General features: G+C 30.6%; 7 protein-coding genes and 3 long non-coding RNA genes across 12 annotated transcripts; 5 read left to right on the forward strand and 5 right to left on the reverse strand.

Moving 5' to 3' along the window:
- Positions 1 to 28,317: 28,317 nt before the first annotated feature.
- Positions 28,318 to 62,277, reverse strand: LOC136979092 (ankyrin repeat domain-containing protein 16-like). Of its 2 annotated transcripts, none has more exons than XM_067275003.1 (9): positions 62,253 to 62,277; positions 51,023 to 51,272; positions 46,140 to 46,286; positions 44,808 to 44,930; positions 44,284 to 44,381; positions 39,068 to 39,216; positions 36,320 to 36,478; positions 31,128 to 31,206; positions 28,318 to 28,399 (listed from the first exon to the last, which is right to left on the reverse strand). In XM_067275003.1, the coding sequence occupies exons 2-9, from the start codon at positions 51,211 to 51,213 to the stop codon at positions 28,335 to 28,337; spliced, it is 1,011 nt and encodes a 336-aa protein (XP_067131104.1). In that variant the 5' UTR covers positions 51,214 to 51,272; positions 62,253 to 62,277; the 3' UTR covers positions 28,318 to 28,334. The 2 variants fall into 2 exon arrangements, with proteins under 2 accessions (XP_067131104.1, XP_067131106.1); XM_067275005.1 differs by lacking the exon at positions 62,253 to 62,277 and adding an exon at positions 62,227 to 62,241.
- IntS4 (integrator complex subunit 4) lies at positions 58,987 to 62,262 on the reverse strand. The gene has a single exon (XM_067274988.1). The coding sequence runs from the start codon at positions 62,160 to 62,162 to the stop codon at positions 59,289 to 59,291; it is 2,874 nt and encodes a 957-aa protein (XP_067131089.1). The 5' UTR covers positions 62,163 to 62,262; the 3' UTR covers positions 58,987 to 59,288.
- A 310-nt stretch (positions 62,278 to 62,587) lies between the features above and the next one.
- On the forward strand, positions 62,588 to 133,349 carry LOC136979084 (complex I assembly factor ACAD9, mitochondrial-like). Its single transcript, XM_067274994.1, has 18 exons — positions 62,588 to 62,865; positions 65,831 to 65,924; positions 68,146 to 68,247; positions 73,408 to 73,514; positions 75,705 to 75,805; positions 79,465 to 79,615; positions 85,986 to 86,079; positions 91,020 to 91,093; positions 97,159 to 97,234; positions 98,415 to 98,485; positions 107,837 to 107,956; positions 110,908 to 111,036; positions 114,741 to 114,820; positions 120,508 to 120,634; positions 123,423 to 123,500; positions 126,241 to 126,369; positions 126,455 to 126,527; positions 133,126 to 133,349. The coding sequence occupies exons 1-18, from the start codon at positions 62,674 to 62,676 to the stop codon at positions 133,221 to 133,223; spliced, it is 1,896 nt and encodes a 631-aa protein (XP_067131095.1). The 5' UTR covers positions 62,588 to 62,673; the 3' UTR covers positions 133,224 to 133,349.
- On the forward strand, positions 70,162 to 70,461 carry LOC136979064 (uncharacterized). Its single transcript, XR_010881334.1, has 2 exons — positions 70,162 to 70,264; positions 70,297 to 70,461. It is a non-coding gene; the product is annotated as an uncharacterized lncRNA (long non-coding RNA).
- A 4,655-nt stretch (positions 133,350 to 138,004) lies between the features above and the next one.
- Positions 138,005 to 151,581, reverse strand: RpL18A (ribosomal protein L18A). Its single transcript, XM_067275007.1, has 5 exons — positions 151,483 to 151,581; positions 142,450 to 142,629; positions 140,926 to 141,055; positions 140,088 to 140,197; positions 138,005 to 138,151 (listed from the first exon to the last, which is right to left on the reverse strand). Exons 1-5 carry the CDS (start codon positions 151,498 to 151,500, stop codon positions 138,059 to 138,061), a joined length of 531 nt encoding a protein of 176 aa, XP_067131108.1. The 5' UTR covers positions 151,501 to 151,581; the 3' UTR covers positions 138,005 to 138,058.
- Positions 151,582 to 162,952: 11,371 nt separating this feature from the next.
- On the forward strand, positions 162,953 to 197,840 carry LOC136979088 (zinc finger protein 277). Its single transcript, XM_067275000.1, has 13 exons — positions 162,953 to 163,098; positions 169,170 to 169,374; positions 172,395 to 172,486; positions 174,677 to 174,759; positions 177,131 to 177,222; positions 178,990 to 179,054; positions 182,244 to 182,289; positions 184,936 to 185,068; positions 185,147 to 185,223; positions 188,429 to 188,525; positions 190,712 to 190,804; positions 195,082 to 195,206; positions 197,530 to 197,840. The coding sequence occupies exons 1-13, from the start codon at positions 163,065 to 163,067 to the stop codon at positions 197,693 to 197,695; spliced, it is 1,308 nt and encodes a 435-aa protein (XP_067131101.1). The 5' UTR covers positions 162,953 to 163,064; the 3' UTR covers positions 197,696 to 197,840.
- Positions 197,841 to 206,619: 8,779 nt separating this feature from the next.
- Positions 206,620 to 230,028, reverse strand: LOC136979093 (B-cell receptor-associated protein 31-like). The gene is made up of 8 exons (XM_067275006.1): positions 229,893 to 230,028; positions 220,013 to 220,135; positions 218,225 to 218,325; positions 217,992 to 218,145; positions 216,007 to 216,133; positions 214,457 to 214,574; positions 209,700 to 209,800; positions 206,620 to 207,716 (listed from the first exon to the last, which is right to left on the reverse strand). The coding sequence occupies exons 2-8, from the start codon at positions 220,108 to 220,110 to the stop codon at positions 207,666 to 207,668; spliced, it is 750 nt and encodes a 249-aa protein (XP_067131107.1). The 5' UTR covers positions 220,111 to 220,135; positions 229,893 to 230,028; the 3' UTR covers positions 206,620 to 207,665.
- A 24,202-nt stretch (positions 230,029 to 254,230) lies between these two features.
- LOC136979085 (uncharacterized) lies at positions 254,231 to 256,824 on the forward strand. Of its 2 annotated transcripts, none has more exons than XM_067274995.1 (2): positions 254,231 to 254,641; positions 254,680 to 256,824. In XM_067274995.1, the coding sequence occupies exon 2, from the start codon at positions 254,725 to 254,727 to the stop codon at positions 256,612 to 256,614; it is 1,890 nt and encodes a 629-aa protein (XP_067131096.1). In that variant the 5' UTR covers positions 254,231 to 254,641; positions 254,680 to 254,724; the 3' UTR covers positions 256,615 to 256,824. The 2 variants fall into 2 exon arrangements, with proteins under 2 accessions (XP_067131096.1, XP_067131097.1); XM_067274996.1 differs by having other exon boundaries at positions 254,231 to 254,435; positions 254,725 to 256,824.
- A 4,447-nt stretch (positions 256,825 to 261,271) lies between these two features.
- On the forward strand, positions 261,272 to 261,653 carry LOC136979065 (uncharacterized). Its single transcript, XR_010881335.1, has 2 exons — positions 261,272 to 261,407; positions 261,479 to 261,653. It is a non-coding gene; the product is annotated as an uncharacterized lncRNA (long non-coding RNA).
- Positions 261,654 to 279,266: 17,613 nt separating this feature from the next.
- Positions 279,267 to 282,962, reverse strand: LOC136979066 (uncharacterized). The gene is made up of 2 exons (XR_010881336.1): positions 282,892 to 282,962; positions 279,267 to 279,770 (listed from the first exon to the last, which is right to left on the reverse strand). It is a non-coding gene; the product is annotated as an uncharacterized lncRNA (long non-coding RNA).
- Between the last annotated feature and the right edge of the window lie 5,396 nt (positions 282,963 to 288,358).

Consider the following 288,358-nt stretch of genomic DNA (forward strand, 5'->3'; position numbering starts at 1 on the left):
GGAATTTTTTATAACCATAGCATCGTGTTGTCTTTTTTATTGAATAAATTAAATAGGTCTAAACTCAATTTTTAAATTTTTATGAAATTTTTATAATTTGTAAAAGTTATTTCGTCTTTCATAATAAATTTAATAAATGATAATTATCACTTTTTAACAATAAATATGGGTTGTTTCATGTTGTAAGGACGAATTCGAAGAAAATTAATTTGGTTAAATCTATTCTAATTCTAAATATAGCCTACTGTAAATGCATTTTAACAAAATTAAAACAACTTGATTAGAAAATAAAAGCTGCATTACCAATGAATAATAAACACATTTCCTCAGCAAAAGAAGTGAATGAATATACATATGCACTTACAGTGTATTTCATGAAATCCACACAGTGCCTTTTTGCCTTGAGGGAAAAAGGCAATTGTCATCAGCGCTCAGCAAAAAGGGACCAGATTTTCATACGGGTTTTTGTTTGTTTTTTGAAAATCAATGTAAATCTTGTCAGCACACAGGAAAGTACTGTCAGATTTGGCATGTTACACATATCATATCAACATTTCTGATTTAAGAATCCGGCCCCTTTTGTCGATGCCGATGCTTTTCTGTAAAATTTTTATGCATCGTGAGACAGCATGGAAACTGCAAATTTCTTGATACACACTTCACATATGATGTCGCAGAACATTTAATATCAGATATTTTTTAGGTAATTTCTGAGAACATTACTAATTCATTTGAATGCTATTCTATTTTATTTCAATTCAAATCGCTTTAGAAACTTATCTCACAGGCAATATACAAGGTAAGTACTTTCATTTTGCCGATAGCTGTTTTCGCTGTTTTCGTTCGCACGAATAATTAAGACACAATATGTTTGTATTACTAAAAACGTTGTTTATAATGAATACAACAGGTTTCTCAATGAAATACAAAGCAAAAGTGCATATTTATGTGTGAAGCAAATTTCAAGAACACGCTGCAGTATGTCTAGTAAACATCAATGTGGAGTGATGCGTTACGTTCTTGGGTCTATAATCCAGTTACAATGCGATTTTTTGAATTAAATAGATAACGTCGAATAACTTTTTAATTGGAAAAACAGTTTAACTAAGAAAATTTTAACTATTTACATTTAGTTTATTCATCATTATCATAACAAAGGTTTTTGTCCGGTTAAAATACTCAAAGATGAAGCAACTGAATACTATTGAAATGAACTCACTCAGCAATATGTAAATCAGAAAAAACCAAACACCTTATGTTGCTGAGAAAAAAATTAATAAATAACGTAGCAAACGTTTTCAGCCAATTCTGTTGGCCATCATCAGGCTTAACATATCCGAATGCAAACAAAATGGAACAAAAATTTAAATACAAATAAAATAACGGATGAAATATACATATAATAAAAAATAATAATAAATAACAAAGAAATATAAAAAAATACGTATAGGCTAAATAAATAAATACTAAGCCATTACATAATAATAAATTACATGAAATTCTAATAAACGCAAGATATGCAATTATAACAAAATCAAGGCATTAAATTAAGAGCTCTCAAATCTTTTAATTAAATACTTCCAGGCTGAAGGCAACCCTTCAGCATCCCTGGCATTAATGCAAGTATTATGCAATCTGCTCTTAAATATTTCAATTTTCTCGGCGCTAAATGCTAAAGTCGGTGAATGTACAGGTTTAATAATGAATACTGTCAAAAAAGGGATGATGAAACAGTATGAGCCTGTCACTCAAGGCCATGTAGAGAATCCTCACACGGTTTCATCATCACCTTTTTAACAGTGTTTAGCTGCTTCCTCTTTGAGCTTTTTAACTGGACAAAAACCCATTGTTCTGATCTTGAGACGCCCTAAGACTTTGTAATTTAAACTATGACTTTATCTTTCATAGTATCCAAGATAGGATTTACTTCCATGCAAAGGGGAAGTTGAGGTGGCATATTAACCAACGAATAGACTCCTACTATTTATCTATATTAAAGTGCAATTGATTTAATTATTATGCAGCAAAAGCAAAATATAGGTAAAGATGGATATGAAGAGTATGAATTTAATATATGAATAAAATTAATTACCGTATATTTCCGCAGATAAGACGACCTTCAGATAAGACGAGGTATAAATTTTCGTCAAAGTTTTATAACTGCCTTGCTGTTGTTGCAAACATTTGTCCTGATTCAGGCATTTGGGTAATGACCTTGACTATTCACAAAAACGTCGTATGGGTTATTCTATTTTGTGGACATGCCCTACTCTCTACTAGTAAATAATTACGGTTTGTCCGTTTTTTTAATAATGGTTTTAATTTATAAAAATTTCAATCTAATTTTTTTGTATCTGTCCTATTACCCAGGATTTTTGGGCCTTTTTTTATGATTCAACTATCGACTTATCTGCGGAAATTTGTTATTTAAAATTTGTCGCAGTGATTTATGATTTTAAAATCACCATTACACTATTAGAAATAACGTGAAAAAATCGTCGAATGTCAGTAAATTTTCATGGTAGGAGACCGTCATTTAAAATTACAATCAAGCCGCCGTAAAATGTATTTATACCAGAACTCAGCAGGTGGTACTGCAGTCATAAACGTAATTTTTGTACAGGAAACATTTTAGAATTTCATACAATTGTCAAATTAATAACTATTTCCTTTATTATTTATTTTATTTGACAAATAATCAATGATATATGCTTATATATTAATTTTATTTACAATTAATTTTTTAAACGGACATAACTTATTTTTTCTAATCGTTAGATGGCGTATATGTTTTTGATGAGGTGCCTATATTTTTAGTCATGACATTAATTATCACCGAGGTTATTTCATTTCTCTGGTTTTGTGCACGACCCTATTCTTCCCATGTTAAAGATATGACTTAGTGCTGCAGATGGCACTGTCTTTGCGTCTTCAGCAAAAAGCTACCATGCCGACGTGTTTCGTATCTGGATGTAAAAGCGGTTATGTTTGTTGAATTACGGCAACACAACACTTGGGCGATCCGCCTAGGTGGATGCCTTCCGAGAGGTCTTTTTAAGAGTAACTGATCCCTATTCAGGTGGAGAAAACCCGGAAAACTCCACGTGGTCAGCCCGTCCTGGCCCACGACCGAACTCCGTGTTCAGGGAACGGAACCACTTGGCCACTGGTGGGCCAAAAGCGGTTATGGAAAGAAAACAATTATGAAGTTTTAACGTATAATGACCAAACAAGACATTTATTTAAAGTTAGTGATGCGTTTGTGAAGTAGATTTTAATCCAAGATTTATTTTAAAAACTTATAAACCTAATATAAATGGCCAGAATGTTGAAATTGAATGAGGAAAATGAAATTTAACCCCCGACGTAGTTCTCATATTATTTCAAAATTTGCCTAAAACCCTGTGCCAACAAGAAAATCGCCTTTTAAGAGAAGAGATAGCATTTCAAACATAACCCCAAGTCCAGAAGCCCCAGCAAATAATAATGGTGGTAAGTTAAAAGCATTTTATTTGATCATTTCTAGGGTTAATTAAATAAAACCAATTGTTATAATAAATTTATTGTATTTTAAAGTCACATGGCTATGAAAAGGAGTTGAACAATAAAAAAAGATAGGATGGTTTAGTTTCACTGACTTAAATGGGTTAGCCTACATTTTCCTGAAAATTTTATGAAAATTACAGAAAGTATGGAGATCTGACAAAAAATTATCCCAAAATTTTTACATTTTTGGAACTTAGGACACCTTGCAACGTCAAGAAATGCAAAAAAATTTCTGGGGTAATTTCTGTATGTATGGATGTTAGCGTGGCACGATTTTGTTTACCTTCTTTGAAGCTTAATAACACCCGTGTGTTTTGTCGAAAATTTCTGAAATTTTTCAGGGAGGTTTGTGTATTAGGGGAATTGATGCTATTAAATTTTGGTGATAAAAGGTCAAGGGGTGGGTAGATAAAGAGGGTCATGTGTATCTCAAGTAGAATCAGACTTAATGACGATTTTACTCGTTATTAAAATTTACAATTTTTTACAAAACCCATCTCTACTTCAAAATTAAGCTTTTTGCCATTTTATAATAATTAAAAATATAAAAAGATTTTAATAACAAATTATCATAACAGATGGTGCCACACCCGCAATTTTAAATGTTGCTGGGAAAGTCGAGTAACTCGTATGCTGAAAGAAAAACAAAATTCGTAGTGTATAAATGCGAGTTCTGCCCACATTTTGGCGAATGAGCAAAAATCGAAAAATCGCAGAAAATCAAATAAAATTAGCGTGTTCTTAAAAGAAAATCCAGCAACGAGTTACTCTTTCTTTCTTTCTTTTTTCTTGTTAATATGGAGACTCTAGCCTCCATATTAACAAGAAAAAAGAAAGAAAAGAAAAATAATTATATCATTCGATTTCAAGATTTGTTTTATATCTTAAAAATAATTAGTTATATCCTGGGAAACAGGTCACTTTTTTTTCGGAGTCCCGGAACAAGCAAAGAACCGGGAAATGAGAAACCTTAATTATGATTGTGGTAAGTTAGCTGCTCGATCGATTCCATCAGTAGCCTAAGTGTATAAAACCACTGAATACTGGTTGTGGGTTCACGCCCCGCACAATGGGCTGGCGAATTGAAGTTTTCCGAGTTTCTTTCACGTTAGTAACACATGAATAGTTGTCAGTTTCCCATAAAAGACCTCCTCCCGGATAGCATTCCCCCATGGCAGATCGCCCATGTGTCGTGTTGCCATATATAAATAAATCCATAAACTGTGCTGCACAACGACTTTTTGTCATTTTTTAAGAAAATGTGCTTGCCGCTAGTATACTTCTATACTCGAGTTAGCTTTTTTCTCATCCTTACATCCGGATAACTTAAGTCTCTTGATGTCATCGTTAAATCTATCCATAGGACTGAAACCTGCCTAAAAGCAATGGATTACGTGACCCGTCGCTCTTCGGTATTGATATTATTTTTAGGGAGGAGGAAGGCGAGAAATAATATGGCACGCTGTCATGCAATACTATACACAAAAATGAAACACGAATAACAGGAAAACAGAATGTTTGGCATGACTAACATGTCCGGATGGCTGAGTGGTCAAGGTGGCAGCCTGCCGCTCTGGGGGACCCGGACGGGTCGAAAAATCCGCAGGAATTTTTCGAGGAGTGGTCCGTCCGGATATCCCTTATTACCCGGCCATCTCATTGTGGACCTGGCCGATCCCATAATGGACTTGCTTAAAAAGGCCCTCTTAGTGCCCACAGTGCGGAAAGAGTTTAAAAAAACATGTTTATGGAAACAGAAGCGCATAGGCGATCACACTGGAGAGTATGCCGGATAATTGAGATGACGGATTAGCAAGTGTGTACCGTAATAATGATTAATTAATTATTTAGAAATTTCATCGTAAAATCATAAACATTACACGAAAAAATTATACAATTGTTAAAGATGATTTATTTAATAAATTAATAAACATATACATTAATAAACATATACATTAACAAATTCAAACATCAAATCTTATGCATTTCTCAGCATGTATTATTCATTTGTAAAAGGACGAGAAATTGAGTAATCATAGTTCCAAATATCTAAAATAAAAAAAAAATTATGATGTTATAAATAATAAAAGAAATAAAATTTTGTAATAATATGTATCTGTTAGGCTCAAAGAACGAAAACGCTCATTGAGCGAAAAAAGTCCACAACGCGATAATCGTGTTGTGGCACTTGTAAAAACAGCCACAACGCGTTGCGGTGATTAAGAAAAGCCATAACGCGTTCTGAACGTTAGATGATGCAACCATTCAATGAATCTGTGTGTATTAAAATAAGAGAGAAATTTTTATTGTAGACTTTATCTTGAGATGAATAAGATGACAAATTACATACTTCTGACTATGTAGTGCCATCTTTTCTTTTAAATTGAAAAAACTGTTCGGTAAATTGTCAGTATTTTTTTCCATTTTACATTACATTTTATATTAACTTTTCTTCAATTGCTATTTCTACATCATGATCAGACTTCGTTTTTTCCTGCAGCAGCGAATAAAGTGACTACGAGATAACTAAATATTGAACATTAAATGAGAAATCTTTTAAAGAGAAATATCGATGACCGGATGGCCGAAGTGATTAAAGCGTGATTCAATTGCTCTGGAGGACCCGGATCGAAACTGGGCGAGCAATTCACTAGGGATTTTGTGGGCGATCTGTCCCGTATACTAGCCTACTAGTGAATGAATGGTTTAAACCATTGAACATTGATAAGTGGTCAGTGATTCGCGCCTGACAAACAGGCAGAGTTGGAACATAAAATGCAACTCGAAAAGTCAGGTAATAGTTTTTGTAAAAATAAATAACTCTGCAACATTCTTGATTCTCATAAAAAAGACAGATTTATTAATAAAAGTTCCTGACAAAGTAATTATTTTTAGTAAATTAGTTGTTAAAATGTTGACATCTCGAGCAAAGCGACAGATTTTCATGGATGATTAAATGTTGAAAAGTAACCAAGTTACATTTCTGTATGTGGTGAATAATTTTGTTACCTACTTATATAAGATGATTGAAAATAAATAAATCATAATGAAAAAGAAATTCTTTTTTCTTATCATCGCCTCGTTATTAGTTAACATCCAGAACTTGTGGTGGCTTTTAACCATAATAAATCCGTCGCACAGTGGTTTTTAACTTTAGCAGCTGATTTTTATGTCATCGTGTAGAGTACATCGAGCAACTACTAGTACATGTAGTTTGACCTTTAGCACTTTTAAGCGAAACCAAAACAACCAAACATGTATTTTTCTCCATACATTTTATTTCTTTGAAATTTTTTTAAAGTATAAAACTTAAATTTCTAGGAAAACTTGTAGAAGTAATGTTGTTCAACATTAAAAATTGTAAATAAAAATATTTCGAGGCTAGAACCAATATTTTAACGTTACAAACCACTGTGCGTCGTATCACCTTCTATCGTGGTTGCTAAAGTTCAGAACGCGTTATTGGCTTTTCTTAATAACCACAACGCGTCGTGGTCAAATATCATGAAAGCCATGACGCGAATTTCACTTTGTTGTCTTTTTGAATTAGTCACAGCGCGCTGTGGTGTTTTTACAAGTGCCACAACACGAATATCGTGTTGTGGATGATTTAAAGAGACCACAACGCGTTGTGGACGTTTTTTCGTTCAATGAACATTTTCGTTCTTTGAACCTAACACATCCATAAGTATTAACAAACTTATGTATACTTATAAAATGTTAAATTATTTATTACATTCTGCTCATTTCAATTTTATGAGTATTTAACTTATTTTAATATAGGGCAAGTTCGTCCAGTATCGGTCGCCTAGCTTTTTTCGAAGTCAGTAGAAAAGTGGGAAGTGAATCATAAAAGTAATACAGTCAGGTTATAGTTAGACATGTATTTCAATAGTAGACTGGAAAAACAAAATATCAAAATTTAAGAGTGTATTTTTAAAATTTAAAATAGAAATAAGCTACCATGAAATTCAGACAGCATAAAAACGTTTCCCAATACAGAACACATTAGAAGTCATTTGCGTGCTAAACATTCGAATGAATACCCTAGCAAGAAATTTAAACAAAAATTATTCTTAAAACTGCACTGAATATTCTTAAGTCAATAAGAATTTTTTTTATTTCTAAGAAATAAAAAGAAAACATAAGTTAACAAGTTCCAAGTTTGTAAGATGCTAAAACCTACATACACAGATCGTATATGTAAAATTTTATATTCTCTTGACCTGAATATTCAATACGAGCCACCTTTGCATAAAATATATTAAACCCAATCCCTCATCTATTGTTTCTGATCAAATTATGCATTGAATGATGACACTTCTCTCATCATTAAGTTCCTTGTTGTCATCCTTCTATTTTTCAGAGTCAAAATTCAGTATTTTCCTAATTGTCTTTCGCTTTTTCTTCGCAGTCTTCTGATACTCCGCTTTTTCTTGTGTTTTGATTTTATGAACTTTCTTTTCTAACCTTTTCTTATATGGTTAGAAATTTAGAAGATTAGAAGGTTAGTAGTTTGCTCTTTTCACCTTTTCTCATCACTGACATTTTGCTTGTTTCATCTGAGATTGAGGAAATCTGTTCAACTATTTTCTGGAAATCACTTGAAGTTGACATCAAAGACCTAGAAAGGAAAATTAAAAGCCAATAACGTAGACTATTTTTTAATAAAATGTATTTTGTCCTCGTCTGGTACTTGGTGAATTAATACTGTCTGGTGTTGCGAAACTAACATCTTTATGATATATATTCTCGTCCCTTAGTAACACTTTCTTTAATTCCTTATTTCTTATCATACTTGTGCACATAATAAGAGATATAGTAGATGTAATAAAATGCTAATTTACTCATCCGAAAAACTGGCACAAAAAGCTAAACTTTAAACACTGCACGAATACAACATAAGATGCACTTATGCTGTATCATCTTCCAGATTTTGCTGACGACAAGTCAGAACTTGTTGATTACAGGTACGGTTTTAGAAATAACCGGCGATAGCCAGTACATATCTGCCATCAACTAACTGATAGAATTAACTTTGTCCTGTACTGGGCGAACTTCTCCTAATATAAATATTTATCGATAAACCAGTGACCGCTCTTGAACTTAAAAATATGAATTAATGACATTTTCTCACTAATGTAAAGACTTTAATACTAAATTTATAACAATTAAAGTACAAATATTTAACTTATCTAAGTACTTCGTATACTTTTAAATACTATATTTACATTGTCAAGTATAATGTACTGTACATTGGCGTCTATATTTACAATATCGTAACAAAGATACTTGCCTTTTATTAAATAAGCGATAGTAGATATATACGACAAATAATATATAGACCTGATTAGATCATTTAAATGTACTATAATAGATGTAGAAGATAAATCGTTATCAAATAGAACACGAAGAAAATTATTTTTACATTTACAGTTCTCTTTGGTGAATATTTGGGACTAAATTTATGATTATATTGTTTTTCTCTGATGTTTAAATTTCAATATCCATTTCTCTAGATCTGTATTAATTGTTCGAAAATTAAATTAAACTTCTAGGATTTTTGAAGTATAATCTCAATTAAGTTGTTAGATTCATTATACGCTATAAATAGGAACGTAATGAAAGCTAAATGAAAACAATAATAAGTCGAAAAATAGCCAAAAATCTCTGTGAAGTCATTCGCATATAATGATTGTAACAGTGATATTAGGAACATACTAGTTGTGCATTCTTAATATCACTGTGAATATCCATCAAAATATTTGCTGTAAAAAATTGTTGTTAGGTTACAAATAAATAACTGTTGAGTAACAGCAGGGATGTTTATTTAAGCCCACATTACACACACACACACACACACACACACACAATACACCAGCACAAAATAAAATTAAAAAAAAGCTTAAAATCTATTTATATGTAATTAAATGCTTTAAAATTTGATTTTTGATAGGCTATATGAATCTATTGTAAAATCATTGGATGTTTACAACTTTCTCTTATTAAAACGATATAAAATATCCTTTAATGCATTATGTATGTACAGTACACTATGTTGGATAACTTGAACTCAATTAGAACCGGTATTGGACCATAATATACATATATTCCTAATAACGATGCATTACAATCATTATTTGCAAATGATTTCACAGATTTTCAGCCATTTTTTAACGTTTTGGCTGATAAAAAGGTTTTCTTTAGTGTCCCCAAGGCGAAAAGAGTTTTAAAAAATTCATGTGTATGAATAAATATTTTATTATTTAAATAATTCATATTAAAAATATCGTATAACTAAAACTTTGATTTTATAATTATTATTTGGTTTTATATTAATTATGCACTCAGAACCAAGCGAAGTTAGATTGTCTAGGTCGAATCAATTTATATAGACCAGGAATGGCGAATTTTTTTGAGCCCGCGTGCTACATATTAAGTATACGAATATGCTTTAATTAGAATAAATGTAGAAAAGCTGAGTAAAAAAGGATAATCGTTTGATAAACCTTTAGGACGATTGAAAAAGACAGGTGATAAATCGAAATCGTATGATATTTACGTGCCAGATGATTTCTCCTTACATGCCACTTTGGGCACGTGTGCAATAAGTTTGCCACCCCCTGATATAGGCTAAGCAAAACCGAGTAGGTTAGTGTATATCATCATCGTGACATTTCAGTGCGTAATATTTACTTATTTAAAAAAATATTACTCTCTCATATTTAAAAATTTTAAAGGTCTTTTCTTCCCCTAGCTCTTGTCTTTTCCTTCCTCTCAATTTAACTAATACAAGTAAAATTTTAATTTTTTCCTTTTCATTTACAGTTATGATGTTTTAGAATTGAATCCAATCTGCATGTTGCAATTTTTCATGATAGTTTGAGAATCGCTATTTTATTTCCAAATTTTTGCTCAAATCGTAAGATTACATTTCGCGAAAGGCCCATTGTAAAAAGATAAAATTAAGACCATTTGTGTAACTCATTACAGAAAATCCTCGTTAGTTCGAAATTCATGGGGCGAAATATTCGCGACTTCGAGTATCAAATTTCGAATTATCCGAGATTTACACATTTCTGTATAATATGCCAAATGCCATGCAATTGATATAGTTTATTAATCAAACGGAGCACAGCTATACAGAACGCTATTTTCGTTAATAAATAATTGATAATAATAATAATATAAATAAACTGCAAGTAAACAGCACATGTCCGGTGAGAACCTCATAGGTCGTTAGATAGGTTTTATAAAAAGTAAAGCAGAATTCCTCGAAATATAGTACAAATTATTTTTAAAGTGACCCAAAAAGTCGTAAGTCTTCCAAAAGTAGTAGCCTAGAGCCCTACAGATATCTCAATCTGCTACTTGTAGCCCAATTTTGCAATCCCGAAACCCAGCCACATTTTATGAAATAAGAGAAAAAAAAGGCAGTCCACATGTAAGGCAGTCCACACCCGAAGAAAAAAAAGGCAGTCCACACCCGAAAATGTTTTACCGTAAAAACAAAATCATACTGACTAGATTAGAGTTGTTCTTGGTCTACAGCATGAGAGCATTTCGATCTAAACCAGTGATTCCAAAACTTTTTCGATCCACTGCCCCCTTTGTTCTATAAATTATACCCAACGCTCCCTAACCCATTTTCTCTTGTGTGAGAAAGGATTGGAAATATTCTTAGGAAAACTTTTCTATGAATCTCACACTTTGTGCCCTTACCGTACATTGTTCTCAACATCTGGAAACCATTAAACGGAATGTTTCCTCTTATCCGTTTAACAGAGGAAAGGGAACGGCTGTCAGTGATCCCAATTTTTGCCTTTGGTCACCGTTCAGTACCCTGCCTCCAGTGCCCCCCTAAATTTACTCACCGCCCACTTTGAGAACCACTGATCTAAACGAACGAGTTAACGTACGCATATCACAGTTCGAATAGGATTTTCACTTCGAATTACGAAGTAGTCGTATTTCGAACTAACCGAATTCCTTAACATGTAAATCCCTATATCCCCGGCCGAGACAAAAGTACGGTTACGAACTAACGGGATTTCGAACTATCCGAGTTCGAATTAACGAAGATTTCCTGTATCCATTTCCTGTATCCTGAAGCCATCCATTTAACAGATCGACTTCACAACAAAAACTCTTTCAATTTACAATACAGTAAAAACTATACACGGTAACTAACTTTTTTTTTTGTTTTCTGTTTTGACACGTTTTCGTTTTACTCAGTTTTACTGTATTATAAAAATGATTATCATTTTAATTAGACCTACTTTAAATAATTTGTTCTTTGTGATTTTGAAAAATTCTCCACAAGAAAATCCGATGAAGCCTTGTGACATCCTTAAAACGTTTAGAATCTGTAATACAAATATTCAGAAGCAGAAATTATATTTTAAAAAATTGTTATGAACATTGCAACATGTTATAATGTAAAATAATGTAAAGAAATAACAATATTTCGCAATTCGGTTCTTTATTTAGGAAAAATTTGATATTTTATTTCCCATGACAAAATTGATATAAAAAAGTTCAGGAACGCGTTTCGTTTCTGGAAAAGTTCTGGAATGTCGTTCTGGTCCCAACACACCCCTGTTAATGACCCTTATTAACGTAGAATAAACATTTGCTAACAAATCACGAGTTAAAAAACAAAGATTGTACTGTACCACTCATACACATGGTCAGCCTATATAGGCCTACTTGTATTTGTTTATTTTTTATTTTTATGTATAATAGATTCTTAAAATGTATACAAAAATGTTTATATACATTAATTTTAATTTTAAAAAAATATAATTTTTAATACTGCTAATAATATAATGATTTAAAAAATAAATACCTTTCTGTTGTCAGCATCTGTAGCACTTAAAATATACAAATCCAATATTAAACTAGTCATCTTCTGGGACTGAAATTAAAATTAATTTCAATATTAAAATGGCAATAAAACTTTAAACTTTACATTTATAATTAAAAAGTTTCCATAATTTTGCTAGTAAATAAAATGTATCTTTATTTTTCTATTCATTTTTTTTATATGTTCGACTTGTAATTGTGATGATCAGTTTAATTGTATTAATTACAGTTAATTTACAACTAAACTGATAGAGGATTAACTGAAACAAATTATTTATTGGGTTGCAATTTGAAAAAAGTTGTAGACCTATGAAACAAAAATTTAAGGAGAATGTTTATACAAATAATGATCAATAGGAACGAACTTAAAAATAGATCACGGAAATCTTTAAAAAATTTTCAATGAATACATTTGCAGATCTTCAATTGTTATACAGTAATTTGAGGTGAACACATAAAACTTCAAGAAAATTCTGTACCCGCCTGACAAAGAAACTAACAAACAAATAGGTAAATTTTCAATTTCATCTGTTTGGGCAATATATTTCAACGTACGGATATCACGTTTTTGTCAGACTGGCAACACTATTCTAGATGCCATAATCTTTTGCTTGTTATGGTGGTTGGATATTTGGCAAACTTTATTGGAAAGTGTCATATAATAAGATTCATTTTATTAAAAAGTTGTATTAGAGTATTGCGCTAGTACTGTATCATTTCATTAAATTTTCGTTAAAATTTCTTATTTTAAATGTATTTTTCTTTTTATAATTATTGAACTCTTTTTGGTGTGTAATAATTTTGAATTTCTGGGGCGAATAGAAACATAATTAAACTTGGTTGTTTCTACTCATTCCGTGCGACTTTTTCCAATACCAGTGGCTTAAAAATTGAAAAGGCTAAGATCAAGCTCTGAAATATTTAAATAGATCTATTTGTGTGGTTCCATATTTGTCTTGATTTATTTCAGTGAAGACATTTCCAGAACTTGGTGACTTTGTTGTAGAGAAGGTGTATGGGAAGAAAAAGGGTTCCAGGAAAGATATGTTGTCAAAGTCTCAAATTGAAATTTGTGAATGTTTAGGGCTCTTTTACAACAGAACATCTCAGACGATGAGATTTTTTGGAGCTCTGTGAGAAATCTTACGTCAGAGAACGTTGCTAGGAAACTCTTTGCTCTCATTACCAACTTTTCAGTCACAGATTAAATAGACCAGATGGAACATTTCTATCTTTATAATCCGCGTGTTCCGATGCACCATCGTAGCCTGCTGAGGTGGTTAGCAAACTTCGGAACGCGTGACGTCATATTCCTCTCGAACCTGGAACATAGGTGTTGTTGATAACGTCGCCACGTAGTCACAGCCGACAGGTGAAATATGGCTGTATCAGGAGACAACGATGAGGATATCGTGCATCATCTTTCTACTTTACTACATTTATGTTGTTTTTATAATTAAAATGATTGAAAATAAGATAATTACCGTTTTCTAATTGAAATGCCGTGCTTTCGTCAACTTTAAACTAAAGAATGTTGTCTTCAGCCTCGATGTCTACTTTGACATACATCGATTATGGGCGTCGCCATTTTGTTTAACTAGAGTGGTAATGAGCCTACATGTGATACTTCGCCAACATTAGCGCCATGTTTGCAAACTGTCTCGTCAACGAAACCAAAAAAAAACAAAACAAAAAAACAAAACACAAGTATAGTTGCTGCAACGTTAGTGCACTGGAACAAGTAAACTATTTAAATTGATATAATGACATAAATAATCAATCGTATTATTTTACACACAACTTAAAACCATAAACAGGATGTTTTGTCACTAAAAGAAAGTTTTTCACTGCTGATAATTTTGTTCAAGTAATTTTGTCCGTGTAAGCTGTCTTCAGTACTCTTTAAAACCATAAGTATTCCTGACGCTTTCAGTGACTTGAAGACTTTTTAAAATCCCTTTCATTTTATGTAATCAGTTTTCTACATTACACGAGTGACTTGAGCTGTTTTTTTGTAAACACTGTTTTCTTTCTGTACAAGTTTTGTAATGAGCATAATATAAGACCTCAGTACTTAGTAAACATTTTTTGCAAAGAAAAAGAGTTTATCCTTTTATCCCTTTAGTTGTAAAATAGAAATTAACGTGACTTTTAAGTTATTGTTTCTTTTCACTCCTATCCATGGGATAAAAAAGAAGCATCAAATAGAAAGAAGAAGAATAACGAAGAATTTGATTATTTCGTATATCCCCTTTATCCAGTGGCGTATCTACGGAAAGTAGCACCTACATCAAGCACTGAAATTGCGTGAAAATTATTAGGAAAACGCATATTTAGATTTTAAAAATAATTATTGTTGTTTAATCCATCATTTGACCGTTATTATCCGTGATAAATTATGAGAATTCGGATCAGAGTCAAACCCATCCCTGTAGCAGATAGACTTATTAGCAACAGCTTATTTCAAACACACTTAACCTAAATTTGCAAATTCTTAAATTTACACAAAATATATATACCCGAAAATATTCCCAAAAATAAATATTTCTAAATAATTATTTTTAAAGCAATGCAGATATTTAATTTAGTATAGTTTATAAAATTTTGAATGGAAGTTTACAGATAATAATGCTATTCTATAGGTTTGACTTTTATCATTGGAAAGTGATAATATTGTAAATATTATATTTGCTTTTTGTATTATTTGTATTTTAATTTTTATGCTGTTGTAATTTATGTAATTTTATATATCCATGTTTTCTTATACAATATATCCCTATTTTTATACTATTGCCTGATTGTTATTTAGGGATGTAGTCATGGCATATCTTTTTAAATATTACTAATTTTTTTTTATAAAATAAATAAATAATTCTAATACTACAAAATACAGACAGAATTGCATGCAAAGATTATAATGAATATCTTTATTTGTAGGTATTAATCGAAATTTTGGTAGTAAAATTAAATAACTATGTTTACTTGTGTTAAGCATGGGAAAAGGGAAAAGCGATTTTGTTTAGCGTTAAGTAATTTAATTCATTTTTTAAAATATTCACCAATATTAAAAAAAAATTTAATTTTACTCATTGTAAAATAATAACAGGTAAATTGCCTATCATCTAGTTACCTCTACAGATATAAAGAAGTTTATAAAATTTTGATTTTTTGGTAATTAGTATAGAATTAAAATCAATTAAATTCATAAAACAAATAAATAAACTATCATAAACTTTGAGTTTTTTTCTTCTCATACTCTTTCCGCCCTTGGACACTAACAAGTGAGAGGGCCTTTTTATCAAACCTATGGTGGGTTCGACCAGGCAAACATGGAGAGGTCGGGTGATGAGCGATGAGACATTTTCTTATCATTTATAGCATATTTTTAAATTTGATTTTTAAAAGTATGATATAAATGATAAGAAAGTGCAAGAAGAAAAAAAAAATTAAAAGATTTAAACTAAAAAACATCAGATTAATCATATTATAGGATTTTTTAAACTTATATAGTAATTTGTTAACTCCATAACATGGATTACCGTTAGCTACATTTAACATAAATTTATTTTAAAATTGATAAGAAAATTAATACTTACCCAGTTAGGTACACTTGTTAAATAAAAAGAATAAACAATCATAGCCATCATTTCTGCCACACTTACAAACTTAACAAATACTTGCAGATACATATCCACACTCTTGAATAAAATTATATAAATGCATAAAAATAGAGTAGGAACCAATATCAGAAGCATAGACAAAAATACATTATTAATCCAAGCGTTCGTAGTCGATATCAAATAACTTGTTATAGAGAAATCACAAAAGACTGCAGTTATACTAAGAGCTGTTTTGTTTTTGATGCCATTTTTTATATTTTTCACGTAATATTTCATTGCAGTGACACAAAGGAAAATAGCAGTAAGAATAAACGCTCCACCAAAAGCTATTAGACTAGCGATGAAGCACATCAAGAAAGTGAAACTTAGAGTACAAAATAAATCACTTGGCAAAAATAAAAATTTGTCATTAAATCTGAGATAAATGTATAAAGCTGGAAAAATACCTGCAATATAAAATGAGAGTGAAACATAAATAATAAAAGATATTTTTTCTATACTATGAATCTTTTGGATAAGAAGCTTTTTCCAAGAGCAAGGTTTTACAGACAATAATTTATATATTTTTAGCGAATGTAATATGTGTCTCTTTGTTGTTGGGTGCTGAATAAGACAATAGTTTGCCCCAAAGAGTAAAATTACAAATTTCGTAATCAATTTAAATACATACACACTCTTATGATTCCGAATATCACACATCGTAGTCTTAATATGGTTAGGAATCGATTCTGGTAAAGAAAATATTATCAACCAATATAGCATCATTCCAGTCGCACAAATAAAATAAAGCCCACTTAATTTTCGATAAGTCTGATTATCATCGAAAATAAATATTCCTGTTATTTTCAAACCACTTAATAAAGGAAAAATTATATCATCTAGTGATTCCATACTGCACGATATTATTGATCATTAGCTACAATATGAAAAATCGATTCACTTCATTATTAAATGATAACTTTACATGGAATGTCACTATAATAAAAGCTTTACAAGGTTGATCTTAATTTGCAGGCTTCTCCTCTTCAAATAATATGTATCGGTACAATATATTATATTATGTTGCATATATACGATAATATACGCTATATAGGCCTAACGTAAGCTAGTAACGAGCAATCTTCTCTGGATCCGGCTGCAAGTGAATTTCGTAGGCTTCCGACGAGTCGCATAGTTTTTCATACGGAATTTCAGGCCTTTGTGCCTGCTGAGTACCACGTGCTCTATAATTATTACCAGTACACTAGATATTAAAATATGCTATTAACACGCAAACGCAAGGAATATATAATTTACTCTCATATTTTTACTAATCAAATTTAGTTTGGATATTCTTCGACACGTACGCTTACTAGTTAATATTAGCTTACATAATACCACGAGGCAAAAAACGGGAAAATAAAATTGTTTCCAATGCCCTAGGGGACGTTTATTAGGACCACAATGGCTACGGGTTGCTCTTGACTCATGTAAACAATTTTAAATGCGTAAATTTGCATTTTTCACGGGAACAATCAAACTCTTATCATTTTTAGATTTTTATCTTAAGCTTAGGCTGTTAATAATTATAATCATCTTAATTGTATATTTGAATATTTATGTACAGTTTAATAATAATTTTAGCATAAAAATAGTGTAACATCACTAAATTTTATGATGGTTTTGACATTTTTATGAACTTAAACAATTTTCTAAATGCTAGATTACAATTATTATTTCTAAAAATTAATTAATAGAATATAAAAGTATCATCGTACTTAAATAAATAGTATATTATATAAATTATTATAATCTGATGTCAATAATAGAAGTAATATCTACGCTATATTTATATATAAGCCTACTTATTTTGTGGGTCGTAATGAACCATTACTCATTTTGGGTGATGATTTGCATGAAAAAAATCAAGTTCTCAACGATAATAATCAAGTCGTTCTTGACAAATTTATTCCATGTTCTTTCATCGTATCTATCAATTGTCCCTGTACGCATCTAGCGAATATTTTTCTGTAACTCCAAGTCTGGATGTGCTGCATTCTTTCTTACGTAATTGAACAGCAATTTCCCAACTAGCCCGGTGCTAAAAATAGGTCATTCATGGCGTCGAGTCTATTAAATCAACGTATTACATCAAGTGTATAATTGTATATTTTATCATATAATAATGGCTAAGTTCCGGATTTTTTGATTGAAAAATTGATTAATTTGGTGGGTGGAATGGTGGTCACTTTCCCTTAAAATGGTTAAAATTGGCCCTGACTTTAAAAACTGTTTTTGCACATATTTATGATTTACTAGTTTTGTGAAATAAATAAATGGAATTTCACCAGTAACATAACTTTTCCAAGAAATGACATTTTATTTTCTGAGTTAGCAAACGTGAGAACGCAAAATTTGACATGTTTACAACCCGAGAAACTTTAGCCTAATTCTTGTAGTAATGAAACAAAAAGATGTTATACCATCAGCATTTCTATGCTATAGGGTTTCTCAAACGGAATCCCGGTTGTTTTTTTAACCCGGGAAATATCCCAGGAAATTCTCATCCCGGGAAATCCCTCAAATTTCTTAAAAGTTCAATTTTTTCTTATTTTGTGTTAAAGTTGAGGAAATTTTGCAAATAGAAAGTATAATTAACTCATAAACTGTCAGAATACATTTGTATTAATTAATTCTAAACCTACTTATTAGGTTTTTTTAAAAAAAATGTTTCCTCGTTATGGCATGTCACAGATTGTCAATAATCAATATGTAGTCTATTTGTAACAGGACTGTGGAAATTCTTTACTTGTCATAACCTGTAATATATTGAATAATTGTGCTTATGCTGTTTTAATTTTTAACCATGCCCAGTAGCTTCGATAACTGCGTAACGCCAGGTTGTGCAAATTGGGCAAGGATACAAACGAGTACGAAGTCTGCAAGTATGAAGTTTTTCTACATAAACCTGATTATTAAAGCCAAACGAACTGCCGAATTATCAGGATATAAGCTCGATGCCGCTATTAAAACAACCGCAGCCGAGGAGGACAAATCAAGAATACTAGAGAACAAAAGAAGTACTACAATCTCGAAAACGAACTAGAAATCTTCGAGGCTACAGGTGAAAAAACACGTAATATCTGTCTTCTCTTAAATGCATTAAACACGACTCTACTCACATCAATTGAATCGGAAAGGGTATTCTCGGTAGCAGGACTTTTCACTACTAAAATAAGGATCAGATTGAGTGATCGGAGTATTGACCATCTTTGCTTTTTAAAATCTTATAAAATAATATTGTAAATTTTTATATTATATTTTATTTAAAAAAACAAAAATTATTTTTTTAAGTTAGAAGTTTGATCCGAGTTTATTTTCTTTTTTAAATTTTCAATTCAAAGCATTTTTGTTGTTGTTGTTGTTTGAAGTTTCCAACAAACTTTAATAAATTTGTTCTATTTGTGAAAATTTCTACGTAATTCAAAGGTAATTTTTAATATATATCTTACACAGCATTATTAATATTATTTTGGAAGTTACAGAACGTATTAAATTACTTTAAAAAATGAAAAATAATTATATCATTTGATTTCAAGATATTTTGTACATCTTAAAAATAATTAATTATATCCCGGGAAACAGTTCACTTTTATCCCGGAATCCCGGGACGAGTAAAGACCGGGAGATGAGAAACCCTACTATGCTATCAAAAGCGAAGCTTTGCTGGTCTGGTGAAAACAAATTTTTATAAATCCAGAAAGATCTCTCAACATCTATAGACACTAAAGGAGCGTACTTAATTTTTACAGTTTAGTTTAAGGCCAACGTATTTGTTGCTAGTATCTGTTGCTTTGTATCTTTTTGCGATATCTCTAATTTTACTGATACTTAATTTTGGTATTTTGTTTCCTTTTATTGTTACTTATTTAATCTCCAAGAATTTAAAATAAACGAAAAGCTGACATGCGCGAGAGTAAAACGTGGTATGGACCCAATCATATCGTGAAGAGGGAAATGCATTACAGTATTTCTTGTTGCAGCTATGGGCATTTGTCTATTCCTGCTTCAAGAATGTCGCCACCTCAGCTGTAGATTTCGGACGTGGTTCCCTGGTCCGTAAGTGTCGCTCTAACTCGTCTTATAAATGTTCTATTGGATTTAGGTCAGGACTCTGAGCAGGCCAGGGAAGACGGTTGACATCAGTATCTTGATACCACTGCTTGACAGAGACTGCAACATGACATGGAGCATTGTCATCCTGGAAGTAACATTGGTCCATTCCATAAAATTGCCAGAGCGTAGAAAAAACCTGATTGTCCAAAATGTTCATGTAATCGTAGGCGTTCAATTTACCAGGAACAACATGCAAAGGTCCCAGGCCATACCACGAAAAACACCCCGAAACAAGAACACCACCACCGCTGGTGTCCTGTCCATTATTGTAGGGTAGTGTATATAGGGAATGGTGAAATATATAATATATACATAGCCTATATATATAGCTCAAAGTAACTTATTCTATGAATACTCACAGTTTATTTTGTTTCCCGGCTACGGACGTGTTGGTGGAACAACAACTCTCTGGGGCTTAATTAACATGCCTAAATTAAGCCGTTCTTTTAATTTAAAAAAATGTTTACGTTAATTTATCGGTTTAATGTTGCGCGGAAAATAATACCATAGGCCTATTTTAATTATCTGTATGATTTAATTAGAATGTTTCAAACTAAGTAGTAATAATTATTAACTGGTTCATAAATTGTTTTATTATTTTGTGTGCAATAATTTTCGGGGAAATTTTCGGTTCTGAAAATATTCTGCATCCCTGCTTTGTTGTAATTTTATAAATACAATAAATTCTCGATTTATTGAAAAAAAACATTTGCCCTAAAAAAATTTACAACCTTTATTCCTGGATAGAACACCCAAGAAGATGGACTAATGAGTCAATGAGTATAAATTAGGCCTACCTAATACACTGGTACTGGTACATTATAATAATATTTTACTCGTACTTATTAACATTTAAATGTATCTTGCACGTTAAAAGTTTGCTATTAATATATATTTTTACATATTTTTATATATTTAAAACACATGAGATTTAATGGACTTTTGATAATAGTGCACATCCCTTCTCCTCAATTAGTCCGTTAAATCAGCGGCCTACTGTATTACTTTCGATTTCCAATAAAAATTAATTTAATTACAAACAGAAATCAAAATTTTTGTATTTCGGACGTAAAAATGAAACAAAACGAGCAAATATTTATTGTGACAACGTCACAATGCTGGACTGCAATTTTTAATCATATTTTTAATTTATTTAATTTAAAACATATGCTCTCCACCTCAAATTAGTACTGTCTTGCCCCTGTACATCATACTTTTCCTGTTGGCAATACAGTCATGCCGGTCATCTATCTAACTTCTCTCAGGGGAAAATTTTTGAATTGAAATAACATGACTTCCGGTTTACATCGGAAGTTCGTATATAGTTAATCGGGGCCTCCCACCCCTTAGATTTCTATATTTGGTCTTGACTTTCATCTATATAACTCCGTTCTCGAGATTAAGGAAAGACAGACAACGGACGACAGTGGAAATTTATAGATCTACAATTTTTTCACATTGCTGTCCAATAAACTTCTTTAAAGTCCACCAGCGGCCAAGCGGTTCCGTTCCCTGAACACTAGGAGTTCGGTCGTGGGTTCGCGCCTCGCCAGGGCGAGCTGGCTATGTGGAGTTTTCTGGTTTTTCTTCAAGTCAGTAATGCCTGTTAACCTTAAAAAGACCTCTGGGAAGGCATCCACCTAGGTCAGGGATGGCGAACCTATGACACACGTGCCCAAAGTGGCACGTAATATATCACATGATTTCTGTCTTTTTCAATCATCCTTTCTGTTTATCACCTGATCATCTTTTTTTCAATCCGGTTTTTTACATTTATTCGAATTAAAGCGTATTCGTTTCAGTGGCGTGCCGTGACATTTGATGATAGGGAAGCTGGTTTCTGTAAGAAGCCGACTTCCAGGGGCAGTCAGTTAATTGCGCGACAGTGATGGCCTAGGGTCCATTCGTACGTGCGTGGTGGCGGAAGAGACGTATCTGACAAAAACCGACAAAAAAAAAAAACATAAAATAAACATATACTATGTACAAAATAGTTTTCTTTAGGACAATCAGCCGTTCGGACATCCTGGGCGTCGATGTGGTTCTTTGAGGATCGATTGAAGGTGGCCCCGGGACAGTGGCGTTGACAAGTCTGTAGGGTACGGGGAGACTTCCTCTGTTGGCGTCGGGGACACGGTCTAAGTCCGAAGTGGCACGGGTTACAGGTTGGCACAATAGACGAGAAATTGTATTTTTCTTTTTTGCGCGTTGACACACGGCGTTTTGGTTATTCGGAACGTTAACCGAGTGCGAGGTGTCCTCGATTGTCGGGGATTATATCAATCTTCGTTCTTTCTTTCGTCCATTTGATTGATCATTCTCCCTCAATCACGCTTCCCGAGTGGTTGGTCCCTGGTTACTAAACGTAACGAGACTCTTACCTGGATCGGGAGAAAAGACAAAATCGAAGACGAATTCGATCTTTCACCGATCGTAGAACGACTTCCTTCCGCGATTTATGGTTTCTGCCTGGCAGTTTGATATAAACAATGGGTGTCCGACTACAAACGAATTTTTCCTATGTTTTTTTAAACTAATAAATTTTTCATATAAATAAATAACGACTAATCCGTCACAAAGCTATACATCCACAAGAGCCGAATTATCAGGCTAGAGTTGGCTATAATAAATAAATAATTAATAAGACAATTTGGCACTAGAGCTTGGCGTTAGGCGCCATCTCTTACTAAACTTAATAATTATAATTAAATTAAATAAATAATTTTAATAATTTGGAACTGGAGGAAAAGAAATCGGCCCGAAGCGGGACTCGAAACCGCAACTTCTGCTATCCGTGCAGACACGTTACCAGTTACGCTACCCGGACCTTCGGTAACGTGTCTGCACGGATAGCAGAAGTTGCGGGTTCGAGTACCGCTTCGGGCCGATTTCTTTTCCTCCAGTTCCAAATTATTAAAATTATTTATTTAATTTAATTATAATTATTAAGTTTAGTAAGAGATGGCGCCTAACGCCAAGCTCTAGTGCCAAATTGTCTTATTAATTATTTATTTATTATAGCCAACTCTAGCCCGATAATTCGGCTCTTGTGGATGTATAATAAATTTTTTTCTAAATTAACGGTTTTTTCGCGTCTTTCGTGACGGGTCAAACCTGCCCAGTATATGACATTTCCATAAAAGTTTTAAACAAATGCTGGAAATGACAAAAATAAAATACAAATAATACATACATAATACAAATTGATATGATACAAACAATGATAGAAAAACTTGTTTTTTTAATTTTTTTTAATATAACTGTATTCGGCGATTTTTTCCGCAAAGTCGTTAATTACTTTATCATAAAAGTCGCTGGTCGTCGACTCCATCAACGTATTTAAAAGCTCTTTTTCTATCGAAAGCAACGCTAGCAACGACAATCTTTCTCCCACCGAGTGTTCCTGGCCAATGTATGAATTTGCTTCGTGGTCGAAAAACTGCGCTAAGCAGACCCACCGGTAGATGGTACCGTAAATATTTATGATGTTAAATCATATAATTATTTTAGTACGTCTTTGTTCGGATCGACATTAATTATAATATGTTTTATGTCTAAGAGATACTTGTCGATATAGTCCGGACACGAATATAAATATTGCGATTCGCTACGTAATTTAGATAAATCAAAAACTTTCCCGTAAAATTTACTTAATTTATAGAATTAAAACACGCTTGGAATTGTTTTTCGTAATATTAAAATTATTAACATCTAAAAGTGATAAAAATTCTAAAGATTTTATGCCTGAAAATCTGTCAATATAATTACAGTATATATAATTAAAAGAAAATTATAAACAAATATAACTTTCCGAAAAAAGTACATAAAAAATAACATTGAATAATCTTTACTTTTTAAATCTTAAACAATTCACTTAGTCAGATAGCTCCCTACCCAGTGGCTAAGGGATAGAATCGTTGGAAGCGTTACACGTGTGTAGCTTCCACCAGCTAAACCGGCTGAGGTTGGTGCTCTGTAAAGCGCACGCGCAAATGCCTTCTGGCTGCTTTACACCATTCAGTTATTCTCGCGGTGGAAGCTGTCTCGTAAGCGCTTCCATTCTGCCACTGATATTCGAATATACAATAGCAATCTTATCGTTTTTTTCACATGTAGTATAGAAATTTGTAATAAGATACATAATGCAGTTATAATAAAATATTAATTTTAATTAATTCAAAGTACGTTAAAATATGAAAATTTATATTTTAGAAACTACAAGGGAAGGTCATTGGAAAATGGAAGCGGCGCTTCCACCGCTTCCAATGACGGCACGCCACTGATTCGTTTATTTTCTTTAAATATCATTATTCGAAGTCTAAGACAGTGTTTCTCAAACTTTTTTCGTCCGCGACCCCCTTTTGCACTTAAAAATTTCAAAGGACCCCGAAGAATGAGTATGTGTAGAAAAACATCCCGGAGGGAGGGGGTTAATTTAAATTCAGGACGAGTTAATTTCTTTTGTTTAATTAATCTATTCCATGTTGAAATTTCTCTCCGTTGCGTGTCGCTTTGCGTTAAATTTTTGTCAATGTTAAGACTAACGAAATTTTTTAAAAAATTATTTGTTTATTTTTCACAAACAAAATAAATGTATTGAAAAATATAAAAACAAAAAAAAAAATTATATTTCGGAAGTTTATCTAGTCTCAAAATGTTCCGATACAGCACAACACAGTCCTCAGAAAAACAAGCATAACTTACCATTCACGATGGGAAAAAGTCTCGTTCAAATACTGGCGCGTTCTTAAATACCCTCTCATGGTCGCGCCAGGCTGCCAGCTAAAAACGCATATCAACTAAAATAACATCGGAGTATCCCAAGACATAGCCAAATATTGCAGCACCACAGCACTAGCGGAAATTCAAATTTGCCGACTGAAACGCTTTCGGTTGATCGGTTTTCGGATAATCGACGCTCTACCTAAGTCGACTTGCCTACAGACGCAAACGCTGCTAGCGAACACCGTTCCAAATGACAACGCTGTTCTATCGTTGTTTAGGAAGAGAGTGGAACTCGGGGAATTCCCCAATAGCGCACAAATTTATGAATATTATATTTAGGCTCGTATTTAAATATTTATATTGTTTTTATTATTTATATGTGCAATTTATTTAAGTAAAAATTATTTTATATATTTTTTATTTCTACTATTTCTAAACATGAATCTATAGTAAATTTATAAAATATTTGAAAAAAAATTGATTTGGCATCAATTTTTCAGCGACCCCCCAAATATTTTTTACGACCCCCTTAGGGGTCGTGACCTCCACTTTGAGAATCACTGGTCTAAGACATTGGCGCGCATTAACATCTTTAAAGCTAAGTATGCTTACATGGCACGCGGACTCGAAAAGGTTCGCCATCCCTGACCTAGGTAGATCACCAAAGTGTTGCTTTTCCATGACTTAACAAATGAACTTATTTAAACTATATTTTACACTTTAGACATTTTTAATAAAAATAAAATTTGTATTTTGTTTTTAATCCTGTTTTGCAAAATCCGTCATTTTGTAATCACGTATACTGGAATATCATAAATAAAATATTTTTTTTATTGCATTGTTTTAAATAGTATACCAAATATAAAATAAAGATATATTCAAATATAAAAAATAAAAAAATACTATTTTGAAGTTTTTTCTTCTCTTTGATGCTTGGTATACTATTTGATTAATGCTGTTAATTAATCTCTCGATGCTACCGCGTATATCAAAAAGGCCTACAGTGATACCTCGGTACTATACGACCACGACCTGCTAGAACAAATTTTCGGTTAATAATAAATATTTTTATTTTTGTCATCAGTAAAAAGTTTCCTGTGATAAAAATGAATAACTAATCTACATCTATAAATGATGTTTGTTCGCTGTACACTCCTAGGTCATTCGACCAATTGCTACGAAACTCGGCAGTTCCGTTAAAATACTACTAACTTAGATAACGTGTTACATACCATCCTAAAATATTGATTGGATTTCTATATATTAATTAATTTTTGTCTACATCGAATTTGCTTGGTTTACATGTAGCGCCATTCATTGGCAAAATTTTTTAAAATATTAAACTAAATATAATTTATACAAAAAAGGACATAATTAAAAAAAACAAATATTTTATTCACTTAATTACCGCGACAATGATATAGCGCGAAGTAGTCTCCAGTGGCGTAGCGTGGGTGTCAGCCGCCCGGGGCGGAGGAAAATTTTGCCGCCCCCTTATTTAGGTATTATTATTATTTATTGTGAAATTTTGCCGCCCCCTTAAAGTGCCGCCCGGGGCGGGCCGCCCCTGCCGCTCCTGCCGCCCCCACCATGCTATGCCACTGAGAGTCCCTATATTATTACTTTGACGAGTAGCACTAGCACTAGTCTACACTGGTCGTGGGTACGTGCATCGCCAACGGGTGTCCACATGGAGTTTTCCGGGTTTTCTTCAGGTTAGTAAATAGGGGCCAGTTTTCCATAGAACTCGTTCCGGGAGGCATTCCCTGGGCAGATCGCGTAGCCATTATACCAAATCAACCAAACAAATTCTAATAATTTTTCTTTAAACTCGCTATTTACGAGAAAAACTTCCCATGTAGCTATAGGCATTCTGATAATGTTCTTATAATTGGTTTTTATTACATATATTTTTGAAATTTACGATTAATAACTCCGGATGTAATAATTACTGCGCGGGGTACTTTATAAAGTGCACCAATGTATGGGCGCCCGATAGGAAATTACGAAAATTTCAATAAACTTATTTCAAACAAGCAGCGACAAACTTCACACTTATTTGTTATAATTAAACAAGGAATTTCATATTAATAAAGTAAAATGGAACTTTTGTGATCATTATTCTATAGATGTTTTTTTTTTTTTTTAAACTCTTTCCGCCCTGTGGGCACTAAGAGGGCCTCTTTTAGTAGGCCCATTATGGGTTTGGCCAGGCCCACAATGGGGCGACTGGGTGGTGAGGGACGGGGCCCGACATATCCGAACGGACCACCCCCGAAAAATTCCTGGGGATTTTTCGACCCACTCGGATTCGATCCCGGGTTCCCCAGAGCGGTAGGCTGCCACCTTTACTGCTCGGCCATCCGGCCCCCTTTTTCTATAGATGTTTGTATCGTTTAAAAAAAATTCATGAGTAGTCTGCTGGATTCAAAATTGTGAGTTTGAGATCAGAAAGGTTGGCGACCACTGGTCTAATCCAACTGTTCCAACCGAATCTAGCTCAAGGGTCGCCAAACTTTTTTGACTGTCGACCCCCTACAAGTTTTCGAAACCTCACATCGACCCCCCCACCAAAAAGTTTGTGTTACAAGTAAAACAAAACACTTACTATTTTGATACATATCTTTTAATTTTGCATTTTTTTATTTATCGTATATTTGTTAATAATTTTTGTAACTGACAATCAGTGACACGGATAAGCTTGATCCTTAACTCCCCCTTATCTTTAGAGCTTGATAATCGACCCCCCAAATAACGTTACATAGACCCCTGGGGGTCGCTATCGACCACTTTGACGACCCCTGGTCTAGCTTAAATAATAGTTCCACACTTGAATCAGTTCCAACAGTCCCAGTTCCAGAAGCGAAATTGGATCGCCCACCTCTAGTATCTATATCAAGTTTGGTTAAGATTAGCCCAATAGTTCGTTCTACAAAATGCTCTGAACACGTATTCTTTAATTGTGATTACTGTTCGAAAAAAGGTTAATCCAAGTACTTTTCCAGGAGTAGAATAGATGATTGAAGCATTCCATTTATTTAAAAAATATGAGTTCTAGTTAGACCTGAAGCAGACTAGTGAACGTAGTTGAAAACGTTAGTAAATCATATATTTCACGGCTGGGAAAGTACTTAGGTTGACTTTTTTGAACATAGGTATAAGTTCCAGCTTTTGGAAATTGCAAATTATGATCCACTGTGTAATTAAAATTAATGTTTTATGTAAATTATAGTAAAAGATATAACAATGTTTCTACATTAAATAAAGTTTATTTTTTTCTTTTTTAAAAACAGTTTTTAATTCATTTTAATATGATTTTTATTTAATTTATTTTTACAATAAAGAAACATTGAAAAAGGAAAATAGAAATTTTTAAATTATAATCTATTGTGTTCTATCATTAAAATTTAATATTGATGTTAGTTAGTTATTTTCCTTCAATAGTTCATAACATTTCTTATGGCCAACACTTTCAGCAATATGATAAGCTATTAGAAGAGAAAAAAGTGCTATGATTAATACTACAATATAGTATATTATCAATATAATACAACTTATTAATATGACATTCAAATATTAGAAAAGCATTTAGGAAGATAGGGTAAAAGAAAACTTGATGATTGTTCATGTGTAAAAAGAGAAGATAGACTTAATACTTTCATAAGTTTGCTGAGCTAATTTTAAGCACATTCAAATATGTTCATAAAACTGTTTCAAATATTCAGATTTTACAAGGGCATATCCAGGAGGATGCTTATGGTGCTGCAGCACCCTTTTGATATCAAAGCAATTGGGTTTGTTACTTTAAAAGAAAAATAAATATAACAACACATATCACATGACATCAATTAGGTAAATAAAATAATTCAAAAGTATTAAATTGAACAACATTCTCAAAAAAAAAAAAAAAAAAAAAAAAAAAAAAAAAAAAAAAAAAAAAAAAAAAAACAGGAAGCACGTGTCTTGATCCTCTAAATCTCCTTGAGCATTACCCATATTCTCAAAACTTGAATATGTCATGAGATTTTATGTTAAAAAAACTGAAAAGATTTATTATTGTTTTTTATTTTATCATCAAAATTGGTGATATTGATGTTTCCCTATGCCAAATTTATAATACAAAATCTGTCATATCTAGTTTATTTCCCCATTGTATAAGTTTAGATCAATAATGCACATGATCACAATCTTATATAATTTAGGGAAAAAAGGGGTCAACAAGGTGCTTACAATTGCTTAAATGAGGAAGTAGAGAGGTTAAAATGTATTTTATAATAGAATGTGGTACTTGAATGTCTCTTCATAATTAAACATTGTAGAAAAAATATCTTTTCAACTAGATTTTTAAAAAATCATCCAAAAATAAAGGTATTAAATACTTTATCTTCTCAATTACTTGTACTAGATAAGTTTTATTAAAATTACATAATATATACTATATCAATTATTAAATAATTACTATACTCAGGGCCGCAATGGGGAAGACCATAGCGACTCTGCAAACTTTTTGAAGAGTTCACCTTTTACCTGCTACAGATCCACAAGCAAATCTGAATATTGATATTAATATTCAGATTTTCTGTTCGATCTTAAGAATCTGAGAATGGCCTTTAAACAAGGTTGAAAATGTTAGTTCAGCTGATAAATTGTTTTTGTAACTGAATTTGGGTGTCTTTGGAGTTGATTATATTACTATTCAGTTTTGCTGATGGATAAATAGTGTTTCTTCAGAAACAATACAAACTGAAAGTGATGACAAAATGTAACTGAATAACCAGCATTCTTACATTCCAGCAATATTCTTTACAAAAGTTTGTGTTAAATTTCATATGCTTTCCTACCAACTTAAAAACTTTTTTAGTTTGGGATCCCAAATATTGCTAGGTCCCTCTTTGTTGAGAAGTCTGTGGGGACAATTGTAATGGACCTGATTATTCTTCACCACAAATTCTCATATCAGTTATTTAATGTCATTGATTCTTTGTAATAGCAAAATGATGTAAGAATTGCAATATCATTCTTAAAACATTTATTTTATTTTAAATAAATCAAAAATTTATCAAGAATAATGTATTTAAAACTCTCCTTGCTCCTTGTTATTTTTTATGGAAAATGTATTTCAGCTTGATATTTTGAAAGATTCAAATCAAATCAGAGATATTATTGGTTTTTTTTTTGGTAGGGTACAGTTCTGTGGGGCCCATAGACCTCTTTCCACTCTGAGAGCACTAAGAGATATTTTTTTTTTTATATTATTACTTAAAATTAGGCAGTATGGTCCCAGACCTCAGGTTCTCCACTACAAGATATTTTCATAGTAAATTATGAAAGTACTAGGACTGTCTGGGACTGTTTCACATTGGCTATACCAGTACCTGCTGCTCAATATCTCTGCAACTTCCATTCAAATCTTTCAAATTACATTATTAAGTGATCAATCCAAAGTCTATATTCCTATATTCTTTCATAATTTTCTATTTTAATTCTATAACACCCAGATAAATTTAATAAAAGGATTAGAATTATATGACTAAAAAGTTCTTGATAAGAAAAAAACAGTCAGTTTGATGTTCATAAATTAACTGTTAATATTTAAAGTTTAAAATAATATTTAACAGCAAATTTTTTCTTAATTCAAAGTCAGATAATTAGAATTTTTGGTAATCTGAATTTAGTAAATTGTAATGTCATTCTCCATAAATATTTACATTCAAATTTATTTGAAATTTTGACCTGCTTTCAGATAACTTGAACAAAAATAAATTACAGTTTATATTAGAAGTGATGTTTATTACATAAATATGAGTCAATTGATCTTGCTAGACACATCTAATTATCTATCTCTCCTTTTTTAATCTGAAATGAGAAATTTTCCTACAATATTAATTAATCATCATTGTTCCAGAAACTCTCATAATTTTATGATACTTTCTCTCTGTTTTACTAAACTTGGTGATACAGACTTAATTTGAAATTTTATGAAATTTTTATTGTAATTTTTCTGACTAAATAAATGTTTTTTTATTGTTACTTGTAAAAAATTATATTCTTCCTAATTTTTTTTACTTCATTAGACATTTCTGACAAATTTAAGTCATCAAGAATTCATTTTATTGTTATTTTAAACCATAAATATTTAGAAACTTAACTTAAAAATATATTAAAAATAAATTATAAAATTTGTATAAAGTTTTTGTAATTTAAATATTTTTTTACCAGTTCTTCCTTTATAGTCTATAACACTACAATCTGTTCCAAGTTGGAGAAGTAAACTAATAGCATCTTCTTGACCTTCCTAACAAAATATTACATTTTGTTAATAAGTTTATTTCTTAAATACAAAATAAATTTTATCAGTTTAATAATAAATTTATTTATAGAAATATACACATTATCAATTTGAATAAAGTCCTTCACAATTAACAAGTTTTAAATATTTAATATATAAATCAAATTGTTTTTCCTGTTTCAAACTTGACAAAATAATAAAAGGTGTAATAATTAATTAAATATTTTTGAGTACAAGTTAACTTAGTAGCTGTTACATGTATGATTATTATTAATTATAACAAGTTTAAATATACATTGTATAAGTATGAAAAACCATATTAATTTATTGATTTTTAATTATGAACATGAAATATAACAATATACAGTATATTGTATGACAGGATATATATTTACAAATTGCTTAATTAAGAAAAGTTTTATAAAATTATTAGTATTCATATAATACAAAAAATTGCTGCTTATCTGGTACAACTGGCAACATCAAAATAAATTTTTATGTTTCTTAAATAAATATGTGTTTGTAATACTATTATATTTTGTAATTATTATAAAAGATATTTTCTTCATATTACTACAAGAAATGAAGTTGTATGGTCAAATATAAACAGAATGATAATCACCGCTTTGATTTTTAATCTGAAATTTAATTTTTCTCAAATAGAATATCACTATTCACTTAAAAACATGATTTATGCATAAATAAATTTTACTAAAATTTGTGAAAGATTTAATCCTTAATTTTAAAATAAGATGATATTTAACACTTAGGATATGTTTCTTAGGACATTAAATGGAAGAAACAAGGTCATTTTAACATTATGCAAACAGAAATGGATTAAAATACAAACATAATTAGAACAATATTGAACTTTTAATTGACATTATTTTTAGATATATATATATATATATACAGCGTGTTTCACATAAGGTGTTACAAGTGAATAACTCAGAAAAAATGCTTTTAAATAAACAAAATTGATAAGAATATACATTTAATATTTTTAAAGGGCCTTTTTAATGCCATAAAAATAAACCCTCACTCATTCCCATTCTGGGAGGAGGCAATTCTTAGTATGATTCAAAAGCAGTACTCATTTCTGACTTAATTTTGAAAATAAATCTAAATGACATGTTTAGAGAACAATGGAACAGTCGTGGAGGACAAATTTCATAGCTATTTAGAGGCTATACGTTTTAATGCTGGTGGAGTATATACATTTTAATGTTGCTGATCGACATAATGTCCAGGTGAATGGCTTCAAAAATAATTATTATTTTATTGTTGGTACAGTTTTGTCTGGGTGAACAGTTTTGTAAGAGTGGCAACACTGACTGAGACACATCTGTTGATTTACTTGAAATGCAATATATATGAGGAACCAGAAACATCCCAAAATGCTTATGGGCATTTGAGGAATTTGAGTCATCAGAAAAAATTTATTCATTATGAAACATGTGCACAAACCAGTACCAAGAATAGTTATATAATCATTGATATGTGGTCTCTGGGACTGTGCCTATCATACAGGAAAAACTAATCTCTTCTGAAACACCTGATTTTACAGAATGACATAGACATGGACATGACTAGAAGTTACTGAAGTGTTGGGCCTTATCTGCATGCCAAGAAAGAGAAAATAGGATTTTAAAAATTGATGTAGTCCCAGAGACTGCACATCAGTACTTAAGGGTTAAGAGCAGCAAAAAATTTTAATAACTAATGTTTTCAGTCATATTTAATGACCATTTTCAGATTTACAAACTTTCAATTGAACAATTTAGAATGCAAGAATTGGACCCTATTTTTGTTTCAATTAAAAATTGAAACAAATATAGCAAAATAAAAATAACAGAAATAAATATTATAAATACAAATAATAGAAACATAAAATAATTAGATAAATAATAAAAATACAACAACAAAAATAAATGCTACCCTCAAGGGTAGGAAAAACAAATGACAAAAAATTAAATACATAATAAAGTAAAATATGTACAAAAATAGATAATTGTAAAGTTGGGGTGATATGTAATAAAAACGTTCCTTATATTAAAAACGTTATAAAACTTTTTTGCATGGATAAAAACTTATGAAAAAATTTGAGCTCATAGAAAAACATTTTCTAGAAAAAATCAGTCCTTAAGGACTGATTTTTTTCTAATGCTATGTGTTCCTGACAAGTTAACTCATCATTGGACATTAACAGGGTAGCTACTAGTTATTGGGTATCAATCTCAAAGTTATATATGGTAGAGTTTCTATAGTCTGTTGCTCGCCAGCCTGACGTCCTGTAATTTGACACTGCAGGATGGTGCGATAGAGAGACTGATGTACTATATGTGTATACTGTCAGTCACTAGTTGTTTGTTGCATGTGTGGTTGGCAAAACAGTCACAACTGTGATTAATATGACAAACTAACCTGTAAACCAAATGCATTTTTCTTTAATGTACAGTACGTACATACATACAAAATCCAGTAATCTGACAACCTGCTGTAATCTTACATCTGCTAGTCTGATATATGTTGGATTACAGAGACACTACTGTATTTATTTTTTATCCTTTGTTTTTTTTCTATCCTTGAGGATAACATTTATTTACAAATAACAACATCTCAATGCCCAATGAGTATATAATAGAACACCAAATGATTTATTATAGCCCGATATTTATGCAATCGTTTGGTGTTCTATAACATTTATTTTTATGTTATTGTATTTTTATTAATTAATTTAGTTATTTTATGTTTCAATTTAAAATTTGTTTGATGTTCTCAAAAATTTGTTTCTTTTTTGCATTAAATTGTTCAATTAAAAATTTGTGAACCTGTGGAAAGCCATTAAATATGAATGAAAACATTAGTTATTAAAAGATTTACTGCTCTTAACGACTGTAAAAAAATTCCATTATACTTTATTTCTAGTTAAAACTGGATCTTTACAAAGAGTTAAATAGATTGACACAGAGTAAGATAGTCTTCAAAAGGAATCTGATTTTATTTATTCAACTAAGAAATAATAAGGTTTGAAACATGTAAAACATACTTGATATATTAGAAACATGTAAAACATACTTGATATATTAGAAACATGCTTAATACTTATTACATGTGAAAGGAATGAAGAAATGTTATATATGTAGGTGTTGTGTATCATCATTAGAAATCATAAGAACTTCTATAGAAAAAAAAAAAATCAAAAATAAATTGAAAAGAAACTCAAATATTGAAGAAGCTAAATGAGAGCAAGAACATTGAATGTGCTGATAAATTTTGGATGTACAAGATTTGTCTAGTGAATATAAGAGCAAATTTAAATAGAAATTTTACACTTCTCTGAAAACTGCACTTGTAATAAACCACAGTACTACATACTACTTAGACCTTTAACATAGAGTACAACTTTAATTCTTGAAAATGTCTGAAAATTAAAATAGTACTGCATGTTACATGTGTGAATAGTGGTACTGCATTTAATAGAAATTTTGAAGTAAATCAGATGGATTTAAAAACAATTATATTTTATACATTTATAATTTAGTATTTAGGCTGCTAAGAGGTAACCTGATCTGCATAATTAAAGAAATTTGTTAAAGACATTGTTTTTCAATTTTAATCTTTTATTCTTTCAAACAAATCTATTCTGAAATTTAAATCCTTGTTTTAGGTTTCTCCAACTGGAGTTCTAAAACTTGTAAATGCAAGAATAAAAGAATAAAAGAATGAATATTGAAACTTTTAAAAGCAAAAAAGTTTATAGACATCCACAACCTGGCCATAAATAATCGGGCTATATTTTGGAAATAATAATTATAAATTACAAATGAATTTGGCACTAGAGGGAGGTGTTAGGTGCCATCTCATATTAAAATTAATAATTATAATATTTAATTAATTAATTTAGATTAAACTGGAAGAAAAGACAATAAATTCATTTGTAATTTATAATTATTTCCAAAATATAGTCCGATTATTTACGGCAGTTGTGGGTGTCTATTTGCTAAGCATCAGGTTTCGATTGGTGTTTATATTTGCAAAGAAGTTTTATTTCTATGTATAGTGTGTCCCAAAAGTAATACAAGATTTAAATTTTAAAAAGAACATATTATTTATTCATTAATGGGCAACGTTGTTACATCATTTTAAAGGGTAAACATTTAAATTAAATATGGAATAGCATATCTGACAAATGCCCCCATGACTCTTCTGACACATTCATATTCTTTTGACAAAATTTTCAATTACATTTTTGCACAATTGCAGCCCAATTTTATGGATAACTTTTCAAATTTCTGCTCTCAATTCACAAATTGTTCTTATTTCAGTGGCAATAACTTTCGAGTTTACAAATCCCAGAGAAAAAAGTTGCACAGTGTCAGATCACACAGTCTTGGTGGCCAATTCTGATAACTGCTGTGTGTGATGAATCATCCATGAAACTTCTGTTGCAACAACTTGGTTGATTTGTGTGCCATATGGCAAGTGGCACCATCTGCTGAAACCATATGTCACAGAAATCCATGCTGTCCAAATGAGGCCACAAAAACTCTGATATCATTTGGACAGCATGGATTTCAGTGACATTATTGCGAGATGATATCAGCTCGCAATAATGCACACTATTAACAGTAACTACATTTCCAGCCTCATTTTCAAAGAAATATGGTCCAATCACTCCACCAGTTCAAAATCCACACCAATCTGTGACTCATTAGGCATGCATTGGTTGTTCTTTGCACAGTTTTTGCACTCATTTCATTTGGCATGTTTCTCCAACCAAAAATACCACGTAATATGCACACAGTCATAGAAAAACTTTCCTTGTAGTTGTAATACATTTTGATAATCATTATGTGCTCCTCCATTGTGTATCACTTTATATTAACTAATTGCAATGTGTTTACTGAAGATGTCATTTCATATGGCACTGCCATCCCAATTGGAGAACAATGGCACAAAATTTAAGTCCCATATTAAATTTTGGGACACCTTTTATATTAGAGTGAACATACGAAATTTTATCAGTTTTTGTACAATGAAATAATCTTATTTTTGTGATAACTATTATAAATATTCATACAATATTAAATTTGATAAAATTTCTTATATTCCATACCTTGGCTGCAAAATGTAATGCTGTTTGATGATTTACAGAAAGGCTATTTGGATCTACTTTACAATTATTAACTAAATAATTTACAGCATCCAAACTTCCAGCTTGTGCAGCTAAATGAAGTGAATTTCTTCCTAAAATGTCTTTTTTATTGAAATCAGCCTAAAAAATAAAATATAGATTAATTAATAATTAAATACAATAGAATTTAAATATTACAGTAATAAAAATGTATATTATAAAATAGGATATTAATACAATATTTAACACGTCATAAGATGAACTTAAAGTATTATAATTTTGATTACTAATAATAATAATAATAATAAACAAATTTTTATATAGTATTACAAAACCCATAGAAAAAATAATCCAATACATTTGTTTAATCTAGAGATGGAAAAATTTTTAATTGGAAGGCCACATCCTATTTCAAAAGGAACTTATGAGGACACATGATATATTGCAGTTTGCATATGTTTATACATTTAGTATACATGCACCAATAATATGTTTAAATTATACTTAGATGTTTTTATTAGAAAAACAATTAGTACTGAATATAACTTCCTCCAAAAAACTGGAACAGTATATATAGATTTGAACATACACCTAAGCACTAATTTTCCAGCAAATAAACGTAAACAAACTTACACTTCGAACATTTTCGGCCACAAATTTATTGGCCTTCTTCAGGAAAACAACAGAAAAAAAGCGTTCTATAAATAGAACAACACCGTGTTGTAAATTTCAAAAGATTGTAAAAGGCTGTGACATATAGTGTGTGACGTATTTTATGAGTCTAGGTAGTGTTTCCAAGCTGTTGAAACAGGAATGACATCGATGCTGATGCAGGTTCCATTCCTGCTAACCTTGTAGATCTCCACCACTTCTAAAATTTTAAATGGCCAGTCAAAGACCTTGTGAATTAGCTTGGCCTGGTCCCAACAGGGGGAAATCCCCAGATCGCTGGCATAACGAGCTAAAGCAGTATTGGTGTTTCCTTTTAGCATGTCGTGTTTGTGATCTGTTAGTCTTGCCTGCAGTGATCTGTATGTGGATCCTATATACGACAGTATTCTGTCAAACCTCTCGTCATGTAGGGGGATGCGGTAAATCCCAGGAGCCATTGCGTCCTTAGCTCTGTCCTTCGCATTTGACAGAAGATGGAAAACGTTGGGTTTCCTTTTGTAGGTCAGGAGTACGTTTCTATTCTTTGCAATCCTTCTATAGATGCGAAGTAGCAATGGTTCATAGTTTAAGACCACCCGATTCGTTTCAGCTTTGTTGATGATGTTGGATGACTGGGCGAGATATTTTGATGCAAGTTTGTCAATAAAGCTGCGCTAATATCCATGGTTGGATGCTACCTGTTTGAGATGTTCAAGCTCCTTTTGCGTATCCGACGAGTATGTAGAATGCATATAGGGTCTGGCTACCAGTGCACGAAAGGCAGAAGTTTTATAAGACCATGGATCAGCTGAATTGGCTGGTATGAAATGGGGAGAGTATGTATCTTTGCGGTAAACAGCTGTGACGATTTTGTTGCCAGCCACTTGAATCCTGATGTCTTTTACGATCTTTTGAAATTTACAATGCGGCGTTCTTCTATTTATAGAATGCTTTTTTTTCCGTTGTTTTCCTGAAGAAGGCCAATAAATTGGTGGCTGAAAACTTTCGAAGTGTAAGTTTGTTTACGTTTATTTGCTGGAAAATTAGTGCTTAGGTGTATGTTCGAATCTAAAAACAATTAGAAAATATATTTTCATAACTTTTCACTAGTAGTATGTACAGTACTATTGAAACTTTTTATGCTATCTGCCAGTATGATGACTGGCACATTCCAACTGAAAAATAAACCTGGTTATACCCCCATTATTAATTTCTATTATTTAAAACTTGTCAAAGATGAAGACTAAAACAAACATTAAATCAAAAAGCCTAAAATAAAAACAGGAATAAAATCAAATCAATTGATATTTATTTTGTCTATATCATTGGTTCTCAAACTTTTTCGATCCACCGCCCCCTTTGTTCCATAAAGTTATACCCATCACCCCTAACCCATCAGATACCTGAACTTTTACCTTTGGTCACCGTTCAGTACCCTGCCTCCAGCACCCCCCTAGATTTACTCACCGCCCACAGGGGGGCGGTATCGCCCACTTTGAGAACCCCTGGTCTATATGATGATGGATATTAAGAAGTAATTTATTTAAAGAATATCAAAATTGATATTAAAAAGTTCATAAATCAAGTTCACAAGACATAATATATGTAGAAAAACTGATCTGTTAATATTTCACAAATTCCTGATTTATATTCTCTTTCTTGAACATTAAAAACAGAATGAATAGAGATATTAAAACATTACAATAAATTTATATTTATCTATATCTTGTACTGTACTTCTGTAAAATAGTTTGTGAATGTGTTAATTTTGTATTTAATGCAGATTATAGTGATGTTGTATAGTAAATTAGCTTAGAAATAAAATATTGACATTTCAAGATTTGTTCCATGCAATTCTGGCTTTCAGAGAATTTATTCTGATTATTATTTATTCTATACTGCTGAAGCTGAAAAAACAAGTATCTTAAAAACATTTCCTTTTAAAAATTAGCACTTTAAGAAATTAAATGAATTTAATTTTAAAAATGATAAATATAGTATTATTTGAAAATTTAGAAATATAAAACTTTAAACATTTAATACTAATTCTATTTTCTTGAAAATAATTATCTCAGTTACCTGATGTTTTATTAATAATTCCATAATTTCAGTGTGTCCAGATCTAGAAGCATCCATAAAAGGTGTACTTCCACAACTATCTTGTACATCTATGTTAAAAGATCCTTTGTCCAATAATAAATTAACCACATGAAATTTTCCATGAAGTGCTGAAATATTTAGAATGTCTTTTAGAAAAAATTTTAGATATTAATTTAGATAATATACAGTATATATAATGAATTATTTAAAGCAGTGCTATTCAAAATAATACATGGACCAGTAGAAGTTCACAAGCCATTGGCTGCCAATCCAGAACATTACAGGAAATTAAATACAGTAATGAATAATAGCATATTTTTCAGAATCAAACATCATAATATTGATAATTATGTTAATTGAAAAAGGAAAGAAAATTCAAACTGAAAAAATGTACAAATAATAATCACATAGATAACCTTTGCTTTATTCCAGTAGTACATTACAAATAACAAATGTTTTTGAACAGCTTGACTGTTCTGCTTCAGACAGTTATACATGTTTTTCATTTACAATGTTCATCTTATAGCTTTCTACATTTGAACTGAATTAATGTTTTTGTGCATTAAGAGATTTTTTATTGAGAGAGGTAGGATCCGATGCTTTGCATCATAAGATTTTAGAAATAGCACATATTTTAAGCTATACATCATTTTTAAATTCAACAATAGTATTTACATAAAACAGAAAGGTGTACCAATGGATAACCCCCTTTCTGGGACCTCTGCGAATTAGTTCTGGGTAAACTAGAAAGCAAAATAACGCCAGAATTTGCTCAAAACATCACATTATATAATAGATACATAAATGCTATCTTCATTATTTGGCAAAATAAACCAGATATAAACATTTTTTAAACAGAATTAAAACAAATCCATATGGTCTTACCCTGAAAGTGGAACAGCACAGCAACACAACAGTCCATTTTCTGGATATTAAATTTTTGGGTTAAAAAAACAACTGGGATCTCATTTGAGAAACCATATTTATTATAACAATCACAAAGTTATTCTTTCATTCAAATCATTAACTCATTCTAAAATGACTTTGAAATGTAAAATTATCATACGTCGGTATAACAGATTCCAAATATATTTTAACGAAAGATAATGGTCCATTTCGTTGATTACAATTAATAATTGCTTCATTAATTTTATCACAATCTGACGCAGCTTCTATTTAAATAATTGTACTGATTACTTCATCCTTTTCGACCAGTTCGTTTGCAACAATTATCGCAATCATAATTTTAACTTCATCCACCATTTTGCCCAGTTCTCTAACTAAGAATAGTTGTTCAACGATGCTCAGAACATTCTTAGCTCCACCCACTAAGCCACTCAGAATTCTAACTTGGATGTTCTGTGTTACTGAACATGGCCCAGGTGTTTTAATTAAGTAAAAAACTATTCATATTTTTTATGTCTGTTCTGACTAGGTTTGGTTTGGTTTGATGAGATATGACAATATGGCACTCTGTCAATGGGGATGCCTTCAGAGAGGCCTTTCTACGGGAAACTGGCTCCTATTTTGGTGTTACTAACATAAAGAAAACCCAGAAAAGTCTGATTGGGCAGCCTGTTGGTAGAGTGCAAACCCATGACCAACTGCCAGTGTTCAGTGGCTTTATTCACTGGATCACTGGTGGGAGTTCTGACTAGAAATGATTAATTTTAAATAAACACGTACTAGTTATTTTATCGCATATAATTTTTACAGCTTATTTTTTCTGATTACACTTATACAACAGTGCAAAATGATAAGTGTAACTCTGTTTGAAATGTATAAAGTTTTGTAAAAACAACATAGTATGGGCTCTGTTGCATAAAATGCTTTTAGTTGTTACATGCTTCACAAGTTACAAATTACAAGCAAAATATGCCAAATAAAAAATTTTATAACAAGTTACAAGCTACTAGTCATACACAAGTTTGATTGCACAAAGTTATTTATAATCAGTAACAAGCTACATTTTTAACTTTTACAATCCATGTTTAAGAAAAATTGTTGCATAAAATCTATCATAACAAATTCATGTAACACGTGTATACAAAATAATTTGTTGCATAACAAGCATTCCATTACCAAATACTGCTTACAAGAATTTGTTGTAAAAACAGTTTGTCAAGTTATAAGTGCTGCAAATGTAGTTTTCGTAAAAATTTCTACTAACTTTTTCTTGAATGGGTAAAATGATTACAAGTGTTATTCTTACTGAATTCTCATATTTAAATTTATTTGATTTGGTAGTACAATCATTGATTTTAGGGATGACACCGATGAAGATAAACACTTTGACAAACAATTTACTGACCCATCCCTAACCTCAAAATTAAACTTTTTGTCATTTTATAATAATTAAAAATATGAAAATTGTTTTTAATAAAATATCATAATAGATGGCACTACCAAATGTTGCCAGGAAAGTTATGCAACTCATTGCTGGATTTCTTTTACTAAATGTTCTAAAAGTTTTATTGAGTACCCATGTATTGTTGCTATTCTTTTTATGTGCTTAAAGCTCTATGATCTTATCCTCAATATTGGTGCAATGGGTAAACATCCTCCTAATTAGTGACGTCATTGTTTTTGTCTTGTCATATGATTTGCAAGATGACTGCTTGTGTTGGACTAAACATATTTTATTATTAGGGTTTCTCATTTCCCACTGTTTTGATTGTCTAGTAGAAATTAGCATAGATAAAAGAAGCTGACTGAACTAGCTAGAATTCTAGTGGTGGGAGGAGTCAAGCAGTAGTTAGGAACGAGTTCAACATTGCAGCATAACTAGACTTATCAAGAATTCTGCATTACTGAACATGGCTGAACAATGAGTTGTCTAACTTTCCTGGCAACATTAGGTGGCTCCATCTGTTATCATATTTTATTTTAAAAATTTTTATATTTTTAACTATTATAAATTGGCAAAAAGCTTAATTTTGAGAGTAGGGATGAGTTTTATAAAAAATTGTAAATGCTAATAACAAGTAAAATCATCATTAAGTCTGACCCTACTGGAGATACACACAAACACCATTATCTCCCCACCCCCACAACCTTTAAGCACCAAAATTTAATAGCATCAATCTCCATAATACACAAACCTCCCTGCAAAATTTCAGAAATTTTCAACAAAATGCACGGGAGTTATTAAGTTTCAAACAGAGTGAACAAAATTGTGCCCCCCCCCACAAACAGAAATTATCCCCTTATTTTTTTTGCATTCCTCGACTTTTCAAGGTGTCTTGAGTTCAAAAATGTAAAAATCTGGGGGGGGTAATGTTTTGCTGGATCACCATACTTTCCCTCTGTTATAACAGCCAGAAAAGTAAAAATACATGTATGACATTATACCATCACCACCACAGGCCAGAAAAGATACTCTAGCTGAGTCTAGAAACACAGTTGTGGAATATGACAAGACACTGGACCTATATACAGGTATACCTCGAGTTACGTCGTTCCCGATTATACGTTGTTTGTCAAAAAAGTATATGGAAAAATAAAAATCAAGTTTAAATCAGTTTATTCAACTTTAAATCCGTCCGCCACAAACATTGAAGTCGTAATATCACTAGGAAAGTGTTAAAAGCACATAAAATCATATTAAAATATGTATATTTACAGTAAATGTTAATATAATCATCATAAATCTTAGAGAACAAAACATGAAAACATCTGTGTTCCTGTGTTGTCGTCTTATTTAGCAGTCTTTAAGTGCTCATTATTGGCGTTTCCTCCATTATTGGCATTTAGTTACGACGTAAGTCGTAGTTTCGACTTACGTCGTAACTACACAAGTAAATTCGGCTTATGTCGTTTTTTGACTTGCGTCACCTCTCCCGGAACCAATTACCGACATGAAACAAGGTATACCTGTATAAAGAAATTACACAATTGGGAGGAAAAGATCCAGTATATGAAAGAGGCAGCACAGTATACCAAATGTTGCAAAATGATAAAGACACTATAGCTCAGAACAGGGCTTCAGGAATTTGTAGCATACCAATTAACAGATGACAGATTCGGAAAAGATTTAATATACATAGGAGCCACAAACAGATCTCTTAACAGCAGGATTAAAGAACACAGATATGCTATTGAGAAAGAAAAACAAACAACAATTCTTTCTATGCATGCATCAGAACCAGGAATTAAAGCTAAATTAAAGTAAACAGTATTGTTTAAGAAGTGTTCTAATAAAGAAGAAACTAAATTTTTTGGAGACATTACAAATATTTAAAACAGCCTTCAAAAAGGAGTGCATTAATATAAGGGATGAGATTCATTATCAAGCACTTAGAAAGTTTTTATGATAACTCAAAGAAAAAGTTTATTATAATAATTCAATTGAATGATGGGAATTAATATATTATAAAATTATGCAGAATATGCTAGTTGTAAAGTTTAATTTGATAAATTTTAAATTGCATAAATTTCAAAAATAGTTCAAATTTTGAATTGAATTTGAATGTAGAAAGCTATAAAATAAGCATTCTAAATGGAACACATGTATAACTGACCTGAAGCAGGGCAGTCAACCTGTTTGAAAGCATTTGTCATTTGTAATGTACTACTGGAATAAAGCAAAGATTATCTATGTGATTATTATTTGATAATTATGTCATACCACTGCAAAGTATACATACCAAAATATTATAAGGATGACATCCTGATAAGCAAATAGTAACCAAATTTGAGAGACCAGTGTTATATTTTTACCATACAGTAATATGATAAAAATATGGAATTGCTAGTCTACCACATAAAAAGCACTGGTTTAAAGTTTAAAACAAAATTATCATTGTTTTTCTTTCCCTTCCATAGCTTTATTAAATATTTTATATCAATAATACAGTAACTTTATAAACTTTTGAAAAATTAGCTTTCAGTCACACTAGAAACAATTTTTTTCTGCTCAAATATTTCTGTTTCTAACTTTTAATTTTTCTATGGTTCTTAATGTTTTTTTATTCTTCATTTCCTAATACTATAAATAAAGCATAAAATATGAGATTTTAATAATATAAACATACCTTTTATGTTTTCTCTATGTTCATTTACAAATTTTAAAAGTATCATTAAACTTTATTAAATTGATACATTGATTTTAATAATCTAATATTTAACAAAAACATTTAAAAAAACCACATGAATAAAATTTAACAATTTAATAAATAAAGTATTGTATTACAAACCAGCAGTATGTAAAGGTGTTCTTCCATTATTACTTATGTTGTTACAAAGTAATGGTTCTAACTTTAGCAGATAAGTAACGATATCCAAGTGTCCTTCTCTAAATTATTAAAAGAATTTCATCTCATTAACATTAATTAAATGAATTATCATTATTATTACAGTATTATAACTATTAATACTGGTATATTATTTCATTTTATATTTTGTTATTTATAAGTTTAAAAGTAATGAAATATCAAATACTGTTAAAAATGTTGTTAATTTAATTCATAGTTTAAATATTAAAATTATATAATATGTAAAGTTATTGAAACTGAATCATTGTGTAATGTCAATTATTAACAAAGAAAAAAAAAGCTGTATAAATAATATTGAGAAAAATATAGGACTGACAAAACAATCTGTAAAATCTCAATAAAATTTGAAACAAAAATTGAAGAGTTTTAATAATATAATTTGATTCAATTTATACACAAACTATAGTTTTCTGTAATAGTATATATAAAATGATTAAATATCTTACCTACAAGCAATATGAAAAGAATTCCATCCATCTTTATTTCGAAGTTTTGGATCAGCTCCAGCTTCAATAAGACATTGAATAATTTTTAAATTATCTTTAGTACAGGCTAACATTAGAGGTGTCCTAAAATTATATACAATAAAATTTGCTTTAATGTACTGCATAAATATTAGTAGATTAAATAAATAAACAATAAACAGTGTGTAAAAACAATAAACTTGTTCTATTCGATTTTGTGTTCAATTTCAGCAGAAACTTCAGGAAATATGTTTTCTGATTCTGTATGCATTTATGCCATATTTTGAATATTTGTGTTTCTAATGCAAGTTCTCTTTGGTTTTAAAACAGTGAGAAGATTGCTCTTCTTTCCTAATGCATTGACACATTAAAAAAATATATTTCAGAAAATGTTGAATAATTCACTGTTAATTAGGACTAAGATAAATGTAAAAAGAACTTCAGAGCAGAGTTTTAATTAGGTAGGTACAACAGATGCACAAACACAGGGCCTAGAACAAAGGAAGGCCCTAAAATGGAGTATCAAAAAGTTGTTATTATTATATTTATATTTTCAAATTTTAAATTTTGCCTCCATGGGGCCAATTCCATAATGTTATTTGTTAAAGTTAAAAATAACCAACCATTTCAGTTGTATTTGTTTTTTTTTTATTTTTTCTTCCAAAAAAGGAGAAACAATCTGCCAAAAATAAAATCTTGTACTCGGTTAATGGAAAACTAATTACACCACTGTTACAAAGTATCAAATTTGAGCAAGCACCTAAGGTGACATCTAAAAATCTTTATTTTTGGTAAGCACAAAAAGGTTTCACTTAGAAGAGTTTACTTTTTTCATTTGAATATATAATGTATAAATTAATGTTTTTGCATCATTTTTCTTTTATTTTGAAGTTATTTTAATGAATATAGCAAATACTATATCTAGACTAAAAATTGGTAAAAATGTACATTCACTTTTGAAACAATGAGCACTTTCTTGTTTCATCATGCCTGGAAAGTTTAACTAACTGGCTATAACTGGAAAGTTTATAGAGTTTTGTGGAATTCTGGCTTTCATGATTATACTGTATTTATTATTTCTAATTTGTATAATCTATGTTAAACTTTCTTTATGTTTAAATGTCATGTACTTAACATGATTTTTATTTGACTGACTACATTAATTTTTTTATATAATAAAGTTCCTTTAAATTTTATAACTTCATTATTAGAAAGAAAGTTAGAGAATTTTAATTAAACTACGTAAAAAGAAATAACAGATTACTGTTTAACTTTTATAGTAAAATTCCAAAATATTTAACAAAAATAACTTACCAATCTGCTCGTTTCAAACAATCTATTTTGACTCTAATTTCCAACAAAAACTGTAAACATTTTAACTGTCCATACTGAGCTGCTTCATGGATAGGACGCTTTCCATCAAAATTTGACTGTTCAAAATCTGCATCATCCTTAAGATATCTGAAATTAAAATATTTTGTGTTTATAAATGTACTACCTACAATATTAACTTTAATTTCAAATGTGAAATAAGATTTCTTTATTTCTTAGTCCTTTAAACTGTAGATTTTTTTTATTTCTTAAAACAAATAAATTCTTTCATTAGTTTAAAACTTTAAAACAAAATTTATAATTATAAAAATTTAAACTTAATTAATACAAACATTTTTTGAATATTTTTTAACTAACGCATTTCCAAAAGTAGAGATGGGCAGTAGTTAACTACTAATGTAATTATGCTACATAATTAACTACTAATTATAGTTATTGTCCCAATTTAGTAATTAAACTACAAGTTACCTACATGCTTAGTTTCAGCAACTGTAGTGTTTGAAATTTTCATATTGTCAGTTGATAAAAGTCAAATTCAAAAAAACACAACAATCACATTTCACTACACTGTCACACACATCTAAGAAAATATATGGCTTGTTATTTAAGTATATATTTTTTATTTTGTTTTTTACTTGCATTGAATTATTATTCTACTTCTAACATTAAAATAGTTAGCAGGAATTTCATGTAAAATTGGGAATTTAAAAAAAACAATGAGCAATTATTTATTGTGACATTGTCACTATGCCAGGCTGCCATTTTTGTCACAATGCTCTAAATTTTAGTAGTGTCTTGCTCCTGTATCTCATACTTTTCCTGTTAACAATAAAGCCACGCCTGTCATCTATCTAACTTCATTCAGGAAAAAGCTTTTGAATTGAAATAATGTGACTTCCAGTCCAAACCAGAAGTTCATAGGTATATAGTTAATTGGGCCTAAGTTTTCTATATCTAGTCTCGACTTTTATCCATCTAACTGTTCTTGAGATTAAGGAAGGACAAACAACAGACAGACACCAGTGGGAATTTATGTCTGCAAGTTTTGAAAATTTGAGTGTTATATAATGTTATAATAGTTGGAGTGTTATATAATTACCAGCATGTAAAGAGTTTTTAGAATACAGCTCTATCCTTGGCAGTAGTGCTGCAATGGAATGTCTGTTTTCCTCGTTCAAACAAATTTCAACACCAAGATAATGCAGAATGTCTGATGAAAAGTTTGAGACTGTATTCTTGATACATCATGTAAAAAAATATATAAGTGTTAAATAATAAAAATGAAATGAAAACAAAACTATTATTTTAATCCATTCTAATGTTTGTTTATCTAGTTTTAAGTAGTTTAAATATATAGTAAGTCAGTAGTTTCAACTAATTTATAAAAACAAACTAACTACATACTTAATGAGTATTTAAATTATATTGCTTTTTATACTATGTAGTTAGTGCCCATCATTATCCAAAAGTTATTTGCAAATAACATTTTATACAAAATTAAAGCACATTTAAAAAATTCTAATGCTACCTAGCATCAGTTTTAGACACATTTTGGAGAAGTAAATAATAATAATAATATTGAACACACATCACATTGTTAGGAAGTTTCTAGATGTTGACAAATATAGGGGAGACTGAGGCTAGTTGTCACAGTTTTTAGTCATTTCTAGTTTCAGGGTCTATAATATCAATTTATTTAGGTTTAAGTGAAAATGTATACACCTACATATCTTTTGACTTGGTTTATAATAAATATATGAACATTCAATAATTTTTTGTCATAATTATTAATTATTTTAGAAACTGTGTTACCCTGTCACAACATACCCCATCTATGGGTATGTTGTCACAGAGTAAGGGGTATATTGTCACAGGGTATATATAGTCTAAGTTCTCACATTTCATGAGTTTATTTCGCTTATATTAAATTATGCATAACATGATATTTACTTGTGCCAATTCTATAAAGAAAATAGATTACTAATTTACTATTATTTATTCTGCGAAAGACAAGTAACTCGAATCTTTACATATTGTCTTCAGAGTCACAGTTGTGACAAACATAATATGGATTTACATCTGTACTGTACATAACTTGTGAGATCAAACTCTCGCCACAAACCAAACAAAGTCTTTTCTTTCTCTTCTGATGAGTCAGTCTTAGTGACAATTTTCCCCAAATGAACTTCCGTAACAAATCGGTTCATAGATTCTAATTTCAAAATAGAAAATTCGATTGCTCATAATGTACATATACATTATGGACCCATCTAATAGGAAATACAGTTGTTACTCACCTTTTTCTAATTGCAAGTTTTCAAACAGCACAAGTCATGATGCATCAAAATTTACACAACTTGCTGTAAATCTTTTAAATGCTAATTTACAGAAAACAACGCAACGGATATTATTCGAATTTTGTAATGATGTAGGTGAGCGGTAAACGAACCTACTCCTAGATGATGTGACCATTTAGTTTTGATTATATAGGTGATATTGCACTGTGACAACATGCCCTTTGTGACAACTAGCCCTGGTATCCCCTACTGTGGGGATCGCAAAAACGCGTAAAAATGGTGAATAATTATAAAGTTCCGAAGTCGGGAAGTTTTGAGAGTCAAATCGTGTCAGGAACACATGTTGGTGATGTAAACCAGACACGAGAGAAACTCTCCCAAACTTATCCTAAAACAAACGCGACACGATAATGAACGACCGAGGGGATGTCAACCGAGAGAGAGGGAGCTTTGTCCAGGTGCTCGTGTACGAGTGTCGGAAACGGGAAACAGAGGGGGGTAAATGGCCACCGAAGCATCTGGCGGACCGCGTGAGGTCAAAAACGTCAAAGAGAGGGCCATAACGGCGGAATATACGAGCACGAACTTCAAAGGCTCCGTCAACACCTCTCGGAACTCTCCCGACCCAGATCGGTCTCCGGTCGCATAGAAACAAAAGAAATGACCAATCGGGGTAAGGGAGAGGAAGAATAGAACCAATCAAAAGGGTGAAATTCAGGGGGGAAACTCCTATAAAACTCCCGAGTCGCAAGGTCAAAGGTGGACCCTCCTTCCGTTGTTCTTGGAAGAAGTGCGGCAGTTCTCCTCTGTACCAGTGTTACCTCATTGACGCCAGAACCTACGTCCGCCAGCTGGTGACCCCCGTCCAGGCCACCCGTCCAGTGCAATAGACAGTTCGTCATCTCAGCCCCGGGCACGCGTCTTCGGAAGACGGACCGCATCCGACTACCGACAACCGGAGATCTCTATCACCACAAGAGTCGATCTAGATCGCAATTTGTACCAATAATATGTAAGTTAACTTAGTAGTTAGAATAAACGGTTTTGTGTAAGACACTTGTCATCTTTGTCTCCTATCGCCACCACCCACATACGTTTTCGACCCTAGGTTTTCCTGACGCGTGATTAACTGTTTTCCCCTGGAAGTCGGCGGCCTTACACTACCAACACAGAAGCTTAATGTAACACTTGTTTGGGTAGTTATGCCTTGACTTTAGTCTGGCATAGCACTTGAAACCTATATCAACTGAACGTGACAATTGCAAAAAAAATAATAATTATTCTAAGATTTAGTGTTCATCATTCAAAGCCTTTAGTAAAATTAAACTTTTGTTTGATTTAAACAATTTCAGAGGTTAGTTCTCTAAAATTAGATAAGACAACACAAGACAAAAATTCTGTTTTTACAGATAGGAATTTGCATCAATAACCTTTGGAAGTTTTGACAAAATGGCTAATCCTAATCAATCCTCAAATATACAATTATCAAAACATAAATAAACAAACCAGCAATTATGTATTGTGACATTGTCACAATACTAAGCTGAAAATTTAATCATATTTTTAATTTATTTAATTTAAAATATATGCTCTTCATCTCAAATTAGTAGTGGCTTGCCCCTGTTCATCATACTTTTTCTGTTAGCAATAGAGTCATGCTAGTCATCTATCTAACTCCTTTAAGGGGAAAATTTTTGAATTGAAATAACACGATTTCTGGTTTGCAGTGGAAGTTTGTATATAGTTAATTGGGGTGGAGCCTCATCTTTCATCTATCTAACTCTGTTCTTGAGATTAAAGAAAGATAGATGAGCAGACAAATGACCGTGGAAATTTATAAGTTTACAACTTTTTCAAATTGCAGCCCAATAAATATATAACATGAAACAGAATGCAAAGCTTTTCTTATTTGGGAAATTTGCTTTAAAGCAAATGCACACTAATAAAGCAGGCGAGAACAATACAATACAAACTGTTTAGCTATATCAGGACTCATTGTAATCATAATTGCAACAATTAAGCCAATGCCTTTGTGGATGCTGGAGCCCTGAAGTACTCATAAGATTGCCACAGATATAAAATAATATTACAGAATATGACTTTCTAATGTATTGTTTCTTTGTATATGTAGAAATTATGTCAGAGATAGTTTATCAATGTTTCTGGTTAAGCATTTCATAGTTATTTTTCAAAATGAACAATTTGAAAACAATCTAATCTAAAATTTACAAGTTGTAAATTATAATAAAGTGCAGAAAAAGATTTATGATAATTTTAATTACTTATTATTTTACTTACATTTGAACATTCTCAATTTTTGTTTTTAATTCTTGTTTATTGTATTTCTTATTTAATTCTTACTTTTAATTCATTATAATATGTTAATTGTAATCATGTTTTAATTTTTAAAATTTTTCAACAAAAAGAACTATCATTACACATTTTATTATTTAACTTGTACCTTTTCACATTAAATAAAAAAGTATTTTTTCAGATTTTTTAAACATTATGTTAATATAAAATTACAAAATAAAATATAGAATATTTATATGTATACATTAAATTTACCTCAAAATATCCAGAAAACCAGATCTACTTGCAATATGTAATATTGTATCACCAGACTTCTTATAATAAATATTCTTCCATGTAATAGAACAGTTTTTAGAATATTCATTTACCATCAGTTTAAATTTTGGAACATCATTTCTTTGAACAGCTTGTAATAATTGTAATTCATAGTTGCTAAATTCTGTCATAATCGTTTTTTTTCTTTTCACAATTTAATAATAAACTTTACAAGATTCATTTCATTAATCTGTTAAAAAAATATTGACTTTAATAATTTAAGTATTTTAAGTTAATAATTAATAAAAATCATACAAGATTTGGCAATTAAGTTCTACAACTATGTATTTAAAGAATATCATATGTTAGAATAAAGAGTTTTTAATATTTTATTAATGTTTATTAATTTCATATTAATGTTCTTAAGAAATATACTTTTGCACCCATTCAGAACTAGGGTCAACAAAAGGAGAAAGACAAAAGCTATATTCAGGCCTGTATAGGGGCCTGAATATAATTTGTATTACCTGTAAATTTTAATTATGAAGCTTAAAAAATCAATCTATGTAATTTCATGTGTATAGAGAGAAAAAAAACCATGCTAAATCAAAAGCTTCATGTCAGAAGAAGGTATAGTGGAATTCTTGAAGCCTCAACCCCTAGGGTCTATGGATTGCTCCCTATGGCCCTGGCTGACTGCTAATTCATACCTGTCTCACAATTAGATAATTATCTTTCTGGTGGTCTGCCTGCATCATCCAGAACATGGCCAGATGGTGGATACTTCAGCCAAATGACCATCCTGCTTCCCTCAACTCAACCTGCAGCCTTTCTCAAACTTCATCAGTATCTGACTGTGTGGTACAAGGTATAAGGATACTGAATACTTATAGGATCCTGCGTAGTAAGTTTAAGGCACTCTGGTGGCATTATCTGATGATGCAATCAAACCACAGCTATAATAATTTATTCTCTTCAAAAGTGAAATTGCAACACCATGAAGGAATACATGTAGCTACAGGACCAGTAGAGATGAGAGATGTGCAAGTGATTAAGTTTGAGTCATGTCAGGCTACAAAAATCAGCAGCCAGCTTAGGCTGTACATGCTATCAGTAATGGTTTGTGGCAGCCAAACTTTCAAAGAAGCACAGAAAATATCTTGCAGATGACAATGAGCTGAATACCACCAGTTAATAGCTGGGGAATGAGATCAGATCCTGGTGCTGCATGACCTCAGTTTGTTGATGCGTTCAATTGTCATGTGTGTTGGGCTCAACTTGAGTACCATCCAGTGATGTGTGACATGAATGCAGAAACATCTGTGAACATGCTGAAGAGGGAATGGATTGCAGTGGCACACAACAGAGTGCATAGACTGGCAGATTTGCTGAATGGTCTGTTGGGACATGTTTGCCGTGACATGACATCCAAAACTACCTGTCGCCATCAACAGGTGCATTTGTGTCCACCCAAACCATTCACAACAGGTTGCATGAAGTTGGGCTGCATGCATCATAGTCATCACAACTGGACCACTAAATGGCATTGGGTATTGTTTACAGATGAATCCTGCTTCTGCCTGTGGAGGAATGACAACTGTGGCAGTATCCCAGGAAACACTTACGTGCCAGCCCTTTTTACCAAGTACCACACTGTCCGTCATGGTTTGGGGAGGCATCATGTTCGATCAGTGGACATTTCTGGTGCTAGTACATCACATGAATTGTGGGACCTGTGGTTTGGCCACTGGTGCAGGCCACACCTGACAAGGTGTTCCAGCGAGACAATACCTGACTTCATGTCGTGAGGTGAACTCTCACCAGCCCAAATGGAATTCACATCCTTCCCTGGCTGGCAGTCTTGCCAGATTTCTCTCCCATCAAACACCTGTGGGACCTTGTCAGACATGAGGTACACTGGGGACCACTGCCACATACTGTAGATCAGCAGTAACCAACCAGTAGTCCATGGACCACTGATGGTCTGCAAGAACATTTTGGTGGTCCGTGGAGAAATTTGGACATTGACCAATTCAAGGTTATGCAAAGTATTACAAAATAAATGCAAAATGCTTGGTTGCTTTTTCTCACTTGTTGGGGGTTTTTTATTCAAATCTAAAACCAAACACTAAATGACTGTTATCAATAATGTACATTTGTTGTCGTTTGTGGAAAAGAGCCAAGAATCCGTAAGCTTATTTCAAACAAGCAGCAACAAACTTCACACTTATTTGTTATAATTAAACAAGTGAATTTCATATTAATAAAGTAAAATGGAACTTTTGTGATCATTAGTCTATAGATTCCAGTGGCGTGCCGTGACATTTGATGATAGGGAAGCTGTGTTTCTGTAAGAAGCCGACTTACAGGGGCAATCAATTAATTGCGCGTCAGGGCCCGTTCGTATTCGTTTGTTCGATAAGCCAGTAAAAACCGTATACTTCTTTAAATGTATTTTTAATAGATTATCTGACGTACTTAATAAATAAGAAAGTTCAATATAATTACCTCTGTTATTAGATTCAATAAATTCCCTACGCCCTCTAAATGCCAATTCTTACTTTGAGAAAAAACATATAACATCTATTAATTTAGATATATCTATTAATCGTAATTATCTTGTTATAATTTTCAATATTTATTTTATATTGTCTACCAATGTTAAATTCTATTCTATTTTGATTTCCAAATTGCTTCAATTTTATGAAAGAATCGTCATTCGTCATAAATTTTATTGTCAAAATGTCGAAATTTTTTTGTCGACGTATTTATATTTAATTTAGGCATTGGTCTTTCTCTTTTAATAATGTTTTCTTTTTCATTATACGGTCTTGAGCCAAAACTTTTTTTAAATAAATTTTTTAATCACTAGCCACGATATAAGGGCTAAAATTAAAATTATAAACAAAAACTTACTTAGTAAAACAAAATGTGTGATGAATATACATGCCTAGTACAAAAAATTCTTCAATTGTATGAATATACTTTTAAAGAAACTTATAATTAAATATAACTTTGTGAAGAAACGTACATAAAAATAACAAAATATTCTTTACTTTTTAAATCTTAAAACAATCCACTTACAAGTTAGTGAAATAGCTCCCTACGAGTGGCTAATGAATGGAATCAGAGACGGTCCAGGTAGGTGTGTGTGTGCCAAATCCTGAGGGTGCCGATACCGGTCAATGTCAAATGCCTCTTTTGTTGCATCACTAGTATATGTCAAAGGACGCGACAGGGTTGTTGTAGATTTATACGTTTCTCACCATAGCTGTAAAAATCTAAATATGTTAAACTGATTGTCAGTCATTCGTTTTCTAACTAATTCGTTTTAGGACCAAGTGGTCATGGAAATTTCCAAAATTTACAACTTTTCGGTCACTCTCATTGAACTGGAAAAATTTCTGTCTTTATTACATCTAATATTATGAAGAGATCAGTCCCCACTGTACTCGGCAAGAGATTGGTTCGGTTAAGCTTCTGTTTAAGTAAAATTTCGGCTCTTTCATCAGGGTTTTATATATGTTTCTAATCCCCTAATTGCTTAATTATTTAACTACTACTTAAGTAGAAATAAGTTGAAACCGGTTACTTTGGACTTGAATATCTGTAGTCTTGGGAAAGAAGTGGAAAGAAATTTTTACGACAACAATACATAAATCGTAAATTTAAAGAAAATAAATTCTAAAGCTTTTTTTGTACCATTGTACATCTCATTCATTAAATTTGGTTGTAAATGATGCTGCCAAAGTAACAGTTAATTTTTAACACTGTACTGGAATTGTACACGTTTTTTCTGCATCCCCTTACAGATGGGACATACTAAATTGCAATATCACCGGTTTAACATTGAAATCCGTAAGTAATATAAGATGAGAGAGCAGAATAAACGCAGAATAAATATATCAAATATTTTAATGGATTTTTTTAAAACTCCTGTCAACTATACAGAACTATCATAAAAACATACCAGTAAATTCCTATCGGTTGGGTTAAGTTATAAATCTAGTCTAGGGTGGGCAACTTTTTTTATAACATGGGCCATAATAAATTTTACGTTTTTTCCGCGGACCGTAGTAATTAATTGACGCCTTCTTGTGACTCGTAATTTTTTTAGTCTGCAAATATGAAATAAATAAGTTAATTACTACATTTATTTCTCTTATCGTTTTCGAAAATTACAAAGAATTGGAAAAATAACTATTAATTAGTTATCTTTCCAATTTAATAATCTATTAAAGATCTTGCGGGCCGGATAGAAACTTTTCGCGAGTTGTAGCTGGCCCGCGGGCTGGGAGTTGCCCGCCATTGATCTAGTCTACTTGTGATTCACATAATCGGGCGAGGGCGGCCGAATATCTAGCAGGCAGGTGGCTAACAGCCCACAACCGGTCTGGGATATAAAATTAGATGCTTTATGCGTGTGTTGCTTCTACCAGCTAAACCGGGTGAGGTTGGTGCTCTGTAAACCGCATGTGCCAATGCCTATATAATCTGGCTGATTGGAAACTGACCCGATTTCGACATTCCTTCCGCCACTGAATTATTCGAATATACAATAGCAATCTTATCGTTTTTTTCACATGTAGTATAGAAATTTGTAAAAGATACATAATGCGGTTATAATAAAATATTAATTTTAATTAATTTAAAGTACGTTAAAATATGAAAATTTATATTTTATAAAATACAAGGGAAGGTCATTGGAAGGTGGAATCGGCACTTCCATCGCTTCCAATTACGGCACGCCACTGATAGATTCATTATCATTTAAAAAAACTCATGATAGTGGTCTGTGGGATTCAAAATTGTGAGTTTCTCACCATGAGGTCAGAAAGGTTGGTGTCCCACTGCTGTAGATGACATACACACCACAGTGGACGCAGCTTGGCAAGGGATACCTCAGGCAACCATTAATCACCTCATTGATAGTATGCCTCAGTGTATGGTGGCCTGTATAGCCTGTGGGGGCCAATTAATTCAATGTCACAGTCATTAGATATTTGAATTACATTTGTATTGAATAAAATCTCTTAAACATTTTCTTAAATGCTATTCATCTGTTCTTTCTTAACTTTAGAAAATTCACTTGAGAAAGGAACAAAAATTTTTGAAATTATTTTCAAAATTTGAGAAATAAATTTATTTAAAATTCAGATTTTTCCTTTTAAATCAGTTTTTAATTTTTACATATTACTTTTTGAATATCTCACTGTATATAATACTCTTAATAGAATACTTATTTCCATCTTATTTTAGTGAATGTTCTAACTTTTAAAAGATTTCAATTTGGACAGAGCTATTTCACAAAGTGCATTGTCATGCCTGCACAATGACAGCCTGTTTGATCAATTCCTTTCTATTATATGACTCAAAAACATGTAAACATACAAGAAATTGATTAAAATATGCTTCATAACCGTATATTTGATTTATAAATTTGTTTTATTACTTCCACTTTTATTCAATTTACAACAAAATTTAATGGAACATTGTCACATTATCTTATGATGTCATAAGAACATTGACAGTACCAATGTTCCAAATTTGTATTCTATTTAAATGTTCAATTTCTGAATGATAAAACCTGAAGCAGGCCACAATGTAGCCAAAAATGTACATTTGGTTTTAAGTTTTATTAAACTGTTTTTGCTGAAAATAGCATGGAAGACGTGACTTCTTATAGCATGTTTGTAAAAAAAAAATTTGGTTATGAAAATTAATTGTCAAATGACACACTTTGCACTAAATTAACTTTCCAAACATAATACTGTGCTGTCACTAATACTATAGTCTGTTCATTGTAACTTTGTGTATGAAATGAAGAACAAAAGTGATCTCCTCATCACTGTATGCTACAAAATGTATTTCTATGCATTACTATGTATGCATTGTATGCAGAAGCAACAGCAATATCCTAATAAAAATATGAACATCTGTTAATTATTATAAATTTAGTCCCAGAGGCAATTGTTAAGAAAGAGTACTGTTGTTGCAAACTATTTCTTGTAGAAGCATACACAAAGTTATAGTGAACAGACTATAGAGATGACTTATATGAAATGGCTCTTCATACCAGCACACCACCAATGGGTGCAGTGTATGCCACTCAACTGTAAAAGCAGGATTAAATCATATTTTTTAACACCTATTTGCTATATTTACTTCTTATAAATTTATTAAAATAATTTTTTCGGTTTTATTAAAATATAAAATTTTTGATTCTGCAAGTATAAATCATATTGAAACTCTAATTCTGGTGAAGAAAAAAAATCAATGCATTTTAAAGCCAACATGCAATAGTAATCAAATTTTGCACAAAATAGCAAAAAAATAAAAAAATTCATTACAATATCACAACACAAGGATACATCATTGAAAAATAGTTTATCACAAATGTTGCACGTAAGTTGTGAAGATACATCCATTGGCCAGTTTGCATTAATGCCAGATTAGGTTTGCCAATTTCCAACATTTGTGAGGGAATTGTTCTTCAATGACATTGTACACATTTTTTTTATTTTTTCACTACCATTCTATATGCAGAATTTTGATTACTACTGCATATTGGCTTTAAGATGCACCAATATTTTTGCAAAAGTGTATTTATTTGTCATTTATAAATTCAAATAACTTTATTTGTCCAATATTTATTTGTCAAATAAATGACAAATAAATGTTGGATCTCCACTATTTGACATTCAATATTTAAATTTTAAAATTTTTTAGTTAATATTGCTTCAAACATATATAAAATGATTTATTCTATAAATGTCTACTAGGACATATTGTATTAGTAGGACTTATTGTACTGGTGTTCGGGTTCTGCGAATTGAGGAAACTTATTCAGAAAAAAATAATCTTTATTGTTCACCTGTTTTGTAAACTTTTGCTGATACAGGTAAGCATAATGTTGGTAATCTTATGGCTTCTATTTTGCATCTTAAATACCATATTTCTATTTTTAATTTTTCTATTTCTTCTGCTATTTTTCCAGCTGTAGACATTTATATAATAAATTGTATAATAAGAACACAAAGGAATATGAATTAATACCTAACAATTTAATAATCTGTAGTCGAAATTCTGGTGGACTAGAAGATGCAGAGAGCAGGAAAAATAGAAGAATTAGAAAAATTAAAAATAGAAATATGGTATTTAAGATGATGAAAAATAGAAGCGATAAGATTACCAACATTATGCTTACCTGTATCAGCAAAAGTTTACAAAACAGGTGAACAATAAAGATTATTTTTTCTGAATAAGTTTCCTCAATTTGCAGAACCCAAACACCAGTACAATAAGTCCTACTAATACAATATGTCCTAGTAGACATTTATATATAAAATGATTATCATATTTTTGCTATTATAAGAATCTTGTAATTTATAAAAATAGTTTTTATATAAACTATTTAAAAGCCAACCTAATTTAATGAAGATGATTTTAAACATTTGTTTAACGTTTAATATTCTAAAATGCTATTTTCATTAATATAGTTATAGAACAAAAACATTTATAAATTAGTCTTTGTCCTACAATTATAGCACTGTTTTGTCATCTTTTTCCTACAGTATATTATTGTAATATAGGTAGCATTTTAATTATCATTTAAAATTAATATTTTAACAACTAAAACATTTCTATTTTACTTCCATTATATAAATGTCTTAATATAGTGATGATATAACAAGTTATTATTGCACATATATTATTTCTATATCCAAATCTGGACAATTATATCATTTAACATTTAATTTAAAAAATTATCAAATACATAAAATAATTGTTTTAATACTCATAAAATTAAATAACCAAATAATCAAATGTCATATTAGACTAAAGTAACTATCAGAAAATATAAGAATTATAATTAGATGTATTGAGTTCATTCAACCAATAATTTAGAATACCTAAAAGTGTTGCCTGTTTCTGAACTTGAATCCACACTTTCTCACATCAAATAAGCACATTACTAGTTTTATTAATCTTAAATTATACTATCTCTTCTAAAGGCAAAAATTTAGAATCATACAGGATGCCAAATGATCAATAACTAACCACAGACTCTCTGAATTTGAATTGACTTCTATTTATACTAGATTGGTATTGATATATTGTCAGTTATTATAAATGTATAGAAATACATTAAACACAAACAAACATTTAATACTGGATGTTGAAAAAATTAATAGATAAACTATATTCACATATATTACAAATGTTTAAATGAAACTTATCAAAAGTAAAAAATTTTATTTCAACTTTATATTCCTTTTTTTGCTGGTTTTGGTGCTATATAGCCCAGAACAGGTTTACAAAGTGGAATAGTCTGATCTTCCATTTTGCTTCCAAACCATGGTTTACCACTGCTTTTCATACTGGCAATATTTTCAGTATCACTAAAATCTAAAACCAAACTTATCTCTACATGGCAAGCTTCTGACCAAACATTATGAGATAACAAAATAACAGTATAAAGTCTATAATTTTGATTGTCTTGAAGTTTAAATTCTGATAACTTTGGTAATATTAACTGAACTTGCTGATCAGGATACTTCACTTTAACACGAACATTTTTCACATCATTAACATTTTCAATCTGAGCATCTAATGTCAATCCAGCTACAAGCCCAGCAGTAAATTTTACTGGATTATCAGATTCTCCTGTAGGTTCGTGAATTACTGCTTTTGATTTTTTAATTCTTTCTAAGGAATTTCCACTTGTGTTAAGATGAAATGATGGACAAGGATAAGCCTGTAATAGTGGTTGAAGTAATCTAGCAACAGAACCTGGCTTAGGTTCTTCTAAAGTTTCTAATTCTCGAAACATTGCTAGAGTAAAGCTATCTGGATTGATATTGTGTTCTTGTAAATCAGACTGTAAAGCTTCAACCTGCTCAAGAAAACTTTCACATAGTGCCAAAGCAGAAACATTACTACCTCTAATAACAATAACTAATTGTAATGCAAGTGCTCTTACTCGCAACTGTCTGATATATGCAATTTCTTCAGGGTATAAACCTAAAAACTGATGACTCAAATAATAAGTTAATTGTAAAAGCTGCTCCAAACCAGATTTCAAAGCACTATTTTGCAAGGGTGACAGAACAGATGGATTCATCCAATTTTTATTGGAAAGAAGTTTTGCCAAAAGTAATTGACATTGAATATATAAACTAGCACAGCTAGCAGCAGCAGAAAGGCTTGGTTCAACTGTTGACAATTTTTCCAAGTCTCTTATTGCTATTTGCAATAAACCTTGTTTAGCAGAAGAACTCCTACATTCTGCATTATCAATCTGATCAAGAACTTGCTGTAAAAATCCTCGTGAATGCTGTGTAGATGAAGTAACTTGAGAAGGGGTACAAGATTGATTGGGCAAATTTAATTTTGACACAAATGCTGGAAATGTATCACATAAATATGAATAATGTCTTAAAGTATGTTCTTCAAATAAAGGAATCATAGTTGGGCAACTAGCAGCAGCATTAAAAACAAGAATAAGAATGCTTATATAGGCTGGATCATCTATGCAAGGTTCAGGACTATCAAAATATGGATGTATACCAAGTAATTCTGGAACAAGAGGTAGAGTCAGATATGGGTGATTAGCACCAACATGTTTTAAACATTTCCAAATTGACAATTTATCTTGGGGATATCTTTTCAAATTTTCTAAGAGATTATCAATACATAATTTTAAACCATATTTTGTGGACAGGGGACAACTGCCAAGCATGGTATGAAGAGCTTCTCTTATATCCATAGAAAAATCTTCCAAAACACCTAGTATTGTTTCTAGTTGATCTTCTCTAAGAACAATATGATGACTAATGCAACCAAGACATTTTATAGCTTTAAGTCTGACATCTTCAATTTCATCATTGAACATATCAACTAAAAAATCTAAGGATTGAGCAGCAAAACTTGGAAAACAGACAGCTAATTGACAAAGGGAATCAAGAGAAGCACTCCTTACTTCATAAAATTCATCTTCTAAACCATGAACAAATGCCCCACAAGCACCAGAACTCATTAAATTAACACTTTCTATATTTAATTCTTCCCTTGGTGCATCATCTGCCCATCTCTGTCCCGTTGACCATTCACCACTTTCGTAATTTTCTTTTTGACGTTCATGAGCGGAACGTTTTTTCCTCAAATTTGACATTAACTTCTTGTCAAGCGTTTGTTCCAAAAAATGAAGACTGACATGTTTCATCTCACCCAAAAGTGAAGCCGCTAATACACGGACATATTTTGACAGATCATTTATTGCTTCGCATATTTTTCCAAATATATCATCACATAATCTTATTTTCTCTGTTCCTCCATCTAGAGTGATCATATGATCGGCATAAGAAAAACTGAGGATTTTAACTAATTTTAAAGCTACCATTCTTACACCTTCATAATCATCATTCAAAGCTTTACACGCTTCATCATACAAGCTTAAATCTAATTTTAATCCTCTATTATGCAAATGAACTAGAGCTTGTAATGCCGACGTACGAATTCTAGGATCTTGATTATGACTATATTCTCCCAATATTTTTAAAGTTAAAGAATTAGTTTCTGAGTGTATATCGACCGGCGTAAAATCACTTATCACTTTAAGACAAGCAGAAACGACACTATGGGTTTTGTCAGTCAGATACTGCTTAGTTATATGTAATATTTTCTGCTGCATTCTTAATTCATTGTGTCCAACTTTCCCTAAAACGTGAAACGTCTCGATTAAGTGAGCTAATACTTTATGAGAAGTTTCACTTTTTATAATTGGGACAATATCATCTAAAAAGCAGTTTGATTCAATCAATTTTTTATCAACCAGTTGTCTCAAGATGGAAACTATTTTTACTCTAACTGCAGATTCTCTTTCTTTATGAAGATGTTCCATTAAAACTCTATAAACAGACATCACATCTTCCAATTCACTTGGCAAAGAATCTGATAATTCTATCAGTAACTGTAAAGATTCTGAGGAATTACACGTTTTTAATAATTCCAAATCGACAGTTCCCGGGTAAGATGGTTTCTTGCTTAAACACAGTTTTTTCAAAGGTTTGGGTTTCGGCAATTCTTCTATAACTTCGCTATATTCTGCAAGAGCACGTTTCTTCAACAATGCCGCCATTCTTACACAAAAATAATCTTTATATATCGATTTTACGTTAAAATTTATAGCAAAAACAACACACTAAACCTAAAAGCCAATAGTAATTACCTTTAACTTCGTTGACAACGGCTAGTCGCGTATCTACTTTAAAAAAATTTTAACATAATGTTTATTTTCATAATGTATTATTATTTTTATTAAATTAAAACGAATTTCGGATTAAATATTATTAATTTATAATTAAATTTTAAAACAATCTTAAAAATTATAATATTATAGTAAAAAGATTACTATTGTATGATTCACTATCAAGTCAAATAATTTTTATGTACATATTTTATAACATAACAATAAAAGTAGAGCAATAATTTTTTAAAACGAAAATATACTAATTCCATAGAAGATATTATGATTCAAAAATTTTGGTGGCGCCGTGGCCGCAATTCACAATGGACAATTACGCGGTTTAAAATCCCACGTGTTTTCGTTTTGTTTTGTGTTTTTGATGTTATGAGAAAATTATAACGAGATGTCAATATTAAGGAAAACAATTAGAAAAACTGTGAATTTAACACAGGAATTAAAAACATTTACCTTAAGTAATTATTGTTCGCAAGTTACCCATCCTAAATCGGAGCCACCAAAACAGATAAAACCGTATTTAAAGAAAATTAAACAACCTCCTTTTGTTAAAAATTTATTTTTAGGATCATTTAATACGGTAAAATATACTTTTTTAAAAAAAATAAAATTTGTAAAGTTATTTAAGATTCGCATTTAACGGTAAAATTGCAGTTGTGAATGAAAGGTTTGGATCCTCCAAATTTTAGACTCCCCATTACTCCTATGGGTATGGTCTACAGTTATGATAAGGTCCTAACCGTCTCAGTCTGAGCTGCATTTTTACCCATTTGGTATCCTTTAAAATTTATTAACTTTAATTATATTTTCATAATTATGAAGATAGAAGTATATTAAACTAGAAACTAGAACAAAATGGAGTTTTAATAGTTCAAGATATAATATTAGCCACTAAAGTACAGCATTTCAATAATTTTCAAATATCTTTACTTTGCTGTTAATACATTGATTCTATAATTTAAACAATTAAATGCTCAAATCTACACATTCTGAAAAATCTTCTGGTAAATAAACAATTTATGTTTTGAAATGTAATTATTAGTCAGTTTATCCATATTTATTTTAGCATGATATCTATTATAATAGATACTATAAATTGCCTGATGAATAGAGTGATTAGATATCTTTGATTTCAGAGGATTGCCCCCAGTTTTTCATGTTTTTAATATTTTTATGTAGAATCAATCTATAAATAGAGAAATTTTATTAACACATCAATATTTGCATTTTTCACTGGATGCTAGCCCTCTGATGTTTAAAAAACAAAACCATTTTATCTGGGTTGTTTGAATCTTCTGTATTAGCAGTAAAGATGAATAGCAATAGGAAAAACAAAGCTTGCTGTTGCGTTCCAACTTGCAATTCCAAAGCCATAAGGGAGTCCGATATAAGTTTTCATCTATTCCCATATGAAAAACAGATGATGATCCAGAAATCAGAATTAGGAGAAACTCATAAATGTAATCGACCAAAAGAGATGATTCAACTGTTAAGAATTGACAAAAAAAGTTTCCCGATTGTCTAGCTTTACATGAACAAGTTATGCTGTCAATTTTATAAGATTTTTCCTTAAAGTTTAAAATGCCAGTAATTTTTTGTGGGGGATACAGGGCCAGATTTAGGCATTTCAAAGCCCTAAGATGAACTCTTGTGAGGGTCCCTTACCAACCTTTTACAATTTTAGAAGTCAATCATAAAAAGAGAAGAATTAACATAAACATATTAATTAAATACTACACAAAATAAAAAGTAAAGTAAGTTATATTTTATTGGTTTGTAAAGAAAATTTTTTATTACAAAATTTGATTTCAATTTTCTTTCTTGTAGGAATTTTTGATGCCCTTGGAACCTGAAGCTTTAAGGTATAGCTTACATAGCTTGTAAATCCGGCCCTGGTGAGACAGATGTCAAAACTGATGTTTTTTAACACAGAGCACAAATATGCATAGAATAATCTTGCTCATTTGTTTTGATAATACCACATAAAATGACATGTTCTGCTAACAGTAATTGTTCTCCTTCTATAAAATTTTTTGATAAACAGCTACAAGCAGCACATATTATATTGGACAGTAATATATGATTAATATTACATTGACTAGTTACAAGCGACCGAGATAAAGTAGCCATTTTATGCCTCAATGCTTCAATATTAAAGTTTATTATAACAATTACAAGAATTTATGATATGTACTGTAAATACTAGGTATTTTTTAAGAAAATGAAACTCAGCTTTGCAGTGAAGATAACTAAAACTGTGTGAAAAAAGGATTTAAAACTGATCTAAATCTAAAATAAAAAATTATCATAGAGATAAATGTAATTGATTTACATTGAGATCAACATGATGAATTTTGATCCGTAGTTATCTTGATATGTTATATCCGTCTTATGTCTTGATATCCGTAGTTATCTTGATGATATCTTGGTCCGTAGTTCAAATTTCAAAATTGCTTTGTCACAACATTGGTCTTGCTGAGTTATACATATTTACAAAAAATCATGTTTAGTGGTTTTGCTGTTACATTAAACTTTGATCACAGACAAAATCCTTTTTGACTTATTCAGAGCTTCATTCAGTGATGTATGTAAATAAGTAATATATTTATATTTATATATGTTTGTGTAGGAAATAAATATATAAAAATACAGTGGGTGATCGGTTAATGAACAATTTGGACTGCAAACAAATCGGACAACAAACACTTTCGCGAAAGATTTTTATATTTGGATAATGAACATACAGAACTAACACAAGAAGAAGCAATGCTGCATTTAACATTTGTAAAACTATATTTTAATGGTATCTATGAATGGTTTATGGAATGAGACTTTCACTGTTGTATACATAACCTTTTTTGCACTAGTTAATTTCTGTTCTCTGAATTTTTGTAAGTGCTTTTCTGAACTTTTTATTTACGAAAACTGATAATATTATGGGGCCTAAAAAGAGTGGAGTGTCAAGAATTGTGTTTGCTATAGAAACTAATAGCCAAAGTAGAGAGTGGGAAGAGGTCTGATGTTGCCAGGCAGTATGGCTTCAACAGGTCTACAGTAAGCACAATCTTAGCTAAGAAAGATGTAATCAAAAAGACTCAAGCAGATAAAGCAGTAACGAAAATCACATCTAAGAAACAAAGATGTGCCATCCATGAAAAAATTGAGAGGTTGCTTTTAGTTTGTTATTACATGTAAATAAACATAGTAAGAAATATATAATTTTTTATTTATTTTTTGGGGTCTCCAGAACAAATTAATCAAATTACCATGAAAATCTATGGTAAATCAATAATTGGTTAAGAAACAATTCGGGTAGCAAATGTGGCCTTGGAACAGATTATGTTTGTTAACCGATCACCCACTGTAAATGTAATATTTTTGAGTAAATCGAATAAAAAGTTAAATATGTTATAAAATTCAACTGATTGCATAATTTTGAAAAATTTATTTTTGTTATGCATATATGTGAAATAATTTCAACATAAATAGTTGTTGCATACGTACATACATACTAAATATTTTAATTTAAAAATATTTTTATGTAGGATGTATTGATATATCCAGAAGTTCTTTCCAGAGAAGATCTCTCAGAATTAAATAAAATTAATGACAAATTAAAAACATTTTTTACAGAAAATGGTAAGATATACATAAGATTTTATTTAAAAAAAAATATATATATATATATATAGGATTGTAATGATTATTAGAAGTAAAATATTATAGATAGCAAAAGTTACTTGAAAAAAAATCTTTTCATCTAATTTAATTATGCATTTAAGTAATTCAGTTAGGTAAAAATATAGTATATAAGTTTCTAATTCTATGGTATTTCACATGTTTAAAACTTTCAATTTAAATTATACTTTCATAATAATTAATTTATATAATTAGTTAAATTTACTGACATTTACATCTTCTGTCTTAGATCTTAAAATTATTTATGAGTACCCCATAGAATTTGTTATGTTCAAGTTATAAAGTTAACTTTGAAATGAAATTCGTATATTAGCAAATGTGAACCTATTATTAATGTAAAAGAATTTTAAAATGTATATTGTTAAGCAATTTTATGTCATTGACAGAAAATAAATATAATCTCAAGAGAAAAACAAAAATGCTAAAATTATAAGAGTTACAGTTTTTATTGGTAAAACATTTGTTTGGACTTCTCTGTCACATCTTCAGACCATAAAAATATTTGAATCAAATGTTCAAATAAGAACTTCCATATGGTTTCATCAATCATTTTAGAATAAGCTTTCTTGATTAGTTTTTAAAAGATTTTAATAGAAAAATCTTTTAAAATTTAGGAGACTTATGTCTCCTAAATTTTAGAATTTTTATTTTTCCTCTGATCTTAAATGGAGTCATCATACTCAAAAACTAAATATAATTTGTTATATTTTAGAAAATTATAAGATTATGCTAAGTAAAAGACAGAAAATTATAATTAAATTCTTGAGTAGGAACCAAATAATGAGAAAAACAAAGCTATCAACAAAACATCTGGAAAATTGGAATGTTTCAAAAGTCATCATGATAGTTTACAATGATATATCTTTGAATACCTTGAAAATCTTTTAGCAGAAGGGGAAATATGTTTAATTAATGCAAACATTTTTGGTCATTTTAAAAGACCATCCTCAAGAAATTGAACAATTCAAATACAGTCGAATAGAACATATGACAAGGCATAGATCAAAATATGAATTTAAAAAGTCAAGCATACAAAATATAAAAAAAAACAAAACAAAATAAGTTAAAATATAATGACAACTTTAAAAAGATGGATACATCAGTATAATTAACTTAAATAACAGATCTTAAATATCTACATTTTAGAGTAATTATTATTGCCTGACTGTCCTTATTCAATTTATTATATATTTGTCAACATGGACATTAATCATTAACAGAACATGAAAACATTTCCTCATTCTTGTGTAAATGCTTAACACCAGTATAATTGTCCTGTTAATGATTAATGTCCATGTTGACAAATATATAATAAATCTACATTTTCAGGCATTGGAGATGGAATAAACATCCTTAGAGTTGATGAGGAACCCTTCAAGATGTGTTTCTAGATTTGTGCAGATTCTTATGATTTGATGAACATAGGGTAGATGAGGTGTCTTAAATGCTAGAAGATCTGAGTGTCATTTGCACCAGTGAATCTAGATAGAAAGGTACTGTACATAAATCTCCTCTTGTATGTTATATTTATATCTTTCTAACTTTTTCGGAGAGAACAGAAAATGCAGCCTAGAGAAGACAAATCTGTAGAGAATAGATTATTGTGGACCAGGGTCCTGTAAATTCCAGATCTAGAAGCTAGGTCCTAGTGAACTTAGCATTCTTTAGTAAATTATACATCATTGGGTTTCTCAGGTATACCATTTTTCACTTTATCAGGGCAAATTATAATCAGATCTTCTAGGATGAGTCCAAGTTTTTAAGGCACTTGACCAATCAGAAGAATCTGCACAAATCTGCAACCACATCTTGAAGGGCTCCTCATCAACTCTAAGGACGTTTATTCCATCTCCAATGCCTGAAAATGGATGCTAAACTCTAAAATATAGATATTTAAGATCTGTTATTTAAGTTAATTATATTGTATGTATCTATCTTCTTAAAGTTGTCAATGTATTTTAACTCATTATTATTATTATTATTTTTTTTTGAGTTTGGAAGATAAATGTAAATTGTTCAAAAACAGTATGATCAAAAGTTTTATATTTTTTTCTTACTTCTTTTGGAATTTGTATCATGTTATTTTGCAATAATATAAATATTAAATAATTCAGTATCTTCCACTTTTACGATGTGTATATTAATCAGAATATTTTTTCAGTTAATGCTCATCAAATTGATAATGATAATCAAATACCTAATGAAATTATGGATGAATTAAAGAAAATGGGTCTTTTTAGTATTATGGTTCCTTCTGAATATGGTATGTAATATAAAAATTTTCAATAATTTATTAAAGAATAAATTAGAAAATGATAGAAAAGAAAACATAAATAAATTTTTATAATGTTTAATTGAAAACCTAATTACCTGATTAGAAGACTATAATTGTGCTATTAATAGTACAGTTATAGCTGATAAAGAATCTAGTAATTAGGTCTTTGATTAATTCAATATTCTGCTATGGTTTATGACTGTGTGAGTTTTATCTAAAAATAAGTAGAGATATTCTTAATAAATGAAAAATTTATGTATTTATTTCATTTTTTTTAATAAAAATTTGTTACAATATTTCTATTTTTTTTTCCAATATAAATTTCAGTCTAATGTATTAGATCAGTGATTCCCAAACTTTTTTGATCCACCTCCCCCTTTGTTCCATAAAGTTATACCCGATGCTTCCTAACCCATTTTCTCTTGTGTGAGAAAGGATTGGAAATAGTCTTAGGAAAACTTTTCTATGAATCTCACACTTTGTGCCCTTACTGTACATTGTTCTCAACATCTGGAAACTATTAAACACATTGTTTCCTCTTATCAGTTTAACAGAGGAAAGGGAACAGCTATCAGTGATCCCAACTTTTGCCTTTGGTCACCGTTCAGTACCCTGCCTCCAGCGCCCCCTAGATTTACTCACCGCCCGCAAGGGGGCATTATCGCCCACTTTGAGAAACTCTGTATTAAATACATGTACAGTACCTAATACAGTGGTTTCCAAACTGTGTGCTGAGGCACCAGGGGCACTGTGGCCAGATTAGCCATTATTTTAATTATTAGTCATGTATCAACAACATTCATTCAAAGTATTTTTTTTGTATGCCTACTTAAATTGTATCTTGAGATATGTTTACTAGAACTTTTTAAATAAATACAAGCCTTTTTCTCTGTTTCTTTCTTTCAAAATAATTTTGTTAATCATTTTGTTTAGGATAAAAGAGAAAGAAAAAACAGAGAAACAGTTACAGACATTTTTACTTCTGTTTTGAGGTTAATCTAACAACTTAAAAACTGTAGTCAATGTATATTTAGCATATGAAAATAATTGTACTCTATACATTTTATAGTACAATTTATTCTTTTATAGTATTTATTCTTTGTATAAGGAGTGAAGATCCTTCTTACTCGTCTCGTGATCTTTACAAAGGTTCCGTCCCGAGTCGTTCTTTACGCCTCGAGGTTGTCCGTTTGATGGTCCGTTGAAAGTCACACCTCCACACTCGATAATTAGTTATATACAGTTTATTTACAAATATTTACAAAGATATACACTATGCAACAGCATTACGTACACTACAGTATCGAAGCTGTGAGGCAGCACGTCGACTTAGCTGGCCTGGGAACACGAGTCACTCTTCCGGAGATGGCTTAACCTCGTGGCCGTCCGTCTCTACAACAACCTTTCTCCAGAGGACTTTCCAAGAGGAGAACACTCTCTCTATCCGCCTCAAAGGTCTGCCTGTTGTTAGAGACCGCCACGTACCAGGTCCCTCGCCCTTTCTCCTCGCTTTTTTTGCCACCCTTCCAATTTAAGGGATTCTGGCACTGCCTCCTGCGACCAATCACTTCCTTCCCCTTCTTAGAGCCTTCCAAGACGTCCGCCCTATCTCCCGCCAACGTAGCTCACATTTGCGTCCGTGCTTTATTTATTTTTGTTTTCTCAAGCTGGCCGGCACGTGGCCAACACATTGACCCTTAAGTGGGGACGCTCCACCTTTGATCCTTCCGGCCGTTTATGACCCCGGCTCCAGGTGGGAGCAATTATCTCAGTCGGGCGATTTCTTTGACTCAGGCCGCCAAAGGCGACCTTTACATAAGGACTATTATTTCTTTTATTTATTTATATTATTTAATTATAATATAAACATATCAATTACTCTTAGAAAGAGTACTATCTAAACTGGCTGTAGAAGCTCTCTGTAGAAGAGAGTCGAGTTTGATAACTGCTGACACAATGCTGAAATTTGTCTTAGACAAACTAAAAAGCCAGGACTTAATCTTGAGTGCTGACCTTTCCGAGGCAAAGAATCAAAAGACTCCACAAAAGAATCAGAGAACGGCATCTTACCGAGGTCACAGGGATGCTGATTTACATACAGAACCCAAAAAAGTATGACCAAAAAGTTAGAAAGCCCGATTATTCTTTCACAATGCCGTAAAAAAATGTAATGCACCAGGAGATGAAAAATATGCTGAATCGTGTAAATACATATGTAGTGGAATCAGCAGCAATGGCAGAGGATATTACGGTGGTTGAAAATGATGATCCAGATAACCTGGATTCCCTGAATTTCACATTGGAACAAGAATTGGAGATCCAACTAAAGCACGAGAAAGAAACCTTCATGAACGGGAAAGAAACTAGTACTGAGAAGGATTATGATAAGTCATTAAACAAGGAAATGGCTGTTTATGAAAGTGAGGGAGTCAGAGGTGAAAACTTATCTTTGACTTATGATTATTTGATGACCCTGAAACCAACTAGCATAGAGGCAGAAAGGGCCTTCTCTGTAGTGGGATATATATACAGTTCATTAAGAAGTAGGTTAGGAGACAACACCATCAATATCATTTGTTTCTTGAGATCCTACTTCCAGAAAAGTCAAAAAAATAACATAAGTGATTGATTTAATTTTATTTAATCCTTTAAAATACTTTATTCAAGACAAGACTAATATTTTATAACTTCTACTCTAATTCTATTAAGTAAGAGTTTTTAACTTTTATTCTATAAGTGGTTAGTGGGCTAGGCTAGGCAATTTTATTGTGAAAATTAGTGAGAAACTGAGACTACCTAGTTAGTTAAATAGTTAATTAAATTAATGAGTATCAGTATCTTAGATATATGATGATATGAATGTGTGTGATTCATGATTGTGATAATAATAACTAACTACTAGACTACTACTAATTACTTACTCACTACTTTACTAACACAAATAATTAAATTAGTTATAAATAACTACAGACTGATATGTAGAGCCTATATATGAAAACTGGTAAGACTGATAGCCACTTAGCCACTGATTAACCATCCTTACATTATTATAATATAATGTTTTAATATAAATTAATTAATAGAATTAACTTTGCTATTATTTAACTTAAAGATTACATTATAATTATAATCTAACTAAACATTTAAAGTTAATTATCTCTAGCTCAAGTGTTAAACCGAACCAAAGTTAAGTTTACTACCTAAATGTGTAAGAAGTTTTACTGATTTATAGTGACCAGTCTAAATAATAAAAGTTTCTTAAGTATTTAAAAAAAAATGTTTTATTTCTTTAAAAAAACCATAAATTGCTGGATAGATAGATAGATAGATAGATAACACTTTATTGTATTAAAAATACATCTGTGCTGGATCCAGCTGGAATGATGTCGGTTCAGCAAAAATCCAGCTGGATTCAAAACACTGCTGGATTGCAATCCCTAGTTATGACACACTATATCATTACAGAAATGACCACAATTTTATAGAAGTGATTTTTCACTCTTAGTGTCACATTTCAATCATAATACATCACTGGCTTAGCTCCATTTCAACTAACCTGTACTATTCCACTTTTTCATCAGTTTTTCTATTTGTTTGGACTATTGATCTAATGTATTTAAATTTGTCATTTTGTGTTTTCTATGATTTTTCACTTTTGCCAAGATATTCTGTTTTCCTATTCTCATTAAAGTAATATTTCATATATTCTTTTTTCTCTCTGCTGATCTCCACTTCTCTTGAATCTCATGTCATGACATGTCATTCTCCATCTGTTAAGTTTTACTACTTCATGTTTTTTTGTTATGTCTATTAGTATAATGTCATCTGCATATAACAAGCACTATTAAATATCCTTTATACATCTTTCATTACTTCATCCAGCAACATGGCCTGTCCCTCTAGAGAGGAACATGCCATGTTGCTGGATGTTTGCAGTAGTGGAGGGACATGTCCTTCCACTATTGCAATCACCAAGTTACACATTGCATGGAAATCTGGTACAGTATTTCTATGCAATGTGTAACTCTTTTTCTCCATAAAGACCAGTAAATGTTCCCATGAAACACTATTATGTCTTATTCAGGTTCACATAGATCAAACAGAATCTTTTCCTTTTTCCTCTACTACTTTCTATAAACTATTGCAATATTAAGATAACTTCACTGTAAATCTTTCCTGCATGAAGCTAAAAAACCTTCCACTGATATTCACTTTGACCTAATGTAATATGGTGACTGTGCAAGAGAGAAGTATTAGACACAATAAGTCTTATCCATTCTCTTTGTATACTTTATTTTGTGAATAAGTTCTGAATATTTACTATTTTTTCATATATGTATTTTATGAATTGTGGGTGTTTGGATAGATATGGCTATGATTTTTGGGCTGCAATTTGAAAAAAACTGTAGACCTGTAAATTCCCACTGTTGTCTGCTGTCTGTCCTTTATCTTCTTTATCTGTCCTGTTCTTTGTCTGTCTGTTCCTTAATGAATGTTGATTCCTGCCCCTAAGCTTTCCATATATGGAAAGCTCAGGGGCAGGTGGCCCCAATTAAATATATATGAACTTCCAGTGCAAATCAGAAGTCACATTATTTCAATTCAAAATTTACCTCTTAAAGGAGTTAGATAGATGACTAGCATGACTCTATTGCTAACAGGAAAAGTATGATGTACAGGACTAAGCCACTACTAATTTGAGGTGGAGAGCATATATTTTAAATTAAATAAATTAAAAAATGGTTAAAAATTGCAGCCCAGCATTGTGATGATGTCACAATAAATAATTGCTTGTTTGTAATTTGTTCTAATGCAATTTTATAAATAAATTTAAATTTCTAACAATATGATTAAATTGTTTAGAAAACATTTTACAGATGACACAAGAAGATTGTTTTAGATTATTTTTTGTTTTCAATAGATTAAACTTATTGAGTTTGTCAGACTCAATAAGTTTAATGTATTCATTAAATTTATTGGTTTGATTTGTTTATTGAAGTTTTATGGCATAAGGGCCTTATGGGCCATGCTTTGCCAGCAGCAGGAACTCATGTTGTACAACTTACTTGTTACTGTGAATAATTATAGCTTTAAAAAAGATTTAATGATAATTGATCTTTTAATTGAATTTTTAAATATTTATTTCAGGAGGATTAGGATTTACTTTCACTGAATATGCTCGATTAGCAGAAACAGTTGGAAGAAATCCTTCAATATCTCGTATTCTTAGCATGCATGAATTAATGGGAATTCAGGTACTGTCATTACAGTAATAATTTTTGGCTGCTAAGTTTAACTTATATATTTCAATTTTAATAATGTTTTCATATTAACTATTAAATTAAAATTAGATATGATTTATATTGGACAACTGATTTTACATATATATATCTATCAATATACAATATAAATCACAGTACAGTATTAACTAGGAGAAAAACTTTAGGAGCATTTGATATTACAAATATGAAATTTAATAAAATAAATGCTTATCAAATGTTGATTAGTATTTAATTTATTAATGTTTTCTGATGTACCCTATTTACTTGCATATAAGATGAGGTTTTTATCCATTTTTCACTGCTTCAAAAACTTAGGTCTTCCTATACGTGTGAGCGAAGGATTCTATTCATTTTTGTATAATTATTGTAAACTGTGTATTTGCATTTTGTACCGGATTCTCTCCTTCTGGTGTTGAAAAACAAAAGTATTTTATCTGGGTCATTTGAATCGTTCTTGTTCATTCCCACATGAAAACAAATGATTATTTGGAAATCAGAATTCAAAGAAACTCACAAGTGTAATCGACGAAGAGTGAATTCAACTGTTAAGAATTGGCAAAAAAGTTCCCAATTGTCTGGCTTTACACGAACAAATTATGTTGTTGATTTTACAAGATTTTTCCTTGAAGTTTAAAATGCCAGTAATTTTTGCAGGACAATGTGTGCATTTATGTGCATTTGATATTTTATTTGTGATTAAACAAAATAAAATTATAATTGTATTAATAAATCTAATTTTTTTTATTTTGATCTTTAAAGTCACACCTTGTCCTATATGCGAGGTCATCTTATATTCAAGTAGATACAGTATTTAATTTACCATTATTTCATTTAAAATACTAGCAACATGAATTACTATGTTATCATATTCTGTTTATTTTAAAATACTTTACTGCAGTTTGCAAGTTAAACAGATACCAAGTGGAGCTGCAAATTAAAGTAATATGGTTTTCATAGTCAGGGTAATCTCGATTGACCAATCAGCAATTCCCGATGGTCGTAGCTTTATCGGAGGTCCGCTGGTGGTGTGACGGTCTGACGACCAATCAGCGGATACGCATTCAAACTCCAACGGTCGCTTCCTCAACCGTTTTTTTGTAACGGCGACTATTACCAGTTTAAAAAAAAAGGCGGGAATCATGTTCCTGCACGATTCTATCCCAACAAACACAAAATAAAATGTAGCTATGTGTCGATTCTGCGCGACACATCTGAACATGTAAGCTGAACAATAGTTTGGGGGGAGTGAGTTATCAAGAGTTGCATGGCGCTCAAACAAAAGATAAAAGAGAAACGTTTACTGGAATGTAAAACAAACGTACTACACCTTTAAAGTATCCAGTAGGAAGTTTTTATTAGCTTAAAAATTATCTACGCTTTGCATCAACCATCGGGATGTTGACGGCCTATCATCGGCCTGGAAGTCTCTTGTCGAATAACATTACATTTTGACACGGAAAACGGAGCTTAGACCCGTCAATGCGCAGACGCGGTTTTTTGTAAATTTCGAACGCCGTTTTTTGTAATTTCGAATTTCGTTCATTTTTGGTATTCGTTAAAAGATAAATCGATAAAATTTGAAAATTGCGTAACTCCTGGTTCGCGTAAGTTGAGGTATTACTGTATGTTATTAAATATTTTAATAATAAATAAAGAATAATCAAATGAGAATTGTTTTAATACTCTGTATGATGATTTTGATAATTCATTCTAATTTATTTTCCATTTTACATGTTATATTAAAAAGAATCATATGAAAAAAGAAATATTTTAATAAAAAATAACAATATTTTAATTTTTAATGTAATTTCCCATTTAATTTTCAAAAGTAAATAATATAATAATTATATAATTTTTACAACATTGATCAAAATTATTTTATTTCTATATTTAATGTATCATTAAGTTCTAAAAATACTTAAATAATTAATGACACCTATTTTTTATATATCTGTGAATAAGAATGAATTTTACAGAAATGTAAGAAAAAACAAATTATATGCTTACATTGCATTTCACAATTTTAATGATAAATATTATATAACTGATATAAATTATTTACTTTCAATTCTTAAGAAGTAATAAAATGGTTATTATACCAATAAGTTTTGTGTGTGTGAAACGTTATATATTTTATTAATTTCATTAAATTTATTTATATAGAGTATATTAATAGCTGGTACAAATGAACAAAAAGAAAAGTATATTTCGAAATTAGCTAGTGGAGAATATATTTCTGCATTTTGTTTGACAGAATTAGATTCGTAAGTTTTCAATTTATTTTTTATAGCTAAATTTAAGAAATAAAAATATTTATTTTTGTTAAGAATATAAACTATAAATTGACAGTAATATAACAGCATAAAAACAAGATAATATAAAAAGAAACAGATTTCTGAAGCTAATTTTGTTTTCCTACAATAAATTCTGTCCCAGATATTTTTGATTAGTTCTCATATACTGTGTGTGTATAAAACTGTGTGTGTATGTATGTATAAATATTATTTATATATATATACCTGTACAATACCTTACTCCAAAACACTGCACATAACTGAGTGATGTGGTCATAAAGTGAGATTTTACTGTATGTATGTATACAGTACATACATACAGTCTAAAACATCCAACTGTTACTGAATATACAGTAACAGTTGGATGTTTTAGGGTGGTGTCACAGTTGGTAAAATTCTTCTGACTCAGGTAACTCCAACCTTAAATTTTACTATTGGTAAAATGTGAAGTATGAAAAATACTTTTTAATTTAGTATGTAAAGAAATTTCTTAAAATGAACATTCTATAAATTTAGATATCAAAAAGACATTTTTTCCAAAAATTCATATTTTAAAATTTTATTGTATACTTAGTTTATTATTTTTAAACTTTCCACTCTGTGGACACTAAGATGGCCTCTTTTAGCAAGCCCATTATGGGCTTGCTAAAAGAGGCCATTGTGAGCCTCGTTATTCGGCCAGGCTCACAATGGGGCGGTCAGGTGATAGTGAGTGACAGGGCTCAACATATCTGGACAGACCACCCCCTGAAAAATTCCTGGGGATTTTTCGACCCGTCCAGACTCAATCCTGGGCTCCCCAGAGTGGTAGGCTGCCACCTTGACTGCTTGGCCGTTTGGCCGTCTGTATACATGAGTTTAGTCAACCATTGGTAGGAAATTAACTGTTTCCATAGTAGCTGGAGCAGGAGAAACTGTTTACAGGCCAATTTATCAAATAATTATTTTTTTGCATTTTATTGTATATAATTTTTTTCTTTAAAATAATTAAATTCAAATTAATTTTTGATAATTTACTAATAGTGGGAGTAGTCTTTTGGTTGCTTAAGCTGTAGTATGTTAGTTTATGTACTTGAAAGTTTTTCCAAGCTAAATTCATTATATCCATTTTTTGATTCTCATCATAAATTTTAGTACAACTTTTTATAGAGAAATTTTAGATAAAATATTCAGGTATCATGGTATCTTTCTTATAAAAGGAATCATAGTTATGACATTTTAAAAAAGGGAAAGGTTGGACTATTTGTTTACTGATGTTACCATGTCAGTTATATGGCCATCTCACTTTTGCCCTGAAATTCCTCTGTGGAACTGCAAATGTTTATGGAATTGAGCTTTGTTGCTAAAGTTTTGGAAGAGTTTGCTGAGATCCCTCTTACAGATGATGATGACAAAATAAATTTTTATTTATACTTAACAAATTAAATTTGAATCCAGAATTTAGTAAGAAGAAAGACAATTATATATTTGTTCAATAATTTTATACAAAATTTGATTATATTTTGTAAAAATACACTGTGTATAAATCAGTCATGATCAATCTACATCACTTACAACACTCAATGAAGAAAAATATCTATGTCCCTGATGTAAAATCTAGTTTAATTATTAATACTTTTTGATACTTGGGCACTTCTGCATATTTAGTGACTTTCATTTATTAAATCTGTTTTCTGAATTCTCCTGTTAAAATACTGTATTTAAATAAAACCTTTACTAGCATTTCATAAACATAATGATTCTGTTTATGGGTATTTCCATTTGTACTGAACTTTACAGTATTTGAATGAACCCTATTGCAAACAGCTTGCATTCACTGTATATGCAGTGTGTATTTTACTACTCTATTATTAAGTGTTAATACATTACACTGTATAAAAGTGTGAATACAGTCAAACCTGTTTTTATGCGCTCCTTTTATGTGCGATTTTTATTTGTGCGATTTTTTTAATGCGAATTTTTAATTTGTGCGGTATAGTTGGCGACTAGTCTCGTGCGATTCGTCATGTCTTACGTTGACTTATTATAGCTAAATAAACTTATTATAGCATAAATGCACTTATTATAGTAATATTATTGCACGAATATGCGAAAAATGAAATAATTTACTTTTTAAGTCAACAAAACACCACCTGGACAAAAATATGTAAAACAGACGATAGACCAGACGATGCAGTCAAGTGCTGACATCTGTTGTCAATAAATTCTATTTCGTACGGTTTTGAGTTATTTTCTATGTGAGACTTTTTTTATGCGGTCCCTGTTGACCGCATAAAAAAATTATTTTTTTAATTGTGTTGCGAAAACTATTATTTACAGCCATTCGTGAAGTTTCGTGAGATTTTTTTTAATGCGTTTTTTTTAATGCGGTCCCTATCCCCCGCATAAAAACAGGTTTGACTGTATATTTATATTGCATAGGAATATATTGTAAAGGATGCACAGTATTGTGTAAATTTATTATTATTATTTGTTTACTTTTATGTATATTAAACCTTTAGCACTATTTAGTACTGTACTCTTAATTACAATTCTGTGTCAATTTTGTCCTAACTCCCCACCTAAGTGACCACCTCACTTATGACCACTTACTCTGAAGGTGGCCACAAAAGTAAGGTTTTCTGTATATATACTGGGTTGCTATAAAATAAAGTATCTCTATTTGGAGATGTCAGTAGTTTGAAGGAATAACCCAAATGAAACTAAAATATGTACACTTACTATTTAAGAATAGAGGAGAAGAATGGAACAAGAAAAAAAAAGTCAAAAAATTGCTGCTAGAGGGCACTGTAAAGTTTGAAATGTAGTGTGTGCAAGAAGAAAGAATTAAGGCGCAAAAACTGATGACATTTATTGGAAAATGTCACAGTTAATGTTCTTACACTGTCGCATGGTGTTGACAATCCAGTTCAGGTTCTACAATACCGGTATGCCCATTGTGCTGAACTACAGTACATACTGGTATTCCAGGCGGTGCTCAACTGTGGAATGTAATGCATCAGGAGTGATGCTCTGCACTTGTTGTGATATGCCATCTTTTAAAGCACTTAGGCTTGAGACACCTCCATGGTACACTTTTGATTACAACAGCGATTGATATGATAGGCTCTGCAGCACCCTCTATCAACAATTTTCTTTCTTGTTCCATTCTTCTTTCCCCTTATTAAATAGTAAGTGTACCAATTTGTTGATTAAATCAAACTCTTGACCTTACAAATAAATTTGGGTCATTACAAATAATCCTTTTTTAATAATCCAACTAGAGACAGATGGTTAACAACCTAAAACTGACAATGGATTATTAAAAAAGGATTATTTGTAATGACCCAAATTTATTTGTATGGTCAAGAGTTTGATTTAATCAACAGATTTATAAATTTATTCTTGGAACTTCGCTACACACTCAATTCATTTGGTTTTTGGGTTATTTTGTTTTTTGGTTTCATTTGGGTTATTCCTTCAAGCTATTGACAGCTCCAAAGAGATATATATATTTTATAATATATATGTATATGTAGGTTTTGGACAAAACTATTGATATATATTTTAAAATTACATTATATTATTTATTTATTGTGAAGAATAGACAGAAATTTTATTATAATTTTACTGAATTTTTTTACAAATAGAGGCTATGATCCTTCTTTGATATCAATATCAGCAGAATTTTTTGAAGACAGAAAAAAGCTTGTTTTAAATGGAAAAAAAGTTTGGGTTACTAATGGAAATATTGCTGATATTTTCATTGTTGTTGCAAAAATTCCATCACCTGAAAAACATGTAAGATATTTTATTTTATATATTCAATTTTCAACATTAGATAAGAATTCATAAAATCAGAATTTTATTCTTATATTTCTATTCTATTATATTGTATAATAATAGCTAAAATTATTGTAACATTCCCAGTATTAAACTGGAGGTTAAATCAAATTGGAATTCATTTAAATGGGCAGAAGCTTTCAAAAATTATGTATTAAAACAACCACTTTGATTTTATACAATTAAAAAATAGAAAAAAAAAGAAAAAGATGAAGACAAAGAAACAAGAAGTGTGATACAAATATTAGATGTTATTGGTGATTATAATAATCTGATATACAGTATATTCATGAATCATATTTTCTTATGTCACAACCAAAATTATCTCAAATTTCTTGGACTACCAAAATAAAAAAAAAGTGGAATCTATTAATTATCATTGATATATTCAGTCCAGAAATATAAAATCATCAATAAGTCAATTTGTTTTTTAGTCAAAATCAAGAAAAAAATAAGATAGACAATATTTTCTGTATTACAAATGTAGGCAATTAATTTTTTTGCCTACAGATTATTGTATTACTAATTTTATGAAATCAGTCTTTGAACAAATTTGTTGAACTTAAAAAATTGAACCAGACATTTTTTAACATTCTGTTTAGTGTAGTTAGAAACTAAAAAATTAAATAGGTTCAAATTAATTAAATACTGATTTAAATATTTGGATTGTGAATTTGGTTGAATGTAGGATGGATTAATTTAAAGGCATGAGTTCACATTTCATACATCTATTTAATTCAATTTTTCCAAAATAAAAACAAAATCTTATTCCTTAATAAGTCAGAAAGGAACAAACTTCACTTTTGGAGTTGAAAAAATTTATTGTTGGCTGAAATGTTTTTCAGAAGTTGTAAAGTACTATTTTTTTAGTAGCTTAGGAAACCGACTATAATTACGGTCGGTAAAACTTCCGTTAACCTAACGGGTACTTTACGCGGATTCGAGATTAGTTTGCCAGGCCTGGGCTTTTAAGCGTGCACCGAAAAATTAATAATAATAACGACAAATATCAAGTCAGATCAAAAGTTCAAATATATTTAATTAGCAACTAGAACGTACTACGTACAAATATCAATAATTCCAAACAAAATTTATTAACGAAAATCAACAAGTCAACCCGACAATAAACTTAGCTACTTAGCTTAACTTAATAGTAATTCCCCTTTGAAATTCGACAAATCAAATACTTAGAAACTATGAACAATATCTCTTACTAATTAAACGTCTATCCGTCACCTCACTATACGAAGAAAACTATTTCCTCAATCCTTTCGATATCGTCAAATCGTCAATCGAACTCCTCTTTAACACCTTGGATCGTCCAATTATCAATCTGGACTTCTATCAGAAAATACTTCGCTTTCGAATTAACCTCGCTCTCACAGTCGCCTCGATTTGGAATTCACCTCGATTTGGAAATCGCCTCTCCTTCTTCGGTTAACGTACGTGTTTTATACTGTGAGGTGACGTCACACTTGAGCTGGGTTACTCCTCTTATTTACATACTTAGTTGCTAACATTAACTTTCTGTTCTGGCAGCTTTAAGTTTCCGACAAAGCTTATAAACCGTTTACAAAATATTTATCATAATTTTCTGGGATGTTTAAGACGGTTTATCAAGTATTTCTCTACTAGTGATTGTGGGGACTCCCCCCTCCATTTTTTTTCTGCGGACTGTTACTTCCGCCGGGCAGCGCAAGTGCGCAAGATGTTTCCTATGGCGCTTATTTCTCCGTGAGTTGTTTTATCTTCATTTTTCATTACTAACAAGAGAGTGGTGGGGAACCTTCGTCCTAAATAAACATAAACCCCAAACAAAAGATAATAAAACGGAAATAATAATAAAATAAAAATAACGTTCGGACTCAGTTCCTTACAAAGTTATTCTACCCTATCTGTGGACTGAATTACACAGTTTGAATGATTGTGAATTTCTATAGAGTATACAAATTTCTAAATTAATAACAAAGAACAAGATATGTGTTTGGAACAACTTTCAAAAACATATTAATTAAAATTTTTTAGAAATTTAAAATCATTCTAGTTGTGTAATTCAATCTGAAGATAGAGTAGAATAAAGTAATACTGGAATTAAGTAAATGTTACTGATATGATTAATATTTACATTATTCCAGTTTGAATATCTTTCTCTTTAATGAGTAGAATAACTTTAAAAAAAAAGAATTTTATTTGATGATAAATCTATTTGACTTCTAAAAATACAAGCAACTTTTATTATTTCCTAATTTATTTATAATGAAGTCAAAAATTTCTGAAGTATTAAATTTGAACAATCTCAATAAATCACTTTATTTTTACAAAAATTAAGTTAAAAAGACCAGGGCCATGGCTAGAGCATTTGTCACCAGGGACAAACTTAAATATGGCACTTTTGAATAAGCCTTTCGTTAGTCTGTTACAAATGTAAAAATCATAAAAAATACTTTTTATTAATATAATGCATATTACATTTCAATACAACAGAAAAAGTGGTAAAGTATTATTAAAACTCACTGCAGTATTTGATTAATTTCATTAAAAATATAAATGCCTTTAATAATTATAAATGAAAAAATACTAAACAACTACCAGATTACATTAGGCTACTTTTCTGTGATTATTTTAATTAATTTTTTAAATAATTTGTCACTAGGGAGAGCATTAGGCACTATCTTTTATTAAATTTAGTAATTATAATTTAATTAAATAATTTAGAATATTCTGGAATTAAATTAAATAATTTAGAATATATTAGGTTTCAAGATGTTTGTACAAAAAATACTATAAAAATAGTAGTACCTAGTAATGTTCAAAATAACACCAGTCGGTTTGACAAAACACAACGTTTATATTGACGAGACAAACATACAAAATAAATACAAAATAACATTTACAACTAAGTATCCACAATACACTAATCTAAGTTACAACCGACTATGTTCCGTACAAGTTCGTTGGAAGGACACCTTACGACTTTCATTAACAGACTTAGCACTCGCAACACCTCTGAGTCAGGAAAAGTTTGTGATAGTCCAACGGGAGTTCACTTACACCCGGTTTCCGCAAGTCCCAAAGAGAGAGATAGCGAGATCCCTAGATAGAACCGATCCAACCTTTTTTTGCCGAAAACTACTTATACAGCAGCCGACGTTCAAATTCTCCGCCAATCAACTTCGATGTTTTCGTAAAGTCCGGCCAACGGCCATTTTCCAACAGCCAATCGTCCGTTGATCATCGATTCAAACCACAACGGCTTTCCCAACGAATCTTTTCTAACGGTTCTTCCGAACGACTAAGATTTTGAATTACTAAAGTTCCCGTTAGGTTACAAACAGAGCGGGAATCGCTCGCCTGGACGATTCCATACACTAGATACCTTTTAGCAGCATCCCTCTCAATCAATAACAAACAGTCCAGTTAATCATTCTTTGTTTATAGAAGATTTGAGGTAATTTTTTTATTAACATTAATTTGTTAAAAGATACAAATGAGCAAGTTGCACATGATAATATAATTTTTCATAATTGTATATGATAGTTTAGTATGAATTTATTAGTTTGCCCATATAACAATTTTTGAATTTTGGTGCCCATCTTCTTAGTGTCCTGGGCATATGCCCTCTCTGTCTGTGTCTTTCCATGGCTGGCCCTGAAAAGACTATACTTTCATTCTATGTTAAAAGTATATGTAATTGGATAAATTCATCCACTGTTTTGTCTCTGGCCAAACTTAAACCAAAATTGCTGGATTATTTTTCAGGCCCTATTAAAGTTAAGTTTTAATTACTTAAATATCCAAATTTGGCCTAAAAATAGGTGGATAAGTCACATTCTTGAGTAAAGATTAATAATTTGAAATTAATTTTGAATTTAACTAATTTAGAAAACTCTGGAAGAAAAGATCAACTCAGAATGAGACTTGAACTTCACTCCAGAATTGATAATCTGGATAATACATTCCAAAAAAATAATCTGCAGTCCATGCTTAGGTTTGACAAACAATTTGAGTTTTGATAAGGCTGGATTTATTGGGCTAGAACTTGGTTAATTAATTACATAGTTAATATGTAATTTGGACTGAAGGTGAGTGTTGGTGCTTTGAGCACCAACACGGCTGCTGTATAAGTAGTTTTCGGCGGGAAAAGGTTGGATCGGTTCTAATACATATCAGTAATGGTCAAAAATTTCCTAGAATTTTCTAGACTAGAGTAGTTGCCCAGTTTTTTATTAATAATAATTGTAAAATGTTTTAACATGTTGCTGTTCACACGTTCTAAACACAGTACTCAAATTATTTATAACACAACAACAACACTTTGTAATTTATTTTCAACACTAGTGAGTAACACTCTGGCACTCCACAAGCGAGTAACACTCTAGCACTCCACAAGCGAGTAACACTCTAGCACTCCACAAGCGAGTAACACTCAGGCACCCGACAATTAATTAATAAAGGCACAACACTGGTTCTTTGCCAGCCACACAGCCACACACTCTGGTCAGCACAGCTACACACTCCGGTCAGCACTCCCTGGCCACACCAAAGGAAAAAGCACAACTTTTCCCTCCCTAGGCAGGAAGATCTCTCCCCACATTCTCAAGTCTATAGTTACACAACACACCTGATACGTGTGACAGAGCTGTGGACTGTACATCAACACTACGTAACATAAACACACGTGTTACAATTTTGTTTAATTGAATATCGAACTTAACAATAATCTATAGTGTGATTACAAACTAAATGAATTTAGTGTAAAGAGTACAATAGAAATGTTTATTTAAACAATAATATGAAAACTCATTACTTTAACTCTGTGACATGTGGCAGAATCATCTTGTAATTTAGCAATTTTTCATTGTCAAAGTGAACTTTAATTGTTCTTGTTAATAAACTACCAAGAATTTGTAAATAATCTTTGGCTTTAAATGTTTTATATGTAAAGTGTAATCAGCCAATATTATGAGATTCATTCCAATACTACTTATACTATATATCCAGCTGGTATATCACAATTTTTCACAAATAATCAAGATATTTTTCAAAATTACAATGTGAAACATAGTGAAATCCATATAAAATTATGCTAATTAAATCTTAATTTATCTGAAAACTTTTTGTTCATTAATTAACAATTCATGCTTAATGTATTTTTTGTCCAATTGAGATGAGATATTTTTATCTATTTACCACTAGCAGTTTCTTTGCAAAGTCAATATATAAACTCTCATTTGAATCAATTGACAGTAAGTAGTATGTTATTTTAAGTCTTATTATATTTTCTCATTGCAACTTGAGATCAGTGGAAATTTTACTTCTAATTTGAAAGAAAATGTTCTTCAAGAGTTTGTTCTATGCCAAAGAAACAGCTTTGTTTTGTTTCTGTCTTTCTTAATTGTAACAAGAGACTTAAAAAATTAATAGAACAAAATGTATGTTCACACATACATTTTGTTCTATTAATTTTTTAAGTTGTCTTGTTACAATTAAGAAATAAAGAAAAAAGAAAAGATATATTTATTTTATTAGTTCTTCAGTTTATCAAATATCAAATGTTTTTTATATTTAGTGATGAAGAAATTAAACTCTCTTGCTAGATGTCTAATTAAGGTTGACTCTAGCAACTATCTCATATTCTATTTGTGAGATAAATGTTAGAATTAACTTTCTATCTTCTATCAAATAGCAAGATAAATATTCTTCTTTTGCCATTACATTGTACAATGTTATGGAACCTTACAATATAAGAAATACATTCAAACTATTTTATGAACAGCTGACCTAATGCAAATGAAAATTACTATTTCCTGCCTATTATATACACTAAACAGTTGGTGCAGTAACTAAATTATATCATATAACACTTCTTTAAAGACAGCTGGATGGACAAATGGTTAAGGTGGACCCAGAAACAAATCTCTATGGGTCTAAAAACTCCAGGAATTTTATGCTGATGGTTTATTCCAGATATGTCAGGTTCTGTCCTTCATTACCTGTCTGCCTTGTTGTGTGCCTTGCCAAACTCATGATGATTTAAAAATTCATTTAGTGCTAACAGGGCAGAAAGAATTTAAAAAAAAACAAACAAAACTTGTTTATTCTAAAGCAGCAGTTCTTCAGATTCCCAAAAGTAACGCAATAATTTTGGCCACTACTGTAATAATAGTTTGTAAAAATTTTCTATTTTATTTTTTATTAAGAACCAATTATTTCTAAATTTATTTCAAAATTTTATAATTATATTAATTATACACATAACAATTAATATGTACTGTACATTATAGATAAAACTAAGCTATAAAATATTTTTAAATGTTATTTATAATAGTCTGAAAGCATTGGGTTAATTATTGTTGAAAAAAACTCAGAAGGTATTATTCTTGGAGCTCCTGAGAAAAGTCTTGGTCTTACTGGTTGCAACAGTAAGTTTTGACATTTTTTTTAAAACTATGTTGTTAATTATCATTAATAAAATTGTAATATATTTTAATATTTATTTAAGTAGCTTTTTCAATTTAAAAAAAAATTACTTATTATTCTTTACTCTTCTGGCATATTATAGCATATCAGAACATTCTGATTTTAATTCATATAAAATATTAATTATATAAGACTAAAGTATAGTAAATAAATAAATTTTACCATTATAGGAATATTCATAAAAAATAATCTAATATTTAGAGAACACTATGTTATAAGATACTGATTGGTTCTAAAATAGTAGCATAAACAATTTATATACAGTATCACCCAGATATTGAACAGTGACACTTTATTTGGACTACCCTGTATATGTAACTTTTAAATGATTATAGTTTGTAATCAGAATGCCAATTAAAATTATAAAGGTTAATCAAAAAGTAAGAAAACAAACACTAGGAGAATCATTATTTTTTGTATATGATTTCAATTTCATTTTGTGAAGACAGCTGTGATATTGTGTCAAAAAAGTGCTGTCATTACAGTTGTAGCACATCAAAACAGTCTTGTGTTCTGTGTCTTAAGAGTTTGATCTGTCAGTTTCATAACAGAACATAAAACTCTTGAATTTACATTTTATTTGGTGGAGTCATAGTTACTGTGTGTTGACTGGACATTATCATAGAGAAGGGTAACATTGGCTATCAATGAACTTGGGCATTATGATTTGATTGATCATCATAGATTTTTACGTTTCGATATCTTTGACATTGAATTAAATGTTAAAAAATACAAATTTTCTTTCCAGCTGTTCATCCAAAATAAAAGTATTTTAAAAAAATGTCATTAAAAATAAAATCAATCAAATAAAACTTGATTTACTTTTTCAAATGTCTTTATTGTGTAAATGCATTTCATTTTTAACAAGTACCAGAACATTAAATTCTAATTTAATTAAAATTTAATTTTGTTTTTTTAAAATACTTTTATCTCGGATGAACAGTCATAAAGAAAATTTGTATTTTTTAACAGTTAACTATCTTATTCAATATAACAATCGACTGTGGCCTTTTAAAAAGTTTTTAAGTTTACTTTATTATATTTTGTAGTATTTTAATAAATCTTTGACATTAACGATCATAACCTGTTCCAAGAAATTAATAAAGAAAAGGTTATAATAATCAAAGAAAGAAGTCTTGAGAACTTTCTCTGCACTGCTCTGAACTTTCTTGGTGGTGATGATCTTGTAGAAAGTAAGTAATGGTATGCAGTGAAGGCATACAAGACTTCCATTGCATACTGTGTTGCTTGCTATGTTTTGTCACTGATTACAATTATCAAATGTAAATGACATCTAAATCCATCAACATTCCATCTTCATTGGTTTTTTAGTCAACATGCCACATGGTTGACTAATACTTTTTGGTAAAATAAATATGCATATCTGCTTTCTCCACCATATGACCATATTGTTTTCTTTCGTGTGTGTGGGAGGAGGCAGTGTTTGACTCATTACTTTAGGATTGAGTCTTATACAAAAGAAATACTTCAAGCTTGAATGTTCTATCATAATAGTAATACTTTTATATCTAATTCTAGATTTTATTTATATTATAACAGAAAATTAGGATTTATCAGTTCATTTTAATTTTCATTAAAATTTCTGTTATATTTGATAATAAGATGGGATAGGATTCTGAAAATGTAATTATAACTATTTCAAAAATGAAGAAAACAAGTCTATTTCATTTGTATGAAATTTATATGTTATATAAATTAATTTTTTTGCTTTAGTTTAACATCATATTTAATTTAAATATCCTGAAATGCAGAATATAATTTATCTTTATTATATTAATATTATTTCAAACAATATGTTTTTAGCTTTTATTTATGCATTTTCTATTAAAATGCTTTGATTTCACAATTGTTAATAATGAATAAACACTTTCTTTTATCATTATTTTAATGACTGAGTGAAATGAAATAAATAATATGATATAAAATTATTTAATATGATTCTGTTTTACCTTTTATTTTAGATATCAATATTCTTAAAAACATTGCAAACTACCAGTCATTTTTGTTTCAAATATACATGTAGTTTAAAAATTTATGGATTTATTTATATAAAGGATTTGAACCTGATGCAGAACCCAGAAAGGGTTTGAAAACGTTTGTTTTTTCATTGTTTTGTTATCACACTGTGATTGGTTCTGTGTACATTATTATATAAAGGAATTAATAAACCATGAATTTTGTTTTTATGTGATTGTTTATGTATTGTGAATCTTATATACAAATTTATGAATCCATAATAAAATTTTTATCGAAAAATGACATGATTAATAAATTCTGATTTGTATTTCAATTTTGTTACTAAAATTTTCTGATAAAGAAGTTAACTGAAAGTATATTCAGTATATATGAATTATTCATTTTGAAACTTTTAAATAATCATTTAAATCCAGAAATCATGACTGTATTTTTAAATTAAAAACTAAAATAGATAAAACTAATAATTTACAATTTTTATCATTTATCAGAAACATTCTGCATGCTAAAATAAACAGTTTCCATATTGAATGAAGTAAACTTTAAAATGTTTTAAATGTATAATCCATTATTTAAATTTTAAAAATTTTACAAATTTTTTGACATATTAATAAATTGTAATAAATGATAGATTGATTTAACATATCATTAACTATTTATTAATTTAAGATGAACAATTAATTGCAACAAAAATCTTCAGATGACAAAAATGCTAAAATGTCTTGCAATTGAATACTTTACAGATCAGACATATTTGAAGATTTCTTTTATTTTTTCATATTTGGTTCATTATGTTTCTAAAGATTTTTGTTGCATTTATATTTATAACTTAAATATGTTTATACTTATTTAATTTTTATTAACTTTAAGTATAGGGTTGGCCAATAAGTTTTTGTGATTTTTGTTGATAGATGGCACTAGACATTACAAAAGGCAACAAATTTCAATTGAAAAGCATTTGAAATTGACATTTCAATGTTCATTTTTTAAAAAAGCATAAAGATTGATTGTTTTGTGTTTTGTGAAAAATAGATAAGCAAAAAGCAAAACATTTTCATTCTAATATGCTTTGTAAGTTTTATTTCTCTAAACTCGAAGTTGAGTTAACACAAATCCCTATACAAACGATAATCAGGGGCTATTCAAAAATATTTTTTGGATTAGTGGTTCTCAACCAGGGTCCATGTAACATTACTGGGGGTCCACAGAAAAAAATTACCAAATTGGGGGTTTACGATGAGATTTTAGTAGTCTATAGGGTAATTCTACTTCAGAACAATTGTTTTACTGAGAATTAAATTTCTATAGTATATATATTGTCAATTTTTTTATTACTCATTTCTTGCATAAGGGTTAAAATATAAATTATTTAAAATATTGAATACGTATACGACATATATATCTCATTGAAAAAGGTCAAAGAGAGATTATAAAGCCAGGGTTGGTTAGGAGAATCTTATACCATCAGCATCATGTCACTTGACAGTGACATTTCTGAATGTTTTCCTTTCTTCTTTTATTAGTGAAAAATATAAGGTTTTTTTTCTGTGCAATGTCTATAGGGGTCCACAAAAAAAATTAAGAGGAAAATGGGTCCATGGGTAAAAAAAAAGGTTGAGAACCACTGTTTTAGATTCTCATTATAAACCAGTTGATTTTTTTTCGTGACAATGACATATTAGTCTAATCTGCAAATTTTCTTACATGACAAGTAGATAGTCAAAAAAAGGGAGAGAGGAGATGCTATAACAGAAGTTCCTCAAACTTTCATGATGCATAATCACTGCCTTGTCCTGGTCACCTCAACAATTGGAGCAGAGTCCATTAATTTTCATAATTCTTCCTTTGCACAGTCCCATCATCATTGGTTGCCTTTGCATTCCTCCCAAAATGGCACCAAAAAGAAAAGCTCTCTCATCCATGAGTCAATATATACACTCTCCTGCTTCCTCACTGGGTTTATTGACACTACAGGCAATAATGGGCAATGGAACATTCTAGAAGCTTATAAACAAAGGCTTCATAATTGACAATTTAATTTTATATACAGAAATGATGAGTGCTTGTCGTATTTTTTCTTTTGAAAAAAGAAAAACATGGTTCAAACCTGTAAAAAGATAGATGTGGTGTTTGGTGAGGATGCCTTGAAAGAATATGTGTGTGTAAATGGTTTACAAGATTTCATTTTTCTGTCCAAGACTCACCATGCTTGGGCTGGCCATAAAAAATCAATATTGAAAACATGAAGGAGCTAATCAATACCGAAAAAGACGTTACGAAGGTGAGAACATTATCGTTCTATCAATATGGTTATGAACGCTCGAAGATTATTGTCATTTCTAGTTCTCTATTTCTATCGTAGTTCCTACATACATAAACAAATATCATGAAACCTGATAAGCCAAACAATCACCGGATTACATTGGGCTACTTTTCTGTGATATATTTAATTAATTACTAAATTTATTTACTTACTATTTAATTAATTACTAAATAATTTGTTACTAGAGGGAGGTATTAGGTACCATCTCTTATTAAATTTAATAATTATAATTAAATTAATATTTTAAAATAATTTAGAATATTCCGGAAGAAAAGAATCAGCCCAGAGTGGGACTTGAACCTGCATCTCTCGCTCCAGATGCTTCCCTCTGGTGACAAATTATTTAGTAATTAATTAAATATAATTGCAGAAAAGTAGCCTGATGTAATCTGGTGTTGTTTGGTTTTATAAATCAGTTTGCATTACTTATGAATCAACATCATGTAGATCCCTTAAAAAAACCTTTCAAATTCATTTACTGTTTTGTAGTATGTAGAGATATAAAACTTGCAAATTTTTATATTAAATTGAGGAACTGATGCCAATTTAATAATTTTTTTATAGTATGTTCAGTGGAATTCAAAGAAACTATAGTTCCTGCAGAAAATATAATTAAATCTGATGATGGATCAATTGAGGTATTTATTAATTAATACAGAAATTATATAATTATTATTTTAAGATAATTTAAAATTATTTATTATAATATCAGTTATTTCTATTATCATTATTAATGATTTTCATTAAAAGTATATTTTATCATAAAACTAATAAGGTCAGAGCATTCCACGTAATAGTTTAAAGATTCCTATTTAATGTAATATTTGGAATGTGAAGAATACAGTTCCAATTTACAATACACATGCACCTGTCATAAACTTTTCGAGAGAGGGAGAGAAGAGGACACCTGTCATTTAAAGAATGCTTTCTTCTAAGAGGTTCTTCTGAAAATCTGGAAACCATCTGGAATGTTTTTGTTAGTCATTGAGTATAACAATGAAACACAAAATGACTAGTGTTAGACCTATAGGATTTTACAGGCTATTGGATAAGGACTCATTCAGTTCTTTGATCTACAAGATCTGACTTCTGGAATAAGATCATTCACACACACACAATTCTTGCCAATATGTGATCAAATGCAGATGATTCTTACAGGTGTCTCAGACACAATGATTAATGTAATATTATACTAATCATTATGATCAAATTGTGCAATATTATAGTTTCAGCTCTGCAGTTTTCTGTAGTTAGGAGTTTACTTCATATCGTATTATAAAATATGATTTTCTATAGCATATTAATTTCATATGTGTATATTGCTTGTTGTGTCCTTTGTATATTTCGTGTAAATACATAAATAAAGTCAGTTAGTTCTAATTCATTAGCTATGTCTAATTCACCGCTCAAGTCAAATTTTTCTATGCTTTTTTTCTGTATCAAAGTGACACTGGTGAGAAAGAACTTAGCAAAATTTCATTTTTTTGGATGTTGTTTTACCATTATGTCTTGATTACAGAAAGAATAAATAACAGAATTAAAAGAGGCATAAATGGTTTTTCTTACATTATATTATTGAATAGCAAAAATGATATTTTTGTACAGAAATAATTTTTGATGCTTTATCTTAATTTTCTGAGTTTTGATCGTTGAAAATATTTAAATTTTTGAACAAAAGTTGTAAAAATTTAATAAATTAAGTGATGAAGTTTGTTTTAATTTTATGTAAATTAATAGAGGAATTCCATAGATATACATAGTAGAGTCAATGAACTTACTATACAACAAAAGTATTTAAGAAATAATAAGAAAAAGCTGTCTATTGGTATTACTTTGATTTTAATAGAAAAATTTGCTAGTACTATCAACACTGCATTAATGTCATCTTCAGGCTATGCAGTTCAAACATAGGGGACACACAGTTACAGAAACTCCTGTTCTAAAAACTTATTCCAGAATAGAATATAAAATTTAAAACAGCAGGCTTAATTAATATACGAAGAACTACAATGTTGATAGTACTAGTGAGTTTTCTGTTATTAAAGTACACTGACAGTTGTTTTTTCTTATTATTTCTTAAACTGAACTTTTGATGTTGCCTAGCAAGCGTTGTAATTGTAAGCATGCATGTGTTTGAACATCTTTTTAGCCTTATCAGTACTTGCTTAATATACAGTATATTAGATTAGAACACAAAATGTCAAAATATTGGAATATGTAGGTTGTGCTGCCAGAATTCTGAAAAGACACGTCACACATAGCAAATCAACGTTAAATTCTGTCAAACTTGGTAAAAGCTATATCAAAACATGATTAAATGTTTTAAGAAGCATATGGCAATGACCCCATGAACATAAGTGTATGAATGGCATAAATGTTTTAAAGAAATATGTGAATTCAGCAGACATCAATCCCCATCCAGGCAGCCCAAATTCAGCAAGAAATTAAGAAATGATTTCCTGAATTTATCAAGAGATCAAAAGAGACTGTAGACCAGAAGTCACAAACTGGTGGCTCTTGGGCTGGATACAGCCCATTAAGGCTTCCTATCTGGCCCATGGCCTTGATGAGTTCTTTTCTAAAAACCAATGTTTCTAACATCTTGCAGGGATTAAAACAGAAATTATTCAAGCTTCTAACTGTTTACATAAGTCATAAAGGTCTGGCAACAAAAGGGTCTTTATTAGAGTTTTTTTTTAGTTTACAGTATGTTTTGTTTACCAAATAATAATGATTATGGACTGCATCTGATATACATCTATTTGAATGACCCTTTGCAGTGTTTGAATTTGAAATCCCAGCTGTAGACAATCAATAGATGACCTGGTTGATGTTTTAGGAATGTCATGTACAGTTAACTCTGTGCAAGACATTTTTTGTGACAGCTTAAAAATGCATTATAGCTGTTCTGAAATTATTCTAAGGAAGTTAACAGATGAGCAAAGTGAACAAGAACTCATCAATAGAGAACATATTGATAATAGTAGATAAAAGACCCAAGTAACATAAACAAAGTGATCACTGGTGATGAAGTCTAATGTTTCTTGTGTTACCTGCCAAGCAAATGCACCTCATCAACATGGTAGTCAGCATTTTCTGCCTTGGTATCTTTACCAAGGCAGAAAAATTTCATCTTGAGAGATCAAGGAAAAGATAATGGTTGTAGCTTTTTTTAATATTAAAGGCCTGGTGTATTATAAGATTGTTCCCTACAGTAGACCTATTAACAAGGAGTTCTTGTTAATGTGTCTACTATAGGGAACCTATTAACATTGGCATCTAATTGCCTTTGTGGCACAGTAAGATAAAAACAGTTACAGTTCTGGTAGGCAAAAACCTAGGTTCTCCATCATAACAACTTCTTAGCATATTGTGTTCTCCTAGTTAGTGAACACCTGGCCAAACACCAGATATTTATATTTCCACAGTCCTTACTCACTGGACTTTACTCCTATAGACTTTCAAGTCTCTCAAATGAAAGCTCTACTCGAAGGTACATTAAAATCATCAGAAAAAATGAAAGTGCTCCAATGATTGTACTCAAGATGATAATACAGAATGGGCAGTAAAACTTTTAATAAGTAATATGAACATTGACAGGAGTGTATAGCTAGGAAAGGTGTTTCTTCTGAAGGTGATCTGCAAATACTTGTTTTATTAATGTAATAAAAGTTATATTAAAACTTAGTTTATTTTTTACTCTGTCACATATACATCACATAAATTATCTTATAAATTTTTGGAAATACAATAGAAATGTTCATTATCATTCTTATTACCATTTACTGACTTACTTGATTAACTAAAATTTTTACTCCATTAATCCTTGTGATAATAAGATCAATAGTACTGAGATGATGAATATATTAATACAGATGATAAATAAGATAAACTCCTACTAAAACACCAGATTGTAAATAAATCTTCAACCAAAAACCTAATAACCGGTGCCAGTCCACTTAAATTTTATGGCAAATGTTTTCGATTGTTCGAAAATCGTTTTAAGAAGACAAGAAGGCTTGAGGAAGGTCACAGGGAAGTGTCCGAAAACGTTTGCCATAAAATTTAAGTGGACTGGCACCGGTTATTAGGTTTTTGGTTGAAGATTTATGATAAATAAGATGATTTGCATAAAATTTAAAGTTGTTGAGGTAAAATTAATTTTTCATTTTTTGATCAATAGCTGTTGCAATTAATATAACAGCTCCAATGAAATAAAATTTAAAATTATAAATTTCATGAAATGAATTTACTGTTTCATGACTCATATATTAAAGATTTCATTTATTAAAAAAGTTTTTTAAATATGGGGAAATTAAAAAGCAAATGTACTGTAAAGTATTAGAGCTAAGTACTCTATTTTTTGAAAACATTTAATCATGTAATGAATGATAATGGATGTTTCATCATTAAAAAGAATATTATACAATGAATCAGTACTTTCTAACTGAAAATTTTTTGTAAAACTCCAGTTTAACAGATATTTTTCTTCTATAAGTAACAGATATGCAATATCAATGGTGCAGCTTCTTTATATTGTTTAAAAATCAATTTCTTTAAAGATCTTTCTTTTTTAAAAAATAATTGATGAAACTTCACAGTTAAGAACGATAAGTTCAACTGTTGTTATTTTATCTGGACTGCATTTCATCAGAGACAAAGACTACTGGGTTTTATCTTTGTTATTCTTTATTTTACTATGCATTTTGGGTGCAATCTTTTGGTCTAACTTGCACCCCTCATCAGGTGTTATATTTCTACAAGTGGTAGAAAACACATTTATTACATTAATTATTGTAGTGAATTTTTACAAGTTACATGAAGTTATTACAATTTTTTTACATGTTACAAGAAGTTATTACAAATTATATTAGTATTAACATTATAGTGAACTAACCTTTTTTTACATTTAGACATTCAGTTACGAGGTGTTGGATGTTTTGTCCCTAAGGCATTTCTAACAGCCTTTCTGTTGGTTTACTTGCTTTTTTTAGTCCCTTTTATTTTCTCTCATACTTCGAGAATCTCCATGCCATTGTTTAAGTTTATGGTGTTGTTTTTATTAACTATTGCGAAGTGTTCTTTGAATTTTCATAAATAACTGTCTTTCTCTTTGTGAATTATTTTTACACTTTTGATATCGATTGTACATCCAAAAGTGTAACAATCCGATATCAAAAGTGTAAAAATAATCCATAAAGAGAAAGACAGTTATTTATGAAAATTCAAAGAACACTTTGCAATAGTTAATAAAAACAACACCAACACCATGGCTCAGATTTAGTTTTTAAAGATGGCTAATCAGTAGGAACTAAGCTGGAACAGCTGAATAAATGGACCTGTTTTCAATCTGACCGCTTCCCAAAATACTATAGATCCAAATTTAGATATTTTTGTGTTTTATTGATACTGATATGAGTGATTGGCATAAAAATTCTAGGTGATAGGTAAATTCACAGGACAGATTGGACAGATCTCTTTCATTGACAGATATATTGTACAGTGATACCTCGGTTTTTGTTGATAATCCATCTGAAAACCAAGGCAATTATTTCCATATGAATCAATGTAAATCTAATTAATTCGTTCTAGACAGTCCAGAATAGATACCAAACACACATAATATAGTGTTAAATACAATAAGAAATTAATATAAAAGACTAATCTAAAGGAAAGCGATGGAATTGTTTAGCTAGACATGCGGGATAATGTCTTGTCTTGTAGAAGCTAGTTGGACACGAGCTTTTAGCCTATATCGCCCCATGGTAAAGTGTGATATAATTGTCATGTAATAGTAGTTGTATGCATTTATGATGGTCGTATCGTGGAGAATAATGCCTTCCTGGAGGTCTGTTTAAGGATAACTGGCCTCTATTAAGGCATTACAGATGTGGAGAAAACCTGGAAAACTCCACGCAACCAGCCCATCCTGGCGAAGTGCGAACCACAACCGAATTCATTGTGTTCAAGGAATGGAAACTTTGGCCAATGGTGGGCTGTTGTGGGGTAACGTTCACACAATGAGAAATAATGTCACACTGAGCTGGAAAATGCGTTGGTTGCCCTTTGTTTTTGCAAAATTAGCAGCAATATGACTTGGGCACGCTGATGAAATCCAAGGCAATCGATGAAAACCGAGACAGATTTTTCGTGAAAAAAATCGACGAAAACCAAAACTGACAATAACCAAAGTCAACAAAAACCAAGGTATTACTGTATTTTCTTTCTCTCTCTCTTCCTTACAAAAGCTTTTATTGCAGGTACACATACATTGTAAATTGGCATGTAGTTTCAATTTCCACATTCTCAAAATAAAATGTAAATATTTAATTAAAGTTAACAAGATTGCTAATGAAGAACAAATGCACAAAATTTAATTATAAATAAAAAATAATAATTTTCAGTATGTATTACATTAAATAACTTCACTGCAGCATTAGAGATCAATGATGCAATGCACACCTGCAGAAGGACAACTCTCCTGCAACTCATATCTACCAACCAGTCACCTCCATTATGGACCTGGTTGAATTCATGATGGGTGTAGTTAAAAGGCCTTAGTGCCAAAAGGTAGTCAAAAATGGGAAAATATATTCAAATTTCTTTTGTATTTAGACATATGTGATGTTTTACAAAACTTATTTTATAGTCTTTTCAGCTAATTAAAATAGTTACTTCCTAATTATTCTTAAAATACTTTTAGCATCTTTTAAAAATATTCAGTTATGGAATGTTTGGAATAGGAGCATCAACAACTGGATTCTTGAAGGAATTATTTGGTAAATATTAATTTTATCATTTTATATTTCATCATTATTTTAGTTTAACTTTTAATTAAATAATTATGATTAAGTTGGAACATTGATCAACAGCAGTATACTGGGTGAAAGTACTAAGATAAATACACAAATTACCAAAAACCAGCAATGAACAAGAAATGTAATGTTAAAACAAACATTTTCCACCATTTTGAATGATTATCTTCAGATTTCTAATATTGAACAGAATAAATAAATAAATAAACAGAACAGATAGGTTAAACTTTATGTTATCCACCAGTAAGTTTTTACTTGAGGAGGAGGATAGTAATAATTCTAAAGCTGTATGAAAGACTTCAAATACTTCAAGTCTTTCATAAAGCTTTAAGTTTTTCTCATTTTTTCTTTCTAGCCATCCATCTATGACAGTGTTTCTATCAACAGCTCTCACTGCTTGAAGATGATCAGAACTAAAGAATGCTATTTAGTTCTGATCTTTATCAAGTTTTCAGTCAAAGATGGCAAATTGTACAAATCACATAAATTTTTTAGTTGTCATTATAACAATTTTAGTGATAGAAATTTATAAATTATTTCTTTCAAAAAGATATATGACAAATATCTACAAAATCATTAATGAAGTGTTTGATATAACTGACTATCATAGTTTCTGAAATGATTAATATATGCTGTAATGATTCATTTCTAATAGCTTTTTTCTCAATGCCCAATAAGGAGCTGCAATGTATTCTGACAATGAGCTATCAAACAATTAACTTTTGCTATTCTATATAAAATAATTCTTAAGCTTTACTTTGTGTATTTGTTGAAATCAATTTAAAAATTCTTTCGTATCAGTGAATTGAGAAATAACAATCTCATTTTGAACCAATCATCTGTTGAATTATAATTGTGTTTATACTAAAGTTGATTTATATTTTCAAATATCAATCAAAATTCTAGGGATAAATAATAATATATGATGGTTTTATCAGCTTTATCAAAATACAAAGGGTTCTCTATTTCATCTAATTCACATTAAACTAAAAATCATTTTAATTTTCTGTTTCACTTGATGCTGTTATTGTAACTGTTTCATAATTTATTGAATAATAATTTATTTTATTAATTTTTTCATCTATTTTAGTTTATGAAAATACATTTATTACATTTACATGTACATTTAATGATTTTTCTTCAGATAAAACTGTCAACTATACTATTCATAAAGACATAGTTCATAAACCAATGATTGAAAATGAATTAATACAGGTAAAATAAATTTATGTATTTAAATAAATAAATAAATTTCATTAATTTGAACAATTAAACTAGGAATAATGATAAGATTATTCAAAATTACATACAGTATGTTAATACATTTTATTATTTTAAATAAAATTTATGAGGCAGGTTTAGGAAACTTTTTGTTTTATAATGTAGTATATTTACAAATCATAATATTGCAACATACACACACAAAAAAAAAATCTTTTTTATATCCCAGTACGAACAGATTTAGACAAAACAAACGTTTTCAACCATAAACTTGGTCTACATCAGGCTATTGACCAGTATAAATTCGAAATCGGAATTCAGTAGCCTGATGAAGACCAAGTTTATGGTCGAAAATGTTTGTTTTGTCTAAATCTGTTCGTACTGGGATACAAAAAAGGTTTTTTTTTTGTGTGTGTGTAGATTTATCCTTCTCAGGGATTGTGTGAGAAGTTGTTTCATAATATTGCTTTAATGTTTTAAAACAGTTTTAGTTATTTTGATATTCATATGTGGAATTTTAAAATATACTAGGGATTGCAATATTGGTATTACTGATGCCAATATTTCCTGTTTTCAGTCCAAATTTTCAAAAGTATTATCCAGTAATATACTGGTACTAATACTGGTTTTTTTTTTTTGGTATTTTGTTAATTTTGAAAAAAAGAAAATTGGGTAATACAGTAGAGAGTCATTTATCCGAATCAATTGGGGACTGGGGTTGTTCGGATAACTTATTTTTCGGATAACCGATTATGTACGAAAAAATATATTAACCTATCCATGTTGAAAATTTTCTCCGTTGCGTGTTGCTTCACGTTGAATTTTCGTCAATTTTAAGCCTAATGAAAATTTTTATAATAATAATAGTGGCTGTTGTATTGTTAAAAATTATTTCTTTATTTTGTATAAACAAAATAAATATATTGAAAAATATAAAAACAAAAAAAAATTATACTTTAGAAGTTAATTTAGTATCAAACATGTTCGATTCAGCATGATACAGTCCGACTGGAAAGCTTTCGGTTAACCAATGTTTTGGTTGATCAGCTTTCAGATAAACAACGCTCTACTGTATTTAAGTTTTAAAGGGTAAAAATGTTATACAGTTACATAAAATGGTACATTGTATTCAGTGTCAAAATATAATACATTTTTTTAAAAATTTCTAACGAGAAGTTTCCAAAGTGTACTTACCAAATTTGATGAAAATTTGGTGAGTACACTTTGTAATAAGTAATAACCAAAAGATTTTTTTAATGAAAAAATTAGCTGCTAATAAACACTCATCCACGGGTTACCTATGTGGCTGGCCATTGAAGCACTTCATTTCAGACAGCATTGCATATAGTCATTGTTTGTTGGTGAAGTCCATTGATACCATGTTGACTGTGTTTTGTCCACAAATATTGTTTTTAAATACCCAAAATTAATGGCTTTAATGTTGCAAGAATGATGTATGAATTTGATACACCAATAATAGCTTGAGAAATTGAATTAAAAAGTCAAATTTTTTTATAAGTAAAAATTGCACTGTTTCTTTTTGACAATGAGTTTTGCCTAATTTTTACTTTTAGATATAATATACACATGTATGGATAACAATTATTATGAAATAAAAATTGAATGGAGATTGGAATGCATGGTTTAAGGCATGTTATCTTTAAAGCATGTCATCTTATCACCAAACTCTTGTCAAATTCATATTTTCTTTGAAGAGCAAAGACTGTTTTGGAGACAATTTTCAATGTTTTGAAGGTGTGTTCATAATCTGTTTTTTGTGCAAACATTCTTTATGCTTTAGTCATTTTTATATTGAAAATTTCTATTGTACCAGCTTTGTTCAATAAAAAATAAACAAAGCATTATTAGCAGTAATTTTTTTTATGAAAAATCATCTTTTGGTTAGTACTTATTATAACTTAGTTTTCATCAAAATCAGTGGGTACACATTGGGTAACCTCCTTTGTAAGTCCTCTTTCACATTCTCAGATCTGCATTTCCTATCATAAATACCAGAACTTGCAAATTTTCCTATGCAGTTATTTGCCAGTCAGTGTTTTCTTTTTATTTATTATTATTATTATTTCTTGATGCCATGCTATCTGTGCCATTGCAATAATTAATGAATGATAAGAAATACAATCTACAAATGATACTGTGATATGTAAAGTTTAACTTTTATTGTTGAACTCACAAGATTTAGTCAGTAAAATATCAATGAAAGCTTAAATAATTAAAGAGTATGGTATAAGTATTAGGATGTCCCTTATTTTGACAAAATTTTTTTGTCAAAATATTTGGGTCCACCCTCTAAATTTTTTGCATTGATCAGAAATACTTAAATATGAAGTTTTATCTCAATAGGATGACATTAACCTGTGCTGACTTGAATGTGAAACTTGAATATGAGGAATGATTGACATGGGAAATATTAAGCAAGAGTAAAAAATCAATAACTAAGAAATATAATATTTTATTAAGTTGTTTATATAGTAGTTTCTATAATATTCAATTACAAGATTAGAAACTACTGTGCATACTTTCTCTTCAATATTTCTTTATTGCAATCTGGATATAGTCTTTGCCTTTAACGGTCTTGCACACAATGCAATGCAAACTCCTTTTGTTCTTTATCCACAGTCAATAATCCATGAAAGTCTTGCAATAATTTAACAGCTCTTTTATCAAAGTCATTTACAACTCTTAACATGTTAACTGTCCTTTGGGCTGCTAAATACGAAGTGTTGATTTTCCATGTTGAAGGACATTGCTGGAAAATACAAAGATACAAATGGATACAAGTTTTTCTATTCATTTGTAGCCGGGAAATGAGTTCTCTAATTTGAATTGAAACCAAGTCATCAATTGTTTTCTCTAAAATGAGAAAGAAATTAATAAGACAAGGTAAATAAAACCATGCTACTATAGTAAAAAGAAATTAAACTTACCAAATATTTTGCTATCTATTTCTTCACGCAGAGGAATAAATTTCCTCCACATACATCAATGTTCTCTGCTCAAATTGACCAACATTTTACTTTTGGTCTGAAGGTCTATATGATTATCACAGAGAGATGGAACTGCCTGTTCTTTGAATAAATACTACAAATGTTGGCTATGCTTCGTTAAAGCTGCTGTAGAAATGGTTGTATCTATCATTTCATATGATTTTAACAATTTCAAAAAGCAGAGATCTTGATTAGGTCATGGTTTAATGTAAACTGTTATAACAAACAGAGAAATATCACATAAAGCTTCCTTTTCTCTGATGAATAGTTTAAGTTCTGATCTTAGGAAAAACATTTTTAGGGAATAAATTGCTCTTGCCATCCACCAGCTAGATGCATAGTCCTAGGAGGATAGACTTTTAGTTTCTTCTCCATATCAGCTCCCAAAAATATTGCACATAGTTCTATAAGTTCATGGTAATCATTTCTTGGTAATTATTCATCTCTGTTCTTTCTGCAGTTCAGCTTTATAAAAGTTCAATAGTTCTTGAAGTTTTAATTCACTGAAAAACTCTTCTGTATAATCTTTACCACTTTGAAAATTACTAGTACAGGTAACTCCCGTACGTAACTCTGGAACGTAACTCCCATATAACACGGGAGTTACGTTCCAAAAAATTGCCATGTTATGCGAATCTGTGTTATACGAAACAAAGAACTAGTACGAAAAGGGGGATTAGGTTCCAAAAATTAAAAAACATGCTATTATATTTTCATAATTAAGATAAATATCTTTATTAAAATTTTCTTAAGTGATACATATTAACATAAATTAAACAATGTTTTCTTCGTCATCACTAAGCACTATTAACCAAGGGCATTTTCTTTTTGGCAAGTTATCCTTATCCTCTGAGCATTTTTCTGCATTATCTTCAGATCCATGCTTTACCTTTTGCAAAAAGTATGTGCTTTTAGTTAAAAGATCTTTATAAATTTCCTTATATGGTGCTAAGCACATATGAAGAATAAAGCAAGTATGGAATAAGGGAAAAACATCTGGCATCATCAAAAGCAGAAGCGTCGAGATCTGGCAACATTGAAACAAGTTTCGAGAAGGACCATGTTTATCGACAGAAGGCAGGAAAAGAAAATTTACATACTTAAGTACTAATAGTTCACGAAAATTATTATTTTCGTGAACCATTAGTACTTAAGTATGTAAAAATTTATTACATTTCATGTTGTACGAGGGTTTTACCCAATTCTCAAACTGTGTCAGAGTGAATCTGTGCTAAAAAAGTACCATGTTATACGAGGATGGTCCCAATTCTTGAACCATGTCAAAGTGAATCCATGCTATAGAAGTGCCGTGTTATACGGGGGTTACCTGTATTAACATTTCCCCAATATTTTCTTAATTGTTTGAAGAGAGGTTTATCAGGAATACTTGTTATCTCACATATTTTTCTTCCAAATACACTTCACAAGACTAGTTCATAGGTGTGATGATGACAGGGGAAAAACAATAACTCTCTATCCAATTTTTGTTCAATGAGGATGCATGCACAGTTGAAGTAGCCAGTGTTTGAGGCATTGTATCACTACAAAGAATTTTTACATTATTTTTCCAAACCCCAACCTGTTATTGCATTTCTGACAGCATATGCTTACTCTTTACCAGAAGCATTTTCTAATTTTGGAACACTTGTGAGCTGCTCTTTGTCTTCAAATGTCATGATGATCAGGAGTCTTTCTTCTTTTGGTTCCTTAACATTCAATGCAGGTAACAGCTTACCATCCCAGAGAACAGTCAGAATTGCAGGTATATCATTATTAAATGCAGCTTTTAATGGCTTCAGCTCGTTTTTTTTTTCCTTTTGCCTGATTTGATGAGTGGAAGATCTATTAATAGGAAGTTCATCAGTGTTGTGACCAGGTGCTTCTGCTGTTGCCTGAAAGATATAAACAGAGTCTCTTACACTCAATTCACATCTGTCTAAAGCAGCCACTAATTTGTCATTAATGAAATCTTTAATCTACTTCATCTTGCAGCATTCTGCCTTGGTTTATCATCCAGAAACTGCACAGAAGACTCATCATTGTTGCATTCATCCAAACTGGAAAATGTGCCTTCTTTATCTTCAGATGATGAAAGAGAAAGTGCAGCAGAAGAGTTGGATGCCATAAATTATTTACTTTGTCTTTTCTCCTCTTCAAGTTTCCTTTTGCTTGACCATTCTTTTTTGTGAGTTTTTAGTCCACAACTGCAAGACAGCCTTTTTGCTCTGGTTCTGTCGCAGTAAGAAGATTCTATCCTCATCTAATTTGATGGATTTTAGAGCATTTGCATGTGTGATGTCAAACAGGTTGTGCAGATTGTTTTGAAACTCCTCTTTATGGTACTTAAAAATCTAGTGATGCTTTCTTGCATTCTTTTATAATTTTCTCCATTTCAAATACAGTGGGTGATTGGTTAAAGAACATAATCTGTTCCAAGACTTTGTTTGCTATCTGAATTGTTCATTAACCAATTATCGATTTACCATAGGATTTTATGGGAATTTGATTAATTTGTTCTGGAGACTCCAAAACATAAAAAAATGCATACTTTCTTACTATGTTTATTTACATGTAATAGTAAAAATACATACATACACAGTCTTGCATTTTTATTAGTCATGTTTTTTCCATTTCTGGAGGTTAAAGAATCTGTTTAATGTCGATTGCTTTTCTCTTTTCTTCGGGATTTTTCGGAAGTAATTAATAACATTGTAATTATAGAGATTCCCAAGCCTATTAGCACCTTATTCTACTTTGGATGCCATTTGGATGACTGTTGTTCTGACATCCTCCCACTTCTTCAAAAGATCTTTAATAGCAGATGTTGGCATTGGTCCTCTTTCACCTTCCTCTTTTACAAAAAAAAAAAAAAAATAACACATTTTGCTGAGTTTCTTGGTGTTCTTCATTCAAGAGTTCTTGGAGTTCTGTCATCAGATCAGTTTCAGGTTCCATTATGAGCTCTTCAATGCTCTTTATTTCTCAGATGTGATTTTCATTACTCCTTTAGCTGCTTGAGACTTCTTAATATATCTTTCATAGCTAAGATTGTGTCTATTGTAGACCTGTTCAAGCAATACTGCTTAGCAACATCAGACATCATCTGCCCACTCTCTACTTTGGCTATTATCTCTTGCTTGGTTTCTACAGTGAGCACAGTTCTTGACACTCCACTCTTTTTAGATTCCATAATATTATCAGTTTCTTTTTTAAATAAAATGTTCAGAAAAGCACTTACAAAATTTCAGAGAATAGAAATTAACTAGTGCACAAAAAATTATTTAAATGCAAGGCCCGGATGAAATCTGAAATTTGGTATTAAAACATTAACGAATATCTGATGGGACAGTTAAACTCTTGCCTTTCATAAATATAAACTGACGCAAAACTTAACAACAGTCTTGTGAAGACTGTTTGTCAGAAAGGTAAACAAAAAGCTGGAATTTTAAGGGAGAGTTTCAAAATTTGAAGGAATACTATCTGATCAGTATTGGGTTGAGCATTGATATTGACGTCTTCAGAACTCCAAAAGGTTTTGAATTGTCACCTGGAGACAAGGGAAGACCAATCAGTATTCACTATTTTATGTTGCTTCTTTTTCTGTTTGTTCTGTGAAGTGTTTATTATCCGAACATAAAAATCTTTCGCAAAAGTGTTCATTATCTGATTTGTTCCTTGTCCGATCATCCACTGTACAAGTCTATGGGGGTTTTTAAATAATGCTGAGGGTATCTTGTTGGAATTCTTGCTTTTCCCAAAAGATCACACACTCACAAACTACAAGATTCACACTCTCACTTATAGTTAGCTTAATCTCTTGTATGTTGTAAAATAAAACAGCCAGCACTTGTCTATTTGACAACAGTTTGCCTCTAGTTAACACAACCAGCAACCAAACACAAACTGACAATGATTTATGTGTAATAACCAATCAAGGCCTGAGTGAAGCATGGCACATTCAGATGTGGCACATTGATACTCAAGTTAGCATGGGTTAATATTCATCAATTGCTAATAAATTAAATATGGATAAGTTTTTGAGTGAAAGGAAAAAAATGAGCAAGTGGGCGTTCAAAAATTTTGAAGTTGAAAAATAAGGGACACTCTAGAGTACGTGTGCAGGCCTCGGAGTCGCTCACTTTTCTCACTTGTACTCACTTTTCTGAAGTATCCTCACTTTTCTCACTTTTCAGGTCATTTTCTCACTTTTCTCACTTTTTTGGTCATTTTCACGTGCTTAATTAAGATGTGGGACAAACCAAAAATAATTTTAAAGCCAAACGAATTGCCGAATTATCGGACTATCGGAATAGAATTTTTTAGAAGAAAATACGCGGCCCTGAGCAGACTCAAAATTGCAACTGCCCGCTCAGTGTTGTTAGGTTATAGGAAACAAAAATTTATTTAACGTATTTAAAAAAATCTTTTATGCACTTAAAAAATCTCTCTCATTACAAATTCAGAAGCCAGTGTTGAGTAAAGTTATGTACTCATGCCATATTTTCATTATTTGCCAAAATCTATGACATTGAAAGACAAATACTGTCGATATAAAAACAAAACATCAATTGCGATTTTATTATACAGTACTATATAAATCGCTTATTAGAAATTCGTGTAGTTTATATTTTTCAATAAAAATTATAAATGCTGTAATTGAAAATTTAAAAAAATAAATATTGAATATATAATAGAACATCAAAACTTATAAAATTAGAGTAAAAATTCTCTAAAAAGCAAAATAAAGTTACTACTGTATAAAAATTTTAAAGTTTTCGTTCAGAATTAAAAAGATCTTTTCCTTACACATTATGTGGTGAATTCGAAATTTCACATCTTTATGTGAATTGACGCAATACCGTTAATTCACATAAAGGTATGAAATTTCGAATTCACAGAAACTTGTAAATGAGGAGACTGTACTTAAAACTAATAAATAAACAACTTTTATATCAAAAGGAAACAAATGACAATCGATCTATCCACCTGTTCTGCATGTTTAGCTCTTTCTGGTATTTCGTTGCAAATAGAAATTCAGTGGCAATTGGTAATTTAAAATTAATTGACTCAAATGCTTTTAAAATTTGGGGGACCAAAAAAACGCGATATAATGAGTGGCTACTATATTACAGTATATACAGAAATTTTTAAAATGTGTTTAACCATAACAGAATAAAAAGAAAATAACAATTTTTACCGCTATTTTCCTGAGTTTTCCTTCTGTGTTTTCACTTTGTTTTGTCACTATTGCACTCACTTTTTATTCACTTTTTTCTGTATTTCAACTCACTTTTCTCACTTTTTCAAAGGGGAAATAGCACTCCTAGGCCTGCGTGTGTGAAATATACTGTATCTGTAGTTATAAAAAATGGAATTTGAAGAAAATCAATAAACTAATGTATTTAAATCAGTTTGGCATTTTTTCTAAAGATAAAAGAGGACTCATGTACCAAATGTAAAACTTGTACCAAAATAATTAAAACTGCAGGAGGATTGACTAGCAGTATCAACTTGCAAAAAAAGAGGGTTAGAAGCAGAAGGAAGCAAACCAAAAGCAAGTACTTTTAAAATTGAGTGACTGATTATTTTTCTCTCAAAAGTGGTGATAATTTTTGCCTGCAACATTAGCTCATCTAATAACTAAAAATGGGTTACCTTTCAGTGTATTTTGTATGTTTGAAGATTCCACTAAGATCCAAACACTGGTTTCAATACTTGTATTCTGGTATTGAAAGCTTTCTTTACTGAAATATCTGTATTGAGAAAACCCTTTGATATTGCAATCTCTAATATACTGTATATCTATTATATAATTTATAGATGGAGATGGTTTAATTTCTCTCTCCCAATTTAGAGTACTCCCTTTAACTGCACAAAAAAAAAAAAAAAAAATATTATGTAATTTTTAAAAGTCACAAACATTTTATTATTGAATACTTTAGTATTTTATATTGTGGTCTATCTTATATACACAGTTAAAATTATTCTAAAAATAAAGTCAAAATAGGCAAAAAAAAGTCAAAGATCAAAAGCGTTAAGTTATAATTTTTAATACTCCTAAATATAGATTCAAATTAATTAAAAGCGTTGATTAATCATTGATTAAAGCATTTAAATTTTCATTTAGCATAAAATATTAATTGTTGAATTTGTTTTAATTTCTTTAAATAATTTTTATGTAACATGTAAATAAAAAAAATTTTTATTCCTAATTACACATTTGTAATTGTTACATTCTATTTCTGTTATTTATTTAAAATTTTATAATATTTATCAAAATAATTTAGATATATTGAAATTTCATTAAATTTAAAAATAAAAATACATTTTATTGAAGGAAAAAATGGGTGAAATTGCATGTAAAATCTATGCTATTGAAAGTATGGTGTATTTAACAGCTGGTATATTAGACATGGTAGAAGAACCAGACTGCAAAATTGAAAATGCTATTTTAAAGGTAATAGAGCCATTATAATCCTACATAATTAACATAGCTATAATTCTCATAAAAATCTAATTTTTCTGAACTGTGAAAAAGTTTTTTAAAAACAATCATTTTATTAATTAAATAATTAAAAATGACTAGAATAAAAATATAATATAGTTAATTTAATATAATTTCATAATTGACAATACAGGGATTAGTTACATGGGGCAGTGTGGGGCACCAATTCCCACACCTATGATTTGCTGCCCCTTACTCTCCACCACCCACGACACTGTTCCACACTTGAAAACTGGGTATTCATGAGGAGTTAATAGTCACTAGGTAGCCAGTTAATTAAAACTCAAAAAAAGTAAATTTAAAATAATAATTAAACTCTAGCCTTTACACTGAAAATGAAACTAAAAATAAAATCAAAGTTAATTAATTTAAATTTAAATGAAATCAGTTGAAACATAATATTTCAGAAAGTGTGAATAAAGTACTTGTTTTTCATCTTTATTGATTTGGTTATATTTCATTCAGGCAGTCAGAATCAAGTCTCTTTTTATGTTGCAATCCTGGACAGCGGGTGTTCTTTAATCAAATATTATCACGCAGGCCGAAACATATACCCATTCCAAGGTTGGATTATTCACAACTAATTCCTCCCACCATGTCAAGTCTCTTTATAGCACTTTTTTGTAAAGTGTTGGTTTTGGCTTTGGTTGGCAGTGACGGAACATTTTGCTTTTAATATCCATATATAATTTATATAGATAAAGATTTGCATAGGTACAATATATTACCATATTGTCATGAGTTGTTCAGCATGTTGGTCTATTTGGAGAGTCCATGAAATCGGATATTTCTGTATGGTAAAAATCATCATGCCAGTTTATCCTCATAGAATGCCAGCATGCCGGTTTAAATGAGGTTATACATCCCTCTCTAGAGGGCACATTAAAAAACCAAATGAGTTTTTATTCTAAAACTGTGAAATTGTCAGCATTACATCAAAAACTATGATTATATGTTTAATTTCTTCATTTTGTTTTCTTTCTAACAATGTAAAGTACTCATGGAATGCTGAAAGTATTTTTTTTTTAATGTTTATTGTAATTTGATTCAAAAACACAAAAATAAACATTAAATTTCAGAACTTTGCTGTAAATTATCTCAACTTTTACCAATTAACATTGGTTTTGTGTAAAATTTGAGAGGAAGGTGTTATTTTTAAGGTCAGGGTAGATTGTCAGTGCACCCACACTGGCTTATTACTACTAAAGTCAATAAGTCATTAATTGTTTTATTGGCTTGTAAAAGAAAACTCTCATCCTGATTTTAAGTCAGTCAAGTTACAACGTTATTATCTTATTGTACTCAGAAGAATGTTTTCTTTAACATTTAATTAACAACTAGTTTTGTTAGATCTGATTAATTTTATTTTTTAGTTACAGTTTAACCAGCATGCTAGTCTCCCCCAGTTATATGCAGCATGCTGGTCAATCTGCAAAAATACAGTATGTTTCATTCGTGCCTGCAGCAGTTAATTGCTATGTATAGCAGTAGATGCAACATGTACCATAAGTTGATCTTACAAATTAAATATAATTGATAACTGTTTTTATTATTAAATACTAAATTTGTTTTATTGGTAAACTCATTTTACTCAAATTAACAAGTATTTTACTTTCCCTGCTGTTATGTATACATAACATGGAAAAATATTGGAACTGTGTCAAATTTGACCCTGTGGGTTTTTTTCAAATATCCATGTTTTCAGACCTTCTGAACCTAAAATATCAAAAAAGGGGGGGGAATTTCTAAGCATATGTATTTAGACATGTATGTGTGTGTGTATTGGCATCTGTTTCATTTAATATCTCATGATGGGGTAATGATGAAACAAAATCTGGCATGGTAGCTTATGTGTAAGGGGTATTGATGCTATTAACTTTTGATTTTGAAAGGTGGAAGGGGTGGAGAGACAGGGGTGTCATGTCTTATCGTGTGTGGGATCAGACATAATAATTTTATTTGTTGTTAGCATTTACAGTTTTTTTTTTTATAAAACTCATCTCTACCCTGAAAATTATGCATTTTGCCATTTTATAATAATAAAAAATATAGAAAATTTTTATAACAAAATCTCAAGCAGTTTATCACGGACTACCATAAGAAAAAAACAACTGTGCAATTGGTGAAATATTTGTGCTGTAACGTGACTTACAAAACCTTATTTTCAAACATGTGCAAAATAACTCAATATTAGAGTTATTCCACTTCACACTGGTACTGTACTTGTGAAAGAACCTTTCCACAAATGAACATTGTAAAAACTGATGTGTGTAATCACGTAAGTCAGGCTATTATGAGAATTGTTGTAGAAGGGCAACCTGTATAGACATTCAATTTTCAAAAGGCAATTGGTTACTAGATACATAAGAAGTATAGACACATTAGACTGAAATAGTTGCTAAAGTGAATGTAGTTGAATTTGTTTAAAAGGTGCTGTTATGTCTTCATAATCATATGTCAATTCTGTTCTATACATTGCTTGACTAGGACATGTTTTCATAACAAAAAGTTGCAAAATTTGACTTAAATTTACTCTGATCTGAAAGCCCCTATCCCTGCAGCATCATAGACTTTTACCATGGAAGTCCCACACACAAAAATTTCTGGCTCCATCCCTGACAATACATTTAAAAATATGATCTTAATGTTTACAATTTAATATTCAGCATTTTTAAATTTTATAAATGTTAAAAAATAATAAACATTTAAAACTTTTTAGCTGTTAAATTTTTATAATTTTTATTTGAATGATTCTAATTATTTGATATTGTACTTTGATAATTTGTATCATTCAGTTATTATTTTACAATACAATAACATTTTCTTCTACTAAATAAGTTTTTAATATAAATTTTTTCATTAAAATTATATAAATAATCAAATCTTATTTATAATATTTTCAGGTATTTGGTGCTGAACAAACATGGTGGTGTGTGAACAAATGCATTGAGATCCTGGGAAGTAGAAGTTATTTCAAAAATTATCCTTACAGCAGATATCTAAGAGATTCTCTTGCTTGGAATATTGTTGAGGTTAATTTATATTTATGAATACTTTAAAATATTAATGACCTAATTCAGACTATAATTTAAGCATGTGAAACATGTTTATAAGATTATAAGTTGTTATGCATATGTAATAAACAGCCTACAAAGTACAAATTATTTAGTCCAATAATTTAATTTTCCAAGAAAAAACTATTTGTCAAATGTTGATTTGTGAAGTATCCCTATATTGATAATATTTCTGTGGATTGTTCTAATTTTTTCTCTTATGGACTCTCAGTTAATTTATAATTTATTTAAATCTATATCTTTATATGAGATTTATCTATAATTAATAAAATATGTATTTGCAGAATAATTTACAAAGAATGACATTTTTAAATCAAATAAATTAATTATGAATCCTATTCATTACTTTCGATAAATTTATTTTGGTTTAATTATCAAATATTCTTCTAAATTTTCTGTTTTGCTATAGTATTTTAATATTACTAGTATATATTGAAGTTCTAATATTATATTGTGCTGCAAACAGTTTTTAGCACATTCTGATGATACTTGTATTATTCTAGTATTATTTATTCTGTTATTTACTTTTATTAATTTAGAAATATCTTCGAAATGAAGTTTTTGAATCCAAATAAATTTTTATTCATTTTTATTTTATAAAATACAATTGCTGACGTGTGAATAGGAATAAATAGTTTCTGTGTCTATCCAAAAGATACAATGTGTCAGAATCCTGATGTGGCATCTTGAGGTGATCTCGACCCTTTGGTCAAGTGGTGCAGAAGCATAGGGAGCATTTGTGCACTGTCACCTATCATTGCTTGAATCACAGCCATTTGTCAAAAGGAATGAAATAACTTGAATAATGGTAATCATTTCCAAATTTTCAAATGTAAATTTTCTGCATCTACATGAAAGGATATCTTTGTATGCAGAAAAAGATCATGCATTCACAGATGTCAGCAGCAGGTACTTGGTCTTGACTCGAAATTCTAAATCATTGCATTCCACGGTCTTCTTTAAGTCTGGATTCTTAGCATGACTCTTCTCAAATTTTTGCTTGGAATATCCATATAATTTATCTCTTACTGAGGAAAACAGTTTCCACTGCTTTTCTTTTTGAAGATGCTTTCCTTCTAATTTGTTGATTGCATCAACAACAAATTTGTATTAATATGCAGCAGAAAGTTTTTCCTGAACACTAGCATCCAAAACTAAGTTCTTAATTTGACCAACTGCAGCAGAATCAGGACCTTCTACATGCAGAGCAAATTCTTTGATTTTCTCAAAATTTTTGCAAGAGAAAATGCCAGCTTTTATCCATGTTCCTCACCTTGTGACTGGATCAGGTGGCAGGGGAAGATGTCATTGTATACAGTGACTATTGCTGGACTTTCTTTAAAACTTTTTCATCTTTGAAATAAACATGTTTGCTTTGGGACATTAAGCACATACTGATTCACAAACCAAATGAAAGATATGTGCTATGCATGGAATGTGATTCAAGTTGACAAACATTGGTTTTAAATTCTTGAAAGCTGAGAGTGGGTAAAGGGCTTGGTCTGTTAGAACATCTCGGTCTGTTAGAACAGCTCATGCATTTTGGTATTTAATGCCGTCTGGCCACAGCTTCATGAAAGCATCGTTAAATGCTTGCATTACATGGGTAGCATCATACTTTTTCAGCTTATATATATCTTTAAGAGCATTGTATTCACCAGTTTGTTTGTTAGTAGGGCAACTAAAATTGAATTTCAAAATTAATCATTTCATGTCATCTGTTGTTTCATCCATAAGAAACAAAACAGGATTATCTCCAGTATTATCCCATATCTTACTGTACCGATTGTTTTTGCATATGCCAATTGAACATAACATTTTCTTAAAGTATATTGGTTTTGCCAGTCCATCTCTCCAAAAAACTTTTCAAACATGGATGACCGATCCTACTTAGAGGGATCCCAGAATGTAAGAAAACTATAGCTAAAGATGAAGAGAATTTGTTTATGAAAGCAGCACTGTTACTACTTTCTGCCAAGGATTTTGAAATAAAAGTTTGTTTTTTCTAGCTTTTTTACTTTAATTCATTTCCATTCACTTGCTTGACAGTCAAAATATGCCCTTTAACATGTTTTGACATGTGCTTTTCATCAACAGCAATCTTTACATCACAAATATTACACCTGAAGCTAGTTCCATCAGTAACAATACCTTCATCAGCATATCCTGCAGCTAGTTTTCATAAACCTTCCTTCCTGCTTTCTACTTTCAGCATTTCTTAACAGAAATATTTTAAAATTAGATCAATCAACATTTGAAAGTAAGTCTAGAAAAAGCATAACTATCACTTTGATCATATGCAAAAAGAAGCAGCTTAGGGGCTGTTCATAAATTATATAATGCATTTTTAGGGAAATTTTGACTCATTCCTTCCTGATAACACTAGCTGACAAACCTGCATACCCTTTCCCATTTACTACATAACATTTCAGTACTTCCTAAAGTTTTAAAAGAAAAATAATTACTAGACAGTGACGTCTCATTTCAAAAACCAGTGTTGTCAAATTGGGCTGCAAATACAGATATTTAGTTTATGATTTGAAATTAAGTTCAAAATCTAAATTAGATGAAAATCAGCCCTAAGTAATAAGGTGTAATTTGCAGTTAAAGTAGCCCAACTAGATGCAAAACATGCAGACCTGGCAGTCCTAGTCCTGAGAGACATGGCAAGTTCAATAGCAGTTGACAGTAGTCACACTTTGATCAATCATTGTCAATCCTCCCAAATGACCATTTGGATTAATTGACATCTATATTTAGATTGTATGGTTCGTTCATCATCAGCAGCCAATTCCAACACTTTTTTCTTGTGACAAATTTAACTTAAGCCCGTATGAAACTTTATATCCAAATTACTTTGTTTTCTTCTGTAAAAAAATTACTTAATTGTGTCAGTACAAGAGTTACCAACCCAGGAATAGCAAATGGGCTGATAAGTGAAAGTTTCTTATTTTCATAATATTTGGGCCAAATCAGTATATAAACATATGATATGTTTACTGTATATATTCTATACTGAAAATACTGTATATATTCTTACAATATGATAAAAAGGTGCAGAACTTCATATTAAAATAAAGATGCCAAAGGAAACCACCTATTTATATTGTTTTTAAAACCACTATTAATCAACTGACTTTTTTTCTATTCAATCATAAAAAGAAGTTTAAAATTTTGGGAAGGAATAATTTTGAATTTAAATTCAGAACTGTTTACAGTTGAAATCTGTCAGCCAGTCAAAAGCATAATTCCAATTTCTAAATGTTAGATAGGTGGGAAAATCAGTTAGAAATTGCTTAACTGTCAGTACTAGAATCAAAATGGATTTTATCTGTAATTTTGTGCAAAAGTTTGAAAAAGATGGGAAATGATGCTAATTGAGGGAAATGGTGAAAGGAGGAAGAGTGCAAAATGAGGATTAAAAATTTGATTTAAATGGATCCAGAGATCATTTCATGATAGGTGGTTATTGTTCCCCAAAAATAAGACCTGCATTAAAAATATTCCAAAGCCTACTTATGTAATTTATAAATATGAATATAAATAAAAAAATTTATATATTTATAAATTACATTATTTAGTAGTAAGTGCTATTAAGTAGTTTTTGTTTTTAAAATTTAAAGAAAGTATATACTGTTTGAAGTAATAATTATTTAATTTAGGGATCATCAGATATGTTGAAAATGTACATTTCTCTGATTGGTTTCAATTATGCAGGAAGTCATATATCTGAAAATGTTAAGTAAGTATTATTATAACATTTAAAATTATAAACTTGTAATTTGTTATTTTCATATTTGAAATTTATTGTATTAATATAGTTAAAAACAAAATTAACAGTTTTGAATTTAGATAATTTTACATTTTGTTTAATCACAGCATACAATAAAATTTTGCAAACAAATTAAGAAATAATACTGTCTTTTGATGATAAAATTTAATAGTAAACAGAAATATATTAAATAAATTAATAAAATTGTTAATAAATCAAGTTATCTCTCAAAAGTAAATAGAAAGAATACTTGTTTGAAAAATTATAAAAATTAACCGTAATTTTTAAGAATTTTTCAAATAAGTATTCTGTTTTATTCATCTGAGGAAGATAACTTGATTTATTGAGACTTTTTAAATTTCTGTTTATTATTAAACTTTTACACCAAAAAATCTAAAAGAAAGAGTAATATAACTCATATATTTGAAATTTTAAGCACATTTTTTATAATTCTACTAAAAAAGTGGCATCTAAAATAATTTTTTCATACCTAATTTAAGTCTTTCATCAGATTAACAGAATTTGTTATGGTATTGTTCTTTAAAAATAATTTAGTAAAATATATAATTGAAAATAATTATTATCAAATATTTTGCCTTTATTTCTAGTTCTACTCATGTACAGTTATCATTTTCAGTCTGTGCATATTCCTCCTTGTCTTCATTATAATAACTACTTTATGCATGTGCAATAGGAACTTAGTCTTCTTTCTTCTCTTTACATAATCTGTAAATTTTAAAATCTGTCCTTTTTAATTTATTTTTAGTTTTACTTTTGTTCTTTTATACTTTATTGTATACGTAAGTAGAGTTCAATGTTTATTATGATACCATTCCAATACATAAATAAAACCATAAATAACTAAAATATCTAAACATCAGATTTCTCAGGCCATAATCTGGAAAAATTTTCATTAATGAAATTAAGTAAATTTAGCCTAAAGATAAGTATTAACATTAATAATTAATTTAATTCTAAAATTAATTGCAGCCTAAATGCCTATCTTCATACCAGATTACTTAATTTCATTAATAAAAATTTTTCCAAATTACAGCATGAAAACTCTGTTATTTAGATATTTAGTTATTAAAATTCAGCTTAGTTAAATATATTAAATATATAATTTATATATTTGAATAAAAAATAATTTGTTTATTTTTTTATTAATAATCAAATTTTGATAAGCATTCCCAAATTTAAAAACGTATTGTTTATAATCAACACACTAGAACCTTTTTATATCCCAGTAAGAACAAATTTTAGTTAAAACTAATGTTTTTGACCATAATCATGGTCAAAAACATGGTCAAATCATGGTCAAAAACATGGTCAAATCATGGCTTTTGACCAGTATAATTTGAATAGGGAGCATGTCAAACAACATGTTTAAAATTATTTTAAAATTCCGAAATATTTAAACGTTAGAAAATAATTTTTGGCCATATGTGCTACAATAGTGATAAAAATATCCTTACATCACTACAAATAAATAGTAAGATGTAATTAATGGCGTAGAAACGGTAGCTACATGCTAGTGTTGCTTTCGTTTTTTTTTTCATAGCACCATCTCCATGCATATGAAACATTAGCAGCATCCTTTGCATTAATACAGTTGCTGGCCAGGCCGGCTTTATATATTTCTAATGCTTCCAGGTTGCGAACGTGCTTAACCTGACCTGACATTTTCACCAATTTGGCCTTACGGAGGTTGGCTTGTATTTTGGGGTCTGTGGCATAGGTGGTAGGACAGTGGTATGCTTTTGGTTAGCAATATCATACCTGTGTTCCTGTATCCTTTTGCTTAGTGAGTGCATCATGGATCCGATCATGTTGGAATCTGTGGTCTCTGAGAGGAACTATATGGATACCTGGTGCCCGACTTACCTAGGTTCCGTCTTTGTCGTTGTGCAATAGCCCATATACTGTGCTAGATCTCTTATAGGCAATCTTTGTGCCTTTATGGGTAGCAATCTCTTTATAGATGGAGCTTAGGTGCTGGTTGTATTGCACCACCTTGCATGATTGGTTGATTGCTGTGATTATGGATGTCATTGGGCTTTACCTGTATGTTGTGCGTATGGTGCTCAGTTAGCAGGTTGGCATATGTGTGCAATACCTGTGACTTACTGCTATGTTTTCAATGTGCTTCAATTCTGCCACCGTATCCTCCCATTTAGTGTGCCCTTCTAGTTAGCACACGAAATGCAGAGATCTTGAGAGATCTTGTGAGAAAAAGGGTCAGCAGAGTTTGACAGAATAAATATTGGTACATAGCAAGGTTTGTAATTTCTGCTGGTTTGCACTCTGCCTGTGTCCAGGCGAATGTTGACATCTAGGAAATGCGCATTTGTGTTACTCTTCTGCTCTAGTTTGACAGTAAGGCCATATGGGTTGTTGTTCATGGAACCTATAAAATCATTTATGTTGGGCTCAGCCTTCCAAAGAATGAAGATGTCATCTACGTACCTTTTGTAAACTAGGATGTTTGGTAGGAATAGTGGTATGACCCTTTGTTCTAATTGTCGAACCACCAATTTGCACAAGTCCCCTGAGAGGGGGCTTCCCATAGGTATGCCCTGTTTTTGTAAATAAATGCATACCATTATTGAAGCGGAAGAATGAAGTATAGTATAAGAGGTGTGCTAGCTGCAATACATGTTTATGATGCGTACTTGCCCCTTTGCAGCTTAGTAACAGATCCCTGAGTGCAGAAGCATGGTTGTATTTTAATCGAGGGGTATAGGGAGACAAAATCCAAGATGGTAATGAATGCTACGTCTGTTAACTTGATTCTATGAGAAGTTGTATTGCTTATATAAAGTTAGATTAACAAATGCAAAAATAGTAGAATAGCAGAATATAATAATTTGCTGTGGTATTTTATTAACATCATAAAAACTAAATTTAAGAAATAAAAAACTTTCTCTAAAAATAAAATAATATTTTTACTTTAAGTTACTTTATTTCATTTCAAGCCTAATATTGATAAGTTCAATTTAATCATTAAATATTTTATAAAATTTAAAATGATTCAATTTTTTCAGATTCAGATGCAGTTTTTTGAAAATTGGAGATAAACTATTTCTTAATTAATTTCAAATTAAGAAAATAAAAAACCAGTTTTAATTATATAAGAATGGAAATATATGGATATATATATATAAGATGGAAACAGTAAATCTTTCATTGCACTTTAATTGTACAAATACAGTAAACACCTATTAACCCAATTTTTGATTAAGGCCAAACAATCTGCCAGACAGTGGTGGATTTAGCACTGTCCCAAGCACAATTCAATTTTGAGGTCCCCCTCTAAATATTTTCACTATCCTTACACCCTACAGTGTGCATTCTACATGCACATTTTTTACTCTGGTAGGCACTATACCAGTGGTCCAAAAAAAATGAGACATAGGGAAATAAAATTGAAAATTAATTAATATAAAATTACAACTGCCTGGCTGTATTTAAAAGGTTGCTGATGTTTAGAGTGTATTAATTATGAAAACTGAAACTTATTGGTACAAGAATTATTAAGCTTTAATAGGTAAAAGTGTTAAAAACAAAAAATTCTAGTAATCCATGGCTATAAATTTAAAAATAATTTATTTTTAAATTTACTACTGATTTGTATTTCAAAAATCTAATAATCTATGAATAATAAAAATTTATTTGTAAACTATTATAATAGATTTTATTATTGTTTGGTAAGCAATGGAGGATATTTTGAACACTTGTTATAACTAATTCCATTTCAAGTACAGTGGGTGATTGGTTAATGAACAAATCAGATAATGAACACTTTCACGAAAGATTTTAATGTTCGGATAATGAACACATCACAGAACAAACACAAGTAGAAGAGACGTAAAATAATGAATACTGATTGGTTTTCCCTTGTCTTTGGGCAACAATTCGAAACTTCTCGGGGCACAAGAGACATTGACATCGACGCTCAACCTGGTATATACTGACAGGATAGTATTCATCTGAACTCTCCCATGTAATTCCATTCTTTTATTTTTTTGACAGAAACAATTCTTTAATAGTATTCGCGAGACTGTCAGGCAGGCACTTGTTAAGTTTTACATCAGTTTTTATATTCTAAAGGCAAGAATAGCAAAGGTAGAGAGTGGGCTGATGTTGCTGGGCAGTATGGCTTGAATAAGTCTACAGTAGGCTGCAGTTCAATCTTATCTAAGAAAGATACTGTATTATCAAGAAGACTCAAACAGCTAAAAGAGTAACAAAAATCGCTTCTAAGAAATAAAGCACATTGAAAAGCTCATAATAGAACCTGAAACGGATCTGATTTCAGAAGAATGCCAAGAACTTTTGAATAAAGAACACCAAGAAACTCAACACGATGTTTTCTTCTGAAAAAGAGGATTAATGCCGATATCTTCTATTAAAGATCTTTTGAAGAAGTGGGAGGATGTCAGAACAACAGTCTTAGAATGGCATTCAAACCAGGTTGAGGTTAATAGGCTTGGGAATCTCTACAATTACAATGCTATTAATTACTTCTAAAAAATCCTGAAGAAGAGAGAAAAGCAATCGACATTAGGCAGATTCTTTAACCCCACAAACAGAAAAAATCATGATTAATAAAAATGCAAGACTGTGTATATATGTATTTTTATTATTACATATAAATAAACACAGTAAGAAAGTATATATTTTTTATTTTTTGGTGTCTCCAGAACAAATTAATCAAATTCCCATAAAAATCTATGGTAAATCGATAATCGATTAATGAACAATTTGGATAGTGAACAAAGTCTTGGAACGGATTATGTTCGTTAATCGATCACCCACTGTATTCGATTTCATCTTTTGGGTTTTCTGGGAATGCGCTGATTGATAAAGTGAATAAAGAAATCTGATTTTTTGCTTCTGTAAATTGTTGTTGTCATGTCTTGAATATTATTATTAATTTTGGTTAAAAATAAAATTATTTAAGAATATTTGCACCCTAGTTTGTGATCTGTACACCATTGTGTACGGAACAGTCAGTGCATATGGTTCAAAATATGACCTCTAGGGTCGCCACCCACAAAAAATGTCACAGCTGGCATGTCATTTGTCAATTTAATTTACAGAATACAGTAGAGCATCGATTATCCGACCCCTGATTAACTGACCACGTTCTAGTCGGCAAATTCAAATGTCCGCTAGTGATGTGGCGCTACAATATTTGGTTATGTCTTGGCTACTTTAATATTATTTTTGTTAAATTTTTGCATGTTTTAGCTGGCAGCACTGGTTCAACCATGAAAGGGAGGCTAGTATTTAAACCAGGCCTAATACACTATACTAATGTATTTTTTCATACTTTTCGGTTATCCGACTTTTAGTTATTCGACCAACCCCAGTCCCCAATTAAGTCGGATAATCGATGCTCTACTGTATTGCTAAATTATTAATTATTTTTATTATGAAAAAAATAATAATTAAATAAAATAATATTTTTTATTTGAGAGCTGAATTTTGAGGCCCCAGGTGCATGCCTTGTGTGCCTGTGCAGAAATCTGCCACTGATGCCAGATTATATTGGACTATAATATGGCTACTATTTAATAATTAAATATACCTACCTCTATGCGAAATTACTGAACATTTAATTATTAATTGTACTTGTATTAATTCTTTTGTAGGAAATTGAGGAATCCTTTGTTTAATCCTGTGTTTATATTTAAAAAGATGATACAAAAAACCAAAATTCAACAAAATAAAGCAAGTTTGTCAATGGACATAGCTGGCCATCTTCATCCTTCCTTAAAAGTGAGATTAAATATTTTTTAAATAAGTATAGCTTTAATATTAATAATATTTCTGTTACATATTTTGTTTATATTTTTTTAACTGTGATTACATACACCTTAGAACTACATCTAAACTGTTGATTGAATTGTTTATATTATTAATTTCTAAATTAAATGGAAATCAAAAGTTATAGAATCTGTGTCTGTTACTACGTAGGCCACTAAGACTAAATCAAAAGTTATTTAAAAATCAATTTTGAATAAATAAAGACCTGCTTTCCTTAGTTTTTTCTTCATAAAAACAGAATATTCATACAGTAATCAAAACATTATTTTCAGTAATGATCTTTGTTACAAATAAAATATTAATTTTTTCAGGGCACTTTCTGCTCTACCTAATTTAGTAATGAATTTGGGATTTCATTTCTGTTTACTAAACCATCTGAAGGTAGAATTATAATTTTTGAAAAAAATAAAGTAAAAAAAAACTGTAATCAGGCATATAAATTGCTTAGAAATATTGTTTAATTTCATGAATTTCAATTACACAACTGAAAATTGTCATTTAATGACTTTTTAAGAAAAGGGAAACTGTATTATTATAGTTATAAATAAAATTACATACAGAAGCATTTTCACTACAGTATAATACCTACTTTGTTTTTTTTCTAGATCAATTCATTTCTTCTGATGAAATTTTGCAGTCTTATATTGTTGTATTATGTTAAAACTTTATCACAACATCGTGATATACAGAAATTTACATCCACAAACCTTTTATGGTGTGATTTTCAAACATTTGCAGTGGATGGAGGCAATTTATATATACAGAGCTGGCCAAGATAACAAATGTATTAACAATAAAGAGGAGTTATCCCTATCTGTAGCGTGGCAAATGCTTATATACGACAGATAAAAATCTAAAATTTTTGCTTCAGAGGAATGTGCATGCCCATTGGTGACGACAGCTGCAGGAATTATCGTTCGATTCGATAATCAAAACTCTCAAATTTTCTGTTTTCCATTGAATGTTTTTTACAATTTCCGTTGCTCACCTGAAGAAGAACCTTAGGACGGTTTAAAAACGTTAGTGGGAACTTTTTATTTGAAAATCGCATCGTAAAAGGTTTGTGGATGTAAATTTGTTGTATTATGTTGTTTGTAAAAATTCTACAAATAATAGAAATTAATAATATGCATATTTATATTATTTTTCTATCATTTTTATACTTATAATTATTTTACAGTAGAAGTTTGTTAATGCAACATTCAGTAATCCAAAATGTCTGGTAATTTGGCATTCTCTGAAAAGTAGCTGAATTGTCCAATAGTAATCTAGGATGCTAGTATTTTGTAAATTGAAATTTGTTTGGATGCATGATGTGCTAAAGACACACTATATAAGGAAAATGGGGATATAAGCAATTACATATCACAGACATGTTTGAAAGAGTCTAAAAACAAACTTTGTCAAAACATTTTGTGCAATCTTGACAGATGAAGCAATCCTCAAATACCTATACACTATAATTCAGTAAATTATGCATATTCTGCATTGTATTATGCTAAACAAATATTTCTTTATTACAGCTAGCACACATGATTTGCATTCAGTAATGAGTGTGACTGGCTGATATATTTTCTTTCCCATAGACCAGGGGTCGGCCGTTTATCAAGTGAGAAGAGCCAAATTGTCATGGAAACAAGATACCAAAAGTACCAGAGAGCTACATCAAGGCTTACTTGCTTGGCCGATCGCCGACCAACTGTGTTGAAGGACGCCCCCTAGTGCGTGTTACAGGCATTCCGTGACAATAATAAATTCCTATTACAAATATACTGAATTATTTATATTGTTATTGGCTATTGGCCAAATGAATAATAACAATTTATACTGTTAATGTAAATAATAATTTATATTGTTAATTTAAATGTGCAAAGTACGACACATGACAGGGGTGCCTCTAGTGGCCGTTTTCGGCATAATGTTACACGGACGGACGGACACGCGTTCAATAGGTTATATATATAGATATGCTTTAAATGCTACCACTTACATGCGATTCGTATTGATCAACGCGAGTGGTCATGTGCGGACGGGCTAAAGAATGGTAGAGAGTATGCTGTACGAGTTGAAGTTTGTTCAGTGGCTCTATCTCATAAATTTATAAGTTATAAGGCTGCTTGAGACGAGGCGAGATTGGAGTTTATGTCCAAAGAGCCGCAAACGTCTAATCAAAGAGCCACATGTGGCTCGTGAGCTGCACTTTCTGACCCCTGCCATAGATCAATGCAAAAACAGTGTACTTAAAAACAGATTTCTTATAGTGGGAGCTTATGTAGTTTTTGTGAATTGTATATACATTACCTGTGTGGAAAATATTATATGTACATGAATCATTATGAATGTTGATTTTGTGCAATAACATTTTTTCAGGTTTTTTAATGAATTTTAACACAGTAGAGTCATACACTGTAGCATTGATCATCTTTAAACCAATTAAAGAGTATGCATAAACAAATCAGAAGTGTAAAATAGCTTGCACCGATACAAAATATACAGTAATGTTTGCAACGTTCAGTTTGTATGTAACTTTTTGAATTTTGTGAACCACAGATTATTTTCAATAATCTGGAACCACTCTGAATTAATAGATGCTGGATTAACAAACTTTATTTGTAAATAATTATGCCTACAATGATTACTATTACTATTAAATTCATATTTCTTGTTATGTTTATTTTAATTCTTATTATATACTATAAATCATTATTATTTTTTAAATTCATTTTTTTAAAATTTTCAGTCAATGGCAAATAATCTGGAACAAAATGTAATAAAATTACAGCATGCAGTAGAAATATTGTTTGCTACTTATGGTCAGGTAATTATTATATTTTACTTATTTTAATTTTCGCATTTACTATATGTATTGCAATAGATTAATGATGGCTCTCAGGTCAAAATTTATCCATCAAGTATTATAATTATTTTTTCATACTAGATACTAAATTTATGTTATTTTTTCAATGACTAAATTCATGATTATCATATTTTTCTCTAATAATATATATACTCAAATCAATAAATAAAATTCTTAAAGATTCGTTCTGAGTTATGTACAGATTCTTTAGGATTAATATATTTTCCTGTTTACATAACATAAAAATGATCAAATTTCCAGCTGTGTTAAACTAAATTTAACAAAATAACACTTGAATTCACATAATGTTTTCTGTAGAAATGTTTTTTTTTAATAACTACATTAGTATGTTTTATAACATAAACTTAATTCAGGTTTAGATTCATTACAGGTACTCCTCACTTTACAACCGAGTTCCATTCCGACGACTACGTCGTTAAACGAATTGGTCGATAAGCGAGGAGCTTGCACTGGGAATATAGGATCGTTGTAAAATTATACAAATTATGCAACAAACTTCAAATTTAATCACACATAATGTTATCAAAATTAGCACTTCCCACAAAACATATGAGTTAAAATACATTATAAAACTTTGATTATTATAATCATAATTTAGTTATTTTTATCAACTTATCATCATTATCTTAAGGTAAATAAGTGTTTTTAAGATGTTTTTTCATGTTATCAGTTTCAACATATATTATCAGTTTTAACCAGTGCTTTAAATGTTAACTATTTTAATCATTATTTGCTTGCAATACAATAGTTTAAATTGTTGGAATTAAGCTAGCTATTAAAGTTGATAGTAGACAAACAATACAGGATGAATTCTTAACATATAAGTTATTCATTTTTAAAATTATTTTAACATGTCCTTTTAATGTTAGAAGTAATAAAATTAATTTCCTCTAATTGTAGTCTTATTTATTTATTTTGTTTAATGTTATTAGTTGATTATAGTCTCAAAATAGTTACAATATGTGTAGCCTATTACAACTTATGAAAGAAAATACAAAAAAAAATTAACTCTAAAAAATGAATTTATGTTTTATTTTCATTCACAAATGATCATTTATATATATTTATTTTTTTATGTTATTTGATATGAATCATTCCATGCATAAAATGAAATTTATGGTAATAAATGATATATTAATCTTACATAAATATATTTCTGGATATACATTTCTATTTTGAAGTAGAATAGATAGCAATACTTATAGATGCCATTCTATTAGTTACACAGTAATTAAGTGAATAATTAAATCTGGATTATAGTCTTAAATGGTAACATACCCAACTGGAATGCATAGATTCTGAATTGAAGTTCTTTTCTTAACTGAACTTTTCTCTAGATGTTTCAAAATTATTAATTAAATTATAATTTAAAAAATAATAAATTTCTGATCAGGTAAAATATCAAAATCAGTTTTATTTCTGGATTATATCTTTTAGCTTTAACTTAAATAAATATACAGAAAGACCTCGTTTAGCGCTTAGGATGCATTCCTAGTTGACAAAGCGCTAAATGAAACAGTGTTAAACGAGGTCATTTTAACACAGTAAATCAGGAAAGGGGAACATGCAACCAAAAATAAACAGATTTTACTTTAATTTTAAGTTATTTTTATATTAATTTGCATAATAATATATGTTACATAACACATAATCATATGCACACAGACATATAAAGTTCATTTTTGTGATGAAGGTTCTAGCTCTTCTGAAATTCTTGATATTTTTTGCAATAAAGTCGTCTAGTGTCATTTGTTGCTTTCTTTTTCTCTCCTCCAGCAAATGTCAGTAGCAGGAGATCACATCCCTTGTCTTGCTTTTACGCTCCTTTCAAAATCTGGATCATTTGCTACAATTTGATCAACGATTTCGGTTATCATTACCAAACTTTTACTAAGGAAATCTGTAGCAAGTTCTTTGGATTTTTCATTTTCAGAATCACTATTTTCCAATTCCACATGAATTCCTTGTTCTGCCAGTTCTTGAAGGTCATCATTGGTAAGGCTTTCACCAGAAACCTGCAGTAACTCCTCAATATCCTGTTCATCTGCATCTCCTAGTCCTGCTCTATTGATTAGTTGACAATTTGGTGAACAATAGGTAGGTTGAGAATCCTCTTCTTGTTGAGAATCCTTAGATACCTCCAGCCATACCTTTTCCACTCTCTGTTCATGCATTTATCAGTTAATTCTTGCCAAGCGAAGTCATTGGATGCCATAGGCACTAATCAACTTCACTTGGCAAGAATGAACTAATTTGGAAAAAATATGACATCCTGGATGCCATAGACATCCATGATGTTATATTTTTTCCAAAATTTCACCAACAAACATAGCTTTAGGGGAAGTACAGCACTACAATGAATTTCCATCTTTTGCTCATTGGTTCATGTTTGGGAATAATCATAATATTTACAAATCAATAAAATGCTGCAATAATTTGAATCAATGTAAATTTTGAGGTTTTTTTAAGGTTTTGAGTAGACCGTATTATATTGAATCGGCGTTAATCGAGGAAGCGCTAAACAGGGTCTTACTGTATTTAAATATGTAAATATTATTTTAAATAAAATAACTTTAATTGTTTAATTTATATAATTATAAAACATTGTATAAAATATATAAAGTTATATAAATTAAATGATTTTAATTAATCTCAATTTCACAAATAACTTTAATTATAGAATATTATAGATAAAGAAATAGAATTGAGACGAATAGCAGAAATTGTTATAGAACTTTATGCAATGACTGCTGTTTTGAGTCGTTCTTCTAGATCCTATTGTATTGGATTACAGAATTCTGAAACGGAGGTAAATTTTTAAGTTAAAATAATTATCTTTTATAATTTCAAATTATTGCATAATTATAAAAATTATATTTAATTTATTATTTTAGATTAGTATAGCATCAGCTTATTGTTTTAAAGCACACAATAAAATATTAAAACTATTCCAAGAAATTATTGATGGTAAGTAGGATTTATGTAATAAATAATTTATATAAAGCATAGGTTAGGTCCATCCATCCATCTTATTTTTTTAAATCATATCTAAGAAAATATCAGAATAATAAAAATAAAAATAAAAATTTCATCATCATAAGGGTATTAGCATTTACCATTCTATAGCTATAAAAAAGGACATTATTCTTATGAAACCAATCACAAACAGACACTGTTTCCCTTGGAATCCTTATACAAGTAACATAAATACAGTAGAGCATCGATTATCTGAATCAATTGGGGACTGGGGTGGTTCAGAAAATCGATTTTTCAGATAACTGATTATGTACGAAAAAATACATTATTAATATAGTATATTAGTATATCCCAATAATAGTATATTAATATATCCCACGTTGAAATTTTTCTCCGTTGCATGTTGCTTTGTGTTAAATTTTCGTCCATGTTAAGCCTAACAAAAATTTTTATAATAATAATCATGGCTATTGTATTGTTAAAAATTATTTCTTTATTTTGTACAAATGAAATAATTATATTGAAAAATATAAAAACAAAAAATTTTTACTTTAGAAGTTAATCTAGTATCAAAAACGTTTGATTCAACACAACACATGTTCCGACACAGTCCGAATGGAACACTTTCAGTTAACCGATGTTTCAATTAATTGGTGTTCAGATAATCGATGCTCTACTGTATTTCAGGCGTAGGCCTTTTTAATTTTCACCTCTCTTCAGTGTATAAATATAAAAGAGATATACTGTACATTTCGCTACAAATATAAAGAGCACAAAAAAATTACTAACAAACTACATAAAAGCACTCAGAAAGGGATCTATAAATATAGGTACTTGACTTTTAAAACTTTTTAAACATGTACAGGGTGATACAAAGTCACTAAGCATTTAAAAAGTGAATATTTCAGTGAATTTTTGGCACATGGTAACAAGATTAGCATGGAAATGCACAGATCATGTGGGTTTTTTCCTAGAAAAGTGTCAAAATTAGTTCCAAATTATGTCTATCAGATAGTGCTTTACCATGACAAATGTCATGCAGGAATATGCTTTTGAAATTGTCATCATCACAGTCAGCATTATGCTAACCTGGAGGAAAGACAGGTATTGAATAAATGTTGACATTCATACAGGATGAAGCACCAGCAGATAGAAACAACTGTTACTATCATCATTTGGAGAGAATTGAGTGATAAGCTGTCACTTTCAGACTGAATGGCTACCTAGGTCTGCAGACCTGATGCCCTGCAATTTTTAGTTATGGGCTACCTGAAGACATGGGTTTACAGAGATAGCCCAGATAGCCCAACATCATTGGCAATGCTAAAAGACTACAATGGGAGGCATTAGTGATATCTTAAGAAATGCTGTTTCATGCTGTTCATAGCATCATATTTGACAACAAAGTTTGCCACACTGGCATTTGCTATGGTGCTATTTCTTTATGATGTTATGGGTCAAAGTGCCATCTGGTGGACATAATTGGAATTAATTTTGACACTTTTCTGGGGGAAAAAACCCCACATGATTCTTTGCATTTCTATGCTAATTGCATTATCACATATCAAAAATTTACTGAAATATCAATTTTTCAAATGTTAACAGACTTCTGAATCTCCTCTAGAAAAACAACCCAACAAATGAGACTGGAAAGTAATACGCATAAAAACCTCATTTAACATAGAGCCTTTTTTTTTGTTTCCATTACTGTTTAATGATGATAAAATGTTTAAAAATATGTTAACATTCAAAATGCATTCCATTTCATGTAGACCTGAGGAAGATTTCTCATAGATCAATTTCAAATAAACAATATAAAACTTTTGAATACATAAAATACTAATACCACTGTAACTACAGGAAAAGTACAAGAAATAACATATAAATAAACATTAAAAAATATAAAACCAATGTATCTCGTATCCAGTATCCTTCTGAATCACCCTGTACATTTCTCTTTTAATTGCTTTGTATGATACTGCCCATTAATATATGCTATAAATGTATAAAAAATTGCTGTTTAAAAACAATTGAAAATACAAATACCAAAGACCAACAAAGCAATCACATCATTCTTACAGTGTATAGCTTTACATTCATCATGTTTAGACATCATTGAAACATATTTCAATGTGACATAAAATGCTGAAAAATTGTACAAAAAAATGGCTGTTTTAAAATTAAATAGATATGATTAGATATCTATTTAATTATTTGCAAAACCATATCTAATGATTTTGCAGAATGACTGGCATGCCAGTCTATCCAGGGGAGACCATGAAATCGGATATTTCTGTATGATGATAAAAACCAGCATGTCGGTTTATCCTGGGGAATGTTGACATGCCAGTTTAAGTGAGGTTATAGATCCCTCCCTAGAGGGTGCATTAAAAAACAAATGAGTTAGGTAAAAACGAACAAGTTTTTATTCTAAAACTGTGAAACTCAGCATTACATCAAAAACTACGATTATATATTTAATTTCTTCATTTGTCTTCTTTCTAATGACATAAAATAATGTTGGAATTCGAAAAGTGCTCTTTTTATGTGTATTTTATTGTTATTTGATTCAAAAATGAAAAAATAAACATACTAAATTTAAGAAACTCACTGTAAATTATTTCATCTTACACTGATTAACATCCACTTTGTGTGAAATGTGAGGTATTATATTAAGGTTGGGGTAGATGGTCAGTGTAGCCCACACTGAGTTACTACTACTACTAATGTCAATAAGTTGTTAATTGTTTTGTTGTCTTGTAAAGGAAAACTCTCTTCTTGATTTTAAGTGCCAAATTACAAAATCGTTGTTTTATTGTACTTGGAAGAATGCTTTCTTTAACATTTAATTAACAACTAGTTTTGTTAGATCTGATTCATTTTGTATTTTAGTTGCAGTTTAACTGGCATGCTGGTAACCCTGAGGTTTCTGGCATGCTGGTTTTCCCTATTTTTATGCAGAATGCCAGTCATTCCACAAAAATACGGTATCTAATACAATCTATAAAATGATCACATAATTATTACTCACTGTTTTTAGTTTTTTTTTATTCATCACATTCAAACATTTTTCAGGATTGTCAAAAAGTAATGCACAAACTGGTAAAGCGTACTATCTCTCAATGCACTATCCTGCAGTTACACCACATAAAAATATTTAAATTATAGTATAAACAAATTTATTTTTATCCAATTACCAGTGAATCTTACTAAAAAGAAATACAACACAGTACTTCTACAACATGGTTTTGCTCTAACACAGTTTTGGAAATCCTCTGTGCAAAATTTCACAATTTTTAAATGTAAACTTTGTTATTCAATTTTTTTTTAAATTCGAGTAAGCATGTGTGTTGTCTCAAATTTGCTCATGAATTTTAGAATATTGAAATTTTCAAACTATTTTATGCTTTCTGTCAGGTTTACTTTAATGAAAACTGATGGGACTTGGAAGAAAAAATTGCACCAACTTTCTTATCAACCAAGTGTCGTCTTTGTTGTTTCAGACTTTAGTCCTTAAGACTATCGTGGTGTTTTCTTTTTATAGATTCATTCCCGTATTTAGTAGTTTATTTAAATATTTTTAGGTAAGTGTTGTTAAACTTTTTTTAACTGTAGGTATTACTTACCTACAAATGATTACTTCATTCATAAAAATGATGAATGAAATACAGTGGTATCTCAGTATTCGAACACAAATTCTGGAAAAAGGTCACTTGGTGCTCAACTGAACAAATGTGATCCATAAAACAAATTTTCAATTAATAACCTATTTTTATTTTCGTCATCCATAAAAATTTTTATGATAAAATAAAAAATATGAAAAGGTTGCTGATACTTCTGATCAAGATCAACAAAACAGCTGAGATGACAACTATACTTTGTAAAAAGAAAATATCCTTGTTTAACTAAAATTAATATGAACATATAGTACAGTACTTTTAATTATAATTGTTAATTAATTATTGATTGGAAATAAGTTATTGATTACTTAAATAAACATATTTCTCTTAGCAAAAGCATACTATTCTTTTCTTGTTACTGACTTCTGAAACATAACCCTATGCTTTGCATTAGTCCTTTGTTACATATAGCACAGATTTGCATAACATGGCACTTTTTTGGAACATAACTACCATATTATATGAAGAATATGATTTTTCCATTAAAGCATCATTATTACTATTATTATTTTCCTTAATATAATAATTTTATTGTTATATCTAAATTAAACAATTTAGATAAAAAATTTTTTATTTTAATAATAATGTTATATCTTTTCAAAAATATTTCTTATATATATTAATATAACATCTATGATTTTATACTATTATTATTATTATTTTCAATATCCATATTACACCATTTTACAATCAGTTTTTTGGGGTAATTATTTAAATACATAAGTGTACCCATATTATCTATTTGTTTTTGTTTATCTGTCTGCAAGGACATGATTTATAAATTTCCATAATAAAAGCATTTTTCTTGAGACCTCAGGTATAATCTATAAATTTTCTTACATTACATTCCTTTTTGTATCTTTTATATTTTAAACATGGCTCTTTATAAATCAGTAAATCTAAATGATTAATTGTATTGGTTTTTAATTCAAAATTTATGTTTTTATCCAATCTGTTAACTATCCTAATACTAAATCCAATGGATTTTCTATTTTGTCATAAATAAAAATTTTTTTTTGTAAACTTTGTGTGGGTATCCTACCTTTCTCTACTGTCTATCTCCTCTCCTTCCTCCTTCCCCCTTTCCCTTCCCCTCTTTTCTGCCGGCTAAACACTTCGTGTACAGCCAATGTCTTTCTTGTATGCATGTATGTGTGTAGTGAAATGAAAAGCAAGGATTAAAAAGGCATACACCTGAAGTACATATATTATTTGAATAACTGTTCCTCTTGGATTCTTATTTCAAAGGAAGAACAGTGCTCAATGTATGGTTGGTTTCAAAAGAATAGTGTCTTTTTTATAGAAATAAAATAAAAATTACTGTGTTTATCTTTTATCAAATCACTGAATGAATAAAGTTCTGAATAAACACAATTATATTGTAATGCATTAACTTAAATATTTATGTGTAATATTCTTGGTTAGGACAAGCATTCTCAATTTTCCATAAAATATATTCATAAATTAGAAAAAATAATAAATGTGCTGACATTTCGTTGCTTTTTAAACACCTCAGGAATACAGGTGTTTATGATGGAGTCAATCTTTTATTAGAAGCTACTTATCCACTTCAATATGCAAAAATATTAAAAATTTCCAGGGCAATGGCAGTTATAAAAATATTTTAATTAATAAAATGATCAGGACAAAAATAAGATAAAATAAATATTTACTAAATTAGAAAAACAATAAATGTCTTCACATTTCTTTCTTTTTAAAACACACCACTATGAAGACTGTTGTGTTTCTAAGGTGTTTAAAAAAGAATGACAAAATGCAAATAGATTTATTGTTTCTTCTAATTTAGTGAATATTTAGTGAAGTGCATACATTTAGAAATTGTAATTGGCAAATGTAAAACTTGGATAATTCTCAACAATCTTCACAGATAATAATTAACATAATTAAAATAATTTAAGATGGTAACATTCTTTTTGGAAGACCTTGCATACATTTTTTAAAAAGATGACTAATATGTAAATACGTAACATATCATTTCATCAAATATTTTTATTTAATAACAACAACCACAATAAAAATTATTTTATTTAGCATTTAATTTTAGTTACATAAGTCATGCACCATTATACATTAATATGAAGAGAACTCACTGTGTACGGCGTTACCAAATATTTTCTTTCAAGCGCTTTCAACAAATGTATTTCCGTCGTCTTCAGGCAAATAAGAGATTTTTATATCGAACATGAACATTCAAAAAGAAGAACACATACAAAATTTAAATAAAAACGTTTTTTGTACAATATTCGATATGAATCCACTACGATTTTCAAATTCGTACGATGTTGCGAATGTGATGTAATATGGCGCGTGCATGGTGCTGTTTCCTGTCAATAGTGCGACAGGTGATGTAAATCGCCATTTAATCGTTTGTATCCTGTTGCACCTGTCGCACTATTCACAGGAAACAGCACCACGCACGTGCCATATTACATCACATTCGGAACATCGTACGAATTTGAAAATTGTAGTGGATTCATATCGATATATCGTACAAAAATCGTTTTTATTTAAATTTTATGTGTGTTCTTCTTTTTGAATGTTCATGTTTGATATAAAAATCTCTTATTTGCCTGAAGACGACTGAAATACATTCGTTGAAAGCACTCAAAAGAAAATATTTGGTAACACCCATACACAGTGAATTCTCTTCACATTAATATTACTTGGCGTGAATAGCATACTAGACTTCATTATACATTATATTTATTTAATTTTAAATATGAATATAATTTTCTCATCTACCTCATTAATGTATCAACTACTCTTTCCAAATCACTGAGAATCTCTTTATTTGGACTTAAAATTGTTTACTTTAAAAACTGGCATCATCTATGCTTAAAAATTAAAAAGTTATATTTTTATGTTAATTGTAACTTTATGGTTTTCAGATATTAATAGAAATGATGAAAATTACCATGACATTGCATCTAAATTATTTACTTATAAAGGTTATATTATAGAAGATCCTTTGAAATATAACTGGTGAAAAAAACTGAATTGAAATTGTTCTTTAACATAGTGTACTGTATTTCATAGATTGAATAATATATTTTATTCTAGAATTTTTTGTAACTGTTAAAATAAACATCTCTATGCAAAAGTTTAAGAATAATCAGATTCCTCATTTAAGCTTGTTCTTAACATGTTAAACACTAATAATAGAAATTTTATCAATTAATTAAAATAGTCAGTTTTCACAAATAATCATTGTAAATTATAGCAGATCTGGCCCACTGACAACTTTTACTCATATTATGTTTGATTAAATATCCAGAAACATAATTCTTGTTTATACATTTAAAATAAGTATATCACCATCACTGTCGACAATTTCAATAAGCTGTCTAGATTTGAATACCTGATAATAATAAATACAAAGCTTTAAATATATTTGCCATTAGAGGGATGTTACTTATATCAACCCAGTTTGTCACATAGCATCTTAGGATAGCCAATGAAAAGAGTTTCTGACAAGGAATGGTGTACAGCCACTCCTCACTTAGCTCCACTCTCATACTTCAAGTGGGGTGAGAGAGTGGAGGAGTATCCTTACATTGTCACAAGCTTCATGGAGCTCATACAATTGAAAGAGGTCTGCCTTCCCCGGTACATCACTGTTTTAGACCTTAAATCTCTCTACCCCTCCATTGAACTTCCTTCATGCTAAGACTAGCTTTCTTAGGTCATATAGTGGCTTATGGAATTAAAAAAAAAACAAAAAATAATGCACAATACAAAAAAATCACCAAAGTCAGTTTTCTGCAAAGTAATGCTGTGCTACTGGCTTCACAGTTTAGACACGCATAGATGGACAATTTCGAGAAAATCACGTGACTAAAAATATGCAGCACACCATTCACTGAAGCATGGTATTTAAATGATCACACAATTTATATTTTCTGTTTAACACGAGTGACATTAGTTTTGATTTCAATTTATCATGGTGCAAAATTTCCTGTTTCTAATGCCATGATTTATAATTTAATTTAAAAACAAAAAATAGAGTTAGATGCATAATTTATGGAAGCAATAATTTGCTATTGCTCACTTTTCCTGAAAATTAATTATTATTATTTTTGTATGATATTTATTAATTATACTTTTTTTAATTCTCATTAGCACATAATCAACATTTGGCATTATATTTAACAGTATTAATTAAATGCAAGAACTTTTAATGAACATCTTTTACAAAATCATGGGTATCTATAAGCCAGAAGAAAAATTTATTTAATAAAGTTTTGTTATTTAATTCAGTTAAACACCTTTAAATATGAATTATTGGCACTCATTTATATTACATGAATGTCAGTTAATGTGGTTTTTATTAATTTGGTTTAAATTGAATTGTGACACATACCAAAAACTGGTATTAGTATCTTATCCACATGCACATTGAAATCTAATTTGAATATCATCATCAACGGTTTTATCGTGATGTCTAATGAAGCAAGACAGATCTGGGCACCACTATTGAATTGGTGGTCTCGTCATTGATTGGTCAGGTCGTCGACTTTAACACGGGAAATATAGGAAGTTGACCTTCGGTGGTCGATTCTGCTGAATAACTTGTTTGGAAACAAAGTTATTGTATGGCAACCAGAGCAAATATGGCATTCAAAATTTTGTTCATAAACCAAAATATTTGTAACCTGAGGTTTGATTGTAAATCTTTTATTTTCACAATCTTAAAGTTAATATTTATTGTATAAAGTTTCAAAATAAAATGATCAACAGAAAGTTTTCAGTCTTGCAGATAAATTATATCAAAATATTATTTTTTTTCTCAGCATAATGTTAACTTTTAGCCATACAGATGATATGAAATTTAATCCCTCTTCATTCATTTCCAGTTTGTGGTGATACTAAAGTAACATACTTTTTTATGATTCATTATAATTTTCATTTGTCATTTAGTGATTTCAACTCCCAAGATTTTTTTCTTTTTTTGTGTATAACCAGAGGCAAGACAAGAAACTCATTCCAATACATCCTTTTTTTTTAAAACAAAATATTATATTTTATTCATTTCATATCTAAATCGCCTTTAATAGATGAATTTTCTTTCAACTCAAAGATTTTTGTATATACCCTAAATATCCAAGCTCCACAACAATTAAAAATTACAGTAATGTCCAATTTTAACATTTTTGTTTCAGCAAGTTCTGGCTGAAAATAAAAATATTTGTTTTTGTTTTGCTCAGACTTGATTCAGTTCCCATCATCAGGTAATGTGGAACTCAGATTAGTTTCCAGCAAGAAAAGAACTTTTATTTTTCATTCATACATTTTGTTTGTAGTAGTCAGTAAAATCAGTTGGGTGGCATGTCCATTAAAAAGGTCCATTAATAGGAAGAATGTTTTTTTTTTTAAATATCATGTTTTAAAACTGAATTGGAGTTAGACTAGAAACATACATGCATAAATTGAACAAAAAATAAAGTATAGAAATTTCAGAAAATATTTTTTTATTTCAGTTTTAGCAGAAATTTTGACTTTTCAGCTGAAAAATTTTGTCAAAAAGTCTCTCTCAAGATGGGACCACGGTGACTACAATGATCATCTCCTCTATTGAAAAATGGAACACACTCTTCAGATTAAATTTGATGAATATTTAATGTAAATTTTTTATAAATAATCCTGAATTTGTACTATTTTTAATATATTTCACTCCATTGTTTAATATTAGTATGCTCAATAGAGCCTAACTGTAGTTCAAGCATTGGCTTGTAATGATAAGTATCCAGAATATACCATTTTCTCTATTCTATTGCACACTCAATTTTTGAGTTTTTAAAATCCAAAAGTTAGCTTGCAAATGTAATAGGCACCTTATATCAAAAATGCAGCTACAAAAAATTAATGCAATTTTTTAAAGTGTTTTATTTTCTTGTTTACAGTGCTTCATAATGTCTACCTTTTCCAATCTATTCATTTATGACTCCATTTTCAGGTACAGTACAATCTGCAGAGCAATACAGAATTACCCTACAGTGTTTTATCAGATTTCACATGACAGCTATAAAAAAGCCAGAATGACTCCTATCACTGAACAAATTTTACTCACCAGGTTACTTTTTTGTACCAACCAGAAACAAAAGGACCGATCGACAATGAAAAACTGTTTTTATGACAGTTTCTGTTTATTAACAGTAAAATTACATCAGATCAGGACCAATTCATGTTTTGTGATACCCTTTTCCACCAGTTGATTATTTATTTATTTCCGAACTGCTGCGGCTATTAGTCATTCCAATCGTCAGATGATATAATTTTTGCAAGTGTGACTCCCTGAAACAGAATGCACATTTGATTTGATGTGATATTACACATACTTGTGCATACATGTTCTTCATAACTTGGATAACACTGCTTGAATACAGCTTTATAGAAAATTTGACTGTTGGTCACTGTTCACTTGGCTTGTCATTGTTCTAAGTCTACTAGACTGTTCCAAAACCATAGTACAGAACAGGTACATGTTCCTTGTACTATGACTATACTAACATAATACATACAAATTGCCAAGCAAAGTGAAGAGCAACTATGCAAGAGACTACATTAAGTCAGCTTGTGCTTGATTCTATGTGCACTCTAATTTTTTGAGACCAGAAAAGTCCAAGTAGGAAAAAATAGGCACTCATTAGAATTGAGGAAACATGATAAACAACGTAACAGTAGCAGACAAACTAATGGAATAATCAAATGAAACAGACTGTATCATAGTTTTGCTTACTTAACTGCATGTCATTTAGAAGTGTCCATATCTTCAACAATTTACAAAATGGAAACCTGCTAAAACCAGAATATATATTCAGTACAGTGCAATTCTGATTTACACAAATTTTACTGTATCCCGACATCAGTCTCCACAAGGAAGTTTAACTCCTGATAGTAGATGTTCCAGTTCAAAAATCATCCATAGTAACTTTCAAATTTAAAAAATTAGTAACCATTTGGAATTATGAAGTAATTTTAATATTAAATTTGTTCATCGTTATTTATTTAAGGTCTATTTATAGCATTTAAAAAAGTTTATAATTGATCACAGAGCATATTCTTTTGTCTTTAAATTCATATTGTTTAATTTCAAATCAAACATATTTTTAAATCAAATTTTCCTTATGAAAAAATTGAGAAAGCAATTTGCATTATTATTATGCAATGGTTGTCATACAAATATTTGAACATTATTAAAATACTTTCCTAATTTATTCTTCATTATTTTATTTATAAATTTAAATTGGAAAAATTTTATATTTAAACAGAAAAAAATTGTATAGATGATATCCAGTTATACATTAAGCTTGTGTTAAAAATATTGTCAAAGTAATAAGATACTAATGAAAATGATTTATAAAAGTTAATACGATTGAAATAGAATACCTGTACATGAAAAAAGTCTTACTTTGAGCATTTTCAAGTATAACCACCTCATTGCTATTTCAATTGTATTAACTCCTATAAACATTTTCATTAAAATTTCTCTCGTTAATTAGGATTCTTATTAAATTTAACATAAAACAAAAACAACTGGGCAGTTAAAATTTGAAAAATTAATAATTTTTCTTAAACTATAGTAGTAATTTCATATCTTTTTATGCTTTAATTTTTATTTTCTAATGAATTAATCTGGATTGTTGTCAGGTGTAATATTTTTTAAAATGAATTACGGAAACTCTACATAATTTTGGCTGTGTGTGAATATATTTAGTTAAAAATATCAAATTTTGTAAAAATGTAATATTTTTTAACAAAAACAATCAATCATATTCATCAATCAAAGTTTATTGATATATCATCATATATTTCTAATAAAGATTAGAATTTAGCATTTGGTCTCACTGTAGTGAAACGTGGTTTGTGGAACTTTCTGTTGATTCGAGACGGCAATGGAAATTTAATCTTGCTGTCCTAAAATGAAAAATAATTCATTTTAATATTTAAATCACTTTAATTATTATCAAATGTATAGTTCTGATTCACTCCTAACAACATAAGAGGAAGGAGGCGACAGAACTCACTTTAATTAATATAGCACTATTTTCTACTCTAAAAGGTGTCACAAGGCACCAATAGATTAAGGGAAAGTGCATTGATTATAATTAACAGCAAAATCACATATTCACAAAAATGTATATCATCATAAATGTACTTCAATTCTGCTTATTATCAGTGATTTATTCACAACCATAAAATTATTGATAGCAATTAACAAATTCCATATTTATTCTAATTTTTTTTACAAACTGTTCAACTAAAATATTATTAAAATAATTAAATTTTTAAATTTGTTTCACGCTGCAAGCTATTTTAGAAAACTACAAATTCCAACGAATACTAGAATTTAAATAATTTTTTCACTAATTTTATAATTAGTGAAAGTTTAGTTTTTAGAATGAAATAAATTCCTAGAAAATTAGTGACTTTCTCCTGAGATTTTTTTTGTTTTACTTTTAATGATATATTTAGGATATTTATATGTCCTAAACTGCACTCTGTCAGGATAAATATTTTGCATATAGATATTCATACATATTGCATTATCTAAATCAATAATGATCATCCATATTACAAATTTTCTGAGGTCCAGCAATAAAATTTTAACCAAAAATAAAGGAAAACTATTAGGATATAATGGAATTGTTTTATGATTTTGAGCTGTAATAGTTTTCCTTTATTATACACATATATATATATATATATGTTACTGTGAAAGACTGAAATCTGGCAAATGTCAACACTCTCCAGTGAATGTCAGCATTCATGCAGTCGTTTTGTGTATGTATGAAATATTTGCTAAATATCATTATCCACTTCTCAAATTAGTTGCAGCTGCTTCTCTCAGGGACATTTTTTACCTAACCTAAAACAAACCTTAACCTAACGAAACCCAACCTAACATAACATTAATAATATAACCAAATATTCTGTCTTTCACCAATGGTCTCTCATGTGTGTCAATATTCACAGGAGAATCTTGTCATTCTCTATTCTTCGGTCTTTCACGGTAACACATATATATCTAAATAGGAATTACTAGAAAACTAAAAAGCTTAAATTGAAGGGATGATAAAAATTGCAATCTTATTTGAATCATCACTATCAAAATTATAAAGGATTAGAGGTAACTTTTAGGTATGTTTCAATTCCTAATATTTCTTTTTGTATTTATCTGATATACAATATGAAACAAAACACTTGCAAGTGTAAAACATTTGTTTCCAACACAAATGATATTTCTTAACAGATTTTACATAAGGTTGAAATGAAGTTTGTTATAACTTAAGTTTGTTCTACAATTTAAAATTTGAATATTTCTTTATTTCCAATAGTGAATTTACTTTTGGAAATTAATGTATCCAGAAAAATCATACTATATAATCCAGTTTTTGAATGTTAATTTACAAGTAAATGAATAAAACAAGCTTAAATTCAAATACTTGCATTTAAATAACATCTTTCACATTGAATGTTTTAATAATAATAATACTTTAATATCTTATGAATATCAAATAATAAAACATACTGTACTCACTCAATTAGATCAAGAGGTTTAAGTAAGCCTACAAGCTTTAAACCCACACCGCTAACCAGATTTTAAAAAACAGACTCACAATGAGTCTGTTTGAGTGCATACAATATCTATTACATGAAATTTATATTTAATAGTAGTATCAAGCATAATATTCTAAATTCTCATTCAAGCAGCTAAATTAGAAATTATGAATGGTGAATTCATCACAAGTAACTGAAATATTGTTAACTATCATAATTATCTTAACTAAAAATTAATACTCTAAAATAATACTGCTAAAGGCAATATTATTTTACAATCAATCACACTTACATGAAATTGTTTTACATGAGGTCGGCGGCATTTTGAAGCAGGAATTTCTTCCACTCTTATAATTTGAATGGAATCAGCACGTGCACGATGCCTTGCTCCCATATCTCTATCTGAAAATTACATTAAATTTATTGGTAAAATTAAAAATTACAAAAAAGAAAACTTTTATCAACAAAGTTACTAAATTAATTTTATAGAAAATGCCATTCTATTACTTTTATACTAATTTCAATGAATTGGAAATACATGTTCTGGCAAAATAACAATACAAATGATTGATATTAACTCTTGGTCAAAGTCAATTCAATGAGAATAAGTATAATAATTATAATAATTTAAATAAATTTAGATTAAACTGGAAGGAAAGAATCGGCCCAAAGCAGGACTTTAACCCGCAACTCCCGCTTACCGTGAAGTCGCGTTGCCAGTTACGCTACCTGGACCTTCTGTCCAATCTCCTCTTCCAGTATATATAAGCAGTATATCAAGTGCCAAATTTATTTATAATCTTTAATCGTTTATAGCCCGATTATTTACGGCAGTGGATGATGTAATTGATTAATATTATCGGGTTTGATGAATAGTTATTTGAGAATAAGTATAACAAAAAAATCCAAATATATTATACACACTATTTTTAAAAGAAAAAAAATTCAAATTTTTAATAATTTTTTTCCAATTAGGCCATCTCAAGACTGACTGCATTTGTATAAATATGACCCAAAATAAGAACCACTTTTCTATACTCAACATTCATATTAAAAAAATTAGCTTTATGTACAAATGCCAAAAACTTAAGTTAAACAAATTGTTTTAATTATTAAAAATATTTACTCACAGCATTGGGTAACTGCTGATGCCACAGTCAAATCACGATATTCTCGATACATGTTATGAGTACCAGTTCGAGAATTATATCTAAGCCAAATTCCAAAATTCTTCACTTTAGTTGGAGTTTTATCATACATCTGTTTAATAAATAATAATAATTATTTTTATATCATGTCAATATAAATATTTTAGCATTTTTCAGTATTTCTGCCATATAAAAAGCATTCTACAATTCAAATGCATCATTTCAATATAAAATAGATAAATTCATAATTATAAAATTAAATACACTGGAAAGTTATTTTAACTATAATTTATCTATATCTTTAATTTTAAAAATTTAGCACTTGTATATCCATATAAAATATTTAAAAACTTTTCACTTTGTGTATTTCTAATATGTATGAAAATAATTCATTAACATTATTTGAAATTTGGCAGTATAAGATATATTCAAAAAAGAAAATCCTAGTTTCCCTCCAATGATTAATAAACAGTAATGTATAAAATCATTCAGAAACTTGGATACAATTTAATCCAAATAAAGCAGCATCTCATTCAAAGATTGCTTTATTTGGTTTTAATTTTAAATCCCATGGTTAATATAGAAATTTTATACACCATATTTACTTGAACATAAGATTTCTGTTTTTTAGGTTTTAGTACCTCTGAAAACATTTAATTTGATGCAATATATTAAAGTTAGTAAGAATTAGTGCCATACATCTTTTCTTTGTTGCTAGAACTCATTAAGTCCACTGTATCATTTTATTAATCCAATATTCATAACAAGCAAATATTTAAGAAGTCAACTTAAGCCCAATCTTGTTAATCTATTCCAGTAACATCATAAGTACTTGAATGAAAATCCTGGATAAAGTTGTGTGGTGCACTCTCAACAAATGTTGCCTTTTAATGCAATCCTTCCCAGTGCTTTTAAAACATGAGATGTGAACATCAAATCCAGTACTGATTCAGAAGAGCCTAACATGGAAAGTGAAGAAGTTATGTACTTTGATATTAACTTACTTTACTTTCAATAAATACTGAACAAATTTATCTTAACAGAACTGATTCTACTGACATAAATTTGTCAAGTTGTCTATGTCTATTTTCTGAAAAAACCACAAGCACATATTAAGAAATTAAGGTGCACCTTAAATTTGATGGTGTTATATTGAAGTAAATATGATTTATTTTCATTAAACTGACAAATTTCTTCAATTACTTTTCAAATTATCTTAGCAGACAGAAACATTAGGGTAGATGTACCAGTTTTGGTCAGAAAACAAATTTAACTTAAAAATATAATCACAAATGAAACAAACTTTTATTGTTAACTGTGTGAACAGTTAACAATAAAAGTTTGTTTCATTGGACAGATTTGAATATGTAATGATTACATTTTTAAGTTAAATTTGTTTTCTGGCTAGAACTGGTACACTGGCCAAAACTGGTACATCTACCCTACATATCATTGATGAAGTTAATATTTTTGATATGCTTTGAATTTGAATAATAGATTTCTTACCTCTGCTATACAAACAATTTCACCTTGTGTTTTTTTTAATTTTTTCAATTTTCTAGTAAAATACCAGAATCTTGACTTAGCAGTTACTTTATCGGGAGCAAATATTCTCATTCGATACAGAGGAGGATTTGGCTCTTTTTCAGAAGACAAACGTCTCCCAATTACTTTGTATTCACGGAGCTGAAAGAATAAAATTATATTAAAATACTGTAAATGCTAAATAAAGAATAAATTATTTAATTATTTCTCACTAGAAACAACTGGGATATAATTGAAATTTCAAGTAATTATATTTGAAAAATTAGTAAATTATATACTTTTAAATATTTATTTACATTAATGTAATAGGATTATCATTACTTCACTAAATATATATATATAAATAATTTCATTAATGAGTTTAGGAAATAATTTTGTCAAATCATCATTTGCACTGAGTTCTCAAATTATTTCAAAAGTTTAATATACATAATTTAACAATACATTTAAGCTATGACTAGAGAGGTTCTATAGACTGACTCATGAACTTAAATCTATAAACATTTTTAACAATTCCAATTCAAACTTAAAAATTATTCTGCCTTATAAGTATATATTCTATAAAAATGAGCATTAAGCTCAAATTAGCTTCAGGGGTATTTTTGTTTCAAAAAGATATACAGTGAAACCTCTATTAACAGACACTCCTGAATAGTGGACACCTTTAAGATGGTTTTACAATCCCCAGACCCTTCAAATAGGACATCTATTATATTTACCTCTAAATAGTAGGACACTAAATAATGGACACTGTTATAACTAACCTTATGAAAACAATGTTCCACCTTCAATATTTTAAAAAATTAATTACGTATGAAATATTTTAAAACAAAAACAAAGAATCAGTTCAGATACTTTTTCAGACCATAGGTGTGAATAAAGACTAATTGTTGTAATTATAGTTTTTTGGTATCATAAGCTTGAACTTTTCCAAAGTTATTCATTCATTTGACAAGAACCATAATACAGTAGTAATGAAAAAGAAACTTATCATAAATGTGAGAAAATCAAATAACTTCCCACGCTTTAAAGTGGTTGGCAAATCACCTTCATAACACAACCTTTGAGCTTTCACCAAACAAACACTATATTCATAACCATTTTAATAGCTTTGTGGTGGTTAAAGTATAATTTTTTAATAAATCAGTTACTGAAAAAAGCAAAAATGTTTAAAAAGTTACATCTATTCGATAACTACAAAGCAGACAAATCCCTGTATCAATTTTTATTAGTCGCTTAGATCATAAATGACATTATAAATGTAACAATTCCAAATATATTTCCACCCCTTGAAGTGATTAGCAAATCACCTTCATAACTTAACATTTGAACAAATTTCTTACAGCTGAAAAAATTAATATATTGTACATATACTTTAATTATAAGTGCTCCTATATGCTACGTATACTTTTTGGTAGAGTCACATTCCCAATGTAAATATGTTTTTGTAATCAACATATTCTTCACTATATGATGACAAGGTTAAGATACAGCATATCCGCCAGCACGTACCTCCGAATAGCAGATAAACTTCTGTCCTGACGGTGTCTGCTATTTGGAGATTATACTGTCTATAGTTCATGTGACAATTTTATATTTCAAAGAGAAAATATTTATTGTGACATTGTCACAATGCCAAGCTGCAATTTTTAATCATATTCTTAATTTATTTAATTTAAAATATATGCTCTCTACCTCAAATTAGTAGTGCCTTGTCCCTGTAGATTATACCAGTCATCTAAGGAGAAAATTTTGAATTTAACAAATAATGTGACTTTTGGTTTGCATCAGAATTCGTATATAGTTAACTGGGGCTTCTTCTCCCTAAGCTTTCCTTATCTGGTTTAGGCTTTCATCTAACTACGTTTTCAAGATTAAAGGAAGGAAAGACAAGTGGACGAACAACAGTGAGAATTTGTAGGTCTACAATTTTTTCAAATTTCATTCCAACAACTGAAGATATACAACTTTAATCTCACTTTAGTTTTATATTAATTACAAAAATTTTCAAATTTTATTTCATTTATAATCATGTTAGTGACTCCAAATGGTGAGAATTAAAGAGAAAGTAAATAAGTTTTGGCTTACAGAATTAAAGTCAACAGTATTCATTATAGAAACATACCATGCTAAATAGTGTTCTTTCTTTGAGCATCATTATCTGGAGTCACTAACACAACATAAATGAAATAAATTAATTCTATATTGATAAAATTATTACATAAAAAAAGTTCAAAAGTAATGCTCTCAATTAATATTTACTGCATAATTTTAATATTTTGTACATTTTTAGTTACTAAAGCATAAAATTGCACATGGACTTTAGAAGCATCTTATTTCAAAACAATTTATATGGTTTATTTATAAATTATTGCAGTTGTCAATAAATTTCAGTATATATTATCTATATTCTTCAAACTACTGAACTGAAAATTTATTTATTTTTGCTTCTGTCAACCGATCTTACATTTGCATGTTTTTAACCTAAATAAAAAGTTAAAAGCAAAAAACACACTGTTGTACTTTTTCTAGTACACAAATTTTAATATAAACACAAATGTTTTTGGCCTTCATCGAATAAGAGAGCCTTCTATAAATCAAAACAAGTTACAAAACTTTCAAAAATGAAATACAATGGGTGATTGGTTAACGAACAAATCGGATAACAAATACTTTCGTGAAAGATTTTTATGTTTGGACAACGAATACCTCACAGAACAAACACAAGAAGAAGCGACACAAAATAATGAATACCGATTGGTCTTCCCTTGTCTTCAGGCAACAATTCAAAACTTTTCAGAGCACGGGAGATGCCAACATCGATGCTCAACCTGGTATACTGATCGGATAGTATTCCTCCAAAACTTTGAAACTCTCCCTTGTAATTCCAGCCTTTTATTTTTCTGACAGAAGCAATTCTTTTATAGTATTCGTGAGACTGTCGGGCGACACTCATTAAGTTTTGTGTCGGTTTTTATTTTCAAAAGGTGAGAGTATAATTGCAAAGGCAGAGAGTAGGCAGATGATGTCTGATATTGCTGGGCAATATGGCTTGAACAGGTCTACAGTAGGCTGCAGTTCAATCTTACCTAAGAAAAATACAGTATAATCAAGAAGACTCAAGCAGCTAAGGAGTAACAAAAATCACATCTGAAAAATAAAGAACATTGAAGAGTTCATAATGGAACCTGAACCTGATGACAGAAGAATGCCAAGAACTCTTGAATGAAGAACACCAAGAAACTCAGCAAAATATGTTTTTTTTTTTTCTGAAAAAGAGGATTAATGCCGATATCTGCTGTTAAAGATCTTTTGAAGTGGGAGGATGTCATAACAACAGTCTTAGAATGGCATCCAAACCAGGTTGAAGTTAATAGGCTTGGAGATCTCTACAATTACAATGCTATTAATTACTTCTGAAAAATTCTGAAGAAGAGAGAAAAGCAATCGACATTAGACAGATTCTTTAACCCCTACAAACTGAAAAAACATGACTAATAAAAATGGAAGACTGCATATATGTATTTTTATTATTACACATAAATAAACACAGCAAGAAAGTAATATTTTTTGGGGTATCCAGAATGAATTAATCAAATTCCCGTAAAAACTTATGGTAAATCGATAATCGGTTAATGAACAATTTGGATAGTGAACAAAGCCTTGGAACGGATTACGTCTGTTAACCGATCACCCACTGTATTCCACACTTTATGATGCAGGTTAAAATATGGCCACAATGTGTGTTTACATTAAAATTGATGCAGAAGTAAGAACAATTGGTGTGTTTTTGCTTTTGATGAACTGCTTCAGCTTTTGCAAAAGATGAAAAACAAAGTATTATCTGCTACTAACTGTTATCTATTGTTATCCAGTGATCAAACTTATGTAATTTATTTTCTGATATTAATATTTATTTATAAAAAATATCAATCATTAATTAATATTACCAATATAATAAACTGATAATTATTGTATCAGTAATATAAATATTTATTCACTGAAAGTTATTCCTTTTACATATTACCTTTTTCTCTTCCTTTATCCAAGCAGCAAAAATACAGAAATTTATTAAATATTAATTTATAATCATCAATTTCTTAAATCAAATTATAAGTAATGAATATAAGATTTAAATATATCAGCACAAATATATGTATAACCTCCATGTATTTCTGATTAACTCAAATATTACTACACACTACCTTTTCCACACCAGCAAAATCTTCAGTTTAATTTCTCAAATCTAATGTTTTTTGGCATTTTTTAAAATCCATCATCAAGCCGTCATACGAAATCAAACAATCATTTTAAATACAGCAGAATATGGAACATCAAACAAAACCTTAACATATACATTTCAGAACTTTTTAACATTGTGATTGGTTATAAGTGTTAAATAAATTTACATCAAAACAGTGAATAATGGTGCATCCTTTCCATATGTCACTTGAATCATTTTATAGGTTTCCATCACACTTTTGTAAAGTTTATAACAAAATTTGACACACTTGTTCTTCCAATGCAAAACTGGAACCACAAAAACATGTTTTTACTTTTCAACTACTAATCTGGTACTGACAAAACTTTCATGTTAGACACAAGGCTTCATAAAAACTATTTCAGCCATCAGTCGATAGATGGTACAACTTGTCATTCTAGGAAACAGTTTCCAGGTAAACCATAAAGGGTTTCTATTATGTAGTGTAAATTTCATCATACTGCAATATTTTTATATTTTTATCACTGGTGAAATGAAAAATACTTGCATGAATAACAAAGTTCCAAGGATAAAATTTTTGATTAAATCAAATTTTTACCCTACAAATAATTTTAGGTCAGTTTAAAATCCTTTTTCAATATTTCAGCTAGAGACAGATGGATTGACCTAAAATTATTTGTATGCTCAAAATTTGATTTAATCAAAAATTTTATCCTTGGAACTTTGTTATTCATGCAGATATGCTAATTACAATAATCTCCTAGTTTCCCACCAGAGGACTGCAGATGTGTCTTCACTAGTAGAATAGTGAACAGATTTCCACAGGACATTGGTTTGAATCCAGTATTTTATGATTTACTATTTTTCGATTTTGATAGCACGTTTTACAAAAAAAAAAAAAAAAGTTATTGTTAACATACAAAAACTCACCCAAAAATTATTATCGAGAATTTAAAAATTATTCCCATCAGTCTAACAGATAGTCCGTATGAATTTTATTTTAAAGTCATTATAGAAAATTATTTGTAATACAACAAATAACTGATTTGTACCTGAGTGATATTGTGAAGAATTTTTAATGCTGTGTCGTCAATGTTGGATCCTCCAAGAAAAGGTTGACATCAATTGTATATTGTATGCATTTATAAACAATCATCATCAGCTAACCCGTTAAAGCAATACTCCAACCAAAGCCAAATTATTGGGCTAGAAACGGCTACAATAATAAATAATTTATAATTTGGTACTAAAGTTTTTGCGCCATTCAGAATTAAACTATCGTGGTGTTCACATTTGTGCTTATTAATATTTTCATTATAAGAATGTTGCGTCCATTTTGTCAAGATAAGTAACATATTTTCTTAATTTTCTTTTATTTTTACTCTTTGGTATTAAGTCATGACTATTTCTGATACGTAAATTAAATTATAATGTTTGTATTACATTTTGGGGCAATTCTTTTCTTCCAGTTAGTTCTAAATTATTTAATTAAAATTATAATTATTAAATTTAGCAAGAGATGGTGCCTAACACCAAACTCTAGTACTAAATTATCTTATACATTTAGAAGAGAAAAATATATTTCTTACTAGACTATACAATAAATGAGTCCATTTCTATAGGTCCCTTCACACGCTTTCGTAGAGGTATTAACAAGTCTACGGCGGAACCGTCTTTTTATTTGAGGCTACTGTCCGCCAACAAATGTAAAAAAGTTAATCATTTATTGTATAGTCTAGTAAGAAACATATTTTTCTTTTCTAAATATGAAATCGTCTCGGCAATTTTTAATGTATCTTATAAATTATTTATTATTGTAACCGTTTCTAGCCCAATAATTTGGCTTTGGTTGGTGTATGTATTTTTTTTTTAATATCATCTGTCTCTAGCTGGAATATTAAAAAAGGATGACCTAAAATTATCTATATAGTCAAAATTTGATTTAATAAAAAATACTTGTTACAAGCTAACATCCAAACAGATCATAATGCTTATGTATTGTGCTTATGTATTTAGTATTATGTATTGTGCATGACTGTGCTTATGTATTTAGAATAGCAAATACTGCCTATTACCATGTCCATGCGTATTTTCCATAAACAGACCAGGGAAATTTATTTCACAGTTGTGCTCATCTTCTGTTGCAGCAAGCCTGCAGCAGGCTTGCTGCAACAGAAAAACAAAACAGTTCTTGAGCTAACCCTTATGGTCCATTAATAATTTGTCAAGGGCATTTCAAGGGGGGGCAGCTGCCCTCCCCTAGAAATTCAGAAAACTTTTTCAGAAAACTGAATCAGAAATCAGCTTTCAGTTCAGTTTCTGTTTTACGCTTTTATGCCAGAACACACACACGTAAAAATTCTGGCCGAATAGGAAACACCACTGCCACCAACAGTGCTAATTTTATTAATTTTTTCCTCTCATATAGGCTATCTATCCCTTTGTACCTTCCATTTTTTCTCCACTTTCTCTGCTATAATATAGAATATTTAAATTAATAGACTTATATTCCGAATTTAAATAAAGAACGTGTGATCTAAATACTAGGCCTATATATCAATTCTACTAGACCTACCTGTTATTTGAAATTTTGCACCTATAGCCATCCATAAACGTTGTTTTAATACAGTGTCTTTATACATGACACTGATGTGATCAAATGGATTCAATAAACTCCTCTATTTCATTTATTTTTTGTTTTTTCGAGACCGTCACAATTGTAGGGTTAACCCTCATTGCCATCATTGTTAGAATAAAAAGCACATGTCTACTTTGACGTCACAGAAAAGACTTCTCTTTATTGGAGCAATTTTGGCGTAAAAAGTACACACATGCTCTACTCTATTTTCAGTTCTGTTTCAGCCAAAATTTCAGAAAAATTTTTACGTTTTCTGTTTTATGCTAGATTTTACACTGAATTTTACGCATGTGTGTTCCTGGCCTTACTGTATATATTGTATAAGACTTTTCTGTTTGGAAATAAAATGTATTATTTAAAATAATACATTTGTTAAGAGCAGTGCTCTCAAGTTTGTGTATTCATGCACCTTTAATTTTGTGAAATTAAATAATTATAAAATGGAGTTATTACTCCACTTTTTTTTCTGATTATATAAAATAACAAAGGCAAAGCATCTCATTAACAAAAAAAATTTTCTTAAAAATTAACTAAAGATGTTAAAATGGAACAGATAACTTTATACAAAAGGTTAATAATTATGAGACTAGTGACCTTTATCATGTGTCTATCTGTATTAAATAGATACAAGACTATTAATAAAAGTCCATGAACTCTTCAAAATCTAAAGACTTTTATTAATAGTCTTAAGTACAAAGGAAGAGGTGAATCACATGCTAAGAAATATGACATCACTGCTCTAGTACACAATGCCTCCAAAGTACGGTCCAAAAGAACGTAGTCTTTTGCAAGAAGGAAGTTTGGTACTTTTTGATTAACGGAATGTCAGCCAATATATACAGTAATGGGTAAGATTCAAGCTCTGAATGAGAGGTTTCACACCACCTCCAGAATTGTTGACCCTTTGTGAGATATTTGTCTCCAAAATCAGTTTTTAATACATATCAGTCTACAACCTTTTTTACATGCTTTGCATGTAGACATGCACTTCAACACCTAAGTGGGGTGAGCCCCACACCCCCTAAACCTATATAACATCAAGTATTCCACAGACAGGTAAGTGCTCAAAGCTGGCACAATCGTGTGGGCTAAATAGTTAAACGCAATAGTCTTTCGCAATAGTTTTCTGGCGTCCTGTTAACCAAAAATTCTCAGGAAATACATCAGATATGTCACATGGCCGAGGTAAGTGACATTTCTATATAGTCAAGTAAGTGATGAAGTGATGCCAAAGTAAGGTCACAACATGTTTTTGTACATGTCTGCCATCCAATGTGCCACTCCACAACAAAAGCAGGTTAACACAATGGCGTCTCAAACAGTTCATGCTCGGTAAGTAGTCCCAAGTTTTGTTTATAGCACTTTTCATATGGGTCACCTCCAACAAATCCAATGTCTATCAAATGTGGCTCTTTAAAAAAAAACCTAAAAGAAAACTCATAATGGTCTACTTCTGTAGTTTACTGAATCAACTTCTATAAATGCTAATTACTAGGTACTTTTCTGGATTTTTTTCTTTTGTGTAGATAGTCTGGAACTGGTCTGTGTCTCTGTGTGAAAAACTTTATATTCTGATGATTGAAAAAATACTACTGCAGATGAGCATTCAAGTAACAATGTGCATATATGAATTATGCTACACTAGCAGAATAGCGAACCATTTCCCACAGGACATTGATTTGAATCCAGCATTTTACGATTACTATTTTCTCTATTTGATCGCACCTTTTACAAAAAGAAGTTATTGTTAACATACAAAAACTCATCCAAAAATTATTCCCATCAGTCTAACAGAGAGTCCGTATGAATTTTATTTTAAAGTCATTATAGAAAATTATTTCGAGTTACATTATTTTTATTCTGTAAAATAATTACTTAAATTTACATTTGTATCTGATAAAATCCATTTTATTTCAAAAATTAACAATAAATTATACTACTAAACTATTTGCTTTCGGACAGACAAAATGGCGTTCAAAATTAAACACGTGGCTTTGAAACAAATACCTAAATTATAATGTTGCAACATTTAAAACATTTCTTAAAATTTAAGAAAAACGAAAGACAAAATCTGTTAAAATTATAACAGAAAATAGTTATCTTATGTAAAATAAGATAAATTTTCAATACTTACAGATCCTTTCACCTTCATCTTAACTGTAGAAAGCCAAAGACTGAATTACTGCCGTATTACCAGATTTTCATTTAACGCCAACTACAAACGTCATATAGCCCAAAACTAGCCTAAAATAACTAAAATATTTATCCATTTATTTCGGGAAAAAAGACGTTTGGTTATAATTTCAAGAAATAAAATAGGAGAGAAATGTGTATGTGTATTAATTATAAAAACACAAACGCGTTTAAATTACCGTACTTGAAAGAAATTTAACCAGTGATAAACAGGGAATGTGAAATCCAAATTAAATTATTTATAATTTTAAAATTTCATTATCAGTTTTTAATTATCATAGAAATTCCCAGAACTTTGAATTCAATGACGATGACGCACGATACTGTATCAATAAAAAAGCACACATTTTACAAAAAAAACTCTGTGTTTACTATGCTCGAGTAAAAACTTACATAAACATAATAGTAGGGTTTCTCAAATGGGATCCCGAGATCCCGGGATCCCGGTCGTTTTTTTAACCCGGGAAATTTTTCTTATCCCGGGAAATCCCGCAAATTTCTTAAAAATTCACTTTTTTCTTATTTTGTGTTAAAGTTCAGGAAATTTTGCAAATAGAAAGCATAATTAACTCATAAACTGTCAGAATAAATTTGTATTTATTAATTTTAAACCTACTTATTAGTTTTTTAAATTTTTTCCTCGTTATGGCATGTTACAAATGGTCAATAATCAATGAGTAGCTTATTTATGGCAGGACTCTGAAAATTCTTTACTTGTCAGAACCTGTAATATCTGGAATAATTGTGCTTATGCTGTCTTAATTTTTAACCATGCCCAGTAGCTTCAATAACTGCATTATGCCAGATTGTGCAAATTGGCAAGGATGCAAACGAGTATGAAGTTTTTCTTCATAAACCTGATTATTAAAGACAAACGAACTGTCGAATTATCGGGCTACAAGCTTAACACCGCTATTAAAGCAGCCAAGGTAGACAAATCAAGAATACTAGAGAGCAAAAGAACTACTACAATCTCGAAAACGAACTAGAAATCTTCCAGGCTACAGGTGAAAAAACACATAACATCTATTTTCTCTTAAATGCATTAAACACGATTCCAATCACATCAATTGAATCGGAAAAGACTTTTCATTACTGAAATAAGAATTAGATTGAGTGATCGGAGTATTGACCATCTTTGCTTTTTAAAATCTTATAATACAAAATATTATTGTAAATTTTTATAATGTTTTATTTAAAAAACGAAAATTACCTTCTAAGGTAGAAGTTTGATCTAAATTCATTTTTTTCTTTAAATTTTCAATTCAATGCAAAGTCATTTTTTGTTATTGTTGTTGTTGTTGTATGCAGTTTCCAGCAAACTTTTATAAATATTTTCTATTAGTGAACATTTCTACGTAATTCAAAGATAATTTTTAATATATATCTTACACAGCATTATTAATGTGATTTTGGAGGTTGTAGAACGTATTAGATTACTTTAAAAAATGAAAAATAATTAGATCATTTGATTTCAAGCTATTTTGTATATCTTAAAAATAATTAATTCTATCCCGGGAAACAGTTCACTTTTATCCCGGAATCCCGGGACAAGCAAAAGACCGGGAAACGAGAAACCCTACATAATAGAATACTTATAAATTAGTCAGAATTATACGTGCAATTACTACTCGCCTGTTTACCCGTATTTTTGGCGGCAAAACTGGAATTGTGGGCCTCCTTTTCTTTAGTAACACAATCGTCCAAATATTTCTGGTGCTTCGAGGTCGCTTGACTTGTAATGGCTCTTGCGAAACTTCTTTTGACGGTTCTGGTACCGCAGGCTCTGACGATGGGTCTGGTGGAGTTGACACCTCTCTCTCGGTTCAGATGAAACATGACGCTGTCTAATTTGGTCATGATGCCGATGGAAACTGTGGCCTTCCGAGTCCGTGGCCTCACGAAACCGGCTGGGTTATCCTTCCGGGAATCCAGATAGGCCCTTCGGGCGCACTGTAGTTCCGGATAAAAACCGGGTCTGATTCGGTAAATGGACGAATCGGTTTATTTTGGAGGAGCTCTCCTCCTTGTTTTTCCACATCTCGGCAACTAAATCGGGATAAAGACGATCCAGACAGGTCCTTGGCTGCCGGTCTAATAGTAATTCTTCTGGACTAATTCCTGTCGTAGTGAATTGTGTTATGTATTGAGTAAGGAAGAAAAACACCAGTCGTTGGTGCCAGTCTCCTTTGATGATTTTTTAAAATTTGTCCTTAGTCGTTTGGACGTATTGCTCTGCTTGACCATTACTTGATACGTGGTAAGGGGCAACAAAAACTTGCCGGATCTGATTTCTTTCCAGAAATCCTCGAAATTCAGAAAACGTTAGTTGGAGGCCATTATCAGAGACCACAGAGTCGGGTAGCCCATGAATAGCAAAAAGTTCCCGAAACACCTTGATTGTGGCCCCAGTGGTTGTTGACGTCATGCACGCACGTACACCCATTTCGAATACATGTCTACCACTATAAGGAAATTTCCTGGACGGCCGGATGGCCGAGCGGTAAAGGTGGCAGCCTACCGCTCTGGGGGACCCGGGATCGAATCCGAACGGGTCGAATAATCCCCAGGAATTTTTCGGGGGGTGGTCCGTTCGGACATGTCGGGCCCCGTCCCTCACCACCCGGTCGCCCCATTGTGGGCCTGGCCGAACCGATAATGGGCCTACTAAAAAAGGCCCTCTTAGTGCCCACAGGGCAGAAAGAGTTAAAAAAAAAAAAAAAAGGAAATTTCCTCCTTGAAAGGGACAGGCGAAGTCTATACGTAACCTTGATCAGGGACGCTCCGAAAACTCCCAAGGATGGATCGGAGCCCTTGGCGGGTTCCTTTGGTTGATCTGACATTCGTGGCACCCGTTGACGTAATTCTCAATACACCTGTCCATTCCTGGCCACAACACGTAACAACTCGTGACAGTGCCGTAACTAGCCATTCCTATGCCTTGTGCAAAAATTTGCATTTAGATCCCTTAATTAATTAGGTTTAGGAAAATAACAAAACAAATACATTACAATAGATTTTTAAAAATAAGATTACACTTTTCTGGCTTTCATTTCAGCAAATTCATTAATCTTCGCTATTGTAATACTTTTTGCCCGAGCAACGCCGGGCTCATCTGCTAGTTATTTGATTAAAAAGAACTCGATTTAATTTTATAAATTTTATTTCGCCAAAACTATAACGGAAAAGATCCCATGTCATAGATACCGTCCACGAACTTCGGAACTTTTCCCATGGATTGTACTTCCTCCGTGATCCAGCTTCTGAATAACTATTCATCGGGGCAAATAGAGACAAAATCGCGGATTGGAGCAACCGGCAACTTTACCAAAAATGGGCATTGGAATGCCAGGGGGAGGACCCCAAATAAAAGGGTAAAGGACAGTTGACGACATGCAGAGTTTGCCTGTCAGCCTCCTTTCGTATGTATTCATTCTAGCCCTGTTCCACCGCCGACCCCTTCGACCCAGTGCCCTCTTTAGAACGTAAGGAGCACTGGGCCAGAAGAATGTTAGGGGTCCCCCATGAAGAAACAGAATCAATACTAGATTACAGACCTAGGGGTCGCTGGTATAGCTAGCACGGGCGAGACCGGTTACGGATATCGTGCTATCACCCTTTTAACATATCCCGGAAAATCTGTTGACCTTTTTTAGCCAGTGAGATTTTTCACCCTGTACTCAACACTTCATGCTACGTGTTAGGGGAGTAATTTCAATAGTATTATTAATGGTTTCTTCATTTCAAGTAACCTATTTGTTTTCTTTGTAACTTTACCACTTTCGGATTCAGGGGCCCCTACGACCTCGGGGCCCTGGGCCCGGGCCCCGTAGGCCCTCCCCTAAAGACGGCACTGCTTCGACCTCTCGCCGTTCACTGGACCTTAGCCGCCTTTAACAACCGAACGTTTGATTGTGAACTGTACTATCAAGGATTCCAGACCCACTCTAACCAACGGAAGACACTCCTTCCCTTCGTCAAGACGACCAAGCCGATTCCACGGATTCAAGTATTTACTGACGCGTAGAAGTTTGTAAACTCTCTCTCTCTACCCTATGCGGTTATAAACTAGATACTTCCATTTATGTGTCGCTTTTGTAAAGTCTTTTCGTTAAATAAATTGTTGTTAATTATTGTTGAATGCGTAGTAGAGTGCGTCATTTCCGGATCTCCCTGTCTCTCTAACTTTCCCTCCTCCATCCGCCCACATTCATCCCCATATGTAGCCACATGGAGAAAAATCGAAGGTTTCTGTGTTTATCAGAAAACAGTGATGTCAGAAGCATAATAGGTGGGCATTTCACAGATTTCACATAAATATTCGCTAATTTTTTTATAAATTATAAACCACACTCTGTACCCAGCAGAATTAAATAAATAAAAAACTTAAATCAACACCTTAATGTTCGCTGAGAAATTTATTAATGTAACTAACGTTTTCGATCTAATCGATAGATCATCTTCAGGTTAAACAGAATGTTTCTTAAATGGAACACCAATTTCAAAATTTGAAAATATAACCAGTAACATCAATAAAAATTTAAAAATATAACCAGTAACATCAATAAAAAAGTAAAACATTGTAAAAGATACAACAAGTGTAATATAAAAACGTTATACTCGTATCCAAATATAATATTATCTATCCTAACCAGTAGTACAGTAGAGCGTCGGTAAGTGGAACCAATTGGGGACTGGGGTCCTTCCAGTTAATGATTTATTCCAGTTTCCGACTTTGTACGAAAAAATACGTTAACCTGTCCGATGTTCAAATTTTTCTTCGTTGTGTATCGCTTCCTGTTGAATTTTCGTCGATTTTAAGCCTAACGAAAATTTTTATAATAATCATCGAGGCTATCATATCGTTAAAAATTATTTCTGCATTTTGTACAAACAAAATAAATATATTAAAGAATATAAAAAAAAACATGAAAATTATACTTTAGAAGTAAATTTAGTATCAAAAACATTCGATTCAGCACGACACAGTCCGACTGAAAATCGTTCCACTTTCCGGCAATTCCACTTACCGACGTTCCACTTATCGACGCTTCTACTGTAATTCACCATTAAAATATACTAGAGCTCACGTGCCTCTTATAAGTTTTTAACGGCATATTTCCAAGCCGAAGGAAGATCCTCCGCGTCCCTTGCGTTAATACATTTATCTTTTAACTTGCTTCTGTAAATTTCTAACCTTTCAGCTGTTCTTGCCAAAGTTGGGGAATATACCTGTTTTATGATTTTCGCCTCATTCCATCGTACCAAGGATCCCTCTACTTGCCCCATCTGGGCTAGTACTGTTGTATTGGAACCTTTTCTAATATCATACTTATCAGTGGCGTGCCGTCATTGGAAGCGGTGGAAGCGCCGCTTCCATTTTCCAATGACCTTCCCTTGTAGTTTCTAAAATATAAATTTTCATATTTTAACGTACTTTGAATTAATTAAAATTAATATTTTATTATAACTGCATTATGTATCTTATTACAAATTTCTATACTACATGTGAAAAAAACGATAAGATTGCTATTGTATATTCGAATATCAGTGGCAGAATGGAAGCACTTACGAGACAGCTTCCACCGCGAGAATAACTGAATGGTGTAAAGCAGCCAGAAGGCATTTGCGCATGCGCTTTACAGAGCACCAACCTTAGCCGGTTTAGTTGGTGGAAGCTACACACGTGTAACGCTTCCAACGATTCTATCCCTTAGCCACTGGGTAGGGAGCTATCTGACTAAGTGAATTGTTTAAGATTTAAAAAGTAAAGATTATTCAATGTTATTTTTTATGTACTTTTTTCGGAAAGTTATATTTGTTTATAATTTTCTTTTAATTATATATATTGTAATTATATTGACAGATTTTCAGGCATAAAATCTTTAGAATTTTTATCACTTTTAGATGTTAATAATTTTAATATTACGAAAAACAATTCCAAGCGTGTTTTAATTCTATAAATTAAGTAAATTTTACGGGAAAGTTTTTGATTTATCTAAATTACGTAGCGAATCGCAATATTTATATTCGTGTCCGGACTATATCGACAAGTATCTCTTAGACATAAAACATATTATAATTAATGTCGATCCGAACAAAGACGTACTAAAATAATTATATGATTTAACATCATAAATATTTACGGTACCATCTACCGGTGGGTCTGCTTAGCGCAGTTTTTCGACCACGAAGCAAATTCATACATTGGCCAGGAACACTCGGTGGGAGGAAGATTGTCGTCGCTAGCGTTGCTTTCGATAGAAAAAGAGCTTTTAAATACGTTGATGGAGTCGACGACCAGCGACTTTTATGATAAAGTAATTAACGACTTTGCGGAAAAAATCGCCGAATACAGTTATATTAAAAAAAATTAAAAAAACAAGTTTTTCTATCATTGCTTGTATCATATCAATTTGTATTATGTATGTATTATTTGTATTTTATTTTTGTCATTTCCAGCATTTGTTTAAAACTTTTATGGAAATGTCATATACTGGGCAGGTTTGACCCGTCACGAAAGACGCGAAAAAACCGTTAATTTAGAGAAAAATTTATTATACATCCACAAAAGTCCAATTATCGGGCTAGAGTTGGCTATAATAAATAAATAATTAATAAGACAATTTGGCACTAGAGCTTGGCGTTAGGCGCCATCTCTTACTAAACTTAATAATTATAATTAAATTAAATAAATAATTTTAATAATTTGGAACTGGAGGAAAAGAAATCGGCCCGAAGCGGGACTCGAAACCGCAACTTCTGCTATCCGTGCAGACACGTTACCAGTTACGCTACCCGGACCTTCGGTAACGTGTCTGCACGGATAGCAGAAGTTGCGGGTTCGAGTACCGCTTCGGGCCGATTTCTTTTCCTCCAGTTCCAAATTATTAAAATTATTTATTTAATTTAATTATAATTATTAAGTTTAGTAAGAGATGGCGCCTAACGCCAAGCTCTAGTGCCAAATTGTCTTATTAAATATTTATTTATTATAGCCAACTCTAGCCTGATAATTCGGCTCTTGTGGATGTATAGCTTTGTGACGGATTAGTCGTTATTTATTTATATGAAAAATTTATTAGTTTAAAAAAACATAGGAAAAATTCGTTTGTAGTCGGACACCCATTGTTTATATCAAACTGCCAGGCAGAAACCATAAATCGCGGAAGGAAGTCGTCCTACGATCGGTGAAAGATCGAATTCGTCTTCGATTTTGTCTTTTCTCCCGATCCAGGTAAGAGTCTCGTTACGTTTAGTAACCAGGGACCAACCACTCGGGAAGCGTGATTGAGGGAGAATGATCAATCAAATGGACGAAAGAAAGAACGAAGATTGATATAATCCCCGACAATCGAGGACACCTCGCATTCGGTTAACGTTCCGAATAACCAAAACGCCGTGTGTCAACGCGCAAAAAAGAAAAATACAATTTCTCGTCTATTGTGCCAACCTGTAACCCGTGCCACTTCGGACTTAGACCGTGTCCCCGACGCCAACAGAGGAAGTCTCCCCGTACCCTACAGACTTGTCAACGCCACTGTCCCGGGGCCACCTTCAATCGATCCTCAAAGAACCACATCGACGCCCAGGATGTCCGAACGGCTGATTGTCCTAAAGAAAACTATTTTGTACATAGTATATGTTTATTTTATGTTTTTTTTTTTGTCGGTTTTTGTCAGATACGTCTCTTCCGCCACCACGCACGTACGAATGGACCCTAGGCCATCACTGTCGCGCAATTAACTGACTGCCCCTGGAAGTCGGCTTCTTACAGAAACCAGCTTCCCTATCATCAAATGTCACGGCACGCCACTGTGAATTACTACTGGTTAGGATAGATAATATTATATTTGGATACGAGTATAACGTTTTTATATTACACTTGTTGTATCTTTTACAATGTTTTACTTTTTCATTGATGTTACTGGTTATATTTTTAAATTTTTATTGATGTTACTGGTTATATTTTCAAATTTTGAAATTGGTGTTCCATTTAAGAAACATTCTGTTTAACCTGAAGATGATCTATCGATTAGATCGAAAACGTTAGTTACATTAATAAATTTCTCAGCGAACATTAAGGTGTTGATTTAAGTTTTTTATTTATAAATTAATAATCAAAAGGCTCTTTTCAGAGCCAGTTTAAGATGTAAAGAGAATTAAATCGTAACAAATGCTAATCAATAGTAGTATTACTAGTAATAATAGTAATCAATATTAATGTACAGGTAACCCCCGTATAACACGGCACTTCTATATTACGGATTCACTCTAACACGGTTCGAGAATTGGAAACACCCCCCGTATAACACGGTGCTTTTATAGAACGGGTTCACTCTAATAAGGTTCGGGAATTAGGTAAAACCTTCGTACAACATGAAATGTATTAAACACTGTTACCAGTTGATGATTCTCATGCTGAGATCCTCATATAGGATGAATAATCTCTGGTAAAATATTTACTTAAATAAGTATTTTATCCATAAAAAAAATCTACTATATAAAGCTGAAAAACTGTATTCTATCACTATATGCCAAAAATGGCCACTATGGGCGCACCTAGCAATTATTTAAATTAATTTTAATTAACAATATAAATTATTTTATATTTTTACAGTATAATAATAAGTATATATGTATTTTATTTGTAATTTTGTATGCTCCGATGCCTGCATAGGTCTTTTGTGAATCATAAATTCGATTTGAAGAAGGATTTAACAGCATGTTTTTTTAATTTTTGGAACCTAACCTCCCCTTTTCGCACTAGTTCTTTGTTTCGTATAACACGGATTCGCATAACACGGCAATTTTTTGAAACGTAACTCCCGTGTTATACGGGGTTTACCTGTATACCAGATAGTCCGATTGTTCTTTTTTTTTTAACTCTTTCCGCCCTGTGGGCACTAAGAGGGCCTCTTTTTGCAGCCATTATGGGTTTGGCCAGGCCCACAATGGGGCGACCGGGTGGTGAGGGACGGGGCCCGACATATCCGGACGGACCACCCCCCGAAAAATTCCTGGGAATTTTTCGACCCGTCGGGATCGAGCCCGTGTCCCCCAGAGAGGTAGACTGCCACCTTGACCGCACGGCCATCCGGCCCAGTCTGATAGTTCAATCAATGTTAACTCGCTTATATTTAAAATTTAGAAAAAAATATTTTTAAAGCAGGAAAATTTATTAAACAAAAATTAATAAAATTACTAAAAACATTAAATCGAAATTTGATTATCTTTTGCGCGAAACAATATTTCGATAGTTATGTCGAAAAAAACGGGTTGCAATTAATTTAAAAAATTGTAATTAAGGGTTCAAAACATGTAGGAAAAAATAAATAAGTAAATAATAAATTAATAATTATTAAAAATAATTATAAAAACAATAACTAAATTAATACTAAATAAATTAAATTTAAAAATTAATTAAGATAATGATATTAAAACTTCGACCTTTACACCGAAACTGAAACCGAATTAAAAATAAAATCAAAACTAAGTAAAATTAAATGAATTGAAAATTAAAACGTTTTAAAAACCGTTTAAAAGTTGTTTTGAAATTTTCAAAATGTAAATCAAATTAATTTTTAGATTTACGTTATTTGAGTGTGGCGGAGACGGAACATTTTCCGTAGAGTACCTAGATATCAGAGTAGCGATATACGAGTCATCGCCGCCGTGTTCTGTCGACTGTCATCACGTGGTCTATAGGTTTACATTAATTAAGAAATGACGACTTTTTTTCGTTTAATAAAGCATTTTATTCGTAAAAAATGCTTTATTAAACTAAAAAAAATCGTCATTTCTTAATGTAAACCCATAGACCACGTGATGACAGTCGACAGAACACGGCGGCGATGACTCGTATATCGCTACTCTGATATCTAGGTACTCTAATTTTCCGTTTCACAAATCCAGCCCATTGGGCGTTTGTGGCTTTCCTATTTATAGGATTTTGTAAGTCCAATGAATTGGGACGATTCGAATCACTTGAGGAGAGAAGTGACAAGGAACGTCCTTGCTATCTTCTGATCACTTTAATCCTTTTGATTTTTCTCACAGCATAACAAGTAATATAAAATTTTTTTTTAAAGTCAATTCCTACTTAGGTCAACAAAGAAAAATTTTATTCTAGTTACTTTTTATTAAATAATTACAATTAATATAAATATGTATATACATATGCTAAATATCTTATATAAGAGAAATTTTTTCTCCCATATAAAACTAAAATTAATTAATTAAATTTAATTAATGAATTAATATTTAAAAAACTGTATTAACATCAAGTGTCATCCACTACAAGTTTAAAAAAATGTATTTGAACTTGAGTGGATGAATAAAAAGTATTTTATTAACGATTGAAAATTTGAACAAGATTATATAAATATATATATAGGGAGGGTGTGAACTAATAGTAGGAATTTAAAAAGGAACTTCCCTGTAGAGTTGATATCAAAATCAACATCTCTCCTCAAGAACTTCTTTTAAATCGAAAAAAAGTTCTTCTGTGACTCACGACTACAAACAAAAATGGTTCCTGTTTGTTAAAGTTTAAGTTTTATTTATTTAAACTAAAAGTATTGGCCCCCTAGATTCTCACAATTGTCACATATCTATAAAAAGTGTTATTATCTTTCCTTTGCCTTCCTTGCTAACTGCGAAAAAGAGCGGCATAAGCTTGGTTCTCCTCAGGCGGCAACTTTTGACGCGTCGGCTTTATGTATAATGTTATAATTATCTTTCTTTTTATTAAATGAGTAAATGTTAAAGATAATTTTAATTTGTCAATTTGAATGAAATATTATTTTATTGGAATATCTTCAATCGGTGGAATCTCAACGAAGTGTTCCTAAACATTGTTTGCGCTTGTTTCCGAATAATGCGCTATAAATAATTCGTCGAATTTAGGAACGCACGGTATACATTGGGAGGAAATGGTTATCCGAGTGTTTTCTCCCGTTGTTTTCGGATTTTGACGTTGCACTGTAATAAGAAAATACAAACATTAAAAATAACTCGTTTATACAAATGTTTAATTTTTAACATATTCTGTAAAAATTTTTTACTTCGTTCATAATTTTTTTACATTATTAATTGTCTTTTAAATATTTTTTTTTTTTTTTTTTTTTTTTTTTACAAATTACAGATCTGTTTGCCTAGCTCAAAGACATCTCACTTTGTTAAGAAATTGTTAAAAGTTTTTAAGCTCACTATTTATTGGAAATTTATGAAATGAGACACTATTGCTTTTCTCTGTCTAGATTCACAACAAGGCACGTCACAATATGCCATTTATAATCATTTTAAAAATAAAAATTTCTAACTGGCATTTGTGTACTTTCCGTGTGACAGAGCTAAAACGCGAACCTAGCGGCGTTTTGAAGAACTAAAGAGAACCACTGTATGGCAGAGTCACACTTTTATAGTATGCTGTAGAAGTCTGGATTGAATGCAAGTAGAATAAAAAAAAGTGAATGTAACTTAGTATTTTTAATGAGGCGATTTTGAAAAATTTTGGATGTTATGGCTGTCAACAGTAGAAAAAGTGAAAATGGAGGTTAGTCATCGTCCATGTGAAATGACTTAAAGTTAATGTAATCGTTCAATGGAATTTAATTAATATTCGATTTTGTAAAACGAACAAATATATTTTTAAATTTTTAAATTATTACACATTTTGTAGTCTTGTTATACTTCAAAAATAAAAGTGTATTAGCATAAGTTGAATAGAATAACAATTGGACACGTGTAAACAGTCTGAAATTCATTTATTTCATGTTTATATATGAAGAGTAGGGAAAAAATGTTTTAATGAAATCTAATAAAAATGGGAATAACAATTAATGTTTCGCATTAAGTAATTAACCAATAAATTTTGTAAGTAAAAAGTTACAAAATCATATTAAAACCTGAAAATTCAATATCAGACTTTTCAGAATTCATGTAAAAGATTTTTAGATTACCATGAGATCTATTTATTGTGTATGATGATAAAGTAATTATTATTAAATATAAAATTATATGTAAACAACGAATATACTTATCTCACCACTTTAGTCAATTTGATTTATATTATGATAACTTGAAATCGTTTGATTGAAACCAAATTTGATTTTACACACACATCAGATATTTAAGCCAACTGTTAGGTTAATCTTAACAATTAATATAAATCAAATATTAATTGTTAAGATTAACCTAACAGTTGGCTTAAATATCTGATGCTAGACATACAGTAGAATATTGGATGTATTGCTTGGTTAAGTGGCTTTAATTTCAACAGGATGAGCAAAACTAATGACGTAATCTGTTCCAGAAATGGACTATGTCATTAGTTTTGCTTATCCTGCTGTATTTAAAAGCTGCTTTACCAGGTAATGTGTCCAATGAAATAGCCCATTTAATTTTAAACAGACATTGACTTACTTAACTAACTCTATTCAAGCCACTTTACTAAGCAAGCAGCTTATATAAATCAGTCTGGAATATATGAGGTGCAGTCAAAAAGTTTTGGGACTGGTGATTTGGTGCTAAAATTGGTCACAGGCTGAACTTGCACAAACTAGAATATGTAATAGACATCCTTATTTAGCTTCCAGCCAAATTTCATGCCATTATCGTATGTAGTTTTTGTTTCTTGCTATTTAGATTAAATCCATGTTTTTGTTGCTTTGTAAAATAAATTATTTTAATGAACAGTGCGTGTGTGTGTGTGTGTGTGAAATTTTGTTTCAAACTTGACAAGACTGCAACAGAATCATACACAATGCTTAAAGAAGCCTGGTCCTCTCGTTTCAAAAATAGATAAATGTTTATTGAATATGATGAATGTCCTTCATCCATCAACAAGCATCAATGATGAAAATATTGAAAAAATGAAAGAAGAAATTTACAAGACTGATATCAAACAATTGATGACATTGCAAATGCTATTGGAATTTCCCTCAGATCTGTTCTTCACATTTTGACAGACATTTTGAACATGAGGTGCATTACTGCCAAATTTGTTCCTCGACTTTTGACTAACAAATAATAACAAATACATTACAAAATATCAATGCATAGAAGTACCACATAAGTGTCGTCTTTAATTCATGACGTCCTTTCCAACACTTCGGGAACAACCCTTAGAATTTGTTCCACAAGGTCAAACTGTGAATCAAAATTTTTATATGGATGTTTTGGGGCAGTGAGTGAAAATGTCAGATGAAAAAGATCAGATCTTTGGAAAGCTCAGAACTGGTTGTTGCATCATGACAATGCTCTATTCAATAGTTTCTCACCAAAAATAAAATGGCAATGGTTTCCCAACCACCTGATAAACCAGATTTGGCACCATGTGACTTTTTCTATTTCCACAACTGAAAAAACTGCTGAAATGACAGTGATTTGAAAACATTGATGACATTCAAACAGAATTGCAGAGAGGAATTAACAACGCCACAAAAAGAGTTCCAGGAATGTTTTGAAAACTAGGAGAAGCACTGAAATCTATGTATAGCTATAGAAGGAACTTATTTTGAAAGTAACAACTCTCAATAAATTAACATGTACATCAGACAGTTTTTATTAGACCCATCCTGAAACTTTTTGATCTCACTTTGTACTTATGTCTGTTAGGAGTATGAATAGAAATTAGTCTGAATGGGAAAAGTAAGACAGAAGGGCATATTACTAGAAATGTTTTGAGAACTAATTGCTTTACATAAGCTACAACGTAAACACACCCAACGTTAAGAGCGGACATTCCTTGAAGCATAGAAGTCTCGGATCATCCTGCCATACGACGGTGGACATACTTAGAAGCCATAATAGAGGCTTGTCCCACCATAATCGAGCATGGACATATCTATAGCCCTACTTATAACTGCCACAATTATAGTCCCAAAGGATTACATATATTTTTATAGTGATCTCTACTCATGTTGACTTCTCCAATCCTCCACGGATAATTTATCGTTGAATGACAGACAGCACTCTTAAAGAGGTATGATAATTGTCAGATCAATTGTAAACTCTTTCTCTTGATCATTTATCATTCGAGTTAGGGCCAGTAGTAATAATTGTAAATGCTTATAGTCTAGGTCATTGACCTCTAGTGTAGTAACGCATAGCTATAATTGTATCTGACACTTGTATATTGTATCTTTACCCGTTATTTTTTTTTATTAAACTTATTATTTAGTTAACCTGTCAAACTGTTATTATTTGGAGAATGGTCTCCTATCAACTTACCCATTGTGCTTTCCACTCGACTTTTGCCCTCCTAGCCATCCAGTGACAACGTGAGCAGATCTTGCCGATCTGATGCCGTTAAAAGGGGTTTAGAGTCTGACTCTCTACCCCCTGGCTTCTCACAATTATCTCCACATCTATGTTGTAGTTTATAATAATTCTTCATATAAATAATAATTTTATATACAGGATGTACAAAAATTGGCCTTTATTAGAACATTTTAGAACTTTTGTGTGACCATCTGAAGGTCAGTTGTTTACAAAAATTGACCTAGAAATATTGATGTTCTAAAGGATGAAATTGGGTCTTTGTGTAATAATGGTATAACTACCGTAAGAGTTCAAAGATCATGTATTACTATGAAATGTAATGTCAGAAAGTGTTTAGAAGTTGAAAGCTACAAATAAGAGCATTTACTGTAATTTATGAACATTAAATAAATAAAGTTATTATTTTAAGTATATTAAACAACCCAAAGCCCTTTCTTTCTTTTTCTTGGGTTTATATGGAGATGTCAGCCACTTGGGCTATATTCTCTGATGAAACCCAAAGCCCTATATATATACATATATGTAGCCAAATGATCGCCTTAAATACTCAGGCTATAAATCTGCTAAGTTTTAATAATTAATACTAACTATTAATTATTAAAAATTAGCAGATTTATAACCCAAGTATTTAAGGCAATCATTTGACTATGTATGTTGTTATATTAACTAAGTTTTCTCAGTTATTTCTCATTGGATCAAAACTTTGTACAATCCTTGTTATATAGTGATTAAATAACTGTAAATAATTAAAAATTTAATAAAGAATAGAGTAATTAGTGATAAGACAAAAACAATAAATACTATACAGGTATTCTAAAGTATTGCATGCCTGCTGGGTTTATATGAATGAGCAGAATTAATAATGCAGGTATGATGGGGATAATGTACGAAGGCTATTTTTTAAATAAGGTCCGTTTTTTAATAAGAAGAAAAATACTGTAAATATCATTAAAATATATTTTTTTCCATATTCTACATACTTTTATCTACTTTTCTACATAATTTCCATTTTTGTTTAAACATTTGTCATACTGCTCAACAAATTTTTGAATTCTGACTTCAAAGAAATCTGCCGCCTGTGAAGAAGCCCAATCTATGACTGCAGTTTTCACTTCTTCATTGTTGTTGAACTGTTGACCACCAAGGAACTCCTTTAAGTATTGAAACAAGTGAAAATCACCGGGTGCAAGGTCTGGACTGTAAGGAGGATGATCTAGTTGTTCCCATCCAAAAGAACTGATTAGACCTTGTGTTTGTGCAGAAACATGTGGCCTTGCATTGTCATGGAGCAACATTACACCTGAAGACAGTAGGCCACGCTGCTTGTTTTGTATAGCACGCCAAAGTTTTCTCAAAGTCACACAATATGTATCAGAATTGATTGTTGTGCCTCTTGGCATAAAATCTACTAACAAAATCCCTTTCCTGTCCCAAAAGACAGTTGCCATGATCTTTCATGCTGAAATTGTCTGTTTGGCTTTCAGTTTGGTTGGCAAAGATGTGTGTCGCCATTCCATTGACTGTTGCTTGGACTCAGGAGTCATGTGAGACACCCAAGTCTCATTTCCTGTAACGATGTGGTCCAACAATTCATCTCCTTCCTGATCGTATCGAGTCAAAAACGATAAAACACTGCCCAATCTTTTTGTTTTGTGATCGTCAGAAAGCAGTCTTGGAACCCACCGAGAACACAATTTTTGATAATTCAGTTTCTCCGAAACAATGGTATAGAAAACTGATCTTGAAATCTGTGGAAACTCAATTGATAACGTTGAAATCGTGAATTGTCAGTCCTCTCGAATTTTGTTATCCACATCACAAACCAAATCTTCAGAAATCAGAGAAGATCGGCCAGGGCATGGCTCATCATGCACACTAACTCGCCATCCTTGAACATTCTTACCCATTTTCAAACTTTACTGTCAGTCATAGCATTATCACTGTAAACTTCACAAATCTGACGGTGAATTTCCGCTGCTGCCAAATTTCTTGCACTCAAGAATCGAATAACAGATCATATCTCACAGTCGGCGGGAGACTCAATTTTCTTAAACATTTTAAACTTCTACAACTCAGCATACAGACAGACGATATGGCTGCAAATGGCGTCAAAACACGTGCCAAGCTTGCTCGGAGCAGAAGCGCATGCGTACTGCCGTGATTGCGCATTATTCTCACTCTCATTCACAAACGGACCTAATTTAAAAAATAGCCCTCGTATTATTGATAAATATCAGGTAGTAATAAATACAGAAGAAAAATAACAGCTGCAAAGTTTGGTTTCTGCAATTTTATTCTTATATGACAGACATATATAATATGATTTTTGAAAATGTAGAAACCTGTTCTGAGGATATGCTTGAAGACGATTTAATAAGCAAAAAGAATTTACACAAAATATTCATGAAAACAAGATACAAATACATCTTGCAAATCTTGCCTTGTTCATTTTCTGTGTTAGTAATGGTTTCTGCTTAGCCTTATGCACAAAAATTCCTGCTTGGTAGAGCCTGTTATGAACAAAGCATGGACCTGTGACCACTCCTGTCGATGCTTTCGCTCCATCATTAATTTCTGAGACATAGAAAATTGATGTTTTTGACTGAAATGGCAGAGAATTTATCATCCCTTGGCAAAGAAATTCATGGCTGCTCACAACATCTTAAGCTCTTCAATGTTGTAACTAACAGTGGAATGGTAATAGTTCTATTTTTGAGCAATATGAGTCATATTCAGACTTTCCTTGTGTAAAACTCTAAATGTATTTCTTCTTTTTAGGTGTTAATATTACAGGATGGGGTAAAGATTATAAAATAAAATTTGGCATTGGTAACTTGTATATAAGGGGCATTGATGCTATTAAATTTAAAGTTTGAGTGGGGTTGGACTTAATGAAAATTTTTATTGTTATTGGCATCTGTACTATTTTAAAAAACTCATCTATACTCAAAATTAAGCCTTTTGAAGTTATTTTTTAAATAAAATCTTGTAACAGATGGTACAAAACACAATTTTAAACTTTGCTAATGTGTTTCTTAAGCAGATACTTTTTGCCAGGAAAGTTACACAACTTGTTGCTGGATTTTTTTCTGTGAGAAATTTGCTTCTACTCAAACATTTCGTGTCAGTAAGTCAGTGAGGGAGCTTTATATTAGATTACCTTAAAATATACTGTAATTCTGGTCTATATGAAAAATGTAGACAGTTAAAAAGTTTATTAACATTTTTTTAAATAAAAAAACTATATTATAGTTTTGTATTTTCTATAACAGATTTATTAATTATTTTTAATGTTAATTAAAATTGTTATTGAATATTAAATTTAAATTTTTAAAAATGTAGATGATGTCCTTGAACCTCTTATTCTGCCATCAAGAAAAATTGACACTTCTGCAGATGAATCTTCAGAAAATTCTTTAACATGTTTGTTCTGTGACGAGACATTTTCAATACAGTCAGATCCACAACATAACAGATTTATTCATCATTTATTTAAAGAACATAAGTTTGTTATAGATAAAGTTAAATTAATTGCAGATTTCAAAAGGTAAAGTTTATAAATTTTAAATTTTATTTTTAAATTTATTTTATTATATTATGCCAAAATAAATTTAACATTTAATTTTATAGAAATTTGTTAATGTTTTTCTCCAAATTATGTAATTTAAAGTTTAAAGTAAATAAGAAAACTTGAATTGAAATTCAATATATTATTCAAATAAAATTTTACATATTCATTTCTAACATAGAGAATACAGGAAGAGAAAATTATAGACAATAACTACTTAGATATACACTCATAAAATTAAAGAAGCCAGAAAATACCACTAGAAAGATAAATGTTTTCTGAAACTTAGTTCCATTTTCAGATCCACTAAAATTGTTCTACAGAAAAACATTTAAAAACAAAATTTCAATTAAAAGATTTTTAGAACATTTGCTGTGTCATTCTGAATGTACAAATCCGTCAGCTGGCTGATAATGATAACCATATTGAAAGCATCATTTTATCTTGAGCTTGGAAGAGGAATTTCTTTCAAAAGGTTAGAAATCTTCTCCAAAGTAGTCCAAGGAAGCACTCGTAAAATTATAGTTAGTATAAAAATGAGTAAATTATTTATTGTGACATCTCACAATGCCAGGTGGCAATTTTTAATCACATTTTTAGTTTATTTCATTTAAAATATATGCTCTCTACCTCAAAACAGTAGTATCTTGTCCCATATGCACCATACTTTTTGCAATAGGGTTGTGCCAGTCATCTATCTAACACCTTTCAGGAAATTTTTAAATTGAAATAACTTGACTTCTGGTTCCATTGGAAATTTGTATATAGTTAATTGGGGTCCTAAGGTTTCCATATCTGGCCTCTGGTCTTTTATCTATCTAATCCATTCTTGAGATAAATTCTCACTGTCGTCATGGATGAACAACAGTGGGAATTTATAGGTCTACAATTTTTTTAAATTGCAGCCCAATAAAATACAATGAATAAGGTTATCAGATGTCTAGAATTATAATGTTATGGTTTAATAGAAGCATTATTGTTAAAGCTTGGTAGTTCTTTCTTTGTCATGTATCTTTGCCTTGAATTTTGGTCATGAAAGGCTGACACAGCAGATCAGTCTCAATCATACATACATTATAAGAAGTGCTATTGAAATCTGTCAGTGCTAGCTAGGTGCATAGGTGATCCAATGCAAAATCATATGAAAGTTCCCTCTGGTGGTGCACTTTCTCAATTTTCTGCCATAGAGGGACACCGTTACTTGCTGGTGCCTTGATGTTTTGCTTACCATGCTTATTGCCTGGCACCACTACTCAGCATCGTAGCTAGGGCCTGGCAAATGGGGCACACACCAGGGACTCAAACCCCAGAGGGCACAATTAGCAAGGCAATTCTTAGTATTTCAATATATCAATAGATTTTTGAGGGTGGGAAATCAGAAATTTGCCCTGGGCACTAATGACTTTAGCTACAACACTACCACCACTGACTGAAATTTAGTATCAGTAGACAAAATAGCTTGAAGTTGTGAAAGAAATCAAGTTTAACACTTTCAAGTCAGACGTTTTAGGTGTCATGATTCTGTGGACTGATTTTTGTTGACCTTTTTTAAAATTTTGCATGTTTAAAAATGAAAAACCTTATGGTTTTTATGACTAGTCTATATTAATCATTTTTTTCCTGTTTAATTTGTTATATAATAAGTATTTGTTGATTGTTCATAATATAAATATAATGTATACAAATGCAAAAACCAATATTTTAGCTTTTATTTATAATTGCATCATTTGAAAAATGTGCACTCAATTCTGATTGGGTAATTGTTTATTTTCATTCTATTTATTGTTTTATGTCCTTTGACAAAGATATATGATGATGTGTGCAATGAAATTTTAGTTTTTGTTTCATATATATGCCATTTCAGTAAATATGCAAATTTGCATATTGTAAAAAAGTGCATTAATCTGAAATAATTTGATGTTTATACTTATTTTCTTATTTGTATTTACATTTTAAAAGAACTAAACATTAAATTATTTAATAATAAACTATTATTATTAAATAATTAATAGTAATAACATCAATGAAAAACATGGTGGGAAAAACCTTTTGTTGTGAAAAAATTTGATAAGTCACAAAACTGTGATATCGATTTCAAATTTCAACCTTAAAATTTTGTCAATAGAGAGAGCAAGAAGTATACCACTTACAAAAGAATGATGACTAGGAAATTCAAGCAGACACATTTAGACCAAAGGTTATGAAAAATTACGAGTATATTGCTGGGTCAAAGGCCATTCCCATATTTCACACCAAAAAATGTTAAAATAATTAAATTTTATGAGTGTATATCTAAGTATTTATTGTTTACTTGTGAAGCCATTATTAAAGCTAGATCTAAATTATAAAAGTAATCCAAATGATACTGATGATAAAATAATTTTGAAGTCAAGAATAAAGCTATCTGAATGCAGTTTTATTGAATTTGTATAGTTTGTTACACAGTGGGAGCAGAATGGTGCCATATTATTGAAAATGCTCGCTTGCCATATTTTTGTAATTTCACAAAATTTGATGAGTTGTATGCAATCTGAATGTTGTAGACATTATTGTACATTTTTTACCAGAGCACACTATTATTTATATGCTTTTGTTTTGTTTATACATACTTTTTAATTAGTCTGAAGATGATAGTGGCTGACTATGCTGTGTTAAAGTTGATTGAAGAATTTCACAGTTAGATTATAAAGCAGAAGTTTCCTGTATTTGTTTTAAAACAAATTTTTATGTAAAACTTAAATTTTTGATGTCTTTACGTTTATATTACATATAATTGATTAGATTTAATATCTATACAATTTTACATTTTTATATATTAATAAAGAGTAGCATTGTAACAGTGTTACTAAAATTAATAATCAAAATATATTTTTATCATTGAATATCAGTCTCAATTCATAAAGATGCGATGCCAGATTAAATTTGCACTTTTTAAATTTGACTATCAAAATAAAAATTTATTGCTTACAGTTTATTTGAAAAGTTTTTAACTTTTTCAGTTACATTGAATATTGGAGAAAAAGGTTTGGAGAAGGCACAATTATAGAATTCTGCCCAGTTATAAAAACAAATAGTGAGAAGAATAGTTCTGGTAATAAATTGATTTCTAATTTTCATAACATTTCTTGAAAATATATACTTAATATGTAATAATAACAATTTACAATTAGTAATTATAATTATAGTTATAATTTTGTTGGAATTTTTAAATTGTGACTGTTTTTAATAAATAAATGAATTTGATAATGGTTTTAATAAACTCTTTATTTTAATAATTTAGTAAATTTCAGAATAAAAAAAATACTTACTAAAGATTAACTACAAATAATAAAATAACTTATAAATGAAATAAAATATTAAAAAATAATCAGTCATGAAATTATTTCATAACTGATTATTTGATTGAAATTTCATATACTAGATGGTTTAAGATTGAACTTTATATTTGATGCAGTTATTAATTAAAGCATCTTTATTTGTCAGAATGTGACGTTAAGTATATAATAAATACAGTAGAGTGTCATTTATCCAAATCAATTGGGAACTGGGGTTGTTCGGATTACTTATTTTTCGGATAACCAATTATGTACGAAAAAATATATTAACCTATCCCATGTTGAAATTTTTCTCCATTGTGTGTTGCTGTGTGTTGAATTTTCATCGATTTTAAGCCTAACAAAAATTTTTATAATAATAATCATGGCTATTGTATCATTAAAAATTATTTCTTTATTTTGTTTGTACAAAATAAATGTATGGAAAAATATAAAAACAGAAAAATATACTTTAGAAGTTAATCTAGTATGAAAAAGTTCGACTCAGCACAACACAGTCCAACTGGAAAGCTTTTGGTTAACTGACGTTTTGGTTGATTGGTTTTCGAATAAATGACGCTCTACTGTACTATACAAGAATATTATCTCTTATTTGATATTTAGTTATGTTGTTAATTAAAGTTATTTAATGATATATTTTTCAAGACTAAAATAATAATATTTTTGAAATGATGTTCCTAGCTTGACCATGTAGTGTTTTGTTTATACACAACATTATTTCTTTCTGTCAGTTTGCTAACAGAATTAAAACCAAAGATGATACTGTTTTGATTTATTTTATTTTGTTCATTCTGTAAACTCTATACTGTAGAAATATATTTTATTTTAATTAAAGTAACATTCATGTTTAATAACTTTCAATATAGAAGAGAACAATAAAAATTTTTCATAATGCTTACAAAACAACAATTGAATGAAAAAACCAAAATTACAGAATGTTGCCAGTTATTATGCCTGATTACAATCCATCAGGTGTTTACCACATATGGTTGAACAGATATTATTTTTAATATTTAATGAAGTTTATGCAGCTCCATCTTAAACATTGCTTTTTCTATTTCACTTATTTTATAATTACATTTACAACAAATTGTTAAATGAAAATAAAATGAAAGAAACATGGAAAAAATGAATGTCTGAAACCATGTTTTCTAAACTGCATATGAATTATCTGACATGTTTTCAATGGCAACTTCAGAAGTGCAGGATATTTTGCATTTTTATTTTTGTTACAGCAATTTCCTGCAGATTATATATATGCAGGAAATTATTGTAATTCAAGAGAAATTTAATTTTGAAATTTTATATATATATATATATATTTGAAACATATAGAACATATTGTTATAATTAACTATTTATATATCATATATTAGATAGATTAACTTTTATTCATTAATATATATTTTTGTTAAATTCTAACTTTCTTCTTTTTGAACTATTTCTGTCCTGTGGGTACTAAGAGGACCTCTTTTCCCTATTCATCATGGGTTTAGCTAGGTCCACAATAGAGACAGTTGAATGTTAAAGGAGAAGGTCTGCTATATCTGGATCAACCTACTTATAAAAATTTCAGAGCTGATCTAGACTTGAACCTGAGTCTCCAGAGTAGCAGACTAGTGCTTTACCTTCTGCCATCCAGCTATTTAACTCTGAATAATAAAATTACTTTTTAAACATTATGCTGCCTTGATATTTAATGTTTTGTATATTATTTCGTTACAATTAATATATGTATATATATTTACATTAATTCTGATTTATTAATAATATCTATGATATTCATGTTAGTAAAGTTATTAATTATAAAGAATTATTCCTAATAACCATAAATGACTTTTAATTTTTATAATTTGTTTAATATTACTAAATGTTCTTATTTTTTTTTTTAAGTTTATTAATAAAAAATTATTATTTAATGATTTTACTTTTGTACTTTTATTTAGCTACTAGTGAATACTTTTATTTATTGTGTGATGTCCTCCCAGAAGATAAAGCAATTCGAGAAAAATTACAGAAACAAAGATTAGTAAGTTTATAAAGTCATTCAATTAATGGTTTTGATATAAGCTACATATACAGGTATCTCTTGTACAACACGGTTTCACTCTAACACAGTTTGGGAAATTGTCTGTATAAAATTTCACAATTTTTAAGTATAAACTCCATTATTTGATATTTTTTTATTCAAGCAAGCATGTGTGTTGTCCGAAATTTTCCCATGAATTTTAGAATATTGAAATTTTCAATTTGTTTTGTGCTTTTTGTCAGGTTTACGTTAATGAAAACTGATGGGACAAGGTAGAAAAATATTTCACTAACTTTCTTATCAACCAGGTGTTGTTGTTGCTTTCAGACTTTATCCCTTAAGACTGTCACTGTGTTTTGTTTTTATACATTAATTTTCATATTTAGTAAAGTTTTTTTTTTAACTTTTTCCACCCTGTGAGCACTAAGAAGGCCTCTTTTAGCAAGCCCATTACAGGTTTGCCCAGGCCCATAATGGGCAGCTTGGGTGGTGAGGGACAGGGCCTGACAAATCCGGATGGACCACCCTTTGAAAAACTCCTGGGGATTTTTCGATTCTGGGTTCCCCAGAGCAGTAGGCTGCCACCTTTACTAAAGGCCAGGTGGCCAAGCAGTCAAGTTTATTTAAGCATTTTTAGATAAGTGTTATTAAACTTCTTTTTAACTGCAGGTAAGTAATCATTTGTAAAAATGACAAGCAAAATACAGTGGTATCTCAGTACTTGAACTGTTACAACTGGAACAATTCGGTATTCAAGCACAAATTTTGGAAAAAATCATTAGGAAGTCAAGTGAACAAACTTGAATTGCTAGAACAAATTATTGAGTAATAACATATTTTTATTTTGTCATCCATAAAAAATTATGATAAAAATAAAAAGAATGACAACATTTTTGATCCAGATCAACAAAAAAGCTCAGAAGTGAAAAAAGAAAATGCCCTCATATAACTAAAATTAATATTAACAGTATTTTAATTGTGCTTGTTAGTTAATTACTGATTGCTTTAATAAACATATTTCTCTTAGTAATGAAAAAGAATATTATACTTTTGTTAACTTCTGGAACCTAACCCTATGTTTTGCATTAGCTTTTTGTTTCATATAGCATTGATTTGCATAATATGGCACTTTTTAAGAATGTATCTACCATATTATACGTTACATGAAGGATACCTGTGTGTGTGTATATATATATTATATATATAAAATTGATTTTTTTTTTTAAATTTTTCTTTTGAATAATAAATTTTTATGAGTTTTTAGTTTTAAAATAATATAAAACATTTAGTATTTATAGAATAAAATTTTAATATCTTATTCTACATTATGATTTGTTGATCATTTTCAAGATTAGGCTTTTTTTTTTTTTTTTTTTTAAATCTTAAAAGCATTTGCAAGAGAGGTGTTTTGAAAAAATATGAATGACAACTTTTTCTATTTATAATGAATGACAAATGCATGATTTTACAATATTTATATCTTTTAGTAACAAGATATATATTAATATATTTTTTGGTTTAAAAATGTTGTGGCATTCTTTTGTGTGATTGAGGGTGATTTCTTGTTTAGACAAAAAAATTGAAATAAAAGTTTTCAAATTGATCAAAAGTTTTAATTACTACAAAATAATATAAAAATTAATATAATATAATATAATTATGCCGACTAGTGACATCTAGTGTCAAAAATGTCCCGATGCAGAAACAAGATATCTCAGGTCCACCAGTCAAGGTCATTATGTTTCGACCTGAGATATTTCAGGAATAACAGGTTAAAGATTAGACCTGTCATTTTAGGCTGCTCAAAAAAAGTACAGTATCTTATAACACAGTATTGTATAAATATAAAAATCAGTTCTCTGAAATTTCTCACCAAAAATACTGTACTTTCCACTAAATTTTCCATGTTTGTTTCAATTTCTCTGTAAATTAAGTGGGACTCCTCCAACTTGGCAACAGTGGTTACCAGCAATGGCAATGTACAGTACTTAGATGTTTTGATCAGTAGTCCAACTTAATACAACATATTAATATTATGCAAATAAACAAATGTTTTCTTTTTGAATGATTAAACCATTGAATTTACCTTACTTCCAATAATCTGTCAATCTCCTTAATTGAACATTATTCTGTTTTCATATATGTTGGATTATAGAGATTATACTGTGTTTCATTGTAGAAGAACTTAATAATCATATGCAGCTGGTTATTAGAATGTTTAGCCTGATTATTAAAATCATGTCTTAATTATTTAAAGGCATTTTAAAAAACCTTTTAAGAATTTTTTGTATTTTAAACAATGAAAAATTTTATATCACTATTAATCACTATTATAAAAAATATTGTATTTAAGGCATATTTTATATTTCAGGAATATATATTAAATGAACATCAAAAGGAAAGAAATGATACTACATTCAAGCATTCATGTTTATTTTGTAAAAAAGTGTTTAAAGGAAACAGGTATTTACTATTATTATTATATATGTAATTTGAATGTAATGCTTATTTGTTATTATATGCAAATATTGATTAATACTTAAATTAGAATACTGTTAATTTGAGTAATGAATTGAAAAATTATAATTAATATATACAGTATCTGTTTGCAAAAGAATAATCAATTTTAAGAATATAATTGGAATTATATTCTTAAAATTGATTTTTTAATTTAAAAATTTTGTTTATTGTTCAGACTTTTTGTTAGCAATAAATATTTATATTCAGAAGAAGCATATTAGCAGTCTTCAGTATTGCGTGGTCATATAAATATACTCCTGTACTCAAAAAATAAGGATAATCATTAATTTAGCTTGTATATCAAAACCTACTGATCAGAACAGCATGATACTTAACATACAAGCAGAATATTATATTTTTTGTGTAACAAAACAATTGAAAAGCAAAATATTAACCTAAATTATGTCAAACCAAAAACAAGAAAAAGTATGAAGCATTATCATAAATCTTTTTGTATAGAAAATTATTAATGTGGTTGCTTCTTGCAAAAATGCAAGCTGCACAGTGATTGCTCATGCTGATTATAACATTGTTTATCAGCTCTGTTGGGAGCAAAGAGTTTATTATTGAACAAGAGGATCTTGAAGTCCCAGAGTGTTAGTGGAGGCTAACAGGATCTAACTTCTAAAATGAATTTCTTAAGGTAATACAAACAATGTTTGATTCCTTATCTTTACATCCTTTATTCCAACCAGGAACCACTAAACAGCAGGCGTCTTTGAAGCAAAAACTTCTAAAACAACAGATAAACACTATCAGATGATTACACACAATTTAAAAATGATCCCGATGCCGACCTGTTATTGTAGGCTACAGTGTCTACAAACATTAAAAATAGCTAAAATCCCTCACGACAGCATCTTTGTTATATAGTCCACATTACAGCTGAGAGTCCTCCGGCAGATTCAGGCAATCCAGAAAAATTATTTACATAATTGTACATCTTAACCCAGGATTATTATTAAATTCTAAAATGAATTTCTTAAGATAATAAAAACAATGTTTGAGTTCTTATCTTTACATTGTTTGTATTACCTTAAGAAATTCATTTTAGAATTTAATAATAATCCTGGGCTAAGATGTACAAGGATCTAACTTGTTCAAAATATTCCAAATATGTTCTATAAAATTTAGGTCTGGAGATCTTGCTGGCCATTCTATATGATAAATATTTTCACTGTCAGGAAAGTCATTGACGAGTGCAACCATAAGTGCATGAGCATTAGCATTTATGAAAATGATATCTGCACCAGTAGTATCTCAGAAAAGTCTTACATGAAGTTCCAAAACCTCATCTCTATCTTTTTGCAGTAATGACAGCTCTTGAAAAATGTGGAGCTCAGTGCAGCCATTTAGCATGATGCAACTCTAGGCTGTGATACCAACATCTGCAAACTGTTCTGTTTTCACAACATTCATGGGACTATATTGGGTTGTTTGCTCTCTTCAGGTACAGCCCAGAAAATAATTCTGGTTGAATTAAACCAGAATTATTTTCTGGGCTGTACCTGCACTCCTATTTATGGATTTGACAATTATGTTATTATTTGTTCATGAATATATATATTGGAAAATCTCAATAAAAACTTTTCATATTGATAACTTTAACTTTGCCAGTGATGATATTATCATATTGATTACTATAATAAAATTTATTTATTTAAGATTGTTTTAAATTTTTATTCATAAAAGTTACTTTATTAATTTCAGAGCAGATCTTTTTAGTCACATGGTAATAGATCATAATTTTAATATAGGACATTCTGACAATATAGGTGAGGAATCTTTATTTCAATATATTCTTAATTAATTTTTATTTATTGTTAAATAATAATACATATCTAATAAGTAAAAGAGCAATGACTTTGTATTATAAATGCAAATAAAAATATTTTTTATACTGTATATTATGAAATTATGCCATTTTAGTACAGTAATCTAAAACTTTGAATTAAGGAATTAAATTTTTTAAAAATTTAAATCAAATGTGTCAATGCATGTTGTGTATTTTATTTTATGTGCTTGACTTGTGTTTGTATTAATCTCAGGATGAGATTTTACAATTTGAAAAATTCTTCAAGTACAGTGTAATAAATTTGAAAATAAGCAGATAATAATTGCATTTTGAATGAAATGTTTGCATAATTTTTGTATTTGTAGATAAAAAAAAGGCAATTTTGAAGATAAATTTATATCTAGTAATTCTGATATAAAGGGTGTTTTTTTTAGAGGTATGCAAATTTAAAATGATATAAAACACGTAAAAATAATGTTAATGGCCATGGTGTTGGCTTTATTTAAAAGATAATTTTATGCCATTAGTGTTTAAACATGCTGGCGAAACATGTTGCCAGAGGTTTGGTTTTTGAATTGGCAACACTGTTTCTAATTTAATTTAAATTTAGTGACTGTCAATTTGACAGTTGACAGTTGACTTGTGGTCAGTATGTTTTGCCATTTCACCATGAATAGACTTATGCCAGAACAATGCTTGCAAATTGTGCAAATTTATTTTGAGAATCATGGTTCAGTTTGCCAAACTTACTGTGCGCTACGCCCGTTTTACGGTCGACATAATCATCCATCCGAGCAAGTTATTTGGAAAACCATGGATCATTTTTGCACCACGCACACACTAGTTGATAATATGCATCCACAAAGACGCCATACAGTGCACAAAGAAGAAGTTATTTCTGCTGTGGAGCGTAGTGTTGAGGAGGACCCGAATGAGTCAATTTGCCATCATGCACAGCAATTGGAGCTGTGCATGATGGCAAATGGAAGATTTTGCAGAAAGATTTTGGCTTACGAGCTTTACAAGATTCAGCTGGTGCAAGAATTGAAACCGTGTGACTATTATTCGCGCCGTACGTTCGGTGAATGGGCGGAAAATAATATTCAGCTTGATTCTCTTTTTCAGCAGAGACTCATTTTTGGTTGAACAGCTATGTCAATAAGCAGAATTGCCAAATTTGGAGTGGAGAAAACCCAGAAACCTATGTTGAGACATCCTTACATCCATTAAAAGTCACCGTTTGGTGTATTTTATGGGCAGGTGGAATCATCGGCCAATATTTCTTTAAAAATGATGCCGGCCAGAATGTTATCGTCAATGGAGAGCGCTATAGAGCCATGATTACCGACTTCTTCGTTCCTCAGTTGAATGGTATTGATGTGGCAGAGCTTTGGTTTCAACAAGATGGCGCAACATGCCACACAGCGCGCGACACCATCAATTTATTGAGGGAAACATTCGATGAGTGCATAATTTCGCGTTATGGACCTGTGAACTGGCCTCCACGATTGTGTGATCTCTATCTATGGATTACTTTCTTTGGAGATATATGAAGTCACTAGTCTATGCTGATAAACCACAGATGTTGGACCACCTGGAAGTCGACATTCGCTGCATTATTGCCAATATACAGCCCTAGTTGCTCGATAAAGTGGTCGAAAATTGGACTTTCCGATTGCGCTTCATTCGAGCCAGCTGTGGTGCCCATATGCCCGAAATCATGTTTAAACACTAATGGCATAAAATTATCTTTTAAATAAAACCAACACCATCGCCATTAACATTATTTTTACGTATTTTATTTCATTTAAATTTGTATACCTCTAAAAAAAACCACCCTTTATTAGCTATTATATATGTTACAGTAAAAACCTGTTTTTAGTGAAAATGCATTTTAACTAGTTGAAACTAGTTTTTACTGGATGTCATTGTTAAAACTAGAATTTACTGCTAGTCAAAAATGAATTTTAGTTAAAACTAGTTTTAATTAGACAAAACGGGTTTTAACAAAATGGCTTAGTAAAAACTGTTTCGACCAAGGTCATTCAGCTAACACGTTCCTATAGTGTATGATGAATTTCGCATCGCTTTAACCCTTTTCCCCCGACATCTTGTTTATGTTTTATTATGCGATCCCTTCTAAGGCAATATAGGTCAGTCAGGCGATATTATTTTAAAAGTTCACCAAAAATCAAATTATCATTATATCTATATGAAAAAAATCACTTACATTTAATAATATCTTTAGTTTTAAATACGATATTTATGCATTTTATTAGAAAAATTTATAAGAAAAAAAATAATATATATCAGAACTGACACATAAACTTGATAATTTGTAACATTTTGTGAAAATTAACATTGTCTAGTTACATAGTTGTTTGCTGGCACTGAGCCAGAAAGAAGTAGAATATTGTTTTGTACAATTTGATATATAATATCAAAATTTTATACTGCTATCAACTAATATGAAGTGAATAAAGTATAATAATTCATTATATCGAATGAGATTATATCTGCTGTTAATAAATTTTACAAAAATCGATATTTACCAAAGTAACGATGAATCGGTACCCTCGAAGTTTTGCTTAAAAAGCCAGAGTACCGATCGATCGGTGCCTTCAGGGACAAAGGATTAATTAATGTTAATAACACAGATGTGTGACCAATATTTCCAATAAATATTGTATTAAATAATACAAATGTTTTAATCCCAATCATCACTTTATTTATTTCCCCCCAAACATATTTATGTAGCTAAAATTAGTTTTAACTAATGTTAAAAGTTAAAAAGTTAATGTTTGATTTTAGTTTTATCTAAAATCAAAACATGTACAGCAGTAAATTCTAGTGTTAACTAGACAAAACGGGTTTTAACAATGACATCCAGTAAAAACTAGTTTCAACTAGTTAAAACGCGTTTTCACTAAAAACGGGTTTTTACTGTAACATATATACATATAAAGCTTAAGAATTACATATAAAATTAATTAAGATTTTATCAGTAAGTTTTATTAGTTAAATTTTTATAAAATTAAAATATTATGTTTTGTAAATATATTTACAATTTTAATTAATATGTCATTAAATTCTAATAATCAGTTATCAAAATAACTTGAGTGAATAAGTTGTTAAAAACATTAAAATAAATTATTTTTTTTTCTTTTAGTATTTGGAAATGAGTTGCTAAATATTTTACAGGAAAAGCTTGAAAGGTAAATTTGAAATTTATAGAAGCCTAATTTTTTCTGTAAATCATAAACTTTTATGTTTAGAAAATTAATAATTTTAGAATTTCAAATTGTTCATATATTTTTAATTTTTTAAAATAAAGATTATGTAAAAGTTTTAACATTGCAACAATTAAAATGAATAATTTTAAAATTTTTTATTTAAATGTAATAGATTTTATTTAACTGTCACAAACTATACTTAGTAGACTAAAAGAAAATAAAAGATTTTTTTTTAAACTTTATATAAATAATTTATTAACTAAATTATATATTTTAAAACTAGTATTCAATATATCATAAATTTTTTATTACAAAAATGGAACTTATACTTTACTAGAAAGATTGTATAATAAAATAATTGTGTATGATAAAATAAATTGTGCAGTAAAATAATTTAGAATTCAGTTTTGCACTCCTTATCAATCTGAGATAGATGAGTAAAATCAAATTTTTGATAGACTATATATAGAAAATAACAAAACTGAAAAGAGCTACTCTCTAAACATTTGAAATTAATAATAATAAAAAAACTCAAATAAAGAATTTAAAACATAAATATGGTATAGTTACTGGTCTGTTTTCTACTTTTGAGCTGTATAATAGTTAAAAAGTAATAAATAAATAAATAAATAGAACAAATAGATTTATCACTAAACTGTTTTCAGTTTCTTGTTTGAAATAATATTTTTAAAAAACTAGATACAGAATGTCCATTCATAACATTACGGGGGCTTGCTCCCTCCCGGCCATGGGTTGCCTGAGTATTGCATTACATTTTTAAAAATAACAATTAAAAAAATATATTTAAATTATTTACTACTTTTAACTTTTACATTAAAAGTTGAAAATTTAATAAACTTGAATAAAACCGATAAAAGATTTATTTGAATAACAAACAGATCAGTTTTACAAATGTAAAAAATACTGAAAAAATTTAATTAGATAAAATTTCAATTTAATAAATTGAAAATAAAATTGTATATGAACTAATTAAAGCCAGATTCTTGCTTTTACATGATACGTGTCACAAAACATCAATATTTTCTCAAATGATCAGTTATAGCAGAATATTATAATGTATTGAAACATGATTGATCAATGAGAAAAATCAATGTTTAATACACATTTGGAAATGGGAATCTAGCATAAGTCATTTGGCAGCTGCAGTTTAATTAAATGTATTATATTTGCAAATGTTTTATTACAATATAACAGACCATGCTGGAGCATACAGAAGGCTGCATGTAGCACATAACCATTAATTTGACATATTTGGTCTAATAGATTATGCTGTAAGTTTTAAAATAAGGAAACAAGATTTGAATTGTATTTGATTTAAAATATTTTAAGATTTAAGTGATTGTTTAATTTGTTGCTGATGATGATTAAATTGCTGAAAGTTAAGTGTAATGACAAATCTTCAAAACTGGAAGACTGACATGCATGTTAAATGATTGATAATTATTGTTTATATTAAAGAATGGATATTCATCCAGGGCTCAAAATTCACCAGCTATCTTGGTCACAAAAAATGTTTCCTACTTGCCACCAATATACTCCACTCGTGACCATTTGAACTTTTGACTACATTTCCATTACCGTATTTTACGGACTATAAGACGCTACAGACTATAAGACGCACTTTAATTTTTAAGCATTTTTTTTTTCTTTTTTTTTAAATACATATAAAATACATATAAGATGCTACGGACTATAAGACGCACCTGAATTTTGGAGGCAATTTTTCGAAGAAAAAAATGCGTCTTATAGTCCGTAAAATACGGTATATATCTTATAAGATAAGGTTTTTATTCAGTTTTCACTGCTTCAAAAACATTAATATTATGTTATTATTATAACATTTTCGAGTAGCTATGTTTTGTCAATATGCCTAAATGTAATTCTTTTCAAGTTATTTCAACATAAATAATATGTGAAATTAACAAAAAATATATAGCAAAGTCTTTATTAGATAACACAGCATTCATGTATGTTGTTTATAAATATTCTCTTATAACAAAATAACTAACTTGAAAATGTTTTACATTTTCGTGAACTTTGTTATCAATAAAATTTTAGAAATTAAAAGATAAATTAGATTAAAACTCAATGTAAAATATGTTGTTTTTTAATTTCTGTATTACAGAAATAAAGTCTGTATCTTAATTTCTGTTGATTACAGTTAGAAAAAGTTAAAAAGGAAAATTAGTGAAAAATAAAAGATGATGTTTAAAGAATTTAAATTGTCAATTATGCAAAATGATAAGTTATATGTGATAATTTTTAAACTACTTTGAAAAATTATAATTTTTTTCTGAAACCTACCCAAAATGCATATATGGCAGTCTCTCAAATTAAGCTTGGCAGCTAAAAATTTTGAGCCCTGTTGCCCTGTATTTTGAATTGTTTTAAGTTTTTATAAGTGATAATATGTTTTGAAAGAATTATATCACTTATTTTATATGATAAAAAATAATTTCACACACCATAGTTTAATGTAAATTGTAAATGTGAAATTATTAATTTGTTAGCATATTTTGATGATAAGTTGATGATATAAGTTCATTTTATGGTATTACAATTGTATTTGAATAATGTAAATTTTTTCTATCATTAATTTATTTACAGTTTACAATGCTTGTATTGTGAAAAAATATTTAAAAATTGGTCAGCATTAAAGGAACATATGAGAAAGAAGCAACATAAAAGAATTAGGCCTGATAACACATCATATGATAAATTTTATCTTATTAATTATTTGGTAAGTAAAAATTCCCAAACTGCTTTAATTACAAGTAAAATTATATGAAGACCTTGTAATAATAATTATTTATTTTAGGAATCAGGAAAAAGTTGGGAAACTATTCAGAATGAATCCGATTTTTTCATTAAATCTCCAGTTGAAGATAGTGATGAGTTAGTAAAAACTTTTATTTTGTAGTTAATGAATACATATTAATATCTAATATTTTCTCATAAGTATAAAATTCATATATTCAAATATTAGTTATTGATCGTAAACTCCTTTTTTTTCTAGTTCGTTTTTCTAATTTAAATTAAATCTAATTATTGATGAATTTTTCATGGTATAGCATTAATATAGCATTATGAACAACAGTTAAGAGAATGTTTTTTATGCATATTAAAGTGTATTTTTATCAGGCTAGTATTGTTTACATTACAAACTGATATAATACATTATACAAGTAATACCAATATAAAAACAAGGTTATTATTTCTGTAAGATATATTTAAGAAATGAAATATTATAATTCAGAATTATCTTTAATCTTGACAGTTTTAGCACACAAACCTTGGGATATAGCAAATCTTAGTGAACTCTGATTAAAAAAAAAGAAATGCAATTAGAATGCCTTTGCTTTTGCAAGTTTATAATTTACAGTGGGTGATTGGTTAACAAACTGTTCAGACTGCAAACAAATTGGACAACGAACATTTTCATGAAAGATTTTTATGTTCTGACAACAAACACATGTTCAGATAATGAACACCTCACAGAACAAGCACAAGAAGCTGCATTTAAGATTTGTAAAACTGTATTTTACTGGCATCTGTGAATGATTTATGGAATGAGATTTTCACAGTTGTATACATAAACTTTTTTGCACTAGTTGATTTCTGTTCTCTTAATTTTTGTAACTGCTTTTCTGAACTGTTTATTTTAAAAAACTGATAATATTGAGGCCTAAAAAGAGTGGTGTGTCAAGAACTGTGTTCACTATAGAAACTAAGCAAGAAATAATAGCCAAGATAGAGAGTGGGCAGATGTCTGATGTTGTTAGGCAGTATGGCTTCAACAGGTCTACAGTAGGCACAGTTTTAGCTAAGAAAGATAAATCAAAAAGGAGTAACAAAAATCACATCTGAGAACAAAGATTGCCATTCATGAAAAAATGGAGAGATTGCTTGTGGTTTGTTATTACATATAAATAAACATAGTAAGAAAGTATATATCATATTTACTCAAATATAAGACGACCTTGCATATAGGATGAGGTGTGACTTTAAAGAACAAAATAAAGAAAATTAGATTTATTAATACAATTCTAATTTTATTTTGTTTAATCACAAGTAAAATATCAAATGAATGTAAATGCACACACTGTCCTGCAAAAATTACTAGCATTTTAAACTTAAAGGAAAATCTTGTAAAATTGACAACATAATTTGTTCATGTAAAGCTGGACAAGACAATCGGAAACTTTTTTTTTTTTTGCCAATTCTTAACAGTCAAATCCACTCTCCAGCGATTACACTTATGAGTTTCTCCAAATTCTGATTTCTGAATAATCATCTGTTTTCAAATGAATTATTGAATGGGAATGAATTAAAACTTATATCGGGCTCCCATGTAATTGTGGAATTCAATTCAAAAACTTTACTTTTCCTATTGCTATTCATCTTTACTCCTGACAATACACAAGAACGATTCAAATGACCCAGATAAAATACTTATGTTTTTAAATACAAGAGGGTAAGCATTCAGGAAAAAATGCGAATACATGTACCACAAAAATTATATGCAAAAATGCAAAGAATCTTTTGCTCGCACGTATAGGATGATCTAGGAATTTGAAGCTGTGATAAATGAATAAAAACCTCATCTTATGTGCGAGTAAATACGGTAATTTTTTATTTATTTTTATTAATTTGATTAATTAGTTTTACAAAACGAATTAATCAAATTCCCATAAAAATCTATGGTAAATCGATTATCAGTTTGTGAACAATTCAGGTAGCAAACATTGTCTTTGAACATATTATGTTAGTTAATTGACCACTCACTGTATAAAAAATATTTTGTAATGTGATAAAGGTTCTTGTATGGTTACACTTATAATTGCAGTGCTTTATTTTTGATGTAATAATGAATTTTCATTAAAAGTTTGTAATGTCAGTAATTAATATTAATTTTTCACAATAATTTATAAATTTGAATTTAATAAATTAAAATCAAGTTTATAAATTTAATAAAATAATAAGTTTTAATTAAAAAAAATTAATTAGAAATTTAATTGATTAATTGAGATATATTCTATATATACAATACATACAGACACAGATTGAAGAAACATTTGCAAATTTACTAGATTATTGATTTAATCTATTAATAATTTCCATTTTAAATCAGTATAAAAAATTGAATTACAAAAATAATAATAACCTTTACATATTTTATACTGTAAAAATAATTTTGATTTTTAATTAACTAATCTTGAAAATCTAAATTTTTCATTGATAAATAAATCATATGATTGATTTTAATCATTTTTTAAACGTTATTCAAAAATTATGATAGTGTAAAAAATAATTTTGTGATTAAAAGATATTGTTAATTGTAATATTTAAGATTATTCTTATTTGAGTAAATTAAAATGTTATACGATTTAATATCCTATGTTAAAAATTTATTTATGTATAAAATTTTTAGAAATTTATATTAATCACTTATATTTAAGTAGGCATTTTCTAGGAAAATGAAATTGAGCTCCATGGCATAGGTTTTTCTTTTTGGCTTCTCACAAGAACAAAAATGTAGTGACATGCTTCTAATGTTCTTTCTAAAGCAGTTTAAAACCTGCAGGTTCAGAGGATGTGCATGCCCAATGTCAAAACTGATAAAATGTCAAGATACATTCAAAACAGCCACTCACATGTGGCCTACCAATTCCAGCAACCAGTTGAAAAAACATACATGCATGACTTTCAGCCCCACATATTAAACACCCATTGTAAAGATCAAAATAAAAAATTGTAGAAATGTAAATTGACAGCAATCAGAAACTGGATTGATATGTAATGGGCAACTAGCTTACAACCAATAATCAGCCCATAGACTTTACATGGCAAACTTCAACCTTGAATATCTTGGCCCATAGATTTAATTTCAAAATTTCAGCTTTGTCACGACTTCAGCTATGCTGAGTTGCTTTAAACTTTAATCACGGACAAAACACTTTCTTACTTATGTGGTGCACTGCTAAATTAATATGATATTTTAAATTTACAATAATAATTTTCATTTAATATTTATAATATTACAAAATATATTTATCTAATTGTCTTCAATTTTTTTCTTATTTTTAAAATTTTTTTAAAGGGAATGGAGAGATTGGGAAGAAGAGTCAACTCATGTAGTCTGTTTGTTTTGTGATTTCACTTCTTCAGATGTTGATGAACTAATGTTACATATGAATGTAAGTGTTATTTCTAGTAATGCATTTTTTGATGAAAAACTGAGTAGATGAAATACTTTTGCATTAATTATTTATTAAAATAAGCTATAGTATTATAATACTTAGTTATATAATTAGTATATTATTTATCTAAAAAATAAAAACAAAACAAAATATACATAAGATAAAATTTACATTTTTTAATATAAGATTCAAAACTGAATATATTGAGTAAACAGTTTTATTTGCTCAGAATTTAATATATATATATATATGGGTGGATCAAATGAAAATGGAACAGTGGTCATAATTCAGTGTATGTGTATATGAATGTAACAAAACTGTGTGTAGATGTAGAGCAGGAGGTGAAAGAGGAGAAACCTATTGAGGAATGGACTCACCCTTGGTAAGTGCGTGCAACCACGTGGTATGAGCTGGCGGTCGGTCAGGAATGACGTCCAGCAGGCAATCAGTCTGCATCATGTTTGCGACTAAAGAAGAGCAACGTGGTACCCTGGAACATTTGCGTTCAGCAATCAAAGCCAAGTGGCCAGGAATGTTCACCTCTGGAGTGCTTTTGCGCCACAACAATGCACGGCCACATACAGCCACTCGCACATTGAGCATGCTTGCGAAGTTTCGATGGAGTGTGTTGGAACACCCACCTTACAGCCCCGACCTTTCACCTCAATGAACTTAAGTTGGATATGAAAAAACAATTTGAAGATATTTTGAAATTGAAGGTGTATGACGGGATGAAAAATCCTTTTACTGCAAATATTGAACAGGTTAATACAACTTGCCAAGAAGAACTGTTAGAAATTAGATATGATGAAGAAAGTAAACATAAATTCGATAGTAGTGGATATGAAAACCTATGGTAAAATAAAAAAATGCCTGTCTTATATCCAAATATGTGGAAAATGATATTCAGTTTATTGATACCTTTCCCTACCTCATATCTTGTGGAATCAGGCTTTAGTGCTGTTAATCATGTTATGACCAAAGAAAGAAACTGCCTGAATATTTCCAAAAGAGGAGACCTTCGTTTGTTCCTTACAAAAATTCAGCCAGATATCCAGTATTTAGTTTTGCAGCATCAACCTCAGGGATCTCATTAATAATTTAATCAATTAAATGTAATTTCATCAGACTTCATGCTTCTATGTATGCAAAGTATAAATAAAAAGGTAGATTTAACTACAGTAAGTTGTTTTATAAAAATTTATTCTGCCAAACTTAACGTCCGATGTAAAGTATTTGGTAAGTAATTATTATTATATGCTTTAACTTGCTGTAACTCTGCTTTATAAATTTTATAAAGTAAAGTTACTTCCCTACTTTATAAATCACTGTTACTGTGGAACCGGTGGGCGGTTAGAAAATTTTACTACTAACAGAGATACAAAAGTTTGACTACCCCTGATTTAGAGCATTATCACCAAAGACAGTGACATCTAGTTTATATGAAAGCTAGAATAGGAAGCTATGACAAGGAAGAAGAAAAATTGTACAATCTGTCCTCATTAAAGAAAATGGCCAAAAGGCACAAAACAACAATAAAAGTTTCAATATTCTAAAATCCATGGACAAATATGAGACAACACACATGCTTACTTGAATAAGAAAATATTGAATGATGGAGCATGTAAAAATTGTGATGTTTTGTATGGGGATGTCTCCAATTCTTGAACCATGTTGTAAGAACAGCATGTTGTATGGGGGGATTTCCCCAGTTCTCAAACTGTATTAAAGCAAAACCATATTGTAGAAATGCCATATTGTATGAGGGATACCTGTATATGTCATTAAATCTAGATTAGAAGTAATAATTCTCAACTGAGATGAAAACTAGTGAAGTATTATTGTTCAAAATAATAATCTGTTTAATGCAGAATAATCAACTGAAGAATTTAAAAACTTAGATCAAATTTTTATAAAACAAAGATTACTATGTTTTAAAAATATAATGAAGTAATTTTATTTAGGTAATTTTCCAATTTAGTAATTATGAGTTAAATTCCAATAAAAATAATGATAATAAATAAACATTAATTAATATAAAGTATTCATTAGATACATATTCTAGAATTTGACATATTTCTTCTCATTTCTTTTATATTCTGTATTAATATTTTTATATCTATAAAGCTACATAAAGTTTCTTCTGTTCAGTTTAATGAACATTATATAATTATTTATTTTAGGAAAACCACAAATTTGATTTTGATGAAATAAAAACAACATTCACATTAAATTTTTATGAACAAGTGAAGCTGATCAATTACATTAGAAAACAGGTTTGTATTTTACGATATTAATAGATTATTTTATAAATATAACATTTTTGCAGTTTATTATTATTATAAACTTTAAATAGCAATAAAAAAATATAGTTTATTACTGTTTTTTTATTATCCATTAGTATGGACAGATAGAAACTCAAATTGCCAAAGCTTACAGGACAAAAACCAAAAACAAAATAATAGTAATAATAATTTTATAAATTTGCTTTCAATATTCTTACTTAAAAAAAGATGAAAATATAATTTTAAGTATGATATGGAGTGTTTAGAAGAATCAGTCAGTGTGGTGCAATTGAAATTAAATAATGTAGATGTGGTCAAATGTTAAAGGTTTTAACATTAAATAATGTAGATGTGGTAAAAATGTTAAAACCTTTAACATTTGACCACATCTACATTATTTAGTCTCCAGTCAAAAAGAACATTGTTTTATTGGCAATTGGATCTGTATGCCATTTAGATAGATCTCTGGATCTTCATTTTCATTTTCAATAAATTGCATATGATTTTTTTCAGCAGAATACAAAAATCAATATATTGATATCTATGAGTCCCTGTTATGAATTAAGAGGAATAGTTGTAAAACTAAAATTTTAGTTAAAAACATAATATATTAGTGAGAAATTTTCTTATAGACTTGATTACTAAATTGACCCAAATTGCTTTTGCATCATGTGCCCTTACTTTTGGAATATGAGTTGAGATACTAATTAACATGATTCATCTGGGTAAAAGTCTTAAGATTTATACTATTCTATTCTGATTGGTATCGTCCATTATTGCTGGATAGTGAGCTATATAATGCCAAATGATTCTACTCTAGACTGTGTTTGCAGAAATATAACACAATATGGACTAAATTCACATTTGTACAGATAATGTGATAATTACATTGAAACAGATTCATGTAGCAGCCATGATCTACTGCAGTAAAACTGTTATAGGTCAAGTATCTCCATTGGCTTCCATCTTTACTATTGAGTAGCATGCTATTCATTTAGCTTTAAAACATGTAGAAGAAAGGTTCTGTTGTAAAATTATTCTGGTTCACTGATTACACTTCAGACCTAATGGAAAAATAATTTGTATTCTGTTTACTCAAAAATTTATAAGATTCTTTCCCACCTTTCTAATGAATCTCCATAAAAACTTTCCATGCTATGTTGTATTAGGGAGAATAGTTGGTTAATATAGCTGCTAAGTCAGCCCTTCTTTTGCAATGACCATAAGCCGGTCATTAAGGAAAAGCTAACAGAATTTTGGTAGAACTCATAGAATGAACAGAACCACAATAAATTATATGAAAACAATGTTAGACTGCAATTTTTAATTTAAAATATATGCTCTCCACCTCAAATTAGTAGAGTCTTGCCTCTGTATATCATACTTTTCCTGATGATAACAGAGTTATGCCAATCATCTATCTAATACTTTTCAGGAAAATGTTTAAATTGAAATAACATGACTTCTAGTGCAAATCAGAAGTTTGTATATAGTTAATTGGGGCCTCCTGCCCTAAGCTTTCATTTATCTAATTCTGTTCTCATGATTAAGGAAGGACAGACAATGGGCAGATGACAATGGGACTTTATAAGTCTACAGTTTTTTCAAATTGCAGCCAATCAAACAAGTTATAGAAAACTGGACAACAATTAACATATCTGAACAAAGATCAGAAGTCAAATTACTAATTAATTAAGGATTGGACCAATTCACTTGACCCATCAATACCTTTTGAAGAGTAAAGATTGACCATTATGCTAATAATGTTAATTGTATACTATAAGCTTAAAACACATCCCGACAAATATTTGCTTAATACTGAATGAGTATAACATTTCAAAAGGTACTGGAGATTTGTCTAGTATATTGAGCCAGAAGCCAAAATTAGTTATGACTTTCAAAAGTTAAGTCCCATAACAATTTTATTCTTATCTAAAAGTATGGAATAAAATAACTATTCTATTGTTTTGTTTTCACATTATAAAATATATAGATTACCATTTGTTACATAATTTGTTCTGCTTTTTTCCTGGTTCAGCACAACTTCTGTAACTTTTACGTCAAAAAAATTATATCAGCCAACCTGGACACATATGAAGCTTCTTTGTTTCTGCTCTATTGATACTAATAGCAAATATTATATCTGTCAAAGAATATTAAAAAAATAAATAAAAAATACCCAAGCAAGATAGTTTGCATGCTCTTTAGTGTACTAGCACAATATGAGTTTGCTACAGTAACATAAAAGAAAACAACAAATGTGCATCACATTTTCCTTGAGAAAATTGTTTATATAATAGATTTTTAAGTACAATTTCAATTATAATCTTCAAGCAATTGAAAAATATGATTAAAATGTTTTTGTTTTGCTGATGTGGCATTAAGTAAAGATATAACTGCAAGTCATATAATATCTTGTATATTTTCTTCTAGTTTTTAAAGTCTTTTCAAAAATCAAGGAAAACTGACTTCTCATAATTTTTTGGCCAAACTTTTTCTATTCTGTCATCAGAGTTTAAAGCAATGTGTAAAAATGATTGAATTGTTTCATAGTCCTTACAAGTCCTTGAAACAGGGAAAAGTCCAGGAATGGCAAAAATTCCTTCAAGGGTCATGAAAACCCCTTCATGGGTTCCTAGAATTTTAATCTGGGACAAAATGTATATACAGGTATACCTCGAGTTACATCATTCTCGATTATACATCATTTGTCAAAAAAGTATATGGAAAAATAAAAATCAAGTTTGTCATTTTATTCGACTTTACATCCGTCCGCCACAAATATTGAAGTTGTAATATCACTAGAAAAGCATTAAAAGCACATAAAATCATATTAAAATATGTACATTTACAGTAAATGTTAATATAATCATCATAAATCCCAGAGAACAAAACATGAAAACATCTGTGTTTCTGTGTTGTTTTATTTAGCGATCTTTAAGTGCTCATTATTGCCGTTTTCCACTGTAGTTTCGACATCGAAACTACACAAGTAAATTTGACTTACGTCACCTCTCCTGGAACCAATTACCAATGTAAGGCGAGGTATACCTGTATAATTTTGATGTTCCACATTTGCCTTGTCTTTTCATTGTTGTTGGTGACACGCAGACTTGATTTTTTTTCTGGGTAGTTTTTTATAGCTAAATCACAATTTTAAAAATTTAATCATCATAAATAATCATATAGCAAAGTTTGTTGATTATTATATCGAAATGTGTCATTCTTTAAATTAAGATAAAGTCAAACTACGTGACAAATAACAAGCAGGCTAAGCAGTGACTTTCTTATCATCTTCAACAATAATATGTAAGAATGAAATAGACAATTTTAATATATGTATTACATCATTATTTATATACAGATACATCAAGATTTTTAAAAGTATTTTAAAAACATAATTTAACATAATTAAATTTTTGAATGCTTAATAGCTACACTTCAGGTGCTCAACTCTTATCAAGGTGTGATGTTTATAACTACTGTAACTAAACTAATCCTATCCAAATTAGTATAAATTTCATATAGTAAACAGTATTAGGCATAGCAAGTTCTCCCATAATTTACTGATGGCTTTTATCACGCAGCTGTGTACAAGTTGCAGATTTTTTTCAATACTGGGAGTTGGTGGCTCCGCATGTGCATTTAAAGATTTCCTTATTTTTCAATTCCAAAAGTTGGCAGGTGTTCCTAATAATTTTCTCAAGAACTTACAAATTTCATAAACTTAGTTGCATCAAAGTAAGTTTTTGAGAAAATTATTTGGAATATGATCAGACCTGCCAACTTCCAGAATACAAATAAAATTCAGTTATTTACTTCCAATTTCTCATATTGTACAATATTTGTTAATTGCAATTGAATATTTTATACAGTACAATCTGTGAACAGCAAAATCTATATATGTTGGAATAAACAGATAAAATCTAATTCAACTTTCTGCAAGTGTTTTTGTAGGTGCTAGAAAAGTCTTTGATTTTGTTTTGGAAAACTTGTAAAAATCAAGTTTATTAGCTTTTCTGAAATTTCATGATGCCAAGTGATAGTGTTTTTTTAAAAGAATCTAGATTTTTTTTAAAAGGTTATCAAAAGCTTAATGGAAAAGTTCATGAATTTAGTTTGTGTAAAAAGTTTCACAGTATTTGCATAAAGACGACATAACCCAGGATTACCAAATTCACATCTATTAGAATTATCATCACAATGCATATTAAAAAAAGAAATAAAATCTATTAAGAAATTTCATTCACATATTTTTCTATTAATAGATGCATCAACAAAATTGTTTTATGTGCAATAAAAATTTCACTTCAAGAAAGGAATTGAATCACCATATGATTGAAACAGGACATATATCATCTATTCCATCCAAAGAAGTTTGGGATCAGCCAAAGTAAGCTATTTTATTATTATGTTATAGAAATGTTAGTAATTGTTAAATAAATTACTTTTAATACAAGCAAATATCATAATTGTTTTTTTGATTGTTTAAATGCTATTCATTTAAATCACAATCAGACTTTCCTCATATAAACTATAATTTGCTAAACCATGCTTTGCTAACACTATAATTTGCACAACGATAGCAGCAAATTATAGTTGTTATTATTATTATTAACACTAAACCATGCTTTCATTCATACAAACTACAATTTGATAAATATTTGTCATTGTTTCTGAATTTTTCTTTTGACTATATTATATAATGATTCTAAATACTCGTCAGTACATAGCATGCAGGTATATATTTGTAATGACAGTTGAAATTTAGTAGAAACTTGTTTATATTCTAATTCAATATGAGTAATCAGGAACTATTGTGATAAAGAAATACAGGATGATTTACTCAGGTCTGAACACTTATGGAATATTTCTGTATAAAATGAAAAAGTGAGCATGAAACACAAATGGAATGATTCTTTATTTCATGAAGAAGCAGTCAACCAAGGTATGTTTTACATTATGTTATTCAAATGTGACTGTATAGTCATGAAGTATTGAAGAAAATAAATGTTCAGTCCAAAGTGAATCACTGTATTTATTGATCAAAAAGTAATGAAACTATTCACACACAGAAACAACAGATTGGTTTTAATTGGTATCATTTACATGCTCCTTTTCATGCGGTACATTTGTCCCAGCATTGCCCCCACTAGTGGAAGATGATAAGACCATACTTTGAAAAGTCATCAAAACTTTTTCCATTGCTTTGATACACTGCTAATTGGTAGTGAAATGACAGCTGTGTAATAATTTCTTGAGTTCTTGGAAAAGATAGAAGTTGCATGGGGATCATGACTGTAGAGAGGATGGAGGTTGTCCTGGACAATATCCAGATCATCTCTCATATTTTTATGATTTAAATTGAAACTATGCTTTAACTGTGGTTGCTCTAAACAAGCTGCCCCAAGCAATATAAGATATTTACACAATACAGACCATGTTGTTAAACAATGTCTTCATGATCAAAGAACATAAGCTGACTGGTAAGATGATGGTTATTAACAGCTTTTGCCTTCTTTGTAGGTGAAGAAGGATGTTTGCAGTCATTGCTTGCTGTTTTATAGTGGGATTATAATGGCACAGTCATGTTCAGCTGCTTGATGATGACTTTCAGAAAGTTTTCACCATGTATATGAAGTCTGACTTTCAGTTCCAAGTATACATCAACAGTTTTGGAATCCAATGAACGTGAGGCCTTACTGACATTTGTATGTTATTAAGGTCTAAATGTGTATGCCTTATTGCTTGCAAACATCTTTAGGAAATACTGCAATTGCAAATAATTATTTGTTCTACAGTCTTCCTTGACAATGCTATGATTAACATGACTGCAGCCAATGTTTGTTGAAAGTATCTCTTTATGTGATCTTCCACACTTTCTCTTCCTTCACAGAATGATTTGCCAAAAAAACACCCCTATGCAATTGTTTCATCTCAAAGCCTGCCATAACAGTGTACATTTCTGATCATGATTTCCCTAAATGTGCGTAAAATTTAATTGCATAGCATTTTTCTAACAATGTTCTCATTTCAAACAAGTGAATAACTTTCTTAATCATACAAAACATGATAACCAAGGACAAATACTAGAGAGATTGCATTGTTAGAACACATGACAAAGGTTCATTCCACCAAAAAAACAAGGACTTCATTAGTCTTATTATTTTTTGATTAGCCTCTATCAATAAAATGCTAAATATAATTAACTGAAAGCTTGATTAAAAAAAAAATAAATAAAAAGGTGGTCACAATGGAGAAGGCAAAAAGTATTATTCTTGAGATTACAAAAAAGTGAAAAGTATTTATTGAAAATTATAAACAAGGTATGGTCAGATCTACCAACTTGTAAAACTAAAAAATCATGAAATCCCTACACACAAATAAATAATAAATCACAATGTGAAATGTACACAAATAAGATGCATCACAATACAGGCCAAGCAGTTTCATAGAATAGCAAAAATTTTCCAATGTTGGACTTTGCCATAGTTTTATCCAGATACACATAATATTTGGATTTTAAAATGAGTTTCTAGTGTGAATATTGCAACTGAAACATTGACATATAATTTATTTTAGATTTTGATACAAATGCTGCTTAGTACAAATGGATGTCTTTTTTGCAATATTTTTAATGCATGTGATTTTTCAACTTAGTTGCATTGAGAAAAATTTTCCATGAAATTTGACAAACATAATATTTTGTATTGCAGGTATTACTTCCCAACATATGAGAATGATAATTTGTTATGCTGTTTGGATGATGGTGAGAATTTCCAACGTCAGAGTTTGGAACCACCTGTTTTAGCTGAAGAATTAGAAAAGCCTATTAGTTCTATTTTATTAGATGAAAATGTTCGGAAACTTTTGATTCAATAACTAAAAATAGTTTTGAATTACAACTTGTACAAATATATTAACAGGACAACATGGAACAGTAACATCGAAGCAGTTATTTTGTTAAGTATAAATAATAAAAACAAAATCTAGTAAACATAAATAAAATTATTTTCATAACCTTTAATGTGAAATTCTCATTATATTCTTCTTGATGCAGTGTGTACAACTTTTCCTTTTTAATTTTATAATGACACAAGAATATCTTTCTTTTGGATTTTGGTTTTAATTTGATACTTATCATCATGCTATATTTCTAAATTTGTTTCATAGCTTATCATCACACATTTGTTGTTGGATTATAAGTATCAAGTAACAAAAACTCATGACAAATTTTGTCGCGTTTCATATGCAGAGTATCCATTAAAGAAGTGTACAGTACTTCTATATACACCTAATTTTGTTTTTACACGATAATTGGTTCTGGAAATTACGTGTAAAAAAAATATATTGTGTATATGGAAAATTAGGAGATTGGTTACAGACCTAAGAAATGGTGAAATAAACCAGATGAAAAATCTTGTTAACTTGCAAAAAAAAAATTATCAAAAAATTCTATTTCATATACATTCTATAATTCATTATTTATGTGCAAACAAATTTCATTTGAAAAACATGAAATAATGAACATACATTACATATGTATAACCCAAAAATTGGATAGAATGAGATATGCATTTAATGTCAGAAAGTGACAGCAAATAAAATGCTTGTGCATGATTGCAATATAACTGCTATCACTAAAAATGCTTTGGTTATTGTGTTCTTCGTTCACAGATGAGGTTCTTTCTGTGAACTCCTGGCCAATGTTAGTGACTTTATGAACAAATATTAAGACAACATTAATGATTTCAGATCACATTGAAACTTTAAAGCTTGTTCCTCATTGGGATCATACTTGACGAAATGATTACCCAATTTGTTAGCTATATCAAGACCTTCTTTTAATTAAATTTGCATTTAAAACTGGGTCCTCATCTTCATTATCACTCTATTGTTTAAGCTTTATTAAATTTTTTTAACAACAAAAACAACGTACTGTACACCTTTTTTTTGTTTTGAAAAACCTAACAACAAAATGTAAACAAAACACCAACAAGGTACTGTACTTCCCCTTTCAAAACGAAAACTTTTATGGACCTCGGATGCTTCTGTGTAACTGTTGGATTAATCCATTTTTTGTGTGCAAATTTTGAGTTTTTATAAAAAATCATTAATTCATATAAGACTTTTTACATGAGTTGTTTTAATGAAATATACAAAGAAAATTTTTTCTTTAGTGTGTGTTAAATCAAAATCATTTTAAAAAAGTTCATGCAAAAACAATTGGGTGTATCGGGGTTGTGTTTCAGCATATACCATGTAAAATGAAATCTTCATAAATTCATGCTCCATTCCATATAGTCCAAGTGATTGCCTAGATGTGTGTAAAAAGGACAAGAAGCTTCAAGAAAATAAAGTTAATAATTATTGTATTTCTTAAATCCTTAATTTAAATTATATGCTTTATCATACAGGAATGTATTTTCCAGAGTGGACAAATTATGATAAACATATCATTTGATAAATTAAGGACAAGAAATTTAAAAACGTTTTAGTTTTTAAAGTATACAGTTAGCAAGAAATAAGTTTCCCACTTCAGAGTTCTGGAGTATGTTCTACTGCTCGAAATGAGACAAAATTTGGACTACAGATAATTCAAATGATGTGCTTGACATTTCTTAAATAAAAAAAAAAAATAGCACAAAAATCTGTCGATAGGTGGCACTGGAGTGCACATATAAATGTTGAATATGTAGCACTAAAACTGCTAAATATGGCCTCCTCCGTTTTTGAACAACGTGCTCTAATCGCAAAACCATACTAAGATAGCATTTCACAGATGCACAGGTAATCAGCCATTGTTTTCTTACAGCATGGCCTCCCCACTCACCAGATATCATCTCTTGCGACTTTTGGTTATGGGGTTTCCTGAAGGATGATGACTACAGTAGAAGGCTTGCATCTGTGCTAGTTCAGCACCATGTTCTTGATATTCCAGCAGACTCACTGCATTCGGCTATGGAAAATATGGCTTTGCAATTAGAGCACACTGTTCAAAATGGAGGACATATTGAGCAATTTTAGTGCTACGTGTTCAACATTTATATGTGCACACATATTCAATATTTCTGTGCCACCTATTGACAGATTTTTGTACTATTTTTTTTTTATTTAAGAAATGTCAAGTGCATCATTTGAATTCTCTGTAGTCCAAATTGTCTCATTTCAAGCAGTAGAATGCACTCCAGAGCTCTCTGAAGTGGGAAACTTATTTCTCGCTAACTCTGTATATGTTGTTCATGTTTCTGAATACAGTTGAGTCATGTTAAATCAAATTTTGCCAATGCTCCAGCAAAACACTATTGTCAATGTTAATTTTCACATAATAGAGAACAAAAATTTTATCAGAATTCATTAAACGAAATTAGTTTCACAACCCCCAAGAAATAAACCTATTTCCAATAATAGTTGCTGTTTACAGTGCCACTTATTATTCATGTCAAAGTGTAATAAATGTTCCATTTGAACAGAATAGATTTTCTTCTAGTAAGCAAAGACTGCTTCAACCTCTGATTGTAGAGCAATTCAAACATTTGGTTTTAGCAGACCATTCTACTGTACTCAGAAAATAAGGGTTAAAGATTAAGGATGCCATGCCCAACCCTTTAAATGGATGCAGTCCATGTAAACACATGTTACTTTGCATATTGGGAGTGCATATATTGATGCCAAATTTGGCTCCTTTTTTTACTCTGAAAAAGAAGAAAATATTTTTTGGCATCAAATCTTCAACAGAAAAAAAAAATCATGAATTTCTTTTAGTTTTATTTTACTCTGAAATACTGCTCCACACATAAGACAATACAGAGACAAAGATATCCACCATTAATGTTCTAAATGGTTTTCAAATAAAATTTGGTTTTGTAAATAAATTGATTTAACTTTAATATTTTGAATTATTTTGCTAATTTAGAGATTTCAATTGTCTATTAAGCCTTAACTCCCTAAATTATATGACTTTGACCCTTAAAATTGTTAATATGAATTTTTGATAATACAAATTAACTAGTTCCCCTAGCAACTTATATTAATGCAATGGACTGTATATAGAGCAAAATTTATTTATCATATGCTTTTGACAACACCAAACATGCAATCTCTAGTTGCATATACCTTGTAAACCTTCTCAATACTTATCTAGCTGTGCTTTCTGGTTTTGACTTCTAAAAGTTCATCTAGTGACAAGGAAAGATGTAATCTTATAATATTTTGTATTGCAGTATTATTTTAAGTACAGTTCAGCTGCTTGTGCATAAAATAACTAAAAAACAGTATAGAACCCACATGTTGTACACATCCCCCCTTCTTTCTTCAGGTTTGTGTTAGAACGTATTTTTTCATCATTTTTTTCCCTCAAAAAAGTAGACGATAGAAAATGGTGGAGCAAAAGTAATGCATTCTCTGGCTACTTTTAATATTCAGAATTATCTATGCATCCAAGGGTTAACCTAATCATCTGCCATTCACAAGGGATTGATATAAAATAGGTAGTTTCAATACTACTGTGCTTAAAAGATGATAAAACTTTATTTCATGAAATTTTTCTATACAGTTAATTCTTTTAGTATGATATAATTATAGATTCCATATATAAATAAATTTTATTATGTTACGTTACATTAATCTGATGTACAAAGTATGGCACATCAATAAATATGCTTTAGACTAGTGTTTCTCAACTGCAGAAAAATATTTGACCATTGACACGGCTGCAGTTGATTATTGGCAACATTTAAATTGTAATCTAGAGTTACTGCACATACTTTTGTTATATACTGTAACTCTATAAAAGCATAATACAAGTGTAATAAATAAGCATAATTCATAGTTGCATATAATTACTGATCCACAAAATTATCCATAATTTTACCAGTCTACAATGAGAAAAAGATTGAGAAACACTTCTTTAGACTCTCAATTTATAAAGGCTGAATTAATGAATATGACATTTTCTGAAAAAATTATTCCTATGTATATTTAGATGCTGAGTTTGATTTGATTAATAATTGTTATCTTTTTTTTTGCAAAAATCTTTCATTATAATGATGTATTTTGTTTATGCAAAATATTTCTTGCAACTTAATATAACAGTTAAAAAAAATTGTACAAGACAACATTCTCAGCCTATGAAGTGAAACACAGACTGTTTATGCTAATAGAATTGAACTTGGTTAATTCAAATTCCCCTTTGTTTCTTATTACATGTATTGTTAAAATTGCCTGTTTAATTCAAATTTTTCTTTTTTTCTAATTTTTAGATAATTCAAAGCTGAAGTAGCCTTATATTTTTAAAATTACTAGAGTTTTTTCCCCCTTTGCTGAATATGTTTCCATGAAAAGTAGAAAGGATGACTGCAGGCAGGGATCCTTTCTACTTTTGTGTCCTATTTTGTGGTTTACTAATAAGCTATATACAGTACAATGGAAGCAGGGATGAGAGAGAAGTAGAAAGCAATAGGTTGAGAAACACACACTGTTTGAAATTTCTAGAATGTTGAAATTCCCACTGCATCATGTGTGCTAGTGGTTCATCTCTAATTGTTTAGTGTAGTGTAGTACAGTTTATACTGTAGGCCAATTGTTCTATTCATTTACTGTACAGTACTTTGGAATGGTGGTACACTGTATCATGTGCGAGCATGGATCATAAGATAATTCTCTAACTCTGGAGAGAAAAAAGGAAATGTGATAAACTCTGTCAAAGTATATGGCATATCCCCTAGCACTATCGTAAAGAATAAACTAAAATCATAGACTGTTGGAATAAACAAAATGGTGCCAGCAGAAAACTTATGAAGGAAGCTGAGTATTCTGAAATTGACAAATGTGTTTTAAAATGGTTTCAACAATTACAAGAACATAATGTACCTTTAAGTGGCCCACTAATATGCACCAAAGTGGAAGAGTTTGCCAAGAAAATAGGAATTACTGATTTTAAAGCAAGCTTTGATAATTTTAAAGCTAGAAATAATTTAACATTTAGAAATATTTCTGGTGAAAGTGCATTGGTAGATAAAGAAAAGGCAGATGAAAGGTTTAATGAATTGCCAGAACTTCTTACTGATTATGAACCAAAACAGGTTTTTTTTTTCAAATACAGTATATGCCAAACAAAATGTTCCTCTTTAAAAGTAGGTGATGCAGTGGTGCCAAAAACAGCAAAGAAAAAATAACATGAACAGCTCTGAAAAACGGCAAATATTAATGATTTGAAAATCTGAAAAACCAAGATGTTTAAATCTGTGAGAAGTTTACCTATACAGTACAAATCCAACAAAAAGGCTTGGATGACTAGTTCAACTGTTTCAAAAATGCTTGTAGCATTAGATGAAACATTTTACAGTGCCAATAGGAAAGTTTTAACATTTATCAATAATTGCACTGTCTATCATAACATTCTTCAGCTGAAATACATTAAAATTGCATGTTTTCCACTTAATATGTCTTCCATTGTGCAACCAATGTAGATCAATGCAGATCAAGGTGTCATTCAGAATATCAAACATTTTTATCATCAAGTTTGGAAAATCTCTGAAAACAGATTCCAATACACAAATGAAAATTGATCTCCTTGAAGCAGCTTTGAATGATAAGTGAAGCTTGGTAACAAATCACACCACAGATGATCACAAATTGTTTTTGTAAAGCAGGCTTTGGTCAATCAAGAAAGTGACTGAAATCATTCAAGAAGAACATAGTGATTTCAGTTCCAGAATGGTGGGTTAATGTAGCAGCTGACATCACTTATGACTCCTATGTAAATGTTTACAATAAAGTTGCAATTTGTGGACAACTCACAGACAGAAATTGTTGAAGAGGTGAGGAATAATTATGAAAATGAACCTATTTATGCAAAACACATCCCTATGCCAACAACTGTAGAAGCTGGGGACATGTTAGAAAAAGTATGATGATTTGTAGAAGCTCAAACAAATATTGTGGATCACATCTTTCATTCTCTGGGTTTTATAACCCTGAGAATGGAAGATGAGATCCATAATATTTATATCATGTAAAAACAAGCAAAAAGAAACAAATAAAGAAGTTAAATTTTTTTCAAATAAAATACAGTACTGCAATTGTGTTTTCTTTTGTTTGTTTTCTTAACAATCATAGAATGACTAAACATCAACAATAATAATTCAAACCAAGAGTGAATCACTGGAAAAAGCAAAAAACAGTGAACACCACATCGTACATGATAAAATTTACCAGAAATAATATAATTTTGAGAATCGCTCAGAAGTTTGGAATTTTTCAGCTAGCAGAAAAATTTTGTCACCTTTGCAGGGATCACTCTGGAAAATTTAAAAATATTGCCAACCATTCACGTTTTAAATTTTTATTCACTTCAAATTATTTACTTAAATTATTAAGTTTTACTTATTAATTAATGCAGGCTTGGTAGCCTTAGTAGTTTGGCATCTGGAAAGTAAAGGTAACACATTAAACTGTCACTTACAAGGAGAGGGCTAATGTTTGGGTCTCTGATTCTAATGAAATTTGGTGAGCACATAGCCTGAAGCACAAACATCTTGTGCAAATAGGACTAACTTCTCAAGCATTTCCCTAAAATTTGCCTCTGAAAATTCAGTGTTTAGCTTATAAGTCTTTGAAAGTTTCACTTGTCTGAGCAGTAATAGATATGTGGAAACAGAGTTGGAATTGCTTCATGCACAAGTGCAAGGAAAACCAAAACACATCATGGCAGAAAATGATATGGAATTATTACACAATCTGAAATTTACATTTTGAAAAGGAGTGGTGTGAGTGGGATCAGCAACATTGGGAACTGCTAAAAAAGCAGAATTTATTGTAAGAAACAATCAAGGAACTGCAGACACAGATAAATGACACTGAGAAGCTTAATAAATTACTACAAAATGATCAGGCTGAATGAAAAGATGCAGAGAAGAATTCTGAGGCATTTCTGTAGAAAATGAAGGTCCAAAAGAAAATCCTGGAAGTCCAAAAAGATTACCTTCTTGTGGTCAAAGAACAGCTTAGCTTGGAAACTCACAACTTGGAACAAGTGAAAAATCAGCTAGCTGTTGTCACTGAAAGGAATTACATGATGTACCTGAAAAGTGCATTGGAATGTTTTGAAAAATCAAGGACACATCCATCAGCAGAAAGACCAAAAGTGGCAAGATTTTTTTTGGAAAAGAAATAAAAAAACCAGGGATATCATCCAATGTGAGAGTCTTAATGCTACATTTGTGAAAGATGCATGCGTGTCTTTGTTTAAGACACCAAATCAAAATATATGAAAATGGTATAAAATTGGGAAATACTTGGAAATTGAAAATGATGAAAAAGCATTATCTGCAATTTGGAAGCTACACCCTCTCTGAAAAGGAAAGTGACAAGTCTCTGTAGATTATTGTCTTAGGTTAAAATAAATATAAAGAGATACGGAATTTATTTAAGATATGGTGGTATTGATATATTTGAAGTGTAACAAACAAGCACATGAGGAAATTGTCTATAATATTAACAATTAAACAAATAAAACTCAGACTATGCTACCCTATTTTCATATCACTTGTCTTTTTTTCCATGTACTGTACAGTAACATCTGAAGCTTACTCATTTGTGAGGACACTGTGAAAATGTGTGTGAAGAAATAAAAGTCTTATTTAACAATGTAAAAGAGTTAATTAAAAATCTACAGAGGTTTGTTTTTGCTAAACAGGAAATGATGTCACAATTTTAAAATTCTTGTTTTATAAACTTTAAATGTGAGGAATATTAATAGTAATAATAATGCTAATTATGCAGTAAACTAATAGAGTTAGACATAAAACTACAAAACTAAACTAAAATTCCAAAGGTTTGAACCTTCATTGTCTAGCTCTAGTGCCTAGCACTTATCCACTTCTCTATTACTGTTCAAACACATGAAACTTTCAGACTTATAAGCTAAACACTAAATTTTCAGAGGACCACTTTTGGGAAATGCTTGAGAAGTGGGCCCTATTATTTGCACAAAGATGTTTGTGTCTAAGGCTCATGCTCACCAAGTTTTGTTTGAATCAGAAACCCTCTCCTTGTTAACAATAGGAATTGTTCTTGAATAATTTTTTAATGAATAAGTCCGAACAACACATTTGATCATAATGTTTAAACAGTATTTTACAGGTTCTGTCATGTCAAAATTTTTGTTTTAGTCTACTGAAAATGGATCAAAGTGAAAAAAGTCACCTCAAAAAATTCCCCAAATTTTCTCTGTCAATAAAAAATCCCCAATCTGGAAACACTGGAGGCATTACCCAAAACTGCCTTTGGTTCTCACAACATCACTTCCTATTTTTCTGTGCAAACTTACTGCATGATGTCATCAAATTGCTAGGTGTGAGGTGCACAGCTCTCCCATTGCACAAATGTTCAACATTCTGCTGCTTTTCCTGAAGTGTTATTTGTGATTTAATTTTATGCTGAATGTTGAAACAAGCAGATTAGGGTTCTTATCGCCACTTTAATAAAAATATCTACAAGAGATGATTTTGGCATTATGTAGTATGACCATATTAATGATTTGAAAATCTGAAAAACCAAGATGTTTAAATCTGTGAGAAGTTTACCTATACAGTACAAATCCAACAAAAAGGCTTGTAGCATTAGATGAAACATTTTACAGTGCCAATAGGAAAGTTTTAACATTTATCAATAATTGCACTGTCCATCATAACATTCTTCAGCTGAAATACTGGTTGTCAGGTATTTCTAGTGGTTTTTAAGATCATCACACAACAGATAGACATCAAAATTAGCATATTCTTCAATTCACACCTTTTAAAAAATTCTCATACCCAACATCTTTTATTTATAACATATCTTTCATTTTTGTAACAAATATGAAACAGTGGTTAAAAACAAAGTAAAAACAAAACACTTCCAACAATGTTTCCCTCTTGCTCAAAATTTGCATTCAATTTTCACTTTTTGCAGTTTAGACCAGTTTTACATTTGCTTTTCACTATTTACTCAGGTGTTAAGCTTAACAAGAATATGTGATAATACAGATACAGTGTACTTACTTTGGTTACTTATCAATGAAATTGGTTAATTTGAATTTTAGATAATTTGAATTAACCAAGTTTTAATGCTAATGATAACTTGTTCAATATCAGAATTGTCTTCATTCTTCCACTCTTATCATTTTTATATTCAATCATCTGACTCAAGTAACATCAGCTGCAATTCTTCATTGTCCTTCTCAATGTCAGTTCAATATGCAATATTCTCCATTTTCAGACAGAAAACAAAAAATAAAAAAATAATACACTAATAGGTTGCAGTATCATTAGTGTTGAGAAAGACACTTTTTGTTAGACAAACTGCCTAACTAATGAAGCAATGCTAGCTAATCAATTTGCCAGTCCCTTAAGAGTAGCTACTAAAAATTGCTAAATTTTATGTCACTTCAAAACAGATATTTAAAAAATTATTCTGAATGTATCTGAGATCAGCTGTAATTGCTAAAGGATTAAATAAATATACACCTGTTTCAAAGTATATATATTAAACAAGTTTCATTCCATTTAACTTATAATAAATAAAATTCTTCATGTCTTTGTAAAACCAAATTAAAGAAACAACATTCAAATGACATGACAACTAACCGCCTTAATAATAAGTAAATAAAGAGCAGATTTAAAATGACAATTTAAACAATAAATAAAACTTATAGATCTCTCACAATTTTTAACTAATTATTTCAATTCTTACATAACAGATTATAAAAAATATTTTACAATATTTTTTGTAAATATTCATAAACAGAAATTCTAGCACTATTACTTTCCAAGCACTTTAGAGAAAAATTTTAAATTTCTTTATTGCAAACTCAATTTTCTTTTTTATCTTCTTTTATTCCAGTTAACTGCTCCAACTGACTCTGAAAATTGATTTAAAAAATTATTTTATAATGAAATAAGATTTTAAAGTTAATTATTATAGCCAAAGATTCTCCTGCTAGTCCAGGAATTTTTAAATTATAAAGTATATTTTATTATTATCTGATAAAAATGACATTAATAAATCTCAAAATTTCATAAGACCTCTAAGATACATAATCTTCCAATAAGTTTATAATCATATGGTAAAACCTTATATTGAATGGGAGAAATTAACAATTCTCAAAACTTATTCTTTCTAGAAAGAAGATATTACTTTTATCTAACATATAATAGAACTATTTAGTGATATACAGATATCCCTCGTACAACACTTTGAAAATTTGGGATATCCGCCATACAACGTGACTTCTGGTTTTGCTCTAACACAGTTTTGGAAATCCTCCATACAAAATTTCACAAATTTTTACATATAAACTCTGTTATTTGATCATTTCTTTTATTCAAGCAAACATGCATTTTGTCCAAAATTTGCCCACGGATTTTTGAATATTGAAATTTTCAAATTTGTTTTGTGCCTTTTGTCAGGTTTATTTTAATGAAAACTAACAGGAAAGCAAGGACAAGGGAGAAAAAATTCTATCTATCTATCTGGTGTCATTATTGTTGCTTTCAGACTTTAGCCTTTAATCTATAAAAGCAAAACACAGTGACAGTCTTTGTATTTAGTAAATTAAAATTTTTTTTAAACTGCAAGTAAGTAATCATTTGTAAAAATGATGAACGAAATACAGCAGTATCTTGATACTCAAACTGTTCCAAATTGGAATAATTCAAATTCGAAATATCACTCTGTACTTGATTGAACAAAAGCGACCTGCAAGAACAAATTTTCAAATGACAACATTTTTATTTTGTCATCCATAGAAAATTATAATAAAAATGAAGAGGTTGCTGATATTTCTGATCAAGATCAACAAAAAAAGCTCAGATGACAACACTTTCATTTAACTAAAATTAATTAAAAGTACTGTATTATGTATTGTGATTGTTAATTAATTATTGATTATTAAAGCAAGCAATACATTATTTCCAAACATATTTCTCTTACTAACAAAAGTATATTATTCTTTTTTGCTAACTTCTGGAACATAACACTATGTTTTGCATTAATCCTTTGTTTCGTATAGCACTTTTTCAGAACACACCTACTGTGTTATACGTGGGATACCTGTACTTTCAATAATTTTATTAAATATGATAATATTTCAAAATGTAAATAAATGAAGACATGCATTTTATAAGCCATTTTGACAAATATTTGTCAGAAGTGATATATTAAATGTAAATAGTAAACATTTATAATAGTATCAATGTGTATTTTTATACATGTTTATTACTGAAATAGTGTGCTTTAGTCACTTGAAGTGCATATCATTGTAAAAACTAAAAATCATTGCATCAGGTCATGCATTGGTTCTGCATTCTTGTTTAGAAGACAACAAAAATTTAAGTATTAAATAGGAACAGTTTTATCAATGTTTTAACCATAGAATATTAAAAAAAAAATCAATTTAAGTTAATTATGAAATCTACAAAGTTATGAAATTTTGAAAATGATTCTATGTATTTGCAGAAAGACAATCTTCACCCGTGATTACCGGTACATATAAATTCCAATACAGCTTCTTCAACCTTAAAATTCCCGGTACATAAGACGACAGTTAACACATAAACTAACGTTTTCGATCCTCCACCGAGGTCTTCGTCAGGTTCGTTGATCATGGAATGCGAAAAGAATCGAACGCTTTCGAAATTCCAAAAAAAAATTTTGAATTTCGAAAGCGTTCGATTCTTTTTCGCATTCCATGATCAACGAACCTGACGAAGACCTCGGTGGAGGATCGAAAACGTTAGTTTATGTGTTAACTGTCGTCTTATGTACCGGGAATTTTAAGGTTGAAGAAGCTGTATTGGGACTATGTATTTGCATTTAATATTAACAAAGTTTTAACTATTTTTACCTGTGTTTCATTATATTCTTCTAGTAAACGATCGTATTCTCGAGAAAGCCCTTTGGATTGCTCTCTAATTGCATCTAAATCCACTTTTGCTAACTTCAGTTCTAAAAATACAAAATAATTTAATAAATAATTTTTGTTACTATTAACACATCTACAGGTAATAATATCAATTTTTCAACTTTATTCACTTCTACCAATTTTCAGAGTCAAATTTTAAAATATTAAAGGAATATATTGTGCTTAATCTGCATATTTTGAATGCTGTGATTTTCATATGCTTAATAATGTTATACAAAAAAAAACCAATAGAAAACAAGTTCATTGGTTTAATATTTATTACATTTATATTGACAAAATGACTTTTCCATTAAAGTATTTAAATTCAGTTTTCTATAATTGAATTTAAATACTTATAATATGCAATTTTATAACTCCAGAATTTCATTAAGAATAATTCAAAATAAGAATATTTCATGTATTTCATAAAATTACAATCAATATAAGTAAACCTAAATTGTATCAATTATAAGTCTTATGCTGAATTAAAAAACAACAAATTGCTCAATTTTGTCCATTACAAGTGTCCCTTATTAGCATTGGTGAGAAATGAAAATGATGCTTTGATATGAATAACACAAAATTATGAGGACCATATCAAACACATTCCTTAAAGTAATAGAAGGATATTTTACTGCAAAATCATTTGTCAAATAGCTTTTGTTTTAATACTTGATATTTATCATTATTAATAATGATGTTATGCCTGTTTATCCATCTGAGTATACAGTTTTTCTTTTTTATATCAAATGTCTTATGTCAAAATCAGTTTATAAAAAGCTGAATTTAATACTGTAAGGAAATTAATGTTAAAATTAAGATTTTTTTTTTTTAACTCAGATCAATCAAACAGAGTTTCTAAAATTAGATCTTTTGAATAAAAAGCAGAAGAAAAGGGGAGGCCTATTAGTGTAATGGATGAAATTATTATGCAAGTACTAATAGTGGGAGAGGAGACTAGAATAAGAGATATTTTTCGTATATCTTGGTTGTTTTTTTATGTTATGAATGGCAAACCCCGCACATAAAAATATTAGAGCTTTGAATAGAGCGTGGGTGATTATGTGAAAGTAGGCTAGTTTTCATTTGACAAAACAGAATAATAATATTGTAATCTAGTTTCATGGAAAGTTTCTAGTTAGATAAAAACTGTCAAGGAATCAAAACATTTCTGACCAAAAAAAAAAATCATAAATTAAAATAATTTCTGCCAAAACATCATTTTTATTTTAATTAATAAAATTAATTTATTTTTTTGGCATTCTACTCAATGTTTTTTTTTATTTTATATCATTTTATTGTCTCATATGACCAATATAATTCTACCTTCTCTGTATTTATATATTCTGTGTTTTTATCTAATAATTTTTTTTTACTTTATTATTATTAAAATTTATAATGTTTAAGAAACATCATAAAGATTAATATTAATAAAAAAAGTGAAGGAGGAGAAATACTAAAAATGAATTATAAAAATTATAACTAAAGTATCATGTAATCTCTTATAATTTGATTATGTAACAAGATCAAAAAATTTTTTAACAAATGAAATTTATACATAATATATTTTATATTTATTAAAAGGTAAAAATTACTTTCAAAGAAAAAAGAAAGTGAAATTATAAGCATAAATACACACTGTTCAAGAAAACATTTTAAACTAGGTGAGGCATGCAAACATTTAATTATTGTTACTTTCTTACAGTGCATATGCAGATTGTACACTGGCACAGGTGCCCCCAATTTGGTAAACTCTAGGCCCTAGCTATATCTTATTTTTCACTAAAAAACAAGTTACACTTCAATAAAAGAGTAAATCACTTTTGCTTTGCCTGCCTGCCTAATCTGCCATTCCCTGCAAGCATCCTCTATTGTGTTTCATATGTTTTCTGCTTAGACAGACCCAAAAGTCAGCTACATTTATTCTGTAAGGAACAATCCATTAGATTAATCTCTTCTAAAATGTCTAGTGCTCCACATGAAACATGAAAGTCATTGGGAGTCTCATCCCTTTCCACTTTTCATAGAACTCCAGTAACAGTGTTGCTTAAAAACTGAATATATGTAAGGGCTGGTTTACACAATATGACTACTGTTGACATTTTGCTGCTTGAAACAGCAACATAACATGGATTTACCTCATTTGAACAAACTTGTGACTTTTTGACACACTTGGTTCAAGTTGCAATGGTGTCACTGAAAATCTAATGTGTCAGATTTTTTGCTCCTTGTTGCACTGTCAAACAAATCAAAGATAAAACTCTGAATTACAAGAATGGTAAGAATATGATCCATGTTGGATCAAGTTCTTACCACTCTTGAGAGAAATGAATGCACATGTGAGCATGTCCTTGTGCATGCTCACAAGTCAGAACAATTTGAAAGTTGTTTTCCAGTGCATCATGTAAACATCTGAAAGTGCTGACAAATATAAATGTATTTTTGGGTGTGACAAAATGTTTGTAATAGTTGTATCTTGTAAGGCAGCCTTAAAAATGTATTCACTCTTTAGCCTATCAGACTGATTCTATGTCAGGTTTCCATAGCAATTATTGTAAGTTATCCAACTAGTCAGCAACTTCATGCACAGGAACACAAAAATCCTTAATCTGCCACTGCTTTCTTATAATACAGTGTAGGGCCATTAAGCCTGGGCCAGTAATCTGTGAATTTGCTTAAGCCACACAAAAAGCTTGGATCCCAATTTTTTGACACTATGGATCATACGAACCTGGACATGGCCTCTCAAACACTTGAGACAGGTGTTGACAACTGTCATTTTGGCATTTCAAATGTCCATTATTGATATGCTATGCACTATCGCGAATTAAATATTTAAATGCTGGCATATAATTTAAAGAGGTATTTTATAGAAGATTAGTCTTTTATTTATCAATAAACAATAAAATAACTTTAATACTATATTTGAATTTCATTCTATCTGTTTTATCCACGCCGAGTGTCAGTGTTATGGAGGCTGCCATCGTAACTGATTCACACTTTACACAATGCTACACAGTTAATCCATGGTAAATCCACAAAAAAAAAAATCAACTCATATTTAAAGTACAGTGTATTATTTTTAATTCAATAATCTGATAAAACTTGAAATTGTATAAATATGAGTCACAAACCCAATATAAATCACTTACTTCAGTTTCTGAATCTATAGCATGCACATCATATCTGCTTTAAAAATTTTTAAGCTGCAGTTAAGCAGTTTGGATCCCAATTACCATGGCTTAATGGCCTTACACTGTAGTTATAAATTATTATAAATTATATGTTACTGGCAAAACCCAATTTTATACCAAACTAGTTTAGAATTATTATTCAAGTATATTAATGGTTAAAATAAAATTAAAAGGCAATCAATTAGATGAACAATATTTATTCAAACATAGTCTACTTGATAATTATAGTAATTTATTAGAATAGGTTAGTGTGAATGTATGTCTCTTTAATCCGAATAAATAAATCCAGTAGAAGTCTACTGGATTTATTTATTCAGATTAAAGAGACATACATTCACATTATGTATATACAGCTACCACATCTGACATTGAGAAGAATAGGTTAGGTTAGGTTAGAACACACGTTCCCATTGTTCTGTCTTCTGATTGCTGGAATCGGAGAAGAGCCGCCACCGGAAACACGCGTTCTAACCTAACCTATTCTAATCATTTGGTTTCCAATAATTATGGTAATTTATTAGAATAGGTTAGGTTAGAACGCACGTCCCCACAGTTCCACGTCTTCTGATTGCTGGACTTGGAGACGAGCTGCCACCTTCGATACGTAGGGTAACATTAACCCCGTTTTTTATAATTAAGTAGACTATGTTTGAATAAATATTGTTCATCTAATTGATTGCCTTTTAATTTTATTTTAACCATCAGTATACTTGAATAATAATTCTAAACTAGTTTGGCCTGACATGCTTGCCTAGGCCAAACTAGTTTGGCGTAAGATTTTGCTGGTAACATATATAATATAAATCATATCTAATAAAATATTAAAGACAGCAAAAATATTAATTATGATTTGACTGATTTTCTAATATAATAGTAGTACTGAATGGGAAAATTTTTGTCCTGGCAAAACTCTTACTATTAAATATTTGAGTCATTCAGGTTGAATACTTGAAATATCAGATTATAATAAATTTTTTGAGAAGTCAATTAAAAAAAAAAAATGCATCACATTTAAATAAAATTCTTTTTTTTGACTTATGAAGAGTTACTGGTGCTTAATAAGCACAGTATACAAAATATGAAAATTTTATCTTAAAAAGGAATAAATATGTAGCTACTGTTTTATTCTATTTTTTTAATATCAGCTGAGTAATCATATTTTTCTGAAAAACAAATAATTACTAAGAACTGTGACACCTTCAATTGAGAAAAAAATCAAACTAACATTTATTGAAAAAACTAAGTCAATAATTAACAATATAAAAGTTCAAAATTTTATAGGGAAAGGGTGACATAGTTTGATAAGTATTTTCATCTACACAAAAGTCTTAATCCAATTCAAGACTATTTTTTTATTTTTTCAAAATTAAAACTTGACCAAATTCTATAACAATTTAATAAGCATTTCTTAGATTACAATATATGGTTATATTAATTGTAATAATAATAAGTCAACTATTTTATTGTCATCTTATAATAAATGTTTATGAAAACCTATTAACTTACCATCTTTAGTATTTTTCAATTCTTCTTTTAAATTACATATCTCTTTCTCTTGTTCTTCTAACTGCAAATTTCCTTCATTATCTGCACTTTCTTTTTTACTTGTAGTTACTAATTCTCTCTTTAAAAAAAATTAAATATAAATATGCTTTTAAAACTCAATGATAAATTAGAAAATTGAAGGTTTAAAAATAAATATTTTAGATAAATACAGAAATTTTACATAAGTAAAATGAAATAAAATTTGAAGATTTATGTATAAGAAAAACTAATGAAACTAAACTAAACTAAAAAAGAAAAAAAATGAATCTGACTTACCTTCCCCCACCCATATATTTTGTCACACAAATTGTTATGATTTAACATTAAACAAAATTTTATTATTAAAGACTATTAATTATTAAAGAATATCTACAGTTTATTTTAGGTCCTAACCTAACCTAAAATGAAGCCTATTTAAACACTTAAGTGTTTAAATATTCTTCATTTGTATAATTACTAATATAGTATCCCTGAGGCAGCAAAACAAATGGATTAAAATAATTTTTGTACTTGAATCCTCAAAAATTTTTGGATTGACTCAGATATTCAAAACCTTATCTGTCACCATCCCACTATCCCTATTGTTGGCCTGGCCAATTAATTACATGATAGGTGTTGATTGACAAAAACCTCTTAGCATCAGCAAATCAGAGAAATGAATTAAAATTAAAACAAAAAACTGACTCATCAAAAAACAATTTCAAAATCTGCAATTATGTAGATATATTCAATTGATTTACTAGGTATTAGATCAACAAGTTTGTAGATAACTTCTGATGTCTCTAAGTGACAAAAATTATTTTTATAGATAAAAATCATAATTCACGATGTAATGAATTGTATTCTAATGTACAATGACATGATATATAAGACAACAGTGAATGCAGGTAGTGCAAACATAGCTTTGGGGATAGATAAAAACATTTGACAGGCATTCAGAAGCAATTGCAGTAATAATAAGTGTGTCACCCTGCAGGGAGTGTGTGTAGAAAACTGATATGGCCATTTGTACACAATTATTGGTATTAAAGATATAAAATGATTTTTGCCTTTACTTTTTTATTCACCCTCAGAATTCAAAACTAATTCCTTCTGAGAATAAATCTAAAAAAATTAATAGTTTAAACATGTTTATTTTGATTTTTCAATTTATCAAAATATTTTATACTATGTGTATGTGACAACAAATGTTTTTTCTATGGAATTTTTGTTTTTTTATTTATAAAATTTAATATAAAATTATTACATATCTTAGTGCAGATATTATTATTAATATATATATACATACACTCAAACCTGTTTTTATGCGGTCTATTTTCGTGCGATGTTTTATTTGTGAGATTTGTTTTGTGTGATTTTTTGTGTGCGGTATATGAATTTCAATCAAATTGGTATACCGCACAAAAATAATTGCACAAAACACATTGCACGTATAAAAAAATCGCACAAAAAAGACCGCATAAAAACAGGTTTGAGTGTATATATAAGTACAGATCAACATAACATCTTACTCTTTCATTTTCTTTCATTAACCTTTCTGCTCTCTCTGTTGCACTTTGTGCTTGTTTCATTGAAGCTTCACAGCAAGCTATTACGTTTGCTTGGGCTGAAATTAATGTGACAAGTCTACGAATAACTCTAAAAGAGAAAAAACATTAAACATAATTGTTAATGATATTTTTAATAATTTTTTTTAAAATAATACAATTCAACTTTTCATATTTATTTTCTTATGATACAGTAGTTTTAAAAGAATAATTTAAATAAATTAGTAAAACATTTATTTCAAATCACAAAAACTTAATATTTATTACAGTGAATTTTAAAACAGAAACAACAATAAAGTAATAGTTGGCATTTATAATTTATTGTATAAGTGCAACATAGTTGACATTCACATTCACATGGTATTCTGACTCAATTTTTAGACAGCTGTGGTAACACAAAAGTTAAATGAAAAATTATGTTTTTTTCTAAATTGAAAAAGAGCATATGCAGATTTCTATACTTTCATTAGATCATACTGTTAATTGTCTTTGTCTTGATAATTGATCATTCTTGCCTGAAGTAAAAACATTTTTTGAAATTGTTTTAGGTAATTTAAAAAACAGCAGTAAAGTACAGGGTGATTATAATTAAAGTTTTCTATTCAGAACTCTGAATATTCCATTCTGCTTATGAGCTGTAACTAATAAGCAGAATAGAACTAAAATCTGTACATGTACTATTTAAGGGATAGGAAGAAGAATTTTGAGAAGTTTACTTCCAAAAACATAATGTTATTATGATTAATAATTACATTGAGAATAGTAAGATTATACGTGCTTAAAAAATTGAAAAATGTTATAGGGGGTCTGAAATAGTTACCAAATTAGACTTTAAATTCAAACTTTATTAATGTTTTGTATAAAATAAAACTTATATAACAAAAATTCCAAAGAATTATACTAAGAACATTGGTCAATATATCTCTTTCAGACTCATCCCAACCACAATGACACACATTACACAACATTTTGAAATCACCATTGGAAGAACAAAACTTCTTCCAAAATATGGACTAAACTTAGGTAAAAAGTCACCAATAAATGGCTGAAAAAATGAAAGTGGAAAAGGAGACACAGTAAAGGAAGAGATAGTTTAAGGGAAATGTAACACTGACACATGCAGATAGACATCAAAGAATCTGTGCATGACCCATCCAGTTATATCCATCTGTATGTATTGGGCCCTAAGCTTTCAGGTATTTTGGTTCCTCTTCTAGCACTTTAATCTTTCACTCCACTACAGCTCACAGCCTGATCCTGATATGATAGTTACTAGACCATAGTACTGTACATAGCTCTATTTTTGTATATTTTTGTAAAACAGTATTAGTACTTTTATTATTTTAAATCTTCCTGTATCCTAGGCACATGCCTAGTATGCCTAATGTTTAAAATAGCCCTGAATCTAGTAAATCATCTTCCATTCCATTGACCATCTTCATTGATACTCAGCAAAGCCATCAAGGAGACCCACTGAGGTTTGTAGAATTTTGTTCATTTTGTAAAGAATTTGTAAACTCTCTCTCTCTCATGTGTTCACAGAAATTGAATTAATCTTCCATTTAATTAGAGAAAATAAATAGATTATTGAATAATTTGTATGCTTAACCACTCTCTGTCAAGACCCACATAACATCCATCTTTCAAAAGGGAATGTTTATGGCTCATGTAGGCAAACCACTCAGGCTGAATAGAAATTGCCTCAGAATAAAATGGAATGAACCTCAATGTATTCCTCATAAATAAATATAAAACTGTTAAACTAATGATGAATATTTAGTTTTTTGAACAAATAGCTGAATGTTAAATAAAGATAACAATATAGATGCAATGTTGTGTAACTGTTTAATTCATATGTCAATAATGAATAGGCTGTACTTTATTCATGTACATTATGAAAAAGTTGTCAAATAACTCTAGATTTAATTCAAAGAAATAAAAGCACTTACAACCAAAGAAATAATGCAAATCCTGCAATGTAGAAATTTCTTTGAGATCTGAATAATTTCATACTGACTTGAATTTCAGCTTCTAAATGTGAATGACCTTCAGTATGAGCTTGTTCCTTTGTAGCTGTATATTTTCTCATTTCTCGTATTGAATCTATGAGTCATATTAACATTTTAAATTTAATTCAGAAATATGAATTATAAATTTATACTTAAAAAAAAAAAAAACATACCCAGAAAGAACAATACCAAAATACCAATAAATACAAGGAAATACAAATTTGCTTGATTAGCTATACTCTGACATATTCTTGATTTGAAAAACCTGTGCCATCTACAAGGAAAAATTAAATATTAAATTAATTAGTTATTATTATTCTTTACATTATATTAGAAATTCTACAATGATTAAAATAATAGGTAAATTTGTTTCATTAATTTTGGAAGCTTTTAATGAATTTATTTGCTAAATATATAGTTTAAAATATATTATTTTAAAAATTTATTTGATACAGTAGAGCATCGATTATCCGACCCCCGATCAACCGTCATCACATCGGTTAACCAACCGCGTTCTAGTCGGCAAATTCAAATGTCCGCTAGTGATGGGCGCTATAATATTTGGCTATGTCTTGGCTTCTTTAATATTATTTTTGTTAAATTTTTGCGTGTTTTAGCCAGAAACACTGGCTTGACCATGGGAGGCCAGGATTTAAACCAGGCTTAATTTTCTATTTTTTCTTTATTTCTGTATTTATTTTGTGCTAAATAAAGAAATAATTTAACGATGATTATTATTTAAAAAAAAATTTGTTAGGCTTAACATCAATGAAAATTCAACGCGAAGTAGATTAATTGCAATATACTAATATGCTTATTACATGGGATATACTAATACCCTATACTAATAATGTATTTTTTCATACTTTTCGGTTATCCGTTTTTTCAGTTATCTGACCAACCTCAGTCCCCAATTGAGTCAGATAATCAATGCTCTACTGTAATATATGCTTAAAAACTATAAAGATAAAATATTTAAGCATTATAAGCAACGAAAAATTAAATCTACTTAATGTAATTAAATACATTACTTGTTTGCACAAGAGATTGGTAAGAAATATTATAAAATTATTTGAAATTTTTAAGCATCTTAAAAAATTCAACAGAATAATAATTTAGATTTTAATGTTTAAATTTTATAGATATTCAAATCTTAAAAAAGAAATATTAAAATCTATTTTCTACTTCATAATTTTATGATTATAATATTAAAATTTTGAAACACAGCAATACGTAAAAATTTAATTACATTTACAACAGTCTATAAAAATGGATTAATAGAATCTCCCATAAAGATGGAGTTTGAGACAAGATTATTATATTGTAATTAAAACTGTTAATTTACTTTTATTTTATTTTACACTCCTCAATAGTGAAATTGCAAGACCATGAAGGAATGTACATAGCCACATGCACATTGCAGGACCAGTAGAGGAGACAGAAAAATGCAAATGATTAAAAGAACAAAGATATGCAACAGACAGTTGTTTATTCAGTAACAAATATGGCTCCATGGGCAGCTATACAGGCCACTATACAGCAAGGCATACTATCAATGAGGTAATTAATGGTTGCCTGAAGTATCCCTTTGCCAAGCTGCACTGTCCACTGTGTGTCCACTGCAGTGCACATGTTGTCTATGGTATGTGGCTACTACATGAAGTCAGGAAAAATTTTATGAAGATTATCTATTAAAAAAAATTGTAATTTAGGCTAAATTCTCATAAACAGAAAATTTTCATTACAAAAACAAAATATGCTGCTAATGATATGAAAAATGATCATTTTTACATAAAAGATATCAAATTTAAATATAACAGTTCCTATACAACAATTCCCATACAGCATGTTCATCACACAAAAGATTTTAAAAAATGTATTTGTTATTGTTACTGAGAGATTATCTTAATTCTAAAATATTTTGAAGTGCATTTATGACAATTATATTTTGAATTTCTTACCTTAATGGTGAAATGAAAGGCAATAACAAGATAATTACAATGGCTATTTCAGAATAAAGAAATACAGCAACCAATGTCCACTGAAGACTCATTTTCATAAAATTTATGCAAATCACTATTTTCCTGTAAAATACATGTAAACAAATTGTTAGTTTTTTAAACATGTAATAATGATGATTAACACAAAATATTAAATAAGATAATAAATCAAACTTTGCAATAGCAAATAAAAGCTCTTCTTAACTATAAGAGTCATTGAATAGTGAATAATCAAAATTTTAGGAGATTTTCATAATTTTAAGTATTGACTCAATGCTTTTCAATTAATATGATAAAAATATCAATAATTTGTAGGATATTTGCTAGTTAAGATATTGTTTTTGAATCATCTGTTTAGATCATAGTTGCCAACCCTCTGTCTTTCATGCTGAGAATCCACCTCTCGAAGCAGTTGTCTGAGCTAGAAATTTTAATTTCTTGAGATAACATAACACTTTTAATACATTGTCTTTGCAAACATGTATTTATGGCCAATACTAAAACTCCTAAGTGTTTGTATGTCAATTTTTTAGAAATTGTCCACTGTCCCAACATTAGCATTTTATTTATGTTCAAAGTTGCTGTATGCATACAAGAATTTCAATGCAAGCTTTAAACTTCTAATTAAATTATGAAAATTAATTTTTTTCTAAAATATTGAAATCTTTTTTTCTAAAATATATGAAATTTTGTCTCAAAGTGTGGCAGATATATGAGATCTCTGATACAAGAAAGCTGATTTGAAAGTTCTTGTAAATCTAAGTCAAATACCAAAATCACTGTCCTCATGATTCAATCAATGAGATTCAGAAATCAATGATTCTGTCCTCATAATCTATAACAAGGTTATAGATTATGAGGAATCATTAATTTTTGTAATTTTTTCTATACATAATTAGCTTTTCATATAAAGTAGATATGGTATAGTATGTTATATATAGGCAAATGTACTATTACTCTATATTTACATTCTACTACTAGCTAGTAGAAAAAGACAATATTATAAACCTATTATTGTGATAAAGAGAATGAAGATTGAATAAATGTTTAAAAGTGCTGCAAGTCTTCAATCTTTCTATAAATTGCTTCTTTTTATTTTTCAGCATTTACATTTCAAAATCAACCCTTACTAGTTATCATTAGCCTCATTTATAATCTAAGGTTGGCAAGGACGTTATACCTAGTGAAAATTTGGTTAAATGTTCAAAAATGATTATCAATTTCTAAGCTAACTGAAATCAGATAGTCAACCATCCTGATATGGTCAGGATAATTCCAATTTACTACTACTAGTACATGTCTTGCATTACAAATTTGTGAATTGTCTCACAATGAGATTTTTGTAACAATTAAATTTTCAATTTTGCATACAAAGACTTCCACCACTATAAAATTCAGCCAAGTGTATCACTGTGGTTAACTTGGCAACAATGCACTCTGATGACTATGTAATCAGGCATAAACTGTATTTTCAGGCTGGCACTGCAATCAATTGTTTACTACAGAAGTATGATTCCCTACAGTCCACTTCAAATGTAAACTGAAGTGTAAAATCAAACTTTAGAATAAATCACTTTGGCCAAATTATTGAAATGGAAAAAAATTTATTATTAAGAGAATTAAATAATAATGTTGAATTAAATAAAAGTTGCAGATAATATAAACTGCATTTGAATCCTTCTAAAGAGAAAGATTCTCTTATTTCATCTGCCCCACAACTTTTTGATATTTAATTTTTTACGTTATTTTGCTGCAATTAATGTTTATAATATAAATGTTTATGAAATTATGCATTCCTTTAAAGTAACACACTGTTGTTTTTTTTAGTCATTTTTTATAATGACTGTTGGTAATATATATTATTTATAATAAAAATCAAATAGTAATTTTATGCTTTCATTAACTTTATCCTCACATTTTGGTTGTCCCACATTGGCATTTTAGAAGTGTGGCTACCTACATGAGGCAGACTCAAAACTTTGAGAGCCATTTTGCCCTAAAATAGGGTAACCAATTTTTTTTTTGGCAAATCTGGGGACACATGTCAATCATCACTTTTTAGGGTACAAAGTAGCAGCCTACATGTATAAGTACAGTCAAATGAATACTGAACATACCCATGACTGAGACCTAAACATTTTAATTTTGATTGAGCTTGTTCATTTCAATCAAAGCTCTTCTTCAATACGGTTTATAGCGTGAGGCCTGAGTGATACTCGAGCTCATATGTTAAAAATTTAATAAAAGTGTCAAATCAGAGGATCAGGCTTTAATTCTAATGCTCGTAAAAACTGAAAGAAAAACCTAAATAAAATTGGGAAAGAATAAAATTATTAATCAAGGGGAAAAAACTTTTTAAATAACCTTGAAAGGAGATCTAGCACAGAGATTATGTGTCAGACTTACAAGGATTTGAAACAATTAAATACAAGCAGGAGTTTCAAGGTGCAATTAATTTCCCTTGATCGAATAAAACAGTGTCAAATTTGACCCTTCATAGCCCAAAATAGTCTGTTATCTACCTGGATACATGAAACTGACTAATTGGAAAGCTATAGATCCAAGGAAAGAATCCTTTAAATGCCTGGATCTCAAGGAAAAAAGCAGACTTTCCTCTGCCTTGTCTTCATCCCTAATGTCACCATCCTGCATCGAACTGTTCTGGTTTTCAACACTTCATCACAAAATCTCCCAACACCCATAGAAGAATCTTGACTGACTGCTCCAGGGCCATTGACTATACAGTCCAGCTCCAACAGTTGATGAGACACACTATAGATTGTAAGATTTAGCATAACTAAATGAGTTTATTTGTCACTGCAGCTATCTGCCTCACTTTCTTTCACCCCACATACAATAAATTCTGACATTTGGTTATCCAATTCAGCAACCTTACAACAGCTATTTACTTTTGGTGTTTTTTTTTAGCTATATTTTTTGTTTGCATTTTAAAATTTGGTTCCTTTTTGGCATTTCCTAAAAAATTAGTTACTTCATTAAAAAATTACCTGCAACCCTGAAGACATTGGACACATCCTCTGGTCAAAAAAATTGGCAACAACAATATTACAGTAACCACGAGGAAACAAAAAATGGGGACAAGTCTCCTTTTTGGGAACAAAACCAGTGTTGCTTCCTTGTTGGAGACAGAGGGTCAAAACAGACTGTCTCTAGAAATTGGGGACAGATGGTCACCCTACCTAAAATGTAGAACATATTTTTCTCTATAAATAAAATTAAGTTGTCAGCAATTTCTTGTGTAATTTACACTGCAAATCAATACATTTATTGTAAATTTTAAATTATTCACATGTTCACCTCCAAAACTTAGAAACTTGCAATATTTTGAAAATTCCTACCAGATACAAGACTAAAAGCAAGCCATGTCCAAGAAAAAGTGGGATAGATCAGGTCATTCTGCAGACCAAAGGTACAATGATAAAATTTGGAACCTATGATCAAACATGATAGGTTCCTTCATGTATGAATAAAAATAAAAAGCTCCTGTATTCAAAGTATAATGACCTTTTGTCCACTGGTCCTCTCCGCAGATTTCTCTGAATATATTTTAATTTGACTCACCCTATACATAATTATATTTTATAAATTCTCAATCATCATTATTTTGATACATTAAGTTGTTTTCTGAACACACACACAAATGTTCATTAAATAGTTTTAACCTCAAATTTGACCTGAAATCATTTTATATATACTGTATCAGAAACAATGCTGTAAATTAAAATCAACCACAATTAAGCCTTTTCTAACTAAAAATCAAGTAAAAAAAATTAAAGAGAAAATGGAGTCTATAGTCTACAACAGGGATGGGCAACCCGCGGCCTGCAGTAATATTTTTTGTTGCCCGCGTGGCATAAAACGTGAATAAATACATCAATTTCCCAGCTTAATAAGATATTCGACAAAAATTCAAATGTTATTTTCTACAACTTATATTTGTGAAAAGTTTTTTCGCAATGAATTTAGTAAAAATTAAAACAAGAAACCGGCTAACAGATACATCAAAACTAATTTAAAAACTAGCAGTGACTGATATTTAACCAAATATTTCCGATATATTACGTTTAGATCAGTGCCAGAAGCTATATTACGTATATCTATGCTAATTTATAATTATATATGAATAAAGAATTGTGATTTACCGACAGTTCCCCCCTCTTTTCTCTTGTGCGCGGCCTGCGTCAGTTCGAAAGTTTTGAAATGCGGCCCTTACGTAGAAAAAGGTTGCCCATCCCTGGTCTACAATAAAAAGCATAAATGAAGTTTAACAACTATCTAGATAAGTTAAAGTTAAGTTAAATGTAGAACATACTGAATGACTTTTTAACAGAGTGAATGCATTAAAAATTTGGAGAACATGTTAAACATTTAATCAGCATTTGGAAAATTTTGAGGCAAATGCAATGTGTTAATTGAATGCATCATTAGTGTTTAATGGATTAATAATAAATTAATTCACTCTAGAAGTGTTAAGAATTATTAAATTCTATAGAGAATAAAATAATGATATAATATACATTTTTTATAATTTACTTTATTGAATAAGATTACCTTATATAAAAAATAATCAATAAAAATATTTTAAGAACATTAATATTGCTTTAGTCTTATTCTAAAGAGAAAACTCAATCAAAAGAGCTCATTTGAAATATGCTTCCATTTATATGGTTGGTTCAATAGAAACCAAATTTGGCCCATGTAAACAATGTTTGTGCAACAGACAACCTCATGATGCCTTGTAACATGTAGGTTGCAATGCCTTCTAAGCCAGTGTACTAGCATTGTTGTGGTTGATGGCACAATGAGCCAGAGAAATTACAGCCAGAGAAAGATGGCATCCAAGACTAACCAGCATGCTGTAATTCAGTTTTTGAGTGCAGAAGGCTGCCAGCCTATTGAGATTCATTGCTGAATGCAAGTCATATATGATGATGCATGTGTTTTGAAGACAACAATAACAGATTACAACAGAGTTCTGGTTTGGCAGACGATCAACAATGGATAAGCCATAGCCTGGACCTACAACAGCCAAAACGAACATAAATTTTGCAGCAGCCAAAGAACTGATACAAGAAAACTGTTGTGTGAGAATTAAAGTTCACTGCAATGCAATTAGTTATCAGCATTGGTTTGGTCCACTCCATTGTTTAAGGCTAAGTACGCATTGGGCGTTGCGTTAAACACGCATTAGCAGTGTACACACTGCACGTTTAGCTCGGCATTCGCCAACCGTCAGTAGGGTGTGTGCACAGGCTCAGTTTGGAAATGAACGTGGAAGCGATTGCTTGTGTGTGGCTGCTCTATCGTCGCTATAAAAGACGATGGCAGAGGCAGAGAATTTTGGATGCACCCAATATTATGAAATAGATTGACTCATGGAATGTTTCTGACGTTGTATCCAAAACTAAGACAATATGAACCGAAGTTTTTTAATTATTTTAGAATGTCTATAAAATTATTTGATGACTTACTCCATATTATAAAAGTGGATATTACTGGCAAATCAACAATTTTAAGAGACTCAATTTCTCCAGAAGAAAAACTCGTTATAACGTTAACGTGTGTCCATTCTACCCGAAAGCGCGTGATTGAATGTACAACAAGATGGCAGTTCATTATCTCAAAACGCGCAGCTGACACTCGCGAAACGCATGTTTTAACCAAAATCTATCAACACGCGTTTGACGCGCTTGGCCGGAAGCATGCATTTGAGTGTGTATACCTATGCGGAACTCCTGGTTCTTTAAAACGCGCATTACCAAAGCGCACGCTTCAAAACGCCTAATGTGTACACAGCCTTATGATCTCAGATTCAACAAGATTTGCTTGCAATGGGTTCTATGAGAACCAAGTACAGATCAAAAGGCAGTACAGAAGGATTTGTTGATACAGCACCTGCAATGTTATCACCATGAAGGAAACTAATTTCTGTGCAGAACTGTAGTTGATAATGAAACATGGTATTATCACCGAGTCAGAATCCCTAATATCGAGCCTATAGTGGAGACATTCAGAGTTACCTGGTCCAAAAAAAGTGAAAAGTCAACTGTCCCCCAAGGTTATGCTGACATTCTTTTTTTGTTACGAAGGACCATTACTAGTGGAATTTCAGCAACCAGGTTAACCATTAACACTTGATTGCCTGCTCACAACAATTAAGATATTCTAGTAAACTGGGTCATGGAGTCATTCTACTTCACAACAATACCCATGAACATACAGCTATCACTACCAAGACCAAACTGAAAACATGCATTGAGAACAGCATGACCTCTCCCCTTATGACTTCCACATCTTTGGACAGCTGGGGAGGGGAAAAAACTCAAAGGTTGTACTTTTCAGTCAGATGGAGAAGTAAAAGACACTATTTGGGACTTTTTCAATCACCAGTCAACATGCTTCTTCCAGGAAAGAATTTTTCATGTGGTAAATCAGGGAGATTCATGCCTTAATGCTGGTGTAGATTATGTATAATTGTCATCAATACAGACAAAAGTTCTTAAAGACAAATAGTTTTCTATTGAACCATCCATATATATTGTTGAAAATTCTATAGTTATCTAGAATTTCAATTATATAATGTTTAGATATCAAATATAAAATATGTATTTCATTCAAGAAATATATATTAACATAATATAAACATAATTTTATATTATTTCATTAAAGTTAGCTTATGTATATTCATAATATTTTTTTATTTAATTAACATTAGTTTTTTAGGATTTTTTAAAAATTTTCAATCTTTGGCTATTTTTATATTATCCTTGGGACTTATCTTTCAAATAAGGCAGTCATCTTCAATTTTACTATGTTTACAATTTTATTAATTTTTCCACTAATATTACATCTCTTTTTACCTCTAATAATTGTTTGTTTTGAAAAGATATAACTGAAGTTATAATTATAACTTCGGGGATACTATAGATTACCACCTATGGAATTTTGGGTGTTTGGGTATATCTTTGAACTCAGGGGACCGAGACGAGTTCAATGATACCCTACTTTTGGACCGGAGACAAAAAATAAAAAGTTATCACACTTTTTACCGGCGATCACGCGATGATCGGGAGTCGTGTCGCTCTCTCCACTAAGTCGGCCTCGCTATCGCGATCGGGAGTCACGTCGCTTGCTGTTAAAATGCATTTTATGCCATTATCTCGTCATCTTTATTGATAATATTGATAAACGCTACCTCCTGTTTTTTCTTTTGTTCAAGAACTACCGTGAATCAATAACTAGTGACGTTTAGCACATGGCGGCCTGCCGGCGGCTCCCCTCCGGAAGGTCAGTTGAGAGCACGAACAGTTGGAACAGCCGCCACGAGTCGCGTTGCTCTCTCTGCTCTCGTATCGCATGTTTAACCCTCCGGGAGATGATCGTAGTCCGACGTCATGGTTTGCAGACTTTATCGCAAGATGGCAGTACTAGCAACTACATTGCCATATGCATGAGAGCATTAAAAAAGTATGGTAACTTAAAAAGTACGATAACTTTTTTATTTTTCGTCTCCGGTCCAAAAATGGGGTACCGTTGAACTCGTCTCGGTCCCGAGTTCAAATATATAATCAAAGTCCTGAAATTCCATAGGTGGTAATCTATAGTACACCCATAACTTCAACTGTCTTTTCAAATCAAATGAACTTAATCCTATTTTGATTTAATAATTCAGAAAATCTAAAATACAAATAGCTACATTATTTGAGGATAAAGTATTAATACAAAGTGTACAAAATAAGCAAATTACATAATATAGTAAAAATATGCAAAATCATTTTATTATTCACAACTTTTCAGCATTTTTTTTTAAGTAAAGATTTACACTGCAAACACTCAATATCAGTCAGTACTTTGTTTTCACCCAGTACATCTGGACACACGTAATTTGATGTCATTGTTAAACCTATTCATATTCAGAGCAATGAATTCTGTTGAATTTAATTAATACGCTGGGTCCAATTTATAAAAAAGTACTACAGGGCTTTAAAAGTTGTCCAATGTCATCTTATTTATTACAGAAAAATGTAAAAATGTAATGCCATTCGTTAGTTCATATAATAAATTGAGCTGAAAATTAAAATGTATAAAATAAATCTTAAAAGTTAATATTCTGATGTTCATTTTGCTAAATAAATATAATATAGTTCATTTAATTTTAATAAAAAAGGTAAACAATTTTTTGAAGCTGAAATTAAAGTAAAATTTAGATATTTCTGTTAAAAAATTAAATCTGAAGAATTTTATTTAGTTTGGATATAGGCTACAGTAGTTTTATAGTTTGTACAAATAAATTTATGTAAAAATTATTATATTTAAAACTTTGGCAATAACAAATACCTCTGTTCGGATTACATTTACTGCTGAAGAAATTAAATCTAAAATATCAAAATATAAATAATTGATTTTTGGTACAATACTTTATTGTGATATTAGAAATAAATTTTAGTAATCTTCTATGTTAATAGACAGTAATTTTAATAAAATTATATATTTCTTGTTTGAAAAGTAATATAAGATATATCACTAAAACTTTATGCTTAGTACTTATTTAGAATGGATTAACACTTTTGACACTGTTGTGTACATTAACGTTAATTTTTCCTACTTAATTACTCTAAGTAAAATATAATATAAATATACTAATCTCAACAATAACAACTTATTTTAAAATACTTTTGATAGAATAGGATACACAAGTATTATACTTAAAAGTAATGTTATTAATAAAAAATAAAAGTAACAAGTACTGCACTCTTAGAACCTATAACCGGTAACTATAACAGTTATAGGTTCTAAGAACGCAGTATTTTACACATTCCGGTGTTCTCCAGTGCAGTTTAGTGTAAAAATAACAAGATATAGTTCTTTGATTCAGATAAAAGTCTCCATTTATTTTATAGTATCTTTTAATATTAAGAGATTGTATATTCATTATCTGTACAGAAGTGATCTTAAAACTGGAAGTACCACCAATTTAATCAGGATTTTTATCATCACATCAGATTATAATAATACAGCTTCAAGATCAAATTTTATCTTTTAAATATCCAACTTCAATAATGATAACATATCCTTCTCTTACTTTTAGTAGATTATTTTCACTTGAAATGATTTTATTTAAATCAGTTTTATGTGTTACTATAAAATCAGTGTCCCCCATAAATCGGACCCATAAGAATTATACTGGTGTTTGTTTATTCTTTAACAGGTGATGTAAGGTGCCAAGTAAGGAGGAATGAACTTCAACTATTTTGATAATTAGGACCCTCAGTGTGAAGTCACCAAAACGTTTGTCTTTTAAATACCGAAAATTTCGCACAGAGTGTCCTCAATCAAAATAACTCAAATCAGTTTCTCCTTATTCAATGCCGTGCATTACCCGCAAAAGATTAATCAAATATCAACATATCTCTTACAAGGCTAATTTATGGGACATACCATATTTTATATGCAGTTACATTTAGTTTAATTTACTATTTATTAAAAATAAATATTTTCTCAAAAATGTATATACTGCATCTTCCAAAAGTATTATTCAAATTACTATTAAAATATAAGGTAAAATATAATTTCATTTTCTACAGAAATAAAAAACATATGATGTAAGATCCCTTCTAAATCAACTTCTTGACATGACACACAGTATACATGTACTGTACTTTATAAAAACAAAATTAAAATTATAAATTGTATTAATTGTTTGTAACTATATTATAATGATGGAAAATCAATCAATAAGTATAATTTTAAAAATGTCAAACGAAAAATGCCAGTTAAATTCGATTTAATACGCTAAACTGATAAGTTAATTCGTACTTACGTGACTTGCGCTCGCACTTCCACCCACAAGCAGACACCAAGTGACTACTAGCTGACTCAATCTAGTGTAATGCATCGTTTTCGGATTACTTTCCAACATTTCTAATTTTGTTTCCGAAGGAATTCTTATTTTTAATTTTGCTGTAAAAGTCTAGCAGTAATCCAAGATAAATAAACGAAGATTACCGATGATTTTATATTACATTTAAAATAAAACAAATTATATAAAAAATTTACTTATTTGCTTAATATAATTTATTTGATCTATTTCACTGTCTGAAATATTTTAATATCTGTTATTAAAATTCTGATTATAAATATTGTCATCGGTAAGGAAAAAGTGTTAATTGAATGTAAAACAAAGAGAAATTTTAATTTTTCTACATAGGACAGTATCTAGTGGTCGAATGGTCGAGCGGATAGAGTGGTATCCCATCGTTCTGGGGGACCGGGAGAAGATCGAAAAACTCTAGAAATTTTCTGGGGGTTGGTCCGTTCGGATATGTTGCGGTCGGTCTTTTACCACGACGTATCCGTACCGTATCCGAACAAACCGCCTCCCAAAAAATTGTGGTCTTGGTCAACCCTAACGGGCTTACTAAAACAAAGGCTTTCTTAGGGCCTTTGCTTTAGTAATTCTTCTTTGATTCTTTCTATTAGTTGGAAAGAATTATAAAAAATAATAAAAATAACATAGAACAGTATCAATTCTTTCTTTTCCTATTGATGGAAAAATTATAGTATTTTTTTATATGCTTTTTTTTTTTTTTTTTTTTTTTAACTCTTTCCGCCCTGTGGGCACTAAGAGGGCCTCTTTTAGTAGGCCCATTATGGGTTCGGCCAGGCCCACAATGGGGCGACCGGGTGGTGAGGGACGGGGCCCGACATATCCGAACGGACCACCCCCCGAAAAATTCCTGGGGATTATTCGATCCGTTCGGATTCGATCCCGGGTCCCCCAGAGCGGTAGGCTGCCACCTTTACCGCTCGGCCATTGGGCGTTTTATTTTTTGTATTTTTTCCGTTCTGTGGACACCAAGAAAGCGCTTTTTTTATGCTTGGCCAGTCCTACAATGAGAAGCTAAGGCCCGACTTATCCAGGAGGGACCACCCTGAAGCATTCTTCGGGATTTTTGACTCGTTTGGATTCATTTCCAGGTCCCCAGAACGGTAGGCTGACACCATAACCACTCAGCCATCTAGCCGCCTGCTCCATTAGGGTCAATAGGAAGTGCTTCTAGGGAAACTTCTCTAATTCCCGATGGGCCAGTACGCTTCTGGGCCTTAGTTTGAAAAGCACATGCGCTAAAATAAATGGTGATCATATAATTAGTAGTAGTTATTCAGAACACTCTGTGGAAAGAACTACAGTATTCGACAAATATCAACAAAATTTGGTATACATACTCTCTTGATAACGTGGTTTCAACTTTTGAGAAAAAATTTGATTTTAAAATTCAGCTGTTAGTGCGAAATTTGGCGCTGCTATCCTGTAAAACGAACTACAGTATTAGGCAAATCTCAACGAAGAAAACGTATCGGTACATATATGCACATCTTTTAATTAATTTGCATATATATATGTGAGTTTTTTTTTTTTTTTTTTTTTTTTTTTTGTAACTCTTTCCGCCCTGTGGGCACTAAGAGGGCCTCTTACAGCAAGCCCATTATGGGTTCGGCCAGGCCCACAATGGGGCGGCCGGGTGGTGAGGGACGGGGACCGACATATCCGGACGAACCACCCCCCGAAAAATTCCTGGGGATTTCTCGACCCGTCCGGATTCGATCCCGGGTCCCCCAGGGAGGTAGGCTGGTAACCTTGACCGCTCGGCCATCCGGCCGCTTATATGTGAGGTTAACCGAGGGTAGGAGATGGAAGAGGATAACAATCTTCTCTATCTCTTAACGGCACAAGACCTTGAGGTCCGACCTCGTTTGTCAAAAGGATGATTAGGGATCGAGCGGTCAATGATTAGTTACGGATTTGGGATCGAAAAATCCCGTTTACGTCAGGAACTGACACCAATCTATCAATTTCTCGCGGATAGATACGCGTTATTTTCCGAATCGTGGGATGCCGGATGATGGCAATGGAGGAAGAAACGCACACTCTTTTAGAGAAAAAAAATACCCGTTTATTTTGGGATTGATATGAAATACATTAATTAACATAATTGGAAATTATCGAATCGAATTATTAAACCGCATCTCGATTGACTGAAGAGAGAGAGAGTTTACAAAACATCGCGAGTAGGATAAATACCTTCGTGATCCTGAGATTTGTTGATAAAGTCCGAAGAACGAGAGTTCGCTTGGGTATAAGAGTCAAATGGACTGAAGAATATTGGGATGGACGGCTTCACTGGCGGGAGATGATAATCCACGGCACACACACAATCACTGGACAGTTTTTTTTTTTTTTTTTTTTTTTAACTCTTTCCGCCCTGTGGGCACTAAGAGGGCCTCTTTTAGTAGGCCCATTATGGGTTCGGCCAGGCCCACAATGGGGCGACCGGGTGGTGAGGGACGGGGCCCGACATATCCGAACGGACCACCCCCCGAAAAATTCCTGGGGATTATTCGACCCGTTCGGATTCGATCCCGGGTCCCCCAGAGCGGTAGGCTGCCACCTTTACCGCTCGGCCATCCGGCCGTCATCACTGGACAGTTGTCGAACTTTTCTCCGGTTGCCTCATCGTTCGTTTTCCTTTTATTTCGGGATCTCGGGTTCGAGATTTTACGATGCACGTCAAGGGTGGAAGTTCTTTTTGACCAATGGTGAATTACATGATATAATTATTTTTCAACAGTTAACTCATCTTCTACAAGGAAGTATTACCGTGGGAACGAAGGTTTATGATTAAATTTTACGAGAAAATTTGTCGGGTGTTTTTCCGTTCTTTGTTTCTGTTTGATTTAACCCTAACTTTCGAAAATCGGTTGGCAAATAAAATAAAAAATTTAGATCGAATCTCGTTATTCTTATATTCGGGCCTTCACATATACGTTTTCTTCGTTGAGATTTGCCTAATACTGTAGTTCTTTTTACAGAGAGATCTATTTTTTTTTCTTTTAACTATTTTCGCCCTGTGGGCACTTGTTTAAGCAAGTCCATTATGGATTTGCTTAAACAAGTGTCAAATAGACAAAGGGTGTCAAATAGACATCTCGAATCGGACCTTTCCCGCGACCCGACATGGTCTCGTTTTGCGCTTGAAAACAAAGGGGAGACCAATCGGGAAGCGAGGAAAAAAACGAGGAGAGGAACCAATCCGCAAGGTGGATAGTACACGAGATAAGCGTATAAAAACTGGGACTTCAAGGTCAAAAGGAGAGTTTTTCGGAATGACAGACATGCCTCTTGTGGATTAAGACAGTGTGTGTAGTGTCGTCGCTCGGAACTTTAAGTGTGTCACCGCCCGTCAACATCGTCCAACGGCCCTTCTCGTCCACCCGCGACTGGATAGATCTACCTGCCAAACTCTTACGTTCTGAAGATCGCCGAGATTTGGAACAATCTAACCGATGTAAGCATGTATTCGTCCAAATAAACGGTTTTCCGCATGTAAACACTTGTCATCATTTGCCTCCTTCACAACCGCCCACATACACGGGTTCCCTTAAGCTCATCCTGACGCGGGATATTTAAGCCCAGTCTACACCAGTCCAAATCTCACACTGGTGGGAGTGACGCGGGATTAATTGTATCCCCCCTTTAAAGTCGGCGAATCTTACAAATATAATAAAAAGCATAAACGAATAACTAACAAACGATTGAACATTTGATGCGCATATTTGTCCTCATCTAGGGAAAGTGCGGGTAGCTCCGGACATTTAAATAAAATACACAAGAAATATAAAATAACAAACTGAAACAGGACATATTCTAACATGCAACTGGACACAAAATGTGTCATGGAAATTTTGAATTGTGTAGTGGGAATCCCACATTTGTGCAGTAATTACTTGTCCTGTTCTTGGTTTTTGATGAGTATTTCTTCTGTTGTAACGGATCGGTTGTAACTTGATCTGAGTGTCAGGTCAAGGGTGAAAATTCCTACATACTTTCGTTGTCTGAGAGTGGGAGTTCTTGAGTAGTCGTCACCCCAGTCAGTTGTATCCGAGAGGGAATAAAGTTAATTGTTAATTAACTACGTGTTTTATGTGAAACAGTGTCGAAAACAAAATCGATATAAAATCTTCCTTCTGGTTACGTTAAAGTTGAAATATTTATCTAAATTACAGACTGTAGTAAAATCTGTCCAAAACGGAACTCGAATAAAAAGAAAACCAGCCTAAACGGAAAAAAATTCTTCGAAACGGAACGATTTTCTACGTTAAAAACGAACCCGTTCAAAACGGAAACTTGCCAAATCATGTATAAAAGTATTGTACCGTGTACTGTACAATACTTTTCTTTTACCGGTACCGTGCGATTCCGATTTACACAGGTTTTACTGTTATTTTATTCGGCCCACGAAATAGAGCTATGGAAGAAATATTGGTAGGATTTACCATTTGTATTGAATATATTCATGTGAACAGGACGGCAACGTCCCCTCGGATCAGTCTGACACCACCTGTAACCAGGAATGGGGAGTCGGCGGAAAAATACACGACTCCCGACGTCCGAGTCGGTATTTGTTAAAATCGACTCCGATTCCCATAAAAAGGATTCGACTCCCGACTCCCGACTCCGACTCTCTATCCCTGCCTGTGACTTTTTGCTCATAGGAACCGTTTGTATACGCTCGAGCGGCCGCGTATGCGGGACTTTACGGGGTAAGGGACGAAGGAGGGAAATAAGAGAGGCAGAAAGCTCAGGAAGTGATGTACTCAACCAATGAAATACTACAAGCAATAAACATTTAATTCATCAAAGCCAATATTACATGCGGTGATATTTCATAGAATTATATGTATATGGAAATTACTATATCTTATACTAGCCTATTCTATATATTATCCGATACTATCCGAGGCTAATATCTGCGGGGGAGAGAGTTCTGAATAACCTTCGCGGGTCGATATAAATTTGCGTTCCTTTGCAGATACGTGTCGGACGAAATAGCAGATAGACTACCGCTTTGGAGGGCCCGGGATTCGACAGGTCGAAAAATCCTCAGGAGTTTTTCGGGGAGTAATCCGACCGGATATGTCGGGTACCATCCCTCACCACCCGGCCGCCCCATTGCGGGCCTGGCCAACTCATAATGGGCTTGCTAAAAAGATGTCGATGAAAATCACCAAATGATGACAGCATCTTCTTGCACACGCGCACTTTAAGTGATGCTGTGCAGGCGATTTGTCTCGGACAGCGGCCATACCATGCTGAAAATACCGTCCAATCACCGAAGTCAAGGACCGTCGGGCCCGCTCAGTACTTGGAGCGGAGACGACCTGGGAATACCGGGTGCTGCTGTTACTATTCTTTTTCTTTCATTCTTCGACCTATCACTTTTTCTTTCGTCTAATAAAATTTATCACTTGGCACACATGCCCATAACATTTCACAAAACATTTGTGAAAATTTAGACGAATAATCTCGAATTATTCTATTTAATTAAAGTTCAGACTATAACGGTGCAAATTCCATACGGAATATGACGCGTATATAAACTATAGCGGGCTAATACCAATGTAATGTATTTATTAATTTAGATTCCATTGGATTTGGGCTTAACGAAGAGTGAAAATGAGTGGAAAGACCCCGTTCGTCGTCTCTGTCAAGACCGATCAATTGTTATGGAAATAGAGATTCGTCGGAAAATCATTGGCACTAATTGTGATATTCGGCTTAACAATGTTCAAAAAATACGTAAAATTAGAAACATCGTAGTCTGTACTTACCGATAAAATCTGAAACAAAACTGAGAAAAACACTCGAAACGAGAAAATTTTGACCGCACGAACTAAAAATCCAACCGTTCGCATTTAAGCAACATCAAACTGGATAAAGTTAATACTGTATTTAAAAAACGGAAAAACACATAATACGGCCGAACGAAAATCAAGTTCGAGACAACAGGAAAACCGACAGGGAATAAACAGATTGAGTTAGGGAGAAGCGACCATTCTTTCTCCTCGAATTTCTGACTTTTACAGGATCTCTCCCTTAAAGTCTTAATTTAATCACTTAATGAATTTGACGCCTTTGTTCGACTTGGTCCACAAGTGTTGATCCAACTTTGAAACTTTCGCTCGTATCTCTCATGCCATGATATTTTATTTTCTGACGGAAAGAATTTTTTTTTTTTTTTTAGTTACGATGCCACAATAAATAATTGCTCGTAGTTATAGCTATTATTTATTGTGCTATTTATCTATAACTAAGATCGAAATGCGTTTTTGTCATAACATGACAAAGTGCATTTCGATCTTTGTCATGTTATGAACCACAATATTGAAGTTAAAAATCCTTCTAAAAGGTAATAAAGAGCTAATAATTGTGGGAAATGGAAGAAGCGTTGCATTTGCCCATCAAAAATAGACAAAGAAAGCATGCCAGTAAGTGCAAAAGACTGATATGCAGAAAATACACCAACAGGATGTGCACTATATCCATCATTGTGCATAACAAAAGTATATTAGGACGAACTAACCTTTTGTTCGTTAAGTTGGAAACAACAACTTTAGACACTGAAGCTGTGTGCTAGAGTAGAAATTAGAATTACCAATCCGAAATGCATTCTTAAATAGGCGAAATAAAGAGAACTGTTTTAATTTCCGTCTCTGTTAGCTGTGCATAATTATGAAAGACGTGATAAATATTATTAGTCTCACTATTGGAAGAAGAAACATTCACTTATAACTTTTTATACGCTCTCCAGCCTGACGAAATAGTCTGTCTCCTTGAAGTTAACTACCGTCCTTTTTCCGAAGGCTTTGTACGTTTCCAACCTTTCAAGTTGTTTCGGCCGAGGCACTATTTTCTTTCGATGGCGTCTTTTTCATTTTTAAAAAGTGAGGAAATTGTAGGGTTCTTCTAAAACCCTACAATTTCCTCACTCCTTAGCCCGTTGTAGTAAGCACAGAATTCTTTCTCCTTATAGATGGAACAGAGGGCCTTCTCGTAGATGACTACCCACGCCGTGTGATAGAACTGCCTGGGCTGAAACATTCGGAAAAGATAGATATCTACAAATTGTTCGGGATGAAAATACATAGTCCATTTATATGTTATTGTAGGCCTGTTATCATACAATTTATCGCTGTAGAGGAAATCGCCGTAAACTTTGATGTTAGAAACAATACTGTAACGAATCGAAGCGCAACGGTCGACCATCGAACGATGTGCCGAGATGTCTTCTGGGACCGATTCTCCAAGTAATATTAAATAAATTCTTACGTCTAGGGTCAATATGCACTAAGACTTACCTGAAAAATCTTTAATCTTCTTTCGAAAATTCCGCAAACAGCAAAAATAGTACACAATTCACGAGCGAAGCAAAAAACACGTCCGACTGCGAGCAGAAACACAAACTGCGAATCGTCATGTGTGACGAATTTCGAACAAACGTTAAAAGACGCGTCAACAAAGTAATACGATCGTACACGAAAAGATTTCTATTTAAACACGTCGCGATATACTGCTCTAGTTATAAAAATTTAACTATTTTTTTGAATTATTCTGATTTAATTTGATTTGAAATTATGAACTTTCAAATCAAATTAAATAAAAAGGGTAGGGGAGAGCGGGGCTAAAAGTTCTCGGGGTAAGTTGTTCCGATTGAAATAGCTCCACAAGGAAAATATATATATATAATTAGTAAATATGTCATGAAATCGAACGTTTCTGCGCACCGACGGCAGCTATCTTAATCAGGCCAGTGACGTCCGGTACATTGGAAAGAGAGCCTGTACGTCGCTGATCCACATAAGTAAATATTTTCGTGTTTGATATTTTTGGTATATCTGGCGAATTTAAATAATTAGCGATTAGTTGTTTGGTATTTTTATTCAAACATATATCGAGTATCTTGATATACTACGCTAAAACTGTATATGTCTCGTAACCTAATCTAGTAGTTGCTGTTTTGAACCCATGTGTTATCGGGGCTAGATGTTCCCTTCTTTGGGGGCATGTTGTGACCTTGGAACAACTTGCCCCAGTTCATCTGTACCGGTAATGCACTGAAAATAATGTTTTTTTTCCTTTTGAAGTATGCGGACTTATATTCGAAAAACAACACGGGGTTCTGTATCTCAGGAGTTGATGCAAAGAGCTGCAGATGCAGTTATTAAAGATGGTTAAAAAATAAAAACTGTTGCCAGAGAATTAGATATTTGTCATATGATGTTATATAGATTTGTAAAGAAGTTGAAATCTGGATAGAAAACGCTGTGATTGGCTACAAAAAAGTAAGATTGGTCTTTATTGAAGAACAGGAAAACAAGTTAGCAGAGTATTTGTTAAATGTAAGCTTTACTGACGAAAGACAAATCTTGGATCAGCCAGGGTCATCAGGAGTTGTAAATTTGCCTGCAACTTCTGGTGTTATGCAAGAACTTGGAAAGGATGTTCTTTTCTCCCCTTTTCTTTAAGTAAAAGTTATAAATGTTGAAACGTAAAAATGTTTTCTTTATAATAAATTTAAGAAAAACAACTAATTATTGATAAGATATTATTGATTAGTCTTTAAATACATACTTAGTTAAATAAATTATTGTTTTTTTTTTACATATTACACCTTCCATAGATCTTGTAACAACTTTCCCCACCCTGTTAACAACTAGCCCCGAACCGGGGTAAGTTGTTACTTTCCGACTTTAGGTATTGTATTATTAATTATAAAAAAAACTTACAAAAAATCAACCCCAAAAACTGTATTTATAGCAAAGTTAGATATATTACTAAATTTTAATCTCTTAATACTTATGCTAGAATTATGTTTCCTTAACAAAATATAAGGTTGATTAAAAAACGGAACTTGTAGCCCCGCTCTCCCCTACTAGGAAATATTCTATTTTAAAATTCATAAAAAGATGTATGTACCGGCACTTTGTAAACACTTAAAAGATAGTTGAATCCAGAACGGGCCTTTATTATGGGCCTGGCAAAACCAGCAATAGCTATGATTAAAAAGGGTGCCCACAGTCGTAAAAAGTAAAAAATGACAACTCTTGTTATAAATTAAGTAAAAGAGATCTTTCAATTAATTTTCGAATAATTCGGATGACTTTGAATTAGACAATACTGTATTGGATCCCGAGTCTTACAGTATTAAACGTTATAAAATTTCCTGTACTCTTTACTCTTAAGAATTCGAATTAAAATTTGGATGAAAATTTTTAAAAATTTATTTATTTTTACGATTTTTAACAATTAATTTCGATAATTCGTAATAACTTCATTCAACAAAAGGATCGTAATAATAATTAAAAAATTTAGAATGGACAAGTTTTCAGAAAATCTTAGAATTTTACAATTTCTTTCAAGCAAAATTTTAAACGGCAAAAGGGAAAATTCCCGAATTACATTTGAAGAAAAATGCTTGCGATTTTTCAAAAAATACGCCACTTTCTACGATCCTAGGAAAATTGATAGGCAAGGGATGACAGATCTGATTGGAGATTTGAACGTGTTGGAAAAATCGAAATACATCAATCAATTAATGAACGCTTGGAAAGAAATAGTCAGAGATAAAGGATTTTTAATCTTAGACGAAGATTGGATGCAAGGATTGAGGGAATTGAAAGAAATTATCAACATCAAATTACGAAAGTTTTTAGACGAGTTAAGTGATATGGATGATCTCGAGGACATCGCATCGTTCTTCATATTTGACGCAACTCAGATATTTAAGAAACCATCCAAGAATGTCAACGACATAAAATTTCTACAAATATTGTATAGGGAATGCTCCATATTGAAAGATTTGCACGAAGATGCCAACTTCAAAAATACTTTTCGTAAAGTCTGCGATCCTTGACTCGGTAATATCTTTTTCGACGGTTCTATCAATCCCGATGTTTTAGAGAAATTTGCTAAAATAGTGAACTTCTTGGCAAACAAAAGATGTGAAGAATCTTCACGTTCTTCCCACTAAGTTTGATGCTGTCGGAATTATTAAAAATTTGAATTAATTTTTTTTAAGTATTCACAATCCTATATAAGTTAATTGTTTTTTCACGAAATAAATTGTAAATTGAATTATTTTAAGCATTTATGGTTATTTTTTATTGACTCTTTCCAATCTATGGGCATTAAGAAGCCCCTTACGATCATCAAGTTCTGCAATAAAGGGTGCAGCTGGCTGTGAGGGCCCAACCATGATCTATAAATAGCCGTGGTCATACCATGTTTTAAATTCGGTAATACCAGAGTCGATAGATATACTGGTCCTTGCGCTGCCAATAGCTCCAATGCTACGATACTGGCATAATAAATATTTCTGCCACTTCGAGTGCTTTGAGCGCTATTAGGCGTAAGTTCGGAGGGAGCATAGGGAGAGTCAGCTGTAAACATTGAAAATTCTTTTAATATATGAAATGTTCTCGTATTTAACTCAGATATTGCTTTTGTTTTTTTAAAGGACTGCTTATAAATACTATTTTAATTCGGTTTTGAACATTATTTATTCGTAGATGTCGTTAAAATATATGTTCTCCACACCAAATCAGTAGTGGCTTGCCCCTGTACGTCATACGTTACCTTTCACAATAGAGTCGTGCCGGTCATCTATCTAACTGCTTTAAGGGGAAAATTTTTCAATTGAAATAACGTGACTTCCGGTTTGCATCGGAAATTCGTACATAGTTGGTACATAGTCGGGGTCTCTTGCTGCCCCTAGATTTCCATATCTGGTCTCGTCTTTCATCTATTTAACTCCGTTCTCGAGATAAGGAAAAAACAGGCGGAATTTTCTAATTGCAGTCCAATAAGCGTCTTGTTTGCTTGTCCTATTATAATTACGTAGCTTAACAGTAAAGTAGAGGCTGTCCGTGAAAGGTTGAGAAATTCTTGAAGGGGTCGACTGTCGAAAAAGTTTGCAGACGACTGAAACCCCAAAATTTTTAAAGAAGTTTTTCAGCCACAGTCGTGATTTTTATCAGGTAAAACCCACTTTTTAACTTTTCCGTTTTCGTTCCGCGCTTCTGTCGTACTGCAACCAATAAAAACGCGAGGATTTGTGACGCGTAATCACGTGCATTCATCACATGTAGTTTGATTGTCGTAAAGGCAGAAAAGGATGAGGAAACAAATAGATTTGGAATTATTCATTGAAGAAGTTAGAAAATACGACAAAAATGTAAATGATTCAAAGATTATCAACAATTTCGTTATTGATAAATGCAGAGAAAGCATGGCGAAATCCGTAGTGTCATCCATGTTCGACTCTACGACAATTACAGAACTGATCAACAGACGGCGCATTTCCACGTAACGTTCATTTCGATGCTAGTAGCGTGGAGGTAAAACGAAAACAGAACTGAAATGAAAACGCTGTATGTTTCAGTTCTGTTTGAGTTTCTGTTTTCAGGTAATGTGGAGTCCAGGCTTAAGGGTCATGATAAGACCGAAATTTTTATTCATCTTTATACCAGAACCATAGGTTTTTGCGTACATATTGACGTTTACATTAAAGTACGAATATATGCAAGGGAAATCACGCAATTCGGCTAAACTTTTAATATTAACTTTCGTGGAAACGCAACAATAAAACTCTGTGTACTAACAAATTGTCAGAGTTTTATTGTTGCAAGCGGTCGGTTATTGTTATTGCGAACGGTTGGATTTTCAGTTCGTGCGATTGAAAATTATTTATTTCAAGTGTTTCTTTGAGTTTTTCTTCATTGCTGCGAGTTTATCGGTAAGTTTAGACAACGATCTTTTCATATTTAGGTATTTTTGAACATTGTTAAGCCGAATATTACAATTAGTGTCCATGATTTTCCGACAAATCTCTATCTGCATGACAGGTGATCGGTCGTTGCGCGCTTTCTTCACAGAGACGACGAATGGGGTCTTTCCGCTTATCTTGGGACATACTTTTTACTCTTGTCGTTGTATATTTTCGTTAAGCTAAAATCCAATCGAATCGTTAAAGCAAAATGGAAATTTATAAATACATCAGTGGCGTGCTGTGTCATTTGATGATAGGGAAGCTCTGTTTCTGTGAGAAGCCGACTTCCAGGGGCAAATCAGTTAATTGCGCGTCAGTGATGATCTTGGTTCCACTCGTATTGTTTCTTCGATAAGCCAGTAAAAATCGTAGACTTCTCTAAACGTATTTTTAATATCACAATTACATTCCGAATCGCTAGCCACGATATAGGCCTAAGGGCTAAAATTATAAATAAAATAATAAAAACTTACTTGGTAAAATAAAATGTGTGGTTAATGTACAGTACATACTCGTACCTGGTACAAAATATTCTTCAATTGTATGAATATACTTTTAAAGAAAATTATAATTAAGTATAACTTTGTAAACAAACGTACATAAAATCTTCTTTACTTTTTAAATCTTAAAACAATCCACTTAGTCAAATAGCTCCCTACGAGTGACTAATGGATGGAATCAGAGACGGTCCTGGTAGGTGCATGCACGCGGGCTTCCAAGTCCCGAAGGTGCCGATACCGGACAATGTCAAATGCCTCTTTTGTCGCATCACTCGTATACCTCAAAGGGCGCGACAAGGTTGTTGTACAGTACATTTTAAACGTTCCTCGCCAAAGTTATAAAAATCTAAATATGTTAAACTTAACAGATTGTCCGTCATTTGTTTTCTAACTAATTCGTTACTCGGCTCTACCAGTTAGTTGTGGAGATAAACCGTGGGAGTTTTTTTAAGAATTTTCCCACGCGTTTTTCTCGTTTCCGTTTAGGAAAAAAAATTTTTAAACAGTTACGTCTTGTAAAGAAAAAATCGTTCTTTATTGTCACATAATTTTTTTATATATGAATTTTTTTCGCGGTAATTTTTTGCTAAATTTTTTTTTTCAAATTTATATTAAATTCTTTTTTGATTTTCCATCCGATACGATTTTTTCAAAACTTTTGAATTTATTTTCAATTTTATAAAATTTTTTAAAGTTTTAGGCATTTAAGTAATGACGATTTTTTCCAACCTGCGAATCAAATTCAAGAAAATGTAATTGACAGTTAACGAATTTCATCCACAACAATAGAAGACGTAAAGGTTGTTATGACTACAACTGGCGGCCTTTCCCCCCAGACTGAAATGTGGGTGAAGGTCGTCTCGTGTTCTACTTTCTGTAGAAGTGACGTAATCATTGTAAATAAAAGAAAATTTCAGTATATCTTTTATTTAAAATTTTAAAATTCGTTGTTCAAATTTACACCGAAATATTAAAGCGGATTAAAATATTAGAATTTTGTAAATAAACTTACTTCACATATAATAAATTTAAATGAATTAATCTATAAGAAACAACAAAACAATAAAGAAATGTAGAAATATTTTTATATTCATTTTCACATTTATAACATATGTTATCGTCATTGATCGATATTTAATTTTAAAAACAATTTTCATCATTGGCATGCATCAGAAAAAAAAATGCACAACTTCCCTAAAACACACTTCATTGAGAAGGTCCGCTTCACTCTGAAAAAGCCGACAGTTTTATGTCAGAAATCCAACGTGTGACCTACTTTCTCTAACATAGTAAAACAAAGTAAGTTACAGTACAACAATACACATAAACATAAATAAATTAGTAGCCCAATAATACATACTTTCATGTAAATCCATATGTTATATCCAAAAGTCAGTTTTCCCAAATTGTTGAAAAATAAATTATTTTCAACTTTTCTTTTTGTAAAGTAGCATATTCTGAAAAACAAGTTCTATATTCAGAGTAAAATTTCCACCTTTTATCCGTTAAAAATAACGCAAAATGTACGAATCCACGTAATAAAAAATTCTCGCAGTGAACTTCGAAAAAACCAGAAACACAGATACACCAGACTCCACTGTACAAAATTTTCCCACGAACTGATTCATATTTTAATGCACCTGTGAATAATTTCATCACATGACGAAAAGTTTTTGAATAAAAGCTAAAAGTTTTTAAAAATTCTTTCATAAAATCCGATGAATTTAATTAATACACAATAACTAGATCTGTTTAACCCTTCGTCACGTGCCTAGTGCCGATTCGGCACCAATCGATTTTTAATTAGTTCGTGTAAAAATTCTAATTGTCCGAAAAATCTGAAAAAATTATTACCTGTCTAATTTTTCTTCAATTTTATGATGCGCTATTCATTTTTTGCTTAAAGCGTTCCGTTATTTTTAATTAATTATTGGTGCCAAATCGGCACTATGGCGCGCGTTATCTCGGATTTCAATTTTCAAATTTCCCGCCAGTTGTTGTTACTAAAAATAGCCGCAGCGGTGGCGCGCGCGCGCGCTTCTTTGTTTATAATGGCGTTATTTTAAAGTGAATTACTTCTAATAAACTGAAATTTGATCAGAAATAATTTAAATTTTTCCATTGGTATTTTTAAATGTTTTTATAAAGTTTTATGACATCATCACATTTTTCTAAGTGAAAGTAAACAATTTGTTAGCCATTTTACTATCAGCTGATAGAAAGGGGAGTTTTTGAAAACAAAGTAATAAAGCGATTAGTAGTTTCTTCTTTTTGACAGTTGAGGACTAGCGAGTCTATTATTTTTGCTAGAAAAAACAAGCTTTACTACTCTGAGGTTAAAAATAATACAATTTCGTGAAATTTAATAAATCTGATGTCAATAAATAAAATTATTTATAGTGAGTTGATGTTTTTTAAGTTTAATTTTTGCATTTACAAATCAAATTACAGAAAATATAATAAAAATTTCATTTTTTATTACACCAACGAGTATTTTATTCTGTTAGATAGTAGAGAAATCGAGGATGTAATGACATTTTTATGACCATCACGCGATTGTTTTTTCTTCTCCCCGGCCATGCTGTTTTTGCGTTTTATATAAATTTTGTCGTTGATACAAGCGTCCAAGTCGAAGTTCAATCTTTCTATTTGACATTTAACACCTATGATCAAGTCACACCTGCGACTTACGTTGTTTATTTCGTACCTTCACGACATATTGATGTTACACAGTCCTTTTTCTAGAGAAATTTTTCTATTTCTCTTACGTTTTGCGAGGTATTTGGACCCTGTCTGGAATCTCACATGTACAATAGTACACATTTCAATAGACGATATAAAAAATCGCTTGTAAAATACATATGAACTATGCACATAAAAATGTAGCATCGAAAATGTTAAGTTTTATAAAATACATTTTTTCCCCTATATTTTGTCTTTCATGAATTGGAATATTCTTTTATTGCTGTTGGTTTAATACTTATAGATCATATGGGTTTTATGAGGGTTTTTTTTTTTGTTTGCCGTCTTTTCAAATATGTATTATTGTTCTAAGAATGTAAATAAACTTTCAAATAAATGGTATAACTCTAGTACCTGTCTTCAGATGAATCCAGAAATGGAATGTTTTAAAATTTTCAATTTTTGCCGTAAAAACACTGAATGATAGGTAAAATAATAATTATAATTACTTAAATAAATAAAAATTTTATTGGAACTACTGTCATAAAACTTCGTAAGATGATACCAAACTACAAATAAATAAAATAAATCAATCTCCTGTCAAATTGTATTTTTTTAAATTAAAACTTCGATTCCCAAACAAGGTTAGGCTTGGTCTAGGGCAGTAATTATTGAGTCACGTGACAGAAAAGGGAGCTTACAAAAAATTTACCAAATAAGGAACCCTATTCACATATTTCCATATTTGGTAAATTTTAGTCCTCTCCCTTCTCTGTCACGTGACTTTTTACTCTGATACTATATAAGTGCAGTTTTTTCGCATTAGCTCGTCATTGTTTTTGTTGCTGTTTTTGGTTTCGAGTATAGTTCTTCTTTTTTACGATTGTGTTAAAACAGCGCTATGGATAAAAGTAATTTTTACTTGCTTTCATCTTCGGAGATAACAGAGATGATTGAAGATGATGATGATGTTTTTTCTTCGGAGGAAGAGGATGATATTTTGGAGCAGCGAAAATCGGACTCTGAATCTGAACAATCTTGTTCAGACCTAGACGAGGTTAGTACTTCTGGTTCATTTTTTATGGGTAAAGACCGTGTAACTAGGTGGAATAAGGAAATGCCCCTTCAAACTCAGAGGAGAGAGAAAGAAAATATTATAACTCATTTGCCTGGCCCAAATGGAAGAGCAAAGTTCGTCAAAACACCTTCGGAATGCTGGAAGTTATTTTTTGATGACGATATATTAAATCATATTGTCGAAAATACAAATAAGTATATAGAGAGAATAAAAGAAAAATTTAGCCGCGAGCGTGATGCCATCTCAACAAATATTTGTGAAATAAAAGCTTTTATAGGAATATTGTTTGCATGTGCGGTGATGAAATTAAATACAGTAAATTTGCGAGATATTTGGACCTCCGATGGTTTCGGAATAGAAATTATAAAACCTGTGATGTCAGAGAAAAGATTTAGTTTTCTAATAAGAGCGTTAAGATTTGACGATAAAGCTACTAGAAATGATCGTCGTAATACTGACAAACTCGCTGCGGTGCGAGATTTTTTTGAGAAATTTGTTACTAATTGCCAAAAGAATTATTACCCATCGGAATATTTAACTATAGACGAGATGTTGGAGGCATTTAAGGGCAGATGCCAATTCCGGCAATATATTCCAAGCAAGCCGTCAAAATATGGGATAAAAATTTTTGCCTTGACAGATTCAAGGACTTTTTATAGTAGCAACTTAGAAGTATATGCGGGAATGCAACCGCAGGGCCAATATTTCACAAGTAATTCTCCTAAAGATGTTGTGTTAAGATTATGTAAACCCGTAGCAGGCTCTGGAAGGAATATAACATTTGATAATTGGTTTACGAGTTACGAACTTGCATTAAAATTATTAGACATAAAGCTGACGTCAGTCGGTACTTTAAAAAAAAATAAAAGAGAAATACCGCCAGAGTTCATTACTTCGAGAAACAGAACTGTATTCAGTAGCATGTTTGGATTCCAAAAAAAGTGTACTTTAGTTTCATATTCTCCCAAAAGAAATAAAGTAACTCTCTTACTATCAACTTTACACCACAACAATAGCATTGATTCTTCAACCGAGGAAAAAAACAAACCCGAAATCGTAACGTTTTACAATCTTACAAAGGGAGGCGTCGACGTTGTTGATAAACTGGCGTCACGTTATAATTGCGCAAGATACTGCCGACGCTGGCCCCTTGTTATTTTTTATAGTTTGCTAAATATTTCGGCCGTAAATTCTCATGTCATTTATTATCTGAATAATAAACTTCCACAAAATCAACGCAGAAGACACTTCATGAAACTGCTATCGATCGAACTAATGACTCCGCAATTAAAATTACGTGCACAAAAAGAAAATTTACCCAGAAACATTAGAACGGCAGCCCTTCAATTCTCTAAATTGCAACATGAAACATCAGAATCGGAATCAGAATCAACAACAGCATCAACAGGGACATCACCGGCATCAACATCAGTAGCATCCACATCTGCGGCATCCACATCTGCAGCATCAACATCACGGAAGCGATCATCCTGTTCTGATTGCGGTTATAAAAAAGGCAGAAAGACGACAAATAAATGTTTTCGATGTAATAAATACATTTGTGGTGAGCACTCACATAATTTATGTAAGTCATGTATAGAAAGTTCAGAAAGAACAATAGAATTAGAAAGTTAATACTATATGAACGTATTCATTTTTTATATTACCTATTTTTCTGTATTTCTTTTATTTTCTGGGTTAGGCATAAGGGGTTGCTTTCAGTGACTTGCAAACAGGACCTTTTGAATATTGTCCAACAAATGAACGATATTTATAGATATATATATCAATAAAAATTGTTTATTTGTTGAATACTGCATCTAAAAAATCCTGTTTGCAAGTCACTGAAAGCAACCCCTTATGCCTAACCCAGAAAATAAAAAATTAACTTTTTTTGCATACGTTAATTATAATTCTTGCAATACAAGATGTACATAAAATTTTAGCATTGTATAATGTAAAATGTATAAACGAATAATAGAAATGAATATTTAAATGTATAAATAAATAATATATAATATAATTTTATCTGTATTACCAATTTATGCTGTTTATCTTAATTATTATTTATATAACTCTTGTATTGAAAGTAGAATAGATGTAAGCAAGAGACGAGATAATTGACATCTAGGCGTTAAGTGTCGCCTGGATGTCAATTTTCTCGTCTCTTGCTTATTCAGAGATCGGCGTGAAGTCCACCATCGTCAGGATTATTATAGATCTAATAGAATAGATGTAAAAAACATTTTGGTATAGTATAAACATTTTTTTCTATTATATTTTTGTTCCGTTTTTTTTATTTTTTAAATACACTCAGTAATTAATATATATTATTCCTATATAGATTTATTAATTATAATAAACATACACTATTTAATATTATATGAAAATAACACTTTTTAATTAACATCTGAAATGAAGAAGTAATTGAATCGAGTCCCATCGCCATCTTTAATAACGCGCGACAGTAATTAATTGATTCTGAGCGCTTCGCGTTGCATCAATTTAAATAATTTATAAAAATTAAAATTATAAATATGTTTATAAAATAATTGACGATATCTGTTCGTAATAGTATTGTAAAACACACTGTACTTATAGTTTAGCATTTCTGATAAATTTTAATAAATATCTGAATTTTCGTATATTTTATATATAAAAATCGAAGAAAAAAACATAAATTTGTAAAACTTAATAAAAAAAATATCTACAACTTCATAACACATATAAGTATGAGAATCCATCAAAAAAAGATAGTTAATAATAATTAAAATTGAGAAAAAAAATAAAACTTTCAAGGTAAGGTAATTTCTGTGGTAAAATGTGAGGTAAGCGATCACGTGACGCCCGTCTCCCCATCTTCTGTAACCAAAACGGACGAGGTTGAAATAAAAGCCTAATCACCAGTAGAACTAAAAACAAACATCGGCGCGTGCCTAGAGCAATAAACTTGAACAGGAGCGAAGATGAAACACGACACTTTGTAATTTATGCTAATTACCTTCTAATATTAAAAAATTAAAATCATCAATAAATTATGATGAAATTAAAACTTTTTTGACTGAATTCGATTACAAACATATTAGTAAACTGGATTAAAGTAAAAATACCCGTTTTCCGATGTTAAATTTTTATTAATTAATTTTTTAAATTGGTGCCGAATTGACCGAGCGCGCGTGATTTCGATTTGACTGAGCGCGCGCGTGACGAAGGGTTAATGAACGGTTAATCGTATATTTCCATTATAATTATGCAAATAAGATATAAAAAAGATCATCGCGCAAATTCTCCCGCGAACCATGGATGACTCTTACGTCATCTGGATTGAAGTTTCCTGCAAAATACTGAAAATTTTTATATAATTATTTTACTAATCCAGTCAAATTTAAATAATATAAAATGTCTAGATCTGTTTAATAAAGATTAGTAATGTACTATCATTAATATGCAAATTAGATATGACAAAGATCACTGTGGGAAAATTCCCGCCAAGATAAAAATAGCTTTCGGTCACGTGATCACCAAGAAATACGCCTTAAATTTAATGTTTGTGTACAAATTAATACATTTTAACTAATGTCATCGTTTAAAATTTAATGTTTCTGTAAAAATGAGTAAATTGTAACAAATTTCATCAAAGACAACAGAATAATTTTCAGCTTATAAAAACTCTACAATAAATGATTATTTCTTCGAAAGACGTCGATATGCACGAATAAATAATAAATATGCAATAATGCTTTTATCCATTTTAAGTGGATATTGTAAAAATTAAGCTATTTAATTTGTTTGGCTTTTATAATTTAGTTTCCGAATATTTTACTGTGAAATTCCATTTAGTAAACAGAAACAAAGACAAGCTATTAGTTATAAACAGGACAATAGAATAATTTTTACGTAAATTGAGTGAAAATAAAGAAAAAAACGAATTATATCAAAGATGGGGACAAACAAGCTTACATCCCTAGAACAGAGCTTATAATTTGTTGTCAATTTCAGCCTGTTCCTACTTTGACTGTTTTCTGTTGGTAAAAACTTATTTTTTTAAAATAAAAGTACTTTGTTGTTAGTGAAGAAAGATAAAAGTATCGAAATATAATATTCAGAATTAAAAATATTGATGTATGTCCATATTAGAAATGTATATTTTTTTCCGATATTAGAAATAATATCACGAGAAAAACATTATATAAATGAAATACGGCCATAAACAATTTCTTTCTGTCAAATAAATTACGGATTAAACGGGTTTATTTAGAAAAATTCAAACGCGAATAACTGACTTTAAATATAGAGAGGATACAGTATGCTTGTTATGTGATAGTATCTGCGTTTACAAATTAACAGAATTTTCCATTTTTTTTTTACACATTATAATCTAGGAAACTATGTTTAATAATAAGACATACTACAGAAAGGGTAAGAAAGGAACGTCAGTCATTGTATCTAATGTATTATTGAAAGTTTCATTCATATAGATAATTAATTTTATCAAGATACATTTCTCCAGAAGAAAATTATCGATATTTCTCGTAAATATAAGTAAATTTTATTATAATTTAGATAAAAACTCATTTTTTCCCCACGCATGGCTTCTTTCCCCTCCCTCTTACTCCTATACTTGGAACATTCCATTTCATAATTTGATGTAATAATAACGTTTAAAATGATTCTAAATAAAATATTGACACTTAAAGTAGGTTAATATAGGCCTATATTGTCACGAGTCTCAGGTGTATTCATAAAAATGTAATAATCTATACAATAATACTTTCTCACATGCTCCATGTGTTAAAGTTTGCAGCTGTAATTGAAGGTAATATATAAAGAAACAAAATGTTTATATTATCAATAGTTATAAAAGATATCTTATTTTCACGTAGAAAAACAAAATAAGACAGAAGAAACAGACAATCACACGATATCTCTATCCAGGACATTCTATAATTGATTTCAAATTTCTAATGTCGACATACATGAATATTTTTGTGTGTGTGAATATTATATTTCGATACTTTTATGTTTCTTCACTAAGAACATCTTAAAACATTAACTTTTTACCAACAAAAAACAGTCGAAGTAGAAACAGGCTGAAAATAACAACGAATTATAAGCTCTGTTCTGGGGATGTAAGCTTGTTTCTCCCATCTTTGATATAATTCGATTTTTTTTCTGTATTTACACTCAACTTACGTATAAATTATCGTATTGTGCTGTTTATACTTAATAACCTAACTTTGTTTCTGTTTACTAAATTGAATTTCACAGTAAAATACTCGGAAACTCTAAATTATAAAAGCCACACAGATTAAATGGCTTAATTTTTACAATATCAATTTAAAATGGATAAAAGCATTATTAAATAATTATTATTTATTCGTGTATATCGACTTCTTTCGAAGAAATACTCATTTATTGTACGGTTTATGTAAGCTGAAAAATTAAATTTTAAACATATTTCTTGGTGAACACGTGACCGAAAGCTATTTTTATCTTGGCGGGAGATTTCCTAGTGACCTATCTCATATCTAATTTGCATATTTGTAATAATATTTGTGATAATCTTTATTAAACAGATCTAGACATTTTATATTATTTAAATTTGACTGGATTAGTAAAATAATTATATAAAAATTTTCAGTATTTTGCAGGAAACTTCAATCCAGATGACGTAAGAGTCATCCATGGTTCGCGGGAGAATTTGCGCGATGATCTTTTTTATATCTAATTTGCATAATTATAATGGAAAATTATTAACCTTTATTAAACAGATTTAGTTATTGTGTATTAATTAAATTCATCGGTTTTTGTGAAAGAATTCTTTAAAACTTTTAGCGTTTATTTAGAAACTTTTTGTCACCTGATGACATTGGACAAGAGCATTTTCGTTTTGTTTATTGTATACGACAGTTCGCGCCAGATTTCGTAAAGTGCGGTTTAATAATTCTGTGTTTCTCGTTTTTTCGAAGTTCACTGCGATAATTTTTTATTACGTGGATTCATACATTTTGCGTTGATTGCAATGGATATTTTAAGGCATAAAGTTTACTGTGAATTAGTTCTAAATTCAGAAAGAAAAGTTGAAAATAATTTATTTTTCGACAATTTGGGAGAACTGATCTTTGTTTGGATGTAAATGAAGGCATGTAAATTTATTTGTGCATATAATTATCTAGTTCTAATTTCGAAACATTTATGGCATTTAGTGTTTATAAGCGTGTTATTTAGACATGTCTACTAATTTAGTGCTAAAACGTAGAACTACGTCAAAGAAGAATACAAACTTTAATTAGCAAGTAGTATCTTTATTAGAAAACTTATTTGTTGGTAGATTTTTTTACATTTAAAGTGTAATTAGATGAAACTAAATGGATGTGAACATAGAAAGTTGAATATGGCAAGAGTAATAGATAAAACTATTATTACATATTACTCGATCAGAAAAATTTACACTTGAAGAATTTTGTTTTGATAATTATTGCCTAGGGTTTATGTCGAAAATATTTTTCAGTTATATTTGTAATTACAGTTAATTCGAATAGTAATGGCGCTTAAATATTTATAGAATTAATTGAAGTTTTCGAATTTTGTTTTGAGGAAACTGAGGAAGGCAAGAGTATCTACAGTTGTATAATGAACTGAATTTAAGTAAATTAGGTGACTTTGTATGTTTCGATGTAGTTTTTTATAATATTACGATATACGAACTTTCGATTTTGTAAATTGTATTATACTAAAAAATAAAGTTTTTCGTTATTCTCCTACTTAATGATGTATTTATAATGTTTCTGAACTAAATAATACTTATTAAATTGAAATCCGAGCTTTACAAAGTACTATGAATATTAGAGAAGACCGTTTTACTATAAACTACTACGCTTTTACTACAGCTTACTCCAATGTTGATTCTACGAAAAGTAGGTCAGACAAGGACCGTTAGACTAATGACGTAGGCTGTTTACTTTTTCCGGTCGCATCGGTGCACTCCCGATAGCGTCATTTACAGAAGTCACACCTACTTTTTTCTGACGCGAGCCAATTAGGAATATTAATTTTTTTAACCAATCAGATGACGGCGGGAGATTTAAATTCGATTTATGTCGATAGATGGCCGTCTAAAATTTCATATTTATTTTAATTTTCTTTCTTTTATTGTAAATTCTCGAGAACTAAAGGATATTCCAAAACAAAGTTGGAGAACCCAACTACTCGTGAAAATTCTACGACTTCACGAAATGGTCCAGGTATTTTATAAGAATTTTTGAACGGCTATTTCCGTCCTTCACCACTGCCACTCGATCCAGCGTTAGAGGGAGTAAAACAACTGCAGAAAATTCTGCAGGTTGAGCGTAAGAGGGTTAAACTTAACAGATTGTCCGTCATTTGTTTTCTAACTAATTCGTTTTAGGACCAGGGTCTTAAAACGGTCACTCTCATTGAACTGGAAAAATTTTTGTCTTTATTATCTAACATTACGAAGAAATCAGTCCGCACTGTACTCGGCTAGGGATTGGTTCAGTTAAGCTTTTGTTTAAGTAAAATTTTGGCTCTTTCAGCAGAGTTTTATTTATGTCCCCAATTCCCTAATCTCTTAATTATTTAACTACTTCTTAAGTAGAAATAAGTTGAAACCAGTTACTTTGTATTTGAATATTTGTAGTCTTGGGGAAAAGTGGAAAGACAAATTTTTATGACAACGAATACATAAACCGTAAATTTAAGGAAAATAAATTCTAGAGCTCTTTTGTACCTTATGCATCTTTCATTAAATTTAGTTGTAAATGATGCTGCCAAAGTAATAGTTAATTTTTCTAACATTGTACAAGATTTGTACACGTTTTTTTCTACATTTCCTTATAGATGGGACATACGAAATCGTAATATCACTGGTTTAACATTGAAATCCGTAAGTAATATAAGATGGCAGAGCGGAATAGAAATATCAAATATTTTAATGAATATTTTTTTTTAAACTTTTGTCAACTATACAGAACTATCATAAAAACATCATATCAGTAAATTCTTATCGGTTGGGTTAAGTTATAAATCTACTCGTGATTCATATAATCGGGCGAGGGCGGCCAAATATCTAACAGGCAGACGGCTAACAGCCTAGGACCGGTCCTGGATAGAATTGAAAGGGTTATACGTATGTAGCTTCCACCCGCTAAACCGGGTGAGGTTGGTGCTCTGTAAAGCGCATGCGCGAATGAGTATAGGGTAAAGATGCCTATTATGAGATAGGCGCCAAATTTGAGATACCGAGGTTTTGGCCAAACTATTAACGGCAACCATTTGGCGCTAGTGTCACCCGAAGCGTCCTGGCAACACCTCAAAACGTATGTCAGTGCGTGCCGGCCAGAGACACTGTTAGAACGTGGTAGTGCGAATTTTCATAGAAGTACGAAACAAATTTTTTGACATTAAATGTTTACGAGGTATTTAACAACGTTATTATTACGCTAAATTCTTTTAATTTACATTCATTGTATCAATTATACGGTCAATTCCACGATATTAGTGTGGTACTGTTGTTTTCTTTGTCAGCAAAAAAAGTAGGAAGCCATTTTGTAAAATTTGGATGTGTTCTCAATATGAGACACATGGGGGTTCCTAAAATGAGATATCTCATATTATGATACATGTGTATCCTAATATGAGATATCTCATTTCATATGTGAGGCGAAAGTATACGTATTAGTTTAAGTTATTTTTTATATATTTTAGATGGCTCCAATTAAAAGGAAAACCTGGGATCACCATGCCATGATACGAGCCGTGAATGCAGTGCGGAGCAACCAAATGGGTTACTTAAAGGCATCAAAACAATTTGGTGTTCCTAAGGGTACCCTAGAGCGCTACGTCAAGAATGATGCTCATGCTGAAGTACTTGTAAAGGTTCGTATGGGAAGACATCCAGTCTTGCCTGACCATTTAGAAGTAGAGCTGGAAAAATATTGCAAAGAAATGGATCAACGATTTTATGGCTTACGTCTGAAGGATATTAAGTACATGGCGTATCAATTGGCTATCAAAAATAATCTTAAACACCCCTTCAGCTTGTCTAAAGCGTCTGCTGGAAAAAAATGGCTACGTGGTTATATGAGAAGACATCCTGCTTTATCAGTTAGAACACCTGAAGCAGTTTCTGCTGCAAGAGTGAAAGGGTTCAATCCTGTTGCCGTCAATAATTTCTTTGACTTATATGAGCCAGAAATTGAAAAGATAAAATCCTCTCCACATAGAGTGTACAACGTTGATGAGACCGGAATAACAGTAGTACAACATAAACGGTCCAAAGTCATCAGCGTGAAAGGCAAGCAACAGGTTGCTGCGTTGACATCATTGGAAAGAGGCAAACTAATGACCGTAGTGACGTGCATGAACGCTTGTGGTAGCTATGTGCCACCATTGATAATTTTTCCAAGGAAAAATATGGGCCAAGAACTAATGGACGATGCACCTGCAGGTTCAATAGGCGATTGTCATCCCTCTGGTTGGATCCAAACACACCAATTCACAAAGTGGTTTCAACATTTTATAAATTTTGTAAAACCAAGTGAAGATGATCCAGTTATTTTGATTTTAGATGGCCACTACACACATACACGCAACATTGATGTAATAAATTTAGCTCGAGAAAATAATGTAGCTATTGTTTGCTTACCGCCACATTGCACGCACAAAATGCAGCCCATGGATGTGGCGTTTATGAAACCACTGAAAACTTATTACGCCCAAGAAATTGAAACATGGCTGCGAAATAACCCAGGACGCACAGTGACCAACAAATACGTAGTTAGATTATTTGGCATTGCTTATGAAAAAGCTGCAACTATGAGTAACTCCGTCAATGGTTTTCGGAAAACTGGATTGTTGCCTTGCAATCGCTATATTTTTACAGATGAAGATTTTTCAGTTTTTAATGATGAAGATCTACGTCGAGATGTACTGAATGACCAGACAGATAGACCTTTCCAGACTCACCACGTTTCACCTGATCATGGAGTGTCAAATGAGAATCAGGAGGATCAGAGAGCCGAACACTGTGTAACCCCTTCAATTGGAAATCCTCTTGATGAGAATCACGCATTGGCATCTAGTGCTGGCTTATATGAAAATCCAATGCCTTGCACATCGTCTCATGTCTCACCTTTTGCACTTAAGCCAATACCCAGGCTGTCTAGAAATGATTCTGCCAAGAAAACCAGGGCTGGATCAGCTGCCATAATTACTACTTCTCCATATAAAAACACACTTATAGAATGTTTAAATAAAAAGAAAGAAAAGGAAAATAAAAAGGATCAGAGGAAAAGCTCTAAGAATGCAAGCAAAGAACAACAGACAAAGAAGAATAATAAGAAAGTTGCGAAGAAAAAGAAAATTAAAGAGCCGGACGGTTCCAGTTCTGAAGATGATAACGTACCGGAGCTCGCAGATAGCAGTAGTGATGATGAATCATATGACGCTGAATGTCCATACTGCAGTGGGAGGTTCTCGGAAGACACGAGAGGAGAAAAATGGGCTAAGTGTCAAGGTTGTTTCAAGTGGACTCATGAGGAATGTGGAGAAGTAACGGAAAATCGTTTTTTGTGTTCTTTATGTTTAGATATGTAAAATTTGGAATCCTTTTGAAGAGATCTCTACGCTATCTATATTTATTGATTTTTGATATTGTTTCAAAAGTGCCATTATAAAAATCGCTGTAATTATATTTTTGTTCTTTGATTAATAATTAACAATAATTGATATCTCCTTTATTTTGAAGATTGATGTTAGTGTACATTTAATTAATAAGTGCAAATTAAAAGTGTGATTTTAATTGGGTATGTTTTGTTTTTCCATTTGTTATTTATACTATAAACCTGAAGGAACCTAATAAGAGATACTATCTCATATTAGCAACCCCTAATATCTCATAATAGGAGACCATTTACCTAAGACGCAATTTCGGACTTTTTTCATTTTATCTAACATAACTAAAAATGTATTATACTTAGGACTAAATAGCAATTATATTGCTAAATATATTAAATTCCCTATTCAAAATTGAAATTTGTGACGCTCCAAGTGTAATAGTTATTTTTTTATAGTCAAAAATAAAAATGGTATCTCATATTCGGCATCTTTACCCTAATCTGGCTGTTTGGAAGCTGACAATACAGCGCTTCCATTCCGCCACTAATATTCGAATATACAATAGCAATCCTATGCGTTTTTTTTTTTTTCAAATGTAGTATAGAAATTTGTAAAAATGTGGCTGTACGCCTTTATTTATGTATAGTTTTGTGGCTGTACGCCTTTGTTTATGTATAGTTTTTAGTTTAATTTATATTCTATTTCTATAAATCTATCCTTCTTTCCAATTTTCTTTGTCTCATTGTCTCGAACTTCCGAGAACTCGGACTTACCCGTAGCCCACCAAAAGGTAGGGGAAAACAATAGACGGCGACGAGCCTGGAGGGAAAAGGAACGTTCCACTGAACATTCTTTGGCCGGACACGAACGAGGAAAGACGTGTGGCTGCGAACCTCGAGAGTGAGAAATTGGCGAGCTCTGTGGAATAGGGCCAAAAGGAACAGATCGAGAAGAGAATCCGATCACTGGAAGAAAACGCTAAGAAACCGTCTTTATACGAGAGAGCATACGAGCATTATAAGTCGAGACAAGGATCTGCGTCCAACAACAGCCAAGGAATTGGGTACCCATCTATCCTATAATCCTTCTTCCCTTTTTTCTTCTATCCCTTCCTAATTAGAAAGAAAAATATATATATATAAATTAATTAAAAAAAATAAAATTGATTTTTTAAATTCGAATTTTTACGTTATTCGAACATTGTTGACGCATCTTTTAACGTTTGTTCGAAAAACGTCACGCATGACGATTCGCAGTTCGATTGTGTTTCTGGTTGTGGTCGGACGTGCTTTTCTTGTGCTCTTGGATTGCGTTGGATTTTTTGGCGGTTTGCGGACTGTTGCGGAGAAGCCTGAAGATTTTTGAGGTAAGTCTTAGTTCCATATGACCTTTTTTTTTTTTTTTTTTTTTTTTTAACTCTTTCCGCCCTGTGGGCCACCAAAAAAAAGAAAAGGGCCTCTTTTTAGTAGGCCCATTTTTACGCCACTCGGCCAGGCTCTCCGTATGGCAGCCGTCGTGGTGAGGGACGTTGGTCCGACATACGTCACGCATGACGATTCGCAGTTCGATTGTGTTTCTGGTTGTGGTCGGACGTGCTTTTCTTGTGCTCTTGGATTGCGTTGGATTTTTTTGCGGTTTGCGGACTGTTGCGGAGAAGACTGAAGATTTTTGAGGTAAGTCTTAGTCCATATTGACCCTAGACGTAAGAATTTATTTAATATTACTTGGAGAATCGGTCCCAGAAGACATCGTTCGATGGTCGTCCGTTTGCGCTTCGGATTCGAATCTTTTAGATTTAAAAAGGCAGCTGCGGTGAGCATTTTGCTTTTCTCGGAAGAATTTAAGGATTAATTTAAGCTCGAATTAGTTTATCGGAAGATTTATGATATTTTTTAAAAGATTTTTCAAGTTTATTTCGTGTTAATTTTATATGTTCTTCCTTATGTGCTTTTAAAATGGCGTTGAACAAACGAAATATTAGGAAATTTGGTAACAATAGCGTTGTCGGTCGATCGGAGAATACTGGACGAACGAGAGGAATGATTTGTTCTAGTTTTGGGGGTGGCGAGGTAAAGATGACGTTCGATTATAGAAAATCTTGCTTCTAACCCCTTGTGGAGAATGGAAACCGAAGGCGGAGGGTGGTAGGGAGTCTCTCGATCCCAATCCGTCGTCACTCGGGGGATAGAAACGTAAAAAATGCAGATATTTAGCCTTAAAATTCAAAAAGAATCCATTACGTCAATCGCATTCGAATTCGTTAGGCGCTTTCTAATCTCCATAGAAACGGCAACAATTGCCGTTTCTATTGTTGCAACACGATTTTGCGTCACTTTGCACGTTTTTCGCTTGCCGGACGGACGTGTGCGCTCTGTGCTCTTGTTTTCGCTGTGTTTTTTGCCTTTCGTCAGTGTTTTTTGCTACCGGAACGTGGTTTTAAGAAGACTTTTGGACGCCTACATTATACCAAGTAAGATTTTAATTAGAATTTAGCTAGCTGTAAGATTTTATTTTCGTTTCGTTTAGTCCAACTTTCAAAGACGACATCGGCCGGCGTATTTGCGTTTAAATGTGCCGTCGCTTGTGAATTCTTCTTCTTCTTCCTGGTTTATATGGAGATGTTAGCCTTGTATGCTCTTTCTCCGAACAGACGTCGCTTGTGAATCAGGATCCCAAATGACTTTTAAACGAGCCGCCACATTGGAAAGCGACCGAAGCGCCGGAAACGGATTAAGTATTTGCTCATTGGTTTATTTTCGTAATTAATTCTTTTATATTTTATAAACACGGTCAAAGAATAAGGATTATTTATAGAAATTCAATTAAAAATTATTTAATACTAAGTTTAAATAGAATTCCTCGTAATTTTAACTGAAATATACTCTGGTAACATTGATGGACGGAGACCGTATTCCGAAGCATGGGATGTTCCTTGGACAGGTCAAAACTTTCGCCCTTTGACCTCCGACTTTTCCATGCAATTTATGTACTACTTACAACGCTTTTCAATGGCTTATTTTGTCAGAATTAAATTGTCTGCAAACACATCTAATACTAATACACTTAACAGTTATCTATACAGGCTGGACACAAAGAATTCTTTTCCTTAGGCTCTTTGTCTCTTTCCACGAGGTGGTCTTTTCTGAGTACAGTCGATCTGCCAATGCTTTGTGCCAGTTAAACGTTCGTGTCCCGAATGGCGAGTTGGGATGTGGGCACGTTTCGCTTCTTCGTACGTTTCTCTTGTGTTTTGGTCGACTCGTTGGCAATTTCTTTGTACGAAACTCTTAAATGCCGTCGTTGCGTTTATGTGACGTACACGTTAGGGTAAATTGCTCTAGAAGGAAACACTTGTTACGACTCTGGCTCGAGTGCCTTTTCCTCGTGGCTACGTGCGGCGTGTCTTTAATTTACTGTCGTACAAATACAAATTACACGTAAGAGAGTTTCTTCGTTTCGGGTCGGTCGTCTCTACTGCAAATACAGTTGGAACGTTCTAGCAATTTCCGGTAGGATCTAACGCAAACTATCCGAATTCCGATTCGTCGTGAGTATAATCTTGGACTTTTTCTGCGCTAATCGGTCCCAGAAGACATCTCGGCACATCGTTCGATGGTCGTCCGTTTGCGCTTCGGATTCGAATCTTTTAGATTTAAAAAGGCAGCTGCGGTGAGCATTTTGCTTTTCTCGGAAGAATTTAGACATTAATTTTTTTAAGCTTTTGTTTTAATCGACTAATTGCAAACTTTTTTTTTCAGAATGAAGATGTTGGAGTGGTTTCGCCGGAGGTTCCGACGGAAGAATGCGGTGGCGCCGGAGGGAGGGGGTTCCTCGGACGGCTCCGATGAGACGTTCGAGGATCCGGTGGTGGACTTGGTCTCTGCCGAATGTTCGGTGTCGTTGGAGACCGTCGAGCGAGAGGCAGCGGGTGGTGACGACCTTCCCCCAGTGCGTGTGGCGTGGCACTCTCCCGGAGGCGGGAGAGTTCTGAGTCCATTCCACTTGGCCAAGGTCGTCAGGGATCAGCCAGCCACAGACCTTGTTGTGGAAGAAGTACGGCGTAACAACACCTACGAGGTTTCTCGGAATTCGTTGTTACTTCGTATGTTCGGGTTGTCTGCCTCTTCGTCCACGCTCGCGACGTCGTCGCCATCGTCTTTCGGAAGTCGGAACGGGGAAGAATCGGAGAAGCGCCGCCGAAGTCGAGGGACCGCGGTTTTGTTGCTGCGGGTGGCTGCGTTTCCCTTGGCCTAGGCGGTGATCCTCCTCGATTTTCCCCAACTCGTCCTTTGCACCCGGATGCGACATTCTGACCGGATTCGACACTTTTCTCCCGGACTCGACACCTTTTCCCGGACGTGACTGTCTCCTACCCGGACGTGACCCACGGACTTGTCTCCCGAACGTGACACTCGATAGACGACAACGGATTTGACTCCCGATTCTGACCACCCGGACGTGACACGTTTACTCACCGGACGTGACATTTGACCGACCTTTCTTCCCAAACAGCTGTTACGAGGATTGAGCTTCCGGTTAGGTTAGGTCAGGTCCTTCGCTCTCCTCATGACACTGTTCGGGAAGAAAGACTAGCTGATACAGGTAATAATGTTGAGCTTAGATAATAAATGAATGAACTTCTTCTTTTCTCACTGTCTTTGTGTTTTGTAGGAACATTTGGGAGGGAGATACTTCTCCCTCCCCAACTTTACCACGAAGAGGACGAAGTGGCCATTTATCGTAAAAGTGAATATTTTCCGAAGTCTCCGATGGTAAGATCTCTTTCGTTTCATTTTCAACACATCTTATTCTCGTACGTAATTTACTGTTTTTCTGTTTTTAGACATGCCGAAAATGTTCTTCGATCACACGCACACACACACACACGGACATAACATCACTGTACACGAAGATATACACCGTTTAAGCTTTACTCGAATTCTCGCACTCACGCACTTACACATCAAGCGCCTCGTTCTGTGTATGTAATTCGACACAATGAAACAACCCGAACACTCGCTTCCCACAAATCCAACCCCTGGGTCCTCGTCCCGGGAAGTGGAAACGCCAATTTTAAAGATTAAAGTACTTTAAATTGGCGGCCGAAGGGGCTCTGGTAATCACACTTCTTGCATGGATTAAATGGAATTTCACACATTAGCATAAATAATCGTTTTGTGATGAATTTTTCTGTTAAATTTAGTGTGGTAAGAAATTATCTGCGCACAAATCTCGCTCGTATTTCAGTATCGCTAACTCGTTAAAGATCTTCGTGCTTATCGTATATTTCATCATACAAGCATCATGGCAGCTGGTTTTGTTCATCGAGAACTGTCTTAAGCTGGAAAATTGATATATTTATTCACATTTTATGCGTCGCGGGCCGCAAAATATATGAATGCGGCCCGAGGACCGCAGGTTGCTCATCCCTGCCCTAGACCATCACTGACGCGCAATTAACTGATTGCCTCTAGAAGTCGGCTTTTTACAGCAACGCAGCTTCCCTGCCATCAAACACGGCACGCCACTGAATCTTATCATTTATTTCACATGTAGTATAGAAATTTGTAATAAGATACATAATGCAATTATAATAAAATATTAATTTTAATTAATTCAAACTACGTTAAAATATAAAAAATTTATATTTTAGAAAATTCGGTGGAAGCGCTGCTTCCAGCGCTTCCAATGACGGCACGCCACTGCCGTAAGCAATCCTATTATGGGTTTAACCAGTCCCACAATGGGGCGACCGAGTGGTGAGGGACGGGGCCCGACATATTCGGACGGACCATCCTTTGAAAAATTTCTGGGGATTTATCGACCCGCCGTTCACGTTTTAGGCTGAATACGACGGTTGCGACCTCTCCGATGTGTCGATAGGAATTTTTGAGTTTAACAGTTGATGTTGAAACCGAAAGTCTGATATATTGTAGATGAGTCCAGAATTACAAAATCAAGACCATCGGACTGAAGAGCCGATATGGTGGTTCTGTACGTGGATAGTAATAAACAAGACGGCAGAAAATGGGAAGCGACAAGAAATATTTAAACAAATATAACACTCGAAGGGTATACGTTCACCAGAGTGTATATGGAAGAAATTAAGACGAGTCTTTTCCAGTTAACTCGAGGGATTATGAGTTAGACCCTACGTATATATATGGTTATAGTGTTCACGATTTTCAGTTTGCACATTGAGTATGATGGGAAGATATGGATGGAGGTAGTGTTTTGTGATTATCTGGTAAGCATAGAACTGTGCCAGAGCTCTTTATTGCCATATAGGCTGCTTCATACTTACTTGAGCGTCAATTTTGGGGGATAAGACCAAGGGTTAGAACCTCCGTATGAACGGAACTGAAGTGAAAGTGAAGTTTGAAAGAAATTGGCAAAATAATAGTTTTTCGTTTAAAAGTGGAATAACATTAAATTGCAGGTATTTCTCATACCACACGGTAACTTCTACAACACGGTTTCTCTCTAACACGGTAGGAAAATTGGGGATATCCCACGTAAAATACGACTTTCGGTTTCGCTCTGACACAGTTTGGAAAATCCGTACAAAATTTCACAATTTTTAAGTGTAAACTCCGTTATTCGATTTTCTTTTTATTCAAGCAAGCACGTGTGTCGTCTAAAATTTGCCCATAGATTTTAGAATATTGAAATTTTCAGTTTGTTTTGTGCCTTTTGTCGGGTTTGCTTTAATGAAAACTGATAGTATAATTTTTTCTTCCTTGCACTAGCTCTTCTATTCACCGATGCTGTTGTCGTTGCTTTCAGACCGTCATTATGTTTTGTTTTTATACTTATAGATTAACCTTCGTATTTAATACGAAGTTTAGTTAAACACTTTTAGATAAGTGTTATTAAACTTTTTTAATCATGAGTAAAATAACGAACGAAATACGGCTATATCTCGGTACTCGAACAATTCGGTGTTCGAACACAAATTTTGGCAAACAGTCGCTCGGTACTTGACTGAACAAACGTGACCTGCTAAAACAAATTATCAGTTAATTAATAACATATTTTGTCATCTATAGCAATTTCTTATGATAAAAATAAAAAATATGAGAATGTTGCTGATACTTCCGATCAACATCAACAAAAAAGCTGAGATGACGACTGTACTTCTCGTAAAAAGAAAACGCTTGCGTTTAACTACAATTAATATTAATGCATAATACAATATTGGGGTTGTTAATTAATTATTAATTGGAAATAAATTATCAATTGCTTTAATAAACACATTTCTCTTAGTAACGTAGTGTTTGCGAATTCGGCCCATGATTGGCTATGATTCTGGAGTAAAGCAAGACATCAGGATTACAACAAAATTTATTGTATCAAAAAACAAATCTTGTAATTTTCAAGAAACTTAAAAATTAAATATCACATCAATCGATCAAATCTCCGAGCCAAATTTCCATACAATCTCAGCAGGTGAATAATACCCGTACAATATAAAATACAGTATTAAGACCAAGCACAACTAAAACAAATTAATTCTTTAAAAACACTAAAAAACTTTAGGTTATAATCCAAGTAAAATAAACTACTCTTTAGCTCCGACTTCGAGTGAGTTATTTAGACAATAAAGAACGAAAAAATGCTATACTTTGATCAACTTCTTTATTTCATTTCCCAAATGCATTTCGCAACGCCTCATCAGTGGGTAGTTGAGTCTCGGTAACCCATTCCTTTTATGCTGGGTGATGTTTTCCCAGCATGCATCTATCTGCATACTGTCATTCAGGTTAATTAAATTTGCATATTCTTTTATACAAAAATGTTCTATTATTCTACGTTTTAAACAATCTTCTTCTTTATAAAGTATTTTTACATTATTTCTATCTATTTTACAAAATTTATTTTTATAATGTAGGTACCACGGCGATTCTTCTCATTTTAATCTTATTGCTGCCTCGTGCTCTTTTAAACGTGTTTCCAACTTCCTTCCGGTTTCTCCAACGTAAGACTTCGTTTGTGGACAAGTACAAGATAATTTATAAATTACACCTGCAACATCAAGTTTGTTTAACATATTTGTATCATCTTTGTTTATGACATTTACTATATTCAACAATTTGTTCTTTTGTTTTGCCACGATACATAAAGATTTCTCGGTCGCCGTCGGGGTTGCCGGTTTCGCGGATTAATGCAACATCAAACTGGATAAAGTTAATATTAAAAATACCGAAAAACCTTTATAATACGGCCAAACGAAAATGAAGTCCGACACATAGGATAAACAGATTGAGCCAGGGACAAGCACCATTCTTTCTCCTCGAATTTCTGGCTTTAAAAAAAATCCTATGTGTCGGACTTCATTTTCGTTTGGCCGTATTATAAAGGTTTTTCGGTATTTTTAATATTAACTTTATCCAGTTTGATGTTACATTAATCCGCGAAACCGGCAACCCCGACGGCGACCGAGAAATCTTTCCGAAAATCGAAATAATATTGGGCGAAATCCTAGGAATTTGATTTATTTCACAGCCATGGCCGAAAATGAAACAAAAAAGATGTTTATTCAAACGACTTTCGGGCGATTTTCGGAGATGGTCAAGCCTCGCAGACGTACGAATTGAAAAAAAGATCTCCACGTTTGGACAGTCTGCACCATGTAAATGCAGAAGATAATTTATCAAATTTCGAACACAAGAAAATGATTGAAGCAAAATTTAAAAAAAAATTATAAATTGATTAAAAAAATCAATTTTCTTTCTTTTAAATTCGAATTTTTACGTAATTCGAACATTGTTGACGCGTCTTTTAACGTTTGTTCGAAAAACGTCACACATGACGAGTCGCAGTTCGATTGTGTTTCTGGTTGTGCTCGGACGTGCTTTTCTTGTGCTCTTGAATTACATTGGTTTTTTGCGGTTTGCGGACTTTTGCAGAGAAGATTGAAGATTTTTCAAGTAAGTCTTAGTGCATATTGACCCTAGACGTAAGAATTTATTTAATATTACTTGGAGAATCGGTACCAGAAGACATCTCCGAACGTCGTTCGATGGTCGTGATGAGTGTCCGAATGAGTGTGCGAAAGCTAACATGAAGGAAAAATACGAACTTGTGTCTGAATTTGAATGTAAGAAAACTTCGCAAGCTATGTTATTGATTTTATACTGTGTTTAGAATTATCTCGAAGTTCTGCGAAGTATTTTGAGAAATTGAATATATTTATAGAATGAATTAGAGATTTAGAGGGGTAACTCGGAGTCCCGGGTCAGTCACGAATATTGAGATCGTGGCAGAAACTTCTCCGGAAGCTGTAAAAATATATAAATAAATTCAACAAAACAGATTTTTAAATTTATATCGTTAAGTAGCAAACAAATTTGTTTAGATTTCTTGTGTGTCTTTTTCGTACATATACAAATTTTGGTATTCTTCTGCACTCCAGGTTCGAGCCAAATGGTCCTGCTAACCTCTTCTATGTTATCTGGATTTGGAGTTAATCATATACTTAATATCAAGACAGCGCTGTTTGTTGGGATACGGAAACGCGACATGTGGGTGATCTTTCAAGTGAGATGTCTCCTGGGAGAACTGAAAAAAAACGAGTGTTAGACACGTGAAGAAAACACGAGAAATTCCACCCGGCCAGCCCGTTGAGTGGGTGATGAGGCGCAAATCTACGACCAGTGTTACTGGTGTTAGCCACGCCGTCACTGGCGGGTACAGAAAAATAAACTTATTTGATAATTTTTATTCTTCAGTTAAGTTTTATTTTAAATTTTAATAAAAATATTATAATTGATTCTAATAATTGTATTAAGAAAATTTCAATTATTGTAAAACTAAATTTTCCTAATGCTTAATTTTTAAACAAGTATAAAGTTGAATTGAATTACTTCAACAATAATTTTGCTACTCCTTTTAACACTTCCTATTTTAGAAAATTCAATTAAATTTTTAATGTTCTTACTTTCAACAAGCAAATACAGTCAAACCTGTTTTTATGCGGGGGATAGGGACCGCATTAAAAACAACGCATAAAAAAAATCGCACGAAACTTCACGAGGGGCTATAAAAAATAGTTTTCGCAACACAATTAAAAAAATATTTTTTATGCGGTCAATAGGGACCGCGTAAAAAAAGTCTCGCATAGAAAATAACTCAAAACCGTACGAAATAGAATTTATTGACAACAGATGTCAGCACTTCACTGGTCTATCGTCTGTTTTACATATTTTTGTCCAGGTGGTGTTTTGTTGACTTAAAAAGTAAATTAATTTCATTTTTCGCATATTCATGCAATAATATTACTATAATAAGTGCATTTATGCTATAAGTTTATTTAGCTATAGTAAGTCAACGTGAGACGTGACGAATCGCACGAGACTAGTCGCTAACTATACCGCACAAATAAAAAATCGCACAAAAAAAACCGCACAAATTAAAAATTCGCATTAAAAAATCGCACATAAAAAGAGCGCATAAAAAGAGGTTTGACTATTTATTGTGACATTATAATGCTGGGCTGCAATTTTTAATCATATTTTTAATTTATTTTATTTAAAATATATGCTCTCCACCTCAAATTAGTAGTGGCTTGCCCCTGTACATCATACTTTCCTTTAACAATAGAGTTGTGCTGATCATTATTAACTGCTTTCGGAGGAAAGCTTTTGAATTGAAATAAAGTGACTTCCGGTGCAAACTGGAAGTTCATATATAGTCGGTATCTCCTGCCACAAAGGTTTCCATATTCTATTAGGGAAGGATAGGTTTAGGTGTTTAAAAACATTTAAAAATAGGTGCGTGTGGGTAATTTTCGACGGTCGCCATCTTGTTTGCGCTCGCACAGGTCGTAAACAAGATGGCGACCGGAAGAGAGGCCAAGACGTAAACTTTTACCTAAATGATTTTCGATTAAAGTCCATCCTTTATATATAGGGCGTTTTTTTCTAATTTTGCTCTCAAGACCTCTCTAGTGGACGTGTCCTAGTCACAGAAATTTTTCAGGGCAACGCGTATAATAAAAGCTATAAGGCTTCCAATAGCAATCAAAGTAATTACAAAAAAAACTCGACACTCACCACTTCCATTACCGTGTGGGTGTGTATATGTGTGTATATGTATATGTATATATATATATATATATAGACGTGCACTTTCACAACTTAATTTCTTATTCATAAAACCACATAATGGACACTAAAACGGAAATATCTGTGCCATGGAGCACGCCACGTTGCCTCCTACCGTAAACTACTATTACAAACACCTGTTGTTGCGCGCTTCCCGCTAGAATTATTCTTTATTGCTAACACGTGACTATTTCTTGGAGGCAACCCGCGTGGGCATTCTGACGAACAGCTCGAGTTACGCTTCCGTAACACTAACATTCTGTAACGAAATTCACGAGTTAAGATTTGACAACGATGATTTATTTTTCGAGATTAACTTGTTAAAAAGAAAACAATCAAATTACTTTAAAATTCAGATTACCTGCTTATAACTATCACATTTTTAAATATATTAAACACTAGTAATAATGCGAAAACAATGAATTAAAAGACTAGTAATAATCAGTAGCGTGCCGTCATTGGAAGCGGTGGAAGCGCCGCTTCCCTTGTATTTTCTAAAAAATAAATACATATTGTGCGATTTATTTTATATAATTAAAATTAATATTTTATTATAACCGCATTATGTATCTTATTGTTAAAAGTACGACGCGAAAGAAAAACACGTACACGTGTTGATCAATTAAAATAAATTTAATTTCGCGTTGGAAATAAATGGTACAAATTCTTTATGGATTCCCGCTGTTCCTCGGTGTTCGTATCGTAACCGTAATCCGCGAGTACAGTTCCGTTACAAATGCCGCCCGACAATACTACTTAACTAACGCGCGCGAATTTTAATTGGACTTAAACTATATAGGAAGGGATAGAAGAAAAAAGGGAAGAAGGATTATAGGATAAGATGGGTACCCAATTCCTTGGCTGTTGTTGGACGCAGATCCTTGTCTCGACTTATAATGCTCGTATGCTCTCTCGTATAAAGACGGTTTCTTAGCGTTTTCTTCCAGTGATCGGATTCTCTTCTCGATCTGTTCCTTTTGGCCCTATTCCACAGAGCTCGCCAATTTCTCACTCTCGAGGTTCGCAGCCACACGTCTTTCCTCGTTCGTGTCCGGCCAAAGAATGTTCAGTGGAACGTTCCTTTTCCCTCCAGGCTCGCCGCCGTCTATTGTTTTCCCCTACCTTTTGGTGGGCTACGGGTAAGTCCGAGTTCTCGGAAGTTCGAGACAATGAGACAAAGAAAATTGGAAAGAAGGATAGATTTATAGAAATAGAATATAAATTAAACTAAAAACTATACATAAACAAAGGCGTACAGCCACAAAACTATACATAAATAAAGCGCGTACAGCCACATTTATTACAAACTTTCTATACTACATTTGAAAAAAAACGATAGGATTGCTATTGTATATTCGCATATTAGTGGCGGAATGGAAGCGCTGTATTGTCAGCTTCCAAACAGCGCACTTATACTCATTCGCGCATGCGCTTTACAGAGCACCAACCTCACCCGGTTTAGCTGGTGGAAGCTACATACGTATAACCCTTTCAATTCTATCCAGGACCGGTCCTAGGCTGTTAGCCGTCTGCCTGTTAGATATTTGGCCGCCCTCGCCCGATTATATGAATCACGAGTAGATTTATAACTTAACCCAACCGATAAGAATTTACTGATATGATGTTTTTATGATAGTTCTGTATAGTTGACAAAAGTTTAAAAAAAAATATTCATTAAAATATTTGATATTTCTATTCCACTCTGCCATCTTATATTACTTACGGATTTCAATGTTAAACCAGTGATATTACGATTTCGTATGTCCCATCTATAAGGAAATGTAGAAAAAACGTGTACAAATCTTGTACAATGTTAGAAAATTAACTATTACTTTGGCAGCATCATTTACAACTAAATTTAATGAAAGATGCATAAGGTACAAAAGAGCTCTAGAATTTATTTTCCTTAAATTTACGGTTTATGTATTCGTTGTCATAAAAATTTGTCTTTCCACTTTTCCCCAAGACTACAAATATTCAAATACAAAGTAACTGGTTTCAACTTATTTCTACTTAAGAAGTAGTTAAATAATTAAGAGATTAGGGAATTGGGGACATAAATAAAACTCTGCCGAAAGAGCCAAAATTTTACTTAAACAAAAGCTTAACTGAACCAATCCCTAGCCGAGTACAGTGCGGACTGATTTCTTCGTAATGTTAGATAATAAAGACAAAAATTTTTCCAGTTCAATGAGAGTGACCGTTTTAAGACCCTGGTCCTAAAACGAATTAGTTAGAAAACAAATGACGGACAATCTGTTAAGTTTAACCCTCTTACGCTCAACCTGCAGAATTTTCTGCAGTTGTTTTACTCCCTCTAACGCTCAAGCTGCAGAATTTTCTGCAGTTCAGAGTTAACGGTTTAGAAAAAATATTACTTGAGAACTATACATCTTAGACTCTCGCAGTTTTCACGATTGTTTTCTTCTGTGTTTAATTTACATAGAAAAAATTGTTTTGGATTTTTTTATTAAATAGATTTGTTATTTTGAATTTTTTTAAAAAACACAACTCAAGGTCATCTATAGACTAGAGGTAAACGTTCCTTTTTCTGTCTTTTTCTTTAATTTTTGTGCTAATTTTTGTGTTAATACAAATTTATTTAGTTCATTACATATGTCCATTATACTTTTCATGATTTCTGATGATATATATATATTTTTTTAACGTAAAAGCAATATATAAAAGTCACTTTTGTTGATTTTTTTATTATTTTGTTAGTTTTTGTACTAATTTAAGCTGTTATATGTTTGTTATTGACGGCTTTCTGTTATTTTTCACAGTTTTGTTCACTTTTGTTAATTACTTTATAACATATAATAGTGACAAATATTGTAAACAAAAGCACGTGTTTTAGTGGTGACGTGAGAGGTCATGTGACCGCAGAAACGCCTGGTGACGCCATTCTACTTCCTGTGACCTACCTATGACGTAATATCCAAAACATCAAAATAATTTAGTATATTAAATGTTTTTTATTATTTAAAACTATAATTTCGCTAAATGAATTCATTTATTGTTGAGATATTAATGATAAATTAAATTTAAATATATTAAAAGAATAAATGAATTTTATTATGAAAATAATAATAATAATAAGTTATTAGAATAAAAACTACAGAAAATACATTCTAATAATTATTTTGTAATATATTAATAAGTTAAATATATTTTATAATATATAAAATATATTATTTCAGTATGGAAAAGATAATTTCTGTTCTGATCTCCAGATGGCATTAATGTAAATATATTCCGTTTTTACTTTATATTTAATTTAAAAATTTAAGTAATTCTACTTAATTGAAAATTTGTAAAAATATACAATTCTAAATGTTAATATTTTTATGAATCAAATTAGAAGTAACATTACTTCTATTTTTTTAATAAATAGTAACTTTATAAATTGCATATTTTTTGTTTAATGAAAAGAGAGGCTGTAAAAAAAATATATATATATAAATATTTTAGTTTTTTAATGCAATCACATAACATTTACACTAAAATGTATTAACAGGTATATAAATAACTTGGGAAGGTCTTTACTTTAAAATTTCGTTACAAGATGGCATACGTGTAGCCTGTCATAAATGCGGAAAAAAAATTATTATTTTTTACTGCAAGTTACGTAATCGTAACTCTAGTAATTACGTAATTACTTGTACTGACGCGCGATTAGCGCTTAATTATTTTTTATGGGATTTTTTTATCGAATTAATTTAATTAATTAACAGATTTTATTACATACACGTTGAATAAAATATAGAGGACAGAAATAGCAATAAAAATTGGAAATTTTGTAAAACATTTAGAATTATACTGTTATACTAAATATACATTGTTTTAAAATAAATTTAATTAATAATTTTCTGAATAGAACTGAAAATTTATTTAATAACTATGTTTCGTAAGAACTATTTTAGGCTGATTATTTTGATGATTTAATTGACAAAACTAAGTTTTTAAATAAAAGTTTACTTATGCAATGAAATGTGATATAGTTAATTGTTTAAACTTAAAAGTTTATTAAGTTTATTTTTAAAATTTGTGATATATGTGATATATAAAAAGTGATGACGTTTTATTGATACTAATAGTATTTAATGAAAAGATTTTTTTAAATGTTCATTTAATAAGATTAAACATTTTATACTTTTACAAAATTTCCAATTTTTATTGCAGTTTCTATTCCCTATATTTTATTAAATGTAGATTAATAAAATCACTAGAAGTAAAACTAGGGTAGAAGTTATTGACATTCCACGGGTGGGCTAAATTATGAGCGTAAGACTTATAGGTTTATCAACAATCTCTGATCAGAGTGGACAACTTTCCTTTTTCAATTTCGCGATTGTCGTTAATGTAATGAAATTGTATTATGAGAAGAAATAATAAAATCGTTTTATTATTAATTAATAAATTTTTATTGAGCTTAAGAAAATATTAAATAATTAAAAATACATTTAAAAAGATATACATTTCATTTTGTTTTGATATTTCCATTTCTTCTTGTGAAAAGATATTTCCATTGCTTGTTTTATTAATTGGTCAAGAAACTAATTCATTAACGTTGCTAGTTTTTAAAACACTTTATATTTAATGACAAGTTTTACATTATCACAACACAGTGTTAATCTTTCAGAATTACTATAATTATTTATAAATTTGATTTAATGAAGTGTGAAAGCATTAAATAATTTCACAATTATTATATAACATTTAAAGACATAAACTTTTAGTTTAAATGTCTAACTTTACAGACCATACAATTAAATAATACTAATTATTTTTGAAAAATAAACCATAATACAAAATATACTTTATCTATCTTCTAAACATATATATTTTTTAATCAAATTTAATACAATAAACCCTATAAAGTGTAATTAACTCAGATTTTAACTACATATTGTTATAGATTAAATACAAATTAAAATGTAAAGTACCATAACAAGAACAATTGTATTATTATTTGATAAACATTTTTTTCATTTATTTTTCCATTTGAAATAAAAGTGAGTTTTGCAAGCCCAAATGGTAAATTAACAACCAAATTTCCTACTAAAATAAATATTTTACTTATTCTGTAGAAATTATTCTAGTAATGTAAAATATATATATATATTTGTTATAAAATTGATGATTAAATAAATACAAGAAAAAAATAAAGTTTAAAAGATTGTATTTATAGTACAACCTCTTTACAGTTTATTTACTTTGGGTTACTAGTAGAATGTAAAGTTTACATAGATCTGCTGATAATATCAATATAGGCCCTCTAAAAAGATTTTCAGATCTGCCAACACTGATTTTGATTTGTCTAAATGGAAATTGTGTAATTAAAAACCACATATGATCTTAATTGTAATATAAGACCATTTTTAAATCATTAAGATTTAAAAATGGTGAGAAGTAGGTTTCTAAATTAGCTTTGTAACATTACTTTATACTTTAAATAAATGGTATTTATATATGAAGTCTTTTGAATTTAACAATTATTTTAACATTTAAAATGTATAATATTATAATAATATTTATTAATTTTATTATACATTAATAAAAAAAAAATATTATATACACAGAAATACTTCAACTCTGATAGCATTGTTAAACAATACAATTTTTTAAATTAATATTTTTAAAATGAAAATACGTCAAACTTTTGTCTTTTTAAAAATTTTTTCTCTTCAATTATAAAAACAATTACGATAATCAGAGAGAGAGAGAGAGAGAGAGAGAAAGTGTTTATAGACAAAATAAAAATAATAACCGGATTTTATCATTTTCTAATCACATCTTCAATATTTCAAAACTGAATTCAGTTTTCATCCAGAAGATAAACTACACAAAAAAAAAACTTAAATTGAAATCAATTAGAAAATTCTGTGGCATTTCTAACAATTTAGCTAACCAGAACGAGAGAGATAAAGATCTGCAATCAAGGTCAAATATTTGCAAACACTGGTGACCGGCCTGTGTCTATTTACAGCTTGTTTTTAAAAAAATTTTAAATTTTAAGATTCCAATAACCCACGGTTTGACACAAGAGATTGTGGCACTTCTTTTTTTATCATATTCTTTTTGATTATAATGTTAAACAAATATTCAGTGTATAAATATAAACTAAAAGTTATGAAATAAAATAAATTATTATTATTTTTATTTCAATTTAGCAAAAATAAATTTTTCTAAAACGTATATGCATTACCTTAATTAAAGCACAGACTGCTTTTATATAAAAACCAATTACTAATAAAAAAAACATTACATTTATCTATCTACGTTTTTAAAATTCAAGATAAAAATTGAATTAAACAAAAGAAATCCATATGAGTACTTATTATTTTTTTAAGATATTATATTTAAATAAATGATCTTAACTTTTCTGTATAACTTGTCATCTTAAACAGTTATATTTCCTAAGAATAAAACGATTTTACTACTACAGTAAACAAAAATTGTATTTATAGCATTTAAATCTCTTAAAATATCAAAGTCTTGTTTTAAAAGCTATTAATTTTACATGACTTTTGCACTTTATAATATAGAAAATACATTAAACAAAAAAATTTTTTGTTATGTATTTTGCTAAATTATTAAATGAATAAAATTGACTGTGACAATCAGAGCCTGTTACAATCTACTCTCTTTCTACGCTATTTAAATATCAGTAGTTTTGTACACTTTAACATCTCATTTTTATATGATACAGGCTTACAAATATCTGTTAACTTTTGAAACTATTATATTTGAATTTCGTTGATTTACAAATATATAATATAATTATAATTAACACATACAACATATGATTATTGTTTTAAAACATAATTTATATAACTATTAATAATTAAATGTAAGTTTACACTAACATTTAAATGTTTCATTTTCAAGAAAAGCATTATAAAAAGAATTAAAAAGATCGGTTTTATTTGCTGACTGTATAACATGATGTACTGTACTTCGTAGAAAAAGAATGCACCTCTCCCGGGCCCCCGGGCTCTTGTAAACTTACAGCAAATGTTTATGATGCACTTTCTCCCTTCATGACTAATTGGGGGGGGTATGGCTTGGGTAATGTCCTCAAAGTTCGTCAATATATTTTTCTGCTTCAGATAGTGAATATTTGACACGTACCGACACGGTAATATTCTAGGATAGGGGAAGGGGGGTTAACCCCCCAAACGATCTCTCCTAGAATATTACCTTTGACACAGTTTACATATTTTTTCCAACGCTTTTACAATATAATATACTATAATAAGCGATTACGCAATTCCCCGGAAGTAACGATTTTCCCCGGTAAATTTTTTGATTGGAAGCTTTTGATAAGAAATTTTCTGGTCTAAGTAAAGTCAAATAACATTGGGTGAGGCATCCCAATTAATTTCATATCATTAACTGATATCGCTGATTTAATTATTATAGCGAGTGAATTAATAAATAAATTGCGCGTAAATAAATTTTTTAAAATTTAATAAATTCCGATTAATTTATTACAATTAATTAGATATTTATTTATAAAATATAATTGGTATTTTAATTTGTATAGTGAAGTTTGATAAAAACTGTAATGATAAATTATCCTGGAAGAAAAACTGAATAAATGTGTTTAGAAAAATAGACACAGGCTTACAAACATCTGTTAACTTTTAAAAGTATTACATGTTAATTTCGCTGATTTACAAATATGCAATATAAGCATGTTCAATCTTTATTAAATAAACTTAATTATAATAAAATTTTATTTAAATATTAGTAGTTTTGTACACTTTAGCATTTCATTTTTATAAGAACATGTTATTATAATTAAATATTTAAATTTCCAACAAGTGTTTGAAACAACTTTTTACTCTTAAAAACCGTATTTTTCTTCAAGTTCTGGAGTGAGTAAATAAACAGTCACAAATAAAACCTTTGTAGAGTGTTATTTTACGTTAAAGTCAAATCACTGTCTACAAAGGTGATGTTTGTAATTGTTTAGATTTTGTATTAATATTTTTCATGAACACATTGACACATTGACTGATTGGAATATAAAATATAGAACAAATTAAAATTATGTAACTTTGTACTTTAATTTTAATGTAAGCCTTTATGAAATTATAAATTCTATATTAACACTATTTTTTTTATCCCATTATTCATTTCTCATAATTTTTTTATTTTTAATTTAAAAGTAGTATTAGTAATTTATAAATTTTCGGATAAAGTATAGGCCTACTTATATAAAATTATCAACATTATATTGTCAACATAATTGCGGACCATTTCAGCTATTGTTGAAAAGTGAAATTAACAAAAAATAATTATTAGAATAAGCGCTTCCATCTATTGTATTTAGAACATTATAAAAATTGTAACAGTGTTTATTTATAACAATATTTTAACACATTCTGATTGTGTTATTTTGTCATATAAGTTTAGAACGTTTTAATTTATAATTTAAAGGTTATATGCTTGATTATTTCTTATTATTCTTTTTCTTCTGAATATTTCGTGATGGTCCCGTAAATTTTGGTCTAATGTGTTTTTGTGACTCAGAGAAGATGCAGCTGGGTCCAACCGTCCAGAAGGTCAGCAAAATTCCGTTTTGAACAGTAAGATGACCTCCACCCTCCCCGGGGGTCGCTCGCCCTCCCATTTTCCACGACTTACGATTGGGGACGTGTCAATTTGGTCCGGGAATGCGACATTTATATCGTGTTACACTCCGATGTTTTTAAAGCGAAAGTATTTTAAAGTAAATAACTTCCTGAAAAAGTTAAATTTGACCCTGAAGTAATTTAATTTTTCCATTGGTATTTTTTAATCATTTTATAATGTTTTATGATACCATAAAACACAAAATTGTCACAAATTATATACGATTACAATATAAAGTAAAAATAAATTAATAATAAAGCAAAACTATCAGGTATGTCTCCAAAGTCAAAAAGTAAAATATTACATTGTACTATTTTATAATAAATATTCAATTTTAAAACTTTGGATTTTAAGTTTTGCATATATTTGCATGTTCATTAAAAAAAAAAAAAAAAACAGATAAATAAGAAATGAAATTTTTAAACTTCTTTGCCTGAAGATGACTGGTAAGATGGGAAATTGGTATATTTAGATAGTCATTTGTTATGTGAACGTAATATATCAACTTATAAAAAAAGTAAATTAGTCCAATAAATCCGTAACCCTTTTCCATGATCCTTTCCCTTTCCTACAGCAATGGCCCCAAGCATGTGCCTTCTGATTCTCACCCTATACAGTATTTAAACCTTTTTCTCACTATGTTTCTTCAAAAACAAAAAGCATAAAAATCTTTTGCTAGATGTATTCTTTTGAATTATTTTATTTTACTTTTTCAAAATTTCTAAAAATGTGTTATTTATATATATATAAAATATTAACAAAAGTAGAATAATTCAATTGTTCAACTTTTATTAAAGTTATATAACCTGTAATTATCTATCACTCTTCTCTTATAATGCAGTACTTTGAGCTGATTCATTCTCAAACATGAACATGAATTCAAGAATCAAAAATAATTATAATGGAATGACTTAGTAGGCCCATTTGCTAGATGTAGCTAATAATTTTTTTATTAATTGTTACATTTTTGTTATTACTTTGAAATATGAAGACATCTGTTTAATTACAAACAAAATATCAATAAGACTTTATGATCAATGGAAAAATAATAATAGAATTATTCCTGTTATGTTACTTTACATTTTAATTTGTATTTAATATAGAACAATGTCTACTTAAAATATGAGTTAATTACACTTTATAGGGTTTATTGTATTAAATTTAATTAAAAAATATACTTTATTTTTCTTTTAAATATATATATTTTATATAATGGTATATTTTTCAAAATTAAGTATTCGTAAAGCAAAAGAATGAGCTGAATCACAAAATTACATATTGTGAAAAATCTTCACATGAAAATATTGTAAAGGTTTAAAATTTTTAAATGTAAAAATTAAATTATGTAGAACTTAAATGTTTCTTTTGTTTAATAAAAAATGTTTGCTCCATGAAATAAGAAATTTGATTTATTTGTTTTAAATTATATTAAATGTTTGTTAGCATTTATTTTACAACATATTTGTGTTTTAAGATATTTTATCTAAAGATCTGTTAATAAAGAAAATTTTTTATATATATATATATATAATTTTTTTTTTCGTACAAATTAAAAATGAATATAGTTGCTGTTCATTGCTATTTGTAATTTTTATTTAATTTTGTTGATTTATCTACAAAGTATGAAAGAAAACATAATAAAGAAAATATTAACTGATCTCTTTAAAAGCACATGTTTCTGTTTAAAAACAATATATTTAAATTTAAATACTTAATCAGAAAAGGTAAAACTTTTTGAACAACTAGCAATGAGTTTGTAAAAATTTTTTAGCTTATAAATAAATTTATATCTTTTTAAATCAATTTTAATTAGGGAGTTAAAAATTAAAAAATAAATACATACTCATAGTTAAATATTTATCTTAAAATACTTCCATGTTTACAATATTTAATATTAATTGTATCCTATAAAATCAGATTTTAATTGGTTGTTAATAATAAAAGAGTATTATTATTATTATTATTTGATAGACAAATAAATAAAATTGTAACTCTAGGTCATCTCATTAAAAGAAATTACAGAGTTTACAAAGCCATATTTACTTACTTTTATATGTTTTGTTTGTTAATTATATTGTGAAGAAAGAGTTAATTAAATTTACTTATAACAACAATGACCAATAACAATGTAGTTTATCAATAAAAAATGAATGCTGAAATCTTGGATGGTTTAAGAAGTTACTTTTTATTGCTAAATCTTTTCACAATCTGATGTATCTCTTGTTCCACTACAACTATAATAATTTATATATTTTTTAACATCTGAGAAATTAAACCAAAAATAAAAAGGAAAATTTGATAACAATTTAAAAAGTTTACAATTTATGTCATAGTAATGTAAAAACTTGTTCAAGATAAAATTATGTAATGAATTAGAGCTATTATATTACCTTAGAATAAAAATCACTTTCTTTAAATAAAAACAAATAAGTTTTATTATGAAACTTTTATTAACTTTTTGGTTTTACCTAAATATCATAAAATAAAACATTATATATGACATATCATAATCCAAACACAAATGTTACTAATTTTGCTCAAAAATTGTCCAGTTACATTCAGATTAATTATATAATTTGATGATTTTGATTACGATTAGTTATATTATCATCTGTTGATTATGTTAAAAATTAGGTTATTTCAGATTTAGTTAATTTTAGATAATTCTGAAAAATATTAACCTGAATTCAAGTATGAAATTCTATCTATTTATAGTGTGCAGGTATGCTGAGAGTTATATTATTCAGATGTAAAAATAAAATTCGTTCAGGCATAAATAACCATTATTATTATATACAAGTTTAAACTAATATATATCTGGAAAAACTCTGGCTTGGAATCTACATGATATCACTGGCAAGATATTTGCATATTACACAAGGGTTATGATTGAAATTCCACTTTATTAGTTATGCTGTTTCGGATGTATCTAAATTTATTTATTTCCACTTTATATATTATTAATATAAGTATATAGATACAGATGGCATTGTGCCTATGTGGGATCAAATATGAAATTACTAACTAAATCAATTGTCTTTTAATACTAGTGCCAAAAAATCTCCAAGTTAATGCTAGGTATAACATGTCAAAAATTATTGTTGGCAGAGTTTTATTTTGATGACAGAAATCAATACATAAATCTAACATATTTTGTCTTTAATGGAAGATTGTATAATGAACTAATATTTTATTTCAGTGACAAAATTCTCATATATGAAAAAAATAATTACTAAACTTTGTATATAATAATATTTGTAAATATGTTTTTTACAATACAAGATTATATTTATAGAGTAACATAAAAAATATTTGTGTGTGTTGACTACAAAAGGCTTCAAGGTTTAAGTTCTTCATGGCTTAAGAAATGATTATCGATGATTCCAGCTAAAATGAAAAAAAATATAAAAGACCAGTTACAAAAAAATTAAAATATAATAAAATTCATAGATTTTATATCTTAAAAATTTTATCGTTTTAAATGTTAAATACTTAAATATTTATAAATAAATGGTCAATTTTATTAATTTCTCATTTATTATTAACTCATTCAATTTATTATTATTCAATTTAAAAATGTTTAAACTCCAAATACAGTCAATTCTACTTATTGTAATCACAGAAATTATCATCAGTTGGTTCACCTTATTATGTTCTCTTTTCGTGTTGTCAGCCTCAACATGTTTAAATGTCTTTTTTTTTATATGAAAAATCATTTCTAGTAATTAGTATCTTAACATTTAGTTTTTAATTGTACTTTTAGTGACAAACATTTGAGTGGTGATAAACTTTTAGTGACAAACAGTGGTGAGGGTTTATCTCTGTGTTGACAGTACAGAGATGGAAGCATACAAGTACCAAATACTTGTATTAGAAATACTTTTTCCCATATAACAAATAGCCTACCTGATTTAAGTTAGAGTATTTCTGATAGATATTATTTAAACTACTAGGTATCAGAAATTTGAATTTTCAAGTACAGTATTTGAAAATCTTACATAAGTATAGTACTTGAAATATTTTAAAATTATTTGGAATACATAAAAATATTTGAAGTACAAATATACTAAACATCCAGAAGCCTGATACATAGATACTCAATCAAATGATCGCATTAAGCTATCAGGCTATAAATCTGCTATTATTAATGATTAAATACTAAATAATTTGGTATTTAATCATTAATAATAGATTTATAGCCCAATTGTTTAAGACGACCATTTGGTTGAGTATTCAAAGTACTTAAAAATGTTTGAAATTCTTAAAAATATATTTGCTATCCACAAAAAGTAGCAAATATGTTAATTTTGAAATTTTGTAACAAGTAGAACAATTCAAAAAATTTGATTATCTGAAGACTTTTCATGAAAACTTTTATCTCTTTCTTTATTATTTAACTACTTTAAAAAATTAAAAGTGTAGGTTTATTGCATTTTTATATTTTACGTGTTAATAGCATGAAGATAAATAAAGAGCTTGTAAAATTGGATATAGCTCAAAAAATACAAAGACAAACAATCTCCATGTAAAAGTCCTTTTACTAAGTGCTTTTTTATTCAAATCAATAATAAAGTTATTTATTTTATACATATTGTTTATTGCTAGGTTACCTAGCCTAGCTTGTAATTTAGGTCTTGGTTTGTATGAATTATTTCAATGATTTGATATTTTTTACGATTCTAATGCAGCACAGTCAGAATAAATAAAAAGTTCTAAGTAATTAAAAGTTCCTGGATTTACACCAATAACAATATTCTTTAGAAAAATCTGAGAATTCATACCATAAATGTTAAATATCTACTATAACTTCATTACAGTGATAAAAATGATTACAAATGTTAACACTTTAAAATTATGGTGTTATAACTTCAAAATCAGTATGTTTTAGATTCAGAAATAATACTTTTTATTATATTTGGTCTTTTATTTATCAATTTTGTCCAGATAAAAATACAACATATAACATAGTTAATATATTTTTTCTGATCAATTCTATGAAAGAATACTTCATTAAAGATTATATATGATTTAGGTATTCTTGAAACCGTGTTTTCTTATTTATATGTTGAAGCAATCAAAACACAAGAACCGTGTTATTTTATTAAACACACTTGGCACTTGTCTCACGTCGATTAGTTGACACACTAATAGAAGTGGAAAAGTGCCAAGTGTTTAATAAATAACACGGTCTTGTGTTTGATGCTCATCATTATATATGATTATTAACTTGTACTCTGAATAAGCTTACATATATTTACAGCTAATTATTGTAATTGTTCTAAGCATAAAATAGCCTCTTGGAACATAGGTTTTACATGTATGAACTTCCAATTCTATTTTCATTGCTTCAGATACAATTTTATAACTATTATTTTATAAACAGATAATTTTTTTAAAAAGATATCCAATTTTACTTAAGAACTAATTCAGGAGCTCGGTTTCCTTCATACTTAAAACAATATTTAAGATGAAAACAAGATACTTCTTTTTGATTTGTTTTACATTTACTGTGAGTAGAATTTATTAAAATATGTTGGATGCATAATTCCATTCTTACAGATATAACAGGATGAGATCTAAATAGATAAAAATGAAGAAGACAATCTGTATATAACATTACATTAATCAAATAAATTTTAGTTTTTTGTATAAATTGTATAAATAAAGAAGTATCCAATGGAAATTTTTAAATAATATGAATCTAATCTTTCGCTTAATTTATCTCTAAATTTGATTCTGTTAAAAAGTATTTTAATTAATAAAATATCTATATGTTCCACGAAAATAATATTTTCAGTTTGAACTTTCTTCATAAAAATACACAGCGCCATCTTTCGTTTAAAATAAATAATTTATAAATATCCATAGTCATTCTATTTTATATATGTGCCGCCATCTATCGCATATATTTTGAATTATTTAAACTTATATCGAAAAATCGTAAATAAAATATATTTTTATCAACAAATTTGCTAACATTCATATAAAATAACAATAAAACATAATTATTATTATAGAGCCAATTCCATGTTTAAAGTATCTATGTTATGAACAACATATGCATCGAAAATAATATAAATAAAAAGGTTTTTGATATACTTTAATACAAACATATCATAAATTATTCGCTTGTTAAAAAATAAATCATTTGAAACATTTATAAAAGAATATAAAAGCTTTATAAACGAAATAAGACAGTATCCCAGTCACGTGACACCACACTTCCGCTACGTCACCCTAGTCTGACGTCACCGTTTAAATATCTGGTTTAAAAGGACAAAGGAAAATCCAAACAAATGAATATAACTTTAAAACTAAAACTTAATAATACTCTAAAATGAAAACATATTAATTAAAATATATAAATGAATCTAATAAAAGTAAATTTTTTTAAAAAAAGTTGTAATATTGCTAAAATTCATCGATTTATATATTATTAATATCTACCGATTAATTAAATAAACTAATTATATATTCTAACAAACCGAATGTATATGAAAGAACATACCTACATGTAGAATATACGTACATGTTAAAAACGTACTTAAAATGGCAGCACTGTCGACTCGATAGTTGGATAAAAAAGAACCGTTGGAAAAATTTACTAAAATTAAAATTAACATCATTTACGATAAATGTAATAAACTAATACTTTAATATAACATAGAATTAATAGTATACTATCAAATACTACATTAACCAAACGTAAAATTTAATTAGATTAGATAAAATTGCAATTAATTTACAGATCATTAACGTAAACAAGAATATACGAATTTTTTACAGAAATAATAAAAAATATAAGCAAATAAATAATACACCAAATAAAAGTACACATACTTCCATATCAGAATTATCTGTTTTCATATTTTTAATACCAACGGTTGATTTTATACGAATTTTTTAAATAATACAAGTAAATTTTCCCCAATGACCTTGGAATTGGCCGAGAACCAGCGCCTACTCGTGTTTCGGCACTCCGCGAGAGCAAGAGGGTTAACATATTTAGATTTTTATAACTTTGGCGAGGAACGTTTAAAATGTACTGTACAACAACCTTGTCGCGCCCTTTGAGGTATACGAGTGATGCGACAAAAGAGGCATTTGACATTGTCCGGTATCGGCACCTTCGGGACTTGGAAGCCCGCGTGCATGCACCTACCAGGACCGTCTCTGATTCCATCCATTAGTCACTCGTAGGGAGCTATTTGACTAAGTGGATTGTTTTAAGATTTAAAAAGTAAAGAAGATTTTATGTACGTTTGTTTACAAAGTTATACTTAATTATAATTTTCTTTAAAAGTATATTCATACAATTGAAGAATATTTTGTACCAGGTACGAGTATGTACTGTACATTAACCACACATTTTATTTTACCAAGTAAGTTTTTATTATTTTATTTATAATTTTAGCCCTTAGGCCTATATCGTGGCTAGCGATTCGGAATGTAATTGTGATATTAAAAATACGTTTAGAGAAGTCTACGATTTTTACTGGCTTATCGAAGAAACAATACGAGTGGAACCAAGATCATCACTGACGCGCAATTAACTGATTTGCCCCTGGAAGTCGGCTTCTCACAGAAACAGAGCTTCCCTATCATCAAATGACACAGCACGCCACTGATGTATTTATAAATTTCCATTTTGCTTTAACGATTCGATTGGATTTTAGCTTAACGAAAATATACAACGACAAGAGTAAAAAGTATGTCCCAAGATAAGCGGAAAGACCCCATTCGTCGTCTCTGTGAAGAAAGCGCGCAACGACCGATCACCTGTCATGCAGATAGAGATTTGTCGGAAAATCATGGACACTAATTGTAATATTCGGCTTAACAATGTTCAAAAATACCTAAATATGAAAAGATCGTTGTCTAAACTTACCGATAAACTCGCAGCAATGAAGAAAAACTCAAAGAAACACTTGAAATAAATAATTTTCAATCGCACGAACTGAAAATCCAACCGTTCGCAATAACAATAACCGACCGCTTGCAACAATAAAACTCTGACAATTTGTTAGTACACAGAGTTTTATTGTTGCGTTTCCACGAAAGTTAATATTAAAAGTTTAGCCGAATTGCGTGATTTCCCTTGCATATATTCGTACTTTAATGTAAACGTCAATATGTACGCAAAAACCTATGGTTCTGGTATAAAGATGAATAAAAATTTCGGTCTTATCATGACCCTTAAGCCTGGACTCCACATTACCTGAAAACAGAAACTCAAACAGAACTGAAACATACAGCGTTTTCATTTCAGTTCTGTTTTCGTTTTACCTCCACGCTACTAGCATCGAAATGAACGTTACGTGGAAATGCGCCGTCTGTTGATCAGTTCTGTAATTGTCGTAGAGTCGAACATGGATGACACTACGGATTTCGCCATGCTTTCTCTGCATTTATCAATAACGAAATTGTTGATAATCTTTGAATCATTTACATTTTTGTCGTATTTTCTAACTTCTTCAATGAATAATTCCAAATCTATTTGTTTCCTCATCCTTTTCTGCCTTTACGACAATCAAACTACATGTGATGAATGCACGTGATTACGCGTCACAAATCCTCGCGTTTTTATTGGTTGCAGTACGACAGAAGCGCGGAACGAAAACGGAAAAGTTAAAAAGTGGGTTTTACCTGATAAAAATCACGACTGTGGCTGAAAAACTTCTTTAAAAATTTTGGGGTTTCAGTCGTCTGCAAACTTTTTCGACAGTCGACCCCTTCAAGAATTTCTCAACCTTTCACGGACAGCCTCTACTTTACTGTTAAGCTACGTAATTATAATAGGACAAGCAAACAAGACGCTTATTGGACTGCAATTAGAAAATTCCGCCTGTTTTTTCCTTATCTCGAGAACGGAGTTAAATAGATGAAAGACGAGACCAGATATGGAAATCTAGGGGCAGCAAGAGACCCCGACTATGTACCAACTATGTACGAATTTCCGATGCAAACCGGAAGTCACGTTATTTCAATTGAAAAATTTTCCCCTTAAAGCAGTTAGATAGATGACCGGCACGACTCTATTGTGAAAGGTAACGTATGACGTACAGGGGCAAGCCACTACTGATTTGGTGTGGAGAACATATATTTTAACGACATCTACGAATAAATAATGTTCAAAACCGAATTAAAATAGTATTTATAAGCAGTCCTTTAAAAAAACAAAAGCAATATCTGAGTTAAATACGAGAACATTTCATATATTAAAAGAATTTTCAATGTTTACAGCTGACTCTCCCTATGCTCCCTCCGAACTTACGCCTAATAGCGCTCAAAGCACTCGAAGTGGCAGAAATATTTATTATGCCAGTATCGTAGCATTGGAGCTATTGGCAGCGCAAGGACCAGTATATCTATCGACTCTGGTATTACCGAATTTAAAACATGGTATGACCACGGCTATTTATAGATCATGGTTGGGCCCTCACAGCCAGCTGCACCCTTTATTGCAGAACTTGATGATCGTAAGGGGCTTCTTAATGCCCATAGATTGGAAAGAGTCAATAAAAAATAACCATAAATGCTTAAAATAATTCAATTTACAATTTATTTCGTGAAAAAACAATTAACTTATATAGGATTGTGAATACTTAAAAAAAATTAATTCAAATTTTTAATAATTCCGACAGCATCAAACTTAGTGGGAAGAACGTGAAGATTCTTCACATCTTTTGTTTGCCAAGAAGTTCACTATTTTAGCAAATTTCTCTAAAACATCGGGATTGATAGAACCGTCGAAAAAGATATTACCGAGTCAAGGATCGCAGACTTTACGAAAAGTATTTTTGAAGTTGGCATCTTCGTGCAAATCTTTCAATATGGAGCATTCCCTATACAATATTTGTAGAAATTTTATGTCGTTGACATTCTTGGATGGTTTCTTAAATATCTGAGTTGCGTCAAATATGAAGAACGATGCGATGTCCTCGAGATCATCCATATCACTTAACTCGTCTAAAAACTTTCGTAATTTGATGTTGATAATTTCTTTCAATTCCCTCAATCCTTGCATCCAATCTTCGTCTAAGATTAAAAATCCTTTATCTCTGACTATTTCTTTCCAAGCGTTCATTAATTGATTGATGTATTTCGATTTTTCCAACACGTTCAAATCTCCAATCAGATCTGTCATCCCTTGCCTATCAATTTTCCTAGGATCGTAGAAAGTGGCGTATTTTTTGAAAAATCGCAAGCATTTTTCTTCAAATGTAATTCGGGAATTTTCCCTTTTGCCGTTTAAAATTTTGCTTGAAAGAAATTGTAAAATTCTAAGATTTTCTGAAAACTTGTCCATTCTAAATTTTTTAATTATTATTACGATCCTTTTGTTGAATGAAGTTATTACGAATTATCGAAATTAATTGTTAAAAATCGTAAAAATAAATAAATTTTTAAAAATTTTCATCCAAATTTTAATTCGAATTCTTAAGAGTAAAGAGTACAGGAAATTTTATAACGTTTAATACTGTAAGACTCGGGATCCAATACAGTATTGTCTAATTCAAAGTCATCCGAATTATTCGAAAATTAATTGAAAGATCTCTTTTACTTAATTTATAACAAGAGTTGTCATTTTTTACTTTTTACGACTGTGGGCACCCTTTTTAATCATAGCTATTGCTGGTTTTGCCAGGCCCATAATAAAGGCCCGTTCTGGATTCAACTATCTTTTAAGTGTTTACAAAGTGCCGGTACATACATCTTTTTATGAATTTTAAAATAGAATATTTCCTAGTAGGGGAGAGCGGGGCTACAAGTTCCGTTTTTTAATCAACCTTATATTTTGTTAAGGAAACATAATTCTAGCATAAGTATTAAGAGATTAAAATTTAGTAATATATCTAACTTTGCTATAAATACAGTTTTTGGGGTTGATTTTTTGTAAGTTTTTTTTATAATTAATAATACAATACCTAAAGTCGGAAAGTAACAACTTACCCCGGTTCGGGGCTAGTTGTTAACAGGGTGGGGAAAGTTGTTACAAGATCTATGGAAGGTGTAATATGTAAAAAAAAAACAATAATTTATTTAACTAAGTATGTATTTAAAGACTAATCAATAATATCTTATCAATAATTAGTTGTTTTTCTTAAATTTATTATAAAGAAAACATTTTTACGTTTCAACATTTATAACTTTTACTTAAAGAAAAGGGGAGAAAAGAACATCCTTTCCAAGTTCTTGCATAACACCAGAAGTTGCAGGCAAATTTACAACTCCTGATGACCCTGGCTGATCCAAGATTTGTCTTTCGTCAGTAAAGCTTACATTTAACAAATACTCTGCTAACTTGTTTTCCTGTTCTTCAATAAAGACCAATCTTACTTTTTTGTAGCCAATCACAGCGTTTTCTATCCAGATTTCAACTTCTTTACAAATCTATATAACATCATATGACAAATATCTAATTCTCTGGCAACAGTTTTTATTTTTTAACCATCTTTAATAACTGCATCTGCAGCTCTTTGCATCAACTCCTGAGATACAGAACCCCGTGTTGTTTTTCGAATATAAGTCCGCATACTTCAAAAGGAAAAAAAACATTATTTTCAGTGCATTACCGGTACAGATGAACTGGGGCAAGTTGTTCCAAGGTCACAACATGCCCCCAAAGAAGGGAACATCTAGCCCCGATAACACATGGGTTCAAAACAGCAACTACTAGATTAGGTTACGAGACATATACAGTTTTAGCGTAGTATATCAAGATACTCGATATATGTTTGAATAAAAATACCAAACAACTAATCGCTAATTATTTAAATTCGCCAGATATACCAAAAATATCAAACACGAAAATATTTACTTATGTGGATCAGCGACGTACAGGCTCTCTTTCCAATGTACCGGACGTCACTGGCCTGATTAAGATAGCTGCCGTCGGTGCGCAGAAACGTTCGATTTCATGACATATTTACTAATTATATATATATATTTTCCTTGTGGAGCTATTTCAATCG

Source organism: Centruroides vittatus, unplaced genomic scaffold (genome assembly GCF_030686945.1).
Source record: "Centruroides vittatus isolate TY-2023 unplaced genomic scaffold, ASM3068694v2 contig_577, whole genome shotgun sequence".
Taxonomy (NCBI): domain Eukaryota; kingdom Metazoa; phylum Arthropoda; class Arachnida; order Scorpiones; family Buthidae; genus Centruroides; species Centruroides vittatus.

Excerpts from the sequence above, each read along its gene's own strand:
- IntS4 (XM_067274988.1), bottom strand. The coding sequence starts at position 62,162 with ATGGCGGCATTGTTGAAGAAACGTGCTCTTGCAGAATATAGCGAAGTT.
- LOC136979085 (XM_067274995.1), top strand. The coding sequence starts at position 254,725 with ATGGCTCCAATTAAAAGGAAAACCTGGGATCACCATGCCATGATACGA.
- LOC136979093 (XM_067275006.1), bottom strand. The coding sequence starts at position 220,110 with ATGAAAATGAGTCTTCAGTGGACATTGGTTGCTGTATTTCTTTATTCT. Across the intron at positions 218,146-218,224 it reads TTTGGTATTGTTCTTTCTGG|ATTCAATACGAGAAATGAGA; the intron begins GTATGTTTTTTT and ends TATGACTCATAG. Across the intron at positions 207,717-209,699 it reads AAGAATATAATGAAACACAG|AGTCAGTTGGAGCAGTTAAC; the intron begins GTAAAAATAGTT and ends ATCAATTTTCAG.
- LOC136979084 (XM_067274994.1), top strand. The coding sequence starts at position 62,674 with ATGTCAATATTAAGGAAAACAATTAGAAAAACTGTGAATTTAACACAG. Across the intron at positions 107,957-110,907 it reads TTGAAAATGCTATTTTAAAG|GTATTTGGTGCTGAACAAAC; the intron begins GTAATAGAGCCA and ends TAATATTTTCAG. Across the intron at positions 120,635-123,422 it reads ATCTTCATCCTTCCTTAAAA|TCAATGGCAAATAATCTGGA; the intron begins GTGAGATTAAAT and ends TAAAATTTTCAG.
- LOC136979088 (XM_067275000.1), top strand. The coding sequence starts at position 163,065 with ATGGCTGTCAACAGTAGAAAAAGTGAAAATGGAG. Across the intron at positions 169,375-172,394 it reads TTAATTGCAGATTTCAAAAG|TTACATTGAATATTGGAGAA; the intron begins GTAAAGTTTATA and ends TAACTTTTTCAG. Across the intron at positions 172,487-174,676 it reads TAGTGAGAAGAATAGTTCTG|CTACTAGTGAATACTTTTAT; the intron begins GTAATAAATTGA and ends ACTTTTATTTAG.
- LOC136979092 (XM_067275003.1), bottom strand. The coding sequence starts at position 51,213 with ATGACAGAATTTAGCAACTATGAATTACAATTATTACAAGCTGTTCAA. Across the intron at positions 31,207-36,319 it reads CATTACATTTTGCAGCCAAG|GAAGGTCAAGAAGATGCTAT; the intron begins GTATGGAATATA and ends ATATTTTGTTAG. Across the intron at positions 28,400-31,127 it reads AGACTATAAAGGAAGAACTG|CTTATCATATTGCTGAAAGT; the intron begins GTAAAAAAATAT and ends CTCTTCTAATAG.
- RpL18A (XM_067275007.1), bottom strand. Across the intron at positions 141,056-142,449 it reads AAATTGTTTGTATAGCAGAG|ATGTATGATAAAACTCCAAC; the intron begins GTAAGAAATCTA and ends TTTATTAAACAG. Across the intron at positions 140,198-140,925 it reads ATCAGCAGTTACCCAATGCT|ATAGAGATATGGGAGCAAGG; the intron begins GTGAGTAAATAT and ends TGTAATTTTCAG.